General features: G+C 34.9%; 1 long non-coding RNA gene across 1 annotated transcript; it reads right to left on the reverse strand.

Annotated features, from left to right (window-relative positions):
• Nucleotides 1-3,511: 3,511 nt before the first annotated feature.
• Nucleotides 3,512-194,739, reverse strand: LOC116419203. Its single transcript, XR_004229452.1, has 4 exons — nucleotides 194,241-194,739; nucleotides 191,210-191,335; nucleotides 23,956-24,023; nucleotides 3,512-3,707 (listed from the first exon to the last, which is right to left on the reverse strand). It is a non-coding gene; the product is annotated as an uncharacterized LOC116419203 (long non-coding RNA).
• Between the last annotated feature and the right edge of the window lie 30,439 nt (nucleotides 194,740-225,178).

Raw genomic sequence — 225,178 nt, forward strand, 5'->3', positions numbered from 1 at the left:
AGGTTTCTTTTTGGGCTAGATTCATTAATCTTTTCTCTGGCTTAAGAGAGCTATAATAACATCAATAAATCATTCCTGATATTAATAAATCACTAACAAATATTTATAAGCATCAATCATCAACAAATCAACATACATCAATTACATAAATCAATAAATATCTCTTTCATTCAATTTGAGCTCCCAGATAGTGAAAAAACCCTTGTGATTAGAAAAAAAAATTCCCTTTCATTTCCAGGTTATAAATCAAGCATAGTTTACTTAGCTGCATGTATATATATATATATATATATATTTTTTTTTTAACCAAGCATACACACATATATAATGAACATTATCTTAGAGAAATCAATTTTTTTGGTATATGAATTTTTATTTTAGTATTATAGTTTTTTTATTTACAAAACATATGCATGGGTAATTTTTCAACATTGACTCTTGCAAAATCTTCTGTTTCAACTTTTCCCCTCCTTCTCCCCACCCCTTCCCTTAGATGGCAGATAGTCCAATACATATTAAATATGTTAAAGTATATGTTAAATGCAATATATGTATACATATTTATACAGTTAGCTTGCTGCACAAGAAAGATCAGATCTAGAAAGAAAGAAAAAACCTGAGAAGGAAAACAAAAATGCAAGCAAACAATAACAAATAGTGGAGATGCTATGTTGAGGTTCACATTCATTTTCCACAGTCCTCTCTCTGGGTATAGCTGATTTTCTTCTTTACTAAACAATTGGAACTTGTTTGAATCATCTCACTGTTGAAAAGAGCCACATCCATCAGAGTTGATCATCATATAATCTTGTTGTTGCCATGTATAAATAATCTCCTGGTTCTGCTTATTTCACTTAGCATCAATTCATTTAAGTCTCTCCAGACTTCTCTTAAATCATCCTTCTGGTCATTTCTTACAGAATAATAATATTCCATAACATTCATATGCCACAATTTATTCAGCCATTCTCCAATTGATGGGCATCCATTCAATTTCCAGTTTCTAGCCACTACAAAAAAGGGCTGCCACACATATTTTTGCACATGTGGGCCCCTTTCCCTTCTTTAAGGTCTCTTTGGGATATAAGCCCAGTAGTAACACTGCTGCATCAAAGAGTATGCACAGTTTGATAACTTTTTGGACATAATTCCAAATTGCTCTCCAGAATGGTTGGATTCATTCACAATTCTACTAACAATGTATCAGTGTCCCAGTTTTCCCGCATCCCCTCCAACATTCGTCATTATCTTTTCCTGTCATCTTAGCCAATCTGAGAGGTGTGTAGTGGTATCTCAGAGCTGCCTTAATTTGCATTTCTCTAATCAATTGTGATTTGGAGCACCTTTTCATGTGACTAAAAATAGTTTCAATTTCTTCATCTGAAAATTGTCTGTTCATATCCTTTGACCATTTATCAATTGGAGAATAGCTTGATTTCTTATAAATTTGAGTCAATTCTCTATATATTTTGGAAATGAGGCCTTTATCAGAACCTTTGACTGTTAAAATGTTTCCCCAGTTTATTGCTTCCCTTCTAATCTTGTCTGCATTAGCTTTGTTTATACAAAAACTTTTTTTAACTTAATATAATCAAAATTATCTATTTTGTGATCAGTAATGATCTCTAGTTCTTCTTTGGTCACAAATTCCTTCCTCTTCCACAGGTCTGAGAGGCAAACTATCCTATGTTCTTCTAATTTATTTATAATCTCATTCTTTTTGTCTACATCACAAACCCATTTTGATCTTATCTTGGTATACATTGTTAAGTGTGAGTCAATGCCTAGTTTCTGCCATACTAGTTTCTTTCTTTTTATTATTATTTTTTTAAATAACTTTTTATTGCCAGAACCCTGCCATACTAGTTTCCATTTTTCCCAGCAGATTTTGTCAAATAGTGAATTCTTATCCCAAAAGCTGGGATCTTTGGGTTTATCAAACTCTAGATTGCTATAGTTGTTGACTATTTTGTCCTATGAACCTAACCTATTCCACTGATCAATTAGTCTATGAGAAATCAATTTCTTTAGGCAGCAAGGCAGTGCAATGGATAAAATGCTGAGCCTTAAATCAAGACCTGGGTTCAAAACCTCAGACAAGTCTCTTAACTTGTTTTCTTATCTTTAAAATGGGGATGATGATAATCCTTCCTAGGTTACTTCCCAAGGTTATTATCAGGATCAATTGAGATAACATTTTAAAGCATTTAGCATACCACCTCATTGTTGTATGCCTGTGAAATTTGGACACTATACCAGTATCATGCCAGAAAACTAAATTGCTTTCATTTGAATTGTCTTAGGAAGATTCTGAAGATCATCTGGAAAGATAAGATTCCAGACACTGAGCATTTTTCTCGGACTATACTGCCAAACATTCCAATTCTACTGCAGATAGCACAACTCTATTGGGCTGGCCAAATGTATGTTTGCCAAAAGGATTATTTTATGGAGAACTCACACAGGTCAACCACTCACAAGATAGAAGAAGTGAAACAAGATCCTCTCAAGATGTCTCTTAAGTAGTTTAGAACTGATTGTATGATTGGCACAGGACTGTCCAGCATGGCATGCCCTTATCAGAGAAGGTACTGTTTGAGCAAAGCAGAATTGAATTAACTCAGAAGAAACGCAAGATGAGCAAGTTAAAGAACTCATCCCAAATGTTTATAGGAACTATTTGTGTCCAACATGCGGCAGAACATTCTGAGCTTGCATTGGTCTGATCAGCCATAGTCAGATACACTATATAACTTGACTCTAACATAATGATGTCATTCTGATCCTCTTCAAGAATGAAGGGCAACAATCAATTAACCAAGTTCAGCACCTGGAACATAGTGTCTATTGTTCTTTTAAGAATGTATAGCCAAGAAACTGGAAACTGAGTGAATGCCCATCAGTTGGAGAATGGCTGAATAAATTGTGGTATATGAATATTATGGAATATTATTGTTCTGTAAGAAATGACCAGCAGGATGATTTCAAAAAGGCCTGGAGAGGCTTACACGAACTGATGCTAAGTGAAGTGAGCAGGACCAGGAGATCATTATATACTTCAACAACAATACTATATGATGATCAATTCTGATGGCCATGGCCCTCTTCAATAATGAGATGATGAAACAGTAATGAACTAAACCAGCTACACCCAGTGAAAGAACTCTGAGAGCTGACTATGAACCACTACATAGAATTCCCAATCCCTCTTGTTCGCCTGCACTTTTGATTTCCTTCACAGGCTAATTGTACACTATTTCAAAGTCCAATTCTTTTTGTACAGCAAAATAACTGTTTGGACACGTATACATATATTGTATTTAACTTATACTTCAACATATTTAACATGTATTGGTCAACCTGCTATCTGGGGGAAGTGGTGGGGGGAAGCAGGGAAAAACTGGAACAAAAGATCTTGCAATTGTCAATGCTAAAAAATTACCCATGCATATATCTTGTAAATAAAAAGCTATAATAAAAAAAGAATGCCAATATACAAAGCAAACAGGCTTTTTTTTTTTATTTTAAAGAAAAAAGAAATGGTGAGTTATAGATCTAGCAAGAAAACTAGAAGGAAGTAAAAAACAGAGATGTAATTTTACCGATTGTAGTTCTCTTCAAACTTCAAAAGTTCTGGCTTTTATGCATAGTATGAGGTCACCTTTCATCTTGCAGTTGAGTCCTTTTCTAAAATCTTACCCCCAAATCTGGATAAAGAGGGAAGAAGTAGAAGCAGGAGTTGTAATAAAAGTAAAAGCAGCCATGACCAAGCAATCTCCCAATGTTTCTTAGTCCCTCTATGTAGAACCTCAATATTCTACCTCTGGTTATTCCCCCATCGTTGAAACAGCTTGGCCATGAGTACAGTAGCAAGAACCAATACCAGTTCCCTCATCTCCCCACACCTTCATGACTTTAGTTTCTTCTATTTATTGCTATGACCACATGTTCTCAGGTCTTCAGTAACTGCACCTTTGATCCTACTTGCATATTTCCAGCCTCCCAAGATTTCAGCTTCACTTCCCTAAATGAGAACATCCTGAGGACTTTTGTCCCATCCTGCAGACATTCATTCCAACTGTACTGGAATACCCCAGGTAAGAGTGTGCTATATATATCAGTGGACAGGTAGGTGGTTCAGTGCATAGAATTCCAAGTCTAGAGTCAGGAAGAACTGAATTCAAATGTGACTTACTAATAGGGTGACACTCAGGAAAATCACTTAACCCTGTTTGCCTGAATTAAGATGTGATTTCAAACATTTACTAATTTGGTGACACTCAGGAAAATCATTTAACACAGTTTGCCTCAGTTGCCTCATTTCTAACGAGTTGGAGGAGAAAATGACCAACTACTCTACTTTGCCAAGAAACCCCCAAATAGAGTCATGAAGTATCAGACATGACCAAAGTAACTGAATACCAACAAATATCATCAATAGATAGTGTGGTATGTCCAGACTTTCACTCTCGCTATATTTTCCTTGTGGCTAAAGTGTGATGTTTATGGATATCTTTAAGGTTGCAAAAATCATTTGTTTTGGCTCCTCAAGTTCTCCAGCACAGCATAAATCAACAAAGAAGTTATTGAGCAATAATTAAAGTGGGTTCTAGATTCATCTAATAACTGTCAACCTGATTAGACTGGCTTAGTTTACTCTCACTCCCCTACCCTGATGAAGGAATCCCTGGAAGCAGGCCACTGTACTCTCACAGTTTCACACTTAGCCTAGATAAACAGAAAAGCATGATGGGAGAAGAGCTCTATTTTTTCACAACAAAAATAAACAATCTCTTTCTTCTTAAGCACAGGAGACCTAATCAGACCTCCTCCAGAACTTAACAAAGTTTTTCTGACATGCTATGACTCAAGGGTTATTGATATACAGTTCTGCCTAGTCCATAATTACTTCAAACCCCTCTAGGTTTCTGCTTGGGTTTGGCAACATTTCCCTCTAAGGGCTACAATATACTTGTTCATTCCCCAGATGCTGAGGTCAGTGAGGACAGAGAAGCAACAAGCACATCAGCTTCAGAGTGAGTCAGACATTCCCTCCTTCAGAACAATCTAATGATAACAATATGTTTTTTCTGCCACCTGGGAGTTCTGAGCAGCCCTGCATGGCACAATGAGGTGAGTCTCATAAAGAAAAGAAAATGGGTTTCAGAGGCTTGCAAAAAATGCTATGATGCATCATACTGAAAACATTGCTGAAAACAAGGGCAATCCAATGCCAAATTGAATAAGAACAAGGTGAATCTGGTTTTGAGGTTCTCTTAACTGGAACTGGGAAGAAAATGAAATGGTGGAAAGAAGACTGGATCTTAGGGTCAAAAGTACAAGGCAAAACACTATCTCTTAAGAGTTGTGGGATCTTGAACAAATCATTGAATTTCTCTGCCTTGGTTTCCCAGGGAGGTCAATTTAGATTATCTCTATAATCCCTGAGGAGGACTGAAGGCTCCAGCAGTCTGTAATTCTCTTTCAATCCTGAAGTGTGTTACACATACCCAGAAATGACAATGCCAAATTTAATGAGATTTCATCAAAATGAAACATTGAACAAACCTAACTATTATTCTTCAAGTGTCTCTCTATTCTCTCTATTCCAATCCATTCTTAAAAAAACCTGTGTTGTTGATTTTTTCTTAATTATAGATTTAACAATGTTACCCCTATATTCAATGAATCCCAGTAGTTCCCTATTACACATCATGATAAATTACAAACTCCTTTGGCATTTAAAGCTTTTCAAAACTTGGCCCCTATCTACTTGTCCAGTCTTCATATATATTATTTTTCTCCATACATTTTACGTTCTAACATTCGTCTATTTGAAGTTCTTCAAACATAGAATTCTTATCTCCCATTTCTACCCAGAATGTTCTATCTTATCACTTCTCTCAGCATGTGTTTAAAGTAGTTCATACTTGTTCATTAAGTGGATTGTTAAATTTCAGTGTAAGAATTTATATATCAGAAATCAGCAAATGCTAAAAAAAAAAAAATGGCACAATTTATTATTTTGTTAATTGTCTAGACTTTAAAAAGTGGTGGAGAAAATGTTTATGATATTAAATGTTAAACTTAAATGTGTCCTGAAATATTTTTTTTTCATAGAAATGGTTGTTAAACATTGACCGTCTCTGTCTCAGTCTCCCTGACTTTTTTGAGACACAGCTCATACCCTACCACTCAGAACTTTTCCAGCTCTTACTAGTGGCTTCTTTTCTTAGAGTCTCTACCAAATACTCTATAATTGTTTTATCTACCTACTCATTTAACTTTGTCTCTTTGCTTAGAATTTAAGCTTCTTCAAACAAAACCAAGGCAACCAAGATTAGAAGGAAAGCAAATGTCTCTGTTTAAAAAAAAAAAAAAAAAAACATTTCTCAAGCATATAGAGAACTGAGTCAAATTTATAAGAATACAAATCATTCCTCAGTTGATAAATGATCAAAGAATATGAACAGGCATTTTTCAGAGAAGGAAATCAAAGCTATCTATAGTCACATTGAAAATATGTTCAAAGTCATGATTAATTTGAAAATTATAAATGAAAGCATCTTTGAAGTACCACCTAACACCTATCAGATTGACTAGTGTGATAGAAAAGGAAAATAACAAATGTTAAAGGAGATATGGGGATACTGGGACACTAATGCATTGTTAGTGGAGTTGAGAACTGATCCAGCCATTATAGAGAGTAATTTAAAACTTTGTCCAAAGAATATAAAACTGTGTACAATGTTTAATACTCAACAATACCACTATTAGGTCTGTATCCCAAAGAGATTTTTTTTTAAAGGAAAAAGGGCCGTTTATATAAAAAATAGCAGGATTTTTTGTTTTTTGGTGTGGTTGTGTGTGTGTGTGTGTGTGTGTGTGTGTGTGTGTGATGGCAAAGAATTGGAAATTAAGAGGATATTCATCAATTAGACAATAGCCAAATAAATTGTGACGTGATTATAATGGAATACTACTATGCTATAAGAATTAATGATCTACTCTTCACAGGGCAAAATAAATAAATAAATAAATAAATAAATAGAAGTTGAGGGCTTGCCCATCAATTGGGGAATGACTCAATAAGATGCAATGTATGTGTATGATGGAATTTTATTACTTTATGGGAAATGATGAGCAAGATACTCTTAGGAAGAAAAAGAAAACTTGAAACATCCTCCATGAATTCAAGCAAAGTGAAATGTACTGTATTCAAAGTAATAGCTATGTTCCAAGAGGACCAGCTGTGAATGACTTTGCTATTCTCAGAAGTATAATCATCCATGACTACACTGAAGGATTTATGATGAAAAATCCTATCCATACCCAGAGAAGTAACTGATTGTGCCGCAATACAGATTGAAGCATTCTCTCTTTTGCTCTCTCTCTTGATCTCTGTCTCCCTCACTTAATTTTTCTTGAGGTTTTTTAATTTTCATTAGGGTAATATATCTATGTTTTCTTTTTCACAACTTGACTTTTATGGAAATGTTTTGCATTACTTCACAAGCAGTTTTTTAATTGTAGGTGGGGATAAGGGAGAGAACCTAGAACTCAAAAATTTTCTAAACAAATGTAAAAAATATTTTGTCTTGAATGTAACTGGGGGAAAATATTAAATAAAGAAAACAAAATTTTAAAAAGAAAGAAATGATGAGCAGGATGATTTCAGAAAAATCTGGAAAGACTAATATGAATTGATGCAAGATGAACTAAATAGAACCAGGAGAACTCTATACACAATAAAAGTGATATTGTAACAATGATTAACTGTGAATGACTTAACTACTCAGCAATACAATGTTCCAATATAACTCCAAAGGCCTCATGATGAAAAATATTATCTACTTCCAAAGAAAGAACTGATGGCATATTAATGCAAATCAAAATATAATATTTTTCACTTTTTTGTCAAGTTCTTTTGGGGGGTCTACGGGATTTCTTTCATAACATGATTAATATAGGAATATGTTTTGTATGATTTCACATGTATAACAAATTATTTACTTTCTCAAGAAGAGGGACAGAAGGGAGAGAGAATTTGGAACTCAATTTTTTTAATGAATATTAAAATTATTATTACCTGAAATCGGGGGAAAATATTACTCAAAAAAATTTAAGCTCCATAAGGGCAGTTCTTTATTTTTTTTCCTTTCTTTGTATTCTCAACACTTAACAAAATATCTGGCTACATAGCAAAGATTTAATAAATGCATAATAAAAACAGAATCTTTGCATCAGAGAATACAGGGATATCTATTTTGTGTTGTATCTCCCACTAAGTAAAATTTCTTTCTGGGTAGGAAGGGTTTAATTTTTATCTTCATAGTTTTAGTATTGAAGCCTTCTTCACACCCTCCTAATTCTAATTCTCTTTTTATTATTTCCTATTTATGCTGTACACGGACATATATATATATATATATATATATACATATATATATATATATATATAAAATTTCCATTGTCTCCCACTTTGGTTTGTAAGTTCCTTGACAGCAGGGACAATCTTTTACATCTTTTTAAATCACCCTTACCACTGTATCTGGCATGTAATAGGCATTTAATAAATATTTATTGAATTGCTGAACACAGCATCTTACACCAAGTAGGCATTTAATACATAAATGCCTTTTGGTATCAATTAGAATGAATTGGATTTGGACTAAAACTTTGCTTTCACCAAAATCAATAAGAACATTTTCCCCTCAATTTTTGAAAACAGGACTGTGAAAGCTTTTATTTTCTTTTATATGCTAAGACTTGAGGTTGTTGTCTTGCCCAAAATCAAGCCCAGTCTCATTCCAGCCTTAACTGACTTATTTGTTGTCTTCTCCTATAAGAATATAAGCTGCTCGAAAGCAGTAACTATCTCAACATTTTGTATTTAGATTCCAGGCTAATTAGTCCAGTGTTTAATACATGTTTTTTTTCCCATTCATTCTTCATCTTCAAGTAAAAAAAATTCTACTGTTCCAAAAAGAGTGAAGAGAATTTATGTAATCTGATCACTTCTCTCATGCAGGAAGAGTATTAGATGCCTTTATGCCCTGTTATCTGGGAATCGGTTCCAGAGATATATGAGACTAGAGGAGCTTTAATGACAATGGAACATAAACCAAAAAGAATTAAAAGAAAACAAGAGCCTGAATCCACCTTGTGCTTTCTCAATGGACCAAGGAATGGGAAAGACAAACAAATAGTAAAAGATAAAATAAAATCACTTATTAAATAACTAATCCTGTCATGTTAAATAATTTCCCTGACCTTTATCCCCTTATAATTAAGATTTCCAAATGATTAAATAACAGCTGGATTACTTGTTAAATCAAAAAAAAAAAAGATATCAGAGATAATCGATGTCTTTTCTCTTCTTTGGATTTTGCTTACTCTTCCTTCCCTGATTATGGTCAAAATATAGTCAACAAACTGTATTCTAATGTATATTCATGGAGGATTTGGGGAAACAGAATATTTAGAAGAGCAAAATTCTGAATCTATTAGAAAATTGCAGCTCTTATTTATCCATAAATTACCAAACACTAATGAAAAATCTATCATATACTAGACAATGTGAATAGAAATTTGGCCTTGAAATAAGTTCAAGTACCATGCTGCCTAACTACAGCTGGACGCTAAAGAAGAATGTTCCATAGGATAACAACAGTAGTTACATTTTACGTGAGTTAAACAAACACAATTGAGTTTTAGTTTTTTATCATTTTATAAAGAAACATTAAATTGTAATTCCTGAGAAAATGGAAGGCAATGGACAAAACCCAAAGTCATATTTGAAATCAGCATCAAAAATACTATATTTTTCTCTGCCTATTTTTATAAGGGGTAACAGGCTAAAAAAATGTTTTTGTAGTTGCCCAGTATTGTATACAGTTTAGATACCTCTAGTGTACAGAAGCATACTTCTCAGCATTTTCTTTGTCTTTACTCTTGGGAAAACCTCCACGTTTTGAGTCTTAGTCATGGAATCTGAAGCTAGTCATCAAAAGTCATCTAGCCCAATTACTACCCAAAATATGAATCTCTTCTACTGAATGGTCATCTGTCTTTCACTTGAAAACCTACAGTTCCAACAATTTCAGTGAAGAAGATCTGCCAGACTACTGTATATCCAAGGATGGATGTTGCAAAAAAAGAATAATAATCTTTTCTCTTAAGTTCATGAAAGGGCATGCAAAGGTAGAGTTTGGGTAAACCAGTAACCTACTACTTTGGGCACCACAATATTTTTGAAGTAAAATCCTGTATGGGATTCCATAGGTATACTCTGACTTGATTCTCTATCCCTGCAAGGATTGGTAACATCTAATGAATGCTTTAGATATCTTACAAGCTTTTCTTTTGGGTTTTCCTGAGGGAAACAAGAGAAACTTGGGTTTCCAGCATAGCTTTTCTCAACCAGTAGTCTCTCAGTCTTGGTTACCTTTTGAATACTTGTGTTTATTCTACCAAATTTATGGGATATAAGATCTGGCACTGTTATTAATTCTGTGGCTCTGCTCACAACCAAATTGAACAATTTTTTTCTCTCTATCCCCCCCTCATAATATATGTGTGTGTATATAAGCATATAAAAATATATATACACACATATATACATATATATCTTGCTCTTTCTCTCCTTTCTCTTTCTCTTTCTTACACACACACACATACACACACATATACACACACACGTACACAGATTACAGTCAGTCAACAAAGCAAATGGCTTGAGTTTATTTAATGACAAATTTTATCCTAATTTAAACCACTTAGAAATTAAACATTAAAGAAGAGCACTTCCAAACCTGTCTGCCCTTCAAATAACCTAGAAAGGAGAATTTAAGCAGAAAATAAATATAATCAAACAAGAAATAGGATGTGACTCACCTTATTTTGTTAACAAGGATAAAAAAGGAAGAAGTATAATATGGAGTTTGTGTATCTCTCACAGCCTGATGGTTTTCCAATGTATCACATCCTCCAGTCCTACTTCCCAATTCCTTGCTTTAGCACATAAATGCCCAGAGGGGCAGCTGACAACTTTTCCCCTCAGGTTTCTAATAGTAAACTTGAGTTCTTGTAGGTGGTTTCTAGTATGTTGTTTGTGAGCCTCTATCTGATGTCTTCCCCAAAATAAATTAGATAGCCATGGTAAATTAACTTTTTAAAGGGACATTTACCTACTATACTTACTAATATAGTAAGGGCATTTGGTACAAAAATATCCCTTACAAAATCTAAGGCACACTTTCTAATGCTCCTATAGAATCCACAAGAGCACTTGCGACAAAGGATTAACTCATAGCTCCTGGTTGCATGGAAGAGCTGAATGTATATATGATACTGGGCCCCAACTCTTCAAGAATCTAAAGACCTGAAGCTGCACATCTCTTTACCTTGAAGAAGTCAAATTTCCTGGAACTACCAGACCTCATCATGTTTAATTTGTCTTTTTTCAACTCCCAACTAGACAGCTAGATGCATTGTTTGTTATTGTTCCAGTTCCTCCAATGCAGGAGAGTTTCTCAGGGCTCTCTCTCTCTCCCACTTGCCTGACTTCTGGCTATAGATACAATTTGACACTAGTAGTCTCATCACTTCCAAAGTTTAATGGCTTTCCTAACCTAATCCCTTCTCTGACATACCTAAAGGTAGTCTAATTCTTTCAATTAATCCTAATACTTCCTGTTATCTGATTTTATCCATTCTTTCAAAGCATTTCCTTAAAACTAGTTTACACTTTTGATTGATTAATAAAGTTTAATTATACTCATTGGACTATACTTGTTTGCAATCACATTGTCCTCTGCTTCTACTTAATTTCCTTTTTTTTTTTTTTTATTTAATAGCCTTTAATTTACAGGATATATATATGGGTAACTTTACAGCATTAACAATTGCCAAACCTCTTGTTCCAATTTTTCACCTCTTACCCCCCCCCACCCCCTCCCCTAAATGGCAGGATGACCAGTAGATGTTAAATATATTAAAATATAACTTAGATACACAATAAGTATACATGACCAAAACATTATTTTGCTGTACAAAAAGAATCAGACTCTGAATTATTGTACAATTAGCTTGTGAAGGAAATCAAAGATGCAGGTTCTACTTAATTTCCATCATTCTTCACAGTTCCTCAATCTTCCTTCAACAAAAAATCACAGAGGGTGATCTTCCCCAGACCCCTTTCCAACCAGAATGGTGTCTCCTATAATTACTAGTAATGGGTTCTTCCAAAGTTGCCAGCCAAATGGTTTCACTTACATCCCATGACCTTTCTCATCCTCAGGTTTAAGGCATACTGGGGATAGTCTCTCCTAGATGAAATGCAAGGACCCATACATTTGAGGAATTTTGGAAAGTTCATCCAAATAAGAGGAAATCAGCTCCCAAGATCTGAGTTTTATGGGAATAATTCTAGCAATGGCAAGATAGGTTTAATTAAGTGATTTTATAATTTGGTACTTGCTTTGTTGTTCTTTCTACTCTTAGAGTCTGATTTTTTTTACATATATGTATATATAATTCTTATATATTATGCATGGTTTTTGTCTAGTAATTTTTTAGTTGAATCTGACTCAACTGATTTGCTCACAAATCCAATAATTTTTAAAATAAAAACCTATTGAAAGATCTTTTTTGTACCTCTCTCAACTCTTTCTCTAATTTTCCCTTTATCTCTCTTACTTGATTTTCAAAGTCCCTTTTGAGCTCTTCCATGGCCTGAGCCCAATTCTTATTTTTCTTGGAGGATTTGGATGTAGGAGCCTTGATTATGTAATCATCTTCTGATTGTGTGTTATGATCTTCTTTGTCACCACAATAACTTTCAATGGTCAGAAACTTTTTTTATTGTCTGTTTATTTCCCTAGTCTATTGCTCTGCTTTTAACTCTTTATTAAAGTAGGCCTCCATGGTGGGGGGGTGCATTGTCCCAAGCTTCAGGGGTTTTGTGCAGCTATTTTCAGAGATCCTTCTAGGAATCTGATCACAAGCAATTTTTTTTTTGCCCTGGAGCTATTAGGTGTGTCCCATGACTATAAGATCTAGGATTCTGCCCCAGTGCTGGGGCTCCAATGACCAGGGCTGCATGATGACTGTATACCAGACTCCCACCCTGTTGCCAGAGACCCTCTCTGCCATCAGTACTGCCACTGATTGAAAGACTGGCTCCCAGCTGGGGCTGGGGCTGGGTCCAGGGCTGCACAGAAAGTTCTCCACTGGGATTCCCAACCTAGTGCCACAGACCTTTTCTGCTGAGCTTCTAAGTTGCTTTTGGCTGGAAATGCTCTGCTCCATTTTGGGGGATGTACTGATACTCCAAAATTTGTTTAGAATCATCATTTAAAGGAATTTGGAGTAGTTTGGGGAAGAGGTTAGACAAGTTCCTGCTTTTACTTCCCATTTTGGCTCTGTCTGGGGAGATCTTTTTTAAATCACATTTCCCAGTATGCCACAGTTCATATCTGACTCAGAGGGCCATCCCTTAGAATAATGAATAAAAGAGAAAAAATCAGCAAAAACCATAAACACATTTCAAAAGTTTAACATTATGGAGGATTTTCACATCCATAAACAAAAAAAAAAACTCCTTATTAACTGTGTGACCTTGAACAAGTCACTTGATCTGTCTATCTCCATTTACTCAGTGAAATATTAGGATAATAGTAAACCTATTTCAAAGTTTTTGTGAAGAACAAATATTATTTATAAAGCCCTTAGGATAGTTCCTGCATGTGAGTGTTTAATAAAGGCTTGTTTTCCCTCTTTCTATGTTTTTAAAACTCTTTCATCATTGATCATGTCCCTCTTTTGTCATTCTCATCAATTTTGGGGGTATGAAATGAAACTTTTGAACTATTTTGACTGGTATTTATTTTATTATTAATGATTTAAAATAATATTTCACATGGCTATTAATAGGTTTCAAAAAGCATTTGTTAATATCCTCTTACCTATTATATATTAAGAAATTGCTTTTGGCCTTATCTATATCTTAATTACTTAATATAAAGATTTTCCCCCCAATTGACTACTTTCCTTTTTATCCTAGATTCATTAATTTTTATGTAAAAGCTTTTTAATATTATATAATCAAAATTACTTCTTTTATCTTTTGTGATAACTTTTTTCATTAATCCACTATTAATAAAAATTTGTTTGGCTATTTATAGATGAACAAGCATATATTGAATGCCTTACTGTATGCTGGGCACTAGAGATACAAAATGTAACAGTCTCTACCCTCCAGGAGCTTACAGCCTGTTGAGGGAGAGAATAAGTATACATATAAGTAATTATTGGGTATATGCAGAATAAATAAATAAATAGTGACTTGGGAAGATAAGGTTGGGATGATAGAATTAGAAGAATCAGGAAAAGTCTGACTCTTGACTGAAAATTGAAAGGAGATAAGGTTTTAAATAAGGCAAAGTAAGAATTTTAGACATTGAGAACAAACTGTTTTAGAAATAAAAACAGAAGATGATATATCATATATTAAGAAGAACAAGCAAGCCAGTTTGGCTGGAGGACAAAGTAAGGGAAATTATGAGTAACCAAATGAAAAAGATAAGCTGGTGCCAGATTGTAAAGGGCTTTAAATGCTAAATAGAGGATTGTGGAAGAAATGGATAGTCCCTGAAGTTTCTCCAGGAAAAGAGTAATATGGTCAGACCTGTACTTTGACAATGTCACTTTGTCCATTACATGGATGGATTAGAAAGCAAGACCAGGGAGTATATTAAAGTCATCTCCAATAGATTTCAAAGCTAATTGTTAAATTTTAGGTTTGATATTTACACCTCAAAAATTGTCAGTCTACAAATCTAGGCTTGATTTATTGTTTTGTTGACTTTCTAGACTTAAGAAGGTGATGGAGAAAATGTTAAAAATTCAGATTAAACTTTAAAGTGAGTACATTTCTTTTTTCTGGAGAACTGTTTATTGATCATTTACTAAAAATACATGCAAACTATCTGGGAACCCAATTAAAGAAATTATTACAATAGTCCCGCAAAGTGGTGGTGGTGTGAGTAGTGCTAAAAGGACAGATATGAAACCTGAGGATGAATAATTAGTCAGACTTAGCAACTGGTTAGATAAGTGGATGAGTGAGAGTGAAAAGTCTAAGATAATTTCTAGATTGAAAAAAAGTGACTAAAAGAGTGATACTCTAGACAAAATTAGGGAAGTTGGAAAGAGGAATGGATTTAAAGGGAAAGATACTGAATTCTGTTTTGGACATTTGAATTCATATGGAGATGTCCAGTTGGCTGTTGGAGAGGAATTCAGTAGAGAGATAAAGCTAGTTATATATATATATGAGTCTAGATAGCCAATGAGAAAGAGAATTCAGAGGAAAAAGAGGAGAGGACCAAGGGCAATAAGGGCAATAACCTAGAGTTTAACCATTCATGGAGGTAAGACATGTTTGATGAATCTGTAAAGGAAACTGAGAAAGATCAGACCTGAAGAAAACCACACAACAGAGAATGTTATTATTATTGATTTATTTCAGATGTGTCCAACTTTTCATGACCACATTTGAGGTTTTCTTGGCAAAGATAGTGAACTTATTTGTCATTTCATTCTCTAGCTCATTTTACAGATTAGGGAATTGACTACAAACAGGGTAAAATGATTTGTTCAGTGTTACACAGGTAATATAAGTGTTTGAGTCCAGATTTGAAATGAGGTCTTGTCTCCAGGAATGGAACTCTATCCACTGCTCCACCTAGCTGCTCAAGTGTTATTATAGCCTAGTGAAAAGAGAATATGCAGAAGGAAGGAATAGTTAACAGTCTTAAACAACACAAAGAGGTAAAGAGCGATGAAGACTAAATAAAGACCATTCAGTTTTGTGCCAAATAGTTAGTTACTGGGCACTCTGGAGAGGGCAATTTTAGTTAAATGTAAGAGACCAGATTACAAGGCAGTGAAAAGCAAATGAAAAATGGTAAAGTGGAGGTGATGAGTGTGGTCAGTTTTTTCAAGGATTTTGATTGTGAGAGACAGAAGAATTATAGGATGCTGCCATGAGAAGATGGAAAGGTCAAATAAAGATTTTTCTTAAATAAGGGAACGATCTGGGAACTCTCATCAATACAATGATCGGTCATGATTCCAGAAGACCAATGATGAAGGATATTGCCCACTTCATGATAATGAGGTGATAGACTAACGTACAGAGTGAGATACATTTAGTAGCATGGACAGTATGGAAATTTGTTTTGCTTGACTATGATTATTAATTTTAAAGAATATTATATTTCTTTGTCCTCCCAATGAAGAGAAGATGGAAGAGATATTTGATGATTTTAAAAGAAAAATTTTAATGAAAATAAAATTAGGGAACCATAGGAGATGAGTAAAATTCTGAAAAGGACTTCATTCAAATTTTTAGATTTACTCTGTTGAACCCCATTTAGATATTAAAAAGCCAGATGACTCTCCTTTACTTCTGTTAGCTACCTGGAAGCTTCAAATGTGTATTGCAAAGGATACTGAGTTGTGAATCTCAGATTCTGGTTTAGTAGCCTTATCTAGCATTTACATTTCTCACAAGTGTTCAGTTCCACCCTATATGAAAGGCAACTCTAGCTTAAGAAAAGACAGGAAAAGTCAGAGACAGGGAAAGTCAGAGAAAAAAACAAAGAAAGGATCTGATCGAGTCAGGGGTAAAAGACAAAAAGATGTGGGAGTGGGTTGATTGAGCTTATAGATTTCTGTATGCTAAAAAAAGAGAACAGACCTGTCAACTTGAATCCACATATTGCTGAATATCACATCTCCTTGTATTAGAAGATACTTCTCCACAAGGAGAACCATTAAGTGTAATGGATCTACTTCAAAGGGTCTTAGATGTAAATAGTCCCTCCAGTGATGCAGATTACAACCCTTTTTACAATGCTTTTCCAAGTTTTCACAGAAATTCTCCTAAAGTATTTTGATATTGTCTTGATAACAATGGAGTGTGTAGGCAATCCATCAGGTTGCTCTTTTCTCTTTGCAATGTGACCAGCCCATCTTTTTTTTTTCCTAGTCATCTTTCTCCATTACACTATTTTTCCTGAGCGATTCTTGGTTAGTCATTTTTTTATATCTACCATTCAATTTATTTCCACTTATGTTATTAATAAGCAAATATTTATTATGAGTCAACTATGTGACAGACATTGTACCAGATGAGGATACAAAGAAAGAAATTAAAACAAGCTCTTGTCATATATATATATATATATGTATATATATATTAATATATATATATATATAATTTGAGGGATAAAATAAGCATTTCTATAACATAGTATAATAAAAAAAGATAATTGCCCATGAAACGCAAATCCACCACATATAACTTGCTATTCCTTTTAAATACATAATGGTTATCATGTAAATTTATTTTGTTTTCTTCCCTCCTCTGCCTCTACCTCACCCTAGAGATTGCTATCATTAGACACAAAGAGGTATATGTGTATGTGTATATATCTATGTATATAAAATTATCCTCTATATACATCTATCAGTTCTTTCTCTGGATTTAGACCCAGCATCTTTCTTCATAAGTCCTTTATTTTTAATTTGTGTGTTTACAGTATTCAAAAAAAATAGTATAGTAATCAAAATGATTTAGCTGCTCAAAGTCATTCTTAAAACAATATTGCTGTTACTGTATGCAATGTTTTCTTGGTTTTACTCACCTTATTCTTTATCATTTCATGGAAGTCTTTCCATCCCTTTCTAAGACCATTGAGTTCATCATTTCTTATAGATCAGTAGTATTACATCAGAACTATATACTACAACTTGTACAGCCATTCCTCAATTAATTGGGATCCCTGCAATTTCCAATGTTTTGCAAAGCCCCTACCTTCAAGGAGGTTGCATTCTACTAAAGGGATAAAGGGGAGTAGGGGTGTGGCAAGGGAGATGAACAACATATACACACATAACTAATATAAAATATATAAAAGTAAATAGAATCATAGATTTCGAGCTAGAAGCAACCTTTGAAATCATGAATTATAAAAATTACATATATTACTCATTTTATAGATGAGGAAACTAAGGTCCAGAAAGATTTAAGTGACTTGCTCTACATCACACAACCAGCCAGTAAGTGTTGTGGGTAGTATTTAAACCCACTTGCTTTTTACTCCAATATAGCAGTATACTATACTGAACTATATAACAGATGAATGAATAGAAAACATTGATTAAATACCTACTATCTACAAAATGCAGTACTAAGTACTAGGGATACAAGGTTTTAGATGCAGACGGAAAAGCCTTAGAGTGCAGCAGCAAAGCTGAAAGCAATGTATCTTCTTTAATTTAATTTTGATTAAAGAAGTCACTCACATTCATTGACAGATTTGAGCATACCAAGAGTTTTAGTGGAAAGAAGTTTGTTTTCTGGGTCTTCAGGAGTTATGGATGCTCAGGAAGGAGGGGCTGCAATAGTTGGAGAGGCAATTATCAAGGCACTATTTCACTGGACAATGGCTACAGGTGGGAAGTCTGTATATAGATTCTGTTTGGGGAGGAAAAGAGTGGAGGGAGATATTGCTCTTTCAAGGACTCTTAGATTTACCATTTAATAGGAGACAATATTATATGTGACTGAGTTGGAGGAAATCACAGGACTTGAAGATGTTGATAAATTGAGAAACCAGAGTATTCAAACACATATTGATATCCATGTTGAGGTCCCCAAGAAGAAGGGTAGAGGGTATGACATAAACATAGAGTGTAAGTCAGTCTGTAAACTACTTAAAAAGGAAGAATGACTAGGAGCAGAGGAGAGTAGATATTTGTACCTTGGATATCCTTTTTCTTGCCCTTTTGGTGACCTGTTACTTTAATTCTTTAGAGACTACGTTATTTTAATGACTCATAGCTACACAGGCTCACTGGGAAAGTATTATTGGTCATTTTTTTAATAGGCCTTTATTTCAGGGGAAAAATGCAATCATTAAAAAGGCTGCATAATTTTAAGGTAATCCAGCCAACTTTCTGCTTCATATTCATTTCAGAGGCCAGTTTACTGTCAATGAATAGTGTCTGTCCAATATATATGCAATGATGGACCAGTTCTTTTGGTTGTCCAGCCAATTGTATATCATAGACTACACAATAGGCTTTCTTCATCAATTTGGTTTTTCCAGGGTGTCTAGTGTGAATAAATTCTTTTTTCTTACTATGAATCTCATTTTGGAGTTACTCAGTGTTCTGGGGCTGTGTAGTCAGTACACTGTTAAAATATTATCCACAAACAAGAGTATCTGGAAGAACTTAGCATCTATAAGGAATCTCCCTTTTTGTATTCTGTATTGTTAACATACAATTTATCTATTTGTTCCATAATACCAGATGGGGGGAAGCATTAAATCATTATTTTCCCTCTAACTGATATTTAGTATTTCCTTCTATTATTTAAAAACATTATTCTGAGAAGAGTTTAATAGATTTCACCATACTGCCAAGAATCCATGATACATAAAAAAAGAAAGGTTAAGAGCCCCCAGAGATCCCTATTATATTTCCTATGTGGTAGGAAAAGCCTAACTCCTTTGAGTGGCTATTGATTTTTTCTAGAAATATTATAAATACAAGATACAGATATAGATTTTAAATTTTGCAATAGAAGCTCACAGTTTTATTTCCCATCTTGTTTTTATATATGAAATGTGTTTGTTGATCACTAAGTTCATAATAAGAATTTTTTTTAATTTTTAAAAAGGAATCTCCAGAGGGCAAGCTGCAGAGAGTAGAGAAATAACAAAAGAAGGGAAGTACTAGAAAGAAGGGGAATAAAAATAATTGATAAAAAGAACTATAAAGGATTTGTCTTCATCTTATATTAAGAAGATAGCAAGGCAAAAATAAAGTATTCTTTTCTAAATTGAGAAATGAATGGACTTAATGATTCTGTCATGGAGCCCAAGAGACATTTGAAAGTAGAAAAAAGGAAAGAGACAGAGACAGAGAAAAACAGAGACATAGAGACAAAGACACAGAGACAGACAGACATAAACAGAGAGACAAAGGTAGACAGAAAGAAACAGAGAAAGGGAGGGAAAGAGAGAGAAATACCAAGATAGACAAAGAGAGACAGAGAAAGAAGGAAAGGAGGGAAAAAAAGATAGAAAGTCAGAGAAAGATAGAAAAGGAGTTGTAGAGAAAGGGATACAGAAAAAGATAGAAGGGAAGGGGGAGAAGAAACAGATAGAAAGAGAGGCAGCCAAGGGAAGAGAGAAAGAGAGAGGCAGAGACAGAGAGACACACAGAGAGATGAAGCCCTCCTTTCCCTCTGGCTCTTCTCTGCTTTGCTCTCCACTAGTTGCCAAGCTAACTTATTATCATACATAACTCCCAGTAAACCTGATTCATTCTTCGCAGGTGTTCTAAAAGGATAGAAATGGGGAAGAAGGAGCAAATAAAGAAAAGAAAAGATCCCAGCACCTTCTTTGCTTATGTCCACTTCTTGGCACAGTAAGCTGCAGTTGAAATAAAACAGAAATGAAAAGATGAAGGCGGGATGGTATGAAGCCAGAAATATGAGAAGATAAAGGACGAGGAGAGGTAGCCTGTTGAACTAGCCTGTATGCTGTGGAGATGAGAGATAGAAGAAGAATATTATAAATAAATTGTATTTACTCCAGTGGTGGGAAACAACAAAGGGTTAAGCAATTTGCATTACTGTATTTGTGCATATGCCCAGAGAGGGCTGCCCCCAAAGCTGTGCTTGGGTGGTCTGGTACAGTCTCATGCAGCAACCTATTAGTGGTATCTAGCCATGATTTATGCAGCTGTCAAGTTGCCTTCATCAGTACAAGTGAATTGCAGGCACTGTCAGCTTGCTCAGACTCTCACTGAGCCAGTAAAGTAAACGGAGGCTGAAGTATAAGGAAAACAGCTCAAGGTACCACGACTCATCTTCTTGGTTTTCTAATGATAAACTTCATCCTCTATAGAAGAGGAAAAAAAGCCATATAGCTACCCATAGGAGACCATATTTACAGAGACCTAACTGTGATCTCAGCCCTCTAGTGAATGAACACTTTGAGAGGGTTCTGGCAAGCAAGTTGAAGAGGAAGGATTGGCAGGGAGCCACTAAAAACTAAAAGAATATTGGTGGCAAGAAGGAATAGAGAAGGCCAGTCAACCAGTTCACTAATCATAATTGCTACATCAATTCATGGGAATGTAGTTTTTAAGTTGTAGGGTTCTAGGTCATTTAGTTGCCAAAGATGCCAATGAGTATCAGCTTCTAAAATATAAAATCTCCATATACTCGTGCTTTCCTCTCCACCTCCATGAGAACACCACTTATCTTGCTATTCTGTACATGCACAGCTCATTTCAACCAATATATCTTAAGTTCCTACTGTGGCAGAAGACTGCATTAGGCATTAAAGGAGATACAAAGTTCAGATGAGACACAGCTTCAGCTCCAAAGGAGTTTAGACTTGGGAAAATTTTTAAAGCAGTATAATGATCATAAAAAACATGAAATGGAGAGAATACAGAACAAAGTGCTATGTAAGGGATATGGAAGAAGGTTATTTGTAACACAGGTGATCCAGGAAGCCTTCATGGAAAAGATAACATTTGAATGGCTTTGTGGGATGAGTAAGGATTCAGCAGGAGAAAAGAGAGGAGAAAAATTCTAGGCATAGGGAACTGCAAAGGCATGGAGATAATAAAGTATAGTAGCTATTTGGAGAGTAAAGAGAAGCCCAAAGATTTTATATATATAAGTCAGTATTCCTGGGACAAGAGAATGATTTAAAAGTTGTCTTAAACAACCTGCCAACCTATCTCTAGCATTTTTAAATATGTTTATATGTTTTTCCATCAATATTTTGCAATACGTTCATTGATAATGATGAATGAATCATGGTTCAGAACCATGCTACTATTTTCCTCTTTCATTGTCTAGATTAATGACCTGCAACCTTTTTTATCATGTGCCCTAATCAGTAAATTTTCTCTTCCCAAGTATATGCCAATGGAGAGTGATTTTTCCCAATTACATCTGCAAAGCTGCTGATATGGATGTGTCAGGGTTAGGGTATAACTTTCCCAAAGGTATAAAATTCATTTCAGAAGAGGTGAAAGTTGAAAGAGTGAGAGGGATTGGAATTGGGGAACATTGAGCTATAATGGGTAAAAGATAGAAATGGTTGTATTGGAAACAAGATTAGCTTTTTATGAGAAGGGTGAGATATGATTCATCTCTTTACCCTCCATTTATTTGCTCACACAACCATTGAGGTTAAGCCACATTCCCTATGGCAGTGGTTCTCAAACTTTTGTTTTCAGTATCTTTATCCTATTAAAAAAGTATTGAGGATCTCTCCAAAGCATTTTTGTTTATCTGGATTATATTTATAGACATTTACCATATTGGAAATAAAAACTAATTTTGAATTTGTAGACCCTCTAAAAGGGTTTCAGAGATCCCCAGGATTCTCTAGACCATACTTTGAAAACCACTGCCATATGGGGTCATACCACAATCCCCTGAGGCAACCCAGCCCCTGCTCTGATATAGACTTTAAGAACTAGGAGCTATTTACCAAAGAGAAGAGAACTCAGAGGTACTTTCTATTCAGTTAGGAAGGTAAATTTCCTGGAACGTCAGAACATTCTCCTAGGAGGAAGACACATGAATGAATGTCCCCAGTTGTTTGGGACAACTCACAGTTCTGAAGAGCAGTCCTTAAATGTGTTCAATTATTTCATAAATAATTTATATCACTTCTTTCTTCACTTCTTTTTTTTTATGATCCTCACCATTCTCCTGCTGAGTAAATTTTTCCATTTTACTCTAAATTCAATGAAACAGTGATGCATTCTTCTAAATCAAAATTACTCTTTAAAGGGTGCTGAAGCACCCTTTTTATATTTATATGTGTACATATATATAATATTTATATATTATAGTTAAAAATTCCCTGAAACCAGAGAATTGCCAAGTTCATCATATTGGATTTCTAGGTGTTCTAGGTGTTCTTCCCAAGTCTAATTCACAATGGTTGTGAATCAACCATTTAACAGGACACAACTTTATCCATTCAGTTCTTAAGAGTTATTTTGTTTTATTTTGTTTTTTTTAAGTAAACAGAACTCATAGCAAATTCCTTGGGCTGATTCCCTGGGCAATCCAAATCCAGCTCTTCATTTAATTTGACCCTGCTTTGTTCAGTCAACTTCTAAAAGCAAAACAAGACACAGAATTTCCTTTTTCCAGCTTTGTTTCTCCCTGTCAAAATAACAGTAGCAATAGAAAAAAAAAAAACAGCACCTCTGAAAGGTATTATCTCCTTCAATCTGTAGATGATACTGGAGAACAATAAGCAGAATTTCTCTCTCTTTCCATGAACTTACACCTGTCCCCAACCAATCAACAACTTCCAATGCTACAGCTGAAGCATCCCTCTTACACTGACTCCTGCCTTCTCCATCCAACTCTGTCCACGCCTGTTGGCATTCTCAAAGGTCAGATCAGAGTCTCTCAAAGCTCAGTGATTTCTTTCCCCCTTAAGAAATAAAATTCACAAAATCTACCTTTCTATTAATTATGAAACAGTCATTATTTTTAATCACCCTATAGTCATTAGTTATTTGATATACCATTTTGTGATTTTTTTAAACCTCTTTATCTCTTAAAAACAAATGCATGCAAATGATCCCAGAGACAAAAGTACTCTGTAGCCTCATTTTTCTGTCCTCAAAGAGGTCCTCTCAGTCATCTATTTAATCTTCATAATGTTCTCTGTCTCTCCAATGTTTTATCTGAAAACTGTATGTTTTTACACATGGATTTCATCTGTTTTCTTCACACAAAAGTTCTTTTCCTGCCTTTTTTCACAGTTAATTTTACATCCTTCCCAAGTGAATTTAAAAAAAAAACACAAAAGTTCATTTTCTTACCCAATTCAAAAGTTCATTTCCCAAACCTTTTCAGCAACCAAATTGCTCATATACAAGAGGCTGTATATCTGAAATGAAAAATAAATAGGGGTTAAGTAGGATGATTTCTGAGGTACTCTGAATTATAAATCTACTATCCTATGGAGTGTTAGAATTGTCCTTCTAGTGATTCATGATGTGAATTAGAGAGAAGGGAAAGGAAAGAAATATAAGTATTTATATAGCACTTATTCTATACCTGACAGGCAGCTAAATGGTACAGCAGATAGAGGGTCAGACTTGAAGTCAAGAAGACTCATCTTTCTAAGTTCAAATTTGGCCTCAGATGTTTAATAGCTTTGTGACCCTGGGCAAGTCATTTAACCCTGTTTGCCCCAGTTTTCTCATCTGTAAAATGAGCTGGAGAAGGAAATGACGAACCCCCCCCCCAATTTTGCCAAAAGAATAGTCCAAAAGGTGTCATAAAGAGTCAGACATGACTGGAGCAACTGAACAACCACCAAAAAATGTACTAGATACTGTTCTAAGCACTTTACAAATATTGTCTCATTTGATTCTCATAATAACTTTTATAAGTAGGTGCTATTATTATCTCCATTTTATAGATAAGGAAACTGAGGCAAATGGAGGTTAAGTTAGTTGCCCAGAGTAACAAAACTAGTAGATTTCTGAAGTTACATTTAAATTCAAATCTGCCTGATTCCAGGCTTATCACTCTCTCTCCACTAGTCATCTAACTCCCTCTCTAGAAATACATGGTGATTAGTTAACTATGCAACTATCTGCAAATTCAGTGAATATGAGTCAGTGGATTGGGTGGAAAAAGCAATTTGAAGGTATATTCCAGGCCATGGAATATGGATCTTCAGAGGGACTGGAATCTCCCCATTTGCAATCTTTCATTTGGAAATTTTTTTTTTAAAAAGGGAGATTGAGAAATAAGGAATAAACATATGATTCCAGCTGAATTGCAATTAGTGAGACTGAGTATACAATGTCATAAATTTAGAGCTGCAATAGACTTTAGATCCTATCAAGCTGTAACAATTAAAAAATAAAGGTAAACTGAGGCACAAAGTTCCTAGTATGATCCATTTGTTAGTAAAGCATAATTTACCAATAAAAAAGATCTCAGCTTCCCAAGCAAAGCTAAGACCCCCTTTACGAGGTCAACAAGACTTTTTGCAGTTTTACAGAAAAAAGAAAGACTAGCACCATAGATGAAAGAAAATAGGATTGGATTGGATGGAAATTGAGAATGTGAGTTACTTACAACTTTCTCCTTCCCTCCTATGTACTAAGAAAACTGTCATTGTTTGAGTATAGTTGCATCTGCAAGGACAGAAATATCAAACTAGACTTTTTTGGATAAGAAACCAGACATCCTTGAAAGATAGCTTGGTGATATAAAAATACTATAGAAAATTCACTCGTGTCCACATGCATTGTTTAAGGGTGATTTCAAAATCCAAGCCCATCTTTTCATGGATGAGGGAACTAAGTTATATAGTGATTAACTGTTAACTCTTCTCTAACTCTGCTCTTTTTCTTCCTTCCCTTCTTTTCTCTTCTCTTCTGCTTTTCTCTTCCTTTTTTCTCTTCCCCTCTCTTCTCTTCCACACTACAAATATCTGAAAAAAAATTTCAAAGCCAGATCTTCCTGATTCCAAGTTCAATTGCTTTCAACAGACTCTCTCAATTCTCAATCTCTCTGAAGAGCCTACCTACACAAAGTGGTTCGAGAATTTTGGAGATGGGAGATGCTATATTTTTTTGGCTAAATTCTGACAATCTTGAGATCTCCTTAAGGGAAGAGAGTTCTTGGAGGAAGGGGATACAAGGAATACAAAGAATAGGAGTACAAACTGACCCAGAACTTGCAGACTAAGCGGAGTGTGTGAGCACTCTCCATTTCAAACTGGGAGCTGGCCTGTGACAAGGTTCATTAACATCAGTGCAGAATTTTAGAGCCAGAGGAAGGTGAAGAAATAGTGCTTTAGAACAGTGTATGTGTGTGTGAGTGTATATGCAACAGGCAGTACTTTATTCACTTCTTAATAATGTCAGGCTTTTCTTTAATGAGCCTCTTTTCTCTCTACACAAGCAACTGGCATGTGGTGCATTGTAAACCACCACCACCACCCCCTCCTTCAGCAGCAGAAAGCAGGTGTTTCATACTGGACTTGATTTCCAGCCAGATCTTTTAGAGCTAGGGGCTGGGGGAGGGGAAGAGTAGGAATAATTAACTCCTGATTATTGCAGAAATGTGAGAAGTACAGAAAAGGTGTATGTTGGAAATAAATGATAACTTCAAGTTACCTGCTGCTCCCCATGCTTTCTAAGACTAAATTTACCTTCCCCCTTCGTCTCCATAGGATTTTGTCCTTCAAAATATGGAGCATTTTGGAGGTGTAAGGGGAAATCACATCACTGGAATCAGGTGGTTCCAGCAACTGCAATTCTGTAACTTTCTTGGCTTTGCAGGAGCCCTTGGCCCTGATCTTTAACAATTCTGTCAAGAAAGGCGAGAAGGGACAATGGTCATTTTCATTGCTTTCCCACCAGTTTCGAAAGGTTAGAAACTGCCAGGCTTTTACAATGCTGCAAAATGGTACTTGGAGATAAATGTGCCAACTTGGACTTGAGAACCCCTTATCTCCACATTGCAAGGATCCTTGAGTGCCCATTCAACTGGAAGTTTTAAATACTTTGACAATTCAGTTCTAGAATGGCAGGACTTTCGTTTTCCAAGGATGAAGGGCCTTTCAAGCACTCTGGCATCCTTCTGTTTTTTTGTTGTTTGTGTTTGGGATATTTTATTCTTCCAGGATGCTGAATAGAGAAGAACAGCTGCAGTTGATATAAAACTGTAGCAGACTATGGTCAGCTTCCCCTTTATAATTCTTTCCCCTCTCTTCCCCTGCTGCCAACCTAAGCCTTGCTTCCACTCTCAAGATTATGTAAAATTAGTGTACTGAGCTCTTCTCCAAACTCCAAATCTAAAACATAGATCTTTCCTGCTGTCTCTGAAGGTATCAGGTGTAATTAGGAATTCTCTATACTACAATTGCAGAAGGAATATCTAGAAGATAATTCTGTTTTATCTCCTTTATACAGAAAGAAACAAAAAAATGCAAAACGCCATCTTCTTGGTCATTATTGATTGCTCTTTGGAAGAAAAGTTGTTGAGGGAAGGATATATCCATTCTGTTCTTTCTTTGATGTTTTTCTCATATGTTCTTTTGAGTGGGAAGTGAGGAAGAACAGTTAGGGAGCCAAATATATCAAGGAGACCTAAACATGGACCAGAATTACTCTCCAGATGAAACTGCAAACTGGAAGCTAAGCAGACCAGCTAATAAGGTTTACTAGAGATCATTTGTTTTGGAGGTTTTTTTGGAAAACATAAGGACTAAAAAACTATTCACTTTAGTGTTTTTTCACATATTATCTCATTGGATTCTCACAATGACTCTGTGAGGTTAGCTGTGCAGACATTATTATTCTTATTTTACATGTCATCCAGGGCTATTCTCATCCTTAACCTATATTCTTAGGTCGAGGGAACCATATACCTCAGGTTCAATACAGGTTTGTGGGTCTACACTATTAAAACTGTAGTTCATAAGTCCCCGGTGGGGCATTTACTTTAATAGTCAGATGACACAATTTAGCTCAAAGCCAAAGTATTTCTAACATAAGAACAGAAGCTATCAAACATTTGTCTCTCTAAGATACCACTACACACCTGTCAGATTGGCTAAGATGACAGGAAAAAATAATGATGATTGTTGGAGGGGATGCGGGAAAACTGGGACATTGGTGCATTGTTGGTGGAGTTGTGAACGAATCCAACCATTTTGGAGAGTAGTTTGGAACTATGCTCAAAAAGTTATCAAACTGTGCGTACCCTTTGATCCAGCAGTGTTACTACTGGGATTATATCCCAAAGAGATTATAAAGAAGGGAAAGGGACCTGTATGTGCACGAATGTTTGTGGCAGCCCTTTTTGTAGTGGCTAAAAACTGGAAACTGAATGGATGTCCATCAGTTGGAGAATGGCTGAATAAATTGTGGTATATGAAAATTATGGAATATTACTGTTCTGTAAGAAATGACCAACAGGATGATTTCAGAAAGGCCTGGAGAGACTTACACGAACTGATGCTGAGTGAAATGAGCAGGACCAGGAGATCATTATATACTTCAACAACAATACTAGATGATGACCAGTTCTGATGGATCAGGCCATCCTCAGCAACGAGATCAACCAAATCATTTCTAATGGAGCAGTAATGAACTGAACTAGCTATACCCAGAAAAAGAACTCTGGGAGATGACTAAAAACCATTACATTGAATTCCCAATCCCTATATTTATGCACACCTGCATTTTTGATTTCCTTCACAAGCTAATTGTACAATATTTCAGAGTCTGATTCTTTTTGTACAGCAAAATAACGTTTTGGTCATGTACTTATTGTGTATCTAAGTTATATTTTAATATATTTAACATCTACTGGTCATCCTGACATCTAGGGGAGGGGGTGGGGGGGTAAGAGGTGAAAAATTGGAACAAGAGGTTTGGCAATTGTTAATGCTGTAAAGTTACCCATGTATATATCCTGTAAATAAAAGACTATTAAATTAAAAATAAAAATAAAAAAACATTTGTCTCTTTCACTTTGCATTTCCTCCCATAACTATACACAGTATTAGTGTGATGAGTTGGTACACCCATAGAGTATACTAAGAGAAAGACACTCACACAGTTAACACAGACAATCCAGATAATTTTCACTTCCAGAAAGGCAAGGCCAAATGTGAGGGTTTTTTTTTGTTGTTGTTGTTGCATCATAGCTTTTCTTCTGGACAAATTTCTCTGTTGAGATCTCTGGGTTTGTTCTTTTCCCAAAGATAAACTCCCAATTCTCTTTCCATTCTCAAAGCTCTTCCAGTTCTGTGTCTTGATTTACTGGGCTTCCTCCTTGCTGGATACAGCATCTGCTGCACAGTGCTATTGCCAGTAAAGAGTGGGGAGGGGAGAAAAAATGCCATCTTCTTCTGTTTCAGATGAAGAGACAATTTTTTTTTTGTTTCAGGGATGGATTCTTCCTTCAGAGCTGGCAGTCTTCTCACTTAGCAGAGACCATGCTCATAAGGTTTCCTGCCTTGATTCACTCCTTATAATAAGAGTTCATTTTTAAAATGTATTTTATCAAATATTACCCATTTATACTTTTAGAAATTTTTAATATTTACTTTTTTAAATTTTTGATTTCCAAGTTCTTTCCTACCCTCTTCTTCTCCACCCCTTGAGAAGACAAGCAATATGATATCAATTATACATGTGAAGTCATGAAAAACATATTTCCATATTAGCCATATTTCAAAACACACACACACAAGAAAAATAAAATTTAAAAAGTATGCTTCAATCTACACTCATAGTAAAACAGGACTTCTTAACCTGGGATCCATTAACTTTTTTTTTTTAATTTTGATAACTCCTTTTCAAAATAATTATTTTCCATCACGATCTTATGTATTATATTTTATGTGTTTAAAAATGTTATTCTAAGAAAGAGTCCATGCTAAAGGCAGCTGTACCAGACTGTACAAGAGTCCATGACACAACATGATTAAGGACCTTTGCCTTAGAGACTGGGTCTTGCTTTTCAAAGAACTAGATTTGCTTAGCCATTTTAAAATTTTTATCTCAATTTTTTCTGGCCATTATTTAATTCCTCTATTCTATTTGTTGATCGAAAAATTTGTTTGCTAGTCACAAAAAGTAACAAAGTAAGGATATTTCTTTGACCTTCAATTAAGATAATAATATATCATTCTCCCTGTTACCTCACCTTTTTTATTCTGTAATTTTAGCAATAGATTAGAAAGGAATACATTAATCTGAGATTTCCTTAACAACTCCCTACCACCACTATCCTACACACACACACACACACACACACACACAAAGTAAGGACTTGTCCATGGTCTTCATGGTTGCAAATGTCAAGGAGGGCTTCAAATTCAGGTATCTTCTAAATAGAAGTTCAAGAATCTTTCCATTCCATCTCAAGAATCATATTCTAGTATGTGGAGCTAAAATAGGGAAAATCTTGAAGCTGAAGGTATTTCAAGGCACTACACCTAAATATGTGTGTGTATATATATATATATATATATATATATATATACATAATATATTTTATGTGTGCACACTGTACACATATACATGGGTGTACATATGCATTTACATACATATACACATAGACATGCATGTGTGTGACATAATTCAAGTTGTTACTTTTAATTTTTCATCAAATCTTGCCATTTGAATCTAATATCTAACATGTGGAAGGTACTGTGCTTTGGTTCTAGGAATAGAAAGATTAAAATAAAATCCTTGTCTACAAGCATATTACACACTACCAGAAATTAGTAAATGGTATTAGAACTCAGGCAAGAAAAACTTCCTTTGAATGGAGAAAAGAAAATGAATCTTGAGCTTAGAGAAGGTGAAGAATGAAATGCAAATAGAAGGTGTGATGAAATGAGAGTATATGTGTCTCACTTTTAGGAAAGCCAAGAGGCAATAATCCAAATATTTAAAGCACTCAAAAGTTAGGGTAGTTTTAGAGTAAAAGAGTCTTGCCACATAAAAAGATTCATTACAGAACTCTATTAGAAAGATCCCCTAGCGCATTTAATATATGACTGTAGCCAGGCATTCAAGGAGACGCATATCTGCTGGAATAATTGAATTCCTTCATATTTATGCCCTTGAACCTTACCAGCCACAAGACTATGATAGAAATAATAGCCTCTCTCCCAAAGGAAGGGAAAAGAGAAAAGGTCTTGAGACCAGAGAGAGTGGACCTGGAAGGCAAACACAACAGGATCCAGTAGGAAACCAAGGATCTATCATTCCTAAGGGCAGAAGCAAACCCACTGCTTTACCAGCTTCACTGGAGATTGGGCACAAACAGACTAAGGATCTCATTTTGCAGCTGTGTCCCAGCTGCCACCACAGGCAGGGGAGCAAATGACAAAATGCTAAGACAAAGACTCTAACCAAGCTTTTGCAGAAATCATGCAAAACTGGTAGGGAATTATTATATATCTTGTTGCTAAGAACAGAAATGATTCGAGTTGAACTTTTCAATCCTACAATTTGCTCCCATCCTTATTTCTTCTAGGGAGAGAAATGAGCTCTGTTTCCCAGTCCCTGTTGCTTTAGACTTTGTTTTGCTTTTCTTTTTTTATTATTTCTGAAAAATAAAATGATTAACTTTTTCATTGCCAACTTAAGTGCTTACCTCATTTATCCTGGAAAAAAAAAGCTCTCAGTGATAAACCACACAGAAAAGAAAAGAGATTTTTTTTCATATAAATAGGAGAGACAAGATACAGAACAGAGAGACAAAGAGAGAAAAAGAGAGGAAAGATGAGGGAGAGGCAGAGGGAGAGGGAGAAGGAGAGAGAGAGGGAGAGGGAGAGGGAGAGGGAAAGGAAGGGGGAGAGGCAGTCTTCAATTGAACATATTTTTATAGCATCCCAAGGGTAAAAAAGATAAAGTGGGTCCAGATCAGCTCTAGACACAAATGAGTCAGCAGTTTGAGGTGTGTAGAAAGTGAGGTTGGAATTATGAAGTAAGTTACAGCTAGCAGTATTAAGCTTATCACCTTATTTCCTCTTCCCTATGACATATTGAGAAGTAAAACCATTCTCCAAGAAGCAGAGATTGACTAGAGAAAAATTCATTCCTAAGGGGAGGAGTTAGGAAAGAATGATATCTCTGAGGTAAAGATAAGGGCCAGAAAGAGGGAGGGCTAGACTCCTACTCATTATCCCAGTGCCCCCTATCATGTATTACATTGGTAGAACTCAGTTTACAAAAATAATTTAAATGCCTTTTTGCAGGAGAACATCTATTTTTTTAAATAATTTTTTATTGGCAGAACCCATGCCAGGGTAATTTTTTACAACATTATCCCTTGCACTCACTTGTGTTCCAATTTTTCCCCTCCCTTCCTCCACCCCCTCCCCCAGATGGCAAGCAGTCCTATACATGTTATATAGGTTACAGTAGATCTTGGATACAATATATGTGTGCAGAACCGAACAGTTCTCTTGTTGCTCAGGGAGAATTGGATTTAGAAGATATAAATAACCCAAGAAGAAGAACAAAAATGCAAGCAGTTTACATTCATTTCCTAGTGTTCTTTCTTTGGGTGTAGCTGCTTCTGTCCATCCTTGACATCTATTTTTTTAAGTGAGTGGTTCTATACTAAGGAGACTGATACTGGAGGATTTTGAACAAATAATTTAAAATAGAAATATTATGAATATACAAATAAAAAGATAAAAGCATATTTGGAAAAGAAAAAGCTGGAAGAAGATGGTAAAAGGCAAGTCTCATTTTAATAATATAAGGAATAATATAGCCCAAGAATTACTAATTAAGGACATAGAAGCAGAAAGCCCATCTTGGAAATGTTGGAGTGGAAGAATTATTATTATCATGAGAGTCTAAATAGGAAGAGGCAAAGAAATTAAAGAATAGATACTTTCAGGAACTGAGTCCAGAGGTTCTGCTTTTGACCTGGATTGTATGCTTCAGGATGTTATAGTTCTGGCCATTGTTTATTCAGTCCAGAGAAGAATTTCTCTGTTAATATCAAAGTTGGAGCAGTTAAACAAATAATAACTAGGTTTCAGTTCCATATTTGTTATACTTACTGAAAAAAAAAGCTGTATGTTCTCTGTTTCTAATTTAGAAAGTTGGAGAGATGAATGGGTTATACATCTCTTACTATGGAAATAATCCCAAATTCAAAAATTTGTTTTTTATATGTAATCTTTCATTTATTTTTCTCCTCTTAAGGAAGAAAAGTTTTTTGACTCCTATGTTAGTAAATTTAAAAATGAAGTCATGAAAGACACACGGGTACCACTCAGCTCTTTTTTGTTTTCCCTCTATACTATTTTACTTAGTGATTTCATCAATTCAGTGGATTCAATTATCATCCCTATGTAAATGTTTTTCAGATCTAGTTATCCATCCTTAATCTCTCTCCTGATCTCCAACTGCCTATTGAATAGCTTGACTGGATGTTCCATAGATATTTTAAACTCAACATGTTCAAAGCTGAACTTAGTATATTTCCCCTTAAAGCCTCCCCTCTTCCAAACTTCCCTATTATTGCCAAGGGTACTGCTATTGTCCTAGTCATTTAGGATCACTATTTAGATGTTATCCTTGACTCCTCCTCCCTCTCCTCATCACAATGCAATCTGTTGCCAAGTTCTTGTGATTCTACCATTGCAATATCTCTGGAATATGTACCCCTTCTTTCCTCTAACACTTCCACCATCCTGGTGTAGACCCTAAACATCTCATACCTAGATTATTGCGCTAGCCTTCTGGTTCTTTTTCCTGCCTGAATTCACACTCCAATACTACCTCAACTGCCAAAATTATATTTCTAAAGTGCCAATCTGATCATGTCAGTCTCATGCTTAGTAAACTATAGTGGCTACCTATTATTTCTAGGACCAAATATAAAATCTTCTTTTTGACTTTTGATGTCCTATTCAACCTGTTCACTTTCTACTTTTGCAGTTTTCATACAATTTTTACATTTTACTCCCTACCACCTATACAAAGACACTTTCCAATCTCTGTGCATCTTCACTGGCTGTCCCTGATGTCCAAAATGGTTTCTCTCTTTACCTCTGCCTCCTGACTTCTCTAGCTCTCTTTAAGTTGCAACTAAAATTGTACCTTCTGAAAGTAGCCTTTCCTGATATCCATCAATAATGATAGTGCCTTCTGTCTAAAATTACCTGCAACTCACCCTGAATATATTTTGTTTGTACATAGTGTTTACATGTTGTCCACCAGACCCTTAGAATCCTAAAGCTCCTAGATCAACAAGTTTTTCCTTTCTTTTTATCTCTAGTGCTTAGCACAGTGACTGGAATATAGTAAGCATTAAGTAAATACTTGTTGATTTGGTGTGTATTAGTCAAGCATATCACAGTATAGCTCAGGATAATAATGCAAATATTGGTCCAGACAAAGGTCTGGTCATCAGAGAATTTTCTGTTGAAAAAAAGAATACACTGAATTCTCTAGATCCAGAACTGTGTTACATTAGTCACATATGTTCCCTATACATTTGTTTTATTACCTTGGAATTTTAGATGTGTCTAAAAGATGATCCTAAATGACCATAAAAGAAGGTCCTTTCACACAAACATTATTTGCATTGATTAGAGAGTATAAGTGGGGTTTACATACATAAGACTATGTAATGATGTGTTTACTTTGCATTTTCATTAACGGTTTTGATTAAATTAGTTATTAGTGGCTAATTTGTTAATGTAGAGAGGGCTCTCCAGTGGGGACTCATGAGAAAGTCACTCTCTGGATCACTTCCTACAACCATTTTCTTCTTCTCAAGTTACCATAACTCTCTAATTCTTGAATATACTTTAGTTTTATATATTTTCATAACTATTAATAATCACACAGCTACTAAATTGCAAAGCTAAGACTCAGATGTAAGGCTTTTAACTGTTATGCATTCTATTCTTCCTAGTTCAAACTAGCTAACTTCTCCATTTATAACTCTGATAAAAGTTTTGATGAGAGCAGAGGTGGAAACAATTAGATAAATTAAGATCTTTAGATTAGTTTTACTTCATCTATCCTCCCTGTTCAGCATCACCCAGGATTGGCTTTGTTTGCATAATCCTCATTATTGAATTACCCAGGGACATCTTTAAAGTTTATGGACACCAGCAGAGAAAGAAAATAGGCCAGACATTAAGCATTCTCTCTTTTTGTCATCCACTTTCCCTTCTAAGTCAAATGTTCCTCATAAAACAAAATGAAACCTCATAAAAATAATACCCTGCATTTACTCAAAATCAGCATCATTTTAACACTAAAAAATAAATATGCTTGCCTATTAGAACTTTGTTCAAAAATTCATGGAAGTTCTAATATATTTATAATATGAGTCACTTCATTCAATTGCATATGCCTTATTAAAAAAGGGTCCTTTAACGAAAAGCATATTGTACTTATTCAAATGGTCACATTATGTTTGTTTATTTGCAGTCTTCTTTGTTTTCTGGTTTCCTCTAGAAAAAAATTTTCATACACTTGTAAAAATGATTGCAAGTCTAACAACCTTCGTTCCACTGACAAGCATCTGAGTGGGAATAACCAAATAAAGCTAGACTTCCAAGTCTGTCAGAAGTTTAGAGATTATTTCTGAGATGATTTTATGTTTGTTCCTTTCCCAAATCTTGTTCCCTGTTGTTCCAATCCTTATAATTGCCACAATCAGCATATATTAGGAGAGAATTTAAATATCTCCCAGAATTCTCTATGGTTTTTTTTTTCCAGATTGTAAAACAAAGGAGAAAAAGGAAGGAAGGAAGGAAGGAAGGAAGGAAGGAAGGAAGGAAGGAAGGAAGGAAGGAAGGAAGGAAGGAAGGAAGGAAGGAAGGAAGGAAGGAAGGAAGGAAGGAAAAGGCAACTTAGCAACTTAGTTTTCCAAAGTTCTCCTTTTTTTTTGCCTTTACAAATTTTTTTCCCTTACCAATATTTTATTCCTGCTGGACACGAATGTTAATGGTCCCATAATATCATTTGTAAAATTCTTGTATATATTTTTGCCCAAATGTAGAATTTTTTTTCTATTTTTTAAAGGTAAGGTGCTTTTTATTTTGTTTTTTGTTTTTTTTTTTTTTTTAAGAAAAGGAACTGATTAAAGGCAGAATGGTATAATGAAAAGAATTCTGGTTTTCAATTTAGAAGGGACTTTGAATTAAAGGAAGGAAAACTGATGAATTTAGAATCAAAGAATTTGGGTTCAAATTCTGACTCTCTCACTACCTATGTGGCTCTGGGCAAATTATTTAACCTCTACTTGCTTCAGTTCTAGTTATAACTCTATGATTCTAAGAATCTTCTTCTAATACTTGCTAAATATTTAATAATGGGCAAATTACTTAATCTCTCGTCATCTGTAAAATGGGGATAATAACACCTGAAGTGCTTATTTCATAAAGTTGTGAGAATCAAACAAGATAATACAGGCAAATTGCTTATATAAATATTAATTATTGTAGAAGTGATGCCCAGGAAGAAAGTGTTGAATTCTCTCTGATTCCCTCCCAAGGGTATTAAATTCCCTTGACAAGTTTAACTATTTGACAAGACTCTCTAGTCCTAACACTACATTAAAGATAATTGATTTACGACCAGTTCATACACCTGGGCTCCATTCCTGAACTTGGCCTTTAAATAGGAGGACTGGGAATAGAATGGGAGTTACAGAGTGCACAAAAGAGAGGGATTCGATATTCAGACACTATGGAGGAAGCTGGCACATTTGGAAGGCCCTTCCAGGGAACCCAAAAGGCCTCATCCTAGACTCAAAAAAAAAAAAAAAAAAAAAAAAAAAAAGGCAGTGGAGAATGGCCAAAATTCAAGCTGGAGGACTGCATTTTGCTAGCAGGAAAACAGAAGTGGCAGAGCATTATAGACACTGTGAGTTCTATGGATGGTGAAGGTTTGAGGAACATGTTAACTCTCTATGGACCCAAATGCTTCCCCTGCTTTAGGAAGAAGGAGACAGCTAGATGACACAGTGGATAGAGTTCTGGGCCTGAAGTCAGGAAGTTTCATCTTCCTGAATTCAAATCCAGTCTCAGACACTTCTTAGCTATATCTCTCTGGGCAAGTCACTTGACTCTGTTTGCCTCAATCTCCTCATCTGTAAAATTAGCTGGAAAAGAAAATGGCAAAACCATTCCAGTATTTTTGCCAAGAAAACCCCAACGTGAAGTCACAAAGAGTTAACTATGACTGTAAAATGACTGAACAAAAAATAAGGAAGAACTAAAAACCAGGGTACTAATCTAAATTCACAAACATTATTTTGGTCTTAGAGTGAAGAGGACTGGTGAAAAGAGGGGATAACTCTCCAGCAACTCCAAGTTACTTCTGCTGCAGGGTATCTGTAAGTCTGGATTACTCCAGAAGTCCCCCAGGGAGATGGGGTTTACCAGAAAGCAAAGGAGAATTATCTAGTCTGTTTATGTGATGAGATTAGGATTAGGGTGGTCAGGCAGTTAAATGATGAGGTTAGGATTCCTGGTGGTCAGGGAGTTAAATGATGGTTAGCGGCAGGTTCAGGGTTCAGGGAACCAAATGAAGAGGTTTGGCTCCCCTAAATCCCCTTAGGATTCAGCACTTGGCAAGGAGTTGGGGGAACCTCCTTTTAGCGGCACAGAGCTCCTTCATAAAGGAATTTACAAACCCAAAAAGCTAGACTGATAAAAAGAAGTTTAGTATTGGCATTAGGAAGTCAGCTATGCATGAATAGAAAGACAATTCCTTTGTGGCAAAGTCCTACAGATAAGTAAAATTTCTAGTAGAGAAATCCCAACAGTGAGGTATGAAGTCTTGTTAGGGAAATAAGTGAGAAGGAGATAAAAGAGAGTAACACTGAAAGAGAATATCATTTCAGCGGGCAGAGGGTTCCTTGGCATAGCATGGCATAACATGGCATGTTAGGTCCTCTGCAAGGACTGAGCCCTAAATTGGCTCATTTTAAAAGCCTTGGCTACAAGCTGGGGGTTGCTCTTGGTGGGTCCTGGTCAGTGCAGCTTGAGCTGGAATTGAATAGAATTGAATGAGTCTTTCTTTAATTCAACAGGGTTGGAATTCTCCAGCTCTGGACTCAACTATCCCCACATAGATAAACCACTTTATCTTGGTTGCTTGGGGCAGGTCCCACAGAGGCAGGGTTCAAGGAGAGTCTCTCCTTCAAGGAGATTTAGAATTTCAGGGTCCCCTCGTCATAAGAACTCATGTATATTTCCTTTCTTGAGAGCAGCATGGTTTAATGGATTCATTCCTGGAGTGAATTCAAAGCCTGATTTAAATACCTACTAGCTATATGACTATGGGCAAGTCAACTAAAATCTGAGAACCTCAGTTTCCTCAATTTTCAAATGGGAAATTTTTCAATTGAAAAATATTATTTAAAATATAAAATAAATATATTTAATGTTTAGAAGAATTTACATATTTAATCAATATCAGATTGCTGTCTTGAAGAGGAAGGAGGGAAGGGAGGAAAAGATAAAAATTTGGAACACAAAGTTTTAGTTCTTTAGAACAGAAAGCTTTTTAATTTAAAATAAATAAATCTGTTTAAAATAGAAATTTTAAAATATAAATATAATTTAAAAGTAAAAAATATTATTTGAAAAAATAAATATTTACTTTATAGGCTTTCTGTGATGGTACTTTGTAAATCTAAAAGTGCCATACATACTTGCAATGAAAATTATTTTATCAAGTTAAATAAAGTCTTCCTATATCCAGTGATTTGTTAGCCTGAGTGTTTACGTGGGTACTGATGGAACTTATAACTTTTCTAAAGCTACAAGCCAAATTGGTATCCCAATGGGAAACCCTGTTTGGAGACATAAGCCAAAAAGAGAAATTTTTTAGAAAGCATCATCCAGCCTCCACTCTGTGTTAATAGCATTTTTGCATTATGTGATAAGCTCCAAGCATGCAGATGTCATATGGGTATTCAACAACAGGCATAGTGCTCCTAAACTAAGCCTCTGATACAATCTCTCATAGCAAACTATAGACAGGACTGCTTACTCATACCCTTAATCTAAATACTTCTATGATCTTTCCTCTACCCTCACCCTATCTTTCTGTAGCTCCATAGGCCCCAGCTTGGCTCAGAATGATGCAAAAGATATTTTGGTATCCTGTATCTGTAACAATCTGATTTTAAGGCCCAGTTTTCCCCGAGCTTCAGAAACTTCTAGATTGTCAGTGGAGTGAATAGCTACTGAATTTTTGAACATTTATTTTCAGTTTGTCTCTAGTGACTCTACTTATTTCCTCCCTCAAATATTTTATATGTTAAACTCTAGTCTCACCTCAAGACATCATTACTTTACCAGATGGTCTATAGATTTTAATGGGGTGAGGAAGGGAGGGAGGAAGAGGAAATTAAGGATAAAGGCTAAGTAATTTAAGACTATTTAATTTATTTTCTTTTTCCAAGTTTTGAAACATGGCACAAAAGTATGGAAAGGACTTTAGTGACTATCTACCTTACAGGATAATTTTGAAGTTTGCACTTTGTAAATCTTAAAGCATTAGATTGTTATTGATTTCTTCTCCAACTCTTTCATACTACAAATGTGAAAAATTAACCTCAGAAAGCAAAGTTGTACAGTTTAACCAAACTCATATGTCTAATTGTTGATAGAATGAATCAGGCTCAAAACTCATGTACAATATTCTTCCCCCAAAATAAAATATTTTAGAATTATACCCACTCCAAGTTGTTCAACTGTCTCTCTAGGTTTTCTTTACATCTTTTTTACATATCCCGTGTATATGCCATGGTCTTTTCAGCTTAATTTTATGTGTTGTCTTCCTCTACTAGAATATGAGCTGCTTGAGGACAAGAATTGTCCTTATTTCTGCTTGTATTTAAATATATTCCCAATGTACTCAGTGCCTGGCAGATAGTAAGGGCTTAATAAACCCTTGCATGATTTCTTTCTTAGGTTTATAGTTACAAAGGCAATTTGTTTGCCTATTGTTCTCTTTAATAGATTACTAATTCTTTAAGAAAAGAGTATTACTTTAGAAAAGTTATAAGTTCCATCATTACTTTAAGGAAAGAGTTAGTCCCCTCAATGACTAACAATGCTTAACTAAATGTTTTACACATAGTTGATATTCAATCAATGTCTGTGAGTTGAGGAGTCATTCTCTAAATTTGATATGAGCTCTTTCATATTGTGAGGAGTATGAAAAGTTGGGTTTCCATGGATATTGTCAAAACAAGATGAAAGGAGAGGTAAAATATTTTGTTAAGATATCTCTAACAAATCACTGTGTGAGTCAAAGAATGGGCTAAACAACAAATTCTTGACAGAGAAGCTCAGGCTTAAACAATCCCAAACCAGCCAGGGTCAATGACAGGGCACAAGTCTTTTGACATATGGAATGGGTGAATAAAGAGGATTGTAAATCCAACCAATAAATCCAACCAATTGTAACTCCTCTGATTGTAAATCCGACCAATTGTAACTAATTCTGAATGCAAATCCCACCAATCCAATCTTGAAGGAAATGGTAAGGAACCCAAAGTAACAGTATAAAGCTTCTAGTTGGCCTAAAAGGTGTCTCATTTCTAGTTTAAGCAATACAGGGTTCCATGATTTTATGATATTAGTTTAGGAGAACAGATATATATTATGTAAAATTTGGCTTGCTCATAAAATGGTTGGGAGCTAAGTGGCTTCATGAATAGAGTTTAGAATCTGGAGTCAAGAAGACCTCAATTTGAATCTGGCCTCAGACAATCAGTAGCTGTGTGACCCTGTGGGTATTAACCTCTGTTTTCCTTAATCCACTGGAGAAGGAAATGGCAAACCCTTCCAGTGTCTCTGCCAAGAAAACTCCATATGGGATCATGAAAAAATGGACACAACTAAACAACTCTGAAGGAAATAGTAAGACTAATGACGTTACCTCACTTAAATCTGATGCATGCTCAAATTAAGGCATCACCGTGTGATGTCATTGATCCTCTTTGAAAATGAAGGAGGATCAATAACAATAACTGAATGACTGAACAAAGCATAAAATGGTTGTGCTTGTTGTATTGGATGAATTAATGAAGCATTTATTCAGCACTTAGTATGTGCAAAGCACTGCGAATACAAATAGAAAAAAGGGGGAGACAACACATATGGAAGATTTTAGTTGAGAGTTGGTTAGAAAGGTCTCATAGTCCTTAGGGAGCAGCAGTAAAGCATATTGTAATGCCTCTTTCTTAATGTCATTTCCATGCCAGGAAAGCCAGAATAAGTAGGAGGAGAACCAGAAGAGAGTGGTGTTCTGAAAATCTAGAAAGGAAAAAGTATATAGTGTCAAAAGTTGCAGAGAAGTTGAGGAAAATAAGAACTGAGGAAAGATCCCACCTTATTTCATATGCAAATTTTAAAATTATTTTGGTTTGTAATAATCCAGGTTTAAATCTAACAATGCCTTTTCATCCCATTCAAATCATATCCCTGTTCTCCCTAATATCCTTGATAAGAACACCACTTAACATACTAGTGCCTTCCTCTAGATTTCCTGGCACAGTTATTCTACATGATTGTACTGTCTCTTTTTTCAACATTTGTTTCCCTGAGAAAGCCAGCTGGGATTGATTCCACTCCCACCATCACATTTTTGGGCTTTTCTACCTTTCTATAATATTCTCAAGCAACTGGTTTTTTGAATCCTGGAATGGGCTCATGAAATAGCAGCTTCATCCCACATGACTGGATTATAATAGTTGGTGTCTCATTTTCCAAAAGTTGTATCCTGTACAAATTAATGCTCCCCTCCACACACATTTCCCAGGAAAGGAGTAATCTCTTCAATTAATTATTTTTAGATTCTAACCTCCAGGAAGACTTACCAAATTATAACTAGAATTTATATAGCATTTTAAGGTTTGAAAGATCTCATTTATCTTCACAATAACCACATTAATTATTCCAGTTTTAGAGATAAGAGGACCACTTTCATGTCCTCAGTCTTTATGAATTCTTTCACTGAATCTTGCAAAAAAAAAAAAAACTTTTAAAAAAGTTCTTTGCCAGCTTCTTAAACTGTGGATCATGACTCCATATGGGATCTCATAACTAAATGTGGGGCTTGTTAAATTATGATTTATTATCAATAAATGTTTGATTTGTATATGCAAACAAAACAATTTCCCTGATCTTGAAGGGGAATGAAAAGAGTAGAAAATTTAAGAAATTAACAAGAATCAAAGGAGGGCTCATTAATTGGGTGATGACCAAACAAATTGTGGTATATGACTATATTATGTTATTGTATCATAAGATATTATGAGATGCATGCCTTTTTCCATTTTAATCTGATTTTTTTTTTGTTCAGCCTGATGAATATGGGTATATGTTTAAAAGAATTGCATTCATTTAACCTATATCAGTTTGCTTGTTGTCTTGGGGAGAAGAGGGAGAAGAGGGGGGAAAAATTGGAACACAAGGTTTTGTGAAGTTGAATGTTGAAAATTATCTTTCATGTATTTGAAAAAATAAAATACCATTAAAAAAAGAAATGATGAGATGACTTCAGGGAAGTATTAGCCAATATAGAGTGAAGTGAGCATAACAAGAACAATGTACACAAAGACAACATTATAAATAAAAACAACTTTGTTAACTACTCTGATCCAAATAATGACCACCCCTAAGATGAAACATATTATCTACCTCCTAATACAGGTGGTAGACACAAGGTACAGAAACAAAAATCTTTTTGAAATGGCCATTGCATGGATTTGTTTTGCTTAATCATACTTAATTGTTACAAATTTCTATCTCCCTTTCCTACCCTTTATTAATAGACCAATATTTCTGTTGAATACCTATACAAAAATATTAAATAAAATATTAGCAAGGAGGCTATAGCAAAACATTTTGAATGAATTTACTCTATGATCAAATTTGTTTTATTATTATTTATCATTGGGTGAAAGGGAAAGAAAGATAAGGAAAATTTTATTTCATAGTAGGAATTTGCAAAAGTAGACATCTATACAAACAAGGATAGGAGTGGTAAGTGACTGATACTTGAACTTCATTTTTATCTGAACTGATTAAAGGAAGAAGATGCACATACAGTTAGGTACAGAAATAGATTTTGCTCAATAATAACATAGGAAGAAAGAAGAGAAGGAGGGAAAGGTAATTAAAAGGATAGAAGATTAAGGGAGGGATTAGTCCTAGTCAAAACAAATTCTAAAAATGTATGATTATACCTTCCACATCTCAGAGGTTAGGGGCTCCCAGGATCTGTAAAATCTGCATAATTTTTTTCTTCTATTAGCCTCCCCCTTTTCTTTCCCCTTTCCCCTCCCACTTCCCTATAGAGTGAGTCAAGTTTCTCTGTGAAACCAAACATGCCTAATATTCTCTCTTTGAACCAAATCTGATGAGACTAAGATTCACACAATGTTCAACCCCTCCCTTCTTTCCCTCAGTTATAATAGGTCTTCTTTGCCTCTTCATGAGATGTAATTTTCCTAATTTATTTCCTTTTCTTCTTTTTCTAGTGAAATTCCCTTTCCATCTCTAGTTTCTTTTTTATATTCTCACAATAAAATCAAATTATACCTGTACTCTCTAAGTATACCCATAAGAGAGAGAGTTCTCGAGAGTTCTTTTCCTTTTACTTTTTTATGCTTCTCTCGAGTTCTGTTTTTGGAGATCAAATTTTTTGTTCAGCTTTGGTCTTTTCATCAGAAATAAATAAAATTCATCTGTATCATGGAATGTCCATTTTCTTTTTTCATCATGGTTTTCAGGAAGTCCAATAATCCTTAGATTGTCTCTTCTAGATCTATTTTCCAGGTCAGTTGTTTTTCCAGTGAAATATTTTACATTTTCTTCTATTTTTCTTTCTTTTTTTTTTGTTTTGACTGATTCTTGATGTCTCATTGAGTCATTCATTTCTATTTGTTCAGTTCTAATTTTTAGTGAATTATTTTCTTCAGTTACCTTTTTAAATTCCTTTTGTATTTGACCAATTGAATTTTTAAATGAATTGTTTAGTTCTATGGATTTTTTTTTCCATTTCAAAAATTCTGTTTTTCAAGGAGTTGGTGTTTTTTTCCATTTCACAAATTCTGTTTTTCAAGGAGTTGTTTTCTTTTCCATTTTGTCAAATCTATTTTGTAAGGATATATGCCTTTTCCATTTCACTAAATCTATTTTGTAAGGAATTTTCTTCATATGATTTCTGTTTCCTTTACCAAACCCTCTGGCAAAGTTTTCATTTCCTTTCCCCATTTTTCTTCTAACTCTCTTTTAAGATCTTTTTTGGAATTCTTCTAAGAGAGCCTTGAGAGGTGGGGACCAATTCATATCATCCTTTGGGGCTTCATCTGGAGACAATCTGCTTTTACTGTTTTCTGGGATTAAAATTTATTCTTCTCTTTCTCCATTAAAAACTATCTATGATCAGAGTTCTTTTTGCTTTTTTGCTTAATTTTTTTTAAAGATTGAGATCTGCTTTTAGGGCAAAGGAGACAAGCGTCTAAGCTTCCTCTACAAGCGACAGTGGCTGCACTGGATTGGTGCTGACTAACTTCCGGAGCTTGGTAGGCGAGGCTAGGTCCTGTAATATTCTGAGGGGCTCACTTTTTGCCTTTTGTATTTGCATAGAATGTCTCACAGCTAATCTGATGATCTACTAGCTTGCAACTAGGACAGAGCAGCCAAAACTGCTGTAGATTCCTCCCAGTAGATTCCCCAGTGAGAGGGACCCACACTACCATGGGTCTCTGCACTGTTTGCACTCAGGTGCCTGTGCTCAGCCGCCTAAACTCAGCCTCCCACCAAGTGCCTAATTAAAACAGACCTTTTCTGAAGATCTTTCAAATTATCTTTTGCTGGAAATTTGTTACATTCCAAATATTTGTGGGTTCTGTCACTCCAAAATCAGTTCAGAGGCTTGATTTGCTGTTAATGAGAGACACTGGAGAGAGCTAAGAGAAAGACGTGCCTCCTCTCTGCCACCTTGGCTCTGCTCCCCAAATCTGAACAAAATTTTTGACCCTCTCTTCAGAACAGAGAAAAAAAATCTCAATTTTTTACTTTGCTTTTGTGAGGTGTTTACAATACTTTATTGTAAAATGTGAGTTAAGTATTTGTCATCGGCTCTATGTCATCTACTGGCCTTCATGTGTCATCCGTGGCTTTTGAAAAATTATACCAAAATTCCCACTTCATTTCATATGCTGACCTGCAATATATTGAAACCATAATGCCAACATATTGATCCTTCCCAAGAAGTGGAAAGGATAACTCTACAAAAACATTTATAGCTCTTTTTGAGGTGGCAAAGAATAGGAATCTTGGGGATTGCCCATAAATTAGGACATTCTCTTTTTTGTATCTATTCCTAGTGTTTGGCACAGTACCTGGCACATAGTTGGTGCTTAATAAATGTTATGGACTTTTTGAATGAATAAACAAGCTGTGGCATGTAATATGATAAAAATACTACTGTCTTGAACTTCTACCAGTGCAATGATAAACCATGATTCTCAAGAACTAATAATGAAACATGCTATAGAAATGTTATCTCCTGATTAAGAGATGAAAGACTCAGAATGCAAAATAAAACAAATATTTTAGGATACAATGTTTGTAATGAGTTTTTGTTTTCCTATGTCCTCAATGAGAGGATGAGAAGACAGACTTTGGCTAATTAAAACTATTTTTTAAAAAAGAGAAGAAATTCCAATCAACACACTGATCATTCACAATTCCTGAGGATTCAGAATGAAACATTGTGCCAACTCCTTACAGAGAGGAGATAAAGAACATAGATTGAGGCAATTTTTTTAGATATGACCAATGAGAAATTTTGTTTTACTTGTCTATATGTTGATTGTAACAGGGATTTTGTTTTTCTTGCTTTCTCAAGGTGGGGAAGGGCATTAAAGAAGTGGGAGAGAAAAAGAATGATTTTTGTTTGAAAATAAAATTTAATTTGAAAAGTAAATTTAACACACATTGAGAATCTGCCATTACATCTGCAAGTATCCCTAGATAGGATAAGAGAGATCATCACAAAAGCACAAGGAATCACAGAATCTTAAAGTTGAAAGGGCCACAAATCTCATCTAATTCAATCAGTATCTGAAAGGGATTTCTTTCTGCAGTTTTCCAACAAGTGGCTATCTAGCATGTGCCTAACTACCTGCAGAAATGAGAAGCCCTTTATCACCTAAGGCAGAAAAATGGTACAATGCATAGAATGCTGGGTTGGAGTCAGCATGACCCAGAATTTAAATGCTACCTCAGACATTCACTACTGTGTAGCACTTTCTAGCTGGACAATTCACTTAATCTCTTAAATGCTTTGCTCTGGTCAACTGTAAAATGGATATAATGATAGCTCCTACCTCCCACAGTACTGAGGATCAAATTAGATGAAATCTGTAAAGTGTTTAACAGTCTATAGCATGCGATAGGTGCTTCATAAATGCTTCATGCATTCATTCATTCTTAAGGCAGTCCATTCCATTCTTGGCCAGCAATAATTGTTAGGAAATTTCTCATCATATAGAGTTACTTGTCAGAAATTCATTTGTTACTACTAAATTTGCTCCCTGAAGCATATGACTAGTAGCCTTTTTTTCAACTGCTTGTGACTAAAGAGAACTATAAGATGTTGCAATGATTCTTTACCTCTGGATTTTGAAATTTGGATGATGCGTAATGAGTTAAGTTTAGGATTCCAGTCCTCTTGTTCATTGCTTTTCTATTCTTGCCTCAAGGAATGTTGCTATCCTTGGGGGATGAGAGTAGACACCAGTGAGTCTCATCTAGTTATCTTTACCCTATCAAGGTATTCTTCAAGGATATCTAATTGTTATCCAAAGAAGTCTGGGTCACAATCTTTTAACTTTGCAGATGGCTTCAAGCAATAAACACTTTTTAGTCAAAAAGGGGAAGGAGAGTGTTTATGCTAGTCCTTATATTCCCAGTTTCCAACCAATCATTTTGTTCCCCTCACCTCAGCTATGTAACCAATGATATTGTCCTCAACCCCATGATGTCATCCCCCCTGTTCAATTCTTTGTTTTAATCTGTTAAAAATTAATTAAGTCTTCATCTTGGGTATTGTTGTTGTTGTTGTTGTTCAATCACTTGCAGATACTGCAGTGGTTTATCATTTCTTTCTCTAGCTCCTTTTCCAAATGAGGAAACTGAAACAAACAATGAAGTGACTTGTCCAGAGTCACATAGCTAGTAAGTACTTGAGGTCTGTCTCTGGCTCAAATTGAGGAAAACTATGACCCCTTTATTAATAGGTTCAGCATCCTATTATTTTGCTCAAAGATAATATGTCTGTTTACCTATTTGGACTTTACTCAAGACATATTAAAGATATGACTTGAACCTATGTTTTCCTGGTTTCCAGGTCAATTTACTATTGATTATCCAACACCATCTTTAATATTCTTTTTATAAAGTAAGACAAGCAAAACCTTTTATGTTGTAAAAATTAAAATTAAACTGGCAACTTAGCTATTTTATGTTTTAAAAATAATTATAGCTGATATTTACAAATATTATAAATTTTGCAAATCTTTACATATATTGTCTTATCCAAGCCTTACAATAATATTAAAAGGTAAATAATAGAAGCATCACTGTCATATTTTGCAGATGGGAAAAACGAATCTCAGCAAAATTATGTTAATTGCCCATGTTCACAAGCTAGTAAGTATAGGTGGGAGTAGTCTAGTCCAAATTCTCCTGATATTAGGGCCAACTATCTCCCCCTCACCACTCTACCTTTTGTACAGACTATATTTTATGCATTACAATCTAGATTTAGAACACAAATTCAGAGTCCTACTCACTCCTTTTTTTTTTTCAGGCATCACTTCTGGATTTCCTCCACACAGATCACTAAAAAGGTTTTTCATGGAGCATTTTAGTGCCTCCCACTTCTGCTGAAATAAGAGATATTCATTTTTTTTCTAAATTTGCCACAAAATGGGGTCATTTTGAATATAAGAAATCAACTTGGTTTCTACTCTAAAACAATTTCATCCATCCCTGGAATGGATAAAAACCTTAAAAAAAGGCATATGATTATTCTTGGGTTCCCAAAACACTTGAGTTATATATTTTTCTTCATGCATGTATTGTCACTGCAACTCAGCCAAGTGTGAGATGAGAGAATTTTCTGAGCAAACAACTTGATATATTCATAACATAATGAAGAGATTTTTCATCTGAAATCTTAAAATATCCTAAGAAATTTCTAGAGAGACTTCAATAATAATTTTTTTTTTTTTTTTTTTTTTTTTTGCTTTTTCATATTGCTCATGAGTTCCATCAAAACTGTCTGGAATTCCAAGAGATAGAGAGACACTGAAAATACACTTGTGAGTTGGGCCAGTGAAAGTTCATGGTTTATTCATGAGACTCCCAATTTGGTCTGAGGGGAATAGCAGGACAAAGGACTTGACAGCCATCCTGACTAGCTGGAAACGCAATCAGATGAAGTTAGCCATTGGAATTGCTGTTAGATTCAGATTGGATTTCCAATGAGTTTCAGCTGAATTCGTCCTGAAAACACAAAGCAGCTGTCTTTTCCATTTTATACAAGGGCATCGAAGCTACAACTAAGCCAGTTCCACTAAGAGAGCTTTTATGAGTTCTTCCAAATTGAGGAGGACTCGGGCACTTGGGAGGGGCCTTCCCAGTCAATTACCCACAAGCATTAGTTCACACCACACACACACACACTCACACAGTTTCATTTCTTTAATGTGTGCCTAGCTTATTTTTAGCAGAACAGGAGACTGAACTAAGCAGTGAAAGATAAAACTAGAGAATGTTTTGGGAAGTATAAGGAGCTGGTAAAATCAAATCTCTTGGGGAAATCAAAAAATTAAGAACAGAGCAAGTTCCCTGAATTCCTACTCAGGACATGACTGGATATGTGAATGATAAGTACCAATGAAATTGATACAAGGAACTCTCAAAGAAGCAACTCCTTTTACCAATGCAACCCTATGGCATTGTAAGTTCTGAGAAGTTAAAGAATTTCCTCAAGGTCACAGATCCAATGTGTGTCAAAGGCTAGATATGACCCCAAGGATTCTGACTACAAAGCTAGATCACTATGCTGGCTCCTCTGTTTTGTTTATTCTTAACCCAAATTGGAATATTTGTTTTACTTTTGTAACCTGTTGTTTAGAACTCACACCTCTGAGTTCACTCAAATCTCTGATTGAGGATATCTCTGAAGTTTCTCAATAATAAGTAACCTTTATGGCTGGCTATACTTACTTCTGGAGCTTAGAACCTGTAAAAAATTTAATTTGGCTCATTCTAAGAGTAGTAATTCTGCAAGTATCATGCTAACAGGACCTATACCTTATCCACATACATACACATAACACACACACACACACACACACACACACACACACACACGTGTGTGTAAAGAACAAAGAAGTGGTTTTTCCAGACTAGGTAGTAGGAGGTTATAGCCTACTCCCTTTCTCGCAGCATCAAACTTAGTGCCCTATCCCACTCCATAACCAGCATCCCCTCAAGAAAACCTGAAAAAATTAAGTAAAGGCCCTGTAGCATGAATACGTTTATGACCTCACTAAAGACAAATGTTGGTGTCTCTCTGCTCATCTACTTTTTTGAGGGATCTTGGATTACTCTCTCTTTACAGTATAGATAAGCCTGAACTATTTCTCATTCCCAGAAATCACTCTTACATTTCTATGGCATCAGAAAACCATCACAGTACCTTCAGCTCCTAGTTTGACTCAGGAAACTATCACTCATTGAATAGCACACAGATTCTCATGTTCATCCTCAGGCCCACATGACCACCAAGACCCCAGAGATCCTGTTCTCTCTTTTTCTCAGAACTGCTTGCACCCAGTTTTTATGAGTGGCACACCCTAGGACTTTTCTCCCATATTATACATGGGAAAAGGCGAAAAAAGCTTTGAAAATGCTTAAATTATTTTGGCATGAATCCTGCCCAACACATTTTGTTTTGTTTTCTCTTTTTTTCACTGGAGAAGACTAATATGTGCTGAAAGTTTGATAGCATGTGTCAAAGACAAGTGGAGACAGGGAATAAATTGCCTGATCCATAAAATGGTATGTTGAGTCTCAGTTATGTTTTCAGACACAATCACCTCAAGTAAAGACACAGTGTTAGCTAGAGGGTGTACTGAACACACAGAGACTACAGAAGTTTCCTGTTCTGTTTATCATATCCTTGACTGGTAACTAGGTGAAAAACAATTTTAGAAAACAGTTGTGAGAACTTTTTTCTTGCCAAGTTATTCTTTAATGAAAGGCAAGTTCTCTCTGTGTACCCAGTAGGAATGTGCCATAACATTTCCATATTTTCAGAGTTCCTTTTGCACCAACCATAGTAAATTAGTTGTTATTACTAAGTGGTTATAAAGACCATACTCAAGCACATTGTTTCTTATTTTTTTGTATAATCTATAGGGAACTAGGTTCATAAATTTGATGACTCACAAGACTCTAGGAGTTGTATTAGCTTAAGGATAAATTATTGTCAGCACCTGATAATCTGAAAATCTAAGTAATTCAGATACCCAATATGGGTATATCAGGGAAATAAAATGCTAGTTTTGTCTATTTCAAGATTACTTTGACTATAGAGACCTGGTTTAAAATAGGGGACTGACATAAAACTGGGAATATAAACTCTATTTAGTTAAGGCACGTTTAGATATTATTCTATGAGAAATCATGAAGAGGGACATTTCAGATAAACCCAGGAAGGTTTGTATGAACTGATGTAGGGTGCTAAGAGCAGAATAAAGAGAAAAATCTTTTCAGTAATAAGAACATTATAAAGATGAAAGACTTAAGATAAAATATGCTACTCACCTCTAGACAGAGATGTGATAGATACAAAGTACAGGATGATATACATTTTTTGACATGTCCAATGTAGGAAGTTTGTTTTACTTGATTTATGTAAATTTGTGACATGAGATTTGTTTTCTTCTTTTCTTTCCAATGAGATTGGGGATGGAGAATGCTTACTCATTAATTTAAAAAAAGTTATAGAAATAGAGCTTAAACACTAAATCTTTGGAGTCAGAGAAAGAAGAATCTATTTTAACAGGTAAAAGTTAACAGAGACAGCTAAATGGTACAATCAATAGAACATGGACCTGGAGTAAGATATGGGTTCAAATGTGGCCTCAGACATTTAGTGGCTCTGTGATCCTGAGCATGATTGTTGTGAAGATCAAGGGAGTTAAGATTTGTAAAGCACTTAGCATAGTGGCTGGCTTAAAGTAGGTACTAATTTAATCAGATTGGTTTTGTGTCTTTTTAAATTAATTCTATTTACAGTTAATTGATTTTGTCCTGATTCTGTGTCTCTGAGCTTACTTCAGAAATTCAGCTGGCCTGAAATGAGTTAAATTTAGAAATTCATTTCTCCCACTATCCACTATCCTTTCCTTGTTTTAAGGAAATCTGATATTCTTGGAGGATACAAGTAGACACCAGATATTGTGGTCTAGTATTTTTACAACACCAAGATATCCTTCAAGGCTATCTGGTTTGCTATCCAAAGAAGTCTGATCCACTGTCTCTTACTTAACAATTGCCCTCAAATAACGAATATTTCTTAATCATGGAGGAAGAAAAGAATTTTTACTAGCCCCTCATTGCCAATTTCCAACCAATCATATTGTCCTTCATGCTTTAACTCTTTAACAAATCATAATATTTCATCATTCATAATATTTAGGTCTTTTAACTAATCATAATTTGTCCCCTTTCTACAAAGTCTTATTCTTTGTTTTGTAATCTCCAAACTATAAAAAAAGGAGCTAAGATCCAATATAATGGCAAATTCACACTTCACTAATAAATCGATCATGCTCAGAACTTTGTGCCTCAGCTTATCTTATTCTGACCATAATTTTGACTTGTTTCCTTTCTTTTTAGGTGAAAATTCCTCTTCTCTTCAATCTATTCATTCTACTTGGGCAATGCATACTTACATATTTCCAAGCAAATCATACTTGGGGAAAAGAACCCTAGCAAGTACTTATTCTAGGCTGTATATATCAGCACTATTGTGTGGAGATGGGGAAGATGGCTATATATATATATATATATATATATATATATATATATATATATATATATATATATCATCATCATTTCTCTACAATAGTCAATCAATTAATCATGTAGCAAATTCCTGGAATATAAAAAACAACTTCTCTACTTCTAAGTGCATTCTGACTTGTGGGGCTGACAGCCAAGGATGAAGGAAGGAACCAAAATTCAAAACATACTGAGAACCAACAGGCCTCCTTCTCACCTTCTCCCCCCACCCATAGCTAGAATGTTTTGGCACATGCGAATCATCCGTTGGTAAGCCAGAAAAGGCCTACAATTGGAAAGGCTGAAACATTAAGGAAATAGGCATGAAACATACTCTTGTCAAAGACTCATCCCTGAAACCTGCAAGCAAGGTGCCATCAGAATCTAGTCCAGTCTATCCCATGCACTAACGATATTTTTTTGGATTTGTGCCCATCATTGCTGGAAAGCAGCATATGGAACCAAAGCAGCCTTTTACTTCCAGAATTATACCATGTTCACAGTATAGTCTGAGACCCCTTTTCAACAAAGGAAGTCTTCCCAAACCCACATGGCCAAGAGAACTAACTTCAACTTAATAAAACTGATGAAACCAACACAGTTCACACGCCCAAGACTCTGCCTTTGCTGCCAGAAGGAAAAAAGAAAAGGTCACAGAGACAAGGAGGCAAAATCCTGGCAGGAATTACTGAATCAGATTGCCTCTCCGTTCCAGCTGGAACATCTTCTGCTGCACATGGAAAGGTGGGGCAGGATGAAGTAGTAAGAAAGAGCCTAGAAAAAATTAAAAACATTGTCTACCAAGGAAGAGTCTGAGGGCTGAACTGGATCATGATTATCCTGGATCATGACAGGAGGGCTTGAAGTCACAGAAGAGATTATTCCCTGATGTGTCAGATCTACGAGGTTATTTTCTTCAGGTTAGAGACTGACCCTCTGGAAGGAGGCCTTTCTTGACACATTTTTCTTGCTCTCCCACCACTGAAGGCTCACCTTTAGATTACTAAAACCATTTGCAAAATGGGTAAATATTTGAAAGTGCCACATAAAATGAAACAAAACATCTTTACTTTATACAACACAGTGGGAGTTTTCATATGGAGATGGATTACTCTGGAAAATTCCCTCAACCCCTTTGTCTTAACCCTTCTCTTTGCAGGCAACACAATGTTCTTTGTGACATACAGCCGTTTTGTTCCCAAACTAGTCAAGAAAAATAAATATGTGTTTCTACTCAGTTTTTTTCTTCTCTGCATTGTTTCTTTTCATGGAGAGAGCCACTGGATTGAGATGAAGGGATTTCAAAAACTATGTAATAACATTTGGGGGTGGGCAACATTTTTAGCATTACTCCCAGTAATAAAAAACAGCAAATGGTTGGAGAAATGGCAGCAAAAAATCAGGAACTGCAACAACAGTTGTATTCAATTAAGGGTAGGCATTAACTTAATGCTCTGGAGAAAAGCTTCTTGGTTCATGAGAGCATGGGATTTAGAGGTCAGCTAATCCAACCCTCTAGCCCCATTTTACAGATGAGTAAACTGAGGACCAGAGAATACAAGTGGCTTTCCCATGGTCATATCAAATATATTTTCTCCTTGACATCTATTTTTAAATTACAAAAATGCTTAATTAAGGCTGGAAGAATAATGAATGGCTGGAAAGAAAAATGTGACTCTAAGTCACAATATAACAAATTATTCACAGAAAGCAATATATTATGAATATCATTTTACAATATATAATTGATGTTAGATATAATATATATCATATCCAATATATTCATTTTCAACATATGTGTAGTTGAATATTTTATGAGTTGACATATATTAGATATAACATATGTGATGAGATGTTATAGCTATATTATATATTAACTAAATTATATAATTAGTATATAATTGCATAATGTATTATATAATAAATTACATTATATATAATAGACTATATATGTATCAAATATGTTAAATATATTACAAAATAACTTTCATGCTACATATTATATTGCTAACATAATGTTATGTGATATATAACTATCTATATCTATATAAACACACATAAATATATATCAGAATAAATACAGGGGAGGGATATACTAGCCATTGGGAGGTAGGTACCACATAGGAGGTAATACTTGAATTGAGTCTTAAAGGCAATAAGGAATCCTATAAGGTAGAAGTGATGAAAGAATGTATTCCAAGTAAGGGGAACAGTCAGGGCAAGTAATCTTGAGAGACAATGTTATAATATCATGAAAGAAGGTCAGTTCATGTGGACCACAGAGGGAATAAAAGGAAAAAACATACTGATACAGAGAGATATTGAAGCAATAAATATAGATGATAGATGAAACTGCCTTTTAAACATCTCAAGCTGAATGTTCTATAAACATCTTAAATTTAGCATGTCTAAGACTGTTGTTAATGTTGTCATGTCTAACTCCTAATGATCCAATTCCAATTTGGGATTTTCTTAGCAAAAATACCAAAATAGTTTATCATTTCCATCTCCAGTTCATTTTCCAATTGAGGAAATTGAGGAAACATCACACATTTGGTAAGTGTTTTTGGCCAGATTTTAACTCAGGAAGATGAATCATCCTGACTTCAGGCCCAGCACTCTATTCACTGAGTCCCTACCTGACAGAGGATACCACAATTCTCCAAGAATCCAGACTCACAAGCTAAGTGTCATCCTCAGTTCTTCCCTTATATTCACTCCACTTATCCAATCTGCACATCCAATTTCTAACACTGCAATATATGTCATATATATACCTTTCTCTCCTCTCATACAGCCCATACTATGATAATCATCACATCACACCTAAGCTAATGTGAGAGCCTTCTGGTTAATTTTATTGCTTCACGCTATACCAATCAGACTCCCAAAAAACTATTTTAATGACCTAGAAAAAATAACAACAAAGTTCATATGGAAAAACAAAAGGTCAAGAATTTCAAGGGAATTAATGGAAAAAAAAATCAAATGATGGTGGCTTAGCTGTACCAGATCTAAAATTATATTATAGAGCAGCAGTTACCAAAACTATTTGGTATTGGCTAAGGAATAGATTAGTTGATCAGTGGAATAGATTAGGTTCAAGGGATAAAACAGTCAACAAATATAGCAACCTAGTCTTTGACAAACCCAAAGATCCCAGCTTTTGGGATAAGAACTTACTGTTTGATAAAAATTGCTGGGAAAATTGGAAACTAATATGGCAGAAACTAGGCATTGATCCATACTTAACACCGTACACCAAGATAAGGTCAAAATGGGTTCATGACCTAGGCATAAAGAATGAAATTATTAATAAATTAGAGGGAACATAGGATAGTTTACCTCTCAGACCTGTGGAAGGGGAAGGTCTTTATGACCAAAGCAGAACTAGAGATCATTACTGATCACAAAATAGAAAATTTCGATTATACCAAACTGAAAAGTTTTTGTACAAACAAAACTAATGCAGACAAGATTAGAAGGGAAGCAATAAACTGGGAAAATATTTTTACAGTCAAAGGTTCTGATAAAGGCCTCATTTCCATAATATATGAAATTAACTCTAATTTATAAAAATCAAGCCATTCTCCAGTTGAAAAATGGTCAAAGGATATGAACAGACAATTCTCAGATGAAGAAATTGAAACTATTTCTAGTCATATGAAAAGATGCTCCAAGTCATTATTAATCAGAGAAATGCAAATTAAGACAACTCTAAGATACCACTACACACCTGTCAGATTGGCTAAGATGACAGGAAAAAATAATGATGATTGTTGGAGGGGATGTGGGAAAACTGGGACATTGATTCATTGTTGGTGGAGTTGTGAACAATCCAACCATTTTGAGAGTAGTTTGGATCTATGCTCAAAAGTTATCAAACTGTGCATACCCTTTGATCCAGCAGTGTTACTACTGGGATTATATCCCAAAGAGATTATAAAGAAGGGAAAGGGACCTGTATGTGCACGAATGTTTGTGGCAGCCCTTTTTGTAGTGGCTAGAAACTGGAAACTGAATGGATGTCCATCAGTTGGAGAATGGCTGAATAAATTGTGGTATATGAAAATTATGGAATATTACTGTTCCGTAAGAAATGACCAACAGGATGATTTCAGAAAGGCCTGGAGAGACTTACACGAACTGATGCTGAGTGAAATGAGCAGGACCAGGAGATCATTATATACCTCTACAACAATACTAGATGATGACCAGTTCTGATGGATCAGGCCATCCTCAGCAACGAGATCAACCAAATCATTTCTAATGGAGCAGTAATGAACTGAACTAGCTATACCCAGAAAAAGAACTCTGGGAGATGACTAAAAACCATTACATTGAATTCCCAATCCCTATAGTTATGCACACCTGCATTTTTGATTTCCTTCACAAGCTAATTGTACAATAATTCAGAGTCTGATTCTTTTTGTACAGCAAAATAATGTTTTGGTCATGTATACTTATTGTGTATCTAAGTTATATTTTAATATATTTTAACATCTACTGGTCATCCTGACATTTAGGGGAGGGGGTGGGGGGGTAAGAGGTGAAAAATTGGAACAAGAGGTTTGGCAATTGTTAATGCTGTAAAGTTACCTATGTATATATCCTGTAAATAAAAGGCTATTAAATAAAAAAAAAAAAGAAAAGAAAAAAAATAAATAAATAAATAAATAATTTTATTGCTTCAGCTTTCTCACTGCTCCAATCCATCCTATACTCAGTTGCCAAAGTGATTTTCCTAAAGCACAAGTCTTGACATGTCATCTCCTTATTCAATAAATTCTAGTGTATCCCTATAACCTCTAAAATCAAATATAAAATCCTATGCTGACACATAGTAGTCACTTAATAAATGCTCATTGATTAATTAGAAAAGATGGCTTGGAAAGAGCTTTAAAATGCCAAACAAAGAGGTTTGCTTTTGATCCTGAACACAAAAATTAAATAACATATAATTATCACACTGTTACTATATGCTATGCACTGTTCTAAGTGTGTACAATAGCCTAAGGGCAGCTAGATGGCACAGTGGATAGAGCACCAGCCCTAAAGTCAGAAGGACCTGAGTTCAAATCTGGCCTCAGACACTAAACAGTTCCTAGCTGTGTGATCCTGGGCAAGTCATTTAATCCCAATTCCCTCTGGAAAAAAAAAGAGATACAATAGCCTAGTATGTGATCTATATGGGCATTTGTGATTAACTTTCTGTCTTTTTTCCATTACCCTTGAAAATTCAAACTTCCTAACTGTCATGTGGGTAAGTGGGAGCCTCTGGAGTTTATTGTAAAAGGAAGTGACACAAATCTAATCTGAACTTTAAAAAAATCACTTTGTCAGTTGTGTGGGTGATGGACTAAAGTTGGAGGAGAACCCAATCAGATCAATTCATGGTCTTACAGTTGAGTTTCCCTAGAGCAAAGCTTCTTAATCTGTGGGTCATGACCCCATATAGAGTCGAATGACTGATTGGAAGGGTCACAAAATATTTAACAACAGTAAAATATTATGTCAACATTTAATTCTTTATGTAAAAATAAACAATTATTTCCAGCTCATTAGTATGCAAATTTGTTTTTGTCTTTAATAAATGATGCAATTATGTGGATACCAAAGAATTATTTTTAAATAATTTTCTTTATGATTTATTATCAGTAAATGTTGTATTTGAATTGATTTTACATACTTATATACCCTATGTGTGGAACAGCAATGCAATTCTTAACTCAAAATGATTATTCAGAGATTTCTCAAAGTGAAGATAAGAAGGTTTATTAGAATCTCAAGAAAAGTGGGCAATCACTCACTGGGTTTCTCAGAGAGAGGAGGCCACAGATTACAGTGTTAGAAGTGATTAAATAGTCATAGGAACCCACAACCCCTCTCCCCACATCTGGTTAATTTTCACTGTCTGCTCAGATAGAAGTGGCAAAGGTTTGCTAAATTCTAGTTAAGCCCATATAGTTGACTTATTGAGATGTGTTTATAACAAGCTGACCACAGTAAATTTATGCAATGTTTACAAATACTTGCTTGAGCTGATATGAGCATTCTGTTGAAATGTTTGTACAAAGAATTTTGCTTTTCCCAAACCCATCAGACCTTCATAAACTAAAATTTAAGTTATAGGTTCAATCTACTTTAGTTAATCATTTTTTTAAAAACCACATAATCCCTCACAATAAGGAGATTTATTTAGAGGTAAGTAATGGATTAAGCCAAAGGGGTTAAAATTTCTAAAATAACTGAGATTTGGTTTTATCTCAGGCTTTCTCAATCAACAAATAGAGATACCTAGTTTGGAGACTTCTCCAATATCTCTAGGCCATTAAATAATTAGTCAGGTTCTTCTCTAAGCCCTTAAATAAAGGTCAAGGGAGTTATCTCAGGTATTTCTGCTAGAAAAGCAAGTCTTTTTCTCTTCTTCCCAGAACCTTAATAATTAACAGATCCTTGGTGCTGAGTCTCGAATTGCCCCAAAGTTATTATTCTGAGAAGTCCTCAGTTTCCCATGTCACTCACCTAGGTGACATAAAAATTTCTCAGGCACAAGGGGTCACAAGTGGAAAAAGTTTAAGAAGATCTGGCCTGGAGCACTCTGAGAAAAAGTGACTTGTCATTTCCAAGTTCTTTATATATTCCTATCCTTCACATACTTTATGATTGCGCCAAATACTACTTCTTGGTGGTCCTCACCCACACATTCCACCATTCTTTAGAGGATTTCTTTGTACAAGAAAGCTTCTTAATCCTGGATTTACTGGCCTCCTCACCTAGTACTTTTTTTTTTTTTAAACATATTAAATAGCCTTTTATTTAAGGATATAACTGGTAACTTTACAGCTTAACAATTGCCAAACCTCTTTTGCAATTTTCACCTCTTACCCCTTCCCACCTAAATGGCAGGATGACCAGTGAGATTTAAATTTATATTAAAAATATAGTACTTTAGATAATGCAATAAGTATACATGACCAAAACATTTTTTCTGTACAAAAGAATCAGACTCGAATTATTGTACAATTAGAACTGTGAAGAAATCAAAAATCAGGTTTAGCATAAATGATACAGGGATTAGAATTCAATATAATGGTTTTAGTCCATCTCCCAATGAGTTCTTTTTCTGAGGTAAAGGCTAGTTCAGTTCATTACTGCTCCATTAAAATGATTTGGTTGATCTCGTTGACTGAGGATGGCCTGATCCATCAGAACTGGTCATTCATCTGTATTTTGTTAAAGTATATAATGATCTCCTGGATCTGCTCATTTCCTCAGCATCACGTTAGTGTAAGTCTCTCAGGACCTTTCTGAAATCATCCTGTTGGTCATTTCTTACAGAACAGTAATATTCCATAATTTTCATACTACCTACAATTTATTCAGCCATTCTCCAACTTAATGGACATCCATTCAGTTTCAGTTTAACTAGCCACTACAAAAGGGCTGCCACAAGACATTCGATGCTTACGGATCCCTTTCCTTCTTTAAATCTCTTTGGGAATATAATCCCAGTAGTAACACTGCTGGTATTCAAAGGTATGCACCAGTTTGATAACTTTTTCGGCATAGTTCTAAAACTACTCTCCAAAATGGATTGGATTCAGTTCACAATCCACCACAATGAATCAATGTTCCAGTTTTCCCGATCCCTCCAACAATCATCAATTATTTTTTTCCTGTCATCTTAGCCAATTACAGGTTGTAAGTAGGCTATCTTAGAGTTGTCTTAATTTGCATTTCTCATGATTAATTAATGACTTATGCATCTTTTCATATGACTAGAAATAGTTTCAATTTCTATCATGAGAATTGTCTAGTTTCATCCTTTGATCATTTTCAATTGGAGAATGGCTTGATTGTTTATAAATTAGATCAATTCTCTATATATTTTGGAAATGAGCCTTTATCAGAACACTTTGACTGCAAATCATATTTTTCCCAATTTATTGCTTCCCTTCTAATCTATGTCTGCATTAGTTTGTTTGTGCAAAACTTTTCAGTTTGAGTATAATCAGAATTTTCTATTTGATGATCAGTAATGATCTCTAGATTCTGCTTTGTCATCAAGACCTTCCCTTCCACAGGATCTGAGAGCAATTCTAGAACTATCCTATGTTCCTCTAACTTTATAATAATTTCATTCTTTATGCCTAGGTCATGAACTCCATTTTGTACCTTATCTTGGTTGACGGCGTTAAGTATGGATCAATGCCTAGTTTGCTGCATATTAGTTTCAATATTTCCCAGCAATTTTTATCAAACTAGTAAGTTCTTATCCTCGAAAATGTCTGGTGATCTTTGGGTTTGTCAATTAGATCTAGGTTGCTATATTTGTTGACTGTTTTATAGATCCTTGAGACCCAATCTATTCCACTGATCAACTAATCTATTCTTAGCCAATACCAAATAGTTTTGGTAACTGCTGCTCTATAATATAATTTTAGATCTGGTACAGCTAAGCCACCATCATTTGATTTTTTTCATTAATTCCTTGAAATTCTTGACCTTTTGTTTTTCCATATGAACTTTGTTGTTATTTTTCTAGGTCATTAAAATAGTTTTTGGGACTCTGATTGGTATAGGCTAAATAAATAGATTAGTTTAGGTAATATTGTCATCTTTATTATATTTGTAGCCCTATCCAAGAGCATTTAATATTTTCAATTGGTTAGATCAGACTTAATTTGTGTGAAAATGGTCTGTAATTTTGCTCATAAAGTTTCTGATTTTCCCTTGGCAGATAGATTCCTAAATATTTTATATTATCAGTAGTTACTTTAAATGGAATTTCTCTTTTAACTCTGACTGTTGGATTTTGTTAGTGATATATAAGAATGCTGATGACTTATGTGGGTTTATTTTATAACCAGCAACTTTGCTAAAGTTGTGGATTATTTCTAATAACTTTTTAGCAGAATCTCTGGGATTCTCTAAGTATACCATCATGTCATCAGCAAAGAGTGATAATTTGGCTTCCTCATTGCCTATTCTTATTCCTTTAATCTCTTTCTCAGCTCTTATTGCTATAGCTAAGCGTTTCTAATACAATATTAAATAATACTTAGTGATAGTGGGCAATCTTGTTTCCTCCAGATCTTATTGGGAATGGTTGCAGTTTGTCTCCATTACATATGATGCTTACTGATGGTTTTAAATAGATGCTGCTGATTATTTTAAGGAAAAGTCCATTTATTCCTATACTCTCAAGTGTTTTTAATAGGAATGGATGTTGGATTTTATCAAATGCTTTTTCTGCATCTATTGAGATGATCATATGGTTTTTGTTAATTTGGTTATTAACATGGCCAATTATATTGATAGTTTTCCTAATATTGAACCAGCCCTGCATTCGTGGTATAAATCCTACTTGATCATAGTGTATTATCTTGGAGATGATTTTCTGTAGTCTTTTTGCTAATATCTTATTTAAGATTTTAGCATCAATATTCATTAGGGAGATTGGTCTATAATTTTCTTTCTCTGTTTTCAGCCTACCTGGTTTAGGTATCAGTAGCATGTCTGTGTCATAGAAGGAATTTGGTAGGACTCCTTCATTCCCTATTTTATCAAATAATTTATATAGCATTGGGGCCAATTGTTCTTTAAATGTTTGGTAAAATTCACATGTAAATCCATCTGGTCCTGGGGATTTTTTCTTAGGGAGTTGTTTAATTGCCTGTTCTGTTTCTTTTTCTGAAATGGGACTATTCAAGCAATTTACTTCTTCCTCTGTTAGTCTGGGAAGTCTGTATTTTGGAGGTAGTCATCCATTTCACTTAGGTTATCAAATTTATTGGCATAAAGTTGAGCAAAATAACTCCTTATTATTTCTCTAATTTCCTCTTCATTGGTGGAAAGTTCTCCCTTTTCATTTTAAGACTACTAATTTCTTTTCCTCCCTCCTTTTTCTAATCATATTTACCAAAGGCTTATCTATTTTATTGGCTTTTTCATAGAACCAACTCTTAGTTTTATTAATTAGTTCAATAGTTTTTTACTTTCAATATTTTAATTTCTCCTTTTAATTTTAGAATTTCCAATTTAGTATTTGATTGGGGTTTTTAATTTGGTCTTTTTTAGTTTTTTAGTTGCAAGCCCAATTCATTAATCTTTTCTTTCTCTGTTTTATTCAAGTAAGCCTCTAAGGATATAAAATTCCCTCTTATTACCGCTTTGGCTGCATCCCACAAATTTTGGTATGATGTCTCATCATTGTCATTATCTTGAGTGAAATTATTAATTGTATCTATAATTTGCTGCTTCACCCAATCATTTTTTAAGATGAGATTGTTTAGTTTCCAATTACTTTTTGGTCTATTTCCCCCTAACTTTTTGTTGAATGTAGTTTTTATTGCATCATGATCTGAAAAGAAAGCATTTACTATTTCTGCTTTCTTGCATTTAATTTTGAGGTCTTTATGTCCTAATATATGGTCAATTTTTGAATAGGTTCCATGAACTGCTGAGAAGAAAGTATATTCCTTCTATCTCCATTCAATTTTCTCCAAAGATCCAACATACCTAATTTTTCTAATATTCTATTTACTTCGTTAATTTCTTTCTTATTTGTTTTGTGGTTTGATTTGTCTAATTCTGAGAGTGCAAGGTTGAGATCTCCTACTATTACAGTTTTGTTGTCTATTTCTTCTTGCAACTCTCTTAACTTCTCCTTTAGGAAGTTGAGTGCCATACCACTTGGTGCATATATGTTTAATATTGATATTGCTTCGTTGTTTATGCTACCCTTTAGCAGGATGTAGTTTCCTTCCTTATCTCTTTTAATTAGATCAATTTTTACTTTTGCTTGATCTGAGATAAGGATGGCTACTCCTGCTTTTTTGACTTCACCTGAAGCATAATAGATTTTGCTCCAGCCTTTTACCTTTACTCTATATGTATCCCCCTGCTTAAATGTGTTTCTTGTAAACAACATATTGTAGGGGTTCTGACTTTTGATCCAGTCTGCTATCTGCCTCCTCTTTATGGGGGAGTTCATCCCATTTACATTTACGGTTAGAATTACTAAATCTGTATTTCCTGCCATCCTAATAACCCCAGATTGTGCTTTACTTATTCTTGCCTCCCCCAACCCTCTTTCCCCCTTTTAAACTTATGTACCCCTCTTGTATCACGATACTTATCCTCTTTATAATCCCTCCCTCCCCCCCTTTGAGTCTTTCCCCCTTCCTTCCCTTATTACTCTTTTTCTTTTCCCTTTTCCTCTCCCCCTTTTAATGAGTGAGAGAGAATTTTCTCTAAAACAAATGTCAATTATTTTTTCTTTGAGCCAACTCTGATAGAGTAAGATTCACACAATGTTCCTCCCCTCTCTAAATTCCCTCAGATATGATAAGTTTCCTTAGCCTCTTTGTGGGATGTGGTTTCCTCTTTTTATCCCTCCTTCCACCTTATTCTGCCATCATCCCTTTTCCATATCTACTTCCCTTTTTATGTTATATCAGTACAATCAAATTATACATGTATTCTTTTTGTATATCCACAACAGAAATACAATTCTCAAGAGTTATTTTTACCTTTTCTGCATCTCTTGAGTTCTATTCTTGGAGATCAAATTTTTTGTTTAGTTCTGGTTTTTTCTTCAGAAACAAATGGAATTCATTTGTTTCATTAAATGTCCATCTTCTTCCCTGGAAGAAAATGCTCAGCTTAGCTGGGTAGTTTATTCTTGGCTGCATCTCAAGTTCTTGCCTTTCGAATATCATATTCCAGGCCCTTCTTTCCTTTAATGTAGAGGCAGCCAGATCTTGGGTGATCCTTATTGTGGCACCTCGGTATTTAAATGGTTTTTTGGCTGCTTGTAAAATTTTTCCTTAATCTGATAGTTCTGAAATTTTGCCACAATATTCTTGGGGTTTTTATTTTAGGGTTTCTTTCAGAAGGTGTTCAATGAATTCTTTCAATGCCTATTTTACCTTCTGATTCTATTACATCTGGGCAGTTCTCTTTGATGATTTCTTGTAAAATAGTATCTAGGCTCTTTTTTTCATCATAGTTTTCAGAAAGTCCAATAATCCTCAGATTATCTCTCCTAGATCTATTTTCCAAGTCTGTCGTTTTTGCAAGTAGAAAATTCGTGGTTTTTTCCAGTTTGTCATTTTTTGTTTTGCTTGACTGATTCTTGCTGTCTCAATGAATCATTAGTTTCAATTTGTTCAGTTCTAATTTTTAAAGAATTATTTTCTTCAATAGCTTTTTTTACTTCTTTCTGTATATGTCAATTGAGTTTTTGAATGTATTGTTTTGGTCTGTGGAATTTTTTTCCGTTTCACTAATTTTTTTTAGTGAATTATTTTCTTTTCAATTCACAGATCCTACTTTCTTAGTGTTCTTTGTCTTTTTCCAATTCACGATCCTACTTTCTTGAGTTCTTTGTCTTTTCCAATTCACAAATCCTACTTTGTAGTGAATTCTTTATTTTTTCCAATTCACAATTCTTACTTTCCTGAGATTTTTTTATTTTTTCAAATTCACCAATTTTGTTTCCCTGCACTTCCTGGGAATTTTTAACTTTTCAATTCGTATTTCAGGAAGTTGTTGCTCTCTTATGAAGGCTTCTCTTTCCTTTTCCCCATTTATCTTCTAACTCTCTTTTGAGACTTTTAATGGTCTCTTCTATGAGAGCATTATGTAAAGGAGGACAGTCTGATGCATTTTTGCTGTTTGAGGTCTCTTCAGATTTGCTGACCTGCTCTTTTTCTGCATAGAAGCTGTCGATTGTTCTTTTCATCTTTTTATTCATGTTTTAAAGCCTTTGGGTAGGTCTCCCTGGCAAGGGGTTACCAGCTTCCTCTGCAGAGCAGGGAAAGATGTAAACCGATTTCGCTCCGAGGTATGGGAGTGCTCTGGGTGAGAGTTTTCCCTTCCCCCAACAGGAAGTGGATTCAGCACTGGCCGAGCTATCAAACTGCTTAGTAGGGCTGAGTGGATTATCGATTGCCCTCGGCTAGAACTAAGTGGTGAAAGTGTCACCGCCCAGGCAGACCTCTTGTGGGACTGTTGAGTATTAGCAGCTGACCTGCGAGACGCAGACAGCCACAAACTCTGCCCAGCGTCTCTGCCTGATGCAAATCGGCCCTGGAAAAGCTCTATGGCCTAAGCCGAGCTCCCCACTGCGCCAGATTGAGGCTAACCGGCTGCGTCCTCCTGCCGTGCAGGATCACAACTGCCCAAAGGAAAAGCCCGTCCCTGCGGGTTGGGAGTCTGCGCTTGTGCTGAGATCTGTGCCTTCACCCTCGGTTTGAGACTCTCACTCGGAACTAATTTCTCTCCCTGTCTGCGCCCGATCTCCCCTGGCCCCGGAACCAACCTTTTTGGGAGACTGCAGATTTTCTTGACCGGTAGAGTTGTTCTCTTCTTATCTTTCACATGCTAGCAGTCAAGACTATTTTTGAGGCTCGATATAATATTGATAAAGAGGGTAAGAGAAGAGCTTAGAAAGTCGCGTGTGTCTTCTCCTCCATCTTGGCTCCGCCCCCCACCTGTAACTTTTAAAATCCCTAGTTTCCTTCAAAATTCAACTCATTTTTCTGATCCCCCAAGTAGCCAATGACTTCCCCTAAAAATTACCTTGTATTTATTTTGTCTATAATTTTTCTGTATATATTGTCTCCTTTTGAGGCCAGAAACCATTTCACCTTTGTTTCTATATCTTTAATTCCTAACACAATGCCTGGAATATTTACGTAATTAATGCTTACAGATTGATTGGTCAAGATCATACTGCTAGTCTGCTAGAGGCTGGTCTAGAACCAGGTATTCCCAACTTTAAGGTCAATCTCTTAACTAATTCCTATCTTTTCTAAGTGCTACATAATATATTGCTCATTAATTACCCTGAGACTGGGCTTCCCAAATCAATTTCATTATCTTGTTTTGGAATTAAACTTAACTAATTTGAACTTCTCTATCTGATCACTACCTCTCACCCATCCCATCACCATGACATAGCCCAACATCTGGCAAGATTCTACTTGGTAGCCAGATTTAATACTTTCAAACAATCCTCTTGTAACTCAATTGGTTATTTTCCTTGAGAGGAAGGGGGGCATTTTGTTTATTTTTACATGTTTTCATTATCTCTCTTTCCCCCTCCCCCATTACAAAATAAAAATAACCCATAATTAATATGCATAGTTCATCAAAACATCCAAAATTGTTTCATTCTGTGTTTTAAATACTAGTTATTTTCAAAATTAAACTCCTTCACATTAGTATTTAGTATCCCATTCTTTTATCTAAGGATACATGCATACCTCCCCCAAAATATACATATAACTTTCTAACAAAAATCAGCAGAGGTATGAATAATGAAAATTCATGTTATGTGAATAATATGTAAATATAAATAAAGTCATTTTCTTCAAGTGAGCTCATAGACAATGGGGAACGTTTCCCAGTCCAGTATAATCCTTTTAAATCATGATAAACTTACACATACACATGCACACACACAAATTCCAAAATACTAATTAACTTGTATAAAAATTTAGCATAACATTTCCTTAAGTGGTTTAATTAGGAAATGTAGTTCATTTAAAAATGTTTTCTCAATACTACCTATCCTTCAGATGCATAGTCAATATTAAAGGGAAATGAATGTGATAATGAAATTTTTAGAATCTAGGAAGATTCCTTCAGCATCTGGCTCACTCCTTGGTGCATACTAAGGAGATAACTAAAAGAGTGATGACACCTCCAAATTACTAACAATAAATGGTTTTGACTGTGTTTATGTAAACATATCTATATCAAATACTGGTCCTCATGGGGGCGTTCAAACTATGTTTAAAAACAAGAAAATGATTTTGAGGATTCCAGCTGTGTGGAAACAATTGGAGGGTGTTTATGCTTAAGTGATTAGTTTCTAAATACAACTATTGTATTTATAAAACCATCAGCTCCCTTTGGAAGATATAACCCATAGGGTTTACCACAGCTGTCAGCAAGACCAGCCACCACAGATGAATGAGCAATAGTGGTAGCATAGGCCAGAAAGAAGAGGGCAGAGATGGTCAAAACATTTTAGTTGTCTTTATATAGCTGAATTATATTTCAAGAGAAGATATTTTGGGGAGGGAATAACTGAACAAATTATGATATATGGATGTAATGGGAAAGCATTGTGCCTTAAGAAATGATGAATAACAAATTCAGAGAGAATTCAGATGAATTTAAAAACTCAGATTTAGAAAGAACATGATGAGGGAAATAGGTCAAAACAATGTAAAAGAAAATAACAAGGAAAGACTTCAGAGTTCTTAATAGTATAATAATCCATCTTGATTCCATAAGAATGAGACTAAATAGAGCTCTCTCTTTTCAAGAGATATATGGTGGACACAGTTTGGAAGGAGACATCCTTTGTCAGAAACTGGAGGTGTTTTTTGTTTAAATACACTTCATTATAGAGTGCTATTGTGGATTGGGAAATTATAATGATATAAAAAGTGACAAAACATATCTATTAACTAAAAAGTAAGGGAAATTATTAATTTGGTAAGCAGGATGAGAGAGACAGACACTACAGAAATATTGGCACCCTCAGTACCAAAATGACAGTTTCACAGTTCACAGTGCCGCTTACAGATATGAAAAGCAACTTCACGATGCCGCTTATAGATATGAGAAGCAACCTCAGACACTGGAGAGAAAGTCAATTTTTGCTTATAACATGTGAATCTAGAATCTTGTTTATAATTTCCATTTTATTCACTGTTACACTGAATATTTTTTCTGAAAGAAAAACAAATTCTCTAATTGCAAAATATAATAATTATATCTCATAAAACCAAAGGAAACAAAGTAACAGTCTCCCAATTTGATGCTGCTGTTGTGCATGAGCATCTATCAGAATATTGGGGAGAGCCTGTTTCTGTTGCTCATTCTCTCCTGTAGGACCGCTCAATCCCATCTGCAACCAATTTAACTATAGATCTCTGTTGTTTCTTTTTTTTTTCACCAAAATTTTCATACATGTTTCCATTGAGTCACATATTTCATAACTGCAGCTTAAATATCTGGTTTCTTGAAAAGGTTTACATGCCAGCAAATCTGTTTTGTTTTAGATAAGGCTCCAAAGCTTATAAGACAGCAATATGGTACATGCACCTGGGGACTACTCACATTCTGCCCCATATTTTGTACAAAGAAAACTTTTGATTATATTTTCCAGAGCGTGAAAAGTTGTAATTGTTGTTATTGTTCTTTTGGTAGGGATTGAAAAGGAAAGGGTGAAACATTACACAAATATCCCAAAAGCAGTGAATTTTTCTGGGGGTGAAATGCCTATGTTATCAAAATTTTCAACAGCATCCCTTTATAATCATGCTCTATGGTCAATGGAGTATCCTCCCAGGAAAGAGACTCTAGTTTGGGCTTTCATAGAGCCCAGATTCATTTTGAACAATTTGACCCCAAAAGAGAAATTCAGAGTTTTCTTACAAAAGGTATTTTTAAATATTTCTACCCCAAACTAGAAATCCAGGGGAAATCTCCAAAGCAAGTTTAGTTATGTTTCACATCTACAAGCCCCCCAAAATAAATTGCCTTGCTTCATGGGAGGAGTACAAACAGACTAACAAGTTTTCCCCAAAGCATTGTAGATATCACTTCTATCTTTATGCTTGTTCTAGACCATGATCATAGGGGGCCCAATAAAGCAACCAAAATCTAAATATACAAACAAGTGATTAGTTACCGTCCTGGGTCACAAAAATTATTGTTTTTAAACTTTAATCTCATGATACATGGTGAGCACAGCTTCCTGTGATCTTTCATTACCCTGTGAAGATGTAGTCAGTAATTTCAAGGAGAAATGGCCTGCAAGGAGCTCAGATTTCTGTCAGATCTGGAAAAGGACAAGGAGGAAGGGAGGTAATCCTTATATGCTCCCTACTAAATGATTGTTTATCCAAAATTCCATGTTTCCACCTTAGGTCATCTCCATGGGAGAAACTCCTTATTAGCTATAATTAGTTATACCATATTTGTTTAAACCATGAAATTCAACTCTTTGTTTAATTCAACTACTAACTTCCCACTGTCCAATCTTGAACCCTGACATCCTCTGGCCTGAGCAGTCAGAGTCACTGACTGCCACAAATGGCTAGAAGGATCCAGTCATTGGTGCCATGTTCAAGCTGGAAATATTAGAATCAAAAAATAGAATTCCATGCATGGTAATTCCTTCCTCTAATTCTATTAAATTAGGGATCAGCCTTGAAGCCCATGAGGAAAGAAAGGTCCATTTATACAGTCCTTCTCAAACTTGATAAGTCATATGGGCATTGTTGCTGATCAATAGCCTCATTCATAAAAAGTCAGCCTTAATTTTTGGTAGAATTACATTCATACCTAGGAGGGCAGTTTGCCCTCCTATTTGGAAGGTAATTTTGGCCTGGAACTGAATGATTATGTCAATGGGATAATAGTAACTATCAAGGATATTAGTCATGGGTTCATGTGGTAGACACATATAGATATTCACTAATTATTCAAATACCTCTTTCTTGTAACTATTCTAGGGGGACTAGTTGATTTCCAGGAAGTTAATCCTTCCATGTTCCTTACTGCTCACAACTATTTCCTTGGGTTCTGCCTGATGTTAGAAAGACCTGAATTCAAATTAAAACTCAGACAGTTAATAAGTGTCAAATAACATTGGTCAAATCTTTTAATCTGTCTGCCTCAGTTTCCTCAATTGTAAAATGTGGATAGTAATAGCACATATCTCCCAGCATTTTGTAAAAGGAGAAAATATTTGTAAAATACTTAGCGTACTGCCTGGCACATAGTAGCCACCCAATAAATGCATGTTTCCTTTCTGATGACCTCTTACCCAGATTCTGTTACCAATATTCCCAAAGTTTCCCCTTGTATACTTTGTCTGGGCCCCCCTCCTATTATCACTTGGACCATGGTGGCTTAGAAGCAATCAAACTATCCTTATCTCAAGCTCTGTCTGCAAAGTTAATGAAACAAAACGATCTGTTCAAGTCTTCAGGAAAGAAAACTGACCCATAGATTTAACAAAGTAATAACAAAGTATTGATGCTTCTAAAAAGGACATGGGTAAGTGTTGGGCTGAGTTGAATAATACTGAGTCTCTCTTCCAATCACCTCAAAACTGAGATTCTCATCAGAATTATTATTGGAGAGGGAAAGACAACCATCATGTTCAATGGCCCTGGTAACATGTGGCCATTGCTTATGGGGGAAAATTCTATTCAGAGGAAAAAAAAAGGTCAGGCACATGCAGTTTGGTTTCCAACAAGTTTTTTTTTTTTATCTTTCCTTAGTCTATATTAATTTGTTTTGCAACATGTTTCTCCAATTTTTTTAAAATCTCATTTTCACAACATTCTAGTATGTCTTGAGTATTTCTATGCAAAGTTCAACTTCAAATCATCTTTGTTATTTTCATTTATACATAGAAGTTTCTGAAGTCAAAGTTTGTATTCCTTTATGGGTCGATTTTACTTGAAGATATTTTGTGCCAATCTGTGGGCATGTACTAAAAATTAATATTTTACAGTGCCCACAGATTAGTAGCTGCATTCACCCTCAATTCATGAATTCCCCAGATGAGGATATATTAACAGTTGTAACTGCAACAAGGTTACTAATCCCAGACACCTAACTTTGTTCCCTTTCAGATTAACATAACTTCAGGCCATTATCTCATGACTGAAATGTCAGTGAGGGAACCTCTTCTTGACTAATATCAGTTACTTGATCTATAACTGGCCTAATTACTCGGTGACAAATTACACTTCTTCTGATACTTAGATTAGTGATGTCTCCAGTGTATAAATTAGTTTTAGTAATCAGAAGACACTGGAGTTTGGTTAATGGTAACTGGGAGAATGTCTCATTCCCTGAGTATAAGCTTTTATTCATTGCCATAGACTTACCCGAACTGCTTAACTTGAGTCAACCAGTTCTATCCAGACAACTGTGGAAAGAGTAAATTTCAGAATGCTACTCTATCCAGGGGCAACATACTATCTATACAACCTATCATTCAATCCTAATGTTTCTCCAGTTGCTAAAGCCCTAAGGCCCTAACACCATGAAGAGTTGATAAATCCTCTGAGCCTGCACTCAAGCCAAGGTACAATCCTCTTCCCTTTTTCATCTTTAATTTCTAGAGAAGTTGGACTATTTCCTTCTCTTGTTTCTCTATTATCATGGAATAGATATTCTTATAATACCTCAGCTCTTCCAGACTTTCTTCTTACATGTCCATGGAGCTATGTTTCCAAGTTGCAAAAGTTATCTTTCCTTCCTGGTAGCATAAATGCAGTTTGTCTCATAGTTCTTATGTAAGAAGATATCAAGAACTGTTATACAAACAACATGGCATGAGGATACACAACAACTGTTTCAAACATGTCAAAACTGTTGGAAAGAAGCATTTGTTATCTGAAATTAAGCAATGAATTATAGTTACTTTCTGGAGATACAAAGGACATAGTTATCAGCACTAGTCCATGGAAGCCTGGTGAATACAGCTTTCCAAAAATGGAACATTTTTGATGACACTTAGATTTCGCTTGGGACTGAGAACACATGTAGAATGACTTTTTTATATTTTTCAAGAGGCCCCTCCCTATCAGATAATGGTTTATCTTAAGGAATCTTACTTGGGTCTTAGGATATCTCCCTAAGGGGAAATTCTCTATTGACTTATAATAGCAGTTCTCCGTTATTTATCCATACTATAGACTATGTCAACTCCTGGCTTTCTCCAGTTATACAGATAAGGAAAAGGAAAGAAGGAAGGAAGGAAGGAAGGAAGGAAGGAAGGAAGGAAGGAAGGAAGGAAGGAAGGAAGGAAGGAAGGAAGGAAGGAAGGAAGGAAGGAAGGAAGGAAGGAAGGAAGGAAGGAAATATTTGCTAAGCTTAAGAAATATTTTATGGCTTCTTTTCTTCCTTCTTTCATTTATTCTTCCTTCTTACATTTGTTAAGCTTCTATATACAACACATTATGCTAAGAACATTACAAATTTATAAATATTATCTCATTTGATCCTCACAACTACCCTGGGAGATGAGTGCTATTATTATCCCCAATTTACAATTGAGGAATCTAAGGCTAACATAAGTTAAGTGATTTAGTTCCCAGAGTCACACAAATAGTAAATGTCTGAGGCAGAATTTAAACTCAGGTGTTCCTTACTCCAGGACCAGAGTGCTTTATCCACAATAATATCTAATTGCAACCTAGAGATTCCAGAATTAAATACACATTCCTCTAATAGTGATGTAATGGAACCTTCCTTCCTTTTCAGTCTTCTTACACTTTTCATACTTCCATTTCCTACCCTATTCTATGATCCAATGATACCGAATTTCTTACTACTCTTCAGGGAAAACACTCCATCTTCTAATTTCATGCCTTTTCACTGGCAGTTTCCTGTGCCTGAAATTCTTTGTCTCTTCATCTCTGACTACTAGGCTTTCTAGGTTGTTAATTCAATGAACTGATTTCAAAAAAGTGTGGAAAAACTTACATGAACTGGTGGTAAATGAAGTGAGTAGAACCAAGAGAACAATGTACACAGCACAACAGGATTATGTGATGATCAATTATGATGGTCTTGGTTCTTTTCCACAATGAAGTGATTCAAGGCAACTCTAATAGATTTGTGATAGAAAGAGCTATCCACATCAAGAGAGAGAACTATAGAGACTAAATGTGGATTGAAGTGCTTTCACCTTTTTTGTTATTGTCATTGTTTCTTTGCTTGGTTTTTTTTTTCTTTCTCATGTTTTTCCCCCTTTTGATCTGATTTTCTCACACAGTGTGACAAATGTAGACATATGTTTGTTTTGCACATGTTTAATCTTAAAAAAATTTTTAACTCAAATCCCAAGTAGGGCAAGGAGCTTTACTTGGTTCCCCATCCTAACTACAGTGTCTTTCCTCTAAGATTATCTTCCAATTTTGTTGTTCTTTTCTTGTTATGTCTGACTCTTCATGACCTCATTTGGGTTTTGTTTTTTTTTTTTTGGTCCAAGATACTGGAGTGGTTTGCCATTTCCTTCTCCAGCTTATTTTACAAATAAAAATAAATTGAGGCAAAAAGGTTAAATGATTTGCCCAGTAAATGCCTGAGGTCAGATTTGAACTCAGAAGATAAGTTTTTCTGCCTCCAAGCCAGGAATTATACTGTGCCACCTAGATGCCTTATCTTCCAAATACTCTGTCTATATTTTATATGTATATAATTGTTTGTGCTGAATTTCTTTATTAGAATGTGAGTTCTTCAAGAGCACGGATTATGTTTTTGTCTTTCTTTATATTCTTACTGTTTAGCACAGTGCCTGGTAGATATTAAGTGCCTAATAAATGCTTATTAACTGATTCTGGATAGGAAGATCAAGCAAATACTATTCCTCTTGGCAATTCTTTTCCTATAGTCATTCCCATCTGCATATGATTTAACTATGAATTTCTGTTGCTTTTTTTTTCATTGAAATTTCCCCAGGTTTCCATTGTATTGCATATTTCATAACTATAGCATAAATATCTGGTTTCTTAAACATCTCAATGCCAGAAAATCGGTTTTGTTTTAGATAAAACTTCAAAGCTTATACCACTAATACAGAGCCCATACCTGGAAACTCCTCACATTCTGTCTGATATTTTATTTTTAAAAACCTTAGTTATTATACTTTACAAAGCACTAAAAAATTGTTTGGTTTTTGTTATTTTTGGTGGTGGTCAGTAATCACCCGAATATACCAAATACATTGAATCTGTTCTTTTTGATGGTGTTTTTGGAGATGCTATTTTTAAAATATTTATTTAAAATAAGATGTAAAATAAGAAAAAATTGACAAAGAAAGATGTAAAAAGATTTTTTTTAATTGTCATATGCCCAGCAGAAAATCAGGGAGGATTCAAAATATGTGACAATAAATTTCCATTTCCAGAAAATATATTTGTGACTCTCCATCTTTTCTTCACTTCCTTGTAGGTTACTCTTTTGTTCTCTATTGTGCACCTTTTACTTTATTTTTTCCCATTTCATCCCCTCCCAACTCCCACAAGCAGGCTAGTTAAGCACAGATATATTTATATAGATATATATGCACACATATCTAACCATATTATATATATATACATATATATATATATATATATATATATATATACACACCTACCTGTATACATATACAATACACATACATACATACACATAAACTTTTACACATACTTAGAAATGGATCCAAAACAATATTAATATGGCTAACATATAATATAGGTTTCTTTCTTGACTGAATCTTTAAATTTGACTTTGTCTGAGATCAATGATAATTAGCCTGAAGATGTTATTTTAAGAATTTTGAAGGCATTCCTTCAGAATAAACAAGAACCAGAAACTTTTGAAAGTAGGGGAGATCCTCCTGAAAGAGATCCCAAATTAAAATTCCAAGGAATATCTTGGCTGAATTTCAGAACTAGTAGACCAAGGAAAAAAATACTACAAGCAGCCAGAAAGAAACAATTCACATACCAAGGAGCCACAATAAGTATTACTCAGGACCTAGCAGTTTCCACTTTAAAAGATGGAAGAGCCTGGAATCTCATATGCTGAAAGGTGAAGGAACTTGAAATGCAACCAAGAATAAATTGCCCCAGTAAAATGAGCATTTTCTTTTAGGGTAGAAGTGGAGATTCAATGAAACTGGTGAATTCCACTTATTTTTGATGAAAAGACCAGAGCTAAACAAAAAATTTGACCTCCAAGCATAGAAATTAAGAGAAGCATAAAAAAGATAAAAAGAAAAAAAAACCTCTTGAGAACTATTTCTGTTGTGAGTACACATAGAAAATACATGTATAATCTGATTTTACTGTTATAATATAAAAAGAAACTGGAGGAGGAAAGGGAATTGTAACAGAAAAAAATAGGGAAATTACATCTCAGAAAGAGATTGAGGGAAAGAAGGGAGTGTGACAAATATTGTGTGAATCTTACTCTCATCAGATTTGGCTCAAAAAAAAAAGAATATTAGATATAATTGGTTTCACTGAGAAACTTCTCTCACTTTATAGAAAAGTGGAAGGAGGTAGGCAAAAAGGGAAGGGGTAGGCTAAATAGATGGGAAAACAGAAATAGTAGGGGGAAAGTATAAGAAAGAGGGAGGGTCTCTAAAGGGGGAGGACTGCTTGAGACAAGTAGTGCTCATAAGTAAAATACTGGGGGGGGGAGGAGAGAAAGGGGTAAAAAGGGAAAAGTATAATTTGGGGTTAATAAGATAGCAGGTAATACATAATTAGTAGTTTTAATGTAAATGTGAATGGGGTGAACTCTCCCATAAAATGTAAGTGGAATGCAGACTGGATTAAAAGCCAGAATCCTACAATCTGTTGTTTACAAGAAACACATTTAAAGCAGAGTGACACATACAGAGTAAAGGTAAAAGGCTGGAGTAGAATCTATTATGCTTCAGGTAAAGTAAAAAAAGCAGGGGTGGCCATCCTGATTTCAGATCAAGCAAAATCAAAAATTGATCTAATTAAAAGAGATAAGGAAGGAAATTATATCTTGCTAAAGGGTACTATAAATAATGAAGCAATATCAATATGAAACATATATGCACCAAGTGGTGTAGCATCTAAATTCCTAAAGAAGAAGTTAAGAGAGTTGCAAAAAGAAATAGATAGCAAAACTATAATAGTGGGAGATCTCAATCTACCTCTCTCAGAACTAGATAAATCAAATCACAAAATAAATAAAAAAGAAGTTAAAGAGGTACATAGAATATGATAGATCTTTGGAGAAAATTGAATAGAGACAGAAAGGAGTACACTTTCTTCTTGGCAGTTCATGGAACCTATATGAAAATTGACCATATATTAGCACATAAAGACCTCAAAATCAAATGAAAAAAGTAAGAATAATAAATGCATTTTTCATTTCACAATATAATAAAAATCAAACACAGAGAGGCAGAACTAGTAAATGCATTTTTTTTTTCAGATCATGATGCAATAAAAATTACATTCAATAAAGATCCAGGGAAAATAGACCAAAAAGAAATTGGAAACTAAATAATCTCATCCTAAAGAATGAATGGGTAAAATAGCAAATCATAGACACAATCAATAATTTCATCCAAGAGAATGACAATAATGAGTAAACATACTAAAATTTGTGGGATGCAGCCAAAGTGGCAATAAGGAGAAATTTTATATCTCTAGATGCTTACTTGCATAAAATAGAGAAATAGAAGATCAATAAATTGGGCTTGCAACTAAAAAAGCTAGAAAAAGAACAAATTAAAAACCCCCAATCAAATACCAAACTTGAAATTCTAAAAATAAAAGGAGAAATAGATAAAATTGAAACTAAAAAACTATTGAATTAATAAATAAAACTAAGAGTTGGTTTTATGAAAAAACCAACAAAATAGATAAACCTTTAGTTAATTTAATTAGAAAAAGGAAAGAGGAAAATATAATTGTTAATCTCAAAAATGAAAAGGAGCACTATCCACCAATGAAGAGGAAATTAGAGCAATTATTAGGAATTACTTTGCCCAACTTTATGCCAATAAATTTGACAACCTAAGTGAAATGAAGGAATACCTACCAAAATATAGACTGCTCAGATTAACAGAAGAGAAAATAAATTAAATAGTCCCATTTTAGAAAAAGAAATAGAACAAGCTATTAATCCACTCCCTAAGAAAAAAATTCCCAGGACCAGATGGATTTACATGTGCATTCTACTAAACATTTAAAGGACAATTAACTCTAATACTATATATATATTATATGAAAAAATAGGGAATGAAGAACTCCTACCATATTCCTTTTATGATACAGACATGGTACTGATATCTAAACCAGGTAGGATGAAAACAGAGAAAGAAAATTATAGACCAATTGCCCTAATGAATATTGATGCAAAAATCTTAAATAAAATATTAACAAAGAAATCGCAAAAAAATAATCCTCAGGATAATATACCACAACCAAGTAGGATTTATACCAGGAATGCAGGGTTGGTTCAATATTAGGAAAACTATTAGCATAATTGACTGTATCAATAACCAAATTAACAAAAACCATATGATCATCTCAATAGATGCAGAAAAAGCATTTGATAAAAATCCAACACCCATTCCTATTAAAAACACTAGCGAGTATAGGAATAAATGGACTTTTCCTTAAATTAGTCAGCAGCATGTATTTAAAACCATTAGCAAGCATCATATGTAATGGGGATGAACTTGAACCATTCCCATTAAGATCAGGGGTGAAACAAAATTGCCCACTATCATCATTACTATTCAATATTGTATTAGAAATGCTAGCTTTGGCAATAAGAGGAGAAAAAGAAATTAAAGGAATTAGAGTAGGTAATGAGGAAACCAAATTATTACTCTGTGTAGATGATATGATGGTATACTTAGAGAACCTTAGAGAATCAACTAAATAACTATTAGAAATAATCCACAACTTCAGCAAAGATACAGGATACAAAATAAATCCACATAAATCATCAGCATTTTTATATATTACTAACAAAATCCAACAGCAAGAGGTGAAAAGAGAAATTCCATTTAAAATAACTGTTGTTATAATAAAATATTTGGGAATTTATCTGCCAAGGAAAAGTCAGGAACTATATAAGCAAAACTACAAAACACTTTCCACACAAATAAAGTCAGATCTAAGCAATTGGAAAAATATCAAATGCTCATGGATAGTTTGAGTAAATATAACAAAGATGATAATACTCCCTAAACAAATCTGTTTATTTAGTGCTATACCAATCAAACTCCCAAGAAACTATTTTATTGACCTAGAAAAAAATAACAACAAAATTCATCAGGAAGAACAAAAGATCAAGAATTTCAAAGGAATTAATAAAGAGAAAATCAAACGAAGGTGGCCTAGCTGTACCAGACCTAAAACTATATTATAAAGCAGCAGTCATCAAAACTATTTAGTACTGGCTAAGAAACAAAGAAATGGATTAGTAGAATACATTAGGTTCACAGAACAAAATAGCCAATGGCTATAACAATCTAGTATTTGACAAACCCAAAGGCCCCAACTTTTGGGATAAGAATTCACTATTTGGCAAAAACTGCTGGGAAAACTGGAAACTAGTATGGTAGAAAGTAGGCATAAACCCACACCTAACACTGTATACCAAGATAAGATCAAAATGGATTCATGATCTAGTCAAAAAGAATGATATTATAAACAAATTAGAACATAGGATTGTTAAGATTCTTATAAGGTACTAAGACAGTGCAATTGATGGAGACAATAATTATCTAATTTAGCATAGTTCAGTATGATTGATCTGCTCCTACAAGGAGATGTTATAGGCCAGAACTTGAAACAAGTTACTAAGTGGAATTGAGGAGACAATGTTTAAATCTAGTTTAGAATTTAATCCTACAACAGATAATGGTTTCCCAGTGATATAATGATTGGTGTGTACTCAGTGTACAGCATATAAGCAAGAAGCTCTCAGGGCCAGACACACAAGCCCACTCTCGGAGGCAGAGACAGATTCATTCCATCTTCCACCTTTGTGTTGGCTGGAGGCTGAAGCTGGCAGAGGCAAAGGATTCGCTGTAGGAGCTGTTGGACCCAAGGAGAGAGAGAGGCCTCTAAGAAAGCTAACTGGGCCCAAGGAAGGAGACAATAAAGGATTTGGACTTTAACTCCTGACTGCATTTGGGGTGATGACTCTGTCCTAAAACAAAGGCTGCCTCCAGAAACCCCCTGAGAAATCTCCTCCCAGAGAACATTGTACTTTAGAGAAAAGAATATTACATAGGATAGTTTACCTCTCAGATCTGTGAAGGGGGAAGGATTTGTGGAGAATTTGTGACCAAAAAGAACTGGAGACCATTATTGATCACAAAATAAATAATTTTTATTATATTAAATTAAGTTTTTATACAAACAAAACTAATACAGAAAAAATTAGAAGGAAAGCAATAAACTGGGAAAACATTTTTACATTTGAAGGACCTGATAAAGGCCTCATTTCTAAAGTATATAGAGAATTGACTCAAATTTATAATAGTTCAAGTCATTCTCCAATTGATAAATGGTCAAAGGATATGAACAGACAATTTTCAGCTGAAAAAATTGAAACTATTTGTAGCCACATGAAAAGGAGCTCCAAATCACTAATGATCAGAGAAATGCAAATTAAAACAACTCTGAGATACTACTATATACTTGTCAGATTGGCTAAAACAACAAGAAAAGATAATGACAAATGTTGGAAGGAATGTGGGAAAACTGAGACATGGATACATTGTTGTTGAAACTGTGAGTGGATCCAACCATTCTGGAGAGCAAGTTGGAACTATGCTCAAAAACTTATCAAACTGTGCATACCCTTTGATCCAGTAGTGTTTCTACTAGGATTATAGCCCAAAAAGATCCTAAAGGAGAGAAAGAAACCCACATGTGCAAAAACGTTTTGGCAGCCCTTTTTGTAGTAGCAAGAAACTGGAAACTGAGTGGATGCCCTTCAGTTGGAGAATGGCTGAATAAATTGTGATATATGAATGCTATGGAATACTATTGTTCTGTAAGAAATGACCAGCAGGATGATTTCAGAGAGGCTTAAAGAGGCCTACATGAACTGATGCTAAGTGAAATGAGCAGAACCAAGAGATCATTATGCACAGCAATAACAAGACTATATGATGATCAATTATGATGAATGTGGCTCTTTTCAACAATGAGAGGATTCAAACCAGTTCCACTTGTTCAGTGATGAAGAGAGCCATCTACATGCAGAGAGAGAACATGGGAACAGAGTATAGAACACAGCATAGCATTCTCACTCTCTCAGTTGTTATTTTCTTGCATTTTGTTTTTGCTGTTTTTCTTTTCCTTCCTTCTTGATCTGATTTTTCTTGTGCAGCAAGAAAACTGTATAAATATGTATACATATATTGGATTTAACATGTATTTCAACATATTTAACATGTGTTAGACTACCTGCCAGCTAAGGGAGTGGGTGGGGGAAAGGTGGGGAAAATTTGGAACAAAAGGTTTTGCAAGGGTCAATATTGGAAAAATTACCCATGTATATACTTTGCAAATAAATAAATGAATTTTTTTTTAAAAAAAGTAGGGGAGATGCCAATAAATGCCCCAGTCACCTTTGCTAGCCAATTCTATTTGTAGGAAAATACCTAATAAGCCGTAAGGCCCTAATCAGGGTCTTCCATCAGTACTGAAAAAAGTGGGCTTCAGTTCAGCTCCACCACCCAATATTGCTCCTTTTGGAGATCTTCTAAGTTGATTAATAAACTACTAATAGAATCTCAATTGAAACATGCATTCATTTGATAACATTATTGACATTTTTGTAATATGTCAAGATTTACAAATGTTTTATATATGTTATCTTTTTTGATCCTCACAACAACTGTGAGGTAAGCATATGCTATTTTATAGATGAGGAAACTGAGGCACAAAAAAATTCTTGTTCCTTTCCCTTTCTCTTATTGATCCATTGATTGTTTAACTGTTACTACCTGGAAGATAGGATTTTTTTTAAAAGAGAAAGCAGTAACAAACAATTCAATTCAACAAATATTTCATAAGTATCTAGTATGTGTAAGGCACTATGAGTGGATCCTGGTTAATAAGTGCTTTTTAGACTTCCAGGTCATGTAAGCAGCAAACTAGTGCTTGCTCTAGACATTTTCTTTGTTCCCCCTAACCTCTCAAATATCTCCAAAACAGAAGTTATATAGCAAATACAGAGCAACCTAGGCTGTCTCTATGGTCTAGCACTCTTAGAATCCAAAAGAAGGCTTAAACATGCTAACTGCAGAAACTAATGCTCACCAACCCTTCCCTCACTCAGCATCCTTATCTTGCCTTCCATGTTACCAGCTGCAAGGCTATACTACCGGACCCAAAGACAAGACACAGGATTAAAGCAATCCACCCACCCCTGCATCTCGGTTCCTCTTTCCTCTTTCCAGTGCTGTGAAGACTGGATTCAGGAAGGAGAAATTTCCATGGTTGTCAGCCATCAACTTGGCCTCAGTACTTTAGGAGATAAAGCCTTCTGGAAGTACAACTTAAAAGACTGGTGTTTTAATCTCTGAATTAGCTATCCCAAGGAAAATATATTTTGAACTGCTGGTGTCAAAGGAGAGAATAGAGAAATAGAAGGAATAGGATAGGTCACTAGGATAGGATATTACCAAGGAGAAAGGGGATTGGGAAGACACAGTACATCACAAAGCCTAAGGGGAAAAGCACAGCATCCAGCTGGGGCCCGTGCTGAACACTCAAATGCTAATTCGAGCAGGAACCTGGATTGATGAACCATGAATTGCCTGATCTGGGAGGAGAATGCAACATTTAGAGATCTGTCCCCTAAGAAAAATAAGGTAGGGATTGGGGAAAGAAAGTACTAAAGATTTCAGGAAGAAGAAAATTCAAAGACCTAGAATATAAACAGATAAATTCAACAGGAAAAACAGTAACAATGAATGAAAATATGGCCCCCAGATTTAGCAAATTAGTTCAGGCATTTATGAATAAATAATGCAAAATAAAGTAAAAAATTTTTGAGGGGAAAATGGAATTTTAACACAATGTTCCTGAGTGATCTAAAAGAGAAATGATAATTAAGAAAACATGATTTATGTCCTGCATGGCAAAAATAATGGGCAGAATAGAAAAATTGAGATCTGTAAATGGCAAACTTTAACAAAGAAACAATAAGGAACAATAGACTGGGAATGAAAACTTACAGACATGATCGACAATCTAGAAGAAAAGAAGCAAAAAACAATAGTATTAAATGAAAATATAATCACTCTCTAAGCAAAATATACTCAAAGACAAAAAGAGAGAACCTAAAGATCAGTGTCCTACAAGAACATGACTAGACAAAAAAAAAAAAAAAAACCCATAACATCACAATGAAAGAAATAATGGAAGAGAACTGTCTACAACTTCTAAATATGGAACATGAAATTCCAATAAAAATAATTTACAGATCACCTCTGGATTAAAAAAAAAAAAACAACCACAAACAAATTTAAAAAGGGCTGACAATTTCAAAATCCCACATGGTGAAATGTAACATTTTCAATTCAGAAACAATAAATACTGCAAGCCATCAGGAGAAATGTCTTCAAATAGAAAGGAAAAGATATTAAAATATTCCATACCCATTGGGGGAATAAGGAAATGGAATAATGTGTTCTAAAGAGCCAACGAGTACAGGATGCAATCCAGAGTGACCTAGTCTATAACTATATAACTATACAGGGGGTTGGGGGAAATGAACATTCAACAGTAAAAAAAAAAGATTTAAATATTTTTAGAAAGAAGCTCCTAACTCAAGATATTATTTGCCTCTAATACTCCTAAACAACAGAAATGCAATAGGAATGAATAAATGTGGCAAACAAGAAGATTACTAGCAAGAGAAAGACAACAGAGAGACATATGATCAACGAGAGACGTCTTCCAAAATATACACAAAAACACATGAACAAAATGCAGAAATATGATAGAGACAACAGTCAGGACAGGCATTATGTCCTGACATAAAAGACAGACAGGAGGGCATTATGGACAGAACCTGATACTATCCTGCTTGCAGATGGATGCTTCCTTTGTGATATTACGAGATCGAGACTAGATAAAGGAAACTGATAACAAAGTAGATATCTATCAATTAGCAAAGGATGAAATAAACTGTGTTAAATGGATCTAGTGGAATATTGCACTCTCAGGAATTATGTGTGATGTATACACAAAAATATGGAAAAATCTGTATGAATTGATGCAGAAGAAAACAAAGCCAAGAAAACAATATTATACAAGAGCTACAACAATGTAAATAGAAAGAAAAACAAGACACCAAAAAAAATCAAAAGTAAATATAACAAAATAATAAAGATCAAATATAGAACTCAAATGAAGACATGAAAATACATCCCTAATCTATCCCTTTATGGAGGTGAGAGGCTCACAGATATTATACATTACACTCATTTTTAGACATTTTCAATGAATCAATCAGTTATACTGAATTTTTTTCCTCTCTCCAAAAAATATCATTTTTCATATGGGATGGCTTTCTGGGAGGGAAAGGCAGAAGGATACATGGGATATTATGGTGATACAAAAAACAGAAAGTGTCAATTAAAACATTTATTTAAACTCTAAAAATGAGTTTGTTAATTGATTGAAATGTTCAAATGGAACTATGATCTCATGGATGAGAATATTCCCTTTCAATGATGCAGATTGCAGTTCCTCCAAGCTTGCCCATATTGAATAGCCTTTATCCAAGTACTCACCTTGATTCACTACAATTGAACCATTCAACAGTCAGGTGACGATTTTCACTCTGAAATTAGTTTAACATAAGTAGCCCATCTTCATCTACTCTGGTGCATTTTCTGAGCTGTTTGTTTTTTATGTCTTACACTGTACTCATACTCAGTGAGGGAGAAATTTAAGGGCACAGGGTTCATCCCAGCAATCCCTAAAATGATATTACTTGGGTACTTACCTATTCTGTTATTTTATAAGATTGAGCCTATATACACAGGTTAAATTAATTTTATCCACCAAAAAGGAAACAGATGACATTTCCTGTGTATAAAAATCAAGACTAAAATAATCACAATTAGACTTCACCCAAAATATCTCAAGGTTCCCATTACTCCAGAAATTCCTTCCCATTGAAAATATCAGTCTCTGAAAACACCAGTAACCGCATCATTTCAAGAGACAAGTATGCAGCCTACTTGAAAGGCTGATTATTTTAACAATGAATTTGCTGGTACATGAAAATAACACTAAAGGGAAACTGAACCCTGATTAATTTCAATAACCATTGCTAGTTTCATAAAACTCTTAGTAGAGAGAGGTAGTGTACTACAAAGCCAATATGTTGCCTATACTTTCAGATAGGGTTATTGGATCACTTGTTTAGCATAACTGTTTTTGTGTGTCTTAAAGAAGCATATAATTCCAGGGAATGGTGGGTGGTATACCCAGAAATAATTAATATAAAACAAAAGGCATGAGAAAAACTTATTTTTAAATGAATGTTCTGTCAACTCAGCCCAATACTTCTGGGCTGCCAAAGGTTTTCTCTTAGAACTGTCAAATGTCAAAAAATAATTATCACTTTGCAACGTATTAATGACACAACTAGGGGGTATAAACAAAAGTAATCCTTCCTGTCTTCATCTGTCTGGACATAGTCAAGAAGGACTGCTGGCTAAGCCACAAGCCTCCAGGCCAACTGGATTTGAAGAAGAATGACAATCAACCTACTACAGGCATATTCTCCTTACTTCAATCAATCAGTCAATGAATTAAATAAACATTTATTCAGCATCTCTCATGTTCTAGACCCAGGGCTAGATTCTAGAGATACAAAGGGGAAAAAAAGTATGTCATTGATGTCAAGGAATTTATATTGTAAGGAGAAAAACATGAATAAATGTAGAGATAGAGTTAGAGGTTTGATGTGTGATTTTACTGGAATAAGGAGCACCCTAGGGAGACACCTACTTCTACAAGCCAAAACTTTCCCTGGAAATTACAGTCTTAAGGAGCTGCCTAGAACACTAAGAGATATTAATTCATTTTGGGGGGGGGTCACACGGTCAGTATATGTGAGAAATGAAATTTAACCTAAGTTAAACCATCTTGTATATACAAAACAAATATGAAGTAATTTCAAAGTATGAACACTTAAGGGAGATAAGTAAAAGCTTCTTAGGAGGTGGTATTTGAACTGAGTTTTGGAAGAAGCTTAGGGATTCTAAGAAATGCAAGGTAAAATGGAACATGCAAATTCATAGAGATAGAATTTTTAATGTAATGTGTGAGGAACAGGAGCCCATTTTAACTGAAATGTAGAGCTTGCAAAGGGTAGTAATATTTTGATGTCTGAAGAGTAAGTAAAAAACAAATTATGAGGTTAAAAAGAGGGATTTATGTTTTATTCTAGAGGCAGAAAACAACTCCCAAATCTTTTGAAACGGGGAAGTGACATGGTTAGAACAGAATGCTTGGAACATAACTTTGGAAGCTATGTAAAGAATGAATTTGAGAGGGGAAAGACTAGAAGCAGGAAGCCCAAATAAGAGGTTGCTGCAATAGGTAAGAAGTGATGAAGGTCCAGCCTAAAGTGGTGGCCACTAAGTTGGTGGAGAGAAGGGAACAGATACAAGAGATGTCATGGAAGCCAAACAGACAAGACCTACAACTGATAGGATAATGAGGGAAGGGGTAGAGGAGAACAAAGAATTTAGGATGACTGCAAAATGTCATATTCATAAAATATTCATATTAGGATGAATGCAAATTTGAATGGAAGAACTGTATTGCATTTGCCATAAATAGGGAAGTTAAGAAAAAGGATGAAAATTAGGGGATGGCTAATGAGTTATGTTCAAGCCCATGTTGCTTTTGAAATGCCTATAGCACATCCAGTAGGCAAAGTCCAATAAGTAATTAGTAATGTGGAACTAGAACTCAAGAAACAGGTATGAGCTCAATTGTGTGTGTGTGTGTGTGTGTGTGTGTGTGAAAGTATAGGTAGCACAACTCTGATATGCTTCCCCAACTCCCATTTACAAAACCCAGCCCCCAAAAGACAGCTATGTCAAGTTCCAAGTTCTGTCTGGATCTACCTTCCTAAACTTCCTAAACTAAATTGAACTCAGAAGATTCCTTTTCCATGATGTGTATATTTTCAATAATTAGATAACACAATTAACAAAAAGCAGTTTACCTAAATGACATAACATGAAAAGTGATCTCCCCCACAAAAGTATACATTATATGCCTCCACACTTGTATCATTAGTAGGAAGAAGAAGCACACACATAGAGTATACTAGTAAAAAGGCAAACACATAGGGAACACATATGACCAAAGTAACTCCTACCTCCAGCCCTGCAAGACCACAATGTCTTCTTTCCTCTCACGGTACAATCACACTGATCCCCTAAGTACAGCATCCCTGCTAGCATGGTTGCTCCACTGAGTTCCCTTGGACTCCATCTCTCAAAAGTTCAACTTCTTTCTGCATCTGATTACCGAATAGGATGGACTTATTATCTGCTGGACATGATAATAATAATTTTCCAGTTAGAAAATTGCTCCATTTCAAAATGCCATTATGATGATAGGAAAGGAGAGAAATGTATGTATGTGTCCATATATGCACAAATGCACATGTGTGCACACGCACATACACACACAGGCTTTGGAATAAATATAAGGGAAAACATGAAGAGTTATTTCTTCTCAAAGATGGATTCAACTTCTCTAACTTGAGTCTCTTCTCAACTTCTCTGATAGAGTTCCTCTTGTATTGAATGACTCCAAAGCTTGCTTATAATTTGAGAAATTCTGTCACACTTTCTAATGGAGCAAAAAAGTAAAAACACTGCTTTTAAACTTGCTTTACATATATGTGGACATGATACACACATATGGGTGCTGTCTAAATATATAAAGATGTGTTCACAGGTTACATACATATAGTATCTAACCCATCTTTGTGAATAGGAAAAGGAGAGGCAGACAGGATAGAAGAACTCCCGAAGTTGGGAGATTGTTCTTATATCAAAGAAAGGTATTAATCTAGAATTATGTCTATTTTCCATCCCTTGAATATAGTCTAGGGGTCCAGGTCTAGATTCAGAATGAAAACCATGTTCCCTGATTGCTTTTAAGTGGAGTGAGGGTAATTTTTAATTTATACTTGGCCATTAGCTCCTTCCTACAAAATGCTGGTCACATAAAAGACCATCATCTCTGGCTAGTAAATGTCTTTACCAAAGAAAGCAACAAATAGAAATCAGAGAGGTTACACAGATTAAAATATGTCAAAGATTTCCTCAATAGGAAAATAGCTAAGATCTCAGCTCAACCAAGAAGAAAGAAAGCAGCTCAACCAAAGCCCCAAGAAAAGGCCACTCTCTATGGTTACTTACACTGACAGTCAGCAGGAATGACTGGGAAGGGAAGGGTTAACTCCTAGGGGCCTAGATGTCTGCCCCTCCATAATTCCAGTTAGCTTTTCAAAAATTTGTTAAATTTCTTTATGTCTGTTTTTCTGTCTCTATATATCTCTGTCTTTCTCTTTCTGTTTCTCTGGCTGTCTCATGAAGTGTGTTTTCAAACAACTAAAAAGTCAGTCTTTTTTCCCATTCATGGAATCTCTCAGACAACCAGGAATTATATCTCCTGCACACAGCACAATCTCCAAGGCAAAACTGCCTATTTTTTGTGATGACTGCGTATCTTTAAATCAGCCGGAGTCAGGAATTCAGGTTAAGGGAAAATCTTCAGTCTTTATTCTTAGTAGAGGTGAAGAAGGATTGGAGGTGAAGGGGAATCAGAGGCAAAGGGGGGATCATGATAGCAATGTGTGCAGCTGCGTCAAGAAGCCAGCCAGACAAGAAACCAGCCAGCCATCTCTTTTTGCTCCTCTCCCCACCCCTCTGCCTCCACCCACCAAAATCGTCATTTCCTATACAACACATCAGGACGTTCACAAAGAGTGGGCAGGGGCCATTTTTTCTCCAAGCATATACATTAATAGAGTATGGTCCAATTACTATTTAGCCTCACATGCTTGGGACCTTAGTGCATCAACTTGAGCTTCAGCCCATTACATCTCCTGCTTTCTTTTGTTTTAGAACACAGATGGTCATGCCATCCCTGACTCCTCAGGGAGGTCAGAGCCCCCAAGGGGAGGTGATCACAACTCCTTTATCTCAGGCTTCTCCATTTGGCTGTTTCTAGAGCTTTTTTTCTTTCTTCTATAAATCATAGGGTTCTTTAAGGCCAACTGTATTATATTGTATAAATAGAATGCCTCCATGGAAATTGAATGAGGACTGTTTTCATTGTAATATGCGGAGAGCTGTTGCCCAATTAATGTCCAATTATCTCGAGAGATTTACTCTTCCTCTAAGAACCAAGGGGAAGTGCTTTTTAATATACCCAGAAGTCTAGCTATCTGTTCCCAAGTTATAAGTAGCCCTTGGTCTTCTATCAGCTTAAGCATGCTTTCTATAGCGCCACTCCTGGGTGGGAGTGGGGGCTTGGGGGAGGGGATGGAGAATCTTTAGCTAGCATCTGTCCCATTTCAGCCCAAAAAGGTTACTAGTTTAGTCTTTAAGAAAATAAGTTCCCTGTTTGTCTATTATAATACTCACCCAAGTTCCTGGTCACTGGAGACTTCTTCAAGTGAAAGTAGGGTCCTTGGTTCCCATGCTTGGGCACCAAATGTGATGACTGCATATTTTAAAATCACTCAGAGTCAGGAATTCAGGTTAAGGGAAAATCTTTAATCTTTATTCTCAGTAGAGGTGAAGAAGGATCGGAGGTGAAGGGGGATTGGAGGTGAAGGGGGGATCGTGATAGTAATGTGTGCAGCTGTGTCAAGAAGCCAGCCAGACAAGAAACCAACCAGCCATCTCTTTTCGCTCCTCTCCCTGCCCTTCTGCCTCCACCCACCAAAATCGTCATTTCCTATACAACACATCAGGACTTGCACAAAGAGTGGGAGGGGGCCATTCTTTCTCCAAGCATATATATTAATAGAGTACGGTCCAATTACTATTTAGCCTCATGTGCTTGAGACATCAGTGCATCAACTCGAGCTTCAGCCCATTACAATTTTTTATTGTGCTTCCCCCATAGATTAATCAGTTTTTAATATTTAAGCATTTCCCTTGATGTGTGTGTGTGTCTGTGTGTGTGTATATGTGTATGTAGGATATGTGAGGAAGAAAAACAAAGAGAAACAGAAAAGAGGAGGAAGATTCTGGGAAGAATGGGAATTTTTCAGTTTTCTCCTACAAATAGAACAAATTAATGCCTCAGAAAAAACATAGACTGGTGAAAAACAAAGAAGACTTGGGACAGAACAGGGCTCCTCTTAGCACAACCCAAGAATATCTGAAGGAAGATCCCAAGTTGGGGATTGACCAGTGTGAAATGCAAACACTTCCAAACTAATTGAATATGAAGTGGGGATCCCTGGGGCTAGCTGAGCTTGGCTAGAACCTCAGAAACTTTCACCTCCAGTACTATATGTGGAGTTGGGGGTCTAAAGGCAGGAAGACTGAAGGAAACTAAGCTTATTAGGAATACCTGCCTCTGTTTAGGCAGAGACCTGGTACTGGGCAAGAAGGAATCTGTACAGCCAAGTGAGTACAGAGTCAGTAACTGACTGCAGGCACTTGCAGAATGGGGGAGCTCTTGATTTCAGGTTCTAGGTCAGAGGGGAAAACTGAAGTGAAATGGAAGGCACCATTCTTCTTACCACATGATTAGCTTTATGCAAATACTTTTTATTTCAAAAACATTTTTTTAAAGAATCAGCAAAGAAGAGCCCAATCATAGAAACTTACTATGGGAACAAGGAAAACCAAGGTTCATCTTCAGAGGAGGACACTGAATTAAAAAAAAAAAAACCAAAAGCTTCTTCTACCCCAAAGACTAATGGTAAATGACTCCCCACCCACAAGAATTTGTAGAACTCAAAAAAGAATTTAAAAATCAAATGAGAGACATTGAAGAAAAACTAAAAAAATTAAAATTAAAATTAAAACCATACAAGAAAAGCAACAAGATTATTGGGAGAAGTTAATCAATTAGGAAAAGATACAGAGTCTTAAAGACAAAAATAACTCTTTGAAAATTAGAATTGGGCAAAGGAAAGCCAGTGTAGCTATGAAGAGACCAAGAAATAACAAAACAGAATATAAAGAGTGAAAAAAATAGAATAAAATGTAAAACATCTTGTAAGAAAAAACAATAGACCTGGAGAACAGATAAAAAAGATAAATATAAGAATAATTGGACTATCTGGAAGTTGTGACCAGAAAAAAGAACTTTGACACAATAATGCAAGAAATAATCCAATAAAATTGTCCTGAAGTGATAGAATATAAGGGAAAAGTAGGAAGAAAAAAAATCCTCTGATCACAGCCACAAAGATATCCTTTGTGGAAAACACTTGGGAATATCATTGACAAATTTTGAAACCCCCATATAAAAAAGAACATTTTGCAAGAAACAAAAAAAAAAATTCAAATCAACTGAAACTACAAGTAGAATTGTACAGGACTTATCAGCAGCCACAATAAAAGACTGAAGGTCCTGGAATCATATACACTGATAATCAAAAGAACTAGGTCGGCAACCAAAAATATCACCCAGCAAAATTATCTATAAAATGGGGACTTCTGAGGGTGGAGTCAAGATGGCAGAGACTACACACATTTCTCTTTGACCTTCTTTATAACCCTCACAACAATTACAAAATCTGGCCTCTTATTAGCTCTGGACCAGTAGAACCCACAAATATTGGGAATGCAACAAATTATCAGCAGAAGATAATTTCAAAGATCACCAGAAAAGGTCTGTTTCAATTGGAAATGGGAGGGAGGCAACCAGCACAATCAACAGACTACAAACGCCAGTGCAGACAGTGCAGAGCCTCAGTGCATTGCTGACTTCTCTGGCATTGCAAACACCACGTGGCAGAGAATCTACCTAGGGAGGAATCTACGGGAATCTACAGCAGTGTTGGCCACTCTGTCCTGGTTACAAGTCAGCAGAACAGCAGAGGAGTTGTAAAACATCCAACACAAACACAAAAGATCAATAATGTACCCCAATACATCAAAATCTCAGGAGACCTGGCCACATCCACCCAGAACCAGAAGTGAATCAGCAATGGCCCAGTGCAGCTGCAGTAACTTGGAAAACTTTTCCCACCCTGAAAGCAGACCTTAACTTAACTTTTAAAAAAATGAGTAAAAAAGTAAAGAGGACTCTTAACAATTGACAGTTTTTATGGTAAAAGAGAAGAATAGATTTCAAACCCTGAGGAGACTAAAGGCATATTGTCTCCAGATGAAGCTCCAAAAGGTGATATAATCTGGTCCCCATCACACAAGACTCTCCTAGAAGGAACTATAAAGAATCTTAAAAGAGAGATGGAAGAGAAAAGGGGAAAGGAAATGAAAGCTTTTCAAGAGAGTTTAGAAAAGGCAACACAAAATAGACTTAGTGAAATGGAAAAAGCATATAACTCATTAAAAGATAAATTTGATAAAAAGGAAAAAGAAAGCAACTCCAAGAAAAACAGAATTTGTTAAACAGAAAAAGAAAATAACTTCTTTAAAAAATAGAATATGTGAAATGGAAAAAAAACCCCATAGAACAAAAAACTCTAAAAATTCAGTTGGACAAATACAAAAAGAAGTTAAAAAAATGAAGAAAATAACACACTAAAATATAGAATTGAACAAAAAGAAATGAATGATTCAGTAAGATAACAAGAATCAGTCAAGCAAAACCAAAAAAATGTAAAATATCTAATTGGGAAAACAACGGATTTGGAAAATAGATCTAGGAGAGACAATCTAAGGATTATTGGACTCCCTGAAATACATGATGAAAAAAAGAGCCTAGACATTATCTTTCAGGAAATCATCAAAGATAACTGCCTAGACATCATAAAAACAGAAGGTAAAATGACCATTGAAAGAATTCACTGAACGCCTCCTGAAGGAGACTCCAAAATTAAAACCCCAAAGAATATTGTGACTATATTTGAGAATTATCAGATCAAGGAAAAAATATTATAAGCTGTGAAAAAGAAAAAATTCAAATACTTAGGAGCCACAATAAAGATTACTCAGGACCTAGCAGATTCCACGTTAAAGGACTGAAGGGCCTGGAATCTGATATTCTGAAAGGTAAAGGGTCTTGGAGTGCAATCAAGAATAAATTACCCTGCTAAACTGAGCATTTTCTCTCAGGGAAGAAGATGGACATTCAATGAAACTGGTGAATTCCATATATTTTTGATGAAAAGACCAGAGCTAAACAAAAAATTGATCTCCAAATATAGAACTCAAGAGAAGCATAGAAAGGTAAAAAGGAAAAAAAAACTCTTGAGAACTGTATTTCTGTTATGGGTATACATTGAGAGTACATGTAAAATCTGATTTTACTGTTATAATATAAAAAAGAAACTAGAGAGGGAAAGGGGATTATAACAGGAAAAAAAAGGGGAAAGTAGAAGTAAAATGAGGGAAATTATATCTCAGGAAGAGGCAAAGAAAACATATTATAATTAAGGGAAATAAGAGAGGGTGACAAATATTGTGTGAATCTTTTCATCATATTTGACCCAAAGAAAGAATATTAGATATATTTGGTTTCACTGAGAAATTTCTCTCATTTATAGAAAAGTAAGAGGGGAAAGGCAAAAAGGGAAGGAGGAGGCTAAATAGAAGGAAAAACAGAAATAGTAGGGGAAAGGTATAAGAAAGGAGGAGGGTCTTTAAAAGAGGAGGGCTGCTTGAGACAAGTAGTGGTTGTAAGTAAAATACTGGGGAGGAGGGAAAGGGGAAAAGGAAAGAGAAAAGTATAATTTGGGGTTCATAAGATGGCAGGAAATACAGAATTAGTAATTTTTACTGTAAATGCGAATGGGGTGAACTCTCCCATAAAATGTAAGTGAAATGCAGACTGTATTAAAAGCCTGAATCCTACAATATGTTGTTTATAAGAAACAAAGTTAAAGCAGAGTGATACATACCGAGTAAAGGTAAAAGGCTGGAGTAGAATCTATTATGCTTCAGATGAAGTAAAAAAATGCAGGGATAGCCATCTTGATCTCAGATCAAGCAAAATCAAAAATTGATCTGATTAAAAGAGATAAGGAAGGAAACTATATCTTGCTAAAGGATACCATAGATAATGAAGTAATATCAATATGAAACATATATGCACCAAGTGATGTAGCATCTAAATTCCTAAAGAAGAAGCTAAGAGAGTTACAAAAAGAAATAGACAGTAAAACTATAATAGTGGGAGATCTCAATCTTTCTCTCTCAGAACTCGATAAATAAAACCACAAAATAAATAAGAAAGAAATTAAAGAGGTAAATAGAATACTAGAAAAGCTAGATATGATAGATCTTTGGAGAAAATTGAATGGAGACAGAAAGAAGTACACTTTCTTCTTGGCAGTTCATGGAACCTATATGAAAATTGACCAAATATTAGCACATGAAGACCTCAAAATCAAATACAAAGAGGCAGAAATAGTAAATGCATTTTTTTCAGATCATGATACAATAAAAATTACATTCAATAAAGGGCCAGGGAAAATAGACCAAAAAGAAATTGGAAACTAAATAATCTCATCCTAAAGAAAGAATGGGTAAAATAGCAAATCATAGACACAATCAATAATTTCATCCAAGAGAATGACAATAATGAGTAAACATTTGTGGGATGCAGCCAAAGTGGTAATAAAGGGGAAATTTTTTATCTTTAGATGCTTATTTGCATAAAATAAAGAAAAAGAAGATCAATAAATTGGACTTGCAACTAAAAAAGCTAGAAAAAGAACAAATTAAAAACCCCCAATCAAATACCAAACTTGAAATTCTAAAAATAAAAGAAGAAATAGATAAAATTGAAACTAAAAGACTATTAAATTAATAAATAAAACTAAGAGTTGGTTTTATGAAAAAACAACAAAATAGATAAACCTTTAGTCAATTTGATTAGAAAAAGGAAAGAGGAAAATGAAATTATTAGTCTCAAAAATGAAAAAGGAGAACTATCCATCAATCAAGAGGAAACTAGAGCAAATATCAGGAGTTACTTTGCCCAATGTTATGCCAATAAATTTGACAACCTAAGTGAAATGGAGGAATGCAAAAATATACATTACCCAGATTAACCGAAGAGGAAATAAATTGCTTAAATAGTCCAATTTTAGAAAAAAAAATAGAATAAGCTATTAATCCACTCCCTAAGAAAAAATCCCCAGGACCAGATGGATTTATATGTGAATTCTACTAAACATTTAATGAACAATTAGCTCCAGTACTATATAACCTATTTGAAAAAAATAAGGAATGAAGGACTCCTACCAAATTCCTTTTATGACACATATACTGGTACTGATACCTAAACCAGGTAGGATGAAAACAGAGAAAGAAAATTATAGACCAATTTCTCTAATGAATATTAATGCAAAAATCTCCAATAAAATATTAGCAAAGAGATTACAGAAAATCATCCCCAGGATAATACATGATGACCAAGTAAAATTTTACCAGGAACACAGGGATGGTTCAATATTAGGAAAACTATTAACATAATTGACTATATCAATAACTAAATTAATAAAAACCATATGATCATCTTAATAGATGTATAAAATGCATTTGATAAAATCCAACACCCATTTCTATTAAAAACACTTGAAAGTACAAGAATAAATGGTTTTTTCTTTAAAATAGTCAGTAGCATCTATTTAAAACCATCAGTAAGCATCATATGTAATGGGGATAAACTGGAACCATTCCCAATAAGATCAGAAGTGAAACAAGGTTACCCACTATCACCATTACTATTCAATATTGTATTAGAAATGCTAGCCTTGGCCATAAGAGAAGAAAAAGAAATGAAAGGAATTAGAGTAGGTAATAAGCAAACCAAATTATCACACTTTGCAAATGATATACTTACAGAACCCCAGAGAATCAACTAAAAAGCTATTAGAAATAATCCACAACTTTAACAAAGTTGCAGGATACAAAATAAATACACATATGTTATTAGCATTCTAATATATCACTAATAAAATCCAACAGAAAGAGATACAAAGAGAAATTTATTAATATTACTTGGGAATTTCTTTGCCAAAGGAAAGTTAGGAATTATATAACAAAACTAAAAAACACTTTCCACACAAATAAAGTCAGATCTAAGCAATTGGAAAAATATCAAGTGCTCATGGATACTCTGAGCAGATATAACAAAGATGACAATACTCCCTAAACTAATCTATTTATTTAATGCTATATCAATCAAACTCCCAAGAAAATATTTTACTGACTTAGAAAAAAATAACAACAAAATTCATCTGAAAGAACAAAAAGTCATGAATTTCAAAGGAATTAATGAAGAGAAAAGCAAATGAAGGTGGCCTGGATTTATCAGATCTAAAACTATATTATAAAGCAGCAGTCATCAAAACCATTTGGTACTGGCTAAGAAATAAACTAGTTGGTCAATGGAATAGGTTAGGCTCACAGAACAAAATGACCAATGACTATAACAATCTAGTATTTGATAAACTGAAAAGTCCCACCTTTTGGGATAAGAATTCACTATTTGACAAAAACTACTGGGAAAATTAGAAACTAGTATGGTAGAAAGTAGGCATAGACCCACACCTAACACCGTATACCAAGATAAGGTTGAAATGGGTTCATGATCTAGACATAAAGAATGATACTATAAACAAATTAGAAGAACTTAGGAGAGTTTACCTCTCAGATTTGTGGAGGAGGAAGGAATTTTTGACTAAAGAAGAACAAGATCATTATTGATCATAAAATTATGATTTTATTATATTAAGTTAAAAACGTTTTGTACAAACAAAACTAATGCAGACAAGATTAGAAGGGAAGCAATAAACTGGGAAAACATTTTTACATCTAAAGGATCTGATAAAGGCCTCATTTCTAAAATATATAGAGAATTGACTCAAATTTATAATAGCTATTCTCCAATTGATAAATGGTCAAAGGATATGAACAAACAATTTTCAGATGAAGAAATTGAAACTATTTGTAGCCACATGAAAAGGTGCTCCAAATCACTATTGATCAGAGAAATGCAAATTAAGACAACTCTGAGATTTCACTAAACCTGTCAAATTGGACAAGATGACAAGAAAAGATAATGACAAATGTTGGAGGGGATGTGGTTCAACTGAGACATTAATACATTGTTGGTGGAACTATAAATGGATCCAACTATTCTGGAGAGCAATTTGGAACTATGCTCAAAAAGTTATCAAACATATCCTTTGATCCAACGGTGTTTCTACTGAGATTATATCCCAAAGAGATCTTAAAAGAGGGAAAGGGACTCACATATGCAAAAATGTTTGTGGCAGCCCTCTTTGTAGGGGCAAGAAACTGGAAACCAAGTGGATGTCCATCATAACTGAATGGCTGAATAAGTTGTGGTATATGAATGCTATGGAATACTATTGTTGTGTAAGAAATGACCAGCAAGATGATTTCAGAAATGGTTTGGAGAGACCTACATGAACTGATGCAAAGTGAAATGATCAGAACCAGGAGATGGCAACAGCAAGACTATATAATGATCAATTCTGCCAGATGTGGCTCTCTTCAACATTGAGATGATTCAAATCAGTTCCACTTGTGCAATGATGAAGAGAACTTTCTACAAGCAGAGAGAGAACTATGGGAATAAAGGATGGAACACAACATAGCATTCTCACTCTCTCTGTTGTTGAGAGATTATCTCTCAGAGGAGATAATCTGCGAGGTAAACTCTCCTAAATTCTTCTAATTTGTTTATAGTATCATTCTTTATGTCTAGATCATGAACCCATTTCAACCTTATCTTGGTATACGGTGTTAGGTGTGGGTCTATGCCTACTTTCTACCATACTAGTTTCTAATTTTCCCAGCAGTTTTTGTCAAATAGTGAATTCTTATCCCAAAAGGGGGGATTTTTCAGTTTATCAAATACTAGATTGTTATAGTCATTGGTCATTTTGTTTCTGTTTTTTTCTCAATTTTTCTTTTTCTTCCTTCTTGATTTAATTTTTCTTGAGCAACCAGATAACTGTATAAATATGTATACACATATTGGATCTAACATGTATTTCAGCATATTTAACATGTATTGGACTACCTGCCAGAGAGGGGAAGGAGTGAGGAGAAGAGGAAATTTTGCAACAAAAAGTTATGCAAGGGTCAATGTTAGAAAAATTACCCATACATATGCTCTGTAAGTAAAAAGCTTTAATTAAATAATTATCAATAAAACTGAATGAAAAATGAATTTGCAGATTTTCAGGACTTTCAACCAAACCTGAACTCAATAGAAAACTTAGCATATAAAAGCCAATAGCAAAGATCAAGTTCAAGGAACTTAACATGGACAAATTGTTTGTGTTTTTTACATGGAAATGTATCCCATATGTTTAAGACTGAATTCAGCAACTATGTAGCTCAAAAGAAAGATTGAAGCAGAGTTGAGTATGATCTGACTCTTTAAAAAAAAAAAACATCTAGAAAAAGGTAAAAATAGTAATTATATTATACAGATGAGATTCAAAGGAACAGACAAATCCAATGGGAATGGATTAAATAGGCAACATTATACTTATATCATGAAGGGTATCATACCTTCCAAAATCTATAAAGAAAAAAGGGGACAGGGATAAGCCAAGGGGAAGCAAAGGATGGGGGGGGGAGGGGAACAAGGAAAGGATCCATGGGTAGGAGGAAGTTAAGTATTAGTAAGTCAAGTTAAGGAACAAAATTAAACTGAAAGGATTAGCTGGAATAGGAAAGAAGATATTTCTATAACAGAGAGAGAGAGAGAGAGAGAGAGAGAGACACTACAACAAAGATCAAGAGTAGAATTTATCAGGAAAAAAAAAAAGTAGGGCTAGTAATTATTGATCATAGACAAAGTCAAATTTAAAGATTCAATCAAAAGAGGAATATATTTTATATATCAGTCATACTAATATCATTTTAGATTATGTTTACATATGTATAAATGCATATATAGACATATGTATATATGATTATATATATATATATACATGTTGCTTTATGTATGTGTATATATAGGTTTATATATGTGTGGGAGTCTAGGTAGGTGTGAATATATACATATAAATATATGTTATATGTATATATATATATATATATATACACATATATATACACACACACAGGGGAAGGCATGTGTACATACATATGTATGTATAAATATATCTGATTAACTATCACCTGCTTGGGGGGGAAATGAAAGGAGGAAAAAAGAATAAAGTAAAAAAAAAATATGTAGCAGAAAACAACAGAACAGCCTACAAGGAAACAAAGATTGATATTCCATTAATTTCTTCTATTATTATATATCCTTTCTTGACTGGTAATTCATTGTTATATATTTTGAACCCTCCCTGATGTTCTGCTGGGCACATGACAATATCATTTTGCTTTATTTTCCTTTTCTGTTTTTCTTTTTTCTAGTTTTTTAAATAAAAGGGAATAAAAAGGGGGAAAGAAAACAGAAAAGAAAGAGGAGATAATGAAGAAAAGAAACCCCAGTCCAAAGTATTTTAGTTAGGTACAGAATATAGATAATGATCCAGCAAAGGATACTGTAGCACCACACAAATTGGAGAAAATCCACTATAAAAGTTTCCCAAAATTGGGATAGACCCCGAAAGAAAAAGGTGTTCAACCTTGTTAAATGCCACAGAGTTCAAGAGGACTAGACTAAAAAAAAGACTTGGGATTGGACAATTAATTAAGAAATCATTGGTAATTTGGAGAAAAGAAATTTCACTTTTTCCATTCAGGCACTTCAGTTAAGTCTTGAGGAAAGAAAATAAGATTGAAAGAGATTTAGAAGTGAATGAGAGGAGAGAAAAGGACAACAAGCACTGTAAGATTTATCTAGGAGGTTAGCTATAAAAGGGAAATATATATAACGATAACTTGAGGGGATTATTGGAGTTTTTTAGTTCACTTTTGGTGGTAAAGGTATTAAGGATAAAGGAGACATGAGCACATTTGCAGCCAGCATTGAGTCAGTATTTAGGATGAGATTAAAGATTAATCAGAAACAGGGGATAATTGGGTACAAATTCTGCCAGAAGAGACAGAAAATAATAGGATCAAGAATAGAAGTAGAAAGCCTTATATAGTGATTTGGAAGACTAACCTTTCATCAGAAATTCGAGCAAAGAATGAAATATGAATAATTTCAAGGAGTAAATTATGACAAAGTAGGTAAGATGAGGTTATTCTATTTTGTCAGTAAAATGTAAAGGTCCTCAGAGGCAGTGATGTGAGAGACTTGAGGAAAGAAGAAAAGCAAAAAAAAAAAAATACTATTAAGAATGTAGCAAGAACAAATAATCAATAACTATTAAATTGTTTCAATAATATACAACAATGTGGTCTGTGACCCCATTTGGGGTTTTCTTAGCAAAGATATTAGAATGATTTGTCATTTCCTTCTCTAACTCATTTGACAAATGGGGAACAGGGGCAGAATTAAGTGACTCACACAGCTAGTAATATTCTAAGGCTGCATTTGAATTCAAGTTCTCTTAATTCCAAGGCTGTTATTCTGTCCATTGTGCCACCTAACTACGTAAAGAAAATCACTTAGGGAAAAGTAAAATAATTATCTTTTGACATTGAAGATAGTGATATTTAATGATGTAAAATACAGTAAATCAAGTCCATATGGTTAAAATGATTTCCTGTAGTCCAATGTTGCAGCATATGAATATTTGTAGAAGTGGGTATGTGGTAAAAAATAATCAAGAGATGGGGATAAGCAAAGAATGAGCAATGATAAGATGAAAGGTCAAGGGATTCTAGATCAGAGAACAGAGTAATGTGGCTAACTCATAGGGTCAAAACTGGAAAGGGAAGAAAATGAAACCAAAGGAAAAGGGATGACATGGTCCAACTGTCAGTCAGTCAGTCATTAAATATTTATTAAGAATCTACTATATGGGGGCAGCTAGGCAGCCCAGTGGATAAAGCACCAGCCCAGAAATCAGGAGGAATGAGATCAAATCCAATCTCAAACACTTGACATTTAATAACTATGTAACTGTAGGCAAGTCATTTAACCCTGTTTGTCTTAACAAAAAAGAAGGGAGGGAGGGAATAAGGAAGGACCTACTATGTGCCAGGCACTATGGTAAGTCTGGGGAAACAAAGAAAGGCAAAAGGCAATTCCTGTTTTCAATTAGCTCAATGTAATTAGAGAGATAAGGAGCAAATTGTGTATAAACAAGTTATATATGGGATAAATTGGAAATAATCAACAGAATTAAGGAGTATTGGGAAAGACTTCCTTCAAGTGGTCAGATTTTCTTTGGGGTTCAAAAGAAGCCAGGAAAGTGAGGAGGTAGAAAGGAGGAAAGAGAACATGTCATGGTCATGGAAGACAGTCAGTGAAAATGCCCTTGAGTAATGAAATGAAGTATCCTGTAGGAAGAATAGTAATGAATCCAGAACCACTGGATCATAGAGAAAAGTGGAGGGAGGAGGAGTTGTAAGTTGCTGCAAAAAAAGGAAGGGCAGATTAAGAAAAGGTTTGAATGCCAAACAGTAATTTTATATTCCATCTTCGAAATGATAGAGAACCATTGAGGGAAGGAAGACACTGAAAATAGTGAAGATAAACAACATATTGAATATGCATGAATGAATAATAGATTTAGTAGGAGTAATGTAGCTGAATCTCTTTCACAAATTCATTGCACTTTATAAATGTTTCTTATAATAAATAAATGATAAAATGACTTCTTAGAATAGTCATTTAGGAAAATACAAAAGTCAACAATGAGTCAGTTATTTCAAAAATTGACTTCAAAATTGAATTCAAAACTTTTTTCTTGGTATTTTGTGATGTAGTTTGCTCACACAAAAAATATCCGGGTACCCAATAAATCGTAGATAAGAGATAAATTAATCAGAGGAAAATCATTCTTTATAATTCCCTTCTTTTCTCTCTCTCCATTCCCTGATGCTTCAATTATACTCTAAGGTAGATGGGAAAAAAACAGAAGTTTTTAATTATGGATATTCATTTTGGTGGGCAAGGTAAAGAAAATAAAAGGCAGTTTCAAGATTTTGCTTTTAAATATATCAATACATTAACAAACATTTATCACGTGTCTATATGTGAGAAATTCTGCTACATACTAAGGAAAACACAAAGAAATTTAAGACAAAGGTCCTGCCCTGAAAGAACTTTAATTCTAATATAGCTAGCATTTCTAATTTACATATATATATTATATAAAATGTAATAAAGCTAGCTCCTTAAGATTTGCAAAAAATTTTATAAATACCATTTCATTTGTTTCTCACAACAATACTGGAAGTTAGATGCTATTGTAATTCTTTTCTAGATGAGGAAAATGAGGAAGATATAGGTTAAGTGATTTACCCAGGATAACTTAGCTTGTATCTAAGACCAGATTTGAACTCAGGTTTTCCTGCTTCCAATTTCACCACTTTATCCCATCCTATACCATTTTCCTATTCCAATCTATTTGGAGAAGAAAAGATATACATACTTAAAGGATTTAAGTAATAAGAGATAATTCTGGTTAAGATAGTAATATGAAAAGAAAAAGATCATAAGAAACCCACATCTTTCACATATGCTCTATACAATATCTAAAAAGACATGAGAAAAATAAATAATTAAGAAGACCAAAGATAAAACAGTGGTAGACTTCTCTGCCCACAAGATGGTAGTCAAAAGACTTCAGGGATGCTGACATTCCTGGGGATCCAGAAAGCAGAATGAATGGCATGGAATCTGTAAGCACTTTGAGTTCATAGTAGTATAGTGAAATGATTGGGAACTTGATCTCACAGGGTTTGAAGCCAGCAGAGACTCTGAGAGAGATGCAGGTAGGAGAGATGTTGAACCCAGGTTGTTCTTGCAGGAACCCTTAACCACAACCACAACAACAACAAACAACAAAAAAAAAAAAAAAAAAAAAAAAAAAAACAGAAGAAAATTCAGAAGATAAGGACAGCTTGTTTGATAGTACATATTTAATTGAACGCATACTTAAAAAATTTACACCTAGCAAACGTTCATGGCTTCATATAGAACCTTACATTGTACATTGTATATATGTGGAAATATTCAAGTTTGCTGATGCTTTTCAAGTTCATAATTTAAAAAATAATAATATTGAGGCCTAATGGACAGTTTGAATATTAATCATTATCTACCTACAAGATATTAATTGAAAAATTTGTCTCTGTCAAAATTTCTTTCTGTTATGGTCTTTTGTATGTACACTTGTTTCTGGCTTAGCAGCCAATGAAAAGAACTTTCAACATCATTCAATAAACCGATAGGTACCTAAAAACTTTTAATTCCTTGATGAATAAAAAAGAATAAAGGCCTAAATTAGTATAAAGGCCATGAATCTAAGAATAAAAGTCTAGAATAGACAGAAAAGAAAGATGAATAATTAAGACAATGGAGGAAAGAGATCCTTTTTTAAGAAAATAAATGCAGGAAATGAAATTTAAAAACTAACAAATAAGCAATTTGAAGGGAAAGAGAGGAGACAGTATTTTATTTGACTTAATTTGAAGGAAGAAAAAAGAAAGAGAAAGAACTAGATAAAAGGGAGGGGAAAAAAAGGAACTATTAAGTTCAGCAAAACTCCAAAACCAGAGAAAAAGGCAACAAATAAGGGAGAGAAAGGGTCTAACAGGTACAGGAAAGAGCTAATAGGAAAAGGGTTGCCTTAAATTATGTTAAGCTAAACTAATTGAAGAAACAAAATACTATTATTACAGAGGAAGATTGAAAAAATGAATTTTTAGAAACCTATATTAAAGACAAGATGGAGAAAAATATAAACTTAACTTTCACAACTTTTAAGTATGAATAGATTAAATTCTCCAATAATATGAAAATGAGTAACAGATTAGATAAGAAAACAAAACCCAAACATAAATTACAAAATGGAAAGAGATGATTAATTAATTGAATAATCATTTTAAAATTAGAAATTTAAAAATCTAAAATAATCACAAAAAGGAGATATTAAAATTTGGAGGAGAAATAAATACTCTGGAAACCAAAAATATAAATAATAAATAAAACTAAAAATTATTTCTTTAAAAAGACACATAAAATTGATAAACCTTAAAATAATCTGATTTTTAGAACATCCAAACCATATGATTATCTCAATAGACTCAAAAGTTGTCTGACAAAATATTCATTTATGCTAAAAGTATTAGCATGGAGGAACTGTTTTTAATATCACAAAAAGTATCTATCTAAAACCAAAAGCATTATATGCAATGGAGATACACTAGAATCTCCCTCCCCATAAAATGAGAGTAAATAAATCAGGACCATTCTTCTCACTATTATCTGATATAGTTCTAGAAATGCTAGTGATAACAATATGACAGGGGAGAGAGTAGTTAAAGAAATTAAAATAAAGAAAAGGAAAGGAAAGATACATCCCATTTCAAATGCATAACTATATGGGGATTAATCTACCAAAGTATACAAAATACTTATATAATTTCAACTATAAAATGTTTTGTTGTTGTTGTTGTTTTGAAGCAATTGGTGTTAAGTGACTAGCCCAGGGTCACACAGCTAGGAAGTGTTAAGTATCTGTATGAAATATTTTTAAAAGAAATAAATTACAATTTAAGTAGCTGAAAGAATAGTCAGTGGTCATGACTAGACTGTGCCAATATAATAAAAATGACAATGCTACCAAAGTTACTTAATTCTATATCAGTCAAATTGTCAAGGAAATATTTTACAGAACTCAATAACAAATTTTGTTTTAAAAAGCAAAAAACAAAAACAAAAAACTAAGCTATGAAGGAAACCATAAAAAAGTAGGGACAAATGGGAAATAAATAGCATTTTCAAATCTCAAACTATATTACAAAGCATCAGACATCAGAACTATCTAGCATTGGTTTAAAAAAAAAAACAGGAAGGTAGATCAATGCAACAGAGTAGACAATGGGGGATCAGAAACAATGGAATTTGATAAATTCTTTTTTTTTTTTTTTGAGTAAATTGAAAAACACAAACTATTTAGAGAATTATTTCCTATTTGATAAATCTTCTGGGAAAACTACAAGACAGTTTTGTATAAATCGAACTTTAACTAATACCTTATACCATATCCTACAATACATTCTAAATGATTGTGGAAACTTAACATTAAATATCACATTATAAATAAAATTAAAAGAGAAACAGATTATATATACATCTCATAGCTATCGATAGAGAAATATTCTTAACCAAACAAGGGTTAAGACATTATATCCATACATGGATAGAATGGACAGAGCTGTAGGTTTGGAGTAGAAAGATTTGAGTTCAAATCCAGCCTCATACATCTACTAGCTGTGTCACTAGACAAGTCATTTAACTTCAGTTTCTTCATCTGTAAAAATAGCATCTATCTCCCAAGATTGTTGTAAAGATCAAATGAGATAATAAGTTCTTAGTTCTTAGCAAAGTGTCTGAAATTCTAAAAAGATGCTATTAGTTTATTATAGTGGTAATTACAAAAGAAAATATATCTTTGATTATATAAAACTGAAAAGTTTCAGTACAAATAAAAAAAATTCAACTATGTCAAGAAGGGAGAACAAGTAGTCAAATGGGGGAAAATATTTTATCAAGTTTTTTCTGATTAGGGTTTGCATACAAACTTTATAAGCAATTAACATATATCTATTAACTGTATTTATAAGATATATAAATGTATATCATGCTTTATAAAGTGTGATATATTTGCATGTGATATAAATATTACATATTTAGTTTATATATTATTTTATAATAAATAAATACCAACCATCAAGTTCTGCAATATTTAATGTTATAAAATATTTATAATTTTATATATATATTTATATTCTATATGTTATATCTCGTGCACCATATAGTTATATTATATCACACATTATACTACATATGTGAGATTACAAGCCACTTCCCTAACATTAAGTGGTCAAAGGATAGTAACAATTTTCAAAAGAAGAATTGAAAACTAATAACCACATGATAGAATGCTCCAAATCATTAATAAGATAAATGCAAATTAAAATAACCCCAAGATTTAAAATGAGATAGTATTTGTTCAAAAAATACTTAATGCTGTGTCTGACACATAGTAGGCACTATATAAAGACTTATTTCCTTCCCTTTCCCTCAATCATCTCAAACTCTAAATACTGCCAAAGATCACAAAAGACAGCAATAATGTTGGAGGGATTGTGGGAAAATAAGCACATGAATACACTTTTGGCAAAGCTGTGAATTAATGTATTCATTCTGGAAGCTATTTGGAATTTTGTAAATACAGTGACTAAATTATCTATATTTTTGATCCAAAAAATCTACTACTAGATTCATATTCCAGAAGTCCATTGTCAAGAAGAAAGTCCCTATGTACATCAAAATAATTATAGACTTTTTGTAATAGCAAAACATTGGGAATAATACAAATATACGTTAATTTAAGAATGGCTAAATAAATTGTGGTACATCAATATAAGGGATTATTACTGTGCTATAAAAGAAATGATGAATATGATGAATACAGGGAAGCACAGAAGGAGGTACATGAACTGATGCAAAGTGAACAAAGCCACGAAAAAATATACTCAGCTATCATAACAATGTAAATGGAAAGAACGACAAAAATGTCAACACTGAATGTTACAAAATTACAAAAAATAAGCATGGCTCCAAAAAAGAGATAAAAGAAAACATCCTTCTACAGAGATAGAAGGTCCTAGTTAGTCATACAATGTACACATTTTCAGAGTTGGTTTTTTTTTTTTTTGAGGTGTTGATCAGATGTTTTTTCTCTTTTTTATATCTTTAAAGCATATTATTTGTTATATATGTTATATGGGATGATTCTCTGGGAGGGAGAAGAAAGGTATACTGAGAGAAATTATGGTGATGTAAAAAAAAAACTTATTTTAGAAAGAAAATTAATTATCTTTCTTGAAAAAAGAAATAACTGCTACATATTAAAATAATATCAATCTACATGCAACTGGGCTTTGTATATGTCCAGATTACATAAGATTCAGGTACCTACATGGAAAATGATAAAGATTTTCTGCCAAAAAAGACATTCTTTTTTTCCTTATCGAGCAGGTGGGATTGGTCTCTTTCCACTGACTTCAAAAGCAATGGTCACATCATTAATCTATTAGACTGGGACAATATTGCTCATTATTCCCAAAATGTAAAAGTCCTGTTCACTCCATACATGGATACCATGAACTAAACAAGAAGTAAGGTCAAGATTCAGCTCTCCCTTCCCCTTTAGGCCCTATAGCCCTGAGAAAGGAACTGGGGATTTGGGGCTGATTCATTTATGCTTTTCAGTTCTAGAAACAGAAATTGAAGTCCAGAAACCCAGGAGCACGTCATAGTGACCTTAGCATTAGGAATACAGGCCAGTTAGTACTGCCATTCTTGGAAGGGAAATTCTGAGAAATCAGACCTCTGAATTGTAAGTTGAAGAGGCCTTTGAACTTGAAATTTGGTGGGACTATGACATATAGGAACTGAACTAAACTGTGAATTTAATCCCCTTCCCCTCCAGAAACTGAAGTGGTTTGGGGGAGAGGGAATTCCTCAACAGGGAGAAATGTTTCTGTGTTCTCAAGGATAATCAACAGGCCAAAAACCCTTTGGTGAGTTAGGGAGTTGTCTATCCCAAGCATGGGAAAGCTTCCCTCATTAGAATGAGTAGATAAAAACAATTTCTTCCAATGACCACAAAGGTGGCTGAAGCCAGCATTGTGGAACTATTAGGGCTTAATCAGACATGGAAGAAACAAGTCATCTATTGCATTGCCAATCATCTTGACTTTTGTATTGCTACTGGTCTTTGATGACTCTTGAAGAAAGAGTAAGGCTGACAACACTGTGCAACTATGTCCCACTTAAATCCAATTCACATGCAAGTCAAACCATCACCTAATGATGGCATTGGTTCTTATCAAAAATGAAGGCAAACAACAACAATCATTGAAGTAAATATTTCTTTATAAAAACAAATCTCACTGTTAAATGACTTAATGAAATTTGGATTATGGGGCTAGATTAAAATTGGAGGAACACCATCGGCTTGAGTCAGTGGCAGAGCCTATATGCCTCCAAACCTCCTTTAAAGATACCAGCGAACACTTGGGAGGGACGTCAAGGTAAAAATTGTTAGATATATATAATTTTATTTTAAAAGAATTATTCCTAAAGGGAAAAATAGTATTCAAAATCTGTCCCATTAAGATTCCAGAAATTTATCAATTTGTTTATTTGAAAGACAATTTGGTAAAAACAAATAGTAACAAACTTGGAGTCTAAAAGTCCTATGTTAGAATCCCTCTTCAGACACTTAATGTAGTATGATACCAAACAAGTCTCTTTGACCCTTCTCAGCCTCAGTTCCATCTGTAACACAGGAATGATAATAGCACCTACCTTACAAAGTTGTTTTAAGGATAAACTAAGATACTATACATAAATTGTTTTACAAACTATAAAGTATTATATATATGTTAGTTTTTACCTGAAATACAGGACCTAGAAGGTAGGGTAGGGGAAATGTATGTTAACACTAGCTATCAACTATAATACTACTTTGATATTTAGACTGATTTGGATCTTACAGCAGGACTATATAGGTAGTCCTATATATTCAGCCTAAAAACGGTCTGCTATATGCTTGTGAAACAAACACCAAGACCAGAAGAGAGTTTGAGTAGGAAACCAGACAAGTAATAAGCCAAAAGGCAAGCTAAGTTAGGACTAGATTTTTTGGCATAATAAATCCTTCTCTTCCCTTTCTTTCCCTTCCCTTCCCTGTCCTTCCATTTCTCTTCCCTGCCCTTGCCTTCCCCTTCTTTTCCTTCACTTTCCTTCCCTTCCCTTCCCTTCCCTCCTATTCCCTGCCCTGCCCTTCTCTTCCCTTACCTTCTTTTACTTCCCTTCTCTTATTTTCCCTTTCCTTCCCTTCCCAGGACCTGGAATCAGAAAGACTTGAATTCAAATCTAGCCTCAAATACTTATGAGATGTTTGATCTTGGGCAAATCAATTGACTTCCATCTGCTTCAGTTTCCTCAATGGTAAAATGAGGGTCATATCAACATTTTACCTCCCAGGACTGTTGTGAGAATTGAATGAGATGAGTTATGAAAACACAGAGTAGGCACTATATAAAAGCTTGTTCCCTCCCAAGTTACTAAATTCATGATGTTGAAATAATCAAGAAAGTAAATTCTGAAGCCCAGATGTAGTCCAGGTAACAAATCAGATCTCCCTGCTTCTAGCCTCTTTCCTTCCTTCAAAGTCTATCCTTCAAATAGCTGCTAAATACTGTTCCTAAAGGACAAATCTGATCAAGTCATCCCCTTGTCCCATAGCATTCAATAGAACCTCATTGCCTATAGGATTGTTAGGATGAGCTCAAAACCCTTTAGTGCTTTGCTGGCCATAACTACATATGAAAAGACAGGAATGTGGCTAGACAAGTAAAGGAGGCAATCTTGCCCCCTGGGCTTATTTTTTGCTTCTGTGCCTCCTTCCCACCCCCACCTCCCCACATTCATCTATATGGAAGAACACAAAAGCTTTAGAGTAGGGAAAAAAAGACTGTGGCACCCCAAACCCCAGAGCTATTTGGTAATTATTAGAATAGTCTTTACAAGGTTAATTACAAGGTATAGTCTAGACTTCAGAGATTAAAATTAGAAGATATACAAAATGCTCACCATGAGCTAGAGTGAAGTTCTCACCAACACATCAAGCACAATATTCAGGAATTTTAGCACAAAGAAAAAGCAGATTTGAATCTGAAGACATTTACAACTTAGGTAGAAATATTTCCATTCTTAGATTGAAGAGAAGTCTCTGATCTGTATCTCTTTAGAAGAATCTAGGTACAGATCAAAGACTTCTCATCAATCTAAGCCATGATGAAAAGAATCTAAGGCTTTACCCATATGATTTTGGCTAGTCTATCGCTGGATTAGTGACTTTTCTGAAAATACTTTTATAACTGTCTGGCTTTTGATATAAAATGGTACCACAGTCCCTACTCTTCTTCTGAGGATGAAAAGGCACTATAATTAAGTACAGCTGAAGAAGGCAAAAGTTGAAAGCAAAGAACCTCTCAACGCCAACCACCATCCTGAGATGATCATTCCTTATAGCAGGATTGTATAGCATGCTGTAGTGACCAGTAGAAGAATAACATATTCAGTAGAAGAGTAACAAGCAGAGGAGCACCCATTGAGGCATCAAAGATGTCCAAAGAGCAAAGTCCATAGGAAAAACATCCAGGGGAGGCATATACAATTAGATAGGGATGCTTGAGCAACATAACCCAATGGAGACCAGTAGGGAGCAGAACTAGCAGAAAATACAGTGAGCTCACTAGCAAAATGAACATGATTAGACATAAAGAGTGATACTATAAACAAATTAGAAGGACAAAGAATAGTTTACCTCTCAGATCTGTAGAAAAGGAAGAAATTTGTAGCCAAAGAAGAACTAGAGTATATTATGGAATGCAAAATGGATAATTTTGATTATATTAATTTTAAAAGGTTTTGTACAAATAAAACTAATGCAGACAAGATTATAAGGGAAGCAGTAAACTGGGGAAGAAATTTTACCTCCAAGGGTTCTGATAAAGGCCTCATTTCTAAAATATATAGAGAATTGATTCAAATTTTATAAGAATACAAGTCATTCTCCAATTGATAATCAAAGGATATGAACAGACAATTTTCAGATGAAGAAATTAAAATCATTTCTAGTCATATGAAAAAATTCTCTAAATCACTATTGATCAGAGAAATGCAAATTAAGGCATCTCTGAAGTACCACAATACATCTCTTAGATTGGCTAAGATGATAGGATAAGATAATGATGAATGTTGGAAGGGCAAACTGGGACACTAATACGTTGTTGCTGGAGTTGTGAACAGATCTAACAATTCTGGAGAGCAATATGGAACTTTTAATATGGAACTATACCCAAAAGGCTATCAAACTGTGCATACCTTTTGATCCATTAGTATCTCTACTGGGCCTGTATCCCAAAGAGAGCATTAAACGGAGAGAAAGAAATCCACATGTGCAAAAATATTTGTAGCAGCCCTTTTTGTAGTGGCAAGAAACTGGAAACTGAGTCGATGTCCATCAGTTGGTGAATGGCTGAATAAGTTATGGTATATGAATGTTATAGAATATTACTGGTTTATAAGAAATTATCAACAGACAACTCTAAGATACCACTACACACCTGTCAGATTGGCTAAGATGACAGGAAAAAATAATGATGATTGTTGGAGGGGATGCGGGAAAACTGGGACATTGATGCATTGTTGGGTGGAGTTGTGAACGAATCCAACCATTTTGGAGAGTAGTTTGGAACTATGCTCAAAAAGTTATCAAACTGTGCATACCCTTTGATCCAGCAGTGTTACTACTGGGATTATATCCCAAAGAGATTATAAAGAAGGGAAAGGGACCTGTATGTGCACGAATGTTTGTGGCAGCCCCTTTTTGTAGTGGCTAGAAACTGGAAACTGAATGGATGTCCATCAGTTGGAGAATGGCTGAATAAATTGTGGTATATGAATATTATGGAATATTACTGTTCTGTAAGAAATGACCAACAGGATGATTTCAGAAAGGCCTGGAGAGACTTACACGAACTGATGCTGAGTGAAATGAGCAGGACCAGGAGATCATTATATACTTCAACAACAATACTATATGATGACCAGTTCTGATGGACCTGGCCATCCTCAGCAACGAGATCAACCAAATCATTTCTAATGGAGCAGTAATGAACTGAACTAGCTATACCCAGAAAAAGAACTCTGGGAGATGACTAAAAACCATTACATTGAATTCCCAATCCCTATATTTATGCACACCTGCATTTTTGCTTTCCCACAAGCTAATTGTACAATAATTCAGAGTCTGATTCTTTTTGTACAGCAAAATAATGTTTTGGTCATGTATACTTATTGTGTATCTAAGTTATATTTTAATATATTTAACATCTACTGGTCATCCTGCCATCTAGGGGAGGGGGTGGGGGGGGGGTAAGAGGTGAAAAATTGGAACAAGAGGTTTGGCAATTGTTAATGCTGTAAAGTTACCCATGTATATTTCCTGTAAATTAAATAAAAATAAAAATAAAAATAAAAATAAATTATCAACAGAATGATTTCAGAAAGGCCTGTAGAGATTTATATGAACTGACACTAAGTGAAGTGAATAGAACCAAAAGAACATTGTAAATAGCAATAAGATTATATGATGATCAGTTCTGGTGGACTTGGCTCTTTTCAACAGCAAGGTGATTCAGGCCAGTTCCAATGGTCTTATGATGGAGAAAGCCATCTGCATCTAGAGAGAAGACTGTGGGGACTGAGTGTGGATCAATACCATGTTTTGTTGTTTGCTTGCATTTTGTTTTCTTTTTCATACTTTATCCTTTTTGATCTGATTTTTCTTGTGTAGCATGATAATTGTGGAAATATGTTTAGAAGAATTGCACATGACAAGTGAAAGAAATCATTAGAGATGAAATTGATAGATTTGATTTTTCAGAGATGAAAAAGTTTTGCACAATAAAAAAATGACTAACAAAAAACAGATGGGCAAAAGAGAAATATACATAGTAAATAGATTAGATAAAATCTGACATCCCAAATTCATAAAATTCATAATAATATCCAATCAAGCAATGCTCAAAAGACATGAACATTTTTGAAGTATAAAATATGAATTTTAATAACAACATGAAACAATGCTCAAATTCACTATTAATAAGGAAGAAAGAGTGGTAGAGTAGAAAGAAAATTGAATTTTGAGTCTTGAGTTTAAGGGCCTGAGTTCAAAGCAGACCAAAATCTTATTAATCCCAAATCCCACTTTTAGAAATAAGAACATTTAAAATTATCCTCATCTGACATGTGCTATATCAGACATTAAGGTTTAAAATTACTTTACACTTGTTATTTCAACTGCTCCTCACAGCAACCTTATGAAATAGATTCTATTATCCTCTCCATTTTACAGATGAGAAAATTAAGGTTGTGACTTGCTCAGAGTCAGCCACTGTGACTTACCTAGGTAAAGTATTGGATTAAGCTAAAAAAGAAACTTTTGACAATTTTTCTTTGTCAGTTCTGAAACAATGGTTTGGTCCTTTCTCTCACAATAGCTCAAGAAGGACTCCTCTTTTAAAGTAATTAGGGTAGTGACCCATCAAGCACTGGGGCTTGAGGCTCTTGATTTGACCCATCTAAAAATAGCAGCCTCTTTCCCAGAGTCCTAAGGGATTAGGATAATGAGCCAGTTAAAGAAGTAAGAGTTCTCTTTGATTATTTGAATGTCATCAGAGATCAGCTGAGAGGAAGAATTCTTGAGGGAAGTACTCGCAGACAGAAATGATTTTAGGGAAATGATTGTAGAAGGATATGCCCAAAAATAATAAAGGATCATTGTGTTGTTTTGCTGCAAGATGTTAACCTTACCTCACCCTAAATGTCTTATAACTATGTTTGATCATATTTTCCCCATTTAGGATTCTTATAAAAGTTACTTCAAAAATGTCTTTACTAGAGAGAATGTCGTGAGAGCATGAGGGGACACTTTGGATATTTCTCCAAAATGATGCTTGGAATAGGATTAAAATTAATAAAAATTGTTTCTGGCAGATGCAGGATTACAGTGTACAGTTTTAGAATTCTTTTTTGATATAACCCCACTGTGTAATTGTCAATAAATCACATAAACTTTCTGGATCTCAGTTTTCTCGTATATAAAATTGGGGGGTTGTTCTAGAATTCAAAACAGACTTCCAACTGTAATCTAGGATCCAGTGATCCTGAGAAATATAAATTAAGATAATTTTACGATGCTACATTACATCTATGATTTTTTTCCCAGTTATTTCCCTTTTAAATTCAACTTTATTGGATTTGTTTTATCAAAAACTTTTAAGGATTGTATAACCAAAATAAACCACTATATTATATTATTATATTTATTATATTATATGTAATTATTATATTATATTATAGATATATATACATACATATCTGATAGGTAATTTTTTTTCATATTCTCTCATTTGTTTATATCATGGTCATGTATCCATTTGAGCTTATCTTAGTGTAAGGTGTAAAAAAATTGTTAATTTCTTCCACAATACTGTCCAGTTTCCCCAACATTTTTTGTCAAATAGTAAGTTCTTATCCCAGAATCTAAGATCTTTATGTTAATCAAATACTAGGGAACTAGATTTTTCTGCATTTTGTGTACCTAATATGTTCCACTGAACAATGTCTCTATTTTTTAACCATAACTGTTTTATAGTATAGTTTCAAACATGGCCTGCTTAGCCATTTCTTCTTTTCATTATTTCCTCTTGAGATTCTAGGGATTTTTTTGCCTTTATATTCATTTGTTATTCTGTTTTCTAATTCTATAAAGTTATCCTTTGCTAGTTTGGGATGGTGTTAAATAATTTAGTTAATTTAATTAATACTGTCATTTTTGTTATACTGACTCATCCTATCCAAGAATAATGAATTTTTCCGGTAATTTAGTTCTAACTTTATATCTTCCAAAAGTAGATTCAGTTGTATTTATTTGACTCTAATGTTATATTGGTAGATATTATTATTCAGTCATTCAGGTTTTGTCCTATAATTCATGCTCTCATTTGAGGTTTTCTTGGCAAAGATACTGGAGCAGTTTGTCATTTTTTCTCCATCTCATTTTGAGAAAAACAGGGTTAAGTGACTTTGCTGGTTCACACAGCCAGGAAGTATCTGAGAATGGATTTGAACTCAAATCTTGACTCCAAGGATTGGGCTCTATCTACTGTGCCACCTAGCTACCCATATTGATAAATAGATTGCCAAATATTTTAAACATTGTGTGATAGTTTTAAATGGAATTTTTCTTTCAGTCTCTATTTTTGTGGGTATTATATAGAAATGGTGATGATTTGTATGGATTTAGTTTTCTAAAGTAATGAATTTTTTTAATTATATTTTAGTTGATTCTGCATTATTCTTTAATTATACTACCTTTAAAAAGTGATAATTTATTTCCTCTAACCTATACTAATTCCTTCGATTTCTTTTTCTTGTTTTATCGCTAAACCTAGCATTTCTAATACTTAAAGGGGTAATTCCAACAATATAAAGTTAAAAATACGTTGCACAAACAAATACAATAATGCTAAGATTTTAAAAGAAACAATTGGTAAAAAATCATTGCCATAAGTTTCTCTAATAATGGCCTTATTTCCAAGGTATGTAAAAAGCTGACTCAAACATGCAAAAAAGTAAGTCATTCTCTAATTGCTAAATGTTCTAAGCATGTAAACAAAGCAATTCTCAAGGTAAGAAACCCAATCTACTAATAATCTTTTGAAAAACTGTTACGAATTACTACTAATTAGGGAATTACAAATTGAATTGATTTTGAGATTCAACTTCACGTCTATCAGAGTGGCAAAGATGACAAAAAAAGGAAAATGATAAATGTTGAAGGAGCTATGGCAAAACAAGAACTGTTGATGGACCTCTCTGTATTGGTACAACTATTCTGGAAAGCAGCTTGAAAATATACACCAAGGGTTATAAAATACTGTGTGTCCTTTGACCCAGCTATACCACTATTCCTTCTCCCCCCCAAAAAAAAAATACAAAAAGAAGAAAAGGTCTTATATTCACAAAAATATTTATAGTAGCTTTTTTTGAAGTAACAAAGAACTAGAAAATTAGGGCATGCCCATCAATTGAGGACTGGATAAATAAATTATGAAATATGAATATAATTATTATATTATTATCCTGTAAAAATGAGGAAATAGATAATTTCAAAGAGACATGGACTCAGATAATCTTATACACAGTGAAGTAGATGCAAAAGACCAGTTGATACCATATTATCAATATTTTCAAAATTAATGACAATTTTGACATAAAGTTTTAAATTATTATTATTTATTTTTATTATATTATATTTATTTTTGCCATTAGTTTTGTAAACTGATGAAGAATGAAATGAGCAGAACCAGAAAAGCAATTTATAAAATGACACTAAAAAGACAAAGAACTTTGAAAGTTGTATAAACTATGACCAATACTATGACTATTCATGATTCTATAAGACTAATGCTGAAACATACTCTCACCTCTTGAAAGAGATTTGATAAGAGTTAGGGGGCATAATAAGACATATTTTTGCATATAGACAAAGAGGAAATTTGTTCTGCTTACTAAGCATTTTTGTTATAAGGAATTTGATTTATCTTTTTTTTAATGAGGTGGGAGTGGGAGGGAGAAAAAAGAAAAGCCTTTGGTGGCAAAACAATTTTTTCCAAAAAAAAAAAAAAAAAAGCAATTTTTAAAAATAGAGAGGGGGGAAGTACTACAGATGTGGAATGTTACATTCACTTTCAGATGAAGTTACTGAGGGTTTTTTATGTTCTGCTTAATGGTTTTATTTTATTACAACAGACATCTTAGGGAATGTGAACAATGTACAAATGTTTGTAATGTAAAAACAAAGCATCAATACAATGTCTTAAAAACAAACTAGAATGGCAAAAATAGAAAAAGAAAATAATAGTATTTATTTTGGCAAGGAGGTTGAAAAAGAGGCAGATTGTTATTGGTTGCCACAGACTTTCTGAAGAATGATATGATAATATACTACAAGTCATAAATTGATTATACAATCTGTGATAAAAAATAAAACACCTCTCCACTTTGGGGTCTGTTAGATAACAGACATATATCAGCTATCTGTGTTCTAGATACATTTTCTCCTCCTGTGTAGTACCCCTTTACCATCTTTTCCCTCTCCTCCCTCCTTTTTCTGGAAATTGTCTTCACAGTCAATCCTCAGCATCTTCCTGCCTGTGATATCAATGTACTGTTGAAGAGCTGATAGCTGATGCCTTGATTTGAAAAATTGGTATGCTTCTTTCCTGAAATGATGGTTCTTTCTGTAAATGACAATTTAAACCTTCCTTTATGGGAGTTTAAATGCATCAAAATATAAACCCATCCCTTTCATGAAACCTCTCTTAATTTCCCAAATGATTGAAATTACTAGGATATAATCCCAGATGGGGTAATTAATATACTAGTACTCTAACTGACATATGATCTCATCAGTTCAGGATCCTGGATGATTCTATCATTTCCCTAATGATGAACATCCCATCCCATCACTACTGCCCATTCCATAGGATTGTTGATCAGATTCTCCCAGAAGTACCACAAAAAATTCACCCACCCCACTGGAAACCTTTCTTTCACCTAACATTCCAAGAATTCCAATGGAGCACCTGGATGAGTGTCTGTCATTCCTCATCCTTGGCAGCCCAACTTCTCTCTCTTTATTACAATTCTTTAAAAAAAAATTTGTTACCAAAGAGTTTTCTTTAATCTATTGTTGTTTTTAATTCATTTGTGAGCATTGGCCCTAAAGTCAGGACTTTGATGCACAGGCAATTGGGGTTAAATGACTTGGCCAAGGTCACACAGTTAGTAATTGTCAAGTGTCTGAGGCCACATTTGAAATCAGGTCCTCCTGACTTATGGCCATGTTCTAGCTATTGCTGCTTCTCACAATTTCTTGATCTTTTATTCCTGGTTCTCAGCATTCTTTAGTAGTTTTATGTTGCAGCCTGCTTACATCCACCACACAACCTCTATTACCCTCTGTATGATACTTATTTTTAATTCTTCAAAGGCAGTTGAATTCCCTGTCTCTAATATGTTTTGTAAAAGATCAGATAAAGTTTCCTTCCTACTTCATTCTTTATCCCACAAGCACAAATGATTCTCCACCTTTGCACCTCTTTTCTCCTGTCTTGCACTTCCCCTTTCCTGTCTGGTTTTTTCTGTCACTATTTCTCTCTGTGTCTTGTCTCTCTGTGTCTCTTTGTGTCTCTTTGTTCCTATGTCTGTCTGTCCATCTGTCTCTCTCTCATTCTCCCTCCTTTCTTCTCTCTCTTTATGTGTCTGTCTGTCTGTCTCTCTTTACCTCTCTGATCTGTCTCTCAATGTAGGACTCCATAAAGTGGAAAGAAAAATAAGATTGAGTCTGTATCAACCTTACTGCTTAAGGAACATTTTTTTGACCATAAATGATGAGGGTCATGACCCTTAGAAGACTTGAAAATTAAAGAAGAGGTCTTTAGGCCTTGCAACAGACCTAGAAAACAAGGTGGTCAGGTTTAGAGGGTGGAATTGAAACTTTTTTGCCTCCATTTTTCTCCATGGAGAACAAACTTCAATCCAAAAATTATTAGTATACCTTGCTGAACTGCAATGTCATTTGACAGAAAGGCCTCACCAGATTTCCAGGTCTGATAAGAAGATCCTGGGACACACATCCTTGGAAATGAAGTATTATTTTGGATGAGTCTTCTAATTTGTGCCTCAAAACCTCAATCTCTGGTTCTCTTTAGTAAGAAAAGTCTAGACTCCCTCCCTATAATCCAGACCCCTTTGACCTTCCTCATAGGTGTTACTATAATCCACCTTTTGTCCAAGCTTGCTCAGAGATAATCAATAGAACTCTCTGGGCAGCTGGAGAGTGTAACAATCAGACTGTTGACAGTACATAAGAATGGGCCTATACTCCCTGAGAAGTCATATTTGCTCATAAATTGAGATAAAGAAGAAAAGTTTTCTTGACTCTTCTGTCTTTCTAAGAAGGGAACAGATAAATTAGTTTAAATCCCCTTTAATATCCTTTGGAAAGGTCTTCCTTTGCTTCTTCTGGATCTAGTATGGGGAAAGTGACCTTCCTACATCTATAACTTTCCTTCTGTCTGGAGAGAACAGTTAACTCTTGCAAGTTGTAACACTTGTTAAAGAGACAAAGTTTTATATCCAATAGTGGTTTCACACTTTAGTATTAATTACTCTGCTCCTCAAGTCAATTCACATGAAAGAGCTAGTGAATGAAGCTCTCACCATTAACAGAGAGTCTCTTAGAGTTCCTGAGGTAACTGAAATGTAAATCTAATTACCTAAGGGGAGCTCACTGGCCAGTTACTAAGCCAAAAGCACATATAGAGTTAAAACCCTTCAGCTCAGTTACTAGCTATTGGCAGAAGTCCTTGTTCATCCTCCTCTTCTAAGATTACATTTCTTTTGAAGTGCCCACTAGAAGCCATTGAAGAAGATTAATTCAACCAGAGCCCAGAAGATGAAAAACAGCTGTTCACTCTTGAGCCATGGCCTTTCTGTGCCTGTATTTCTTACCCCTAAAGATCAGAAAATGAATTTATGGTATTTTTTCTTGCCCATATAATCTCTGAAGATCTTTATCTCAATTCTCCGTCTAAGAGATGAATCTCAGGTGTTAGGGCAAGGCTACATCTCCCCCTTAAGGTTCTAGAGGTACCCATGAGGCATTGTGAGTGATTCTCTATTGCCAGTAGCTTAAGCCCCCAGCAGTGTGCTTCCTCAGAGCTAGGTGGTGTAATAGAGAGTTGGAGACAAGAAGATTTGAGTTCAAATATGGCCTCGGATACTTTAAAATCTGTGTGGCCTTAACTTCTGTCTGCCTCACTTTTCTTAATTGTAAATGGGGATAATAATTGCACTTGTGCTTAGTACAGGACCTGGTATATAGTATGTGGTTGATAAATGCTTCTTTTCTTTTCCTTTCCCTTAACTACAAGATTATTAGTTGAGAATCATTTCATCTGATGGTCATAAATAGCTTTTAGAAAGGGATATTGTACTAAATGTAAAATGGACCCTCAAAAAATCGTTGGCATATTCTCTCACAAGTACATACAAAATCCAAGGAAAAGTGGGTTCATATTTTAAGAAAATATGTGACAAAAGAGTAATTGAAAGGTCCTGGGTACTATAAATTTTTTTCTCCCATTCACAGCATACTCAAAAAATCCCCCTTAAATATAGTGTAGCTTCTTTATCAGACTCTTGGTAAAGTCATGCATCTACAGCAAATCCATTCATGGCTTCCAGTGCAGACACTATTGTCAACTGGTTCTGTAAGACCAATGGTAAGATAGGAAGTCCAAAATCCTCCAGAACTTCTCATGGCCCTCCCCTGCTTAAAAGGTACTAGAGGAGAGATTAATAAAGGCAGAGTCCTAGGCGAAGGTGAAAACTGAGGTTTCTCTCCACCCCACTCTAGGCAATTTTCATCAAATGTTTTTACTCTGATGCTAGTTTGCTTCACCATCTCTGATGTTGTTTCTCCTTTGTTCTCAGAGGACCAATGACATGACAAGGAGTTTCAGTAGAGTATTGGGATCAGAAATATGATTATAAAAAGTTGAGATATGATTGGCTGGTAACAAAATAGGGAGAAACAAGAATATATGAATCCTTTTAGGAGTTTGGCAGTGAAAGAAAGGAGAAATATAGGATGATAACTTGAGGGAGTAGCAAGGAAAGAGAAGGTCTTTTAGGGATGGAGGACAACAATAATCTAAGACAACTATGAAACACTTATGATGAAAAATGTTAAACATCCCCAGAAAAGGAACTTCTTATGTCTGAATACAAATTGAAGCATAGTTTTTTTTTACTTTATTTTTTTAAGGGTTTTTTGGGGGATGGTCTATGTTTTTTTTTTTCACAACTTGACTTATATGGAAATGTTTTGCCTGATTACATCTGTGCTTTCTCAATGGGGAAGTGGGGAGGATGGAAGGGAAAGAATCTGGAAGTCAATGTTTTAAAAACAAATGTTTAAAAATTGTTTTCAAGTGTAACTAGGGAAAAATAAAATGCTAAATAATGAAAAGGGAAGAGAGCATCTGAGCACAAAAAATGAGCCAGCAGAAAAATAGAGATTAAAGAGAAGAGGGAGAAAGGGGATGATTTCTACAAGATCCATGGGCACAAGTCCTGGGAGAACAAAGTAGGAGACAAGTGAAAATGTCACAGGATTTTGATGTATGGAATAGGAAAATTGGAGGAACTCAGGACAGATGTCTCAGTAAAACTAGAATGTGAATCCATCAGTTGGTAGGAAAGGCACAAGCAACTTGAATAAAGAGAAAATTTTGAAACAGCTGCTTCAGGGAGTGCAATAGTCAAAATTAACTAAAGCAGCTGTGTAGAAATGAAAGCTCAGGTGAAATTAGATAAACATTCATTGTAGTGAAGCCAGGCAGCACAAATGCATGACTTCCTGTAACTTCATTCAGCAACATAGGAGTAAGAGCAGAGAAGACAGACAGTTGGAGTGACTCCGAGTTGAAGATTGGCAGGGCATAAAGAACATCAGGACAAAAGACACAGAATTTAAGGAGAGGAAAATATATAGCCAAGTTCCCAATTAGTGAAAATAATAAATCTCATTGAAGTGTTATATATAATTTATACAATATTATTCAAATTTACACTGTATATTTCCATTGAGCTAGAACCCATTACCATATTTTACATAATTATAATTTCAAATAATACAAATTTGAATACATATGGTCACCTTATGGGATTTACTTTTTACACTAGTTGGGACCTAGCTGTACAATTGAAACTGGTCAACTATACGGTCAAGACCTTGATGAAAGAGGGATCAGAGCAGGGAAGATAAAATGGCAGAAAAGAGAAGAATAGGAGGACTAAAGGTTCTGCTGAGAGAAAAAGAGAATATAAAAGAGAATAAGGAGGTCATTGGATCACAAACTGCAAAGATGTTAAGAATGATTTGAACTAAGAAGTCATTAGAATGAGCTGTGCAGAGATTTCTGGAAAGAGAAGTTTCCATAGAATATTAGAATCAGAAATTTGATTATTAGAAGACAAAGAATGGATATACAGTATTGAGACATATAGATTAAGGAAGCTGGAGAAGTTGATGATCTATAAGGATATGGTGTTTTAGTGGACATCAACATGTATATTGAAATCTCCAAATATAAGGACAGGGATGGAGGAAAAACTTGATCTAAACATTGAATTCCTTGATCAAGACATTAAACACCTTGATCAAGAAAACAGAAACATTGCTGAGGCTCTAGACAGGGTAACAAAGAGATATGGACAGAGGGAAAAAAGATTCAGAGTGATGCCTGCAGAAGGTTTTAGTTTGGACATGACTGTGAGGAGAAAAAACCAAGTCAGCCCCTCCTCCTGGCTTTGTCAGAATGAGGAGAAAAGAAGTAGCAGTATATAATAGAGTGGCCTGAGATATGTCCTTCTGGCGAGATCCCTCTTTCAAACAAGAAAATACTGTGAAGTGAACGAGGAGTTTATTAACATGAAGGAGAGCTTGTAATTCCTATGCAGACATGATCTCCAGTAAGTAAACAGCTACCATCTCTCTGAGACAGACTTTATTTCAGAAACTACTTTAGCTCTTGCCACTAGATAATAAATGGACTTGAAAAAATTAACACAAAGCCCCAAACTGACCAGACAACACTCAGAGCCTAGTTTGCACCTTAAGAGAATTTCTTTCCACATAGTCTGACTTAACAAGTACCTAAACTTTTCTGGAATCAAATCCCTTATTAAAAAGTGTGTCAAAGAACACACTGATGAACAATCTGATGAAGTATATGCTTACATTTTCATTTTTTTAAATTTTATTCTGAGCTTAAAAAATAAAGCAAGCATTCCCAAAAAATACTGGAATAAAAAAAAAGTTGATGGTACCCAAAATTGCTTGTTTTCAAAATGCACCTTGAAGATGCATTTCCATACTTCTATACTTCAGTATAACTATAAATGAAAGATTCATGCATCATCATCGATGTACTCCCTCCAGGCAGGTAGATTACCACTTAGCCACCCTTTGGAATTTTGGGTCATTCTTGTCTTTGCTTTTCCACAGTTGCCCTCTGAAAAGCAGTGTGACATAGATATCTATGGCATAGAGAGAGTCAGGAAAAATCTGTATTCATGGCCCACCTCTGAAAAATATTGACTATATGGGTTATAGGCAATAACCTCTCAGTACCCCCAAGCAACATTTAGGATCACAAGCTATAGAACATTAGTGGATAGACACTGGAATTCCCAACATTGAGGAAACCACATGCCTGGACCCCTCCCAAAAATGTTCTATAAAGGATCCACCCAATGTGTTTCAGGTCTTTCTCTGGGTCTTTTAATATTTTGCAAATGCTTAAGGCAACATTCACCTTGCTATTCCTCACTCTCACTGCACGATAACTTACAACCTTAGGAGTACCCCTAGAACTCTCAGGGAAAGATGTAGCTAGCTGTCACTATAGCAATGAAAGTGAGAGCTGAGATAAGGAAACCCCACCCTATCCAAGTTCATTAAAAGCTAAATATGGCAAATTTACAGGTGGGGCTAGTTTTTGACAAAATTGTGAAAGAGGAAAAATAAGTCTTCAAGTTTTCCTTTTCCAAGTCCTCTCCCCTCCCCTCCCCTTTTCAGTAACCATCTTCATGATTCATGACCTTCATCCCATTTCCACTGTGGTACAGTTCAGAGATATCCCCAGACAAGAGGACCTTCCTAAATTCCTTCAGATCATGGTAAATAGAAAACCTTGCCTTCTCTATAATCCTAAGATCATTCCTGCTTACAGAATACCTTTTAAAGTTAAAATATTGGTTTTCATCCTTTAAAAAAAAGAAAAGAAAAACAAGTGTCGGCTGGAATGCAGAGAGGTACTCACATTTACTCATTAAATGAAAAGGACTTGTATTTGACATGCTGGAAATTTTTCAGGTATGTGCCACTGGCTCTGTGGAATAAATGGTCCATGAGCTTAAATATTAAAACTGACAAAATCCATCACAGGCTGATTTTTGGTCCTTCAGAAATTATGACAAATAATCTAATCATAAACAAGTTAGCACAAAAGTTGTCTCCTCCTAAATCAATTTCAGGGGAAATGTTGTTAATCTTTTAATTACATACTATGTTTGTCTGTCAAACCAACTTTTTCTCTGATGAAAAGTACTTTGCTATCACTGAAGCTTGTTGATAAATCTCAGCTCAAGGAATTTGAGCGTGACAGAAAAATTCCCTTCTTTTAAAAAAATCGTAGAAAGTGGAAACCATAATCCTTTTAAGAAAGAAAGCACTATATAAGACTAATCACCAACCATCATCCACACTAATACCAGTTTCCTGCCAGAGTATCTGTGCACAAAGACTACTGAATAGGGCTTTCAATATTGGGCAGCCACTGCTGTCATAGATACTAACGGCACATTTTCAAAGGGGTATTTAGGAATTAAAATGAATAGGAATTACAAATGAAGTTTCCACATATCACTAAGTTATCATATCCTCCAAGGTCTATGGAATTAATGCCTTCTTTGTGAGAGAATCATAGGTTCAAGAGTTGTAATAGAACTTAGAAAGCATTGAGTCCCATGTCCTGATTTTACAAATGAAGTGCAGAGAGAGTTGAAATAATATATATAAGATACTCTGTACTCCTTAAAGCACTAAGTACAAGTTATTGCTATTATTATTATTATCTAATTTCATACCACTATTAAGTAGCAGAGCCAAAATTAGAACTCAGGTATTCTGATTACAAATCTACTGTTCTTTATACCTTGTGCACAATAGGTGGAACAATAGATAGAATGGACCTAAAATCAAGAAGACATGAGTTCAAATCCTGCCTCTGCTCCTTACTGTGATCATAGGTATATCACAACTTTTCAAAACTTCACATTTCCCCATCCTTAAATTATGTTATATAATTAAATATAGTATATAAATTAATATATTATTAATTAATATTACTATTATATTAATATATTAATAATATACTCTGACTTTTTAAAGATTCTTTTTAGCTATAAATCTGTAATCTATGAACCTGAAGACACTCTTACTAACTATACACCCTGAACAAAACACTTCAATTTATAACTGTCTGATATAATTCTCAAATATTACAGTTATGAGTGGACTTCTTATCTTTCTACTGGATTGTAAGTTCCTTGAAGTCAATAATTATATTTTATCTAAACTTTGTTTTTTCCCTCAGCACCTAGTACACATCATAATAAGCACTTTAAATAATTATTTGTATGTTTTCTATACTTCCTAATTTCCACCAGCTAGTAATATTATTTTATGTATTGGGGTGATGACAAAAATCTGTGATAAATCTATTGCATTCTATCAGCTGGATGAAATTATGTGGCACGGGTCTTTGTCAAAAAGGATTCTCCCAAGAAGTAGGATGAATTTTCAGGTCCTTTGATGAAAAATATACATACTAGATCCTTTCTAGAAAGATATTGTTTATCTTTATTGGTTCCCTGGTACCAGTGGAATGGAAGACAGTTGGCAACAGGGAGTCAAGGGAAACTTATCAGAGGAACTCTCCCCTTCTTGATTTACAAACTGTGAAAACAGCTCTGCTGTTGAAAACTTTTCTCTAGTTTGTTTTCCTTTGATCTACTAGCCCAGAATACAGCAAGTGGGGAAGGAGATTTTTCTTCCTTCTCCAACACCCTATAACAATGGTGATTCAAAACAAAAATATATACCAATGAGAGACATTCCTTTTCTGAGCACAAATAAACTATCACAAGTCTTGTGTGTTTTTAGCCTTGATTACCAACTCTGAAAATGCCAACTGAAACTGAGATTTCCTGAGATCCAGACTCATGTTCACTTAGCCATATCTGGTCCCAAAGCATATGGTAATGCATATCTGGCCATCCATATCCCTAAATATGCAGTTCTCCATGTATGTTTCCTATATGTGTCTGCTCTTTCCACTGATTGTATGTGTATTTGTAGGAAAGATTCACCAGAATAGATGTAGGCAATAGATTACTGGGCTTGAAATCAGGAATATTTATCTTCCAGTTCAAATCTGGCCTCAGAAACTCCCTAGTGACCAAATCACTTAACCTTGTTTGCCTCAATTTCCTCATTTGTAAAATGAGCTGGAGAAGGAAATGGTGAACCATTCCAGTATCTTTGCCAAGAAATCCCCAAAATGGGGTAATGAAGAATCATTAGACATGACTGAAACTGAGCAAATTCACCAGATTCATAGAAGAGATGTTTTCTTCTTTTCTTGCTGGGGTTTTTTAAAAAATGTTTCTTACCTCATTAAGCATCTTTTATTTAAACTAATTGAAATGTCCAACTGAGTAGTACAAGGTATATGTACTGCTCATATGGGTTAGGTACATGTTCTTGTGTGTTTATCTAAATGTGGCTGAATTAGGAGGTGGTGAATAGACAGTTACCTTAAGAATTTCACCAATCCATCTGCAAAAGAGACTGATTTCTGCCTGGAGTGAAGCAAGAGATTGAATTCTTGAGGCGAGTGAGGTGAGAACTCTGTTCTCAGTCACAGATATCAGACTAAACCTACATCTATATGTCTCCCTAAATATTATTAATTTAAGGAAAATCTTTTTTAGATTCAAACTGCTTTTATTAGTTACTATCAGGGAAGAATGCTACAAGCTTAACTCTTGACAAAGTAACAGTTATATAAAGACCATCACATATACTGAATAATGAATAAAGTCAATCATCTAAGCTAACAATAATCAAAGAAATTATATAGATAATAATCTACCAGACAATAAACAGAGTGAATTAAATTCTACCACTAGGAAAAGATATCTCTCCTCAACTGAATGATAAAGTCCTCAGTCTCATCTAAGGAAAAATTACCCAAATCTATTGCAAACAGAGGGGCATTCAAGGCTCAAGCTCCTCTACCAAAGTCTTTCTCTTCTTCCAGGAACCTCTTTGTGAAGAGAACCTAGAACTGTGAATGTCCTCCCTAGAAACTGGAAGTCAAAAGAAGCTCTGATCAACTCCATCCACACAGATCTAAAAAACTGAGATATCATTTTTTCTACCAATGAAAAGACTCTTATTCAAATATCTAAGCTTGAGACCCAGATTATACTTGTAAAGGTAAACATATTGTTGGGGTCTTATAAACTGTGATCTTAAATAATTGTGGACCCACAAAATGCCTTGAACTTGGGATAACCTTGTTTGAGAAACATATTTATGAATTGAGAGGTGCAATCATTTAAAAGGTGCTATCAATTAAAAAAGGACAAAATCACCATGAGAGGGAGAAAAGACAAGTTCATGGTCACATATAACAAGTAATTATCAGGGCTAAAATTCAAAACCTGATGTCCCAACTCCCAGTCCAGGGCTCTTTTCACTATCGCTATGATGCTTTGTTCCCTCAAGACATACCAGGGGCCATTTTATCTAGCCATAAAGTGGAGGCATCAAACCTACCTGCCTCTCATCACTCTTGCTGAGTGCTGAGTTGAATATTTCTTTTTTTTAGAAGTGCTCAATAAATTTCAAATTATTTTTTGTTTTAAAGCACTATATTGTACATCAGTTCCTTCACCAGCTCCCATAATGCCTTAATACCAAACATGACAGACTAAACTGCCAGGAAGGAGAGACAGGAATATATATCGTAAAAACCTTTTAGCTGACAGATCTTGATTTTTTTTTTCAAAACACTCTTTTCTTTCTTTTTCAGTTGCATTAGAGGTTAAGGGAGGGGTGCTAAAGAGTTAAATGATAAGTTTTCTGGCAGGAAAACAGGAAAAGTTCATGAGGCACCATTGTACAGCTGTCATGTCAAAGAACTGCTCCACAGAACTAATAAATCTGTTATGGGAAACCTGTGATTTAATCAGGAATAGCTCCATCATACACAATACTCATGCAGAGGATCATCCATCAAAGGTGTCAGGTGCATGTTTCATAATGGGAGGAGACATTGTTTAGCAGTTTGTGCAAGACTCGAAGGTTTTAACTATCATTTAACCAAGTGGGTTTTAGAAATGTTAAGCTTCATCCATGTAACTCCTACCTGGTTTTTCTACCCTTAAAAATGAGGCAAATTCACAGCTTTCTTCAAATAAACCCCCACAATAGACTGAATTATAAAGGCTGATATGAGATTCCTTGTTCCTCTACAAGTTTTCCTTTACAGCAAGAAAAGGTGCTTAGGTTTGGGGATGCTTGTTTTAAAACACATTTGTAACATGATGGCCTTCCAGGTATGTGCTAGAGTCAGCTTATGCCATGAAAGGGTACTATTAAAATTTCTGAATTTGCATTTATATCTCAAAAATGAATAAAGACTATGAATCAGGACTTGATTTACTGTTTTGTTGGTTGTGGGACTTGAGAAAATGAAAGAGAAAATATTAATACTGCATGTTGAATTTAAAAGCGTGTTATTTTTTTCTGGAGAATTGGTTATTAAATGCTTGTTGGTACAATACCTAAATATAAGACATGAATGAGTAAAAAAAGTGAAAAAACATTTATTAAACCCTTACTATGTACAAAGCACTGTGTTTTAAGAAAATATTTTTTTAAATACAGTTCTTTCTCTCAAGAGTTCACATTTCAATAGAGGAGAAAGAACATATGGAAGGTTTCAGCTAAAAGTTGAATTGAAAGATCCAGTGATTCTTAAAGAGTTCAGCAGCAAAACAGATGTTAATGCTTTTTTATTATCATTTCCACTGATGAAATGAAATCAGTTTCTAAAAGAAAGCAAGATCCTTGGTGACAAGAACTTTCTTTTCTAGGTCTTCAGTAACTGTGACTGCACTACCTATAACAATTACCAAGATGTATCTCCACTGATCACTTCCCAGGATTATATTCTGGGCTTTCAGTTGCAATATAAACTGAAGAGAGTTATAAGAGGGAAGGATTCCCCTCACTTAAAATTCAAAATAAGAAACTGAAACTCAGAGAGGATATGTTGCCCCACGGTCATTCTACGGTAATTATGAAAAGTGGAATTCAAATTCAGATCTTCTTGATTCCAAGAGTGATGCTCTATCCATTACACCACACTGCCTAATTTCCTGATTTATGGTAAAAATCATTTTAAACTGAGTAATTTGATATTAAGGTTCTCTAAATGCTCTAACTTGCAACCACCACCATGTTATTTGAATCAAGCTTGTCACTATTACTCATCAAAATCCACTGTAGGGAAAAACATAAGTTCATTTAACCAAACTGAAAGCAAAAAATAAATAAATGAAAAATATGTGTTTCCCAGACCATCAAAGACCAGATACAACATTTATCAAGTTGAAGGTAACTAGGTAACACATTAGTTGAGCACTGGAACTAGAGACAAAATCTGTGTTCAAATCTGACCCCAGAAAATTACTAGCAGTGTGACCCTAGGCAAATCACTTAACTCCTCTATATCTCAACTTCCTCATCTGTAAAATACAAATAATAATACTACTTCCCAAGGTTGCTATGAGGATGAGGTGAGTTAATATTTGTAAAGTACTTTGAAAACTTTAAGGCACCATATAAATATTAGCTACAATTGGTCCATCAGAACTATGTGGATCTTGGACAAATATTTCATACGAGTAATGAACTGGCCTACAATGTCAGATTGGACCACATATAGAAAACTTCCTTATTCCTCCACTGCTTGCCTCTGCAAAAATCCCTCTCCTTAAAGTTAATGTTGCTATGGTGGCAGCAATAATTCAGTTCCAACTCCAATGCAAATTACAGTTGTTTTCCCTTAAAAGGCATTGAAACTGGGCTCAAGAATTGATGAACTCAGGGGAATAAGGTTCAGGCCTCTGAAATAAACTTCCTGTTCACCTGGGTACAAAATAACCTGGACACATAGGGTTGGAGCTCCTCCCTCAGGCTCATGACTTTAAATGAGCAGCTTGAACAGTGAGAAGTTGTGCTTGGTGCTTTATCTTAGAAAAATATCCCTTCCTTGCTCTGAACGACCTTGCCCTGCTATGGCTAAATAAACATCCTTTTGTGAAAGGTTAGATGGATTTATTATTATTGAGTCATTTCAATTATGTCTGACTCTTTATAACCCTCTTTGGGGTTTTCGTGACAAAAATACTAGGGTGATTTGCCATTTCCTTCTCCAGTTTATTTTGCAGATGAGGAAACTGAGACCAACAGGGTTAAGTGATTTGTTTAGGGATACACAGCTGGTAAGTGTTTGTGTCTGGATTTGAACTCAGATTCTCCTGACTACAGCTGTGGCATTCTATCCACTTTATCACCAGGATACTCCAAATGGATTACCAAGTATTTTATTTTATACCATTTTCAAGCCTAAACTACTATAGGATTGGCCTTAGGCCCACCCCATGATCTTATGGCAGAAAAAGAATACTAACATCTCTGAAGAACTAAAATGATATGTTGGAGGGATAAAGGGCTTGAAGCTGACTTAGGAAAAAAAATTGTTTAATTTTCAGCTTGATCATTTATACCTTAGAAATTAGCAAATGCTATGAAATAAGGTTTTATTTATTGTTTTGCTGATTTTTTAGACTTAAGAAAATTTTAGTAATGTACATTAAACTTAAAAGTATATCCAGTCTACTTTTTTTAGAGGACCAGTTGTTAAACATTTAGTAAGCACATTGCTGCAAATAACTTGAATCATTGCAAAAGTTGTAAGATCATTTATTCTCTCCCCCTAGTCCCCTGGAAAATTAAAGACTGGATTAACATCAGACCTAGTAAGATGCCTATAGAGGTAACAATTGCTCTCTGGCTGATCATTAGGCAAACTCTGGGGCCTGATGATCACAGAGATCCCCCCACACTGCCCTGTAGCCTAACATTCTATGAACTCACAATGCAAATTCATCTCTATGCTCCATGCAGCTTCTTTCTGACATCCCAGTGCTGCCTAGTTTGGTGCCTGGGTATGCCTTTCCAGGGCATTAGTAACTCAGTTGATTATTTCCAATTTATTCAATAGATCTTTTATTTGTACGTAGATGTTAACATATTCTCTCTTCCCTTCCCTCCTCCCCACTCTTAACCCACACACACACACTCACACACACATACCATTAAACTGAGAGCCTTAAAAGCTAAAACTATATTTTGTTCTTGGCTTTTTGTTTGATTTTGGTTTTCTATCCCCAGTGCCTAACAAAGTGTCTGATACATTTGTTACTCATCATTTCAGTCATGTCTTACTCTTCATAATCCCATTTAGGGTTTTCTTGCCAAAGATATTGGAATAATTTGCATTTTCTTCTCCAGCTCATTTTCAGATAAGGAAACTGAGGCAAGCAGAGTTAAGTGCCTTGCCCAGGGTCACACTGCAAATAAATGCCTGAGGCTGAACGCAGATCTTCCTGATTCTAGACTAAGTGCTCTATGTAATGTGCCACAGTTTAATAGTGAGTCTTCCTGACTTCAGTCCCAGAATTCTATCCACTGTGCCACCTAGCTACCCACTACCACAACTCTTATCTATCCATCTATTTCTATATGTATCTATATAGCTATAGATATCTATCAATAGATATATTTTATCAAATAGAATATATCTATGACATATACATATATGTACACACATATCTATATTTCTTTTTTTCTTCCTTCCTTCTTTCCTTTCTTCCTTCCTTTCTTTCTTTATCAAATAGAATATATCTATGACATATACATATATGTACACACATATCTATATTTCTTTTTTTTCTTTTTTCTTCCTTCCTTCTTCCTTCTTTGTTTCTTCTTTCTTTCTTTTTTTTCTTCTTTCTTTCTTTCTCCCTTCCTTCCTTTCTTCCTTTCTTTATCTCCTTTTTTCTTTCTTTCTTTCTTTCTTTTTGTTTCTTTCTTTTTTTCTTTCTTCCTTTCTTTCACAGATATGTAGAACAATGTGTAAAACACTGGGTCTGGAGTCAGAAAGACCTGAATCCAAATCTGACCTCAGACACTCACTAAACTGTGTGACCCTCGGCACATCAATCTTCTTTGTTTCAATTTCCTCATCCATAAAATGAGTTAGAGAAGGAGATGGCAAACCATTTCAGAATCTTTATCAAAGAAACCTCCAATAGGGTCACAAAGAATCAGACGTGATTAAAATGACTAAATAATAACATTCTATATCTAGGTATATCAATTATATAGAATATATTACATACATGTATACATATATGTGTATATATACTTATATTTGCATGTGTGCATATATGTAAAATGCAGATTATGTGTGTCTCTTTAAGAACTTCAGGCTGTGACTCAATTCTACCATCTGGCTCAAAGATCCTGACTGTCTGACATCACTTCTCAGTGATAAGAGCAGAATTCTTGTCCTTGACAACTATAAATCCTAAAATGTTAGTTCTGAAACTCCTACAAATACAAAATTGTTTCAGAGGGAGGGTTAGTTGGTGGGGGGGAAATCATAAAGCTTCATATAGAAGATGGAAATTGAGTTACATCTTGAAGGAAGAGAGAATTCTATGAAGTGGAGATGAAGAGAAAATATGTAGCAGGCAGGGAACAGAGCAGAAATGGGAGATGGAGTGCCTTATGTGAAGAACAGAAAGAAGGTTAGGCAGGATCAAGGATTGCAGGATTCTGAAGAAGGAGGGATGTACAATAAAGATGGGAAAATAGGTTGTGGCCAGGTTGTGAAAGGCTTAAACAGAGAAATTTATACTGGAGCCAACAGTTATCCCTGTCAACATACATGTACTGCAGTTGCTGCTCAATTTTTTTTTCAACTAATAAAATGTGAGATAAATCTTTCACAGTTAGTTGATCATATTTACAATATTGATGTTTCTATGTACATTTTTTTTCCTGGCTCTGCTAAATACTTTGAAAATACGATCTCATTGTAAAGTGTTTAGCATAATGCCTGGCACATAGAAAATGCTATATAAATGCTTATTTCCTTTCTTTCCCTTCTCCCTTGTAGGAAGATAATTCCATTTTTTCATTTTTTGTTCTTGTTGAGTCACTTCAATCATCTGGCTCTTTGAGTCCCCCATTGTGGGTTTTCTTGGCAAAGATACTGGAATGGTTTGCCATTTCCTTCTCTAACTCATCTTACAAGTCAGGAAATTGAAGCAAACAGAGTTAAATGATTTATCCAGGGTCACACACACACACACACACATACACACGATGTCTGAGGCAGAATTTGAACTCAGGAAGATGAGTCTTCTTGATTCTCAGCTCAATGCTCTATTTACTTGCCACCTAGCTACCTATCTATTTCATTGCAGATTTAGAGTTGGAAGGAGCCTTAAAATTCAGCTAATTAAAGTCCCTCATTTGTAATGAATTTTTGACTCTATTGTGAAATCAAACCCCTACCTGTGTTTGATGTGGGGACCATATTGGTTTTGTGCACCCATCCAATACATTCTCTAGCAGTGAACCAAGCAGGGATTATAAATCAAATGAAGTAAATACTGGGATAGGATATCAAAACGACTAGTAGGGAGAAACCAAGCAACATTTTCCTCATTCTCTCCAGCCTCCCATACACAAATGGGTACCATCTCCCACTGACTCACATGCCAGGGAAGAAATACAGCCTTGAAAAATTCACATTTCAGGATGTAGAAAGGTTTTTCAGCCTTAAAGTTTTTTGGCCATCAGTCTTGTGTATGACTAGAGCCTGTCTTTTGTCTCTTCTAAAATTAGAGAATTTCTCCTAATTAAGTTTGTTACCTTGAAGCTTCTTGACATGATCCATGTCTTAGCTCTTTCTAGCATCTATCACCATTGAGGCTGGAAAGTTCCCTGATCTGCTGCTGGACTCCATTGCTATAGTTGTCATCCATTGAAACTGTTTTCTGTGACTGCTTCCCATTGGGCCTCCTATTTTTTGTAGGAAGTCCACTCTAGTTCTCTCCCTTAGAGCCAAGCTACCACCTGTACTTTCAGGATTTTAGGATATTCTGAAGGGCTTATGAGATTTCATTTTTCTTCTGCCACTGGCTTAAACCCCCACCAACTATGTGGAAGTTCCTCTCCCCATAGTGTTAGGGATCAGTAAATAGCACCTCAGTTCCATTTAATCTCTTAAGATCAATTAACTTTTACAAAGCCATATTTAATTCAGTTAAAGCAAAAACAAATATACAAACATCTATATCTGTGGAGTATGCTTTTTCCTGTACCATCTCAACTCAATTTAATAAAAATTTTTTAAGTGTCTACTATGTGCCGGGCACTTTAATGCTACATGCTGGGAATACAAAAAGAAAAAGATTCAGTCCCCATCTTTAAGAAATTCACAATCTCATGGTGGAAAATGATATGAAAGAGGAAGCCAAAAAGCAGGGAGAGAGAAGACGGCTATATATTATAATATATCATGATATATATGTATATACATGTATATGTGTACATAATTATATACAATTCAATCCATGCACACATGTATGTGTGCACATATATGTACATATATGTATAGACTACCATATTCCATGAAGTATAAAACAAGAAAAGTTTCTGATGAAGAGATGGACCATGAAGAGTTACCTGGAATCTTGAAATCAGAGTTGGGGAGTGGGAGAAGTAGGCTCAACTTAGCTCCTTCCCTACATGGCACTGGTCCTACTAAGTTTATAGTCAAAGATGGTATTTCAGCTGGTTGAATCATGGTCTCAGCTATAGAAGATCACTGCCAAAGGAGGAGCACTCCTTGCGCATTGGGAAATCAATGCTTCATTAGTTCTGAATCCAGTCCTCGTAATGCTGGGGTACTAGGTATTCTTTCAAAACTCCCAAGGTCAGAAGCTCTATTACCTTTAGCATTCATATAGTGCTTTAAAGTTTACAAAGAGCTTTATATATCATTGGATCTTCACTATAACCAAACTTTAAATCCATTATAAATTTTATTATCCCTATTTTAAAGATGAAAAGACTGAGGCTGATACTTGTCCAGAGTAACAAGCTAGTAATTTTCTGAAGAAGGATTTAAAGTAAGTTCTTTCTGACTTCAAGTTCATCATTCTATCCATCTTATCAACTAGCTATATTCAGAATTCAAGACCTGGACTTTTATTTTTCAGGGTCATGTGCCATGATGGGACAAGATCCCAAGGCCTCTCCCCTTATTTAATAAGTGTGGTGATGTTGTCTTGATTTGAATGCCTTTGCAGCCCATCAAAGAGCCCCCTCTTCACTGTATGGTCAGCTACCTACCCAGTTGCAATTACTGTTCCAATGTCTCTACAAGGTCTCTCCGAGACTCTCCAAGAAGCATGCTCCTTAGCCCTATCCACTGGGCCATCCTGCATGTGTTAGCTCTCCATTACATTATCATTTGTGGAGGCTTAATACCATTTCTTCTTCCCTCTGCTCCTATTTTTACTGCTACCTCAGTGGAATCTTTTTTACTCATTGATTATAATGTGCCTTTAGCTAATGAATACATCTTCAACACATGTCACATAACCACATCCCTGCTGACCCATGGAAAAGCTATTCAGGCAAATGTGAAACTGCCATAATCACTATTCCTAAGGGAAAGTTATCAGGTCTTGATTTTAGCTGAGTTGATGTTGGTTGTTTCAGTCATGTCTGACTGCGACCTACTTTGGGGTTTTCTTGGCAAAGATACTGGAGTAATTTGCTATTTTCTTCTCTAGCTCATTTTACAAATGAAGAACTGAAACAAATAAGATTAAGTGACTTGGCCAATATCACAGTACTAATAAGTATCTAAGGCTGATTTTGAACTCAGATGTAACTGATTCCAGGCCTTGAGCTCTATCCACTGTGCCATCTAACTGCCCCTTAGCTGAGTCAGCATGAGTTAATTCTTTTCCTTTCTATACATTAGGGTTTGGAAAGAGTATTGATTCCACATAGTGACTTCCATTGAATGTCTTTAAGACTGGTGATGAATACTTACACCCCTTTCCTTTTTTTCTTTTCTCCCATAATACTCTTAAACCAAGAAAATGATCCTATGACTCTGATAATCATCCAGAAACTGTTACAAACTCAGGAGAGGCAGATGAATGCATGATTGCCACAGAAATGTAGCAATTACTCAGGAGTCCTCAGACTTTTTAAATAGGGGGCCAGTCCACTGTCCCTCAGACTGTTGGAGGGATGGACTATAGTAAAAACAAAAATTTTGTTTTGTGGGCCTTTAAATAAAGAAACTTCATAGCCCGGGGTGAGGGGGATAATCATCCTCAGCTGCCACATCTGGCCCATGGGCCATAGTTTGAGGACCCCCTGATAGGTCCATTCATCTTGTTCTTCACATTCATCTGGTTTCTATGCATTGGAATGGAAGGAAGTATTCAGAAAAATTAAAGTAATGATTCTCTTCTGCAATTTTCACCATGAATAGGAGAGTTAAAAATTCTGGAACTGGGCTGCTTGGTACCACCAGTTAGCCAGTCCATCATTAAATATTTATTAAGTACCCACTAAGTGCCAGGTGGGTACAATAGATAGAGCACTTGTCTAGAATCAAGAAAATCTGAATTCAACCTCAGACATTTACTAAAAGTGTGAGCCTGGGCAATGCACTCTGCTTGTCTTAGTTTCCTTATCTATAAAATAAGCCGGAGAAGAAAATGCAAATTACTCCAGTATCTTTGGCAAGAAAGCCCTAAATGGGGTTATGAAGAGTTAGGCATGACTGAGTAACAAATGTGCCAGACACTTTGTTGGGCACTGGGGATACAAAACCAAAACCAAACAAAAAGCCAAGAACAAAACACAGTTTTAGCTTTCAAGGCTCTCAAAATTGTCGAAGGATTTGTTAGTAGGTACTGTTGCCAATCATACTTGCCAACAAACAAAGATATTTTAAGAAACAGTTTATTATATTCTCCTCATAGGCCCACAGGATACAAAAAACAGTGAACCTCAATCATAAATTTCAGTAACTTTACGTAGGTTTTAAGTTACATCAGGAAGAATAGCTACAATCAAATTTTATAGAGGGCAGAAGAGAAAAGATTTGCATATCAAAGAAGAGAAAATAGAAAAGACAAGTATGCATTAGGTAAATTTAGAAACTAGTCAGTAAACACTAAGGATAAAGCTGGAAATGGCAGACTAACCATTAACATTGGAACTATACTTTGTTACTTGGCATATTCATCTTAAGTAAACAGAGGTAATATAGCTTAGCCAGAATTCTCTTATCACTAACAAATTAATCATTGAAGCTAAAATTTTATGTCAACTAATTCTGCAAGCTTCAGTTAATTATGTGACTTGTTTTAAGGAAAGTATGTTCATAAAGGCTAAACAGAAAAATTATCTAATCACACCATATATGGTAGAACTAAGGCAACAATTGTTAGAATAATCAGGCCTTAAAAGCCTGATACTTAGGGGGAATAGGGGAGTTTTCTTTGAGAAAATTAGAAAAATTAGAATAGATATCTATACACTGGGAAAATTCATCAGATAATTTGCTAAACTTTATTTTACTTTTTAAATTTGAAGCAAGTTTTCTGGGAAAGATTTGGAAGCTAAGGGATTAGAAATAATTTGTATTTAAATTTAATGTCTAACTCATAGTACTATAGGTTTAGAATTTCTCTAATGCAACTCTCTCACATTTTGCAGATAAGAGAGCCCTTGAGACATAAGTAACTTGCCTCAAATCATAACTAGTAAAATGATAGAAAAGGCATTTGCTTCAAAGTCCTCTGACTTTAAACTCACATTCTTTCCAGTCATCACACTAGATTTGATCACTGTAAAGTAGCATTTCTACTTACAAAGAAAAATGAACAAATTGGAAATTTTTCTGAATATTTGAGTCAAAAAAATAACCTCCATATTTTTATCTTCATATTTTGATACTATGAAAGATTTGTGAATTCACTATTTTAAGTATTCTATTTACACATGAAGGTTAAATTTTATATCCAATGATTCTTACATATTTTCCCACATATCCTATATAAAATATCTGTTTAATCTTTTTTCTTTTGTTTTGGTATCTCGGGGGTATCAACAGACTTCTTAGTGACTGTAGTATCATATTATATAATGCAATGCAAGACATGCATTTATTAAGTATCAACAACTTACAAAACACTGTGCTAAGTACTGGAGTTTTAGAGGAAAACAGTCCAAATGACTTAAGAGCTTCCATTCTACTGGAGAAAATACAACATGATTGTATGCATAAAATTTTGAGGAGAAAACAGGCATTAACAACTAAGAAAGGAAGAAGGGTGGAGAGGGTTTCCTATCATAGGTAGCATGTGAACTCGAAAAAAGTCAAGAATATACAACCCAGGCATTTGCAAAGACACAGTAGCAAGAGATGGAATGTGAAGTTCATGATTAGTTCAGCTCAAACATAGAGTATACTAATGGGATTTATGTGAAATGACATTAGAAAGATAGAATGAAGATAGAATGTGAAGGACTTCAAATACCAAGCTGAAGAGTATGTATTTTTATAGGGTTTCTTAACCTATTTTGTCATAGATCCCTCTTTGGTAGCCTGGTGAAGTCTATAGAACTCTTCTAAGAATAATGTTTTTAATTACAGAAAACAAATTACATGAAATAAAAATAAATGATAGTGAAATATAATAATCAAAATATTTTAAAACAAATTCACAATCAATCCTGACATGTATTCATTATTCCAAGATAATTACCCTTGGAAATCACCAATGCGGAGGGACATGATCAGGTTTGTGCTTTAGGAGGTGGTTTTGGGGTTTTTTTGAAAGAAGGTTCATACCTAAAAGATGTATAGGAGATGAGCAAGACTGAATTAGAAGGTGCTGTGCAAAGTCCAAATGAAAAAGGAAATATGGATGTGATATCTTTATGTTCCATAGAAAGAAGGAGATGGAGATGTTGCAGATTTAGACTATCTCTTCTACGCACACTGCCACTGGGAACATGTATAGAAGCCATCTGGCCATCGAAGGACTTTTGCTAAATGCTTACTGAGTCAGCAACCAGAAGAGTTCAAGGACTTACTTTAAAAAAAGGAACTGAGCTAATTGCTAGGAATACAAATATAGATAGGAAAACAGCTCCTACTCTCAAAGAGGTACTAATGAGGGTAGGGAGAGACAGAGGAACAAAAAATATAAAGGATGAAGGCATGATAGAGCAAGTCTAAAAAAGTTAACAATATAACATGGAGAGGAATGAAAATTTGTCTTGCCTAGGCTTAAAATGGAGGTTCTGGAGGGAACCTGCCCATGAAAAGAAGATATCACAAGGGTAGGAAAATATTTCCAATGTAAGAAGTAATAAGGGATTTCTGAGGCTCAAATGAAATCTATAAAGCACTTGGCAGAACTTAAAGTGCTATGTAAATGTCAGTATTATTATTAATAATTATTATTTATATTTTAATATACTCTATAATAATTTTATAATGATAGTTATTAATAATAATCATTAATTATAATAAGCCTATTATTATTATTAACCTACTGTCACCTGCAGTATGGTGATAACTTCATTCCCTGAGGCTCTACAGTATTCTTGATGAGCCCAAGCAATGTTTATAGAACAGTACAGGGACATGCTAGTAAATTTTTTACAACCCAGCTTCAGGACAGGGAGAGGTCATCCTGGGAAGAGGAATGTATCTACACACACTTTTATGTTTAATCTATTGTGTTTATAGTTTATCTTAACAATTTTTAAAAATCTAGACAATCAACAAAACAATAAATTTCTGAGGGATTTCTGTTTCAATAAAAACAAAGGGATTTTTTTTTTGTTTTTCACATTTATTCAGAATTAGACAAATGAGTGTTTAAAAGGGGAATGACAAAGGATATAAAGGTACAAGCAATGAAAGATAACAATGATTTTTTAGCCAAAGTCAAATCCTTCATTAAATGGAAGGATAAGGAAGTCCATAGATAAATGCATTTTTATGTGATCATAAGATTGAAAAGTTAGCAGATTGACAAATTAACCAAGATATATAGATAGCAAATAGCAGAATTGGGATTTAAAACTAAGTCAGTCATTCAATTAGAAAGCATTTATTAAATGCTTACTATGAAGCTAGACACTGTAGTAAATACAGGGTTACAAAGAAAAGCAAAAACCAGGAGCTTATAATTTAATGTGGAAAACAACATGCAAATAATTATATGCAAATAAGCTATATATGGTGTAAACTAGAAATAATCAAAGGCAGGGGAGAGGCACTATAATTAAGATGGATTTGGTAAAAAGGTTCCTGTAAAAGGTAGGATTTTAGTAGAGATTTGAAGGAAGCCAAATAAGTAGGAATGAGAAAGAGAACATTCCAGCTATGTGAGACAGTCAGAGAAACCAGAACTGAGAGATGGACAATCTTGCTCAGTGAACAGTTAGAAGGCAAATGCCACTGGATTGAAGCTTACATGGTAGAGTACAATGTATAAAAAGACTGCAATGTTGGTGATGTGCTAAGTTATGAAGATCTTTCATTGTCAAAAGGATTTCATATTTCAGCCTTAGAGAGAAGATAAAGAACTACTGAGTTTATTGAGTAGGAGAATGAATTTTAGGGAAATCACACTGGGTTTTTTATTTTTTATTAAAGCTTTTTAATTTTCAAAATATATGCATGGATGATTTTTCAACATTAACCAACAGAGAGATTTCTAAAATGTAAATGCTCACTGAAAATTTAAGGATCTGCTCTCAACAAGCCAGTACGAGTTGGTTCTAGTACAGACCATTCTTATCTTATCTTTCTGCAGACCTCTACTTAAAGCGATTTTTAAGCAATAGGAATTTTCCTGTAGATGTAGGGAAGGAAAGGAGGAAAGCAAGAAGTGGGTCACTTGCTGTGGAAGGAGGCTTCACGATAGTCCAAGGATGAGACCTGGGTGAGGTCAGAGAAGCAAAAGGAGGAGGATGAACAAGCAAATATAGGCCAGACCCAAGAAGCCCTGATTGTAACAGAAAGGAGGAAGGGGTGTGTGTGGAGAGAGGGGCTTAAGGAGATGTGAGAGGTCAGACATGAACATAGACAGGAAAGGACAGGCAACATTAGGGGTGGAATACAGATGGACAAAAGAAAGACATTCAGGTAAGGGGCTGGACATGAGGGGCAAATGGACTCTTTCTAGTGTTGTAGTCTCAAGCCAGGCTCCTCAAGCCACTGGAGATCTCCTAGGACATCTGTTCTTCTGTTTTCACTTGTTTTTTTATTTGTCAGTTTGTTGGTTGGTTGAAGGTGGGGAGAGAGGAAACCATGGAGTGCAAAGTAAGGGGCAGGAGCAGAGAGAGAGAACATAGTAGAACATTATAAGTTCAAATAGATAGGGGGTTTCAGAATGTGGATTTTTTTCATAGTTCTTTAATGTAAAGTCAAATTTGCATAGAATTTACATAAAATAGAACAGTTTATATACCTCTTTTTGGTTCCAATTTTATTATCCACTGTTAGCAGTCTCTCCCAACTTGAGTTAACTACAAATTTGATGAGTATACAGTGTGTCACTAATAAAGATGTTGAGGGGACAGGGTCCAGCTGCGATACCTGGGTTATATCAATGGAGATTTGCTATGTTTACATTGATGAGTTAACAACTATTCTTTGAGAGACTCAATATGTATAAAAAATATTTATAGCAGCCCTTTTCATGTTGGCAAAGAATTAGAAACTGAAGGGGTATTCATCAATTGGGGAATGGCTAAATAAATTATGGTATAAAATGTAATTGAATACTATTTTACCATAAGAAAGTAAGGAAATGATTTCAGAAAAGCCTGGGAAGAGTCATATAAACTGATACAAAGTGAAGTAAGCAGAACCAGGAAAATACAATAGTTAGCAAAGAACAATTTAGGATTTAGAAATTTTGATCAATCAACCATAATTTCAGAGAAACCATGATGAAGCATGCTTACTCATCTGAGAGATACAAAGGATAGATTGGGGCATATTTTTGGAATGTTCAGTGTGAGAATTTGTTTTGACTATACATGTTTTTAAGCAGGTTTTGTTTTTCCTGCTTTCTCAAAGGGGGAAAAGAGAGGTAAGAGTGAGAGAATGTAGATCTGAAAATAAATGAAATAGATTTTTAAAATTTAAATGTGAAATTTAAGTTTAATTTTTAAATCTCTTTAAGTTTAGCCATATAGCTACTTCTGAATTGATGTAATTATATTATCATCTAATCTATTTCTTTGCATTTTCTCCACAAGAGTATTAGTATTATCAAAAGCTTAGTTAAAATCTAGGTAACTCTATGCACAACATTCTCCTCATCTACTAGATTAATAAAGAATGAAATGAGGTTAACCTAGTCTCTTCTTGATGAAGCCATGCTGACTTTTAATGGTTCACCAATATCTTTTTATTGATCCATTTTTAAATTTTCACAATTATTAAAGGCAAGCTCACTGAGTTTTCAAACTGTTTTCTTCCTTTTAAAAAAAAGACAGTATTTTATCTTCTCCAGTTTTGTAGGTAACTTATCTATGTCTTCTTATCTAAAACAATTTTTGTTCATTACCTCCATAAAATATCTCCCGACGCATTTCATATGTTATAAGATTTTTCAGATGCCAGTGTAATACTCAATCTATTCATTTGTTACTTCTCACTTATAACCATATGACCAGCCAACTCTTATGACACTATTTATACAGAAGTAGTTATTAGTGCTATGCTACAATCTACTTATACCTATCTTGACTCTCTCCATTACCTTTTGGATCATCTTCAATCATATTGAATATGATTTAATAATCAATACTGATTATTCTGAGAATATATAGTATTCATGATTCACCACTGTGTAGCTTCACTGGGAGATCAGTATAAAAATCACAATTCTAAAGAATTCATGATAAAACATTTTACCCACTTCCTGAAAATGAAATGATGGGACCCAGAGTGAAAAGTGAGACATATATTTTAGACATCTCTAATGCCGAAATTTGTTTTCTTTTACTATACTTTTGTTACAAGAATTTTGATGTGTTTTTTTTCTCATCAGGGGCATAGGAGAGAAGGTAGACTTTTTAAAATTAAGTTTATTTTTCTAAGTCCCTGTAAGAATTAGGGGAATTGATGCAATCATATCCTGTGATATCATCTACAAACTGGGATATCTGGGTAACTCATTCTTATCTTCTGAATTCATCTTCCACTTGGTCTTTGCACAAGAATCCTTCTACAACACTGAAGAATGAATGCTTCGGGGGGGGGGGGGAGCCTATAATCTCTGTGTTTTGTTTCTTGTTTGAGATGGGAACCCAAAAGATCATTGACCAAAACTATGAATCTTGTATGGATATAACATACGCATAAGACACATTATTGAAAGAGATTTTTTAAGGATAGCTTTTTTTAATAATTTATAAATAACATATACAGATAAGTACAATGATATGTTGGTACTTGTCTGCTTCAAAACATCAAATTCAGCATTCAGTGAATTTCAGCAAAGAAAAAATGCTTTAGCATGTGAGGCTTGCTCAGCACTTGGTACACTTGACTATTGTCTTAGTTGAACAGTAGATTTTGAGATTTGTCAGATATACCACCCAGCACCTGTCAGTGATACTATTGTCCCCAGCAGTGAGCAGGTCCTCCCCAGCCAAAATGGTGTTGCACAAGACTGTTAGGTTGAAGCCAGCAATATTGAACTTGTGCATGTCTCAAAGAATAGGTGGTAGGGAAGTGCTTTCAGGATAATGTGCCTGTAGCATATAGTCTTCCAGTCCCCAAAGCAGTAGTATTAGAAGGAGCCCACCATGGCCAGTGTGCTTAACAAGAGAAAAAGCTGCTGGAGCTGGAGTAATAGCCGTGGCTGGAAAAACAGTGATGGGGGCCTAAGCAGTCATGGCAGAGGTAATGAATGACCCAGGATTCCTGGCAGCCCCAGCCCCAGGAAGAGACCAGAACCCTGGTTGGCATGAGACCATAGCTTTTATCTCCACATCCAGCCTCCCCCCCACCAGAAAGCCTGGACATCATGGGGTAGGAGAAGAGTATAAAAGTTGTGGTTCCTCTCAGAAAGTGAGTTGGGTCAAGAAGAAAGGACACCAGTTGAACTGAGCTGGGTTTGGCAGGGCTGCCTTGTTTCTCCACAGTTGTAAGCCCCTCTTGGCCCTTCAGAGAATCAGGTGGAAAGGGATGGTTAGGCTATGGACTGAAGACATACTCCTTATGGGAAAAATTCATTTCTTACTCATCATTTTTGTTACTTTTCATGCCTTGTGGAACCAATTAATGACAAGTACCAAGGTAGCACTATAAATACAGAATGCATACCAAAAATAGGAGATAGAATAGCAACTGGTCCTGTAATGTTATTGGAACTATTAGGTGAGGCAACTCCTTCTACCAAAGTAGGTCAGCATCTCTCTACAGCTTATAGTCTTAGAGACCTACCCAGAACTCTGAGAGACTAAGATATGTGTCAGAGGTGGGACTTCCACTTAGGTCTTCTAAAAAAAAAAACAGGAAGGAAATAGCATTTATGAAATAGCTAGTATCCACTATGCCACCGCATGATTTGATTTTCATCTGCATTTGCAGCTTGAGCACTACCTGTCTCTTTACCAGTCAAATCAGATTTTTCCAACCACCAAAACTGCCTAAAAATTCATTGAAGAATGTCATCTAGCTGTTGAAGCTTTATTTTTCACTTCAAATTAAATCACCAGATCACTGGGAAGCAGACTGAATGTGTAAAATTACCATCAGATTTTGATGTGAAATTAATTCATTTTGCAGAATACAACTAGCAATTTGCAAAACAGAAGCTAATAGGCTGTGCACCATCAAATACAACAAATGTTTTTAGGCCTTGTCAAAAGATTTCTAATGGTGGGGTGGGAGGTGGGAGTAGGGAAGGGAGAGGGAAACTCACTTATGACATTTGCTTTAGCTTCACCTTTTATTGTCAAGCTTAGTTATATAAGGATGATTGTACTTCACATTAATTAGCTAAGAGATTTAGACATTAATCCACTATCCACAGACCCCTCTTATAAGATTTCAGAAAGGAGAAAGAACTGTGGTTCTTTCTTTTGTTATGGCCTTGGGAATTAACACAGTGGGAAGATGGGCCATTCCATCTAAGAGGCCCAAGACTTCCTTTCCAAGCTGTGTTAAGCTTGGCGCTAATTCCTCTCAACTTTCTGAATACCTAGTGGGCATATCAAACAGGAGGCAGGCCATGTCAACCAAAGAGACTGGGGACCACCATATACGCAGCATTTTAATGAAAAGGCATTTACAGGTCTCACAGAAAGAACCACCCTACTGACATTTTCTGGTTAAAAAAATAATGATGATGAAATTTTAAAAGTAGGAGGAGAGAGTTAGACTTTTTCCTTTATTTCAATCCAATCTTACTCCCTCAGTCCTTGATTATAAGTTGGAAATAAGGTAATAAATAGAAAATGTTAATGTAAATCTTCTGAATTTACAGATGTATTTCAACATTAAAATGAATTTTTTAAAATGGGAGGGGGACGTGCTTAATGGACATGATAATACATATCTTTTTTATGTGTAACTTGACATATAAAATACCAAATTTTTACATAGCGTTTTCAACTACAAATTCCCCAAAATGTCATTTTAAGTATTCAGAAAGAAATATCAGAATTCCTATGCAAATCTATCTATCTGTGTGACCACAGGCAAATCTCAATTTCCTCATCTATAAAATGGGGATTATCATACTTGGACTACCTATGTCCAGCATTATCATGAGGAAAGTGCTCTTTAAAATGTAAAAGCCTAGTAATTATGTGGATGGTTAATATTGTTAATATTATTAAAGATGTGAATGGTAAGAGAGGTAGCATGGAGTAGTGGATAGATTGCCAATCTCTCAGAATCAGGAAAATCTGTGTTCTGATCAGGTTGTGTGACCATAAACAAATAATTTAACCCCTCAATGATCCAGGCAATTCTCCAAATTTCAAAATAGCTGCCAATCTACATAGGTATGCTGATAATGTCTTGGGACCAGACTGGTTGTTTGTTTTAGTGATTTCTATCTTGATAATGAAAAAGAAAAGAGAGTAATTAGACAAGTAAAACTTTAGAGGGACTCTGAATGAACTGAATTCACAGTCTTAATTAAAGTCTAAATTTTTCATAATAGAATATACTATAATTTTTTTGTTGTAAGAATAAGTTATATTGATATCTTTCGATTTTTGCATCACAGTCATCTCTGGAAATATCTCTCCTCCCATTCTTCTGTCCATTTAAATTGAATCTTCTCAAGTTTATGGCCAAACAAGAGATAGAGAGGATCATAGGAAGTAAAAGGAATAATTTTGATTACATGAAATAAAAAAGATTTTGCACAAACAAAAGTAATGCAGCCAAAATTAAAAGGAAGGTAGGAAACTAGGAGAAAACATTTCACAACATATTTCTTTGACAAAGACTTCATTTCTTAAATATTTAGGAAATTGAACTAAAATTTATTAAACTAAGATCCATTCCCCAATTTATCAAAGAATATAAACAGTTTTCAAAAGAAGATATCAAAGCTACCAATAGTCACTTCAAAATGCTCTAAATCACTAGAGAAATATAAATTAAAACAATTTTGAGGTACCACCTCACACCTAACAGTTTGGCTAACATGACAAAAAAGGAAAACAAAAAAAAAATGCTGAAGATGCAAAAAATTAGTAAAACTAATGCAATATTAGTGGAGACATGAACTGGTCCAATCATTTTAGAGAACAATTTGGAACTAAGTCCACAGGGCACTAAAACTCTGCATATCTTTTGACCCAGAAATAACACTACTAGGTCTATACACCAAACAGATCCCCCTTTTAAGGGGAAAAAGACCTATTTATACCAAAAAGAAATCTGTAGCTGTTCTTTTTTGTGGAGGCCAAGAATTTGAAATTGAGGTGATGCCCATCAATTGGAGAATGGTTGAACAAAGTGTGATATATGATTGTAATGAAATACTGTTGTGCTATAAGAAATCACAAGGGAAATTATTTAAGAAAAATCTGCAAAGACATATGAACTAATGGAAAGTCAGCAGAACATCATATATAGTAAGAGTAATACTGTAACAATGATCAACCATGAAAGACTTAACTAGTCTGATAAATACAATGATCCTAGACAATTCTAAATCCCCATGGTGAAAATTACTATTCACTTTCAGAGAAAGAACTGATGAACTAAAAATTCAACTATGAATTGAAGCATACTTTTTTCACTTTCTTCATTTTTCTTGTCATTGTTTTCTTTTTGATTTTGAGTTTTCTTAACAATATCCTAATATGAAAATGTATTTTTCATGCCTCCACATATGTCTGTATAATTGATATCATATTGCTTGCGTTTTCAGTGGGTGGGAGAGGAGCTGAAGGAAGAGAAAGAAATTGAAATTTTAAAAAAATTTAAATGAATGTTAAAAATAAATATTTAGGAAAAAAAATTAAACCTTCTCTCCTATGACAAAGAAAAAAATTTAAGCGTAAACACCCAAAACCGTGACCACATCTAAAGATGCATATTCATATTATTTTGTCATAATAATTCTCTACCTCCTTGACGAGAGGAAGAATGTTTCATATTCCAAATCTGCTTAAAGTGTGAGTCACAACCCTAAATGGAGATACATAATTGAATGTGGGATTTCAAAAAAAAAAAATTGGCAACAGTAAAGGTATCAAATATTCACCAAGATTTGATTATTTAAGTAAATAAATAAATAAGCACATCCATCATATTAGTATGCAAATTTTCTTTTGTCCTTAATAAATGATAAAATTATATGTGTGTATATATATATATATACATACATATCAGAAAATTGTTTTAACATACATTCCTTTTTTATTTGTTATCAGTAAATGTTTGATTTGTATGCCTGTTTTATATATCTCTATAGCTGTGGTTGCATAAAAATTGGGCAAAATGGGTCACAACTGGGAAAAGTTTAAAAAACTCTAATCTATAGCACCATTATTAGCTTTTCAATTACTTACAATTTAGCTTCCTTTCAGCAATCTTTCCCACACAATGGTTTTGACAGGTGGCTTAAATATGTACAGTCAGCATGTACTAAAATATCAGCAGAAAAAATGGAATTAGATATGGCTCTAGGACTTTCTCAATGGCCACTCACAGGAAAGTAAAATAAAAATGGCTTCCTAATACCTATAATAAAGGTATGTATGAAGGGTGATCATTTGACCTAAAAAAAAGCACTGTTTGTGAAAATGTCTGAAGCCAGAAATTCAGGGGTATTTCAGGGAGATATGAAATAGGAGATAACAGTATTAGCTTAGAGATTCTAAGACATGTGTGAGCTAAGTGGATTACATTCATCCTCTCTAGATTCATTTTGAAGCCATTTCCAAGAAAACACTCTAACAAACATTTGCTTTAAGTCTGCTACAAGCTTTGGATCTGAGTCCCTGGCCTGTTTCTTTAAATCATTCTTTCTATAATTATTTCTTTGGCTATACATTTAAGAACATAAATAGTAGTCTACATCAGAGGTGTCAAACTCAAGGCCCATACCAACCCACAAAAAACTCCCTAGTACAGCTGAACTAGATTAAAATGTAATTGAGAAAGGTATAACAGAAGAAATAAAAATTCAATGCAACATAAATAATGCTCATTTGTGGTTTTCTAAATCAATATTCCTCCCATAAGTATCTATTTCTATTTTAGTTTAGCATCACTAGTATACATTGCTTCAAATCCCACTAAACTTGTCACTAAAGGAAACATTTTTTAATGCAAAGAATTTTTCTACTTAATGTTTCATTTTTCATAATCAACATGAACATGTGATACTCCTTCTGTATTTGCCAAATTTAGATGAAATAGTGGAGTTGACATCAGAGAAAGAGACTTATCAAAACACCAGTACTCACAAACATGTGAGAGCAACAGGGAGGGAGTAGAACATCTACCTTAAAAGCAGAGAGCCAAAGTGAGCCATTGTCATACAGAGTGCTAATGGACATAAGGCTTTCTCCATTAGTGTGACTGTGTCAATTAATTTCTTGTATCTGAAGAAGCAACCTGGCACAATGGAAAGACCATTAGGATACTGGGATAAGAAGGGTAGATCTTTACACCATAGTGAAAAGAACACTGAACTTGGAGACACCAAAACAAATTCCATCCTGCTACTTGCAATGGAAGTGAACTTGGGCAAGTCATAAAATCTCTCTGCACTCAGTTTCCTCATTTTCATATTTCTAAAGAGAGCAAATTAGATGGTGTCTATGTTCTCTAACAGCCTGAGATCTATCAATCTACAAGAATTTATTAAGTTTCTACTATTTGCCAAGACCAAAGTGAAACAATACCTCCTTCTGACCAGTTGCTTGATTTTCATAATAATCTATAACTTAAGTTCATATTCAGGCTCTTATACTTCCCAATCTTGTGACCTTGAGTAAATCAAATCACCTCTCAAAGACTCAATCTCTCCATCTTTAAAATAAGGAGAATATTACATATTTTTAACAGGGTTGTTATGAGGAAAGTGCTATAAGAAGCTCACAAGCTACCAGGGGAAAATAAAAACACTTTAGGGAATTAGTAAAATAGTTAATTTTCGCAAAGGAAAACATAAGTACTTAAAACAACTGTACTTTTAGAATCAAGATAAACCAGTTGCTAATAATGTAGTAACCTTCAGAATATCATATTGCTAAATTATTAAATGTTTCAGAAGACTATTTCAGAGAAAAACAGAAAGCAAAGAAGGGTGAGGAGAGAATACAAAGTGCAAAAAGTGATGATAAGATAATAAAGTTCTAATTTCTGATAAAGAGGGAAGTCTACTACTTTTAAACTTGGTTACTAGTTATTCATTTCTTATGAGTTATCCATTTTTATTGAACTCTTATGTAGGATATTCCATTCCTTTAGATTTCTTCATTAATGTGTACCTTAGAAAATAAAATGTTTAAATATTAAAAGAAAACTATGAAAAGAGGTAGCTCATCTATTTCAATTACAATGATTTCTTTTAAACAATAATTGCTTACAACATAATGATGTAAAAATAATAGATGTAAATATATATAAATTGTTATGAGTATTATTAAATTGTTACAAAATGATGATCTAAAGTTATATTATATTTATATTACCCAGAAGAACTGATAAAATATATACTTCAAAACATAAAATGAAAGTATACTATTCTTTTAATTTATAACAAAAGGAAAGCTGTTGGAGGTAAAATGCTTGTTCTTGAAATAGAGCTGATCTTCTGTTGTAAAAAGAAGGGGGGGAGGGAAATCCCACCAACTTAAAGCAAAATTCCCACTACACAAAAATTTTAATTATCATTATTACATAATTAAAATTAGTTATTAATGTAATTAATAATCAGTTATCTAAAGTGTTTTTATTATTTGAATTAACAATAAATACAATAAGAATGAGAAATATTGGCTTCCAATGAGATTACTGATAAAAAGCCAAACTTTGCAATTATAAAGCTAGATATAAATGGTGTAAATTTTTTTTTTAATTTAGGAGGGAAAAGGATATATTTCCTCAACTATGGAGAAGAGAAACATTTTAATAAATATAATTGGAAGGAATTATTAAAAATTAAATTGGTAATTTTAATATATACAGATTTTATAAACAGGAAAAATGCAGAAAAGAAACAGATTAGAAGAAAATATTTACAGGTTATATTATCCATTTGAAAATCTAACACATGGGAGCTAAAAAAAGATACAAACATAGCTACAAAATTAACACACATTCCATAACTGAACAATAGTAAAAGACCACAATCTATTTTAAAGGAGAAAATACAACCTAAATTACCAAAACCTATGGGAAAAGATGTCAGTTCCCTAAAAATGTGAGAAATATAGACAACAATTAGTAGTAAAAAATCAATAGAACTACAGAATTTGTAACAGTCATCATGGGAAATGAGGTTGAATAAGTAAGCTAAAAGAAGATTGCAAAGACCTTTGAATGCCAGCCTATGGAGTATGGATTTTATTCACTGACTGGATTTAGTCAGTGAGAAAACCTCTAAAATTGGGGGAAGAAAATGGCACGATCTACACTGTTTAAAAGGCAGACAATTTCTGGCAGGGTAGAAAGTGAGAGCAAAGACTCAAGAGTGACTCAGACTAGGATTAATAGCAGTTTCGGTTATAGCAGGTCTGGATTTGGATGTACTGAGGTAGCAAAAGACTAATAGTACCTCTTTATTGGTCCTCAATCTTGGAGGGTTTCTACAGTTTTTTCCAGCTCTTTCTTCTTCTGTGCTTCCTTTCCTCCGTCCACTGGATATGACTGACCCTTAGTCCTCACTCTTTACTCCACTCTAAACCTATTAGCCATTTAGTATAAGGTGCTGAATTGATTTGGCTTCTGAGTTAACACCTCATCTATTCTTCCTCTCTCTTATAATGATATTACTAGGACACTATAATCATATCCTTGAATATTTCCCAAGGTGGGGAACATTAGGCCCAAGGCCCACATATTTGAAAGAAAATCTATCTCCCATTTAGCCTTAGGTTGGCAAAATTAAACTTTAAAGTATGAATTAAGTGTTTTCACTGCAAATATTTTGAGATTTTTTTTCCAAAGAAATAACTTTCTCCATTGTAGTTCATTTTTGACACATAAAAATCTCTAGCTCTTCATTTGTCTTTGTCTGTTTTTCAGTAACATTATTCCATTTTTATTTTTTTTAATCTAGTAAAACAAATTTAAATAATCTATGGCTTTTCCTTAGCAATAGTATTCAATGATATCATAGGTTTTTTATTTTCTATGAGAGCCAACTCTAAGCAAAATTTTGAAGTCAACAAAATTGGTGTTGAATATCCATCCATCTCCCTCCATGATGACTATTTTTTTTAAAAAAGCATTAACATTACAAGGGTAAAAAACATATTATCTTTAGACAGACTCAGATGAGTTTCTGACCACTTAGTTTAGGTCAGGATGTTACTAGTTTTAAGTCACTACAAGAATTGTAAAAATAATAATAATAATAATAAATTAGGTGTGGCCTATTCTTCAGAAAAGGTTTCTAGATTGCAGACAGAAAAAAAATTCAAGTAAAGTCTCTAAGTATACAACAAAGCAGCATTTGGGAAATGGTTTTATGGAAGGGAAACAAGCATGAGAACAATGTCACTATGTTGAGTTAATTGCAGCATCTCTGATCTTGGAGTATGCCAATGTAAAGAGAAAAACTTAGGAAACACCAGTTTCCTAAGACACAAATTCTTAGCCCTTTTTTGATATCTTCCTTTTTGCAGTCTGGTAAAGCCTGTAGACACCTTAAAATATTTTAAAAATAAACTAAATGATTACTATTTAAATATTTAATAATTAAATAATTAAAATAATGCTAAATTTCAGTTAAAGATGAGTAAAAATAAAATGTTATTTTTTCTCATCCAAGTTCATGGACCTTGGATGTCTTGGGAGTAAATAAACTTCAAATTTTAGAACCCCTGATATTGATTCAATCACCAAAAGAGCATGAATGAGTAAATAATTATACAAAATAAGTAAATAAATTATATAATTATGGAAACATATAAATAAATTATATAATACAAATAAGTAAATAATATGAGTAATATAAGGTTTAACAATTGATAGATTTATGATGTGTTCTATCTTTTTTTAGTGTAAGGGAGGGGAGATATTAGTCAATTCCCCAGCCCCTTAATTGAAGCAGTCACATAATGTACAACCTTATTCCTTTATGAAGATATGGCACATCTCCTATTAAGTCAAGGAAACAAAATCTCTGAGAAAATGAAATAGTCATGCTTCTGGGGGATTTAAATTGTTCAGTCCAAAGATGCTCAAAGAAGTCAAGATTCAGAAGAATTGTGGAGTGAAAACCTTGTATGGGGAAAAGAAGGGAAATTCTTTCCCCTCCCTTTCCTAAACATCCATGAAACTGCAAAGAAGGTCTTCTGAATAACTGGGAGGAACTTTATCTACTGAGGAGAAGAGATACACAATCCAGATAGACAAAAACATAAGAAGCAGTCACCCAAGGGAGAAAAAAGCTTCAGGGAGCTAGTCCCCTCAGTCCAATTCTAGCCTTCTTCAGAATTAGTTCCCATAACACCCAGGGACATTTTTTAAAAACTGGTTTGAGGGCAGAAGGGAAAGATAGGAAAGAGACAAATGAATAAGAACTATTATATCAACATCTACCATCAGCTGATTTGTCACAATCAAAGGATCATTCTTATGGTTGAAGTGTTGAACGCAAAGCTATGTAACTGAGGACACCAGCAAACTCTTCACTTACTGCTTATGTTCTCCCATTTCCTTTGTGGCTACCACTCAGGGACAAATTTCTTCTGCATCTGGAGAATCCTTCATGAGCCCAGGCTTTCCTTCAGGGTCGCTCAGTGACTTATTGCCAAGAGACAGTCATTAAAATTTTATAGCAGCAGGAGTCTATTGACCAGCATTACCGTGTAAACCATCTGTGCAATAAAAATCCTGTGTGTCAAAATTCAGAAGCTAGAGCAGAGCAGGTCATGCTCCAGACCAATCCCTAGGATTGGGTTTCTTGCTACACAGAATCTTTTCATTATTCTAAAACTGGCGCCCCTCCCACCTGTTCTTCAGAACAAGCCAATTCCATCAGTGAGAATATACCCTTCTGGAATCATATTAGAATTATGAATAAAAAGAATCCAAAATAGCCTAAAGAAATGGTCAAAGAAAAGTAAAAAATTTTAGAAAGAGCCACTTAAGATGATTCTAGGACTTTGTACTTTGAAAGCAAAGTTTCCTTTCAAGAACCTTCTTACCCTAAAAGCTCAGCCTCCATTTTGATCAAGTCTGATTTTTAGATCAGCATTCTAAGAAGCAGAGATAAGAAAGAAATACATTCTAGGCATGGGTGGAGAGAAGAAGGGGAATAGATAAACTATGCCATTGCACAAAGGCAGAAAATAGCATGCTGAATTCAGTTGAAAGGTAGTAGTCTAGTTGGACTGGAACATAGAGTGGGAAAGGAATAGTAATGTAAACTAAGGTAGCAAAGGTCAGTGAGCATCCAATTGTCAAGATCTTAAAACGCTAGGAAATAAATGGATATTTCTCATTTAAATAAGCAAAAAGTAGACATTAGAGATTTTTGAGCCTCGATATGACACAGACAAATATATGCTCTTATATAGAATAATTTAGCAGCTATTTGTGGAGAATGGATCAAAAAAGGAAGAAAATGGAAACAAGGAAAATAATTAGAAAATTGTAGGACCTGAGGAAAAGTAATGAGGATGATGACAGTGTGAGAAAAGAAGACAAATCTGAGAGCAATTAACATAAGGAGAAATGGAAAGCAAATGGCTATTTCCTTCTATGGTAGCAATCTTTTTTTTGTGTCATTTCAAGATGGCTGCCTTCACTCAGCTTACTTTTTCCTCAAGTTTACCTAAGTTAGGTTTTAAAGTGAAGCAATATGAGCCAGGAAGACCTGAATTCAAATTTGACCCCAAACACTTGCTAACTATGTGACTCTGGGCAAGTCACTTAATCCTGTTTGTCTCAGTTTCCTCATCTGTAAAATGAGCTGGAGAAAGAAATGGCAAAGCACTCCAGTATCTTTGCCAAGAAAACCCCAAATGAGGTCATTAAAAGCCAGACCTGACTGGAAAAGAACTGAACAACAATGATCCCTCCCAGCTCTAAAGCAATGATCCTGCCAGAAAAGGCAGCTGTTACATGCTGTTTCTTATCTTTGAACAAGAAAAAAAAATTAATCAATAATGAAAATCCTCTGGATGCCATAGCCATGGTGTTACCCTATGAAAATAAAATCCTAGTGATTTCTCCTTGTCCATTAAGCTAAGTCATGAACTGCTAGTTTCCAAGGCTAGATGCCAACAGGATGGCTTGTGGATTTGCTCCCTTCAATAAAACCACAAACCTGTGGTACAGAGAAAATAAGTCCTGTGGTCTTAGGCTCAAGGGTCTATTTGCTGGTGGACGGCAAGACTTCAGAAAAGCCAAGTGACTTCAAGTTGTCAGTGAGGAAGTTGCTACTTCTGTACCTTGTTTGCATTTCACCACTTATGGGTTAAAGAAGAGTTTTGTGGGAGATGCTAATGAGTAACATTGGCCCAGACTTTAAATTTGTTTGCACTGATTTCTATAGCATTGGTCCCTACAGCATAGGCATGAAATCTAACTTTGGGGGTCTTTCAGGGAGAGAAATGATTACTTAGAAAGTCATTGACTGCCACCTTGTGGAAAGAAGTCAAATTTGATAACTGCTACTAGGAACCACAGGCATACCTTAGCCAATTTCCTTCCCACTTGACCTTTTCTCAAACTTAATCATTGTTTTAAGTAACTTTTCTTTTAAGTAAACTGAGACTATTATGACCATATGAAAACTTCAAATTTGTTTGTAGGAAATATGACCCTCCTAGTGTGACAGTCAATTTGTGTCATATTTGAGCCTGGGAGTTCTAACTTGGTTTTGAAGGGTAATAGATTTAGAGGAAAAAGCCCAGAGTTCAAATACCAGCTCCACCAGTGTAAGTTTATTAATGGCTTATCCTTTCTGGGTCTTCATTTTCCCATCTGTAAAACAAGGAGATTCAACAGGATGATTTCTAAGGTTGATTTCCTATTCTAGAATCTAAAAGTCTAAAATACTCAGATCAAAAATTTCCAGTCCCTAGAAAGTTTTTAAACCTCACTGACAGTTCCAGGAATGAAAATGTAATCCCAGATAATAGCATTTACAAGAAATGGCCTGTCCCTAACCTCTCTGATAAATAACTGTAGATCAGTACATATATATGATAAAGAAAATAATTTCCCCTAAAAATACATCTAATTTTACCCTTTGGTTGAATATCCATTTTGTCTGTTTTTATATTCAATATATCTATCTTCATATCTATGGAAAACTTAGTCTTTGATAAGCACACATTTTAAAAATTTTCTGTATTTCATTTATGTCTATTTATCTTTATGTTTTCCAATGCAAAAAAAAAAATACAGCAGAGAAGGGCCTACAGTCAAAACCTGCCTACAATATTGTAATCTAGGAACAAGATATTCAACCTCTCAAGGTTGTAGGCTATTCTCTGAAACTCTAGACCCAGATGACTCTGGAGGGGAAAGTCAGGCAGGTGATCTTGCACTGTCGTCCCTTATATAAATCATCTCACTTGCATGTCATGCCATCATCTCCCTGATATCATGGTCCTCTTCAAGAACAAATGACAAACAACAACAAATTGCAGAGAAAGTAACAAATAGAAGTACCAAATTTGTAGTTTCCTCACCTGGGAACTTCCTATAGCAATGAAATCACGCCTAGTTCCTCGCAAGATGATCAGAAAAAGGGATATAAGAACACTCTCAAGGTATTTCTTAAGAACTTTAGAATTGATTGTATGAAATGAGAGAAATTGACCCAGGATCACCCAACATAGTGTGCCTTCATCAGAGAAGGTGCTGTGCCCTATGAGCAAAGCAGAATTGAATTAGCCCAAAAGAAATGTGAGATGCACAAAATTAGAGAAGCTACCCTAAATGTCCATATGAACATGGACTATTTGTGTCTGACCTGTGGTAGAACACTCCAAGTTCATATTGGTACAATCAACCATAGTCAGACACATTGTAACTGCACTCTAACATAATGATATCATTATATCATAATGATATCATGGTTCTCTTCAAGAATGAAGGAAAACAACCAACCCATTGGAAATAAATATCTACCAATTTATCTTCTATTTAAATATTTGTAAAATGTCTAGAAAACCTTAATGTTCTTTCTGTTTAATGATTATTATTATTGTCATGATGATGATGATGATGATGATGATGATGATGATGATGTCCTGGTGATAAAAAGACAAAAGTTAAACAATCCCTGTCCTCAAAGAGTTTACATTCTAATGGAGAAGATAACATGTATATATAAGTGTATGCATAACATAAAATGGTCTATAGATTTCCAGAATATTATGTATATATTTATATGTCTATATAACAAACTCTTTAAATGTGCTTTCATATGTTTAGCTATGATTTATATAGACGTAACTAGCTGTAAATCCTGAATTGATCGCTATTATCATTATTATTATCAGTCTATAAAGGCTACATCTGGAAAATCTATTTTTTACATTTATTTGCAATTTCTTTGCGCCCTAATATTTGGTGTCTTTTCAATATAAAAATCATGTAATACTGAGAAATATGCACTATTTTAAATGGCCTCATTCAGAAAGCACTACAAATATTTTAGTCTTAAAATCTCCAACAGAGAATGCTTTTTAAGTTTTTACTTTTTTGTATCTTTCTGCTAAATTTTTCAATCTCTAACAGAGGGACATTAAATTCTCCTAAAATAAGCATGCCTATACCTTTTGGATCTATTTCTTTTTGCAAGTTAACTTACATGAATGTAAATGCTATGTCATTTGGCATATGTTTCATATTGATATTGATCTATTATCTATTAATTAATGATTATTTTCCTTCCTTGCCTCATTGATATTATGAATTTTAACGTTTTCTTTGTCTGATAGCATACCATTCCTGCTTTTTTGGATTTACATGATAAATAGAAAAATTTTATTCCAGCCTTTACTCTTGATTTTTTTGCTTTGGTTTTAAACATCAGATTTTGAGGTTTTGTTATCTTAGAAGTTCCCATTAGTTTTATTAAATTGTTTAATCTATTTATATTTAAAGATATTAAAGTTAGGTTTATGTTTTCCTTCATTTATGTCTCTAGTGTTACTTCTTTTTAATTAAAAAAAAATAGGGCAGGATCTATTTTTCTCTCCCAGGCTGTAAATGTAGGTGCCATTCACAATCTAAATTCTACTTGCTTATTGGCATGAGAATTTTGAGCTACTCTATTTATGACCTGGGCCCATTCTCTACTTCCTAGACATCACCATACCTTCCCCACTCCCACCCCATTTTCATGGCCTCACCATATCAATTCCAAAATTAGTGTAGACTTCTGATTGGCTTAACCTACAAAAGTTCAGAACACAGGAACTCAAGAAATCAGTCTTTCCCAGTAGTTGGGATTATATTTATGCCTCATCTGGCGTTTCCATTTCTTTATTAAAATTTCATTTTCTTTGCTATTTTGTTCATTTGATTTTTCTTCTTTTTAATCAGATTGGCTAATCACTTATCAATTTTATTAGTCTTTTCAAAAAAACAGCTTTTACTTTTATTTATCATTTCTAGTTTTTTAATTTTAAGTTAATCTATTTCTCCCGATTTTTAATATCTTTTATTTTTTTTCTATTCACTTCTGATTTTAAATATTCATATTCAGATGATTAATCTTTTCTTATTTTTAGAATGTTTCTAAAGTACCTATTCCAGGTTACTTTTTTCAAAATAATTTCCAGGTTATTGCATTAGAGTGCTTGCCTCCTGGCTCTCTTCTTTCAGTTCTGCTTCATACATAGAAAAATAATATTGCCCCATAGCAGGAATTTTCCTTTGTCTCTGATTTTACAATTCGTTATTGATTTTTACCCTCCCTCTAATAATTTTTTCCTATTTGCCAAGAAATCTCCTCTCTGGATCTATGTATTGCCAGTCTTCTGAGCATCCATTATCCCCAGGATCCCCTCTTCTCCTGAGGCAGGATGAGTAATCTCAGTATCAAATACCTACAAATTATACTCATTAAAGTCCCCTTAAATTTTTATGGAGTAATTTCCCTTTCCCATGGGAGCAATCATCAGTAATACTTCTCACATCAATGAAATAAGATTTCCCTGTTTTTCTCCCCCCCCACCCCCTTTCTGTTCCTTCCCTTTGCCTCTTTCCCCATTCTTCTTTGGAGTCTCTTCTTCCTGACACTAGGAACTATTTTCCCTTCATTGTAAGCATTTGATTTGATTAGGATATGTCACACATTTCCCATTATATTCCCTTTTTAGATACTTTCTCATTTTGTAATTTTGTTCTACAAAAAAGAAATAATTGATTCACCTGTCAATAGGCTGTTACAAATATATTTCCATGATGTTTCAGGCCTGTTTTTTCTATTATTACTTCTATTTTCACTCGTGTCTCAGTTGAATTTGGAAAAAAAATATCTATTAATGATCTCAATTATTTTGTTGTTGTACTTGATTGCTATATTTGTTTATCCTTATATTTCTGGGATCTGAGTTGTTTGAAAAACAACGTTCAGGTCTGGTTTTCTTTCTCAGAATGTTTTGAATGTCTATTTATTGAATGTCCATCTTTTTTTTTCCCCCAGTAACAGTAATTCTCAGATTTGCCTAATAGTTCACTTTGGATTTCCAGCTCCTGTGCTTTTTCAGAACACATTATCCCTTTTATATTTGCAGGTGTTTTCCTGATCATTTGCAGTATTTGTTATTTGTCACTGAATTTATTCAATGTAACCACTATATCTTAGAGTTTGCTTCACAGGATTTTCTTTTTCTGGCAGCAATCTGCAAACTTTTGATTGACATTTTGTTTTCTAGATTAGCATTATGGTGTTTAAATTTTTTGACTTGTCATGTTCTGGGAACACTATAATCCTTAATTTGTCTCCATGAAACTTGTCTTTCCAGATCAATATGTTTTTCTTTTATGAAGATAATGTGTTTTTTAATGTTGCAGGTTTTTGCTTCTCTTCTTCCAAGTCATCTTCACTTCTGGGTATTCTCATTCCCAATCAGTTCTTTCTTTTGTTTCTTTGATGAGACTGGACACAGTGGATTCCTGTTTTTCTAATCTGCCAATTATTTCTGCTGTGCAGAATGGTAAATTCTGTTTTCACAATTCCTCTTTATATTTTAGACCATTCAGAAATAGCCTATTGTGTTTTCTTGTGTTTTTTGGTCATCTACAGGGTTCTCTACTTCAACAGGTATTGAATTAGTTTCTGTTATGCCACAGTTCTCTTTTAATGTCCTAACTCAGTTTCCCTAATTATCCTGACCCAGTCCTGACTCAGTTTCTCTAATTGTTCTGCTTCAGTTTATGATTATCAGCTCAAAGCTTAGTCCTGCAAAACCTTCCCTTCCTCTTTATCAGAATATTTGATAAGGATAAAAGATCTTATGTTTTAGAATATCAGAATGCCTCTCCCCATCCCAAGCTATCAGAATGTCAGATACCATCTTATCAAGATGCCTCTAACCCATGTCCAGGGTGCCTCCCCCTATTATATTATCCCTCTCTACAGAGGTTCACTTCACCTTGTCAGAGTCCTGTTCCTGCTCTCAGCACCCTGACTCTGTCCCTGCCTCAGTCTACCCCCTGACTCTGAGCCACATGTGTATGTATATATATATATATATATATATATATATATATATATATATATCATTGGAACTTGTTGCTGGATTCTTGGAAAGGATAGTTTCATTCAGCCCTGGACCAAACCATGGATCCATTTGGATCTCTCCCTTTTAAAGAAATTATTAAATACTCTCTAATCTCTATCTTGACTCAGTTTCTCCAGCATTACATTTCCTTTGTCTTGTAATACTTATTTCTAGATTTCTGGGCTTTTTTATCAGATTTGGAGAATATGTTCTTTTCTGTTATTAGCATATTTACTACTGATTAAGTTGCTAATGCTTAGGATTTTTAATTGAGTTTTCTTGTATCTTTGGTGATTTTGCTCCTTATCTTTTCTTAAAGTACTCTATTCCTCACTTCATAAGTCCTTTCCCTTTTGAGTGTGGTTTCCCTGAGGGCTGGATCTCAAAGCTTTCTGAACCTATTCCCATACTGGACAATTCATAGTTCACTAGTCTCAATTTCTGCTTTAAGTGACTTCTGAGGGTATAGAAATAACCCCAACTTGAAGTTAGACTCTTTTCCTCAGATTCAGTGGAGTGCCACAATTTTATACATGTCTTGCCCCAATTTCTTCTTTCTCAGTTATATAACTAAAAATTGAAGCAGCACAGAATTTGAAGCGGGTTGTGGTCCCTTTAAAAAACTAGTCCTTTCAGATTTATTTATTCCTTTCTGATTCCCAACCCCTCCTAGCTGATGCATTATCAATTCAAGAAGCTAGGACCTTTGATTCACAAATCCTGGTCAAAAGCATCCCTTTGAATTCCAATAGGAGATCCAGGCTTGTCCCAGTCCCCACTAGATCTGAGCCAACTTGGTCACTCACTACCTCCATCAGATCTGAGCCAACTTGGAACTCCACCCACGGGCCCCTTTAGCTAAAACTCTCATTACAAAAGAGCCAAACTGGAGTCCTCTCTTTTCAGAGGGCCAAAACATGCCAGCACCATGCCTGGCACCAAGGACTCTCTGCCCACTGGAATACTGTTTCTGATGTCCTCTTCTCTTTACTTAACATCTTTTACTAACTAGACTTAAACCTTACTTCCAATCCCCATAATAAACCTCTTTTATCAAACTAGGTTTTAGGGTCTGTAAATTCCTTTACAGGGGACTCTTGCCCCGCCACTAGACCTCATTTAACTCCCTATCCTTGCCCTGAATCCTGAGGGGTTGCAGGGGAGCTCCATTTGACTCCCTGAATCCTGAACCTGTCACTAGACCCCATTTTCATTTGGGTACCCAAATCTATACCTCATCAAATTCCATTATACTGTTGTTACAATCTGAGCAAACTTCAGCCTTTTGGATTTGTGCAATACTGAAAGGAGGAGAAGGAGTTAGAATTAAATTCCATGACCAGCTTACATAGATCTAGTACTTATAGCATGGTAGACGGTGGCAGAGGTAACGCTTAATCAACATTTTAGGGATTAGAAATTAAACTGCTACCTCATTTGGGTTCTTGGTATTCTAGAATTCAGACACAGCTGCTTTACTTCATACATAATTCTTCTTTTGGAGAAAGAAGTTTAAAAGGTTTAATGTTAACAGCATTTGGGGGTGCCCAGGCTGGTGTCATAGCCCCATTCTCCACCTTAAGGTTGGTAAAAGAGGATTTATTGTGACACTGAGAGTTCTCAATTGGCTGGATTCCTGGTTGGAATAGCAGCAGAGCACTGAGAGACAGAGTTCAGTTTTATTTAGTCTTCTGTAGCCTAGGGTTAGGTAGCGATCTCCAGATGAATTAAGGGTGGAGGGTGATGAGCTAAAAGAGAATATAAATATTAATTCAGGTGAATTAAGGGTGGCGATTATTTTAGGAATTTCCTAATATTAATATTAATTAATATTAATTTTAGGAATTTCCTGATATTAATATTAATATTAATTCAGGTGAATTAAGGGTGGTGATTATTTTAGGAATTTCCTAATATTAATATTAATATTAATTCAGGTGAATTAAGGGTGGTGATTATTTTAGGAATTTCCTGAGGCTAGAAGCTAAGGAAATAATCTTTAGGTGAAATAAGGATGGGGGTGGAGGGTGAAGGGCCAGAACCAGAAGATTCAGGGTTTTCTGACCCAGGCCCCCCACAAAAATCAAGGATACCAAAGAGTCCTATTACATCAATGAGGATGAGAGAAAATGTCAAGTTCCCCACCTTGTTGGAAGAAGAGTACTGGAAAACATTATTGCTTTTTCTAAAAAGTTTTTTCCCCCTCTTCCTCTTTAAAATCAATACTTTAGAACTTAAGTCAATACTTTATGATTTGTTTTGTCAAAGTCAGGCATTAATACTCCATGTGAACAACTGAGAAAGTTATCTCTAAATTTGTACATCTCAAATTTCTTCTGAGTTACTGCAACTCTGCTTTGCTTAAAAAGTACAGTGCCTTCTTTGATACAGGGATACCATGCTGGGCAGTCCTGAGCCAGTGTCTCTCTGTCTCACAATATATATCAAAAGATATATCAGGTTTTCAAAGTGACCTTAAGAATGTTCTTGTACTGCTTCTTCTGACCTTCTTCCCCCCCCTCCCAAAATGGTTGCCTTTTGGGAGCTTGCCATAAAATAGTCTTTTAAGCAAATGTATGTTTGTTATTTGAATGACAATGATAGCCCATCAGACTTAGACTCTCAGTGATAGACTCAGGCAATTTATCTGGAGAAAGAACCTAAGCATCCAGTACTTTATCTTGCTAGCCAATCTTCAAAATCTTAAGACAATTGAAAATTTAATAATTAATTACTTCAGCAATGGTAGTAATGATTGTTATCCCTCATACTCAAAAAGGACCAAAATGATATCACTATGTCATGACAGTGTACAAGTGTATCCAACATTGTCCCTGACATGGTAATGTCATTTTAATATAAGTGCCTCAGAAATCAGCAAATGTTATTATAAATCAGGACTTAATTTATTGTTCTACTGTGTCCCACACAGATCTCATAGATAATTCCATAGGATTCCATCATTATATAAGTGTCTGCTAGATTGGATTTATTTTTTAAATGTATTGACCATGTAGATCTCAAATTATTCTATGCCTTTATATAATGCTTAATGTTTTGTGCAGTACCAAAACCCATATCTCTGGAAATTTAACTTGAAGTATGAAATTTACTCTGTTGTCTTGGGTTCCAGTTTTCTTAGATTTCTTTCCAGATTACTAGTTGTGCTTGTTTTATTCAAAATACAAATGTATTGCCCTGGAACTGTATGCACTAAGCAAAATTAATGTGATCAATATACAAAATTCACACACACACACACACACACACACACACACACAACCATTATCTGAAATGAAGTGTGTGGTTTAGATAACTACATTTTTCAAATTACCTGGAAAGTAGCCCAATCTTTGCTTCATTTTTGTTGCGCAGCCTCAATTATGGGGATAATTTGCTGACAAACACAAACATTGTGATCATACTGTTTAGAATTCCCATATAACCCTTTTAATCTTTAAAGCCAAAAGAAGGAAGGTATATGTTATTATATGTTCTAGTTTCAGTTCCCTATTCCTTTTCCCAATGAGATGGGGTTACTGTTGGAGTCTATAAAAACAAATGAAATTTTGAAACTTGATTTGATTCTCCTATTTCTTTCCTTCTTAAATTTAGTAGAAATTGTCCTCTAGTATGATTTTGTGATAAGCTAACTATCACATAGAAAGAAGGTCACATGCAATGAACTCTATACTCTAAAAAAGTTTAATAAAGGTTATTTTTGTAGCCACTAAACGTCTTAGGAGTTGGATCTTTACCCACAATCAGAGCACTGCAGATGTCTGTGGTCTTAGATGAACTAGTAGGAAAATGAATGGGATGGGATGGAGTGATGCAGTTCCTCAATTCATAATTGGAAGTATTGCAACAATTCAGATTGTGTGGCAGCAATAAAGGGTCTTTTTCTATCTATTATCTGGACAGTGCAGACTCCAGTCCCAGATCAGTAAATAGGAGATCAGGCAACCACACCAAAGATGATGTTCTACTAATCTGGATAATGAAAAGACCTGCAGTCCCAGATCAGCTAGTGAAGGGTTAGGGAATAAAAGCATCATAGTTTAATCTCGTGTGATTAAAGGGCTCATGAAGTTTTCCTTTTTATACAAAAAGAAATTTCCACTTCTGTTATATATTCATAATGTTTCAGTTTTCTGGTTCCCCTAGATACTAGTTCAGTGATCAGATATATGGGATGGTCAAATATGACCCAGGGACACTTTAAGCAAAGCTGAAATCAAAAGAGAAAAAAAGATGTAGACATTGAAATATAAAAATCCTGTCAGTTGCAATAGAAGTATTTTGCATTGTAGAAATGGTATGAAGCTTGAATAGCTTGATTGTATATGAAAAAGCCAGCATAAACAATGAATTTGCCACAAAATTTTACACTTTGCCTTTTCCCTATTCACTCATCTGTAAGAGACCTCAAAAGAAATCTGGAAAATATAACTGACTGAATCAGGACAGGAATCATTAGTGGAGGTAGGTTGTTATTTTTCCTTTGTTCTCAAAGAAGACTATCACATCAGGAAGATAATATTATCATTTGCAAATGAATTGGATTTAAGGGAGGACTGAGTCCCTGGTTGAAGAAACTGACTCTGAAAGAAGGGGCAGATCCTGTAATGCCTCAGTTTCCCTATCTCAGTTTCCCTGAATTATAATACCTCAGTTTCCCTGAATTATTATGCAATACCCTGAATAAAAATATTATGGCCATCCCTCCTTTTCCTTAGCTCATTAAGCTCTGGTCACTCTCACATTCCAGTGAATCATAAAACTCCAGATGGAGTTTCAAATGTCTGGGTATTGCTCGCTGTCTCTTGCTCAGACTCTCTGTCTCCTGCTCGACAACCTTCTTGACCCTTTAGTTCTGTCAGAACTAAAATTATGATGGCTAATCCAATCACCCAGTGTTCTGCTCCCCTCCCCCCCCCACCCTTGCCTTTGTTTCCCTGAGAGTTGGAGCCTTATAAAAGTCTCTTGAATTAATTGCTTGCTGCTGAATGTTTTGAGACAAGAGTCTGTTCAGCAGGCTGGCTTTGGCTAGTCTAAATTCTCCACTATTAAAATATTAAAAACCTAATCTTTGTCTTGCTTCAGTTTCTCTGGCATTACATTTCCTCAGCCTCTCCTACCTCCTGCTTGGCAATGACAAGACTCAGAACTAAGGTTAAGAGAGTCAAAGAGAAGATGCTTCTTCTAATTCTAATTTAAGGATCACTGTCTTAGCTGAAAACACATGGTAAGACTCTGAATGAAATAACAATTGTCATATTCCACATGAAGAAAGTACAGAACCATCCAGTCAAGCCAGATAGCAGAATATAGTTTAAAAGGGGGAGAGGGAAGGGAAGAGACAGACGAACAGACAGACAGAGACAGGGTGACAGAGAGAGGAAGGAAGGAAGGAAGGAAGGAAGGAAGGAAGGAAGGAAGGAAGGAAAGAAGGAAGGAAGGAAGGAAGGAAGGAAGAAAGGAAAGAAGGAAAAGGGAAGGGGAAGGAAAGGAAAGGAAGGAAGGAAAAGGGAAGGGAAAGGAAAGGAAGGGAAGGAAAAGAAGGGAAGAAAGAAAAGAAAAATTTTAAATAAAAACTTCAATTATCCATCAAAGAGTACTTAAATAAATTGACAAAATGTGGCAAAAATGCCACATCCTGAAAAGAATCCAGTAATCCTGAAAAGAATCCAGTAGTCCTGAACAACCTTCTAGACCCAACTCAACAGCACAGCCCAATAATGACCTGCTCTGACTAATAAAGAAGTTAAATTCCCTTTACATGTGTAAAGCATCATATAAATACGAGTTTAAAAATAGTAACTTAAGAGTGACTTTGGGAGGTAAGTTCCTTCCCCAAAGAACATTTCTAATTTTTCTTCAGTATTATCCCAAAGTCAATAATAGAATTACAGAGCTAAAAGGATTCTAGTCTAATTTCCTCATTTTATAAGTGAAGATAATTCAGCCCAGAAAAATTAAATATTCAAATGTTTTTCTTTCTCCGAATTCCTAATAGTCATTTTTTTCTTATGGTATAACAATATTTCATTATATTTATAGACTATAATTTGTTCAGTTATTCAATTGATGAGCACCCAGTTTGTAGTCTTTTGCTATCATAAAAATGCTATTATAAATATTTTGGTAGATACAGGGCTTTTTCAGATCAAATTATGGAATCATGAGTCAAAGATTATAAACAGTTCAATAATTTTTCTCATATAAATTCCAATCTTTTTCCTGAACTGCTGGGCCAATTTACAGTTTTACTAACAATATATTAACTTGAAATGTTTATTTTTAAAGGAAATCAAAGTAAGTATATATGATTCAATATATTCCTTGTCACTCATTTTCAAAGCACAGGGGACAGAAATATACATGAATATGTTCACCAGGATTTATTCCTCTGAGCTTTACAAAAATCCATATGGTCAGAAGATTTGCATTTCTTTAGAGAAGTCATTCAAAACTGATCTCTTCCTGCAATTCTGGTATAGGAAATTAGCTCTGCTCTAAATCTTTTCTGTTTCCTCATTTTATGCTTTATTAAAGGATTTAAATCGAAAAGCTTTACTATGGCTACAAAAGATCACTCTGAAAGAGGATGCAAACTCATACTTTATAAGTGAATATATTTAAAATGGAATGTGAAGCAAATGCATTTCAAGTGTGATATGCACCCATACTGATCCACAAAGCTTTTACTGAGCTTTACTGCATCTTAAACTATCATCACCTCACCAGGTTGTTCTATGTGGTTTTTGTTAAAAATAATAATAAGTATATTGCCAACCAATTACTCACTGATGACAACTCCTGACACCAAGTCCTTTATTCATATTTTCCTGGCTAAACACCATCCCCATCTCAAATAACATATTAAGTATTAAGTTGAAGGAATCATATTGATGCTGCCTAAATAGGAACATTGTCCATTAAAGAACTTTTTTTATTTTTTGCAATGTCTGGAATAGCAAATTTTTTGATCAAAGATCAAATTTATACTTTAATTGAGGCAGCACAGAATAACAACTAAAATCCTAGGCTTGAAGTCTGGAAGACCTGTGTTTAAATCCCATTTCTTAATGACTCTTAGCTATGTAACCTTTAGCAAATTGTTTCACATGTATGTGACTGAAGTAACTCTTTAGGACTTAGATGGCATTCTGCTTTGATGGAGGGAGTTGCCATATCTGGAATTCCCAAAGTAATAAAATCCCAAATCTTTTGTGAATTCATATACCACTTTATATCAAGCTGAATAAATATTTTTTCCAACACTGAGCAGTCTGATGAAATTATCTTATTCTGAATTAACCTCTTTCTCATAATATTCCAAAGAATTATAAGATTGAGAACCAGTTTCATCTCATCTAGTCCAACTCTCATTGTGTAGATAAAGAAAATGAGAATAATGACACGATTTGCCCAAAACCAAACTGGTTTTTTTAAAGTTTCAATTTAACCGCACACTTTCTAACTATATATTCAGGGCACATTCAACTAAAACTTAGTAGATTCATGGTGGTATAGCCACTTCTGCTATTCCACTGCTGCTCTATCTCTACCATCATTGCCACTAAAATCACACACTACAAAACACCATTATCACTACCAACCATCACCATTATCACAACCTCTACCAAAACCACTCCTATAACTATCAATCACCGCTATCTCCACCATCATCACTAACATTCACCACCAAGAAAAACCATCTGCCACTACCAACAACAATCACATAAACCACCTTCACTTTTAGGATCTTCACCACCTACCACCACCCATCAATACTATCACCACTACCATGACCATCAATGACCACTATGCACAACCACTACCACCACCACCTCTATTATCACCATTACTGCTACTACCAACAAAAACAGTCACCCACTACCACTACTATCAATATCAATTCACTGCTGTCACCACCACCACATCACCACCACCACCACCACAAATAATAATAATAATAATGATGATGATGATGATGATGATACTCTACTGTTGAAGGCATCTTCAATCTTTTCCCCTAAATTCTGGCTAGACATTTAGCCTTCTTGTTGTGTTACTTAATTTCATAGTTCCAGACCTGACTCATTCTAAGGAGTACAGGAAGATAACTATAATTATCCATAATACAAAACTCAGTGTCTTTATTAGATATTGGAGTGAGAACTATAATAACAAAAGATGAACCATCTGAAACCAGAAAGTTAGCTTCCCAGTCAACAAAAAAATGTTGCCTTTGTTTAGATGAAAAGTGCCATATACTATGCTTCTTGATATCCACCATGTTTCTTCTAAGGAATATACTCAGATGTATGTGTCATAGTAATTCTCTGGCTCCACTGATTGAAGGCCAGGCATATTACATTTCACCTTTCCCTTAGAGTTCTCTAGTATACATGGAGAGTTGGGGTAAGATCTTATTCTGCCATTGGCTGAAACCCCTACTGTCATGATCCCTAATTTCAAGGATACAGGTACCCCAGTTTAATTTTACCTTTTAATAGTCAGATTTGCTTTTACAAACAAATATTTACTTCAAAGGTATAGAAAGAACAAACTTTTCCTCAAAAACCTGAGGAGTATCATTTATCTTATTGTTCCTCAGCTCCTAGGAATGGAAAAGACATTAGGTTCACAGCTTGACTCAGTTCCTCCCATAGCATTAGTCTCCCCAAATTCCATGTCCCAAGTAATCTCCTAAATTGGTGTGCTGGGGCTCAGCTTCTCAGATCTTCGCTACTTAACTTCTTGTGACTTCTAGCCTGGAGTCTTGGACTTTGAGCTCCTTATGACTCAAATTCAAATATCTGGAACTTCACTCCATATTCCCAGAACTGAAAAGGAAAAATTAAACAAGACCAAAATCTCAAGCCCATTTCTCAGGACTATATGACCTAAGGGAAAAGGGACAGTGGCCCTTCCTCTAATCAGCTTCCTGAATAGTGCCCCTGCTAAGGGTAAATGAGATCTTCACCCAGAGGTACTTCTACAAAGAGAAAAATTGTGACTGTCAGATTTAAAGAAGCAGAGAATTCTAGCTATACAGGCAATGGGAAAAGACTACTTCTGTGAGCATAATCACTCCTACCAAAAAAAAAAAAATCTATGCATGCAAGACATGGATTGTTATTGGCATCCCAGGGTTCTCATTTTGGCTAGATTCAGCAAAGCAAAACTGAATTCATAGGTAGGTGAATCCCAGTTCAATTCAATATCCAAGTGGTTCTGAATGGTCTGCAGATGTTAAAAGGTTTTACAAAAACAAGCACTTGTTAAGTGTTTACGCTACACCAGACATTGAGATAAGTGCAGGGTATACAAAGAAAGGCAAAAATAGTCTCTATCCTCAAAGAGCTCACATTCTAATAGGAGACAATGTGCCTCCTTTTTTTATTGTTGTTCAGTCGTGCAGTCATGTCCAATTCTTTACAATTCCATGGACAATAGCATACCAGGCTTCCACTATCCATTCATATAACAAAGATTTTTTTAAGAAAAAAAAAGTCAGCAAAACTGTTCAAAACATTGAAAAAAATCTTCAAACATACAATTTTCCATATCCATGGACCCTCACTTCTGCTAAGGCAAATTCTTATAGTTCTCTGGGACCAAACCTATTCTTTGTAATTTTGTAATATTCACTTTTGGTTCTTTTGTGCTGGTTGTTCTTTTCATTTACATTGTTGTACCTCTTGCATATATTGTTTTTCAGGGTCTGATTTCTTCAATTTGTATCAGTTCATATAATCTTTCCATGCTGCTCTGTATTAAGTATACCTGTTATTTCTTATAGCATAATAATGATCTGTTACATTGTTATTGTTGTTGTTTACTAAAATAAAAGTGTTGCAATAAATATTTTGTTTTATGTGAGGCCTTTCTCTTTATCAATAACTTTATTGGGGGTATATATAGTGGTGGAATTTCTGAATCAAAGAGGAATTAATTTCTTTAAATATTGACTGATTTGATCTCTTTACTGTGAAGCAATTCCCAAAAGCATCCTCCAATCTTTGCATATATTTTGAAAATAAAATTTTTAAAAGAGGGACGGAAAAGAATCCTCCAACACCACAACTTGAAAGCATCAATTCTGTGGCACTCAGTTTCCCTCATACTCGAATTCTTACAGCCACACATTGCTACTGAAAAAAATATAGCTTTGATTATATGGACCTTTGTCAGCAAGGTTATGTCACTGCTTTTTAGTATGCTGTCCTTATACATATAAGATCTTTTCAGTACAAAGGGAAGTTTAGACTAATAGGATAAGGCCCTACCTAGTGTGAGGGTGACCAAGGAAGAACTCTTGCAAAAGATGAAATTCAAGTTGAGTCTTGAAGAGAAACCAGGAGGTGGAGGTGAAGAAAAAGAGTATTCTGGGCATGAGGAATAACTCATTAAAAGATACATCAGGAGATGGAATGTTGTACAAAGAAGAGTGAGTAAGCATCCAAAAGTTGAATGAATAAAGTATAAATACTTTAAAAAGAGGGAACCAGATTAACAAAATTTTATACTGAGCTCTTAAACAAAGAGATCTGTAATGTCTTAGAGATACCATTTTTAATGATAAGCAAATAAAGGTTAATACAAGGTTGCTACAATTCCTCTGGAGTCTGGGACTATACTTATTCACCTGTCACTCCTACTGGAATCTATTATACTGCTTTTGAGCAAACAAGGGTGTGGTCTAATTGACCTGCATCACTCAAGCAAACCAGTCTATGATTTCAGTATTGATTTGAATCAACTATAGCCTATTCAAAGCCTAATCAGAATTCTGCAGGCATTAATCTGAAACTTAATCCCTAAATACTTAAATGAGCCCTATCTCTAATGTGGAAGCTAGTGCCACACTCACTCTACCCTTCCAAACCATCCCCTAGTTCAAGGATGAATCCAAGAGAGTTTCACAATTGGATACTCTTTAGCACCTGAGAAAAAGGAATTCTCTAAGGAAGAAATAGAATATATGAGTTAGTATTCCTAGAATGTGGTCATTTGGCTCTTTTCAACAATGAAGTGATTCAAGGCAATTCCAATAGACTTGTGATTCCAGTAGACTAGAAAGTACCATCTGCATCCAGAGAGAGAACTAGTAAGACTGAATATGGATCAAAGCATAATATTTTCACTTTTTTGTTGTTTTATTGTTTGCTTGGTTTTTCTTTCTCGTGTTTTTTTTTCCATTTTGATCTGATTTTCTTTGTGCAGCATGACAAATATGGAAATATGTTTAGAAGAATTGCACATGTTTAATCTATATCATATTGCTTGGTGTCTTGAGGAGGAGTGGAGAAGGAAGGGAGAAAAAATTGGAACACAAGATTTTGCAAAGATGAATGCTGAAAATTATCTTTGCATATATTTGGGAAAATGTTTATTTGTTTATTTGGGAAAATAAAATACTATTTTAAAAAAAGAAGAAGAATGTGGTCAAAAAAGCAAAGCACACAAATCAACTCAATAGTTCCCAATTATTTTGAAGCGTCACTTTAGAAATGAATAACCTAAAGGATGGAAGATCTCATTATGTGAAATCATGTGAAATCAGCCATCCAACACAGGATGTATGTTGACTTTGAATTACAGGTATGAGGAATATTATTCCCCAAATGTCTCCAGCCATGTTGTCTCTGTACTACACTTTCTAATCCCTCCCCACCAGAAAAGTGGATTCTGCCCCCTGGAACTATCTTAGGTCTTGATAAGCCATCTTGGCCTTATCTAGGCTTCTAGCTACTTCCCAGACAGCTTCAGTTATGCCATCTCCATTTGACTCAACTTGTCCCATGATTTCCCACTGGAAAATTAGACATCCTCTGGAACTTCTGTGGTCTTTGATCTTCTCTTGCTTGATTCTAGGCTTCTATAGCACTTCCTAGTCAACTCTAACAATGTCACTATGCATAGATACTCTTATCTTTCCTATTCTCCTGCTGTCTTTCCTGATGAAAAATGTAAACTCCTCAAGAGCTATAATTGTTTGTCTCAAAAATAGAAGTAAGCATTAATTTATATCCCCATTATAATAGAAGTTGGTAGTCTAAAGCTGTCAACCTATCAGTGTTGATTCTGTAGAATCTTCCAATTAATTGCACAGATGGCATAATATTCCAACAAGGAGAAAATACTAAACCAGTAAAGAGCATTGGCCAGCTTCACAGAATTGTCAAGAGTGGATGTTGCTAGAATTCAATGACACAATCAAAAATCTGTGATGAACTTTGCCACCACTGCAAAAGTTCTAGACATGTTTAATATGGGTCAAAAATAGAAGAGCAAAAAGGCAATCTACCCTGACTCTTCTATCTGTAGAACTGTAAAATGATCGTAGAAAAAAGACAAATGAGCAAACCATTAAAGATTAGATTAACCATCTCATACATGGGCCAGGATTTGCTTTTGAAGATTCAATAAACTATTTTATACACTGGTATCAGCCTAGAAATTTTTAGAAAGTATTAAGAAAATAATAATCACCAAAAGTTTGTTATATTTGTTAGGAGACAATTCACTGAGAATCAAACTTGTAATCCCATCCACATGTTAGAGTTGGGGATATTTTTCAAAACTGCATGAATGAAACTGAATATAAGCAAAAAAATTATGTCTTGGGAACTCATCTAAGATTAGACTTTTCTTCTGAAGGGAAAAACTTAGCTATTATGTTTTTTTCTGTTTTTTTTCTTTTCCTTTTCTTTTATGAATTCTTTGCTATTTGCACAGTGGAGTCAAGATGATGTGGCCTCAAATATGAATATGGCCTCAAATACTAGGAAAGTCACCTAGCCTGCTTTCTCATAGGTTGTTGTTCAGTCATGTCCAACAGTCCCATTTGGGGTTTTCTTGGCAAAGATACTGAAGTGGCTTTCATTTCCTTATCTTTTTAAAAATTGTTTTATTTTGTTTGCATTTTTCTTTATAAGGTGGCTAATATGAAAAACACTGTTTGCATGACTTTGTATCTCAAACAAATTAAAGGAAAAAGAAAAGAGCCGATTTGTAGCATTTTAAGTAGTGCCAAACAATTGGAAGTTGAGGGGTTGCCCATGAAATTGGAAATGGCTAAATAAGCTATAGTATATGATTGTGAAGGAATACCACTGTGCCATAAGAAAAGGCAAGCAGGATGCCTTTAGAAAAACAAAAAAAGACCTACATAAACTGAAGCAAAAGCAAAATGAACAGAACCAGGAAAACACTGTATGTTGTTTTTTTCTTTTTTTTAATTAAAGTTGTGTATGTTCAAAATATATACATGGATAATTTTTAACATTCACCCTTACAAAAGCTTGTGTTCTAATTTTTTCCTATCCTTCCCCCCACCTTCTCTTCTAGACAGCAAGTGATACAATATATGCTAAACACATGCAATTTTTCTATACGTATTTCCACAAATATCATGCTGTACAATAAAAATCAGAACAAAAGAGGGGAAAATGAGAAAGAAAACAATGCAAACAAACAACAACAAAAAGAGTTTAAATACTATATTGTGGTTCACATTCAGTTACCATGGTCTTTTCTCTGGGTGCAGATGGCTTTCTCCATCACAAGACCATTGGAACTGGCCTGAATCATCTCATTGTTGACAAGAGGGACCAGAACAAGGTACAATTTTAGAATACAACTATACTATATTATAGAGTATGGGCTAGCTCCCTGGAGGACCTCGGGGTCAGCCAGAGTCAGCATATATTAAACTTCTTGGTCTTTAAGGGGAGAAGAGAAGGAGGCAGTAAAGCAAAATCCTGGATTCTGGAGTCCAGAATCACCAGTCTCTCCTCCTCATCCTGCCGCCAAATCCTCTGGCCTCTCTCCCTTGCCCTCTAATCCTTGCCTATGATTATCTTAACACCAAACATTCAGCAAGCACCAAAGGTGAGAAAAGCCATTTATCCAAATATATGCTAATAGAGTCATTGTCTCACATAGAATAGGTAATTAGCCTTAAGTACTTGGTTATCTGATTCAAGCATACCTTTTTGGAGTTTCAACCTCTACAGTATATAAATGTGATCTAATTACCATGAGTCTTGGTTATCATAAACCTCTCTCTCCTTGCATATCTACTATGACTTAATGAGTCTATTTTTGTTCTAATAATATGCCACTTTCTGGTGATCACATTATGAAATAAGGAAATCACCTACCTCTGCTTCAGTACAAGTTATAAAACATATTCCAAAAATGGCCCTTTGTTAAACATTTCAGGAAAAATGAAAGTCATTTCCAAAACATTAAAAGTGAGATAAATTGAATTTCAAGTGCCATTATCCAAAGTAAGAAAAACTTGTTTGCTACATGTGGAATATAAACAGAAAAAGTATATACTGAACCAACAGGGAATTATTTTAAAATATCAGTTCCCAAAAATAGTGCTGTAATGATACCTTGGATCTCCACTTTATAACATTATTATTAACTTCAAGATCTTCTGTGGGGAATGACAGTTGCCTTGTTTACTTAATCCAGGCAAGTATTTACATGGCAAGAGATTTTTCCACCTCTTCTGCATACAAAATAATGTTAAAAAAACAGGAAGAATTAAGAATTTAACCCAGATTTTCTGACAGTGGAGCCCGAGAATAAACCAAACAAAGAGACTATAAAGGAACCCAGGAGCTGCTCATTTCTTCAAAGTAATCTTTGACCAGAAAAGAGAATGGATTCTGAGATATTTTCCATTATTGTTCAATAATATTCAAGAGAAGCTATGAGACATAGTGGAGAGAGAGCTGGAAGGAATTCTCAAATTAGTGTTGAGCACCTTGGAATCAGAAATCTGAGTGCTACCTTTGACACATACTGGCTGTGTGAATCTTGAACTTTTCAGCATCCTACATAACTGTGAAACTAAGTTGCAAAGGAAGTGCCAAACTGCATGGGAAGAGATAGTTACCTCATTAGGAGCTCCCTGTATCAATGAAATCACAGGTCTAATCCAAAAAGGGAAAATTCAGCAAACACTTATGTAATTTATTGTGCAAAGAGCTGGGAGATAATAAGGAAAATAACTGTAAAACTGTGGCCAGACCAGTGATCCCTTGACAAAGTATGAACATATCTCTAATTGAGTCAGTAAGAAATAACACAATTAAGTAAGTAAGTAAAGTATTGAACAAATTATGGCATTTAAATGTAATTGAATACTACTGTATTTTTAAGAAATGATGAAGGGGATTTTTTTTCAGAGAAATCTGGAAATATGTGTATGAAATGATGCAGTGAGAAGAATGAGAATAATTTTTACAGTGACAATAATATCATTTTTAAAAAAAGCAAAGATAATTGGCTTATATTTAGAAACTATTTATCTAAGCTATGAGAAGTTTCAGAGTACAATTCCAGGATTTCTCTGTGGAGAAGGTAAAAGGATAGAGTTCTTTTCTCCTCCCTCCCCCTCACTTAACGGGCTAGCAGTGACTTTCTCAGTGATGGCCCATCCAACAATTCAAGGCAACAATTTCAAGAAACTTTAAAGCATGATTAATGGAGCATAGTCATAAACACTTCAGATATAAATACAGATAGGCATCCACTCAAAGGAGGGAGCAGCTTTGAGGAGTAGGATCCTACCAAAGAAGCAAGCCCACTATGGATTCAAAAGACAATTAGTTGTTGAGTTGGAATCACCATAAGAGCCCAAATGAGAAATATAGCACCTGAAGAGATTTAGCTGTATTAGAACTCTACAAAAAGAGAAAGAATATCATTTTGTTGTGAGACAAGATGAGGAGGAATTGAGAGCTGCTTTTGCCATGAGTATTGTATGTATGTATGTATTCTACACATATGACTCACTATCCTTATATTCTAAATTTGAGTCCGCTCTTCTAATGAACATTGTATTCTTCTAATGGACATTTTATGTTTGTAGGAGATGCATAACAGATTTATGTAGGGGATTTTTAGTAGCCATTTTTAGTATGCTATATTCAGTAAATGTCTTTGCTAACATCTTATTTTTAATTTTTTTTTCCATCAACAGCAATCTGCTTTCACTATCTCCTATTTCCTTCCCCTAATCTAGGAAGAAAGAAAACCAAAAACCTGTTACATTCGTGTGAAATAAAGAAAAAAGTTCCACATTGTCCATGTCCAAAAAAATTCTCAATTGGCATTCTGAGTCCATTGCCTCTCTATCAGAAGATAGGTAACATATTTCATTATTGATCCCTTAGAATAGTGGTTAACCACTACATATATCAGAAATTTTTGTTTTTATTATATTATTGTCACTGCAAAAATTATTCTCATTCTTCTCATTTCACTGCATCATTTCATATACATATTTCCAGGTTTCTCTGAAAAAAATCCTCTTCATCATTTCTTAAAAATACGGTAGTATTCAATTACATTTAAATGCCATAATTTGTTCAACCATTCCCCTGTTAGTAGACACCCCTCTCAATTTTCCAATTCTTTAATATTGCAAAAAGAATAACTAAAAATATTTTTGTACATCCTTAGAGTTAGTTTTACTTAGGTCTGATCCTTCCCTCAAAATGTTCTCCCTCTATTTCTTCTTCCTTCCTCTATTCTTTTCCTCTTATTTCTCTATTGAGTGAAATGTATTTTTTGTACTCAACTTGGGGAGTGGGGGTGTGCATTCATCCTTCTTTTGACCAGTTCAGATGAGAGTAAAGTTAAAGTATCAGGTTATTCCTACAATCTCTTCTCCTTATACGTATAGATACTTCTACATTCTAATTATGTGAAAGAATTTTTCCTTTATTTCCTCTTCTTTCTTCATCCTTTTCCAGTATGTTTATCTTCCCTTCCCTGTCCATTCTTTTTTAAGATCATATAAAAAGTACTCCCAGGTTCTCTAATTATACTCCATGAACCTGACCCTTGAAAAGTTTACAATTCAGTAAGATGCTCCACAGATATATAGATCCATGAATGTGGATGCTAAAAAAAAAAATCAGGCTAAGGCTATGATTTAAAATAAAAATTAACAGTAGAACAGGATCACTAGGATGGGGCAACTGAAGCTTTGTCTCAGGGAAGGGAATTTAGAAGATGCTTCAACAGCATTCTTGGCAAACTTCCTCCCTATAAAGAGGCATACTTGGTACCTCATTCTCATTTCAATATCTCTACTTGTCCAAGATACATGAATTGCTAGTTATGACTCTGAAATACAACCTACTTTGTCTTACTACAAATTATTGATGTTCGGTGCCTATTGAGTAAGTCATTCTTATTGCATTGGCAAATGTGGGGAAGAGAGATTAATATTTTGTGGGATGACAAAATTTGAATCAGTCTGCCAAGAGTACAACTTCTCTGTATCATCTATTTGATTCACAAACCATCTTATTTGTCTCTAGAAGCTTGATGGAGTAAGTACTTGATAAGGTCTTGAAGGGTTAACGGACAAGGAGAAATACAATAGGTAGATTCCTGGAAAGTGTGAAAAATGTCTTATTTTTAACCCTTCATTTTCAAGTCAAGCCAATAATCATTTATTAAGCACCCACTCTATACCAGTACTCTGAGAAGCAGTTAGGAATACAAAGAAAGGTAAAACAAAACAAAACAAAACAAAACAAAACAAAACAAAAAACAGTCTCTCTTAATATGCAAACATATCTCATTAGAGATTCAGCTGTGACTAACTCTTGTCTCTACAGCCACTAATTGGAGGAGATGGATTCTTGCCCACTTTTTACAAGAGCCTAAAGTTCAAAAATAAACTAAAAATTTAAAAATAAATGACTACTGATATAAGCTGATTAAAACTGCTCCTTGAGAGAAATGAATATTTTTCTTTTATATTAAGTCAATTATTAAAATTGAAGACACCTACCCTTTTTTATCCTGTTCTATTTCCTTGTCCAATTTTTCAAGAATAGGACCGATGGAAAATAGATTTAACATTCTCCTCAGTCTGGGTATTACTATTCCACCCAGCTAACTAAGGTTTAGGATGGGGTAGGGGGAATAAAAATTATTTTAATAAATTGGGAGAGGGTGTAACTTAGAAAAAATTTACATAATCAAGGTTCATTTGAATGGACCCAGACCCTCATTGTAATATTCATTCTCTTAAGGATTGTCAACCAATCAAAATTGATTGCCACTCTCAGAAAGACTGCTCTTCCAAGGACTTTCTTAATAGGCACTGAACATCAATAATTTGTAGTAAGACAAGGTAGGTTGTATTTCAGAGTCATAACTAATAATTCCTGTATCTTGGACAAGTAGAGATATTGAAATGGGGATGATTAAGGTACCAGTATGCCTCCTTATAGGGAAGAAGTTTGCCAAAGATGCTGTTGAAGCATCTTCTAAAAGCCATGAACCTACCACCATGATTGCCTTTAGTATTCATTGCCATTAGCATTTAATAAAAGGTCATTTTTATTTAAAATGCTGGCATTATTAAGAAAATGATTAAATTATTTAGAAATTGTGTCTTTCAAACTTTTTAAACATCACACCCTTCAATCAGATCAAGAGGAAGGAGATACAGATATAGTTAGATGAATATCCACTGGTTATAACCCTGACTCCAAAGAAATTCTACAAACATTTATGTTTATAGGTAGCTTCCCTGCTCACAACTGGGTTTTGTTCATTTCAGCCTGGTGCAACAGTTCCATTTGTCAACTCTCATATAAAACCCAGCAGTTCCCTAATATCTTCAGGCCATCCAGAAAGACTCGGTTTCCTGGATTCACTTGGCTGTGTGCTTTTCAGAGATGACAGTGCCTAGCATAGGAGAATGGTAGAAAAAGTCCAGAGAGTCCAGGAGTACAACTTGGAGAGGAATGAAGGACATGGCTGAGCTGAGAATCCTCTTTAAAAAGGAAGTCCTGGGAGAAATAAGTCAATCAAAAGGAGAGGCCTCAGGGGCAATGTGTGAAGTCCAAGTGTGGAAGGAACTTCATGTGTGAAGAGTTTTCCATGGCTTTGTAGAGAAAGACCAGAAAGAGAGGAGCAGAGATGTAGTACCAGACAGGAGAAGGGTATACATCTCTAGAGCAAACATGCAGTATGATATGACTATTCACCAATTCAGATTATATATTTCCAATCTCTCAAAAAAGAAAGAATACTATCTTGTTAGACAAATCTGGACTTGTTGCACTTTTTCCTGGTCTATGAGAGAATCTGTTCAAATATGTTCAAATATCAGTTCTACCTAGTTCCTTCCCATAAGCCTGAGTCTCTGCATTTTCTGTATTTTTCCTGATAGCAGGATTGAAACAGCAATCCTATTCCAATCTTCATGGTGTTAACTTTGTTCTTATAGGAGGCATGTGCCAGCAGGAGTTAAGGCCCTCATTACTCACTACATCCTCTCATGGGATAGAGAAAAAGCTTAAGCACATATATACAAAAAGCTCTAAGAGGATTCTTCTAGCCTAGCAAATCAAACAAGATGGAGAAATCACAGGGAAAAGGGAAAAGCAACCACCACTTACACTGGTATCATACTAAGAGAATGTAGTAGTGAGTGTGGCAGGTCATAAACTGGTTTTAGTAACCTGCACCTGAATACTGTTGGTATACTAAGAGATAATGACCAGAATAAGGGTTTCATGAGAGTTATCCATAAACATGTTAACTCAGCAGCAATTGAGACTATTTGGTGAAACTGTAGTTACATTAGAAATATTGAATCTATACTTGAAATGGGATCATGATTGACTTCACAAAATGCTTGTGGTGAGTCTGAAGATGCTATTAATTGAATTTCAAAAATGAAATAGAATTCAACAAAAACTCTTTTTTTACTTGCTAAGAATCTAGAAAAAAAGTCCTATATGCATTCATGAACGTCTTCAAAAAACAAATAAATTTGTTCCATGTTTAATGAACTTGTTACTCTGGTGCTTGCATGGGACCTGAGAGTCTTTTGAGAAACCCAAGCCTATTAGGTCCCAGAAACCAGGCCCCTCATTCATTATGTTGTATGAGAATTTGATATCCACATTACATTATTCTGTTTAATTCATTTCAAATCCTGATCTGTTCTTTTAATCCAGTCAGAGAATATGGTGCCTGGACTATCATACCTTGATTGATGTTAATTTCATCCTTACCAGATTCAGTAAGGAAAGCCTGAATCCCTTCCACTAGGAGGTTAGTCAAGTACAGCAAGGAGGAAAACTATGTAAGTCTTCTACTTCCTCTGGAAAGCTATTTTTTAATGCCACTTCTGTGCCCTCACTCATGTCATTTTCCTTGCCTCTAGAACATTTTCCACTCTCTATATTTAGCTAACTGTAATGACTGCCTTCTGTTTCGAATCACCCCTGTGTTTTCAGGGTCCTTTCCTGCTTGGAAATACACTTTTCTTAAAAGTGAACTGGAGCTACTCTAATGATTAAATACAGTTTAACAATAAGATTTCTTGTTTTCCTCTAACAGTCCTAAACCTGGGAATTACATCGCCAGAGCACTGCCAAAAAGCAATGCTAGAACAGCTTGACTAATTCAACTTATGTGAACACATTTCCCACTGAAAAAACAGCAGAAGTTCTATTTTTTCCCCTTAGTTCTCTGTTCCTTTATAGGGAAAAGATCAGTGTAATTTTTGTCAAGTTCTCATCAATCTTTTCTTGGTAATGTAATACTTGCACAGTTCCCAAAAGAATCTTGAATTAAAATATAAAGATTTTTTAAGAGAATTTTTTAAATGCATACAGTTTGAAAAAATCTAAATCTATTCTGCACTAGCTCAGTCATACTCCCTGAGCTTTCCTTGCTCAGGTGGGGAAAGTATACACATATTTTTAAAATGCCTTTTATAATCAATTCTCTATGATCCAAACCTGGATAAAATCCAAGTTCTCCCTCCAGTTCCTCACCTTCACTTGCAAAATAGCTTTAAGAACAATGTTAGTTATTGTACTTCAAGTTTGCCCTGACTTCCCAAGGGTAATTTGGCTTTTCTCATATTCAGGAATGGCCTAAAATAGTTTTGCCAAGATTCTTCTTTTTTGTCTTGGAAAATTCAGAGGTTTATCAAATTTTAGAAATATTTTAAACTATTATATTTGAACAGAGGGTAGGACCCATGATCCCTCAGTGAAACCTAATCCAACCTCAGTGGGATCATACACCATTAGTGTAGTTAGGAATGGTACAAGTTGAAGAAGAGGGGACAGTCCCAAAGGACTACTGATCTAGATGTCCAATTCTTTATAGCTCAAAGGTTTTGGATGCTTTCATGGCATCAATAGATAAAGACAAGACATGACATGATAAAAGCAAAATAGCCCTTTTATCATTAAAACCTTAACATTGATCTAAAGGGCTTCTGAGATACTTATTCTAAATTGTTCTGATATAATTGAAACTTTATCCCAATTTCCTTTCCTCCTGCAGCCACCTTTTTTAGTAATAATAATAATAACAGATAACATATAGCACCTTTTATGTGTCAGGCACTGTTAAGTGCTCTATAAATATTATGAGACAATCCTACATATGGAATAGGGAACAATAACTATAAACCTGAAGGAAAGAGTTCCAAGACCCTAGATCAAGAAGCTAAGTTCAAAAAAGGACACAAGCTAAGTAAGAGAATTATAAAATATATTCCAATTAAAACTGGTGCTTAAGGTAAATAATCTGCTGGAAAGGGAAGGCCTTCTATACATGACACTAGAAATGAATAGGTCATTTTGTAAAGAGGGGAAAAAAAAGCCAAGAAGGTTTGTTCATAGAGATTGCTAATGGCGATCCAATAGCTGACACAAGTGGCAGCCATTTTTTGATCAGGGAAAAGATTATTCCTTATGAAAAAGAACTCACACTTTTAATAAAGGACTTCAGCTGAAGCCAGAAGCTGGAAGTAGAGAAATACTCCATAACCACATGCCCAGTTAAGTCAGGTCTAGCAGTATCTGACAAAGTACAGAGGGTACTGCAGGGTGGTGAGTAGAGTAATATCTAATGAAGGTAACATGCTAAGCAAAAACTGGAAGTAAATGGGCCCAGCTAGAATAGCAAAATGACATTATCAAAGGCATATAGTGGACCTGCTGCAATGGAGACATGAATTGCTTGTTCATTTATGTTCTCTGGCCACATCTCCCCTATGAATAGATTTCATATGCATACCCTTCATATGTGTATCCTTTGCTTAACTCTCTCTACATATATCTTGACCTATCTATTCCCTACATATATGTCCTTATACATTCGTATCCTAGACACAGATGTTCCTCATGTGTTTTTACTCTTCTTAATGATAATATATGATTTGTAGAAGAGAACTCATCCAATTTCATGGTATTTATATTTTTTCTGGTTTTTTTTTACTATACTATTTCATTAAACATCTTTTTGAAACTATGTCCTTTAGCTTACCATCAAAAATGAACAAATTAATTAATTAATTGAGCTATAATGTGGCATACGTGCAGACCTACTACAATGATGACAACCCACTTTTATATAACACTTTACATTTTATCATAAAATGAACCAGAGGAGCTATAACACACTAAATAGAAGCTCTATGCATAATTTACAGAAAGATATGGGCAAGAATTTCATTATATGAGAAGTTATGGAATGATTATGATTTACACCAGAGAGGAAATATTGACAATGATGATCTCATTAAAAATAGTTTACAAAGCTCTTTCTTCATATCAACTCTGTGAGACATATAATGAATTTAATACATATATATATATATATAATTGATATAAATACATACACAACTCATTCCCAAATCAAGGATATGAAAAATTGATAAACAATCATATGAAAAATACTCCAAATCACTCACAATAATGCAAAATAAAACAATTCTGAGATGTTACCTCATATCTTGAAATGTGGAAAAGGTGTTAAAAGGTGAAAATAATTAATGAAGAAGTTGTAAGAAAACCAGAACACTAATACATCTCTATGAGGTAGCTAAGATGGCTCAGTGGATAAAATGCTAGGCCAAGATTCAATAAGATCAGAATTCAAATCCAGTCTCAGGCACTTATTAGCTATGTGACCCTGAGTAAATTATTTGACTTCTGTTTGCCTCTGGAGAAGGAAATGGCAAACCACTATATTGTCCTTGACAAGAAAACCCCATGGACAATATTGGCATGACTCGGTCACAAGAGTCAGGAATAACTAAACAACAGCAATATATCTCTAATGAAGCTATGAATTCAGTCCAATAATTAAGGAAAAGTCACAAAACTGTTCATTCTTTTTGATCCAGAATACCACTACAATGGTTTTATACAAAGACAAAGAAAAAAGGTCCCCATATGTCAAAATTATAATGCTTTTTATGGTAGCAAAAAAAAAAAAAAAAGAAAGAAAGAAAGAAAGAAAGAAAATCAGTAATCTTAAATTGGAGAATGGTATGCTATGTGCAAATAATAGGATCTTGGAAAAAGTGATACAATGAGGAATTAGGAAAAACTTGGGAAGACTTGTATAAACTGATATAGGGCAAAGCTAGCAGAACCAGAAGAATGATATGCTCATTGACCACAGTCATGTAAAAGGAAACAGCACTAAATGTATCAGAACTTAGATGTTCATTTCAGAAGATATATCCCCTTCCTAACTATGGTGTAATAAAAGATTACTGCCATAAAACATTTTCTGCACTATCAGATATGATTAATGGGTTGGATTTTTCTCTTTATTGCAATTTTTCAACACACAGGATGGCATTAAAGAAACATTATCGGGAAGCCAAAGTGAAATAAAAAAGAAACATCAGTAAAAACACTTTCAAAATGTTTTAATCAATAATTATGTCTATAAAGTGGTGTATCATAAGGATAGAGGGCCAGATTCAGGGTCAAAAACACCTGAAGTTCAAATGTTATATTTGATACATCCTGACTGTGAGACCCTAGAAAAGTCAAATTAGCTTTGTATTGTTCCAGGCTACTCTCTAAGATTGTAAATTGCTGAATGACATTGTTAAAAGATGTTTCTTACTTTTTTTTTTTTTTTTTTATTTAATAGCCTTTTATTTACAGGATATATACATGGGTAACTTTACAGCATTAACAATTGCCAAACCTCTTGTTCCAATTTTTCACCTCTTACCCCCCCCACCCCCTCCCCTAAATGGCAGGATGACCAGTAGATGTTAAATATATTAAAATATAACTTAGATACACAATAAGTATACATGACCAAAACATTATTTTGCTGTACAAAAAGAATCAGACTCTGAATTATTGTACAATTAGCTTGTGAAGGAAAAAAAGATGTTTCTTAAATAGGAGTTCTCTCATAACTCTGTACTGTAAAAAGTATTTAATTTAAGATAAGAGACCCCAGCTTCAAACCATTACTAGCTTTATGACCATGACCAGGTCTCACTTCCCTAATCTGATTAACAAAGAAGATAATATAACAAAAATCAGAGAAGGAAAGTGCTTCACATGTCTTAAAGTATTATAGAAATGTAAATTATTATTAAACCACAAAAATTCTATAGTCAGACAGAACCTTAATTATAATCTGGTTTTGTCAACTCATTTTATCGGTTTTATAGAACTGAAACAAACAAATAAAAAAAAGATGTAGTGACTTGAACAAGTGCTCAAGAACAGTGTGATAGAGACAGATTTAGAAACCATTATCTCCAGTGGCCTTTCCACTAAACATATCATGCTGCCTTCAGTTCAGTTGCTTTAAGTAATGTCTTTGTGACCCCTTTTGGGATTTTCTTGGAAAAGATTCAGGAGTGGTTTGATATTTCCTTTTCCAGCTCATTTTATAAATGGGGAAACTGAGACAAATTGGTTAAGTTACTTGCCCAGGAACTCACAGCTAGTGAGTTTCTGAGTCTAGCATACAGCTAAATATATAACTTTAGATGGAACACATAAAGTCTATGCTGTGCCTAATGAAAAAGTTGCAATGTACATTTCATAGGTGTCAAGAGATTTAAACATGTAATATTCAGGGTTGATAAGGTAGGTACTTCAGGTACCTACTTGATAAAGTAGGTAGCTGCAACGAGGAAACCAAAGCTTTGTATCAGGACATTGAGCTGAAAGGGAGCCAAATTTAGGTGATACTGGCAGTATCTATAACCTTTCAGTTATAGATAAATAGTAGGACTTAACATTTAATTAACAAGAATAAACAGTTAAAAATAAGAAACTACCATAATGCAGACTCCCTCTTCTTAATCTTACTCTTCTCTCCTCACCTGATAACATGATGACTCACCTTATGTTCTGGACACAGAACTTCATAATTATCGCTTTGCTTATTTGCTAACACAGATTAAATGTGTGACATTTTGATGGCTGACACTAAGAAGGAAAATTGGATAACATCAGAACCAAAAAGGAGCCTGCATTCCATTTCATAATTGCTCTTGTTTCTATAACCTTTGGTTACATTCTACCATAACATGAAAAAGAGACTGGGAAATTTCTCATGGGACAAATGTCTATGTGTGATTTACTCAATGAGCCAGGTGTTTTCTGAGTATAAAACTACACCCACATTCCCAATTCATTTCACTGCCTCAGAACCACAAACTGAGAAACTATTGCTAATCTACTGCCTCCTCTCTTCTTTGGCAACAAAATTAACCCAGGCTGAGTTTGTCCAGTAAGGATTTAATGCAAAGTAAATAGTTTGGACTGTTCCCTTACCCCAAAGGAGTCGGATTAAGATTAGGCTGTTGCTATGCCTTATACTTTATCTAGCCTTTCCCTTCAACCCCCCAAAAAGATGTGAGCATTCAACCTAAAGCATTCCCTGGCCTGTGTAAAATCTCTACAGGCAGGTGCCCACATGAGATTTATTATTTCTTTTAGCTCTGCGAATGAAAGCTGTCAAAAAAAACAAATTAAATAATTACATGGTGGCTGCTGCAGCTGTGTATAGTCCTTATATGACTGTGGTTAGTGGATTGCTCTTCTTCTTGCCTTCAATTCAAAGTACTAATAATGAAAGGTGAGTGTTGTTGGCATCAGCTGTTGCCAAAAAAAAAAAAAAAAAGCAGAAGATAAAAGAAAACTTATTTAATGTCTGATTGTCATTCATGGCATCAAGTGCCTCCTTTTTGTGAGAGAATGAGGTGGAAAAGAGCCAAGGAACTGAAGGATGATTACAGTAAACTCCCTGTTAAAAGCATAATAATCCCTTACATTTGTAGAGCATTTTATAGTTTATAGAGTACTTTTATATCTATTATCTCAAGTCTCACAACCATTCTATGAGGAATTTTTGCCTATATCCATTTTACAGATGAAAGGGCTGAGGATAAGATAAATTAAATTATTTTCACAAAATCAAAAAGTCACTCTATGGTCCAGCCAAATGCATATGATGGTCTTTGCTTATTTTCTGAGAATTCATTGGGTTGTTTCATTGCAATAGTGTGTCAGTTCTTGGCATTGTTTCTTATTTAAGACTTTTGCTTGCACTTTGATGTGATTGATACTGTTTCATTGTGGGCTTGAGTGATCTTTAAAACCCTTGTTAAAGGTCTGTTCCCCACACCAATAGCTATTGTAGTATCTCTAACAATCAGTGAAGTATCTCCTACAACTTGGGTATGTTTCCTTGGAATAATAGCCATTATTGAAAACCAGAGAATTAAAAAGATAGCAAAAGAAATCAAATTGGCCAATGACTGGGCCAATTATCACCTCTAATGACTGTATGATCTGCACCTGTGTCAACCAACCCTTTTAATAGTATGCCATTTATATAGATAGTGAGCATAGGATGATCAGCCATAACAACTGCAGTCCAGAATATTCTTGGATTCTGTTGCTGAGAGTCAAAATCTGGGTAAATATCACCAGATTGCCTATTAGAAGTCTGTATCAGTAAACCTGATGCTACTACTTCTCCTGATTGATTGATAAGTCACATATTTTCTACCTGTATTAGTAACTGAGATATTAGCTATACATTCCACAGTTTCCCACATCGGTATATGGATGAACACTGTTTTGTAAGCACTCTCAGGAGGTGAAATGGTCAAGTCTGCTGTGTCTGGAGGCAAAGGACCTATAGGCCAGAAAGGGACAGATTTCACCTCTCCAAGGGGTATCTCAGTTGTCCCAGCTGCATATAACTCTATTTTACCCAATTGTAATTCCTTTCTCCTATCAGGTTGCTTCTCAGCTGACTGATCATGTTGGAGTACTGAATTTCTAAAGACTCTCTGGGTATAATATGCCATCATGCCCCAAGTGTTTTTCCCCTAAAGCCAATCCCCACCTCCCCTTTCCGTGAGTCAACCTACATTCAGATGCCCAATGGAAGCCTTTGTTGCATTTTGGACATAGGTTTTGTTTTCCCACCCTGTTTTTTATGCCAACATTGAGCTTTCAGATGCTCTACTTTACCACATTGAAAGCACTGACAAGTCTCTCTGGAAGTCCATTGCCAAAAGAGACCCTGTCTTCCCATGTTCAGATCTTGAAAAGTCTGCATCATAGCTTGGGTATAAAAGATATTTGTGCCCACTGTGGCACAGTGTCTTATGAAATCCTTTAAAGGAGCATCCTTGTGTAGTCATAATTCTTCTACAAACCTCTTTAGCATTTTCTTTAGCAAGTTTTCTTATCATAATTTCTGTTGCTGCATTTTCACCAATAGTTCATATGACAGCTGTCTGCACACATCCCACAGAATCAGCTAACGGTTCATTTGGACCTTGCACTATTTTCGTGAAGGATTTCCCTCTATCTTGTCTTCCTGGGAGGGTACCCCATGCTTTGATAGCAGCAGAAGCAATTTGCTCATATACTGCTACAGGGTAATTAATCTGCCCTAAAGTGTCTGCATATAGGTTCTTATGCATAAGGACCTAAACCTGCTAGTTAGTCAAAGGTGACTGGTATATTAACTCCAGGTTACCTATTTCATTGGACTTGTATGCTACAGAGTTCACTATACTCAGAAAACCACAACAAGTTTTGTCCAGGTTCTAAATATGTCTTTGCTATTGATTTCCAATCATTAGGGGTTAATATTTCAAAAGCCAAATTCTCTAATACCATCTTAACATAAGATGATGTAGACCCATAAAGAGTGCAAGCCTTTTTAAAATCTTTGATAATTTCCAGATTAAAAGGAGTGTATCTTTTTCTTTCTTGACCTGAAGAGTCCAACTCTTCAATCACAGGGTATGCTTCTATTCTCAAATCAGAGGTATCTTGTCCTTCCTCTTTAGCTTTAACTAATGCCTTTTTTAATCATGTCATAGGGGTGGACAAAGCTGTTGCATGAGTGGTGCTGATGGTGTCACTGCCCCTCCTATTCCTCCTCCTCCCTCCACCCATGAAGGTGAAATTGAGGGGGGAGGGTCAGGAGATGGGAAATGCCCTAAGGGTCCCTGCTGAGAAGCACCACACTCCAAATGGGATCACAAAGAGTCAGACACAACCAAATAACCAACAACTTTATTATTTACAAAACACTTTCCCCATGAGAACCTTTGAATACCAATATTAACCTTAAAGGTGAGATTCACATCTATTATACCATACCGATTTTCTAGAAAGCAGGATTCATTCCCATCAGCATCTATCCCACCTAAAGTCCTACCTAGGATGGATACTTCTTTTTGACTCAGTGGAAATATATGGCTCAAGTTAGTTATAGTATATGCCTTCCTGAAAGCTTATCACATCCTCTTTCCAAATAACAATTTGATTGATAACCTGCAGCTCTAATCATTGACTCAGCTAGCAAATTGTAAGTTCTTTATAACTGAAACTATGTTATATCTTTATCTTTATCTTTATCACACACAATCCAATGACAACACTGGGAAAGCTTGCTGTTATCACTTCCATGACTATCTACAAGATGGCACCCACTCCTACTCAGCATGAATTCTACTGTCCTCCAGCTTTTCAATCCCCTAGCTTCCTTCAAGGATAAGCTCAAATGTCACCTTCTACCAAAACTTCTTTCTGATGCTCCTCTTAATTACTTAGTATTCTTTCCTCCTCAAATAAATATTTACTTTATTGTGTAAATGCACTTCTTGAGTACAATATAAACTGCTGAAGGGCAGGAATGTTTGCTTCTTTGCCTTTGTATATAGTCTTTGTACCTACAGGAGCCTTTAACACAGTAAGTGTTTAAAAGAATGCTTGGTAAATTGGATTAAATAGTTAGAAAATGACAAAATTAAATTATTAGAAACCAAAGTTCAATTTCTTTCCTCCACATTCTGTTTCTGTCATAAAATGTTCTGCTTTGTTTTAGTATCCTGCTTAAGAATGTATATTAAATCATATTTTTCTCTTTGTTTTTCTTGCCTTTTTTTTTTTTAAACTGAAGCATGGCTAATGCAGAAATATACTTTGCATGACTTTATATGTGTAATGGATATCAGATTTCTTGCCTTTTCTGTCAATGTTTGGGGGAGGAAGAGAATTTAAAACTGGAAATAAAAATAGTTTTTTAAAAAGGAATCCTGGCTAAAAGAGAACTATCTCTATACATATTTGGTCTATAATTCAACGCATCACATGCAAAAATATACAAAAGTTGCTCATTGTCAATCAATCAATAAACGTTTATTAAGCTATAATGTGTCACTGGTCTATGCATTGAGAATACAAGAAAAAGTCAGTCCCTGCCCTCAGGGAGCTTACAACCTAATGGGGTAAACAACATGCAAACAAATGTGTACAAATAAGCTATTTACAGGATAAATAGAAAATAATTAACATAGGGAAGGCATTAAAATTAAGAAGGGTTGAAAAAAGCTTCTAGGAAGAAAAGGGATTTTAATTGGGACTTAAGAAACCAGAGAGATAGATTGGTAGAGGGTACTTAACATTAATACAGTTTGAGGGGATTTTTATTGTAGCCTCCTTTATCCCCTCTATGATTTCACTAGTATAGAGGATTCCCCATTGGGAATCCCCATTACAAATACAGATCAACAATTCTACAATGAGCAGAGAGTAGCCCAGATAAACAAAAAAAAAAAAAACAAAAAAAAAATTTTAAGTGACTTGGTCAAAGTTATCGTAACTAGTATATGTCAAAGGTTAGACTCACATCCAGGTCTTGCAAAATCTGAAACTAGCTTTCTGTCCATTATACTTTGTTACCTCATTATTTAGTATACTGATCATAATTTAATCTTTCTTTGATGATTCAGAAATTCTCTTAAAAGAACCACATATGTAAATTAAGAGTCTTTCATTATGGACAACATTTCTCTGTGAACAACATTTCTGATGTTGATTCTACTTGGTTTGGATTAGATTTTTGTTGGAAGTAAGGAAGGAGTGAGTTGTTGGGGAGAATGGGGAACTGGGGATAAGGAAATCATTCCAGTTAATAAAGAGAAATAAACATTCCAAAATTTGTTATATATGATGCATCATTTTGGAAATGCTTTGAAACCTAATTTTTCAGTCTTTCCAATTGAAAAGTGTTCTAACTTGCTACTTTTTCTCAAAGTGGAGAAAAACATTTATTTTATTCTGATGTGCATGAGGTCTAAGTATGATAAAAAAAAAATGCAATGATTTAGAATCAAAAGAAACTTGAGCTCCACTATAAGGTCCCAGACCAGGAGACTTAAGCCAAAGAGAACCCAACATTTTCTTTAAAATCAGACTCCACAGGATTAATCTGGAATCAAGAGGATCCAAATTTAAATCTGGCCTCAGACACTTATTAATTTATTCAAAGAGAATTCACTGGTCTCATTAAACAACTCTCCCTTTTCTTCCTCCTCATTAGAATTATTTTTATTAATGCTTCAGAATTTCATTCTTAAGAATTTAACTTCCCTCTCTGTTTGGCTTCCTGTGTAGGATTTTAATGTTTGACACCACTACCTGTTATTTTTTGGAATCTTCTGTAATCTACTTTCTCAAAATAACTTTGGATTAGACCTGGCTTTCCTCTAATTTTCTATTGCAAATTCTAAGTTAGATTAACTAATTGCCATTATTTTACTTCAATAAGAAGTTCCTCTTCATTGGTGAGAATTAGATCTAAAATAAAAGTACTCCCTCCCCCATTGGGTCCTCTATATTTTGAAAGATGAAATTCTTTTCATGAAAAAAAAATTATCTCACAGTTCTATAATTCACATAGAATAATAGAATTTTAAAACTCAAAGGGACCTTTAAGGTCATTTATTAGAGGAACCTAAGGCCCAGAGATAGTGATTAATTTTCTAAGATTGTTCAACTAATAAACATCAGAGTCAGGCTTGAACCCAGTTCTTGACTCCAAGTTTCATGCTCTTTCCACTAAGCCATACTGCTTCTCTCATGATAATCCCTTCATTATGATGTTTGAAGCCAAACATAGGATATACTAAAGTCTTGATGGAATATGTATTTTCCCATTCACTGTAGAAGTGTACATAAAGCATCACAAAAAAATAAAGCACTTAAACAAAAAATATCAACATTTTGCTTACAGTTAAAATGCATTTGGCAAAGCTATTTCCTAGAAAATAAAATAAACCTCCAAATAGCGAAAGATATTTAATTTGCATCCTGAAGAAACTATTAAGGATTACAGATGAATGATAAAATTGTATTAATGCACATTTTTGGGGTATAACTAATTGAATGCTGCCTAACATGTGCAATTTAAAGCCAGTGTATGGACTGTGATGGACTTGGTTCTTCTCAACAATGAGGTGATTCAAGGCAGTTCCAAAAGACTTGTGATAGAAAGTGCCATCCACATAGAGAAAGAGAACTATGGAAAGTTAATGTGTATCAAAGTAAAGTATTTTCACCTTTGTTGTTGTTGTTGTTTGTTTGTTTGCTTGCTTGGGTGTTTTTTCTTTCCTGTCTTTTTTTCCCCTTTTGATATGATTTTTCTTGCACAGTATGACAAATATGGAAATATGTTTAGAAGAATTGCACGTTTAATTTATATTAGATTGCTTGCTGTCTGGGGAAGGAATGAGAAAAATTTGAAATGCAAGGTTTTGCAAAGGTGAATGTTGAAAAGTATCTTTGCATGTGTTTGGAAAAACAAAAAGCTGTGAAATAAGAAAAAAATAAAGAAACTTATGGGGTGGAGGGCCTTTAGGCTAACTTCCTATAGTTAAGCAACTAAACTTAAAATCTGCAGCTCACAGCTCTGGGATCTCACATACAGAACAGAATATGATTCTATCAAATTGATTAATACCGATTGAAACAGAAGAGGGGTCCAACTGAATTACTTCTCACAAAAGAAGGAAATAAGAATCCATTCAATTTCTATTATGTTCCAGGCACTGAGCTAAGAGCTTTACAAATATTTGATTTGACCCTCATATCCACACTGGAAGGTAGGTGTTATTATTGTCATTATTTTAATAGTTGAGGAAGTTGAGATAAAAAATAGTTCAGTGATTTGTCCAGGATCATGCAGCTAGTAAGACTAATAAGTGTCTTATTAGTAATCAGATAATCAGAATTAGATCTGAAGCCAGATCTGAACTCAGATTTTACTGAATCTGGCCCAACTTTCTGTTTGCTGTACCACTGATAGAGGAAGAGAATACATATAAGGAAGCTGAAAAAAGGGTGAGGATGAAGATTAAGGGATACCTGAAGTATGGTGACCTTTCAGGGTGAAAATTCTCTACATATTCTCTTCATAATGGAGAAAATGTTCATGGAGTCAGGAGAAATAAAGATATAGCTGGTCTGAATACTTTCCATCAAATGGAGGTTCTGGGAAGAAACAAGCAATCAGAGGGGCAGAGTGTACTTCTGGTATAAGAGGGCAAGGGGCAAAATGAACTTCTAGGGAGAGAAGGCTGTTGTGACATGGTGGGGAAAGTGACTGAAAAGTTATGAATGGAAACTGGAGAGAGAAAAAATATACTCAATATATTCAAGATCTGCTTAACTCTGCCACTCCCATCTTAGGCACATTGGGTTTCCTCCCAACCTGGAATTAATGTAACATAGCTTCTAGGGGAGAGAGTAATAATTTTAAGTTGCCCTGATCTTAAAGGACTTCTGTCCTAACAATCTGTCAATGATTCTAAATCTTCTGGCTTTGGAATGTGTGATCCTGAGGTTCTCTGATCTAAGAATGCTATTGTTCTGTCAATGATGTAAAAGCCTTCTGGACTAGAAACATAATATTTCTTCCTTTAAACTTCAATTCTCTCTAACCATAGGATGCTATTGTTCCTACAATCTTGTCTGTCGATGATTCTAAAGTTTTCTGTTTTCGGATAGGCAGGCTGGCCAGTGATAACCAAATTCCAGAGATCACTCCTCATTTCTACCTCTAGGGCATAAAATTAGAATATCAGTGATATGAACTGGATAAATTTGTCTCCTTGCTCCAGGTTCTTTGCTAAAATCTGTGGACGTTAGCCCACTTCAATTGGCATTACAATTACAATAAACTTTGCCCCTTGACTTGGATATGGGTTCAAACCTGCAAATTCTTTTGAGATACCTCATGACTCCGGTCTGCAACCCCCAACTTTTTGGGGTCCCTTCCCAACCTTGACATTTAGTGGCCTGGTACAGGGAGAGTCTGGCCTTCCTTAGCTTGATTCCCTTCTTATCAAGGTAAGCCCCCCATTTTTTTTCTCTCTCAGTCCTCTAGCTGGGACACCCCAAGCCACTAGGAGAAGGCTTGTCTGGGTCATCATGAGCTCCACCCTCAGCAAATTTTCCTTGACTGAGGATGGCCAGATTTGGAAATTCTTGCAATTTTTGGCAAAGTTTCTAGGGAATCTTTGCCACCTTTTCACCTTCTCTGGGATAGCAGAGGAGACGAGGCGCTATAAAATTACTTCTGACAAAATTTTATGACTTTTGGCAAATTTCTATAATCAGAGCAAATGGTCAATAGAAGCCATGAGCTCAGTACAAGTATCCCAGGGGACAAAATGGTTTTCTTTCTTAGATCTTAAAGATGCTTTCTTTTGCATTACATAGAGACTCACAATTTCTTTTTGCCTTGAAGGGGCAAATCCAGGGAAACATAACCCCTATCAATTAACATGAGCATTCATGTCCCTAACATGGAGGTAACTCAGGGTTTCTGTGACAGCCCCCACATATTTGGACAGGCCCTGGCTATCCAGTATGTGGATGATATCTTAATCTGCAGCCCCATCTGAGAAGCTTCTCTGGCTGCAGCCATACAAACCCTTAACTTCCAGGCCGGCTCTTCCCACCTAGAGCTATGAAGTTTTTTGTGTAAAGACCCACAGTTTTATCAGTCTGTTAAGACCCTGAAAGCTAAACTAATCTCTTGCCCCGGCCTTAGCCCTACCTAAAGTCTTTCACATTGTACAATGATGGAAGGCAGGATCAGGTCCTAGGAGTCTCTACTTGACTAGGGTCTCTGGAACCCTATCCCAGACCCCTTGCTTACTTCTCTAAGAAACTGGGTGTCTTTGGGGCAGCCTTCCTGCCTTAGAGATAGCTGCCACAGCCCTTCTAATTGAGGAAGCCTCCAAGCTCACCCTAGGTCAACCATTGGAGGTTCTATCTCCCCATCGGGTTCAGAGCATTTTGGAAGCCAAAGAGCATCAGTGACTTGCTAGTGGGAGGCTTTATATCAGGCTCTCCTGCTAGACACCCCTGACTTGATACTCTGGGTGTGACACATTCTTAACCCTAACACTCTCTTCCCTGACAATACTCAGTCGGATGACATCATTCATAATTGTGAGGAAGCGTTAGATTTTGTCTACTCCATCCCACCTGACTTGAGGAACATTCCTCTTGACAGCCCAGATGGTGAATGGTTTACAGATGGATCCACTTTTTTTGAAAATGGGGAAAGGAAGGCAGGTTATTCTATGGCGACCCTCAAGAGCAACTTGGTGGCCAAGCCGCTTCCCCCTGGGACATCTGCCCAGAAAACTGAACTCATTGTCCTTACTAGGGCTTTGGAACTGAGAAAAGGAGAGTGAACATCTATATAGACTCCAAATATGCTTTTCATATTTTGCATGCTCATGGGGTTATATGGGAAAAAAGGGGACTTTTGACAGCAAGAAATTCCTCTATTAAATATGCAAGGGAAATTCTACAGCTATTGCAAGTTGTCCATGAACCCAGAGAGGTTTCTTTTATGGATTGTAAAGGACACCAGAAGGGGGATTCACTTCAAGCCAAAGGGAAAAGGCTTGCTGATGCCCATTTACCCCTGACAATGGCACCTTTAATTCCCCAGCTCCCTGACTCTTACACCCCTTCATGTAGCTTCCAGGAATAGGTCCTTTGCTAAAGAAAGTGGGTGGTTTCTCTTATGGGTAGTTTCAAACACCTTCAGGCCAGCTTCTAATCCCAAAGGCAAATCAGTAGAAACTTCTTTTTGACCTATACCACTTGGGAAAAAATACTCTCCAATCTCTTGTGAAACCAATCTCTATTGTTCAAAGGTTAGGAGAAACAAACAGATCTTTCAAGATTGTTGGGTATGTCATCAGCATCCTCAAGTCAGTCCACATATGTGACCTGATGCATTATTTGCAAAGGACCCATTCCCAAATGCCACCATCCCCACCCTGGATGCCATCCCATTTGTACTAGCTACCCCCCCCAATAAGTTTAATCTGATTTTAACCTATTTTTTTGCCAGAAAGGATCTCTTACTCACATGTTAATTGTAGGATATCCATTCCAAAATTATTCTAGTAAACTACACCATCTTCCTTGAAGCTTCTTCATAACCTCCAGAGAACTAATATTCCAATTGGTAGATTTGTTTCCTCCATTGTAGGATATCTATTCCAAAGTTATTCTAGCAAACTCACTCCTGATGCTTCTACATCACCTTCCTTGTTTTTTCCTCCAGACTCCAGACCCCAAGCTATGAACTTCCAACTATTTATTCACCCTGAATATCATCCACTAATTCTGACACTCCAATTCCGACCCCTGAATGCTGCTGCTGCCATTTTCAAGTTGTGTGCCTCCTCTCCTAAGTCTGCACCCCACTAGTCAAGAACAGCCCCTTATTAGCATGAAGCAGCTCCAAAAGATGAGATCTCTGTCCCTTTGTCCTAAATAAATTTGAGGTTGTAAATTGCTTGAGAGGGGAAATGATGTATTATAACTTCTAGGGGAGACAGCTATAATTTTAAGGTTCCCTGATCTTAAAGGGCTTCTGTTCTAACAATCTGTCAGTGATTCTAATCTTCTGGCTTTGGAATCTATGATCTCATGAGGTCCTCTGATCTAAGAATGCTATTGTTCTGTCAATGATTGTAAAAGTCTTCTTGCCTATAATAATATTTCTTCCTTTAAATTTTAGGGAAGATATATTAGTCATCCCGAGACTCTCTAATCTTAGGATGCTGTTATTTTCACAATCTTGTCTGTCAATGATTCTAAGGTCTTGTGGCTTTAGGATAGTTCTAGGTCTGCTGGCCACTGATAACCAAATTCCAGAGACCACTCCTCAGGTCTATCTACGCCATAAAATTAGCATATCAATGATATGAACTGGATAAATTTGTCTCCTTCCTCCAGGTTCTTTGCTAAAATCTATGGATTTTAGCCCACTTCAATTGGCATTACAATTACAAAAAACTTTGCCCCTTGACTTGGATATGGGTTCAAGCTTGCAAATTCTTTTGAGACACCTCACAACTCTGTGACCCCCAACTTTTTGAGGTCCCTTCCCAACCTCAACAAAATGAATAGCCAAATATCTCATTGTATTAAGCTCTAGAATTCAGGACAATATTCCTAATCACTCCACCCATTCTCTATTCTCTACACCTCTACAACTGGAAAAATCAACCTCCACAAACTTTCATCAATATCCAAGAGAGCATCAACACAGAAGTAATCCACTGGGCTTGTAGTCAGAGAACATGGAATTAAATCACAAATCTTCTGTGTGACCTTGGATAAGACTGAACCTTATTTTTCCCTATCTGTAAAATGAATTGTAAATCTTATAATTTTCTGGTTTTTTCTGGGGTCTCTGTTTCTCTGTTTCTGTTCTCAGGTCATTTAGCAATAAGGAGTCCAGAAAAAAAGTTTAGAACAATGCATACCTAGACAATTAAATATTCATTCTATGCAAATACAAGCAGCTAGGTGGCACAGTGGATTGAGTTCCAGGTCAGAAGTCAGGAAAATGAGTCTTCCTAAATTCAAATCTGCTTTCAAACACTTTTTAGCTGTGTGACCCTGAAGCAAGTCATTTAATCTCATTTTGCCTCAGTTTCCTCATCTGTAAAATGAACTAATCACTCTAATATCTTTTTTTTTCCTTGCCAAAACCTTTTCTCATTTATTTTATTTTTTTTTTATTATAGTAACTTTTTATTGACAGAATCCATGCCAGGGTAATTTTTTTTACAACATTATCCCTTGCACTCACTTCTGTATCACTCTAATATCTTTGCCAAGAAAACCTCAATGAGGTTGCAAAGAGTCAGACACAATTTAAACAACTCAACAATTCTGTTCAAATATACCATTGCCTCCTGACATCAATACAATTTCCATTGTTTTCTTAAGCTGCTCTTTTAAAAGATTAGATAGAAAACATAAAATCTTTAAGACCTTAATGCTTTTCTCTCTTTCTCTTAAGAAACAGAAAAGAAAGATAAATAAGAAAGAAATTATAGACTTGAACAAAATGTTGGGAAAGCTAGATTTAATGGGTTTTTGAGGAGGCATCTTGGACAATACATATTTCTTAGGCTTGTGTGAGATTTACACACAAAAATATCAATTATAAGCAAAGGCATAAAGAACACAAAAGAAGTGCAGAAACTCAACCAACTTCCAGACTGTAATGCAATAAAATTGCAATTAATAAATAAAATATGAACAAAAGATGCAGACCTAATTGGTGGCTAAAAAAATTAAATTCTAAATAATGAGTAGGTCAAAGATCAAATCCCTCTCTTCCTTTGAGACTTAGTTCAAGCAATGGCTTCTAGATAGGATTTCCTAATCCACTCCAACAGTTGATGCTCTCCTTTCTAAAATATCTTGCATTTTTTTTATGTTTTATTTGTATGCATAAAGGACTCTATACTGATTCTTCCAATCCTAATTATGAGGCTGTGGTACCAGACAACAAATGGATATAACATACCCTCAGGTTCTCAGAATACTCCTGAGTGATCAGAGTGTTTTTACTAATACTAACAGTTCAAATCCTCCACCATCTCCATTCTCCACTATTCTCTTCAATATCATTTTATCCAGTGCCAATTAATATCATCTCAATATTACAGATACCACTACTTTCCAATTGAAATCTCCTATACATTAATTAACTAAATGATATAATTAGCTTTTATAAAGCTGAAAAATTAAGCAAGAACCAAAGATCAAAAACACTCCCTTCCCTAAAATGAGTCATAGTGTCCTCCTCTCCCTGTGTTTGTTACCCCAAACCCTGTGAAGAATGAGCTCCAACTCTTTTTTTTAATAACTTTTTATTGCCAGAACCCATGTCAGGGTAATTTTTTACATTGTCCCTTGCACTCACTTCTGTTCTGATTTTTCCCCTCCCTCCCTCCACCCCCTCCCCTAGATGGCAAGCAGTCCTATACATGTTAAATAGGTTACAGTATATCCTAGATACAATATATGTGTGCAGAACTGAACAGTTCTCTTGTTGCTCAGGGAGAAGTGGATTCAGAAGGTATAAATAACCCGGGAGGAAAAACAAAAATGCAAGCAGTTTACATTCATTTCCTAGTCTTCTTTCTTTGAGTGTAGCTGCTTCTGTTCATCCTTGATCAATTGAAACTGAGGTACATCTTCTCTTTGTCGAAGAAATCCACTTCCATCAGAATACATCCTCATACAGTATCGTTGTTGAGGTATATAATGATCTCCTGGTTCTGCTCATTTCACTCAGCATCAGTTCATGTAAGTCTCGCCAAGCCTCTCTGTATTCATCCTGCTGGTCATTTCTTACAGAACAATAATATTCCATAACATTCATATACCACAATTTACTCAACCATTCACCAATTGATGGGCATCCATTCATTTTCCAGCTTCTAGCCACTATAAACAAAGCTGCCACAAACATTTTGGCACGTACAGATCCCTTTCCCTTCTTTAGTATCTCTTTGGGGTATAAGCCCAGTGGAAACACTGCTAGATCAAAGGCTATACACAGTTTGATAACTTTTTGGGCATAGTTCCAAATTGCTCTCCAGAATGGCTGGATGTGTTCACAATTCCACCAACAATGTATCAATGTCCCCGTTTTCCCACATCTCCTCCAACATTCCGCATTATCTTTCCCTGTCATTCTAGCCAATCTGACAGGTGTGTAGTAGTATCTCAGAGTTGTCTTAATTTGCATTTCTCTGATAATAATGATTTGGAGCATATTTTCATATGGCTAGAAATAGTTTTAATTTCTTTGAGAATTGTCTGTTCATATCCTTTGACCATTTATCAATTGGAGAATGGCTTGATTTCTTATAAATTAGAGTCAATTCTCTATATATTTTGGAAACGAGGCCTTTATCAGAACCTTTGACTGTAAAAATGTTTTCCCAGTTTATTGTTTCCCTTCTAATCTTGCTTGCATTAGTTTTGTTTGTACAAAAACTTTTCAATTTGATATAATCAAAACTTTATATTTTGTAGTCAATAATGATCTCGAGTTCTTCTTCGGTCATAAATTCCTTCCTCTTCCACAGGTTTGAGAGGTAAACTATCCTATGCGCTTCCAATTTATGTATTTATAATCTCATTCTTTTTGCCTAGATCATGAACCCATTTTGACCTTATCTTGGTGTAGGGTGTTAAGTGTGGGCCAATGCCTAGTTTCTGCCATACTAATTTCCAATTTTCCCAGCAATTTTTGTCAAATAATGTGTTCTTATCCCAAAAACTGGAGTCTTTGGGTTTGTCAAACACTAGATAATTAAAGTTACTGGCTGTTTTGTCCTTTGAACCTAACCTATTTCATTGATCAACTAGTCTATTTCTTAGCCAATACCAAATGGTTTTAGTAACCGCTGCTTTATAATATAATTTTAGATCTGGTACAGCTAGGCCACCTTCATTTGATTTTTTTTTTCATTAATTCCCTTGAAATTCTTGACTTTTTGTTTTTTCCATATGAACTTTGTTGTTATTTTTTCTAGGTCATCAAAATAGTTTTGGGGGATACTGATTGGTATAGCGCTAAATAAATAGATTAGTTTAGGTAGTATTGTCATCTTTATTATATTTGCTCACCCAATCCAAGATGAGCTCCAACTTTTAAAGCAATGTACAGAAAACATTTGTTTAATCCATTTGGAGATTGAATCAAACAGGTCATTTCTTCAGATTATATTAGAACAGTGAGCTCAGCTACTCACTCAGCCAAGGAATTCCTTCATTAGATCTCTGGAGGCTCCTCGAATCTCTTGAGATCTCACAAGGTTGTAGCCTAGTCCATTCTCAATTTTTCTTTATTAGAAGAAGGAAAAGTAGGCATAACAGGGACAGAAAACCAACAGCACTGTGTTTAGAAATTGAACTAACCACAATATGATTAATATGGAAATATGTTTAAAATGATTATACATATATAATTTATATCAAATTGCTTGCTATCTTGGATAGGGGCAAAGTAAGGGAAGAAGGGAGGAAGAAAAAAACTCAAAATGTTACAAAAATGAATGTTGCAAACTATCTTTATATGCAATAAGAAAAATAAAATACTATTGAAAGTATAAATAAATAAAAATAAAACTAACAAGCAAAACAAAAAACTGGATTTTTAAAATACCATGAGTTTGTATACTATAATAGATAGCAATGTTACTAATATCAATATAAAAATGTAAAATAATATTCTTGCAAATAAATTATTGGAGTACACCAAAACATTATTCATCATGATCATGTAGAGTTTATACCAGGGACACATGATTGATTCAACGCTAGAAAAATAATTTAAAACTTAGCACAATAAAATCTAACAACATTAGAACAAATATTAAGCAGTGTCAAAATACATATGAATCAATAGATGTAGAAAGGTCTTTGATAAAGTATAGCATATATTCGTTATTTTAAAAAATTGAACAGCACAGCAGTGAAAGAACCTTTCCCTGATGCTATCAAAAGCATTTATCTAAAAATCAAGATAGTATTTATAATAGAAAAATACTAGAAGAGACATATAAATCAAGCAAACCTACTATCATTAAAATAATTTGACATGTTTAACTACCAAGTGGTACTACTGCCCCTAACCTGATCCTATTCACTTTTAGATTTAGGCATTTGCAACTAGAAAGAGGATGACTAGAGTGGATTCTTATAAATATATTCACTAAGGTCCCTTTTTATTTTACCTGATTTGAGTCTAACTATAACAGTAGACTACTTGAATTTGCAATCATTGATCCAATAAAGAATAGATTGTCACTAAGACCGGAGTTTCAAAACTGGGTGGAAAAAGTTCCTCAAGGCAGAAGGATTGAAGTCCAGAGACCCAGAAGGTTCAGTGCCAGAGCAGAAGGCTATATCTATCAGCCAGTTTACAAGTCCTGGCTTTTCTACAAGACCAGACCATTTACCCCTAAAGTAATCCTTTCTTACTTTGCTTCTGTGCTTCAGGGCATAATGCACATGAGCAACAGGGAAACTAGTGTTGCTGCATTCCAAAACTGGTTGCTAAGTTCTAAATTTTCCATTAATAACCCCACAAAATTGCTATACCTGCCTCATCTGACAGGTACATAATGTTGGGAAACCCATCAAGATGAAGATGGCAGCAAACATAATGAGTCCTTTTGTTAACAAACAGGTTGATTTTATTCACATGACCAAATGCTGTAATTATAATGATGTTCTTGTTAGGGTAGATATGCTTTCAGAATGAGTTCAAGCTTACCTTACTACCAAAGAAAACTCCAAAGCAATCAAAGACACACATGCACGAGCACACACACACACACACACACACACACACACACAAACTGCCTACTTTGTAACCAGATTCTGTTAAACACCAAAACTGCTACTAAAGTCAAAGTCTTCAAACAATCTGGATCCCACTTTAAAATAACTTTTGTTTTAAAACTTTGAAACAAAAAATCAGGGAAACTATACTACCAACATCTCAGAGAAGGTCTTCCACTTCAGAGCAGAAAACTACTGCCAGGATTAAAAATAAGGTAAATTAACCTCTTGTGGTTAGTTTGGATGGCTAATTTGCTAGTGAATACTGGGAAAGGCTTAACTGCTGCCATCTACCTTTGCCTGTCCCTTCCTACCTCTATAATCACAAATGTTTTCTCAAAGAAGTGATCTAATAGGTATGCATACTGATCCAAATGCCCATAATTATTGCTGTACAACTTGTTACCACTGATAGCCATGCTGTTTATTATAAATGAAGCTTTTTGTAGGGGAATAGATATAACCATGGTTCTTGGTACTAGCAATCAAATTGGAAATGGGGCTCTTATTGATATATTATTGGAGAATCCAAAATTGGAAAAGAAGAAGATGGATTACTATGTCAAGGGTTACAAAAATAAATACTCCTTTTCAATAACAGCTTGTTGTTTCTAAATATTCTCATTTTTCTAAGAGGACAAGTAGTACAACTTAGATCCTTAAGTATAAATGGTAATCTTCACTGCTTAGAGAGGTAAGCAAAATTTAAGTTGTAAGAACAAGAAAACCAATCACAACGTGAGATTCTAGAATTAACAGATTATGTTTGAGATTAGTTTGTGCTCAGCACAGAATGGGAGGAAAAGTAGAGCAGGAAATATGGGAGTATATTCATTTGGACCTTTTTATTTTAGGAAATATTAAGGGAGAAAATGCTACAGCAATATCCTAGTCTAAAATCTTTGTTCTCCAAAAGTATATCCTGTTTACATAGTTGTTTATCTGTTGGCTCCATCATTAGAAAGTGAGCATCTGGAAGACAAGAAATGTTTTTTCCTTTCTTTGTATGTCTAGTGCTTAGCACAATCAACGATGCAATCAATGTTTGATTACTTCACTCAAAGTCATTTACTGAAGAAAGAAAACATAAAACAAAAAAGGAAGCCAGGTCTAATTGCAACTTACCTGGTGGGATCTCCAATTCTAGGTGTCACATGAAAAGAGTTGCATTTAAGATGGAAAGGACAAGTCTATGTCCTACCTATCACTGGAAGACTGGGAGACCATGATGCCCTCTGGAGTTTGAAGAGAAGCAAACAGAACTGATCTCCCCACCCCCTACCATAGTCACAGGATTATAGAGGAATAAAGAAGCACTAAGAATTTTCTGTACCATATCAAGTGGACAAGGCTTTTCAGGACTATGTCACCATATGGCCAGAAACAGAGGAACAAATGTTGAAATTCCATGTACCTAGAAGTTTTCAAGAGAGCTCTCAGTGAACAATCCTTGGAATGGCTCCTATAGGCCAATTTAACCTCAAAACAATTAGTTCAAAGATATTATTGTGTTTTAAAGTTTTCTCACTGATTCATCTCTCCATAATCAGAATTTTCACTGTGGGCCAGCTTGCATTTGGCCTCAGACAAAGAGATATATCAATGATCAGAGGATCTTTAAGGTCCCTGCAACCTTATGATTTCTAATGTTATTGCATGAAATCACAGTTTAAGAAAGCTAAACTGTAGTTCCAAATTTTTATCTAACTGTGCTTAAAAGGCAAAGGATTTGGAGTCAGAAGATTTTAGGTTCAAATCCAAGCCCCGCCACTTAAGGCATAAGTGGCCAGGTAGCAAATGATTTCTAAGGTACCATCTGGTCACATGTCTATTGATCCCAAAGAAATGAAATCCTACTATCTAAAGTGCATGGGTATTGCCTTGTTTGTGCAGATCATTGGAGTTCCAGAATGTAAAGGATTTATTTGGACTTAATAATGTTCATACTGCTCCCTCTGCTGGCTTAGCAGCCATAGTTAAATAAGAATTTAACCTACTATTCTCAGCATTGTCATTGTCAGAGTTGGAATAAACTCTACAGACATGATTGGGTTCATTTATTTAGTTTTCAAATAACCAAAGGAAGAAACAGAGATTGCTTTCAAAGAAATGAAAAATTTACATACTCTTTGGAAAAACATCACATTAAAAATGTCAAATATATTTTAATTAAATTTTGTTCATTTTATACTTGCTAGAAACAAACTATGCAAATTTCCTGTCAGCTGACTGCATTGATCCATACATAGAAAAAGATAAAGAAAAATTATCAGTTTTAAGCCTTCCCCATCCAAAGTACCCTCTTTCTTTTCCCCTATTTTTCTATCTATGTTTTTTGCCAATTTTCCCAAATATCCTTGCCAGCCTATTTTTCTGTCATGGTTAAACATATGCATATCTACACACTTCTCTGTGGTTCTACTTTCTTGGAAACTTCTATGTAGTCTAGATTTCTACAGATATAAATAAAAGATCACCTTAAAAGGTACCTATGCTACCCTTAAAAATACCAATGTTAACAAAACATCCTACTGGTGATGAAAACCAAAAAAGAGCCCATAGAAAAAGGCACTACATTTAGAATTTCATTTTTATTGGGTCTCCTACTAAGTTTTTTCTACCATTGAAAGTCAATACTTCTGCAATTTATAATCTTAGTGAATTGCCCAGAGCAAAGATGTCAAAGATGAGCAAGTAAACCACATTCTGCCCACAACACTTCTGAATGCAGCTAAAACCAGATAAAAATAGAGTCAAGAAATATTTAATAAAATAAATAAAAACACAATAAAAGATAGGTAGTATTATATTTTAAAACTAAGTTAATATGCAATGTGCATGGATTTTTATACATAATGTCCTATCTGTCCTGCCCAGGAGTACCTAAATCTACTCCAGGATAGCTGAGAATCTAAAGTTCTCATCTTCCTAGTTTTGCCTTGCTTATCGCAGAGCAGGGCCTTCATTTCTACCAATAAGGAAAGAGTTTCATTCCAATGAGTTTGGAACAAAGGTTACAAACTCTTTACCTTCTAGTGAGCCTTTTTCCAGCTCCTTTATCAGCATACCACTGGATAATTCTTCTTACCTTAAGGATTTAGGGCATCTCTAAAAAGAAAAATTTTGACCTTTAGGTTACTACCTTTCAGGCTAGTACTAGAAGGCAAAATTGAGTGTGCTAAGCACTAGACATACAAAGAAAAGAAAAACCATGTTTGCTCCTCCACATTTTGTCCCTGTCCTTGCTACTACTACCTTATCACTATAGCTTCTTTTCTTTCCAGGGATGCTAGCTATTTGTCTAGATAGCTGAGCCCAGAAGTTCTCCCTGATCATTCATTGCCTCCAGTTACTACCACCTCTCAAATCAAATGGTTCCCTCATCCCCTGTGGCCTCTTGGTAAACTGCTAACAGATTCAATCCCTGCTTCTTCATGGATACAATCTTTGGGGATTATTTGGCTAGGTTTGGAGTTGGGAAGGACCTGACCTATGACTATATTCATCTCATTGTTTCACTATTTAGTCCTTTTAGAAATCTCTCTACTTAGCTCCCATTTTTAGAAATGAATCCTCAAATTGCAGTTCAAATCCAAGATAACCAAATTTAAGCAAATCAGACCCCAAGACTTAAGTAAACAAATTCTCAGTCCAAGAATATACAGCATTTCCATCTAGTAAATGTGACCAAATGTGACTCAAATGAAGTGATGATAGGGAACTTATGTAGATATCAAAGTTACAAATTAAAGGCATCATTCTATAAATTCATCATAACAAGCAGTATCCTGGTCTCCTTCTTTACAAAAAAACAATGTCACCAGCTGTAATCTTCAAGTTCTGAATCTTCTCCATCCATTCACCTGCATTGTCATTGACCAAAGAATATACAGTTAGAACAAAATAAGGAGAGAGATGTAAAGCAGACCAATAAGAATGGCTTTTACATTTTAAAAAAAAGTTTTATTCTATTTTAAAAGTGCAACATTTATTCATAGCTCTAGGGTTATTTTTAAAACACAAAAAATTAAATTAAGTTGTCAAATCAACAAGCATGTATTAAGTGTCTACTACATGACAAGCACTGTGCTAATCACTACAGGTACAAGCAAGTCCCTGCTCCCCAACCAGCTCCCCATTTAATGAGGGAGATATACAAACAATATAAACTGGAGATTTCAACAGAGGGAAGATACTTGCATTAAGGAAGAGTGAGAAAGGTTTCTTGCAGATAGTGAAATTTTAAATGGGATTTAATGGAAATCAGGAAAGTCAAGAGATGGAGATGAAAATAGACAGCATTCCAGAACAAGCAACCGGTAAAAACACAGAATCAGGAGTGTCTTATATGAGGAATAACAAGGAGGTCCGTGTCACTGAATTACAAAGTATCTGGATGAAAATGAAGTGTAAGAAACAAGAAGGGAAGTGTGACAAAAATTATCTGGGAATCCAAAGAGTAGGTACTGCTTCCAATAACTAATCAATGCTAAGATAGGAAAATGCAATTATACTCAGAACACAGGCTGCATCCATCTGTCTGTGAGCCCAGTACATACCAGTTTAGGTAACCATATATAGAAGGTGAATATATAAGCAGGATAAGTACAATGGAATGTTACAAAGAGAAAAAAGGGAAGATGAGGATTTTAACGTCAGGAAGCAAATTGATGGAGTAGTCATTTTTGCACAAACTTCCCCAACCTAAAAAATGTTAGAAAAAGCAAAATAGAGTAAAGCTTAATCCACAAAACAAACAGACAGAAATGCTGATATATATAAGCCAATGAGTTTATTTTTAGCAGCCTTATACCTATGCCCATTATATGTCAGAAAAAGCCAAAACAAACAACTCTAGAGGATTGTATTTCAATTATTTTATGAGTGGGGAGGAGGATATTGGCTAATTTTCTGTCCCCTACCAAAATGACAGGCATTATCATCCCCATTTTATAATTCTTATTTTATAGGCTAAAAGACATATCTTGCTCATGATCACATAGCTCAAAAGTGTCAGATATGAAATATATAATAACAAATATTGATGTATTGATATATTGATAAATTGCTTTTTAGCTCTTCACTTTATGATTCACTCTTCATTTAGACTGTAAGCTCCACTAGGTCTTTTTATTTCACACATTTAGTGCTAAGCTGTGTCCTTAGAAGTAGTAAATAAAAACTTAATTGATTGGTTGATTGATTGATTCAATGGAGTAGGGAACTGTATGACATACTAACTTCTACTGACCAGGCTGGAGTTGAAAATAGGAATATATCTTGTTAAAAAAGATATTATTCTTCTTTCTCATTGTTTTTGTATGATCTTGACTTCTGATTTCATCACTCAATAAAATCCTCTTTCTCCAAAATTACCAATGATGTCTTAATTGACAGCTTTAACAATCTTTACTCAATCTTGATCCTTCTTGATATCTCAGTAGTCTTTAATACTGTCACCTTCTTCATCTTAATACTCTCTTCTCCCTTGGTATTCATGACACTGCTCTCTCCAGGTTCTTCTCTTACCTATCTGGTCACTCCTTTTTTGTCTGCTTTTCTGGACCTCCTTTTCTTCTAACAGTGTGTAATGTTCTGGTTTTGCTTTATGGAGGTCCTCCAAATAGGCCTTGGTTTCAGCAGAATAAGCACCACAAGAACAGTCAGGAATAAAGTCCAAAGTCTTTATTGTCTCCTTCACAGTGTGTCACCTTCGCCTGGGGCCCCGCTAGCTTTCTGGGAGACCTTCAGATGGATCTTTGTCTCAGTAGAGGAATTCAGCAGGCAGGAGAGCCACCAGAGGCTGGTCAAGTCTTCTCTGCCAAAGTGCAGGAGGCAGGAGAGCCACCACAAGGCTGATCCAAGATAGAATCTCTGTGGCTAACTTTCTCCTCAGTTTAAATATTCTATTGCAATTACATCAACTGTAGAACTATTATATCAACATGCTAAGTATTAAGTATATGTAAACTAGATAATCATTGTCTTATCAATTCCACTGAGTTAACACCTTGTTGTAGGATTAAATCGACCATGCTGAACTAGAGAACTCACATGCTAAACTAGATAACCATTGTCTTATCAATTCCACTGAGTTAACACCTTGTTGTAAGAATCCTTGTTTCAAGTACATTTCTCCAGGGTTCTGGCCCTTTACACAGTGAATCTCTCCAAAGGTTCTATCTTATACTCTCTTTTCATCTCCTTTTATACTATTTCACTTAGAGATCTCATCAGTTCCCATAGATCAATTATCAACATCATCATGATAATTTGCAAGTCTATTTATCTTGTGCAAAACTCTTACATTAGATCCAGTTTTGCTGTCTATTGTGTATCTTGAATTGGATGCCCATAGACACTTAAACTGTCCAAAACTAAACTCATTATCTTTCTCCCCATAGCCTTCCTTCTTCTAACTTCCCCATTATTTTTGTGGCCACCTCCCTCCTAGTCACCTTAGTTTGCAACATAGGAATCATCACTTTCTCACCATTCATATTCAATGAGCTATCAAGTCCAATTGATTCTACTTTCATAACAGTATTATATGCTAATATATGAGGGATCTGTGATTTCATCACCACAGTGAACAGCTAGTGTGGAATATTCCTCTACCAATACAGATCATAAAGCACTATTATAAGATACTTTCATTTTTGTGGTACCACATCTACATTGGTAAAAGGAACTTCTAGTGAGGAAACATCTACCACCAATGTTGTTGTTATTCAGTTATTTTACCCACGTCTGACTCTTCATAACTCCATTTGGAGTTTTCTAGGCAGAGATACTGAAGTGATTTGGTATTTTCTTCTCCATCTTATTTTACAGATGAGGAAACTGAGGCAAACAGGGTGAAGTGATTTGGGTCACATAACTAAAAGTCCACTGAGTCCATCTGTTACCCTACTACTATACTGGGTTAGTTTATTAATTAAGATTATTATAAATATAAATATATGTACAAATATATATGTGTATATATACACATACATACACACATGTATATGTAAAATCAAATATATATTATATAAACATAATATTAATATATTTAATATAAACATGGCATTAATAATAGTGATCATATAATATTAAATATATAATTACATAATGTTAAACATGAACATAATTGATCAGTAGATTAATAATTCTATATATACAAATGTTATATAAATATACTGATATTTCTACAACAGGTTGTTGTGAGGATCAAATAAAATAATCCCCTACTTGATTTCTTGGGACAAATAGTAGCTCAAGGATAAAAACATTGGACCTAGAGTAAGGAAATCTGAGTTTAAATCCCAACTCATAATCTTTGTCAAGTCACTTAACCTCTCTGTCTTCTATCTCAGTTTCCACAACTGTAAAACTGAGATAATAACAACACCTACTTCCCAGGGATTATTGTGAAGATCAAATATAATATTTATAAAGTACTTAATACAGTGCCTGGCACATAGTAGATTCTTTAAAAATGCTTGTTCCTTTCCCATTTAGATATGCCACTTCTTTGCCAACACTGATTTAATGAGAAGTCTCACATGCCAGGTCTCCAGATGGATACACATTGTATAGCTTCATTGCTAGAATGAGTCTCTCATATATAGGCATTCATAATTACTAGGTTAATCCATTGGCTCCTTTAAATTAATAGGTCAGAAATTTAAAACAGGCAAGAACTGCCACAATACTTCCAAGTGTTTGGAAAGCTCTAGCTGGTTGTTTATTCATTTTCCATGAGATTTGATGTACTGTTTACCTTTTTTGGAATTGAGTCTTTAGCTGACACTGCTCTATGAAAACAAAATATCCCTCTCCTGTCTTGAAAAAGAACATTTTGCCTTTGTTCTATCTCAGCACCTTTTTTTTTTCAAAGAAAAAAATTATATTTTACTCTGAGTTTTACACAGAGGTCTGCCAAAATCATTTTATTTAACATTAATCCACTATCCAATCATTTTCTAGTTTAATGAAAGAGATAACTAAACCAGCATAGTGGCTCCCACATTAACATGTCTTTGTATAAATATTCTTTGCCAAGATGATTTGAGGTTACATTTATAAGAATCTTGAAAAAGGAAAAGATTATAATACATTAAAATACAGCTTTGGATTAGCATTCCAAAACAAGTTTCTATTAAATTAAGGAACTTGGATATTCCTTACAGATTGATCAAGAGTCCTGAGAAGTCCTGGATTCAAATCCTGCCTCAAATATTTACTAGCTGTGAGATCTTGGGGAAGTCATTCAAGCTCTGTCTTATGCCTCAGTTTCCTCATCTATAAAATGTAGATAATATTAATACCTACCTGACAGGGTTGTTGTGAAAATCAAATGAAAGAAAGAGTGCTTGACACATAATAAGTACTTACTAAATGCTTATTCCTTTTTCTTCCCATAAATATAGCTAACAAAAAAGAATCCCTACCCTCAAGAAATTTATATTCTAATAGCACCTACTTCTCAGAGTTGTTATAAGCATAAGTGCTTTGCAAAAGTTAAAATACTAGCTATTTCTTTAATCAAAAGTTCTACCTGGGATCAATATCTAAATCCTTTTTCAATGAAGATGAGTAGGTTATCAAGCCAATTCTTTCAAGGAATGAAGAAGGCAAAACTCTTCAACTTTAATTCATCTTCTTACCCTTAGTTCAAAATTTGGTTATCACTCAATCCATTTTCTTAAGAATGACATTTTGATTGCTACCATTTAAGCTATGTAAGGAGACACATCTGGAAAGAGTTTTTTTGGATTAGAGAAAATATTATTTCTTAATATTTTCAGTGGAACTAAAAAGGAAATTTTTAAATGTGCTTCCAAAATTCTCATATTCATTCTTCTATGTTTTCCCTGTATTTTCCTATCTTCCCTTGATGATTTTTATTCTTTTTATCACTCTCTTTCCATTCCAATCTCTGCTTCTTCAAAAGAACTTTGTCATAACTTTTTTGCATTTTGAAACTTTCTTTTATCTCTTTACCACTTCCTTGTTTCTCTCTTGCATTTGTCTTAGATTTATATCTCTTTTCTCCTATACTTCCTCTCTCATTATTTTTACTCCTTATCTGGATGAGGGTATATCATTCTTAGACTATACATTTTTTGTTCGGTTGCTGTAGAAATACAATCTTAAAACTGTACTTTATATTATGTAAGTATATGTAACTCAGCAAAAAAATTTACAATTCTAAAAATCCTTATAGGAAAACTATATATCCTTCATTATGAAATTTATCACATCAGTCAGTTTTTAGTGAATACCTGTCACATGCCCATGCTGTAGTAGACTGTACACAAAATAAAGCACAGTAGAAAATACAATGGGAGATCTGGTTTGAAATTGCAGGTTTTCTATTAACACTTTAGATTACTTTGGACCACTCTTTTCAGTTTTCTGAATCCCAGTTTCTTTTGCTATAAAATAAGGAATTTGAAATAAACTGATGATAACTAAAATGCTTTCCTGTTCTAACACTGCAGGTCTAAGATTGAATTTTTGCCCTCCTTAAAAGCTTAAATTTTATTAGGAAAAAGGTCACATATAACACATACATGGAATAATCAATAAATGATAGATGTTCATAGAACATTGCATGTGGATGTGTATCCAAAGATTTTTCTTTTAAACAAACTTTTATTCAGTACTCAGTCATAAAGACCCTTACTTGTATTTATCAAACTGAAGAAATTTAAACTAAACAATTCACATTTTACTTGAAAATGAAACAAAAATACATGTTTGAGACTGGACATAATAAAGCATACATATGCAGTTAATGCAGTATTATATATTAATAAGATCCTATGTTGATTTGACAAAATTAAATATTATATTAATAGATTCCCAAATAGCAAATAATGAGGACACTAAAGGGAGATAGTCAATAAATACTCATAATCTAAATACAAGAAGAATCATTGGAATGAAGAAATCTTTACACTGAAAAGTCATCTCAGTGAAAATCAATTCCTTTTTGTTATTTAAATACCAGTGAAGTTATTAAAATTTAAATGTGTCCAATTTTCCAATATGAAAACATTCAGTAATTAATCAATTGGGCAGTCATATGTTGCAATGAATAGAGAGCAAGGCCTGGAATCAAGATTCATCTTTCAGAATTCAAATCTAGACTCAGATACTAGCTAATGTAACCCTGAACAAGTCCCTGTTTACCTCAGTTTCCTACTCTGTAAAATGATCTGGAGAAGGAAATGACAAACCATTCTAGTAATTTTACCAAAGAATATCCAAATGGGATCATTGAGAGGCAGACATGACAGAAAACAACTGAACAACAAAAGTAATCGCTTACCTTTTAGTTCTGAAAAAGCATATTTTTTACCTTTAAGTTCTATAATAAATATAATAAACCATAAATAAGCCCAAAGAACACCTTGGAATTCTTTTCCAAATTTTCCTCGGCATTTTCTCTAATAAATAAGATTATATAATTATTGTCAGTTTTTTATAGCATGTTTCTTTCTTGTGAGCTATCCTTCTTTCTTGCTCCCTTTCTTTCTTTTCAGACACAGATAGTCATTTTGTCTCTTTTGAGGCGAACAAATTAGAATTATTTTGATATCTGGATCTATTTTATAAAATATATTCCTTTTTGCAGTTCACATAGCTGTTGCTTGGTTAGCCTAAAATCTAAACTAGGCAAAATAGTTGATTTGCTCAAAAATGGACAATTGCCCAAGGATGAAAAATATATCTCATGGTAGAATACTGAAAGGACTTTTTAGGGCTGGGCTATCTAAGAAAGGAGGAAATACTTCCCCAAGCCAAGGAATTTTCAAAAGTCTCTTTGCTCTAGAGATGAGCTTTGAGGCCTTTTCAAGGGATTTTTTTAAACTAGCAATTATATAGCATTTTAAGGTTAGCAAAGCACTTTATGAATATCTAATTTTATACTTATAACAACTCTGGGAGGTAGGTCTTATTAAAATGCAAATTCTTTGGGGGAGGAACTATATTATATTTATGGGAAAGGAAGGGAATAAACATTTATATAGCATCTATTATGTGTCAGACACCGATTATTTCATTTGATCCTCATAACAACCTTCTGAGGGAGTTGCTAATATTAGCTAATAATAATCAGAACCCAAGCTCAGTGGGAAGGGAGGGCCATCGTCCAGGCAAGGCAAAGGGACAAGGGAAACTGTGATTGATCTCCATCCCTAGGACTTTCCTTTCTCTTGAGGCCTTGCCTTCTTAAAAATCCCTTCAGAAATAAGCTTAGAACTTTTAGTTAGATATCTTAGATATCCCCTCTAGGGATATCATTATGGAAGATAGCATGAGTAAGTAGAGAGGTCAAAGCTGAAAAGCAAAAGAGGAGATATTGTGCCCCTGTTGGAGCAAGAACTTATATCTAAGAATTTAGAGAAGCCCAGTTCTGTCACATTACTCTCAAAAAATATTTTTCAATGACCCCAGAAACTCCAATGATAAAGAAAACCAAAAAGCAACAGAAACATGCTGTCCCATTCAGTCCAGGAGATCATAGAAAGCTTCCAGAAGCCTTTGCTTTTGGGATTTCTCTAGGGATATCATTATGGAAGATAGCATAAGTAAGTGGAGAGGTAGAAGTTGAAAAGTAAGAGAGATATTGTACTAAAGAAACCACGTGAGCAAAGAATTGGAAATTCTTTGAGAGGTTGATCAATTGGGGATTGACTGAATGAATTATGGTATGGAGTTATGAAGGAATATTATTGCTCTATAAAAAATGATAAGCAGGATGTTTTCAGAAAAACCTGGAAAATCTTCCATGAACTCAAGCAAAGTGAAATGTACTGTGTACATTGTGGTGTACATTGTGGAATACATTGCGGGATGGTCAGCTGTGAATGACTTTGCTATTTTCAGCAACACAATGATCCAAGATTACGCTGAAGGATTTAAGACAAAAAATGTTATCCATACCTAGAAAAAAGTAATTGTGCCTAAATACAGGCTAAAGCATAATTTTTTTTACTTTCTTTTTTTTCTTTGAAGTTTTTTGGGGAGTAGGAGAGATCAATGTTTTCTTTTGCAACATGACTTTTATGGAAATGTTTTGCATTTCACATGAGCCTTCTCAGTGGGGGTGTAATGGGGAGGAAGAGGAAGAATCTGGAATTCAAGATTTTAAAAACAAGTGTAAAAAATTGTTTTACACATAACAGGGAAAAATAAAATATTTAAAAGAAAACAAAAAGGAACCACCTGGAATTCAGGTAAACCAACCCCAAATCCACAGATCCAGAAAGAGAAGCTAAACATGGAAGCCAAAGTAAAGAAGCCAAAAAGTGGTAGAGATGGAGAAGCCTGCACAGGGAGACTGAAAATGATCATGAACTCTAAAAATGGTAAATCTGGAGGTAGATCCTGACACTAATCTTTCAGAAAAAAAGCTAGAACAGAACTAACCTCTAAAAGTCACTGTGCAGGGAGATAGTCATACATTTTTATGATCACTAGTAGTCCTAGGAAGAGTCAGTTTAATTTCTGGGTGCCTGCAATAGGAGGTTCCAGACAGAACATTCTGGGGCAGCGAGGTAGTGCAGTGGACAGAGCATTTGGCCCCAGAATCAGAATTTGAGTTCAAATCAGTCTTCAGACACTTATTAGCTATGTCACCCTGAGCAAGTCATTTAAAAATTATTATATCTCCCTAAAAATAAGTTAAATAAATAGGTATAATCTCAAACATTCTCCTGAAGTTTATCAGCACTACACCTGGGAATGGTATCAAATCCTTGGAGGGGATAATACAAGGAGAAGAAGATAGAGTCCAGTCAAGGCAAGAACCAGGACTGAACTAACAAATGGACTAGATAGGAGCTGAGAACTGAGGCAAGAGGATGGGGTCTAATACCAACCACTTCATCTCTATCAGCAATGGTAGCAACATCCAGTCTATATGAAGAGGAGCAAATAAATTTTACCTAAGCCATCCAAGGGAATGGGCCAAGCACAAAATCCCAAAACAATAACTTAACCTGCAAATATGAAGTAACTGAAGAAAACAACAAAAACAATGAATACAAGAAAGGAATCCCAAGAGGGAACACCATAAAGAGAGAGAAATTCACCCAACACCTCAAGCAGAGCCTAACACCATTAAAAAAAAAAAAAAAAAAAAAAAAAAAAAGCTCCCTTGACTACAAAGACTACAAGAGTGATTATAAGAAATGAATCAAGAAATTAAGTGAAATTATAAATGAAATGAAAGTTCAAGGGGAAATTGAAAAAAAGAATAAATCGCTTAGAACAGGAAGTAAAAAAAATTGTATAAAAGAAAGAGAAACATTCAGACAGAAAAAGAGAGAATTTAAATAATCTCAGAAAAAGAATTCGAAAAGAATTTCTGAAAGAAAAAAATCAAGATCAGATGGAGCTACAAGTAAATATTATAAAACTATTGAAAATTAAGCTGATTCAGTGATCCATTGTTCTCAATTCTGCTTGTCAATCAATAGTGGGAGAAGAATTGCTGAGTCAGCATCTTTTGTATTACCTGCTATCCATCATATAAAGGTCATTTCCTATATATTAAACAGCATATATAGCCAATTGGTAAAGACACATTAGGCCATTCCACTTTGCTGACATGGATATTTCCAAAATGTCATTATCTCATTACAAAAGTTATCAATAAAATCTGGCTTCATCTTGAATTTCTTCTTGTCTCTAATGATTAGACTTTCAATGTGTTGCTACCTTGATGTACCTTTAATAAAATTTTCTTAATTCTGTCTTTCCTGAGTTTTGCCTTGTTAATAAGAGCAAAAACCAGAACAAAGTATTTTCCTTTTAACAAAACATTCAAATAACTAATTCTAAATGATCATTCCTTGTAGTTGACATGATAGTTTACCTTTAAAAAAAATCACTTCCTTCCTTTTTTCTTTTTTTCTAATTTTCTCTAATTTCTCAAGATAACTAATGAAGTTAGTTATACCATAGATTCCATAATCACCAACTAAGGAAGGAAGGAAGGAAGGAAGGAAGGAAGGAAGGAAGGAAGGAAGGAAGGAAGGAAGGAAGGAAGGAAGGAAAAAACAAACAAAGTGAGCTGTGTAACATATCAAGGTCTCTCACTGTATCTAGTGCCATCTCCAGTCATTCTGATCTATATCTTTCCACTGAACCCAGATTCTCCAGAGGATAAAGTAAGGCTGGTGATTTTGTACAGCCCTTCCTCATTTAAATCCAATTTCTTGCATGTCATGACATCACCTGTCTCATGCCATGGTCCTCTTCAAGAATGAAGGACAAACAACACAAATAGAGAGACTCAAATATATAATGTTTGCTCATATAGGCACAACTTATTATACACATTGATTTTCACCTACATGAAGACAGACATATGTCAACACACTTGAAAAAATAGACATAAAAGCATTTATAGACTAAGACTCATATGTAGATACATGTGCTTACATACAGAACAATAAACATATAGATATATGCTCAGAAAAGCATACTCAAGCATTTATATGTATTAACATAGTAAGACATACAGAACAAGGCATTTATGTACTCATGTAGACATACAAAGACTGATGCTTACACAGCTGTAAATACTCATACACACAGACATCTATGCACATAGACACATATATAAATACACATGCAAACATACAGATACATATACATTTATGTATGAAAATTTACACAGAATTGGGCATTCACATACATGAGCATTCATACATAAAAACACCCAGAAGCATTAAAAAATGCTTATTACACACAGAAAGAAATTAACAGATATCATATGGACAGACAATTGAATACATATAAATACATGGAAAAATAAATGCTCACACTTTCAAGCACAGAAACACTCTCATCCTTACACACACACACACACACACACACACACACACACACACTCATTCACCCAAAAACACACATCTATACAGACACAGAAATATACAGACACATTCAGATGGAGACAGATATAGACACCAGACACATACATATATATCTAGAACTGTGGTTAAAGTAGACATAACATTATGCCTCAGACAAAATGAAAGATGAATTTACACAAAGCTATGGTTTCCAAGCTACTGAAGTTCTGAAACACAGATTTCTTTTTCAATACATGAATCTCCTTTAACCATATTCATAACTGAGAGAGAGAGAAGAATTTTAAAACCAGAATAAGCCCCAAATCTTCCCCAGTCTCATGAGGAGAGTCCAACACATGACTCATATCCCAAAGAAAATGAAATGTTTACAGAAAAATTCCCAAGAGAAACAAGTATATTTTTCCCAAAATCCTCAGTCAAAATTTTAAAGTTTCAATCTTTCTTTTCAAGCATTGTTTTCCATAATCACTTTACTTTGAAATCTAAAATAATATTTCTTTCTCCTTTTCCCTCCATTCTGCAGACTTCAATTTCTCTGACACATTTGTGTGTTCCTTCCCAGAGACAGAGTAATGGATTAAATGAGTTCTTATGATCCCTGCCAGACCTACAATTATGTGTTGCTGTTTGGTTTATTGGTATGAAATGTGGAGAAAATAATATATGTTTCATTATCCAACTCCTGGATATATAAAACAAAGACTTTTAGATTCTAATTTTTATAGAATGCTAAGACCAGACTATCAAAGTGTCAGGTTTCAACTTGAAACATACTGAGCTAAAGTTACTGTAGAAGTTTTCATAAATTCCTCATGTACTGCTTATAACTATGGGCACTAAAATTTCTTGTTGTTCATCCTTCACTTTTGAAGAGGACATCACGAGATGATATTTTGAGTTAAATGTAAATTGAATTTAGGTGAAGCAGAGTTGTCAGCCTCACTCCCCCTCCCAGAGTTGTTGAAGTCCAGTGGCAAGACAAAAGTCAGGATGACCAATGATGTTCCAGGATGCAGTGAACAACCTTGTCAACATCAATATCTAGCCAAGCTCTAAGCATTCCACAGGACCTGTATCTACCACTTTCATGTCCATTGGAACAAATTGTTCTCATCTGCCCATTCTGCTAGAGGAAATCTTCAAAATGCTTTGGGTAGACATCCTAATTAACCAATAGGAAAGCTGTTGGTTATTATCAATCTGCTTTAACCCACCTACAAAAATAGTTTTACCAGAACACAGCCCTTAGAGATGCTAATTTTTTGGAGCCACTGGTGGTGTTGTTCATCCTTCTATCTCAAAGAGAACCAATGACATCACAAGGATAACATCTTGGCTTATACATGAATTAGATTTAAATGATGAGAGTTAGATGAAGATGAACACCAAAGGAGGATGAGCAACACTGAAAAGGGCTAGGCAAGATCTCACATCAGAGATATTCATCCTCCCTCTGTAATGCCAGGGAAATTGAGGCAAGACAGAGATTAGTTTTTAACCTTTTAATGTGGAGAGTTTAAGGCTAGCTGACTAGATGGGACTCATGTCCAAAATCATTCGGTCCTAGGAACTGAGGCAGGGAACTTATATAGGGTTTTAGCTAATTAGGGTTTGCAAGCAGGATACAAAAGCCAAGAACGTGATTAATCTAACCTTTTGCCGCTGTTGTCTTTACTTCAGAGAGAGAGCCGAGAGAGAGGAGTTAACTTGCTATTTACAGCTTTGGATTGTGGCTCAGGCCATATCAATTGAGGGAGGAAAACCATTCTTGGATAGATAGGGACTATAACTTAGGTTTTTTAGGCAGGAGGCAAGATAACAATTCTATTCCAGGGTAGTTTTGGACAAGGATGGAGTCAGAGTGGTGGGCACCTGGATATTGTTTTTCTTTTCTATCCTTCATTGTGTCACAATGGTATGTAAAACTCAATTTCCAGTCCTAATGGCAAGGAAAGGGGAGGGGCAGTGCCCCTGAACACCCTCCATATCTCAGCAGATAGATGGGAATGTATAGAACATTAGCCTTGGAGTCAGGAAGAACTGAGTTTAAATTTAACTGGAGACACTTACTAGCTATGTGACCCTGGGCAAGTCATTGAAACCTTAGCCTCAGTTTCCTCATTTATAGAATGAATTGGAGAATGACATGGCAAACTACTCCAGTATCTTTGCCAAGAAAACCCAAACGGGGTCATAGAGAGATTGAATTGGCACTAAAATTTAGAGGGTCCAGAAAGCACATACATTTCATGTCTAACATTAACAAAGCAGAATTCATCATATAGTTAACAAGAATAACTGGTTAAAATCAGAAGTTACTAGGTAAAGCATTTCCCTCATGAGCTCTACCCACCCTCATCCCATTTACCCCCATGATAAAATGATCAACCTTCCTCCAGATGAATGTATCTCATCTAGTTGATTTAAAAGTACCCTTCATGCTAGTGGTCCTATCTATTGAATATATATATATATATATATATATATATATATATGAATATAGACTGGTGCTATGATTTTATTGGGACAGAAAATTAGCAGATAAAAAAATACTCTATTAATTGAATGTCAGTAGCTTCTCTACATTATATAGTCTTAAATGCCCAAAGTACTAGAAAGTTAAATAACTTGTCCAGGATCATAGAGTTAATATATGTCAGGGGCAGAACATGAACTCAAGATGTATAAGGCCTTTAAACAGGCTCTATACCCCACTATGCTACAATTAAGAAAGTAGTAAGCACCTACTATGCTTTAAAAATTGGTGAAAATTAAAAAGAAAAGAAAAAAGAAATGAGGAATGAAGCATGGAAAATAAAAGATTAATTTCAAGAAAGAAGATTTAAATAAGTAGCGGGAAAAGAATAGGTAGAAGCTTAAAGAAAAATTTGGCAACAGTAAAAAGTATCACATATTCCTCCAAGATTTAATTCTTTATGTAAAAATAAACAAGCACATCCCTCTCATTAGTATACAAATTTATTTTATCTTTAATAAATGGTAAAATAATATCTATACCAAAGAACGGTTTTAAAATAAATTTTGTTATGATTTATTATTATTAAATGTTTTATTAGTATACCTGTTTTATTTACCTAGGTACCCAGAGTCACATAAAAATTTCTTAGGCAAAAAGGGGTCACAAGTGGAAAAAGTTTAAGAAGCCCTGATATAGATAACTCACATAGCCAAAGGGTATTTCTCCACTATTGTCCTGGGAAATCATTTTCTTATAATCTTTACCCACAAATTTACTCTTTATCCTCTCTATGACCTTCAGTCCTTCTATCCCTCAGTACTATCCCAGGCTATCATCTTTGTTTTGGCTATACTCTCCTCCTTTCTCAATCTTGATCCTTCTGACAAGCAACTCAACTCTATCTTGCATTTCTGAAAACCTTGATCCTTTGTTCTAACATCAATATTACCTTAATAAATCTCAGACCTAGATTACTTTTACCATTGACCTCCTTCAGTCTTATTCATGTCCTAATGAACAGAACAAGAAGAAATCATTAAAACTTGCTGACTAGATTCAGTATAAATTTATGCTAAATAATCTCAACTGAGACATCACTGCAGCAAAGCAGTCCTCATCTCCCTTCTTAATTGATTTCCTATTTCACTCACAATAGTAACTATCTAAAACTTTTCTCCTCTCAAGCTCCTCATACCATTTCCTTTCCATATCCTCTAAGTTTAGGACCTTACTTAAAAAAATAACACCATTTTCTGAGAGGTTCCTTTTCTCCCCTCTTCCTCATGTCACTGATTCTGCCATTACTTTCTCTGATGAGGTAGTAATTTTCCTTACCAAAGCCAAACCTTCCACAAGTATCCTTGAATATTCATCCTATCTTCTCCAGCAGATTGTCTTCATAATGATCCATACTCTCTAATATTCAATCTTTTCTTAATTATTGACTCCTACTCTGCTTTGTGTAAATATGACTTTTTCCTATCCTTAAAAAAACTCATTTGATCCTACAATGCCATTTACATCTCTCACCACTTTCTTAGTTAATCTCCTGGAAAAAACTATAAGCATTGCCTTTACTCCCTCTCTTTTTAGTCTCATCTAAACCCTTTGCAATTTGGCTTCTCGATTCATTATTCAATTAAAAGAAACTGCTTTATCCAAAATTAACAATGATCTCTTAATTGTCAAATCTAATAGGGTCTTCTCAATCGTTATACTCCTTGACTTTTCTGCAACATTTGACCTGTTGATCATTTTCTCCCAGATATTATCTTGTCTCTTGGTGTTTGTGACTCTGTTCCTTCTCAATTTTCCTCCTCCCTGATTATTTTTTCTCAGATTCTTTTGTTGGATATTTATGTCACACCCACTAATTGTAAGTGTCTCCCAAGACTATTCCAGGCCTTTCCCATTCTGCTTTATTTTATCTCAATTGTTTATATTGTAAGCTCCTATATGTTCAACTATCATCTCTAAATATCTGATTTCTAGTATGTTTCCAGTCCTAGTCTCCTTCCTGAGCTCCAGCCCTACATCATCCCCTGACTGTTTCATAAGTATGTTGCATAGGTATACTCGTTCATAACCCCAATTCACTGGCTGTAGTGCAGAAATGGAAATACTCCTTGATTCTCTTTACTACTTCCAAAATCTCCCTCTTATGCCATCACTGGTAATCTCTCCTATTTTGAGATTCATTCAATCTATATTTATCACAAACAATATTCTGGTAACTTATCTACTGACCTGAAAACTCTCCTTCCTTCCTCCATCAATGAGTTCAATGCCTGGGCTCATGGTCTTTCGCTTCTTCCCAATCCCTGTCCTCATATTAGGAGTCTTCAAAATATATATTGATATTCTGTCAAATATCCTAATTTTTCATTGTCTCAATTTACTCATTTCCTATTACCTACTTCTTCATCCCACTTCAGCTACAGACATATTCTTGATCTTGTCATCACCCAAAAGTGTTCCATTTCTCATGTTCATGAATTTGGGAATTCATTTCTCTGATCACAATCTATTTTCCACTTCCTCTCTGCCTTACAGTCACTAATTCTATTCTTTATTCCCATTATGACTTCCAAACCCTCCATAACTCAGTTTTTTCCCCAAGTTGTCACTTATGCACAGCAACCCTCTCCTTACTTACCCTTCTTTGTCTCTTGCTGTCAAATTGAAGTTCAATTATCCTTTATTCTCTATTCTCTACTCCCTTTTCCTATCACTTATTAAACTCTGCCAAATTCCAATTTTGGATTGCTCCTACCATCTACTGCCTTTGCTTCTATTCATAACTTGCTAAATGAAATTGTGTTGAGTAGGTCCACTAAAAAGTTATGTTGTATAATCTGAAATGAGTTCTTGCTACACCAATGTGGTCTTTTTATGTTTCTCTAATCAATTCATTATTTTATTCATCACAAGGGTTTTCCCAGATTTTTTTCAGCCCTTCTTAAATATCTCCATATTCCTTCTCATTCAATTCTCTCAGCTGAGAAATTTGACTCATATTTCACTGAAAAAAATAGTTATTTGCCAAGAGATCCTTTTTATTCCCTCCTCATTTTACATCATCCAGAAAATTTCCACCACTATCTCTATCTTCATCCTTGTCTTCACATGAAGAAGTTCTTCTTACCAAGGCAAATCTCTCTACAAGCACAAATGATGCTGTTTTGTGATTTTAGGGAAAAGTTCGGATTCGCTCCTATAAATGATGCTCTCAGATTCAATCAAAACGAAACTAAAATTTTAATTATACAATACATGGGATAGATTATTTATAATGACATCTAATACAGCAAATAATACAAAGCAAACAGAGAATAATAAGGATAATAATTAAAGCAGCAAAGAAAAATGAAGAAAACATCACCAATTCGGGGAAGCACCAACTCTAAATTGTCTTGGCTGAGTCCCAAATGGGAAAGTCCCAGGCAGATCGTCATCTCCATGGGTGAGATTCCCAAGAGGCTCAGGAGCGGCCGAACTTTATAGTGGGAGAACAAAGAAGGCTTTGAGATTATCAGTAATTGACATGAGGAAGGAAGCCAACCCTCACTGAGCCACATGTGCTCCAAGGAGTGGCTAGTTCCTTGAACTCTTAGGAAAGCAGCCAAAGCACAGGTGGTATGTTTTAAGGACTAAGTTCATTAGGAGAACATCGCACACTCATGGGCTAGGGTCAGGTAATGGTCACATTCTCATACAGGCTGGAATGAACTTACCTAAGTTTTATATAAGAATTTCAAATTTCTTGTTCAGATGCTTTGCCATCCCAACTTCCCAAGTCTTTATTTTCACTAATTCTTTGTTCTCTTTCTTTCTACTGAATGTTTCTCTACTTTCTCCATTATCCCTATGTTGCTCCCATCCTTCAAAAAGCCCTCATCTCATCTGTGAATCTTTCTAACTATTGTCCTATCTCCTCCCTTTCCAGGGCAAACTCCATTATCTGTAATAAGATCTCTACATCCTTTCCTTTCACTTTTAAACTCTAGGCAATCTGGCTTCCAGGTTCATCATTAAACTGAAATTGCTCTCTCCAAAATTACCAAAGATCTCTTAATTGCAAAATCTGCCTTTTTGCAGTCCTCATCCTTCTTGACCTCTCTGTAGTCTCTGACACTGTCTTTGACTTTTCCTCCTTGATGTTCTCTTCTCTCTAGGTTTTCATGACACTGCCCTCTCCTCCCACATGTCTGACCACTCCTCAGTCCTCTTTTCTGCATCTTCATCCAGGTTTCATCTACTTACAATAGTCATCTTCTAAAGCTCTGGTCTGGTTCTTCCGTTCTTCCTCTATATTATTTCATTTGGAGATCTCATCAGATCCTATGAATTCAGTTATCATCTCTATGTAGATATATATATATAGAGAGAGAGAGATTTATATATTTACATAGATATATAATTTATCCAGCCCTAGCCTCACTCCTTACTCCAGTCTCACATTTCCAACTGCCTTTCAGGCATCTGAAATTGGATGTTTCAATATACCTTAAACTCATTATGTTCAAAATTAAACTCATTCTCTTTATCCCTAGTGCCTCCTCTATTCCTGGAAAGACTTATCTGAACTATTACTCACATGAACTGATGCAAAGTGAAATGAAAAGAAGCAGAAGAAAGTTGTACATCACAACAGCAATATTGTAGAATGAAGAATTATGAATAGCTTAACTATTCTCAGCAATAAAATGATCCAAAACAATCTCAAAGTACTAATGATGAAGCATACTATCCGCCTCCAGAGAAAAAACTGATATAATTTGGATATAGACTAAAACATACTACTTTTCGCTTTCTTTCTTTCATTCTTTTTCTTTTCTTCGAGTCTTCTTATTCAAATTGACTAATATGGAAATGTTTTGCAAGATCTGATTGCTTACCATCTCAGGAAAGAGGAAGGAAGGGCCAGAATTTGGAACCCAAAACTTTAAATAAAAATGTTAAAACAAAAATAGTCATGTAGAGACAAAGACTAGATGCTGGTATCAGGGAGAAGCTCTGCAATCACAAGCCCAGCAGTGATTAGTGAAACAATTATGAAACTGGAGAACAGACATATTTAGCAACAAGTAGCAAAAAATAGTATGATGATATCACCAGTGAAAAGCAGAAACTCTGCTATACCAGAAAGTTATGAGTTGCCACTCCAATCACATCTATTTCATATCTATGTTTGCCTCTGCATGTACTTTGGCCATATATGTTCCCTATGTGTTCCTCTTGCATAATTCCTATATATACCTCCTATTCCTACGATGATGTGTGTAATTAAAGGCCAATATGCTCCAAGTTTTTCTACTTATACTACTTCTTTTCTTTTTCTTTTTTTTTTTTTTTGATGAGCTCAATGTGATACATCAGAATTTTGTTTTATTTGCACTTATTATTAGTGATTCAAAGCATTTTAAATATATTTTATTTTTCCCAACTACATGTTAAAACAATTTTAAAGCACTTTTAAAAGTTTTGAAATGCAAATTCTATCCCTCCCTTCTCTCCCTCCTCTCTAAGATGGTGAGCAATATAAAATGGTTTTTACATGTGCAAGGATATAAGACATTTCCACATTAGTCATTTTGTACAAGAAGATTCAAATTAAAAAAGAATAAAAAGAAGGAAGGAAAGAAGAAGAGGAGGAAGGGAGGGAGAGAGAGAGGAAGGAAGGAAGGAAGGAAGGAAGGAAGGAAGGAAGGAAGGAAGGAAGGAAGGAAGGAAGGAAGGAAGGAAGGAAGAAATTAACTATATACAACATTCTCCTAGTGCTGCTCATTTCACTGTTCATGTATATCTTTCCAGGTAAATTCCATTGCTTTGAACTATTTATGGCTTCTAGTTAAGTAGCAAAAGTAAACACAATGGCACAGGAGATATGCACTATATGAACTCATAGAATACCTTAGATCTCATTCCAAGAATGGCCCTTAATGTTTTTGGGATAAGAATGCATTATTTGACAAAAATTGCTGGGAAACTTGGGAAACTTAACACTGTACACCAAGATAAGGTCAAAATGGGTTCATGACCTAGGCATAAAGAATGAGATTATAAAAAAATGGGAAGAGCATAGGATAGTTTACCTCTCAGACTTGTGGAAGAGGAAGGAATTTATGGCCCAAGAAGAACTAGAGATCACTATTGCCTATAAAATAGAAAATTTTGATTATATCAAACTGAAAAGTTTTTGTACAAACAAAACTAATGCAGACAAGATTAGAAGGGAAACATAAACCAGGAAAACATTTTTACAGTCAAAGGTTCTGATAAAGGCCTCATTTCCAAAATAGAGAATTGACTCTAATTTATAAGAAATCAAGCCATTCTCCAATTGATAAATGGTCAAAGGATATAAACAGACAATTTTCAGATAATGAAATTAAAAATATTTCTAGCCATATGAAAATATGCTCCAAGTCATTATTAATCAGAGAAATAAGACAACTCTGAGATACCACTACACACCTGTCAGATTGGCTAGAATGACAGGGAAAGATAATGCAGAATATTGGAGGGGATGTGGGAAAACAGGGACATTGATACATTGTTGATGGAATTGTGAACACATCCAGCCATTCTGGAGAGCAATTTGGAACTATGCCCAAAAAGTTATCAAATTGTGCATACCCTTTGATCCAGCAGTGTTTCTACTGAGCTTATACCCCAAAGAAATACTCAGGAAGGGAAAGGGACCTGTATGTGCCAAAATGTTTGTGGCAGCCCTGTTTGTAGTGACTAGAAGCTGGAAAATGAATGGATGCCCATCAATTGGAGAATGGTTGAGTAAATTGTGGTATATGAATGTTATGGAATATTATTGTTCTGTAAGAAATGACCAGTAGGATGAATACAAAGAGGACTGGTAAGACCTACATGAACTGATGCTGAGTGAAATGAGAAGAACCAGGAGATCATTATATACCTCAACAACGATACTGTATGAAGATGTATTCTGATGGAAGTGGATTTCTTCGACAGAGAAGATCTAACTTAGTTTTAATTGATCAAGCATGGACAGAAGCAGCTACACCCAAAGAAAGAACACTGGGAAATGAATGTAAACTGCTTGCATTTTTGTTTTTCTTCCTGGGTTATTTATACCTTCTGAATCCAATTCTCCCTGAGCAACAAGAGAACTGTTCAGTTCTGCACACATATATTGTATATAAGATATTCTGTAACCTATTTAACATGTATAGGAGGCCATCTGGGGGAGGGGATGGAAGGAGGAAGGGGAAAATCGGGACAGAAGTGAATGCAAGGGATAAT

This window comes from Sarcophilus harrisii, chromosome 1, assembly GCF_902635505.1.
Source record: "Sarcophilus harrisii chromosome 1, mSarHar1.11, whole genome shotgun sequence".
Lineage (NCBI taxonomy): Eukaryota > Metazoa > Chordata > Mammalia > Dasyuromorphia > Dasyuridae > Sarcophilus > Sarcophilus harrisii.